At 36.6% G+C, this 288,358-nt stretch overlaps 2 protein-coding genes and 1 long non-coding RNA gene across 4 annotated transcripts; 1 reads left to right on the top strand and 2 right to left on the bottom strand.

Annotated features, from left to right (window-relative positions):
- Window positions 1-24,648: 24,648 nt before the first annotated feature.
- On the bottom strand, window positions 24,649-45,942 carry LOC123478943 (uncharacterized). The gene is made up of 3 exons (XR_006654370.3): window positions 45,837-45,942; window positions 31,314-31,377; window positions 24,649-24,712 (listed from the first exon to the last, which is right to left on the bottom strand). It is a non-coding gene; the product is annotated as an uncharacterized lncRNA (long non-coding RNA).
- A 35,147-nt stretch (window positions 45,943-81,089) lies between these two features.
- Window positions 81,090-141,343, top strand: FANCL (FA complementation group L). The gene is made up of 14 exons (XM_024552770.4): window positions 81,090-81,249; window positions 91,675-91,733; window positions 93,359-93,419; window positions 95,817-95,873; window positions 99,512-99,612; window positions 106,840-106,936; window positions 118,181-118,249; window positions 134,583-134,733; window positions 137,834-137,917; window positions 138,383-138,428; window positions 138,507-138,588; window positions 139,403-139,519; window positions 140,788-140,859; window positions 141,209-141,343. Exons 1-14 carry the CDS (start codon window positions 81,154-81,156, stop codon window positions 141,257-141,259), a joined length of 1,143 nt encoding a protein of 380 aa, XP_024408538.1. The 5' UTR covers window positions 81,090-81,153; the 3' UTR covers window positions 141,260-141,343.
- On the bottom strand, window positions 141,316-230,456 carry VRK2 (VRK serine/threonine kinase 2). Of its 2 annotated transcripts, none has more exons than XM_024552768.4 (13): window positions 229,997-230,456; window positions 228,259-228,402; window positions 202,081-202,130; window positions 201,273-201,342; window positions 199,531-199,618; window positions 197,790-197,895; window positions 196,501-196,593; window positions 169,684-169,816; window positions 160,774-160,894; window positions 158,498-158,556; window positions 154,580-154,746; window positions 149,305-149,466; window positions 141,316-141,657 (listed from the first exon to the last, which is right to left on the bottom strand). In XM_024552768.4, exons 2-13 carry the CDS (start codon window positions 228,392-228,394, stop codon window positions 141,316-141,318), a joined length of 1,527 nt encoding a protein of 508 aa, XP_024408536.2. In that variant the 5' UTR covers window positions 228,395-228,402; window positions 229,997-230,456. The 2 variants fall into 2 exon arrangements, with proteins under 2 accessions (XP_024408536.2, XP_024408537.2); XM_024552769.4 differs by having other exon boundaries at window positions 228,259-228,399.
- Window positions 230,457-288,358: the final 57,902 nt, after the last annotated feature.

Here is a 288,358-nt window from a genome sequence, read left to right as displayed (position 1 = left end):
TGTTGAGAGGCTTCAGGGGCCTATCAAGAAAATGTCATGTGTGGACCTTGTTTGGATCCTGATTCAAACAAAACAATTATAAAAAGTAATTTTGGAGATAGTTAGGGGAAATTTGATTATAGTACTGGGTATTAGATTATATTAGGGAATAATTGTTGATTTTGTTGGATGTGTTAGTGACATAATTATAGAAGGAAATGTCCGCATTTATTTAGAAAAAAATGTACCTAAATGTGTAGCAGTAAAATGACATGAGTTGATATTTGCTTTTGAGTAATTCAGCAAAGAAAAAAGAAAAAGGATAAATGAAGTAAATGTGGCAAAATATTTATTTATTTATTTATTTTTAGAGGGAGGGGAAAGGAAGGAGAAGGAAAGAGAGAAACATCAATGTGAAAGAGAAACATCGACTAGTTGCCTCTCAAACACGCCCCCACCGGAGACCAAACTCGCAACCCAGGCATGTGCCCTCAATAGGAATCAAACCAGCAACCTTTTGCTTTGTGGGATGATGCCCAACCAATTGAGCCACATCAATCAGGGTGATGTGGCAAACTCTTGATAACTGTTGAATATAAGTGATGGAGATAGAGTTTTTTGTGTATGCTTGAAATTTTTCATAATAAAAAATATTTAGGCTACTGCGTTTGAAATTAGGAGGTGATTCCTCAGAGAAAGTCCAGCTGGGCGGCACAGCAGAAGCTAGACTGCAATATGTGTAAGGAGCAAATTGGCAGCAGAGAAGGGAAAGCAGTAAGTTTTGATTCATCTATACGCAGAGAAGTTCAAGAAGGAGGAAGTAGAATAGCAGAACAAGTTGAGATGCACTGAAAACAAGATGAGTTGAGATGGTGTGCACATATGTTGTGTGTGTTTTTGTAGGTATATGTGTGTGTGTTTATACTTACATGTTTTAGGTTAAGAAAGAACCAAGCATTAAACATTCAACAGCTTAAAAAATCTAGTAAAGAGTAACATAACCATTATTTTCTTGTGTATAAAGATTTTGAAGTTTTGATTTATACAAATAGTCTAATCATTTTCCCCCATGTTCACAGAAATCAAACAAGAGTAATTGATTCAACTTAAAGCTGGAAACATTTATTTTGGACCAACTTCAGAATTCTTTTTGTCCAAATGCCTCTCCTCCAAATCCACTTCAACCTGCACTTCCATTCCAGCACCCTCTTGGATGGTAGGGTGAGGCTGCTGGGCTGTGTGCCTTCAGCTCCTTCGCTTCCAACAGCCTATGCAACTGACTGTTCTTTCTTTCAGCCTGTCATTCACCCACAAAACACCTTCAGTGCCTCCCACTGCCTTTGGAAGAGCAGCCAAATCCCTGAGTCTAACTCTGTAAAGTTCTCTACTGTCTCACTACAGTTTTACTTTTTATTTTTATTTTTCTTTATCCTCACCCGAGGACATTTTTTTCCTTTGCTTTTAGATAGAGAGGAAGGGAGAGAGGAAGGGAAAGAGAAAAACATTGGTGTAAGAGAGACATTGATTGGTTGCTTCCTGGAGGTGCCCTGACTGGGAATTGAACCTGCAAACTTTTGATTACAGGATGATGCTCCAACCAACTGGGTCATACCAGCCAGGGCCAATTTTACTTTATTTTATTTCTTATAGTTTTCTAATGAACATGTGCTCTAGCTAAGTTTTTCCACTCGTTCTTGACCTGACCCACCTTATTATTCTTCTCACCTTCTTATCCCAAACTTTATGTGTACTCACTACTAAAGAACCAGGTTAAAAAACACCTTATAGAAGAAGCCTTCTAGGACAATGCCTAGTGATTGCTAATGTTTTCCCTATTTCTGAATATCAGACCCATTATGTAAAACATGTCACATTTCCTAACATTTTTATAGTAGAAAGGATTATTTGATGAAGCACATGATTATATATACAATAATGTAAACAGAACATTTAAAGTTTTAAAAAACAACATAGAGAAAGATATATTTGAATAGAGATCTAAGGATGGCAGCTACCCTTTGGTCATATATTGCCTTGTATTAGTTTTAAATGGATCTGTGTCTGTATATTTTCACCTTTACCAGAATATGTGCTTCTTAAGAACCAGAGTGATTAAATATTAAAATGGGATATAAAATTAAGCAGTTGGGTATATCCTTGGAGATGTTCAAAAAGAGAAGGACCATCTGTCCTACATGATAGATGTTCATCTCCTGAAGTCAGGACTGTGTAAATGATCCCCAAAGGATCTTTTACTAACATCTTTTAGTAATGGAACTTCTACTAGCAAAGTTCAGTAAATATAGAGTTACTGCTCAAAGTGTGGTCCCTAGACCAACAACACTGGCATTACCTGGGAACTTACTAGAAATGCAGAATTTTAGGAACTATCCCTAGATCTCCTGAATCAGAATCTGCATTTTATAGAATCCCCTGATGACTTGTGTGCACATTAAAGTTTAAAAATGGAATAGTATAGTTACCTCATATAAAATATATATGCTTTAGATAGTGATATTGAGCATTTTTTCATATGTCTCTGGTCCATCTGTATGTCCTCCTTGAAGAAGCGTCTATTTAGGTCCTTTGCCCATTTTTTAATTAGATTGTTTGTCTTCCTGGTGTTGAGTTGTATAAGCTCTTTATATATTTTGTTGACTAAACCCCTGTCTGATGTATCATTGGCAAATATATTCTCCTATGCAGGCAGTTCCCTTTTCATTTTGATGTTGGTTTCTTTAGGTGTGCAGAAGCTTTTTAATTTAATGTAGTCCCATTTGTTTATTTTTTCTTTATTCCCCTTGCCTGAGGGGATATATTGGCAAAAATACTGTTACACAAGATATCCGAAATTTTACTGCCAATGTTTTCCTCTAGGATTTTTATGGTATCATGACTTATATTTAAATCTTTTATCCATTGTGAGTTTATTCTGATGTATGGTGTGTTCACTGTTTTAACCATATTTTAAAACTATATGCTAGATTGTTCTTTTATTAGCAAAACTTCAACATTTTGTTCAATCTTTTTCTTAACAGTCCTGATTTTACTCTTAGTAATCAAAAATGAAAGCAAGATTCATTACTTTTTCTTTCTTTCTTTTTTTTTTTTGGCCTTATTTACCTATTGATAGATTTTATTTATTTTTTTAAAGATTATTTATTTACTTATTTTTAGAGAGAGGGGAAGGGAAGGAGAAAGAGAGGAAGAAAAACATCAATGTGTGGTTGCCTCTCTCACATCTGCCACTGGGGACCTGGCCCACAACCCAGGCACGTACCCTGACTGGGAATTGAACCGGAGACCCTTTGATTCACAAGCCTGCATCAATCCACTGAGCCACACCAGCCAGTGCTATTTCAGATATATTATTTGCCAATATTTTCGCCCATTCTGTGGTTGTCTTTTTACTTACTTGATAGTATTTGCAGCACAAAAACTTCTACTTTTCATAAAGTTTAATTTATCTTTTTTCTGTTGTCATTTATGCTTTTTGTTGTCATGTCTAAAAAAGTACTGTCTAACCTAATATCTTAAAGATTTATCCCTCTGTTTTCTTCTAGGAGTTTTATAGCTTCAGTTCAAAATATGTAGATCAAAAATGAATTTGTAGTTAATTTTTGTGTGAATATCCAGCATCATTTGTTGAAAAGATTATTCTTTTCCCATTGAATTATCTTGGAACTGCTGTCCAACCTCAATTGTGCATAAATTTGGGGGTTTATTTTGGACTCTCAATTCAACTCCGTTTATCTAGCCTTATGCCAGTGTCTCTCTGTCTTGATTGAGACACTGAATAATTTACACTTTAAAATGATCACCTCTTCAGTCTGTGTGAAACGGCTTAAAGGGGGCCAAGGGCAGAAACAATGAGAATGATTAGTAGGTGATCACATTAGTTCCTGTGCAGATATCACGGCGACTTGTCTTGCTGTCATTGCAGGGAGAAAGTGTACAGATGTGTTTTGAAGAAGAATTGCATGTTGGGGATGAGAAAGAGATAAGAGGAAAAACTTGTGGGTGCCTTACTTAGTCAAGTAGGTGCATGGCAGAAGCATTTACTAAGGTAGGAAGTATCAGGGGAGGCACATTTCTGGGAGGTGATCTAGAATCTGATCATAGTTATGAGATGTCTTTGAGATAGCCAGCTAGAGATACCAAGCATAGACTTGGTTATACGATTATTCTGTTTCTTAAATTGGTCACGCTCAGGGTTGTTGTACCTAGAAACCTCTTCCCCTAGACATTAGTTTATTTCTTCTCACTATTCACCTCTAGGGCTCAAATGCTCACCTCCCTGAAAAGACTATCTCTGAGTCCTGCTTCTCTTTCCTTTCCAACTCCTGACCTCAACTTAGTTTTAGTCTGTCACATTACCCTGCTTCTTGTCCTCATACATGGCATTAACCACTATTGGAAATTATCTTATATATATTTTTACTGGTTTGCTGCTCTCTTTCCTCAAAGAATGTAAGTTCCATAAGAAAGGATTTCTTGTCAGTGTTGTTCACTGCTATATCCATGGAGTGGTTGCCTGGTGCTCTTGCTATAGACTGTTTCCCTTCGACCTTGCATATTGAAGCCCTAACCCCCAATGTCCTGGTATTTGGAGAGGAGGCCTATGGGAGCTAATTAGATTTAAATGAGGTAATGAGGGTAAGTCCCTCAAGCCAATGGTAGTGCTTTATAAAAAGAGACACCAGAGAGCTTGCTTCCTCTTTCTCCCTCCACTGTGTGAAGACACAGTGAGAAGGTGCCCATCTGCAAGCCAGAAAAGGATCCCTTACTGGGGAACTGAATCAAGCAGCACCTCGATCTTGGACTTCCCAACCTCCAGAATTTGTGTGAGGTATTAATTCCTCTTGCTTAAGCCATCCCATCTATGGTATTTTACTTGGCAGCCTGAGCTGACTAGTACACCTGGAACAGAAAAGATACATAATAATTTTTTTAACGAATGATTTTAGAGCTCAGAAGAGTGAAGGTTGGTGTGGGAAAGAAATATAATTTGGGGAGTTTTCAACCCTTAAACTGTGTGTAATCCTAAAATGAGGATGATATTACCCAAAGAGATAGAAAGAGAAAAAGATCTAGGAGCCTGTTAAATTCTTAAAGGAGCCTATGAAGGGTTAGCTAGAAGGCAGGAGAAAAACCACCAAGACTAGAGTTTGTTTCAAAAAGTCAATAGTGGCCCTAGCCAGTGTGGTTCAGTTTGTTGAAGTGTCAACTCCCACACACCCAAGTTGCAGGTTTGATTCCTGGTCAGGGCACATTTGAGAAGGCAGCCCATCAATGCTTCTCTCACATCAATGTCTCTCTCTCTCTCTCCCCCACCCTCACCACCCTTTCTCTTGCTCTAAAAAAAAAGCCATGAAAATATTTTCAGTTGAGGATAAAAGGAGTGTCTGTCTCACCCATAGATTTGCCAAAGCCCTTGCTGGTGTGGCTCAGTTGGTTGGGCATTGTCCTGAAAACCTATAGGTTGTAGGTTCAATTCCCAGTCAGGACACATGCCTAGGTTGTGGACCCAGTCCCTGGTTGCACTCTATTCGGAAGGCAACCAATTGATGTTTCTCTCTCACATCAATGTTTTTCTCCATCTCTGTTTCTCTCACTCCCCCTCTCAGAAAAAATTTTAAAAAGTAATAATAAAATAAAGCTTTAAAAAAAAGTCAGTAGTGCCAAATACTTTTGAGAGGGCAAGTAAATCACTGTAAGCCAGGTCATTAATTCATCAGATATTTACTGAACACTTACTAACAGAAAGCTAGACTTAGTGGACGGGAAACATGCATAAAACATAACCACAGTATGTGGTGGTTTATAACCTCAGCCATAGCAGTAAGGATAAACTCTAAGCAGGGGTGTCCCACCTGCGGCCCACAGGCCACATGCGGCTCAGGATGGCTATGAATGAGACCTAACAGAAAATTGTAAGTTTACTTAAAACATTATGAGATCTTTTTGTGATTATGTGTTGCAATGTATTTAATGTGTGGCCCAAGACAACTCTTCTTCATCCAGTATGGCCCAGAGATGCCAAAAGATTGGACACCAGTGCAAGAATATGTTGGATCCTGGGAGGAGAATGTAGAGAGAAAGGAATTCATCCATTGTTCAAGCCAAACTGTTCAATGATATAAACAGTTTCTGAATACTATTCCAAGAAAAAGGAACCGTATTAACACAATAAACCACATAGTCCAGGATTTTTCATTAGAATGTAAGACAACATACTGCTTTCAGAGTTTTTGATTTGCAAATACTGTAATTCCCTTTACCTTTTCTATACAGAAAACAGTGTATCTTCCTGAAGATAAGGAAAGACTATGATTCACTGACATTGGGAAACCCATTAATGCAGGACCTTTGCAGGAGAACTCAAAAGGACTAAATTCAGTCGACCATCTTTAGAGTATCTAATGTGTATATAGCATTAAACTTAACCTCATAGTGATCCGAGAGAAGTCACGGAAACTGTTATCACAAGCTTACAATTAGAATAATCAAGTGCTAAACAATGGCATATGGACCAGACCTATATCACAATGAGCATGAATTAATTTAAACTCAAAATATATTTCTCCAAAACTCAATTGAGATATTGTGTCCAATAATATGTACTGCATCATTATAGCCTTCCACCTGCCACCCTACTTAGCCTCTGTTGAAGATATAATAATTTGTGTTCCATTATGTGGGAAAAGAAAGATGTGCAGGCAAGTACCCATAACTTTACTGTAGTTTTTACTACATTAAAAAAGAAAACTCACACCCTGGAAAGGATATAATAGGATATCTGAGGCTAGAAGAGTTTTAACATTTACATAGAAAATGACCCATTTTCCTCCAAGGGCAAAATCTGGCTGTAAAAGCCCTCTTCCCTGAGCTTTGCCCAGGCCACGATCATGGGACTATCAGCTATAATGAGGGCTTTGTGGCTAAGTCCCCATGCAGTGTGCAGAATACTTATCTCAATAAAGTGTCTGTAGACATAATGAATGTAACAGCCACATTAGAATTATGGGCTGTAAAAAATATTGCAGTATGAATTATTTGTCAAGAAATAGAAGATGCATTGTAATTTGCCAAGAAACAACTGTCTAATGTGTTGCCTTTTAAAAAAAAAAAATGTGCTTGCTTGCAAAATATTTGGAAAGTAAATTATCTATTACTATAGCTTGCTTGCTAATTGTCAGTAATAATCCCTTTCAATTACTATGGTGAAGTAGGTCAGCCAATTTTTAGTGCTTATGAAACTCGCAATTTAGAGCAAGGCAGCATATCAGCAAGCAAGGCTGTAGTATGATTGAGCAAATAGGCTTCCTTTCAGTCCTCTTAACCCTAAGCATGCATGCAGACCAGCTGTAATATCTAAAAGTAATTATGCTTAATTTTACTTATATTCTTTTTATCACTATTTGTGATGATGGCAACCCAGTCTCAACAATTTTTTATTTTATCTTTTAATTAATTGATTTTTTACAGCAGGTTTAGAGAAAACTTACGCAGATAGTACAGAGTCCCCATATGTCCCCTCTACCCCATTCGCCAGCCATTTTATTTACCCAGACTCTTTTTTGAGTATTTAATATTCTTAACTTAGAAATCTGAGACTATCTATAGTTTTAATAATGCAACTTATTACTCCCAAAATTTTGTCGATGTTTCTAGTATCTTATCCACCAATATATCTGATGTAATTCAGGTCTCCCGGCTATCAGAGAGCGTTAGATGAGCCACTTCGGTAAATGACCCTAATAGCAGTGAGTGAGGAGGATGTTTTAGAGCAGGAAGAATCTGGGAGAAGGCAAAGCAGAGTCCGGGCAGAACTGGTGAGGGACTGAACTATAGCAGTGCTAATGAAGATGGGAAGGAAGAGACAGATTTGAGAGAATTTTGGGGTCAACTTCAATGTAGCCTAGCAATGAGTTAGATACGTGCATCGAAGGAAGAGTGGAATGAAGTCCAGGTGTCTGGCTTGAACTACTGGAGTGGCCATTGATAGGGATGGGGAAATCTGAGAACAGATTTGGGGAGGCAGTAAATACCAACTTGCCATCCTTAATGGCCCCCCAAGTCAAGATGCCCACTTCGCTTTTGATATAGGGGCATGTGCCTGAGAGAAAAGCTCTCAGGACTCGTTTAAAGCTGAGTGGATCATCACTGTGTGGTGACAAACAGGCACGGGTGGGTAGGGGACAGGCTAGGTAGGGAAGCTGTGGTACTTGTAGAAAGAAAAGATCAGTGTAAAAGCCACCAAATCCATGGGTCTTGCTGACATTTGGAGGCAGTAGAGGAGTAAAAGATTCTCGGGTATTTGAATTTGACATTCTCATTCTGATCCCAGCTTTACCACCTAACTGTGCGACCTTAGGTAAGTCAATTCGCATTTCCCTGTCTCTCTCTGTCTCTCTCTCTCATCACTCATTGAAAAGACAGAATGAAGTCTGCCTAATTTCCTTCATGGATCGGTGTAAGATATGATAAGTTAGTAGATGTGAAAAATGTTCTCAGAAGCTAAATATAAGACATTGTCTGTCTCTCAAGGTTGAAAGTGCTTTGGAAATTCTCACGGGGAAAATAGAAGATAGAAGAGACAGACAGAGAGGAAGGAAAAGAGCAAGGCAGGACTGGAATACTCACTACCTGGGGTGTTAAACAGCCAGCAGTTCCTTTAGTTTTAACCCTTTATCCTGTCAAGAACTGTTTTGAATTGAATTGTGTCTCCCACCAAAAAGGTATGTGAAGTTCTAACACTGAAAACCTCAGAATGTGACCTTATTTAGAAATAGTCATTGCAGATGTAATTAGTTAAGATCAGGTCACACTGGAGAAAGGTGGGCCCTTGTCTAATATGACTGATGTCCTTCTAAGGAGACGACTGTGCGAACATACAGAGACACAGGAGAAAGCCATGTGTCAGTGGAAGCGGAGACAGGAGTGATGCAAACCCAAGCCAAGCAATGGCCAAGGCTGAGGGCAAACCACCGGGAGGCAGAGAGAGGCAAGGAAGGATTCTCCATACAGGTTTCCCAGGGAGCGTAAACCTGCCCACACTTTGATTTCAGACTTCTGGCTTCCAGAACTGTGAGACAAACAAAATTGTGTTGTTTTAAGCTTCCCCATTTGTGGTACTCGGTTACAGCAGCCTAGGAGCCTGATATAGGACTTTCCCCTTTCTATTTAGAAAAGTCGTTAATAGAACCCATGGTTTCTGTTCAAAGCAGATGAGTAAGGGAAACATAGTAGTGAATTAAGTTATATTCAGAAAAAATAATGTTTTTTTTCCTTAATTACATAGAGGGATTGCATACCCAAGTACATGGAGTCACTCTTAGTGGCATAAGAAGCCATTTATTTCAGGCATTAAGGCTGGGCAGTCTTATCAGTCTCGATTTGATGAATCATCAGAGATTAAACAAGTGGCTCAATATCTTTCCAAAATCCAGAGATGTGAGATGAATATGTCCCAGGCATCATTTCTGCCTATTCAAGTCTTAGATTTGAAATTGATTAATTATTGGGTAGCCCTGCTTCTCACCACTGTCTGAACAGGACAGAAAGGATGCCACTGATTCATGTAAGGTATCCTGAAGGGTACTGGTCAAAGATTTAGGAAATAGATGTTTCAGTTCTGGCTCGGCCATTTTATAAACTTTCAGGTAAACATTTGAGTAGGCACCTGTAAGTTTTCTGTTTTTCACTGTTGTTGTTTTTATTAATTTAGCATCTTTTCCCTTCAAGGATTGTCTCCTCCTCCCCCATGCTGACATCAAATGGCCTCACTTCTCTTACCTCTGGGCCAGACAGGTGGCCTTTCAAGTTCCTGTCTCTTGTTCAACCAGTCTAAATGGTTAGGGAAGGTTATACGGACAACAAGGCAGAACACTTTTCTTTTCTACTATGAACGCTGAAGGACAGTGCTGGCAGCCATCTTGCTGCCCCTTGGAGCAAGTGTGCTTGAGAATGAAACCAACAGGGAGGAAAGTGGAGCCAAGTGATGGAGAGAGACAGAGACGTCAGAGCATCATGTGAACCAATCAATTCAGCTGTGCTTGAAACCAGACCATCCACTTGGATTTTTCCAGTTATGTAAACCAATGAATTATCTCCCTCTCCCATTCCCCTTTTGCCCAGTTTGAGATGGATTTTATTATGACTTCACCTTCTTGACTTTCATTTTTCTTATTTATAGGTAAGGAAATTACCCTTGAACTTCTGCCATCAGCATGAGAAGAACAAGTGCTGGCTAAACTCTCCAGCATAAGAAGCACAAGAGACCTATCGAATATGAAATAGAGTCACTCGCCCACAGACCAGTGACCTGATGCAGAGCTATCAGCAGAGTCCAGACTAGATCAGCCAAATCCCACTACACCTAATAATGCAGAGGCAGTAATAGACAGATCCTGTTTTTTTTTTAAAGTAATAATGATACATTAAGAGGATTAGAGGATACTTAAGACAAACAATTTTCTCATTAGCATCTCTGGTCTTAGGTCTAAAATTGTTGCTATTGTGTTCCCAAATTTCTCTAGGAAAAACAAAAAGCTGCATCTGCTATGCACCAATGGGGGAAAAAATTGGTCCAAAAATCATGTTGAGCCCTTGAATTCTAGAGCTATTGGGGATTATCTAGTTCAATTTCCTCCTTTGATGGGTAAGAATCCTGAGGTCCAGTTTCCCTGACCTCTCAAAGGTCTCTCAGCTAGTTCATGTCAGATGGGACCGGACCCCAAACTGTTTAATTCTCACTTCGTCACTTCTTCCAAAGACAAATCTCTTCTGGTGTTTACCAAGTTCGGAAAGATTCAAAGCTAATGCTCCCTTCTGACCTCACTGTTTCTAATTTGTCTAAGTGTATTTGGGGCTTTTAAAAATGGTGAGTTTTAATTTCAAAGTTTCTTCTTCTCCAAAATATGAAGGACAAATGGAAGCAGCCAGTGAGCCTGATACTTTGTTACTAGACTATTATGTTGCATGCATTTCCTATTCCATAAGAATATGATAGAATGGCTTCTGCCATTTCAGAAAAAAAAAAACCCAAAAAACAAAAAAACAAATTTAAGTCACCACTGCATCTTTGTCTTTTATGACAGCAATTTTTAAAGGTTGAGCAAAGGTACCACCACACCTGTTTCTTTTAAACTGAAAGGGACCCAGCTGCACTCTGCAGGGAAATCACAAAGACAACTGGAGATCTTGTCAATTTACAGCCAAGCTTGGCTGGAGAAAAGTGGATAGCGGATAGCTGATTTGAGAAGATAAGGGAGTAAGTACATTTACCTGAAGATGAGCATAGCCTAGCTGAAGAGAACAGAGATAATGAGGAGGGCTTCCTTTGGTTTGGCAGGAAATCCATGATTCTGTAACATCAATCAAGACAGTTTTATCTGATTGCTAAGTTTCAAGAAAACCAGTAGAAATTTGAAATAACTATACAGAAAGAGAAAAAAGGAGATAAGGGAAGGTACAATCATTCTCTGTTATGTAAAGTTGGAAACCAAAGCCCTACATGGTGTGGAATTAATATTAAATTTCAATGTGATAACATTGAAGTAATGCATTTTGGCTAATTTTGGAAGGACAGAGGAATTCTGTGTGGTGTCCAGGAGTCACCTGAGAGGGATTGTGACGCCGGTTCAGTGCACGTAGAACAGAAGCAGGCTGTTGGCATGTGAGGGCTGGGAGAACAAGGTGAACTTTAAAACCGAATGTTTAAAAAGATTTCTTGAAAATAATTACAAAGCCGATATTCTCCTAGATGTTCAATAAATGTGGATTAGGATAACTTTCATTTCACTATTAGTTTGGATCATCCTCTCTCCTCCTTTACCTGTAGCCTATAGCTGTAAGCAGCTCATCCTCGCACAATAGACAGCAACTAGGGGGCCTGACCTGAGAAGGCTGAAAGAACCTCCTCATCCTTTCCCAAATACACACTCTACACAGAACGTCCATAGTAACTGGCTTTAATAATCTCACTCACTCATGGGCAGGAATTAATCTGTCTGATTGACCCACTGTTCTTATCTACTCAGGAACAATTTGCTTTTAGGGGTTGTGGGAGGTATTAGAAACATAGAGTCAGCTATCGTTGTGATACAAGTAGCAAAATGCTTGGAATTGGGGCAGGCAGCAGCGGGGGCAGGGCGGGGGGTAGAGAAGTTTCAGAAAGAAAGGAGAGAAATGCCTGAACGTCAGATTATATAAGAAACAAAAAGGAACCACCTCCTTCTCAAGTAATATCACTTAAACATTTTTAAAATATCAATTATGTGTAAAGGTTATGCCAAAGTATTAATCATCTTTATATCTGAGGTGGCTACTCTATGATTAAGATTATAAAACATATACATCTAAAATATTAAAATATACAAACTGACTGGCAAGGACGAATAACTGGCCCTGGCAGTAAGGACCGTAATGTTTGGAGATTAATGATATTATTACAAAGTGGGTGTGAAGGGTGGAGTTCAAATTAGGTTTCAGTACAAAAGAAGTCTTTGGCCAGAACTTCAGGGGTGATAGGATGCAGAAGGAGACAGATGGGAAGAAATTCTATGTGAGGTGAAAGATATGAGTGAAGTGTGGAGATGTGGAAATGCTGGAAGTACGTACAGGAAGGAAACCACCACTGACATGAGGAGGAAGATTCTTGGAAAGTCGAAAGTGAGACACAGGAGGGAAGGATTAAGTTGTGGGCCTTTTCCCATGTAGAATATGAGGAGCCTATTTTATAGGAAAAATATATGATCCATTTTGATAGGGGACTCAAGAGTTGGAAAATTTTAGCTTAAGATGCTTAAGATAAAAAGTTATAAGTCTAGCAAGTAATGTGTATGCTAAAGCTTTTGTTTCAGAAACTACAGATAAGGCCTGTCCTGGCTCCTGGGAAAACAGCTGACCTTCTGGGGCACTGCTAAAGATTACCGCCTGGGGACATCTGGAGGCAGCAGGCCTTTGTGTTCCAGGGAGAGACAGACGACCACCGGCCCCTGGGAACAGCTAACTGCCCAGGACAGGAATGTTGCAGCTTCTTTCACCTAATCCTCCCTGAATCTCGAAGCCCTCACCGCACCTTATTTATGGCCTGGAAAGAGAAGACAAGATGGTCTGTTAGGGTATGAACCCGCCATCTTCTCAGATCGCCAGCCATCTGAATAAAGCGCCCATAAAGATTCAATCTCTGTCATTGCTTACTGGGTTTGGTAGTGACAGGCAGCCTGAACGCCGGTGTCTTTTCCGGTTTCAATTTTAGTCAGTGGATCAGCTTCTAATGACTTAAGCAAGGCCCCTTCTCCATAGAGGGGCATCCTGTAGCATGTCTACACTAAGTCCTTCAGTAGGTGGTTGCATTTGGAGAACCACTGACCAGATGACCACTTAGATACTGGGAGTCAGAACTGGCATTTGGGAGACACCTAGGCCCCTATTAACAATACCACTTTATTTAAATTCTGAAACCTTTAAAGAACAATCTATTCTAGTAGCAACACTTTATATTTCTAAATACAGAGAAAAAAAATGTGCCTGTGCCTTTCTCAGAGTCACCTGTTGCTGAGTGCTTTTACTGCCCTTTTGCATCAGCAGGAGGATCTCCCTGCTCTTTCTGTTCTTGCCTATTTCGTAATGTGATTGAGGAAGCAGGAGACCAATTCAAGATTACATTGGAAATGTGAGAATTGCCCTCTTTAGGGGGCCAAATCCTGAAAGAGCTGCCTATATGGGTGTTTACCTGCTTTTTAAAAAAACCATTTCATTCCCTATTGAATCTTCCATGGAAACAATAAGGCCCCGCCCCTCAGCCCTTAATTTCCAGTCTCTCACCACCCCTCACTCACATTCACAAGAGGAACAAACAGTGCTTTTCCAGCCTTCCTAGTCCCTTATGTGAGCTAAATTTTATGGAATTTATATAATTCTGAGGAATATGAAAGGGCTGTAAATCCTGAAGCTTCTTTTAAAAATACCAAGTTGACCGGGAGTTCTCACAGTGAATGCTTCATGAAAGGCTACTGGCATCTTAAGCAAATAATCTGCTAAATTAATAAACCTCATAAATTACAAAATCCCTGAATACCAACTGCTGAAATACAATCACTCGCTGACCTGAACCTATTAAATGAAGAAGTCTGCTGTGCATAATTTACAACGGTGCTATGAATGAAAAATAGCTCCTTAAAAGGGAGATAAAATACAAAAATGGTCTTGCTGTAGAAACAGAATTACTGGTTATTTCGGTTCTTATTTATTCTAATAATGGTTTATGGGTCATCTAACAATTCTTTTCTTTATTGTTGTTTTACTCTCAATTGCTCAATAATCCATGATCGAGACAATATTACATTTTGTTGCTTGGATGTCAAGAGCAATGCGAAAAAGGTAATATATTCGTCGTGTTTATATGGTACATATGCATACTGTTTCCTTAGGGTTATAAAATATAATATTGTACACTGATACTAACTATTGGTAATACCAGTCTAATTACACGTCTTGTCTAAAGAGTCAAAGTATTTTGAGCCCTGGCCAGGTGGCTCAGTGTGTTGGAGTATCATCCCATCACCAAAAGGTTGTGGGTTCGATTTCTGGTCAGGGCACATACCTAGATTGTGGGTTCTATCACTGGTCAAGGCACAAATGAGAGGCAACTGATTGATGGTTCTCTCTCACATGGTTCTCTCTCTCTCTCTCTCTCTCTCTCTCTCTCTCTCTCTCAAATCAACAAAACATATCCTCAAATAAGGATTTTAAAAATAGAAGAATCAGAGTATTTTGAAGGGATTTCATGAATGGGTCTCAGCTGGGAATGGTTTTGCCCCCAGGAGACCTGTGGCAGTGGCTGGAGCGTTGCATCTGGGACAGGGAGTGCTAGTGGCACCCACTGGGTAAAAGCCAGAGAAGCTGCCATACATCCTATAAGGCACACCCCTCTGAATAAAGAATTATTTAGTCCCCAGAGTCACCAGTGGTGCCAGTGAGGAACTGTGTATTAAAGTGACGGAAACCAACTAGAATTTTGAAGTATTTAGAAGAAGAGGGATATCTCAAGGACAATTTCTTGCTAGATTCCTTTGCTGAATTTTTGTTCCCAAACAGGCTATTCTGAGTCAGCCAAATGAATTAGGACCTTCCTAAGTCCCCTCTGGAATTTTGAATAAAAGATTTGCATCATTCATCCTTACTTGTTTAAAGATTACACAAGAGATTTCACAGAGGTAACTCTTTCAGGGAGATGTAACCCAAACTATGAGAAAAAGCTGGTAGAATGTTGGTTGGAATATATCACATATGAGCATTTTGGACCCAGATGGGCTGAAATAAATACAGAGAATGAAAAGTCTTATGCTTTGTCATCATGCTTATTCTATTAATGAAATTATATTTAAAACTTCAATTTCTATCTATTATTTGGGACTTTGAGGATGCACTTGCTGGGATTGATTACAAGAATCAAAATGAAAAGGGAATATAATCAGGGCACTCGAATGTAGTGCTAGGTCAAATTGTAAAAATCACAGCTGAAATATGCAGAACTTTCTTCATCTGAAGCAGTTTAGCTCTGGAGCTTTTCCAATACACACACACACACACACACCATGTCTGCTGATGGAAAATTTTTAATCTTCCCACTTCATGGTCAGTCTAGCTTTCTAATTTAAAAATATGTGTTCCCCTAGTCATACATATTCAAGTTTTTGTCCCTCTCCCATCTCTTGTTGTTGTCCAAGGAAGACCTAAATTCTCTGGATGTGATATGCTCATAAGAGCAGAAGGTTGAGAAAACCACTCTATTTATAGAACAGGTCTTTGTTTCTTTCAGTTTTGTTTCATTATAACATTGATGAGATGCTATAGAAACTTAACTCTGTATCAATTACCTATGTTAGTATTGGTTTTGTGATAGCTGGTTTTGCTTGAAGTCACAGAACCCACCAATGACATTAAGTGAGGACTTACTGCATCTATCTCACCTTACAGCCAGACCCTACCGGGCTCTGGGATAATTGATGTCCCAGGTAGAGGACGTGTGATGCTCCATCTCTTGGTAACTGTTTACCAAACAAATCTTGTGCTTCTGCTACTCTGTTTTGATTCTGTTTCTGCTTCCAGTAGATGATTTTGTTACTTCCTGTAACTGCCATCCAAATTCATTACCACAATTCCCACATAGAATTCTGAGTTTCTCTCTGGTACTCTCCCATTACTTTTTGTCTATCTAGGTTCTGTGGATACCTAAGAATAGATCCTTACATTACATTCCTCTTTCCTCAAAGGACTGGCATCCTGCACCTGAAATCTAGGCTGTGAATGAAAACCTGTGGCCTGCTGGTAAAAGAGCTGATGTTTCTGAGCAGCTGCTGGGGTAGAGGTGATATCAGGGAAGTCTGAGAAATTATAGCATCCATCTTTTCCCTGATGCTGGGGTTTTCCTTGGTCTCTCAGCTCAATCTCTCTGGACTTTGTTGGCTTATCATTGCCAATAAAATACTGTTCCTGGCAATGAATTATTCAGTTTTAAAACTGAAAAACTAAAGATGAATGCATGACAATATACACAGCCCTAATCAATATATTGGAAATCTGAAGTGAAAATAGTTTAAATGACTTGTTCCATTATAAAGTTCTAGTCACTAACTGTAGGATAAATGCAGGGTTTAAAATTTGCTTTAACCATTCCATATGAAACTGGCATATTTTCTTATATTCTCAATAGTCACCGAATGTATTGGATGGTCTACTATAAAATTGAAGGTATGGGTTGGATTATTTTAATGTTTAATTTTTCATAATTTAAAAACAAAATTGTTTTAAAGATTTTTAAAACTTTTATCTTTAGCCCAATTCTGATGAGTAATTGCTAAATCCATTTTTAGTTGATTTCTTTATCTGGTAGATACATATAGGTATTACAATATGTTTCCAAAAAATTATGAACTTGAACAAATTAAATTGCATCAGCAACGATGTGTTTTTATTTTGTGATATAGTTTGCAAAAGTACTTACCTGGTGAAGGTAGTCATCATTATAATAAAGATCTTTTTAAAAATCTAATTTCAGCCCTGGCTGGTGTGGCTCAGTGGATTGAGCACCGGCCTGCAAACGAAAGGGTCACTGGTTAAATTCCCAGTCAGAGCACGTGCCTGGGTTGCAGGCCAAATCCCCAAGTCCCCAGTAGGGGCAACCACACATTCATGTTTCTTTCCTTTAAAAAAAAAAATCTAATTTCAGCCATGATTGGTGGGGCTCAGTGGATTGAGCACTAGACTACAAACCAAAGGGTTGTAGGTTCGACTTCCATTTGGGGTTCATGCCTGCGTTGTGGGCCAGGTCCCCAGTGGGGGGCGCATTAAAGGCAACCACATATTGATGTTTCTCTCCCTTTCTTTCTACCTCCCTTACCCTCTCTCTAAAAATAAACAAATAACATCTTTAAAAAAATCTAATTTCATGGTTGTTGGAAGTTAGGAAAGGCTACAGGCTGAGCAGGACTGAGCTCACCCTACTTATTACAGCAGGGATGGGGAACCATTGGAGTCAAAGGTGTAGAACAGGGAGCTCAGACCATTTAGCTTTGCTAAAACCTGCAGCCACTTTCTCATGCACATGTGTGAATGCATATTGGAAGGTCATCTTGCAAGGAGAAGTGAATGGCTACCAGGAAGTAGCTTTCTTCTAATACCAGGTTTGATGTTATCAGTGATTTTGCATTTACTTCTATCATCTCCCATTATCAGTACACCAGTTTCTTTAACTACTTAAAGATCTTGTCTCTGACTCTTTTATGGCATTTTTTACTTTTTGGTTCTCAGTCAATGTCAATGAACCTTGCTCATTGCCTTTTATTCACACAAGCATTAGTGTATCCACCTTGAAAGTTTTCGACCTCATTGCTCCCTTTGCCTTTGTATTAACCTCCATAGGAATCTCCCCAGTTACTTCTATGAGCTCGAAGGGTCATGCTCTTCTCTGAGGTCAACTTCTAATATATTAGTTTCTATATAATTGAAGGACAAAATGCAACTCAAGATAATTTTTTTAAAAGACATCTTATTCAAGCACCAGTCTAAACCCTGAGCTTCTGGCTCTCTTCACATCCATGCCAATGTTCCTTTCATGGGGAATAAAGGTGTAATCCTTTATTTACACTCACTAAGGCAAGCATTTAATAACAGAAATGCATTTGCATCATTGTGACGAGTGTGACCCATTTACAGTAGGGATCTTCCAATTTGTTTTCCAGACAAGAGCAATATCCCACAGCTGGTTGGGCAAATATTAAAAATAGCATTTTATCATTTAGATTTTCTTTTTACTCAGTCCATTCTTGAGTTTGACTTACTAGGGGGACAAAGCTGGTGCAGATATTTCCCCACAGCTCCCAACAATACCAAAAATAGATTTGTTTTAAATCCTTTCTTCACCACGATCAGAGAGGTAGATTGGAGAATAAAGGAGGTGGGTCATCGGTATCAAGGCTCCATGATTGTTTAGCGAATAGGAACTGGCATTTCTCAGATGTAGGGAAGGTGGTTTGTTCTGTTGCTTCAAGGGTATGGGAGAAAGTGTTCGCTAAAAATAGCCCCACCACAGCCTCATCAGCCATCAATATCAGAAATGATAATGTAACACATTTAGTCTCTGGTTGTTAAGAAATTATTCATTGATGAAATACCCTTGGTGGGAGGTCACATTTACTTTTGCCACTTTTTACAGCTTAATGTAAGCCCTTTACCACTTGGGCATATAATAGGCAAGTATTAGTTTTGAGGTGGTAAGCAGAGGATAAGTTAATATTGTCATATAACATTTTATCTAACACAGAGAGGGGGTAAAAATGATAAAATGCACATGCATACATATTTAGATAGGGAAGCTGAGACTGATGGATGGGGTTGATCAAATACAGAACCAGGTGTGAAAACTAAAAGCTCTGACTCTTAGAGGTAAGGTGGCATGCTCTTCAGACGAGGGACAGGATGCAAATGCCTGAGAATGTCTCCACATGCTGTTGAAAAATTTAAAAATGTTCTTGTTCCCAGTGGCGAGTAGGTTCTCTTGGTGAAAGAGATAAAATCCAATACAGGATTTGGGGATTGAAATATTCCTGAGGGATCAACTAATGTCAATGTCTCAATTTCAACATGAGGTAACTGGTACCCGGGATAATTAGTGGCAGATTCAGAGCTAAAACCCAAGTCACTCAATCCCCAGTCCAGTTTTTTCTTCACTTTATCATGCTTCTGCAAGGACTAGTAAATAAAAGTGGCTGCCTGACTTTCATGCAGAGAAAGAGCAGCATGCAAAATTGGAAAGAGTGTGTCATGTGAAGAGTGAACCTCAGGCAGAATTTCTGTTCTGGAAAGCGGTGGGATAGCGCTGTTTAAGAACGGGGTGTAAGGAGCTAGCGTTGCTAGAATTGTAGTTCTCAAAGTGTGATCCCCTGATTAACAGCACCAGCACTACCTGAGAACTCGTTAAAAGTGCACATTGATGGCCCAACACGGACTTACTGAATCAAATTCGGGGGTGGAGGGCGGATGCTACCAATGTGTACTCTAACAAGTCTGTCAGGTAATTGTAATGCACCCTAAAGTGTGTGAAGCAATGTGGTAGAGAAGTCTTTACCAGACTCCTCTGGACCCAGCTTTCAGCACACATGAATCTTCTGATAGGAAAAAGCTTCCTGTATCGACACATCTTTGCTCTGTCTCATCTAGCCCGACTATGAAGATTTATCTCAATGACTTTCATAGGCAACCATAAATTCTTAAGATGCACAAAATGTTCATTTAATTCACTCTCATTTCTTTTCAAGCTCTAAAATTCTATTCCTTTTATAATTATTTCTCGCCATGTCATTTAGGGCTATCTATTTATCTAGGGATTTTCCCTCTAGAGTTTTCATGCATCTATACAGTTCGGAACGGCAACATACGGTACCCTAAAATCATTTAGATTCACCATATCAGAGAAAGCATAGTTAACAAAAAATATCCTTAAAAATAAGAGTTGTCTTCTTGTTCTCAAGGTTAATTCCACATTTGTAAATGTTATCATTTAATTGAGTCTTGAAATTAGCACACTTAAGTTCTAGTATAGATGTATTTAGCTCTGACGTGCTAACTTACTGGTTTTCAAACATTTTTCCATACTAAACAAAAACAAAGAAGCCTAGGTGATAAAAATAGGTAAATAATATAGCTGGGAAAGGGGAAGCAGCTCAAAAAAAAAGAGGTTACCAGAAGCCATCCTGTGAACAAGGAAGTAGCATTGTCCTGTAGTTCAGTAGACTGGGGTTTCAGTCCCTGCCTTGCCTCCTCCCAGAGTCAGTCATCTGGAGCACGTCACTTGTCCTCTAGGTCTCTGCTTTCTTATCTGGAAAACAAGAATATGAATACCTCCTTCGTGGGTTTGTTTTTAAATAACCAAATGAAATAATTTACGTAAGGTATATTAATGATGTTCATTTATTTCCCCCATCTTAATATTCTGCTAATTTTGCCTTTACAGTATGCTGATTTGTACTGTTAAGTGCCTCTCTTATAAATTCATTGAGGGCAAAGAAGGTGTTCGAGGCTTATTTATAACTTAATCAGCCCTTTACACAATGCTCTGAACATCTAAACATAGTAGACCTCCAATTACCGAGAGATATCCCGGGTGCAGTGGCAATGGAATAGAAAACTACCGCCACCATTTGTCCACCGCTGCTTCATGTCATTCCTGCTGTAAAGGGTCATGCTCTCTGCGGCCCCTGCTGTCTGGCTTTCGGAAACAGACAAACACAAGTCATAAGGTTTAGCCACTTCAATGAACCAAGGAAGGGTTTTCCTCTAAATAGAAATGATAAGTTGGTCTGGTGCTCTCAATATACTCCATAGTGGCTCCCTAGAGGGACAGCATCAGCATTACCTGTGGACCAGTTAGAAATACAGATTCCCAGGCCCCGCTTTAACCTACTAAAGCAGAAATCTGTGTTTTTACAAGCTCTCCAGGGGATTTTAAGAGCACTAGCCTAAAACTGTGCCCTCATTTCTTCTTCCTAGTTCCTGGGGTCCTGACTACCATTGATGATACATATTTTTAAAAGATTTATTTATTTATTTATTTATTTATTTATTTATTTTTAGAGGGAAAAGGAAGGAGACAGAGGGAACAAAACATCAATGTGTGGTTACCTCACGCTCACCCCTTCTAGGGACCTGACCTAGCCTGCGACCCAGGCATGTTCCCTGACTAGGAATTGAACCAGCGGCCCTTGGGTCACAGGCCCACACTCAATCCACTGAGCTACACCAGCCAGGGCTGATGATAATTTTTTTAAATCCTCATCCAAGGATATGGTCATTGATTTTAGAGAGAGAGGAAGAGAGAGAGAGATCAATGTGACAGAGAAACATTGATAGGCTACCTTTCATATGCACCCCAACCAGGGATCAAACATGCAACCTAAGAATGTACCCTGACCAGGGATTGAAACCTCAACCCTCCAGTGTACAGGTCGGTGCTCCAATCAACTAAGCCACCCAGCCAGGGCTGATAATATTCTTAAGACAGTATCTAATCAGGGGGAGATAATGAGATAGCAATGCCTATATTATATCAACCAGTGATAGTAACACAATGAAACTAGGACATTAAATTTCTCAAAGTGTGTTTTGTGGGTCAGTAGTTCATAGGCTACTAATGAATACTATGTTTAAAAAACTAAAAGATATTACTTCGGCAAATAAGCTCAAGGTAACTGGGTTAAATAGAATTTCTTCTCTGAGAAATTCTTAATTTTTTAATATGCTCAAAAACATTATAAATCTTCTAAATTTCTCCAAACTTATTTGAAATTACCTTTCTTTTCAAATTAAAATGTATTTTTACTGGTACAAAGACCTCTTTTGTAGTTGAACTCCTCACATCGGAATTTTGTTATAGCTTGTCACTAAGAAGTGTTTGATGTTACACTATTTTTACTTGCAGCCTTTCTAAATTATTAGTCTAGTGGTTCTCAGCAGGGTTCTCATATCTCAAAGGAGATAATTGCCAATGTCTGCAGACTTTTTTGCTTGTGACAACAGGGGAAGGAAGGCTACGTTTGCTATTGGCATCTACTGAGTAGTGGCCAGAGATGATGCCAAACATCCTACAATACACAGACCCCCCCCCAACCACACACATACACACAACAAATAGTTATGCAGCCCCAAATGTCAATAGTGCTGAGGTCATGAAACCCTACCTTCTTCAACCAAGTATTCAGTGAGCTCTTCCTGTGTGCTCAGTACAGAGCTGTCTTCATCTTCAGAGTTCCAGACCCTGCTACATTGCCTGATACAACAGAGGCCCCCAGTAAGAGTTTATTGAGTAAATTAATTAATGAAAGAATGAATGATTGGGAGGAAAATATGACTATCATAAGTGCAATAATAGCAAACCTTGCAAGACAATATAAAAACCGCATTATTTAATATAACAAGTGAAATCCATGTCCAGAAAGGTTTGGAGGACACAGGAAGGACCACAGAAGAATTGGGGGAGCAGAGATGACAGTCAACCCAAGGGGGATATGAGAGACAGCACAGAGAACAGCAAGGAGCCAGGTGCCTTAACACACTGTGTAGATCATTCTACCTGTGGGTTCTACTCCCTTCCTTTCGTCCTGCTATGTCCTGTCACAGACAGGCAGCAAGTGGCAGAGATTACCACCTGGTGGCCTAAGAGCTACAGGGTTTTGTTTACCACCCTGATTTTGTCTAACTGATTATATTTAGGGGCTTTGTTTTTTTTTTTTTCTGTTTTTAATTACCTAAGCAATAAATTATGTATATCAGTGAACATTTAACAAAAAATTCAAATAAAGTTCAAAGCTCTCCTTGACTCCTCCCAATCCACTCTCCAATGTTGGACACCACGTTTGTTTATTTGTTTAATTGAATTTGAATATCTTTAGAGAGACACTGTCTAGTTCACCAGGGTCCCCACCTCCTGCTTCAGCCCCCACCCCGCTGTAATTGTGCATCCCACATACCTTCCTGGCCCTGAGATCATTTGCTATGAGAAGAAAAGGGAATCATAAGATCACCCTTTTTTGAACAAACCTCGGCTGACCACTAGGCATGTTGAGCTTTATTCTCCTCATTTCTAGGACCTGTGCTCCCTACATGACAAGATTTCTGTGAGAATTAAAGCAAATAACATCAGTGCAACTTCCTGGCAGGCCATACTTTCCTGAGCAGGAGGTGCCCTGAGCAGGGGAGAATATATCTCAAAGAAGCCTGCAAAAGAGCAAAGCCTCTCCTATGCCTATGATCTATTTGTGAAAATCAAACAAAGCTCAAAATCCACAATAAGTGATAAACTCCATTATAAGCAATAATACATGGGAAGCACTTAGACATCACCAAGGTGAAAGTGGTTCCAATTTTAGTATCCTTATTTATACTTTAAACAATAGTAATCATAAATCCCCGTTTATTTTTATAGTGAAGTGTTTTAAGTTACTTTCTGTTAGGTAAATCGGTATCATAGGAAGACAAATCATGTTTCTTCTACAGCTTCAGAAACTCCTGACACCCTACGACGCATTAAACAAGTGTGAGATGTTATTATTACCGGTTTTTAAGACCCAGCTAAAGAACTCTTTCCTAAGACCTTCTCTGACCACCCCAGCTCTAACTCCTCTGAATTCCAGTGGTAGTGGTTTCTGTCTAGTTTTCTTGGTCATTATGTGTACACATAGCCTTCCATTGCTCCTACTGTTGTCACACACTGTTATTTAAATATTTGTGGAATTGAAATGCTAGTCTTTAATTGTTCCTGTGTTTATCTAATTATCTAATTCCCTGTGTCAGAGGCGACATTCTCTGCCATCCTTCGCAACATACCACACACATAGTAGGAGCCCAGTAAGTGTCTTTGATTCATTTGAAGAGTGTTAGATCCTAGAAGTGCTACAAGAATGTGTCTCTTACAGCTCCTCCTCTATAACCTTGTCCTTTCTGATATGTAACCAGAGATGAGCTTTGAAGTGAGGTTACAGCATGTTTCCTTCTTGTTCCTGGGAAGGAAGGCCCTTATTTTCTACCCTAGTAAAATAAGATTATTTGAATCTCTCTAAATGCAAAACTGAGTGTTTATGCTGCTCTTTGTATTAAAGGTCATCTGCTAGAATCTAAAAGTATCTGTTGGCAATAATTACTTAAGTACCATTATTTCTAATCTTCAGAAGGATAGTTTCCTGTTTCATATTAATTTTCTTATTTGTCTATGGTTGCAACTTTAAACACTTTTCCTTATATGCGCTATAAAATGTTAATAGCTACATACAGAGTGACTTTACGACAGTCGTGTCATTTTTCTCAGCTTGATCAGCTCTTTTGAATGGCATCATTATGATCGAAGTTGTTTACAGTAATAAAGTGTGAATAGTTTCGATAAAAAAGTGGGCACCATTACAATTAAACAGTATCTGGCATTTAGAATGTGATAACCACTCATAATGCTGTTGTAGGATACGCAAGTCTACAATATAAACATCATCACAAGAACAATCTAAACAAGTCTGTGAAGCACAAACAGGAATATGAACTGGGGGAGCTGTGGTGCCATAGGCTTGGCAGGGGGCAGAGGGGAGAAGCAGAATATTTAATACACACCTGGATTCTTTCAAAGAAACTGTAAGCAGTTTATTAACATTTTATTTATACTGGCACCCATCATCTTGTATTTCTGCAAGGAACAAGCAAATTTTACAATTAGAACAACATGCCAAATGTCTCAATAAAACCTGGGTCTTAATACTTTGTTCAATAAGTATACTGAAAAAATTAGCATCTTCCTATTTGTAGGGTAATTATTTAATTACGTTACTGTGCTACTGAAAAGTATGACAGTAAGGATATATATAGAATAACTCTAAAAATCTTTACACCATGAACCAACTAACACCTTTTCAAATACAACACACATCGTCACCACCATTAGAGGGGTGGCAGGTAAGAGAGATTTAATCGATATTGCTATTGGTTTGAATGTCTGTAATAAGGTTTGAAGGAGGTAATAGATGGTAGAATATTTCTTTGGGGGATAAAAAGAACTGGTTTTAACAATTTTAGGAAGGTGATCATCTTGGTAATGTTAATAACAAGTAGAGTTGTGAGGGCTAACACAGAAATAGGTGAATATGATGAATATGTTAACACCTTTATTGAAGAGGGAAATAAGTCGTTTTTTCCATGATTCTTAATATACAGAATAATTAGGAATCTGTGTACAAATACAAAAAAAAAAAAAGGTTGTTGAAACATACTTAAACAGGCCGTAACCGGTAGCTTAGTTGGGTAGAGTGTTGTCCCAACGTGTCAAGCTTGCAGGTTTGATCTCTGGTCAGGGCACATACGAGAAGCAACCAAAGAATGCATAACTAAGTGGAACAGCAAACTAATGTTCCTCTCTCTTTCTCTCTCTCCCTCACTCTTTCTCTCTAAAATCAATAAGTTAAAAAAAGACTTACTTAAACAGGATACATTGTATGTATAATAATAACACTAAAGTATAACTCAAGATGTATCTCTTTATTAAGTTATGATTTTTTGTGAATAATAAAAGTTTTCTCATGCTAGAGTATTTTAGTTTGCCAAATGAACAAACTCCAGACTTTTTTAGACTTCCATTTAGGGCTTTCTACAATCTTCCCTTGACATCCTTGAACATATTTATGACTCCCCAGCCCTGACTGGGGAGCCTATAGCCTATCTGTAGTCCCTTGAAAAATTGTACTTTTGTGTCTCCATGGAATTTCAAATGCCCACACATGCATGCACACACACCCACTCACACACACACCCTCCACCACCCAATCCCAACTTCTCTATGTATCTAAATTGAATCTTTCTTATGAAGCTATTCAATTTTCTCCACTTCTGTAAGCAGCCTCTCCAAAGCCCCTTTTGTCCAATCTTCTTCCATTGTCTGTATCATCCATTCAGTACTTATCCGGAGCTATTTTAAATTTTCACTTAGCTACTTCTGGCTGCCTTTCACTAGTATATGCTGAAAAATATTTAGTGGGAAATTGTAATATTTAGAAGATATTCCGATTATAGCACAGAGTTACTAAGTGTTTCAGCAATAATCTATTACCTCAGTCTATAAGTTAGAATTTCTTCTAGAACTGGCTTTTCCATTTTCCTTTAGAATTCAAAGTATTCTTTCTCTCTTTCCCGTACTCTCTGCAAGGGATACTGTTTCTCTCCACAAAGCACTCTTTAGGATCTTGCATTCTCCAGCAGTACATTTGTTCCAGGCTGAGTCAATCAATTATTACCTTCTTTAGCTACATAAAGACCAGGACTAAACTTCAAAATTGCTCCTTGCCAATACTTAAATTTTTAGACAATCTACAAGTCTTTCAAAAGGGGAACAGCTAAATAAATTATGGTAGATTTGCTTAATAGAAGAATTTTATATTGCTGTTAAGAAGAATGAGGTAGTTCTCTATGAATTGACAATAAAATATGTTATGTTACTGTGAAATGGTAGGTTTTAAGTTTAAAAAGGAAATTACATAAAATGTGAAAGATATTGTGTCATATTTTGGTAAAAATACATATATTTGCATATCCATATAGAAGAGTTTACATATGTCTCTCTGGCAGAAGGAAAACAGTTACTACTTATTTGTATAATTTTAATTATCACAAGTATTTTTTTAAACTATTTTTATGGTACAAACACCACAGAATCTCAGAAAATTTCTACCAAACTTCAAGAAAGACATAATTACTTTATTTTTGGCTTGTTTACAAATACAAATTAATGGAAAAATCTTTAGTTTGTTAAGAGGTATTTTTTCCTATCTATATTTGCTATTTCGTTGTATTTCCTCATTTAGAAATCACTTGTCCATATTTCCTGGTCATCTATTGGAACGGTAAAAATTGATGAGACGGAAACCAGTACCGGTTTATATATCCTAACCTGAGCCAATGATCAGCGCATGGCATTGCGTGTGACCCTAGGACTGGCTCAGGGTGGCTGAGCGATCTTAGCCTCCTGTTTGACAGTTGTTTGACATTCCTGCTGGACAGAACTGAGAAATCACACAGCCTTGTTTACTGCTGGCAGCCCCTCTACAACCCCAAGGGAACTAGCCTTCAAATGAAGCTGACTCTGAGGATGCAGAGCTGAGTGATAGTAACTGGAAGCCTTCCCTACTCTGTATTTCCAGTTACATGCAATACATTCCCTTTATTATTTAAGCCACCTTGAGTTGGCTGGTTGGTTGGTTAGTTGCAATTGAAGGCATCCTCTTAATATATATTTTCTATTTGCTTAGCTTCAAGTGGTTTTCTCTGACTAGGAGTCTGACTAGAATGTCTCTGAATTCTTGCAACTTGTAGCTCCATTCTACTTCGCTTTTCAAATTCAGCCCAGGTACGCCATCTCCAGGAAACCTCCCCATGACTGGCCCTTTCTTCCTTTTACCCCAAGTTAGTACTAACTCCTCCTCCATGCACCCACAATAACTATGGTTCCTGTTTCTTTGACTGATGGTGTTTTAACTATCTGATTATGTGTCTTTCTCCACCATGAGACTACGAGCTTTCAAAGACAAGAACTAAATGGTTTATATTTGTCTGGGCATACTTGATGGCCAGCCAAAGGCCTAGCATTGCATAGATGCTCTATAAATATTTATAGACTGCATGGTGGATGGTTAGATGAATAAATGAATGACTCTTCACCATGGAAATATCATGAATATAGGATGGTGAGCTTCTCATTTTTGTAATAGTTTTCTGTATTTTACACAAAGACGAGGAAAATTATTTAAAAAACAATTGGCTATTTCTGCAGAAATTAAGACTAGACCTTTTTTAAAAAAATCTATATTTTAAACTCCCTGTGTAAAAATTTATTAACTACAATTCATTAATAAATATTTATAATTGAGATTGCTGAAGACAAACCCCATACTGTTATTCTCTCATAAAAAATTAAATTGACTTACTCTTTTGATTAATTTTGAAAGCTTTGGTTTAAGGTTATAGGAGTCTGACAGAAAAATTGAAGCCATGATTGATTTACGTGACACACTTTTAATGGAAAATACTGTAAAACATTGCAAAAGCTCTCTGACATCTTCAAAGATGAACTCAGATGAGAAATGCCAGGTTTGTGGGCCAGGGAAAGGTCTCTAAGTAACCTTCACCTCAGACTCACCCTTTCTGAAAACCGTGGTTGGGAAGTGCTTCTACTTTTCTAACCGGGCCCTACAGGAATAGCAGCCAGAGCAGGCATCACTTCCCCATTTTACAAACACTGTTAATATTAAGCTTCGTACAAAGACTTAAAATATCAGAGAGAATATAAAATAAATCCCGAATCTGCACATTACATGTTAAAGGTACAAGGCTGGTATGAAAATCCCTTTTCTCTCCCCCTCCTTAAAGACAGATTGCATGAGTCATTTTTGAGACCACACCGCCAGAAAAGTGGGTGCTGTACAGTAGACATTGTTAGGGATTGTTGAATAAATGAAATGTTAATGGTGGTTCTATCTATGTGGTGGGACTACCTATAGGGTTATTTTCTTCTTGGCATTCTTTAGCCTTTTCTTAATTTCCTACAATGGCGATATACTTGTGGTATTATTTTCATAAACTCACAGTCAAGAGAGAGAGATGGAGAGGAAAGAAGACAACCTGCCACTGGGAGCCTCCCTGTTCTCGTCTGTAATTCAGCATGCCCCTGACAAGCGGGGCTTTTGTCCATGTGGCCGACTAAGATAGAAGCAGGGCTTCTTTGCCCACTAGCCTGTCAGTTTTGTAGCTTACCTGATTTTATTTCCTTCTCCAGTTATCAGAATTTTTACTCTGATATCAACCTATGTAAAATCTGAACTCACAGATTAGTTCTGAAGAGAGCTAATATTTGCTGACCGTCCAGTGAATTGGATGCTTAGGTTACCCCACCAATCTTCCTGCTAACCCCATATCCTTGGGTGGTGCTAAGGAGTGACTTGAGGATGGGAGTGATTTTAACTTTCCTATAATTCCCATCACTTAAAATAAATTTAAGTAAAACATTTGTTGATAGTTGTGAGTTTGTTGTCATTTTACTGTTCATAGTTTTGATCTGTTTCTTAGATAAGTCTCTTTAACATTTCATATAATAAAGGCTTGGTAATGATGAACTCCTTTAAATTTACCTTATCTGGGGAGTACTGTATCTGCCCTTCCATTCTAAATGATATCAACAACTGAATCTAAAATACAAAAACAAAAACAAACTGAACAACTAGAACAGGAACAGAATCACAAAATGTGAGATCACATGGAGGGTTATCGACAGGGAAGGGAGGTGGGAAAATGAGGGAAAAGGTTCAGAGAATAAGAAGCATAACTGGTAGGTACAAAATAGACAGGGGGAAGTTAAGAATAGTATAGGAAATAGAGAAGCCGAAGAACTTTTTTATATGACCCATGGACATGAACTAAGAGGGGGAAATGATGGAGGGAGGAGAGGTGCAGGGTAGAGAGAGACAAAGGGGAGAGAAAAATGGGACAACTGTAATAGCATAATCAATAAAATATACTTATAAATAAAATAAAATAAAATAAAATAAAATAAAGTAATTTAAATAAAAAGGGTGCTAATTCTCCAGATTCAGCTTCAAGAAAAATTCCTTCACCCCTTATCAATAAGACTTCCATCTCTACACCCCTCTTAGAAAGATGATCTGTAGCTAACATCATGAATATTATTATACTCATTTTACAGATGAGAAAAGATTAAGTAAACCATTGAAGGGTATAGTTAGTGAGAGGTAAAGCTCAAAAGAGAACACTTGTTTTTCTAATCCCAAAGTCTGCCCTTTTCCTACTGTACCATGCTGCCAAATTTTATAAAACTACAAAATAATAGATTTAGAATGATAGGTTTAGAATAGGACAAAGACTACAGTTTATTATTTAGGCAAGTGAAGCAAAATAAGAGATTCTGGTATTAACTGCTAAATTTTCTTGACTAGGAAATAGAAAAGAACCTCTCAGCCAACTGTGACTAAAGGAAGTATTTGTTCTTCCCCAGTTTAATATATCTTTCAGATTGGGCTTTCTGTTCTGTTTATTTGTTCACATTTTAATGATCTGTGTTGTAAAGGCTACTTTCTTATTTTAGGACTTAAATATTAATTGCAGAAAAGATTTATTTATCAATTCTCCTTTAGACTCAATATTAATCAACCATAGTTCTCTCTTCCCAACTAGCTCTGTTATTACTAGCTACTGCCAAGATCCATGTAATTCTGGAATGTAGAAAGACAGGTGATATTTCAAATTGCTTATCTTATGTTGAAAAATAATTATCTATATTTGAACCACTTCTGATCTTCTGTTCCTGTGACTAAACAGGAAGATTTATAAAATCTCTGGCTCTTTGGAATAATGAGAATAGCTAAAATCTGGTAAAGGCTTCCTACCTTGGAAGTGAATTTATTTACTAATACCTCCAATATAACAACATTCCTACCCTGACCCCAGAAGATGAGTGTGGACTACTTCAGGCTCACTAAACAACCAGGATTCTTTTTTTAAAAAGATTTTTATTTCTTTATTTTTAGAGAGAGGGGATGGGAAGGAGAAAGAGAGGGAGAGAAACATCAATGAGTGGTTGCCTCTTGTACACCCCCTGGGCAACCCAGGTATGTGCCCTGACTGGGAATCTAACCAGTGACCTCTTGCTTTGTAGGCCAGCACTCAATCCACTGAGCCACACCAGCCAGGGCAGGATTCTTAAATAGAAAGCTTAATTTTGTCCTTGTGCCATTGTTCTTCACACATCTCATCACTACTATTTATTTCCTCTTCAGGGACATCTTATCTCTTTTCCAATAGAATCAATGGATAAGTTTCATAAGCCCCAATCAATTTTAGTCAGGGAAAAAAAATTCCAGGGGTTCCTCTTGAACATTTTCCCTTTGTCTGCACACATACCTAAAATGACCACAATGTATTCTTACGCACACAGGCTTCAGATCCAAATCTCCTGAGTTTGAATCCTGGCTCTATAATTTACTTAGTATACTTTTGAAGTTTAACCAAATAGTATTCATAGTTTTTGCAACTCCAAGATTGAAACAGGAAAATTAAAAACTGGCCCCTAAATCTTATTTAAGAAAGGTTTTTCTTTTCTTTTTTTTCTTTTTTTTTAATCCAGATTTTACCTTCTCCCAGTTGATAAAAGAAGAGGTTTTCCTTTTACATGGAGAATTAGAAATTTAAGTAAAGAAAATGTGAGGCCACATTTTACTTTGATGAAAGCTTACTTTGAAGGTTAAGTTTTTGCTTTTCTTTGGTCTTCGCTGGAATCTTGTAAAAGGAAGATTCTACCTAAGGAGCAAAAGAGACGACGGTCAATGAATCTGTAGTAGTGATCACTTAGCACTGACATTTACTTAAAAGAAGTTTTATTCTGTTTAGTTTCAATTATATTCTTACTACAGGAGGCTAATACACTTAATATGTAAACAAGTATGCTGTAAATACAACTCATTGACAGGAGTTTAATTCACACTGTCTGTCTGGAAGCAGGGGTTCTTTTTGGGGGGGACTTTGTTTATTTTATTTTGTGTGTGTGCTTAATAGGTCTAATAATGTATAAATTTACATACCCTAAAATACACCAATTTTAACTGTACAAATTGAATGATTTTTAGTAAATTGACAGAACTGCTCAACCATCACCATGATCAATTTTAAAACATTTTTATTGTTGATAAGGTCTTTCATTTGCAGTCATTCTCTGTCCCCACCTTCAGCCCCAGTAGCAGATTTTAAGGAGGAAAAATATTTCTTAAAAATGATCCTACTCTCTTCCATTTTCTACTCTTTAAATAGGTCAGTAGACTAAGGGACTAAAATTAACAAAACAAAACCAAAATTCACCTCAAACCCAACTAGCTTATGAAGTTCAGTGCCTGCCCTAGTTTTATTTATTTCTTTTTGATTTCTTATTTTATATAAAACTGGCACTGCTTAGGGCTAAAACATGTTGAAAGAAAGATCTAAGAAGTGGAGCCAATAAGTTACATAGAACGTTTCTGTTTCTAACGAAAACTAAATAAAAATGCAATGAACATATTTCTCTAAGCATGTAATTTAAATGTATAGAGTTTTTAAAGAACGTAAATTCACTTTCAATATCATTTTCCAAACTCATTAATTCTTATTTAAAAATTTTTATTTTGAATAGACAGTTTTCCCCATACCTTTCCAATTTTCACAAAATATACAGCAATTTAAGTTAAAATTTGAAACAAAACCATCTCATTGTAAAGTCGTTGAGGACAAGAGCCAATTTCCCTGCATGATTATATACACCCAGGATACCACAGGTAGTTAAAGTGTGGCCTTTTGCAAGGTTAAGCGAAGGATCTTTTAGTAGAGACAACTGCCTCATCCACCTTGCTGGCTTTGCAGAAGAGGTTACTCTGAGTAGCTACATAGACTTCTAAATTATTAATTAACTACCTAGAAAAAAGGAGTGAGTTAAAGGAGTGAGGGCTAATATCCAGAACTATCTCTTAATTCTCCCGCCTGCTCTTGGGTGCACTACATGATGTCGCTGGACAGTAAACTCTTTCTTTAATGGAAATAAGAATCATCATATTACTAAACATACATTACTTAACAAATACATAATACATCATAGAGAGTTTATACTATATAGAGAGATCATGCAATGATAAAATCAAAAGCATTTTATAGTTGGAAGATATTTGAATTGTTATAGATGAGATAGGACTAGCAAAAACACTAATCTTTCTGTAATTCATCAGGAAGATTTTAGGAAGAAAGGTCAGAAGTTTGTTGTAGGTACATGATGGATTCAAATACTATAAAATTGGGTCAAGAAATGGCAATAGAAAGAGCTCTGGTGATATCTAAAGAACGGAATTTCGTTACCAATTTAATGGTAGGAGGCCTATAGGACTATGACCACTTTCAATTCAACTTCTTTCTTTCAAATCAACAATTCTGTTAAAGCCATTGTGCCAGAGCCAGAGGCAATGGACTAGACCATTTTACAAGTAAATGTAATAGGAGAGTTTCTGCTCAGTTAGTGCTCAGCAAAACACAGTTGTGACTTAAAACATACCAGTCACCATATTCTCTGTATATCTTTTAGGCCCAAACTTACAACCGTGTAAGGATTAGAGTCATCATACCTATTTTGTCACTAGGCTGAACAATCAAGGCTTCTGATAGGCTCCTTGAAGCAATACTAAAAATAACCCAGGTCGCTCTAAATTTTCCTTCATAACCTTGGAGCTCTCAAGGTAAAATTTCCACAACTTTCAAACTGTGCCAGATTTGATCAGTAAGTCACCAAATCCAAATACAATTTTGAAATGATATATACCTAGAGGCATTCTTAAGACCACTGATGACCCCTCTACTACATGAATGGAAGTTGTAGGACAACGCTGGCATCGTTCAGACGTTCTGAGTTCTGAAGCAGAAGAAGGAGAGAAGCTGTGGTGATGGGTAAGCTTCTGGGGATCTAAGTCTGAAGGTGGGCCCTGGAGGCAATGGGAGAAGATTTCACGGGGCCCCTGATAGTGTGTCCCGGCCAACATCTCCAGGTCCCTCTGTTCTGTCCAGGAAAATCTCTTCATTAGTGAATCACTTGACTTACTAAGCATACCTTTTTTAAAAAATACAACTAACTTTTAAAGGAATAAGAAAGCTAATAGTCACATGTTTAGGAGAATTAGTTTGAAAATATTGAATATGATTGCTTTCCTGCTAATAACTGAAAGCAACTACAATATCAGAATGCTAGTTTTTATTTCTTGGAGTAGTTATAAAACAAATGAACAATACAATAATATATATACACATATATGTATTTGTTCAGGTCTTTAAAATTTAAAGAGAATTGTCACATACTTTGATGCTAGTAATGTCATGTGACAAAAAGGACACTGTTGGTTGCCTACTATAAGTTGCTTGCATGGAAAACCCTGGTTTGGGGTACTCCCTAAACATCAGTTTGTTTCACAGTCAAGTAAGAAAAGTAATCATGGTGTATCATTAGCCTTACTAATATTGATTTGGGGTGAGCATTTCTAATAACTCATTTTTGGTCCATAAGATATGAGGGAGTACTGTTGAAGGGCTTCCAAAAAACATTACTCTGCTCTAAGAGAGAAAAAAAAGATAAAGTACTCATAGGAAGAAATAAATCCCTTTTCATTCATCAGATGTTGTTATATTTGCATGTGAAGCCACACTTCAGAAGGGAATACAGTCAGAACTACGGAAGCCCTCTTACAACCAGGAGGTTGCTGAGTTGCCCTGCTGAAATAAATGGCTGACAGAAAGATGGAAAGTCGTAGGGTCCTCAGTCACGTTAGTTAACCATTGATTCAAATATTCATATTCCAGTAGCTACATACTCTTAGGATTTTGTGAATCCATCTGCCTTGTTGTTTAGGATACTTGGGTGAGAGATAGTGGTTACTGCTGGCTGAAATCACACCGATACTTGTGAATTGGTTAGAGCTCTGATTTAGAGACATGGTAACTGAGGTTCAAAGATTAAGGAACTTGACCAAGACCCCAAGGCAAATTGCATGTATGTGACAGTTGCAATTTCACATTACAAGGGTTATAGGACTTCCACTTAATGGTATATCAATTTCATTGCATAGAAATAGTTAACAGTTTGGGGGTACTGGACACTTTGGAAAACTAAATAGATTTGTTCTTCTATCTTCCCCACAGTAGGAATGCTGCAGTAGAGGGCTTAGGGCATCAGAAGGAACACTGGAGCTCAGAAGAGGAGTAGCAAGGTATCGTGCTCACATTTTGCCTGTTGCAAAATTTTGGTTAAAGCTGGCCTGGAACTTATGAGGAAATTGAAACACTCTTTCTTATCCTTTTTCCTATTTCACATGTATTTCTATTCCCGGGTATTGGTAATTCTGCTGTATTTTCTTTAATAGCACTATATTCCACCAAATGACTTATATAGAATCTCTTGGTAACAAGGAAAATAACCCATTTAAACTACAGGAAAAAGATAAACTTATAAGAGAATAAACGGGGAAATCTCATGGCACAGAAAGGCAGAGAGCACTTTTTGACTGGACAGGATTTAGAGCCAGGAGCTCGAAATCTATCAGGGGGTGGCATGTGCCACCACATAGGAGGCTGAGGCAACATGGGCTCTCTTCTCTCCTCTAAGTGCAGACCAGTTTTTCTCTACTCCTCACACACAGGATCAAAATACACGCTCTCTCATCCCCACTGCCAAACACCAGCTCCAATTTAATATGACCTTCCAGGCAAATGCTCTGTTATAATGGACCCATTCTCCCCGCGTCTCAATCCTTAATCCCGAATTCCTAAGAGGGAGAATATGTCTGCCAAGCTGAGCCTCTGGGTTGGTTTCACTCTAACCAGACATCCCTACTTTTGTCCAGTCAACCATTGCCACAGGTGACGGCCACATTGAACCACCTTTGTCACCTCTACGGTAAGAAACGGTTCTCTTAGTGGGTGTAGCTGGGAATGAAGCTAATGAAGTCTAACCAGTAATCAAAACTTCATTTTATTTTGTTACTTAATGATTTTGAACTTTCTGATAGACAATTTGTAAATATAAATTTAAACATAATTTGGTGGTCATAAGTGGGAAAACTCCCTCTTAGTGATGAAGAAGCAAAAAGCCAGACATCTGTGATGATAATGATAACTTAGCATGGATAACGACATATACATGACAAAAACCTCAGAGGTCATAATCGCACCATTCTCCATGCAACTATCTGTGTAATTTATAATTTTCCCTTGCACTTACTACATACATTACCAGTACAAAATGTTTACCTATTTGTATATTGTCAAGGAGAATTTAAAAATAAATATATTCTTACATAGATTATCTGACTGCATTCAAGTATCTCAGCAATATGCCTTTAGAACTGTAGATGTAATGTTTAAATTTCAGATGAATAATTGATATACATTACTGTAATAACATCAAAAAATATAACATCTTAAAGTGGTGAAAATAAGTAACGTTAAAGCTAGATCACACTGCAAATGACACCAAGCATACAAAATATATAATTTAAGTCAAATAAAAAATGCCCTTATATGAAATAAAATGAAATTAAATGTTAATGAATGTTAGGAAAGTACTGGTATAAAAACTGTAAAGAACTGTGGGGGTTACAAATTTTCACCATTAGATTTTTGTAAGCTGAAATTCATGTTCTATGTGTGTCAACACCGGTATGAATTTTGTTTATCAAAAATGTTTTTCAAGCATCACAAATTTTAGGGGTACAATGATTCAAATCATAAATTCTGACATGATGTGTGACTCTATGAAAATATATATTATATATGTAAAAACAAGTTAGAAAAAACCCAGCTAATGTGAAATTCATTTTGTAAATTGAAGTAGGCAATAATATAGTCTTCATGAGATTTCCAGGGAATTTGAAAAGAAATGCTGTGTTGAGTAGATCTTTTAAAAAATAATGACTTAAGATTTCAGAGTGAGATGACAGGAGATGTCAGAATGAAATCCTATGGATTCATGTGCTGTACTTTAAGGGGATACCTAGGATGGGAGCTAAAAATGAAAGTAAAAATCATACCATCTATTTAGAAAAATCAGAACTATACAAACATTCACACCCAGTACTGCAAAAACAGAAGCTAGAGCAATTTTATTCTTTGTTGGTTTACATTTTCACTGATCTCTGTCCTACCTTGGCTGAGTAAATATGCCAAAATACTATGCAAAAAGCTGTTATTGTTTCAGCTTAATTGGGAACCAGAAATACAGAGCAACTCAAGGGATTCTTCATTAAGCACTGAAGGCATGAAATGTTTGGGGTGTTTTGGTCAGATTTTGGATAAGAATGAGAATTATGTATATTAAAATACCTTTAAATCTCCAAGTCTTCTGGCCAAGTCCACCATGACACTAACTGAAGAGCGACATTCTATACCTTAAATGAGGCTGAGTCTGCTGTGATCACACCAGAGAACTGCTTCTGGCAAGCCGAGCCCTCCAACCAGGAGCCAGACCACCTGGTTTCTGGGACACTACCTCCTGGACTGAAACTATCTTCAAGCAGTCGTTTTGTACACAGTCCTCAGGAAGGTACAGGCATATCACCAGGGACCCTAAAGAGGTGCTCCCAGGAATCCTCAGCCATCTCTGATACGCTAAGGGCCAGTTAAGTTCATTCTGTCTCTCATGCTTATAATTTTAGGACAAGGAGCAATATGTAAACTCCTACAGTGACCTAATTCTTCGATATTTGGTTTGTACTTACTTGGTCTCATTTTTCTTCTCTAATTTGCCTACTTTTCTCTTGTCAGTTTCTTTATTTTGTTCTTTGAAACTTTGAATTTAGCTGCAAATCAACTCTTCTAAGTTACCAGCTTTCTCACATTCCCCCTTTGGTGGTGTCTCCTGCCTTGTGCCTGTTTATTGGTTTACAACAATCTTCTTATGAGGTGAAATTTAGAAGTGCAAGATTTTAAATGTATAATTCCATTTCTACTATAATTCCCTCGATCACCTCTCCAATCAATAGAACACTGCCATCATTCCAGAAGGTTCCCACAAGTTCCTTTCCTGTCAAGTGCTCAACCTTCCTTCTAAGCAACTATTTTTAAATTTTTATCATCGTAGATTAGTTTTGCCTGATCTAGCATTTCATATAAATCCAACCACATAGTGTGAATTATTTTGTCTGACTTCATCTCAGCATAATACTTCTGAGATTTGTTTATGTCATTGTTTGTATCAGTAGTTAATTAATTTTATTGTCAACTAGTATTCCATTGTGGGGATGTACTACCTAATATTCAGGTTGTTTTGAGTTTTTTGCTTTTAGGATTAAATCTGTTACGACCATTTATGTACAAATCTTTTTGTGGACATATGTTTTCATTTCTCTTGAGTCTTAGAATTGGATTGCTGATTCCTAGAGAATCGGGTTCTTATAGTAAATTAACCGTGACCCTCAGGTTTTATAAATCAGTCTAGTGCATTACTTAAGGTTAAGTTCACCTGTGAGAGCTGGAGCCCCTCTAAGCATAATGACAAATAGGGCTTGTAAGACAGAAGACCAATCGCCACACTAGCCGGCCTTCACACAGTGTTTCTCTTCTGCCCACTGAGGATCATGTTTACTTTCATTTGAGGCTCAGTACATCTTCACCGGTCTGCCGGTCCCGTGTCACACTTCTACCTACATTCCACCATTCCTTGTGTCGCTGCTGGGAGAAAAACTTTCTCCTTCCAGCTTGGGTCCAGCGATTGGGAGCCTATAAATTAACTACCAGTAGACAGATTAACAGGAGAAAAGACAGGGTTTATTTATGTGTGCGTTGCAGACGTGCAAGAGTGTTAAGGGATAAAGTAACTCACCCAATAGGCAGAGATAAAAGGTTTCTAGACAAAATTTAACAAAGGGGGTGTTTATGGTTTCAACAAGAGGGTGTGGGAGGTTCTTTTGGGCTCTTTGATGCTAATGGAAATGGGCAATCTGTTTCTGTGGCAGCTGAATTCACAGGAAAATCTCTGGAGCAGGTATTAATGGCAGCTGTATTTTCTGGAGGCTCTGCTTTAGTCTGATACAGGGAATTCAGGTCAGATTTCTTTCTACATATTTTTTAATCCTCACCCGAGGATAAGTTTATTGATTTTAGAGAGAGAGGAAGGGGGAGAGAGAAAGAGAAACATCGATATCAATCTGCTGCCTCCTTGCACGTGCCCAGACTGGGGATGGAGCCTGCGACCCCTGAGAGGATCTAACATGCAACCTTTTGGTGCATAGAACAATGTTTCAAACAAATGAGCCACCTGGTCAAGGCTCTTTTTGCATCTTTTTAATGCAAATGTTTTTACTTTAAAATAATGTTTATACCAATTCTGGAAGTTCAAGTTGGACTGCATATTTACCCTATCTAAAACTTTCCTAGGATTTTGACCCCAAAAGAGGCTAGACTGATTGCTTCTAACTTCAGGTTGAAGTTGTAAGGTAGGAATTCTGCAAAGGAAGAAAAAAACAAAGATTGGCGGTTGGTGCAGACTCTAAAGCCAGTTTTAAGTCAGAGGGCAGTCAGTTGAGAAGATTTTTAGATGTCGGGCTCGAAGCATCTTGAGTGAGAATGGTGGTGCTGATGTCACAGTCACGGCCCTTTCCTGGAGCAGAGACCGGGAGATGGAAGCGTTCTGGTGAAATTCCTCATCAGCCCACACTGTGGGGGTAATAAAGCCTTTGAAGTTATATCAAGTCATCCAGGGCTTCAAGACAAAGGCAGTTTTAGTTTTCATTGGCTCCAGGTCAAGAGGGTGGTAGAAGTAAAAAAATAGTTCAAAGACAATGAACAAGAGGGATCTGATAACTCACAAAGAAGGGTTAGAGATTTCCATCAAAACATAAAATTTCCCTCTATGATCAGCCTCATTTTGATCAAAGATGATCAAAGTAAAATAACCCTTGTTTATAAAGTAAGTCTAGTTTCATAAAATTTAGCCTGATCATTCACATAAGTACATCAAGAATGATAACTGACTACGTAGGCCTTTGTAAGTTTTCTTTGCTGGGACTTTCATAAGGAATCTTAGATTGGACTAACAATTCTCTTAAGGCTAGGGTGCCAAGCTAAGAACTCGCCATCAGGCTTCACCTGCATTACCTATAGGTTTGGGTGAATTCCTCTTCTTCTCAGACTCCCCCATACAGCTTAATTTTCCTGGGTCTGTCAGGAAGTGAACTTCCTTACTCATCTGTAATATTTATAAGTCAGATACCAAGCGGGTTTTTCCAAGAGGACTTTGTAAGCATTGGCTTCCTAAAGTCAACCTTAGTTCCTTAAAACTATCTGCTCATATATGATTCTATGCACAACATTCTCAAATATGACAGTCTAGTCAAAACCTTGGTAATATAACCAATTCTTCTCAATTATGTCCTATTTATAAGGAGATCAGATTACTACTGAACATATGCAAATAGCTATACTGCCAAAAATAAGGATATTTAAGCATTTCTGAATTCTGGAGGGATCAGACAAGGAGAAAAATACAAATGTTTCATTTTTGTTTATAAAAGGTATAATCTACTAAGTTGTCAGTTATAGATAACATTAAAGACACACTTATTTTTGATTTTTACAACAAAACAAAAGCTTTCTGTACTTCTTATATAAATAAATTACTGTTCTAGATTATCTAAAATAGAAGCATCTCAACTGATAACAATTCTGAAACAAAAACTAGACCTGGAAACGACTGTTTCTTTGACGCAAGACCTGTGTCCCCCACTCCTTCACAAAACAAAAGAGACCAAGTGGTAGACAATTTTATTATCTGATAGCAGCCTGATTATTTATTATAGACTGCAATCATATTAATTCTTAATTCAAGTTTATTTTAATGTAAGTTTAATGCCAGAGGCAGCAAACCTGACTATGTAACTTATCAAAGATAATACATAAAAGCAATAAAAACTGAATTTGTTTTTTAGGCTTGAAAAAAACTACCAAATTTACACAGAGGATGTGATATACAGTGATGACACAAGCTATACTCCTGTTATCAGAAAATAACACAATTGAATTGCACTGGGCCAGCTCAAGTTGTCATATCTTGTTGCTGTTGTTTCTTATAAAATAAATAGCTTTGTTTATCATGGGCCAATGTGACATGGCAGTACAAAATCATATTCCATGCTGTGGCAGCAGAGAAGGGAGCAGGTGTCACCGTGTGGCTCTACCTGCAAAATCCTTTGGAATTCCTTTGGGATTTTTATTAAGGCCCACATTCTTTGCACCTTGCTCATTGGCCATTATTTAGCTCTACATTTCTAGAGCCAAATTCACAAATATCTTCACTAATAAACCAACAAAGTGCCCATATCCAAAAAAGCAAAGGTCTTTTTTAAGATATGCTTAAATACAAATTGCTTTCACCAGGGGCAACCCAAATGCATTGTGTCGTATACACTTATATATAACCAATTAAACTGCTCTTTCACCACAGTTTAAATGTAGCTTTTAAAAATTGCTCTGTTCCTTTATATATAAAATATAGTGCAGAAACCTTGCAAGGCACCATTCACAATAATAATTTCATTTACCTGTCTCTCTACCTCCTCTTGATTTTTCTCATTTTATCCCCAGCATCTTGTGGCTTTTCTTTTGTTAGTTGCATTATAGAACTTTATGGCGAGGGCACAATACTGAAGAAAAATACTAATGGAAAAAATATAATTAAGCAGTCTAAGACACATGTCTGCATGAAGCAATGGAGGCAATTCACAACATTGGTCATACCTGTAGGAAAAGCTTTTGTTGTACTAAGGCATACTTTTATGCTGATAAAGTATTGAACCTACAGTGCATTCATAATGGTTTTCCCATAATATAGCTATATTCTATGTCCTGAGGTGAGGAAAAAAGTGAAAAATAAAAATCAAAGTAAGTTAATAATGGGAATCCTTTTTTCCCACTGAAAAGTGGAAAAATTCATGTACTCCTTTTGGACACTAAATGAATGGTCATTTTACTTCTCTACTGTGTGTACATATGTATGTGTATATATATATATATAGCTCACATATATACATGTAATTATACACATATATATTTTATATACTCACTAACCTATATATATGTAATATATATTTTATATATACATACCATATAAACACTATTCTATATACACTATTGTATATATGGTGCATATATATAATGACAAGATGCCATAAGCATAGGGCTCATATTCATGGAATACTCTACCTACATGAATCTTAAGGAACCCTTTAAAAGGTCAATTTCCAAAATACACCCACTGATCACTTTTTACTTTGCTTATTTTGTGACTAATGATAGAGGAAAGAAAAGTGGTTTGCACATATTAGCATAATAAATAAAAGAGCTAGGCTGGTACAAAGTCCATCTCTGCTTCTTAAAAAAAGCATTCCAGTTCTTTGGCACCTTCCAATGAACTTAGTCTTCATGGGACAAGGAAGCCAATGAGTGGGCCCACGAACCAAGCTACGTCATTCAAATCAGCATCTTGTTAGAAATAGAATTTTGAGCAGAGTATCACCAGAATAGAAAATAACTGGATTTGACTCATCTGGAAACGTTTTATTCCATCCACTATTTGGACATTTCTAATGTCACAGAATCCATTCCTCACAAAGGACTCATTGTATTTTCTACCTTTTATGGTTGAAAGGTTCATCATTAATGTTAAACCTAATCTTGTAACATCCACCTTTTGGTGAGTCTAAATCTGTCACGTATGGCTATACAACATTATCTAATTCATCTTCCATGACAGCATATTAATTATTTAATGACACTATCATAATTTCCCTTGTCTTCTCTTTGCCAGGCATCCTACTTTATTCAAATATTTCTCATAGACATGGTTTCTGGACTTTCTATCATATGGATTCAGCTTGTTAGGCCAACACCAGATTTTCAATATCCTTTTTAAGAAAAGGAGCCTAAAACATGTGACCAGTGTCAAATATACAGATGCCTTTTCCTTCTTAATCCATTCCCTGGGCTCTGTTAATCATTCTAAAGCTGCTTGAGTTATTTTGAAAGTCATATTACAAACTGTTTCCCAGTAAGCTTGCCATAAATAAACTAGACTCTTCTTATATCAGTTTTTTCCTGTATGACTCCTAAAGCAGATCTCCTTAGTTCTTTAATTTGCACTTAATTTTTTCAACCTTTATTCAAGATGCTATATTAATTTCTATGTTATTCAAGATGCTATACAAAATGCTCTGCACAAAGCAGGGACCTAACAAACGCCTGTACCTCTGTCACATGTACCTCTCTTACTACAAAAGTAATGTTGTGCTTATTACATGATTATTTGAGAGTGGGGCCTGTGTATGTTTTGGACCATCACTATGTTCTCACCACTCACCAAAGTGGCTAACATATAATAGTTGCGCAAGGACCTCTCCCTGGACATCACGCTTTGACTGCGTTGTCACGATGCTGAAAGCAAGCCAGTCAGAGAAGCGGCTTGGTTGCAGCATCAGTCAGTTTAGTCAAAACAGTTAATCGAGTGACTTCCTGGCAACATTGTTTGAAATAATTTTTTAATAAGTGTCAGTACCATTAAAAACCCAAAGTTTGTGGCAGGTCTCCAAAATACAACCCATTTTCCCTAAGAATCTAACCTTTGTGCCAAACAACTAACAATCCCGTAGCCTGAAAAGGGCTTTACTTTTACGGAGTAAAGTGGCTGTTCACATGTTTAGTCTCTACAGTGCTGCCTTGTAATTAGTGGGTTCACAGTACTGAGGACCACTGCCACCGTAGGTAAGGCTCAAAGGGGAAATACTTTACTTTCTTAGTTTTACTAACTTGTGAAAATTTCGATTTCAGCATGTACAATTTGAAAGGCATATAATCTATTCCTGTTTCTTTGATTAAGTGAAGTTCAAAGGCATCTCCAGAAAAATAATTTTAGAGGATAAATGTAACTTAAAAATAAACCATAGATACTATGGGTAGAAACAAATGTCTCAGCAACCTAAAATTTCTAATTAAAATTGGGTTGTCATAACCTTATACTGTGCAGAGGCAAAGATTATCTTTCATATCATATACCAACTTGAACACATTTTTTCATAAATTAAACTTGAAATACCAAGTGATTTTAGACTTTGGGAAGCTTTTGATTTTTTTTTAAAATCCTTGTCTTTTTGGAAGAATGAGCAGATAAACCTTTTATTCTTTAATAACATAGCATCAGGTACTTCTTGGAAACAGGACACAATAGAGAGAGGGACTGTTTATGAGTCAGAGAAACATGTGCTACTGTCAACTTGAATAAGAGCCATCAGATATTTCTGGTGATGAAAACCTTTCAGTGAGGTGAAACAGGCCACGTTCCATTCCTTTTATTTTCAGAGATGAGATGGATTTGAAAACCATAACCTGGCTTCTTGATGCAAGGACTCGCCGCATGAGATAATCTCCAGCACATTACGATTGGCAAGCAGATCTTTCACCCTTTTGTCTCCATGCATTACAGAAAAAGTTAAATCAGTTTGGTGTCCATATAAACTTTTGATCCTAGGAATAGCCTAGGGTACCATCATTATCTTCCCGAGGACCACGTATAGGCCTTCAGTAGGTAGTACTAATTTAATTTCTCTACTAGAGGAAAAAGTAGCTGATTTTCTAGATCAATATTTGATTGAATATGTTTGAAATGTTAGCAGATAAAGGCCCCTTTTCTGGTCCAAAGACTTTTTGAACCACAGAGGTATAGCGTTCTAGCTCCCCTGGGATCTGAGTGGAAGGAGGTCTCAAAGATCTGTAAGAAGGCTTCCTGCCTTTCCTTGTGTTCTTCCAGCAAGACTCTCTAAAGGTTGAGATGAGAAAAAGGTAAGATCAAGAACTGGAATGTCTTTATATCCATTTTTTAAAAAACCTTTCCTGGGGCTTCTCTTAACTAAAAATAATCGTTTATAACACTAGTTTACAAAAACCTCTTATAATAGGATGATAGGAAGAAAGCCCATCTGATCAGCTTTAAGGAAAGCCAGTGACTTTGGCAAATAATTTGAGACCTCAGATTCTATCACTCCCATCACTAATTAAACAAGAATGCCTATGTATCCTCAAAAAGGATATGAATAGAAATCAAAATGCTGAAGTGTTAGACACAGATTAGAACTTGAGTTGTCTAGTTAGATTGATAAGTAATAGAGTGTTTCACAAACTGTACTGTTTTATAAAGATATTCACAGGGGAAAAAATGAAAATTGGGGAAAAATTCCAGCCATACGATATTTGACTGTACAAACAAAGAATCTGGTTCAGAAACATATGTCACTATAATCATTATTTTTTTTCATTTTAAAGTTTTACCTAAGTTAGCAACACTTCCCTGAATGAAACAGCCTACACATGACTGAAAAGTATTATGCAGAGTAAACAATGCTAGTGACAGCTGTTTTCTAGGTCTACATATGAAATTCAGAGAAACATACTTAAAAAGAATATTTTTCATTAATTTTTTCCTTTGCTGCAGAAATGCCCATGCACTCCTAAACACAAAGGAAAGGATACTCACAAATTCCTTCCACTTTCTTTCCTATCATTGAACATCCGCTTGACTGATGGACAAATTAACTTTTCCCTACCTACTGATTCGAACATACAAGTTCATTTTATAAAGGAGTGAAATCACTCTATGCAAAGCCAACTGCAACTCCTTAGAAATACAGACTCCAAAGGATGTATTTTCCACAGGTTAAGCACAATTAATTCTCTTAGTTGAGACGGGACAATTGGTTTTTTTCTTTTTCCATGACAATTCCTCACAGCTTTGATCTCCATTGGTAAAATCATCTAGTTTCAAAGTAATAATGTTTGCAATATAAATTGAACAACTACTCAGGGCATCATATATTTTTTTTACTTGAAATGGGAAATAATTAGCCTGTAAAAAGAGACTTTGTTTTCTATATGTTTTATTTTGTAACAACTTGCCCACTGCTAGATATGGAATAGGTGTGCAATAATTACTTAAGTCAATTATGTAGATTAATTTAATTTTCAAGGTCTGCTTTTAAGAAAGAGCCATAATTTGAATAAAATGCACCAAATTTTTATCTATAACTACACATGAATTACACAATGCTAATGTCATCATAAAAGACTGTAATACAATATTTCTTCATCATGTTTATAAGTCAGTTGAACACAACACATAGGTGACTGCTATAAGCAGAAGGATCTTAAATGCAAACTCAGATTACCCCTGAATCTTTGATTTAGAATCCTTGCTTCAGGGTCTTCTCACAACCAAACCTCCCTTGTCAACCAGGCAGCTCTGATTGTTAGTCCTTGAGAGAGTTTCTTTTTTTTTTTTCCGCGGCCTAAAAGGAAGAAAAGAAAAACACAGTGAAATAGATTGTTAGATGTGAAAATTTAGAGTGACTCCAGCAGGAGTTATAAAGTATTTCATGTACTTTCTTTTAATATTATTATTAATAAAAATGTGACTCTACATTTCCCCAAAACTTTGTTTTGTAAGGTTCAATTTACATATCTCTTGTAATAGAAGCCCTTTCATATGCTAAGATATAAAGTTTTAAATTTCCTGATAATTTCCCTAAATAAAATGATGGGCAATGTGAAAATGTATTTATTTCATCAGTACATGTGGAGTGTAATTTGAAAATTCTGTCCAGTTTGATAATACACAAATATTGGTTACCTACCCACATTCCTCATCCTTTCAGAAACCAGAATTTGTGTGTGTAGGGGATGGGAGGGAAAGGGTATAGATTTACTCCTTGTCTATATAGTTTATAATTTTAGGGAAAGTTGACCCTACTCCCAGCCTCCCACTTCAGGAGAATGTTTTTGACTTGCTTACAAATGTTTTCTCCCATGAACTGAAGAGGAAGCATGGTCCCCCGCTGAGCCAGGGCGCCATCCTCCCACTGTAGGGGCCCCTGCGGTAACCCGCAGAGAACTGACCAGCGCAGAAAGCCAGAGTCCTTGACAGCATGTTGATGCCTCCGGCTCAGCTGGACCTGGAGTCTGCCCTACTTCTTGACTTTTCCTTGCTGGAGCAAATGATCTACTTTATCATTTAGGCTATCCTGAGTTGGGTTTTTCTGTTAGAGTGTTACAGGTGCTAAGGGATACTTTAATTTTCCATTTTTTAATATATTTCTTTTCTCATTTTGTCATTAACACAAAAAACAGATTTTTTTGTGGCAAACTATGTGGTTTTCTTGTGATACCATAGTCATGCCCCCAATTCTGCTATTTTTATATTTAAATTTTAAATTCATTTTCTCAATGGAGTTTTCATTATTTATAACATCATAGTTAACCTAGAATTCAAATTTTGAAAATACTTGTTTAAGGCCTGACTACCTCCCAAGTGACTCTGAACCTGGGAATGTAAAGGTTTCGTGAAAATGCGGCCTTGACAGAGAAACTGACTAATGAGAGCAGAGGCTTTTGTCCGTACCAGGCGCATTCTGTTAAGCTCAACAGGTCCTTTCACTCAAGCAAAGCATATGAGCAAAGTAGCATTATTTCAACATTATCCTGAAACAGTGTTGTTAATGTAATTTCATAAAGGTAAGTTTAGAAGTGGTACAATGACAAATATTATAATTTAATAATTCCATTTAAGCATATCATAGAAATAACATTTATATTGGTATAGATCAAGGAAAGACTTTCCCAAAGAACCTAAGTGGTTATTACATAGATTTTTAAGTTTCTCAGCTTACTAGTCATTTTTGTTCGTCTACTTCTGCCAATGGATTTGCAAGAGGCTTAAAGACAGCTGAATTTTACAAATGGAATTAACCTGCATCTGGAGGCACAGGGATGCACTCAGTAGCCGTACCATTTGTTTCAATTATGTGATTAGCATTTCTTACTTACTCATACCATAAGAAATAGTATAGGGTTAATTGTATGACTTTTAATAGCAAAAAAATAATGCAACTAAAATCTGCCATTTATGTTTCCTTTATCTGCTGCAGTTACCTATATAATACTCTTTTTGGTGATGAGGATTAGATGCTCTTAATATAGGACAAAGATGAACCACAGTGGGTAGTATGAATTCACTCCTAACATTTGTAGTAAAAAAAAAAAATACAACACATGCTGAAAGTTTTGAGCAAACTCTGATTTTTATATATATTTATACATATATATATTCTGTATTTTTACATATAAAATATTCTGAAGAATTTTAAATAGTTTGAAATGTCTTCCTTTTTCTTGATATTCATATTCTGGAATGACTACATTAGTCTTTAAACTAGCTACATAAATAATTCTGAATGCACGCATGCCCGAATGCTGTGATTCAACATTCTGTGTGTATGTTAAGGTCTGTAACTGAGGGATGGTAATTCCCCACTTACTGAAGCAAGAAATTTCCAGGAGCACAGGGAATAAATACATGGCTCAATGACAGCAGGAGAGAAACACAGGGGACCCATGTAGCCAGAGTTGGCTCTGAGATTATACCAGGTAGGTTAAGCCCTGTGTGCCGGGTTTCCTTCATTACTCCAAAAAACACTGCAACCAGAGTCCCATCATGTAGACAAAACACGGCTACCACTAATGCAGCACACAGCCCTCAAGCGCAGGGGATTGGTCATCTGAGAAATGCCCAACCTCATCTTGGGGATGAGGCTCCTGGCTACAATCAAGACACGATGGCACCATCTGCATCACTGAATGGGGATTCAGGGCAGGCGTGCAGGCCAGTTGTATCGTGGCTACCAAAGTTAGCTGACAGAAAGAAATCAGAGATGGAGCCTGTTCTCTCAGAAAATCTACCACAAGTGTGTAACACTTTACACTTTATACCAGCGCACCAACACTGCTACTCATAGCATAATGCTGAATTTCTCCAAAAGCTACAAGCTGGGGAATATTTTAGATGAGGTCTCGGTACAACTTTATAAACAGAAGCTATGATGTAGGCTCATGGAAGCAGAGGATGTGAATTATGTAGTCCTTGGTAGTTATCTGGTCCACATGCTGTAGACTGAATATGGTATATTGAATAGAGCAGGAGTTAGAGGCCCTGCCTTGCAGTCTTAGCCGTTGCTAATAATTGCATTGCTTTGAGAAAGCCAGAACCAGTATGTCTCCCTTTTCTCATGAAAAAGAGGAAATCAGTCATATGTTCTCTTAAGATCTCAAAAAATCTCAAGGTTTATACATTTTTGTTAGATTTCAGGAAACAATAGGTATTACATCTATCTTTGTTCTTGCCCCACCTTACTTCATTAGTGTATATAAACTGATTTTCCTAAATCACATGTCTTTTTTTTTTAAGATTTTATTTATTTATTTCTAGAAAGAGGGGGAGAGAGAAAGAGGGGGAGAGAAACATCAATGAGAGAGAAACATTGATTGGTTGCCTCTTGGAGGTGCCCTGACTGGGGAGAGAAACCACAAACCAGGCATGTGGCCTGATCAGGAACGGAACCAGCGACCTTTCACTTTGCGTGCGGAATGTCACCCAACCCTCTGAGCCACGCTGGTCAGGGCTAAATCACAAGTCTTTTAAAGATTAGCAGCTCTTCCACTATTTCCACAGCATTCTTAAGGAAGTTGATCATATCAAACAGTAACTCTAAAAGAGCAGAAACTAAGCACCCAGCAGTGATGTTGGATATGCAATAGACTCCAAGAGGATAAAAGTAAACCTGGCAAAATATTCGTTTCGTACCTGCCTCTGATACATTTGTGAAGAAGTGTTAATGAAAAATAAGAGTGATGTTCCCATCACACATTTTTGGATTACCATGCAGCAACATCAATTGGAAACCTAATGAAACAGAGGCCACCTACAGAGAAGGGATATTGTGTTCTTCTGTCTGCCTGCATCTAATTTCCCAACTGAGTGTATGGAACAAGCTGCCTGTTTGTCTGAGTCCCTGGTACTGACTGACCGTACATTTAACATTGATAATTGGCATTGCCAATTTCTACTGTCTTTCGCTCGTTGAATTATGTCTTAGCATTTCACAATTATGTAATGATGGCAACAGAGAACAGGCACATTACCACCTTTGGTGATCTCGAAATTCTAGCACTGTATCTTCTCTCAATGTTGAAATGTTGGAATGAGATTAGGTCCCACATAAATTAACCGGTCATTCCTCTGTTTAACCCCTTTTCATTGACTAAGGGTATATGCTACCTGTTTATCAAACAGAACTTCTCTCAAGCAAGGGAATAACATTTAGAAACCTAGTAGGTGAGTTCCCACAAAGCGTATCAGGGACTACATAAAGAGAAAAGCTGATGATGTTCCAAATGTAAGTATTCTATTCTTTGTTTTTGCACCTGTTCAAACTGGCATCTGGTATTAGGCTTCGAACTAGGCGAACATTATTCCTTTCTGTCGAGCTGGCTGGGAGAAACAAAAGAAAGAGAATATAGTGTAAAATATTAGTTCATCCTTGTGTGTTATTTCAAAATGTAGTTACTGCATTTTCCTTGTCAGGTTCCCTACCTGTGCTTATCTTCAACTGCAGTTTTATTCCATTTTGTTTTGTTTTTTTTTTAAATTTGACTTCTAGAAGCCATCTGGCATTCAGTCTAATTCCCACATTACAGATCTCCATAAGTCAGTCTGCTGACTGCCTGTCAGGTTATAGGATTAAGTTTAAGGTTTTCTTAATTCATTGTGAGGTTCTTCATGGATTTGATCTATTATATCTTCCTGAGTTTGTCCAGTTGTAGATTTCTGCATGTGATTTATGATTTGCAGGTGTTAGTTTGCTAGAGCTTTCTAAATATCAACCTCACAATGCAAGAGAGGCTGAGGAAGACACTAGGGCTCAAAACTGTTTTGTTGCACAACTGGAAAATGGCCTCCCTGCTGAAATTCAATGTTGCAGAGCTATTTATTAAGTTAAAAAGAAGGACATTTCAATATACGGAAAAGTAAAGAGGCTCAAATTCCATCATCGACTCACCAGTTGTGCCTGTGTATTCTGTGGCTCTCAAGATACAGTATATTTTTAACAGGTAGGACAACCAGGTGAGTTTAAAAATACAGATTTACCCTTTGCTGTGAATTACCATGAATTTGAATGTATTTTGTAATGTTCTACTTTTAAGTTGAGTCCTTTGTATGATTTTTGTTTTCCTGGTACAAACCTTAACTGCCTAAAGGAAACCTGGGTATTGCTAAGGAGAGGGGAAAAAAGAGGCTCTCCTTTAAAAAGTGCACCTAATAAAGCATTTAAAAGTGCATTAGTTTACATTTGGAAGATGTGTAAAATTGAAGAGAATGTGTGAATTAAGGAATAATGTTCCTTTGATAATGAATATCCACATACATGTCTGATGGCCCTTACAAAATTTTTATTTTTATGTTAAATACAGTTTGGTAAGATTTCTAGGTTGGAATATGGTGATTGCCATACTTCTCATGAGCATGGGCCACCTATCTTTGTGTAAATGACACAAAACTTAATGTTTATGACACCTATAAAATCTTCTGTTTGTTTTTGGTCTTTGATGTGAAAAATGTGTGTATACATACTTTTGTTTTAAGCCACTGTTTTATGCTTTTTTCTCACCTCAACTACAGGAAAAAAAAATTGTTACACACACATTATAGATGAATAATCCAAAATACAGGGAGGTTAAGGTACTTTGCCTGTGGTCATGCTGAGAATTAATCAAAATTAAAATGCACAGCTCTGAGTTCCCAGGCCTCCACTCAGCCCCTGGAGAAATGCCACTTTGCACTATAAATTGTCCCTATAATTTTAAAAATTTATAATGTGCTCATCAATTTGCATATCTGAGTATGAATTACAAACATTAAAATTTGCTACAACTCCTCATCACCCAATTACTAACAAGAAGCACCTCAAAGGTCAAAGTCATGAAAGACCAAAGTAAACAGATACGTGAGCACCTTCTGCTAAACACCGTGCATACAATCCAACATGGATTCATTACTTTTTTGACACTCGAAGATAGTTCAAACCTTGGTTTATTCATAGTAGTTGATTTTGAATTATTAGGAGAAATTATGATAATATTTAAGAAATTATTTTAATATGGTTCAATCCGAGGATCTCAACTTAAGATAACAAGCAGTAGGGGGATGTACTTATTGTCATACAGGTCAGTAATAGGATAAAATGTAATTCATGAATTAAAAATTAGTACATTTCTTTCAAAAGTCAATAATATATAAGAAGAGTCATATAGCATTATAAGTATTAAGCAATGACTAAATACATTCTGGTTTTGGAATTCCTTGATTCCTATGTACATTTCTTTTATAATAAGAAGTTTTTCACAATTTTTTACCTTCAGTAGTTGTTGTTCTCACATTTTGTCCTATTATGTTCCCATTGTTTGGTTTCTAGCAGTCAGTCTCAACAGAGCAATTAACTGTATAGCATTGATAAGAACACTAACTCAAGAATATTGTCAAAAGAACAAGGAAAATTCAGGATTTTTTTTTAAAGGCTGATGTCTCATGAAAACTGTAATTAAAGTATGTGTGATTCTGCTTCTGTGTTTGTTACACAAATCTCCTGGCCTCGAATTAAAGAAAATGTGGGGCCCCTACAGCAGACTGCAATGGGAAAGTACTTTTATTCTCTAGTCAGTGATAATAAAGCATAACTCCTTAGGGAGAGACTTCTTCCCTATATTATTTGTACTACCTTCCTTTTAAACGCTGCTAAGTGTGAAATTAGTGTTGTCCTTCAAAGTGCATAAGATTAATTGTCAGTAATTGAACACAGTTTGGGAGCTAATTATATAAAAATTGATATTAAAAGAATACTACCAGATTGATTGAGTTTTACAGTTTGCATTTAGTTTTGAAATTACATGAGTTGAAAGGCAGTGGTAAAAAACAATAAAAATCCATTCAAAGCTGCTAAAGCAAATTGAGGTTTACTAGTTCTTTGAAAGACAAATGAGTCAAATGCTGCAATGTAGGGAAAGCAGTTAAAATGACTCAGATTAACTATAGAATTAAAATATCAAATGTTCTTAAAATTGTATGGATTGACCGCATTTTTGAGAGGTGACCTGGTTTTCCCTGTGCATCTGATTAGTTAAGGCAGAGCCAGGAAACTAAGGCCTTTCTTTGAAAATGTAAGTTACGATGATTTGTCTGGAGACTGGAAAAAAGTACACACACTTTATTGCCTCCTCTTATTTCTTCTTTATCTATAAATTTTCAGCTAAAGACTTCTGCTTCCTGAAATATGAAGTAGATGCCCTTTTCTCTGTTGCTCCCACTCAGTAAAACTGAAAACCCTGCATGTTATATGAAACAAATATAAAGACGACTCATGGATGAAAAAAGGGTTCTAGGAAAGTAACCTCACTGGGTGATTTGATCATAAATTCCTAACTGGGCAAGTGATGGGGGGTGGTTATGCCTCAGGCCTGAAACATCTTAGGTAAAAAGCTTATCTTTGCCTTAAGCCAGTCCTGCCCATTGTTTCTGTGCATCTGGGTTAGCACACCTTTGAAATGCCTATTTTCAGATCCCTCCTTCTAAAGCATGACAGCCCTCAAGAGGGCACATGGTCTGTTAACAATTCTGTAATCCAACCGCTACCTTGCTTTCTCCCACTTCCATGCAATCTTTTCTTACATTCCCTCCTTAATTTCAAATACATGCAAGCAACTGCAAAAATGTTATTCTCCAGGGCATTTGAGATCTTACTTCCTGGCAATTATCATCAGTTTTGGCTCAAATAAACTTTTGAAAAATTCTCTACAGGTTTGGATGTTACTTACATAAACACCCTGAAATATGGAGAGAAGGCAGGGTGGCTAGCAATGGAGACCAAAGGAATGACACAGTGGTGAGTTCCCTGGGTTTTCTTTATGCGTAGTATGCTCCAGACTGGGTGCTGCACAAATGCTGGAAAATACCGATGGGTGTAGCCCATAAAGTCAGCAAAAGCTATGCTGTCTTGCCAACAGAGCAGAAAGAATAGCCTCGCTGGACGGAAACTTTTGGACGGTGACTGCTCTACTCCAGCAAACATCACAGGAAAAACCAGAGCTCCGGATCCCTCACACCTCCAGGAAAAGGCCAAGTGGGGAGCCTGAGCTTCTACCCTTTCCTGATTGTCCAAGGCACTCAAGCCATCCTCCTGAAATCAATAGGACAAGATGAGTAGAAAGTAGAATTACATGAAGAACATACTAAGCTAAACAAAATGAAATTAGCTCTACTAGAAACAAACAAAAAAGTAAGGCTTAAGGCTACAAAGAATTAAATTAATAATAGAGACTAAACTTGAAAAATGTTCCCAGACATGTAAATGACTACATAGAGAAAATACGAATTAGCATCTAACGAGTTATTAAAACAGAGCAAACAGATCAGAAACAATAAGCAAAAATATAACTAAAAATCTTCAAGCTTGAATAAGAGAACCAAGACTCGAGATTGACAAGGCTAAACATGTAGCTGGTAAAAATTAGGAGCAGAGATTAATCAGCCCCTAGACATAGGCTGGTAAAATCTTAAATTTCTTGATTGACACAGGAACTTGTAAGTAATCAGTGCAAACATGCACATGTGCACATACATGTAGATATGCATGCATATTTGCTTTTGGAAATAATTAAAATTTAGATTTCCCCTGCAGAAACAAATATCAAAACACAGTTGGGAAAGGTTCTGAAAAACTTTTAGAGACAAAGGCAATGTTCCAATAATCTGATAATCAATTATGTTATTGTTCACGTGCAATGGTAACTAGAAGACATTCTCAGATACTAAAAGCCACAGAAGATATGTCAGCCAGGCATAATTTCTGAAAGGTTACTAAAAGATGCTCTTCTACTGGAAATGAATCAACAATAAGTGGTATCACATAGGGATGAAAAATCAGAACCAAAATCAGCAAAAGATATAACAATAAATGGAAAAAAAGAAAAGCAATTGGGAAATGGTTTATATTATCAAGACGATTTAAAAATAGAATATAAAAAATCAGAAAAGTGAAATATTTTTAATGATGATACCTGTGACTCCGGATTAAATTAGCAAAAACTAGCAAAAAAGTTTTAGAGTAGAATGCCAACATATAAGTGTTCCTATTTTCCTAAAAGAAACAGTCGTCACTCATTATTTTAATTTTGCTAATACAATAAATATAGGTTTAGCTTTAGGACAAATAGTATATTTTAAAACAAGATGTTTCCTTTACAAAACATTGAAGTATACAGCAGAGTACAGAATACAATACATACCATAAAGGAGCTTTTGCCAATAAGTGACAATTGAAAAATAAAGAGTAAAGAAGCACAAGAATGAAAAAAACTAAGAATCATGTAAGCTTGGGTAACACCAGTTGCTATAAAACTTTCACAAATGGTAGTGCTTTTACACAATAAAATTCGAGTTTTTGCTCGCAGAAGAATCTAATGTGTGGAGGATGTGAGGGTTGCCGCATCCGGTCATTGGGGAATTAGGTGAGAAGGCTCTGCCATCTTCAGTTTCAAATGTCACCCTGGGCATTGACATCCATCCAGAATATTAAGAGAAGAGTGAGGGTAGTGAGGACACACTCATCTTGCTCGCACTTATAGCACACATAGCTTTCTATGGGTGACAACCCTATATTATGGGAGAGGAGGACATATTTTCAGTGAACAGCCAGCCATAGGTGTAAATGCTTCCATTTAATTAAAGAGCAAAAATTTCCAAGTTGGATTGAAAAAAACAATTGTCTGGTTATAAAAGATACGGTTTAAACAAAACAATACAGATAGGACCAACAAAAGTGAAAGGGACTTATGTAAAACAAACTCAGGCAAGTAGAGAGGAAGGTGGCAGTGTTGATGTCAAACAAAGTAGAATTTACAAAGTTCACTTAAAAGTGAAGATGTTATTTTATTCCATTTTACCTATAAAAGAGAAATAAAATGACCCAAATTCAAATGAGATGTCGTTGTGTAACCAGGCAGCCTGTGGTTTTGCCACCTGCTGCCATGTGTAAGCATAGCACGAAGATATGTGGGGAAGAAAAAAGGTGCTTATTAACAGGGTACCCCATTTGGGGGAGCTGGGAGCATCCCTACTCCAAGCCAACATCTTCTGCAAAGCACAGAAATTCCCTTGTTCCAGAAAGGCTGAAAACCGAACCTATGCCCAGAAGTTCCCCATCATTCCTTATGTGTCCTTTTTGGAGCTCAGGATGGCTTCACAAACAGGTCTCCATCCTCAGCCTCTCTCTCTCTCTGTGGTGCACACTTGTGGGTCCTGGCATGTCCATCACCTCACGCAGCTCTCTCCCCCCCAGGGTCTGGCATGCACTGCCAGATTACTCCAGTCTGTCATGCAGAGGAAGCTCCGTCCACGGGCTCCCAGTGCCTGGGGATGCCTGCACCCATGGGGCCGAGGAACTTTCCTGGCTGGCGTGTCTTTCAGGGTGAGAGAGTAGAAGCAGTGTAGGACCCACGTGGTGTGCTGCACAGTGTTGTAACGTCTCCTGAGCTGGCATCTGGTGAGGCAGGTCCCAGCATGGAACTCCACTTCTGCAAGTGCTCCCACCCACCTGTGTGAGGCATAGAAGAGCCCCGAGTGGGCCTGGTGTCTGCTGGTCCTCCAAGCACTCTGCACCTCACCCTGGCTGGGGACAAGGGGCAAAGAGGAGAGGAAAGAACACATGTTTTCTGGTGCATTCCATTTTAGACTAGACCCAGAAATCCATGCTCAATGCTGTATCCAGCGTTTCAACCAGTGCACGCCCACGTCTGCCACGTTTGTCAGCTCCCCCGTGTCTCTGTCCCTCTTCTGGCTGCCATTTTGCTGAAGGGGGCAAAGTTTTCCATCTGCGCACAGCAGCTCTGTGTCTGTCTGGGGCAGGGTGTCACCTTGTCACATGTGTTTTGTGACCCTCCCAGCCCATGCGTGCCCTTTGCAGCCTGTGTCATGAGCTGCATTAATTGTTTACTTTCCCCAGGAATACGGAAGCATGCCACAGCTCTGGCTCTGATCTGGGCTGCCTTCGGCACTTCCCATCGCCTCCCAGGGAAGCAGGCTTTTTTGTTGGCTGCTGCTTCAATCTGCCCCCTTGGGGTTACTCTCTGCCCCCTCCCTTTTCCCAGGGCAGGGCATCTCATCATTCCAGATTGGGGTTCTTCCATTTCCTCCCCAGAGATCTGGCCTGACCTACCCTGTTACATTTGGACCTCCCTTTTCTGACAGGATTCTGCTTCTCAGCTGAGCAAGCGCAGGTACTCCTCTCTGATATCTTGCTAATACTTTGTTGGTACCATCTCATACTACTGAAGCTACTCAAACTCATATTTTCTGTCACAACACGTACCCAGCTCCCATCTCAAGCTGTTTAGTCTACTGTACCCACATGTTGCCTATACCCATTCCCTCCATCATCCCTGGCTTCCCCTTTTACTAGCTGGCACCAAGCCATTTCTGTTCTAGCAACCTTGCCATCTACCAGGGATTCTGTCAATGTCATTCTTGACCCATCAAATGATCTTCTTCCTGGTCTTCAGCTGATAATTGCATTCTTTCTGAGAGTCCTGTAGACTGGCCCTACAGATAGATTTGGGCCTAACCAAGGCCAGTCATCAAATGGGAACTGATATGAAGTGCCAAATAACAGAGTAAGAATGAAAAAGATACCTAAGGGAGAAACTGTTACAGAACCAAAAAAAGATGAATAGAAACACCATTATGCTAAGATATTTTAACATAGTGCTATCAATCTGGGATGGGGAAACTTGGCTGAATTAAATAAGATCGCAGAGAATCAAAATAAAAATTAATAGCTTAGAATTCCAATATATTGAAAATTATATCACTCAAACTTAATATAACTTAAAATTCTTAGGATCCTTTAGAATAACACAGAGGCAAGAATATTTTTTTTTAATTCTTAGGATAAAAGGTATAATTTTAATTACTACACATGAAAAAAATATACTAATTAAAACAGTAAAGTTCTGGTGTAAATAGTGATAGGATGCTCAGAAAGAATGAAATGGAACAGGAAGACTGCAAGTAGAATGTATTATGTACAATAAATTAACATATCATAAGGGCTTCATAATTCAATGGGGAAGAAAAGGCTTACGAATGACTAGTTTGGGATAATTGGTTGGCAATTTAGGAGTAAAATCAATCTTGACTTTCACTTTCTACCATATACCAGTGTTTTTTTTTACTTACTTCTCAAAAACTGAGGACATTCTCTCAAATATAGGACCAGGAATGAAGGAAAGCAGGAGGGAGAGATGGGACTAAATGAATTGACCCCTTCCCAATACCAATTTACTTAACCCATTTTACTTTGTTATTCTTATAAATTTAATTTACATGTAAGCTCTTCCTTGAAGAAAGAGTCTTTTACCAAAGGAAGTAATTTTGTTTTGTTTCCGTCTGGGTAGAAGATGTAAGTAAATGAAAACAAAATATAGAAACAACTAGGTACCCAAGTATGACAGTGAGAAGAGTAAAATAGTGCTCCTGGAATAGCCTTTGCTCTTGAGCACGTACTTCTGAAACACCCATGAAGAAGCACTGAGGATGCTTTAAATCACATCCAACCCTGCCCTTGCAGAGTTTACCGTTGCAAGTGAATTGCTCTGGCTTTTCTTCTCACATTTAGTAGTCAATGAAAGTTGTTCCCAAAAGAAATAATGCCTTGGATAGGTTTCAAATGATGAAAAAGATCTAAACAAAGTAAGAAAAGTTAGATTAACACTTCAGGTCACAAAAAGAGCATGAGCAAGTGTGTAAAGCAAGTGTGCAAAGTCCAGGTTGTCACCTGTGCTTCTGACTGACCAGCTATGAATTGGGGGTTCCCCTGACACCCTCCTCGGGTTCAATAATTTGCAAAAATGTCTCACAGAACTCATTTACTTACTAGATTGCCAGTTTATTATGATTACCAGTTTATTATTATTACAATTCAAGAAAAGTCAGATCGAAGAGAAGCATAGGGTAAAGGTATGTAGGAAGGGGCATGGAACTTCCTTATCCACTCCAGGTGTGCCATCTTCCCACCTTCTGCATATGTTCACAACCTGGAGACTCTACAAATTCCTTTATTTGTATTTTTTTTAAATGGAAGCTTTATTAGATAGATGTGACTGATTACATCATTGGCTGCTGGTGATTAACTCAACACCCAGTTCTTCTCCTCTGCTGGAGGTTAGTAGGTGAGGCTAAAACTTTCAACCCTCAAATCACATTGTTTGTTCCTTTGGCAACCAGATGTCCATTCCTAGGGACTTCCCAAAAGTCACCTTATTAACATAAAGTCAGGTATAGTGGAAAGAGGCTTGTTATGAATGACAAAAGACTTTCTTTGCTTTTATCACTTAGGTTTATCCAATGGTTTTAGGAGCTCTGCCAGATGAAATATATATTTATTATAAATTACAATATCACACTATAGCTATGGTAGAAATAAATGGGGGATAGAGGGAGGGGTGAAAGATGATGAGATCAATTTAGGATATGTTACATATATGGTTATTATAGGATATCTGAAGGCATATATCTAGTAGTCAGTTGGATATATAAAAATAAAGGGCAGAGAAAAGGTTAGGCCTGAAGGCACATTTTTAAAAGTCAATAGCATTATGTGTGGGAGTTAAAGCCATTGAAAATTAGGCAATTGTGCAAGAGACTATGTAAAAGAAAAAAAACAGTTGAGTAATATATGAAACTTTGTGGGGCACCAATATGAAAGAGGCAGGCAAGGAGAATCTACAAAGAAATGAAGAAAGGATGGATAGAGGTAGGAGAGAAGAATGAAGTAACAGTAAAATATCAACCAATGAAGTACAGTTTCAAGAAAATGTCAATAGTGTTAAATGGAATACAGCAATTTATTAAGCTAGGGATCAAAACATGACCTTTGGACTTAGTCACCTGAAAGTCATTGGTAAAATTCCCCCCTAGCCCCCCACTCTAGTCTCTGTAAAACCTCATTATAGGAAATTTGAGTGTTGGAGAGTTACAGGAAGCAAGAGTCGCCTCCTCTTTAAAGAAAGCTGATTAAACAATAAAGGGAAGTGTTAGGGGCAGGCAGGGGAGAGTATAGAGGGTGTATATGTGTAGAGGAATGGCTATCTTATTGCTTTAAGACTTGGAGACACTTGAACATACTAACAGGGTAAGAAAAGCAAATGAGAAAGTAAAACATGAAAATAACAAAGACAGTGCAGTCTTGAGGTAGACCTCAGGCACTGGGATCTAAAGCACAGGAAGTTGGGATCTTAAATGGAAGAAGGATGAATGCAGGTATAGATAAACTAGTTGGGGGAGGGTGGGGGTAGGAGGGGAGACAGAGTAAGCTGAGGTCTCAAACCTCATACCTTAATTTTTTTTGTGAAGTAGGAGGCAAGTTCATTTGGGTAAGGAAGTTGAAGATGGTAAGTATTGGGAACCACCCTGCCTGGTTTCAGAAGCTGTAAACCCCCATGGCTAAGGCTGAGTGACAGCCCTTGGGACCATAAGCCACTAAGGAGACAAAGCTTATCTCCCTTGCAGGGGCACCGCCTCTGCCCTCTTTACTTCACCCTACTTGGCCCCAAGCCTGACCAGTTAGCCAATGACCAGTAAGATTCCTTAAGGGAGGGACGTCTTAAGACAGGCATGGTCATGAAGAGGCCCTCAGGGAAGGACTTGGGGAGCTATAGAAAAAGGGAGTGATGGACCCTTGCCCCTGGGCTTCGACATAGCCTAAATCCTCATTCTGTCTGCAAGAAGTCTCCTAATCTCTTGGCTGCCTTACTTCCCCTGCCTGATTTAAGCCTGAAACAATGACAGAGGGTGGTGCAGCCCTGCTGGAATGGGCAGATTCCCTGGGGCGATCAGGCCTCAGAAAGAAGACATAAAATCCTGTAAAACCTGCTTTGCTAAGAATGCCCTCAGTTTTCTGATAAGAGTCCAAGCATGAAGTGAGTTTGTTTCCAAAAGTTTTAGAGCCCTTTAGCTAACTGACCCTGACTCAGAATAAGCCCTCAGAGTTCTTTGTATGTTATCTATTGTTTGATCCTTACTGCCTGACAATGATTGATGAGCTTTATCTGTATTCCTGTGCAAATTGAACCCAATAAAAGCCCACTGAGGCAAAGGCTCTTGGCCCTTCTCCTTCCAGAGATTGGCCACCTTGCCTCCCCAAGCAGATCATTTCTTTGTAGATTTATTCCCATCCGTGGTGGCCAGGGGGGCCCTGTGGGCAGAGCCCCCCCACAGGTAAGATGTTCAGGTGTGACTGAATCCAAAAGGGAACTGACAGGGTATAATTTTCGGATTGTGTGATGGCACTGAGGCCCCGAGATGGGAAACAATAAGGTGTAATATTGCCAATCTGGATGGTCCTGAGCTTTTTCTCTAGCTATTCTCAGCATCCCAAGTATAACAGAGAGAGTGGTCTGTCAGTGGCCAGGATAAGATGTTGCTGAGTGGGTGTGATAGAGGAGTAGTGGCTGAAGAGCTTAGAGAGAAAATAGTTGATGTAATGAACCACTCCAGGTATGTAAATTAGCCACTCCAGCCAAGGGGCTGTAGCTAATAGATTAGGGAGAAATTGATCAGTCAAGGGATTTTTATCCAATAGAAAGCAGGTATAATAAGAGTGGGCCTTTACCTACAATGGATTTGAATTACTATTATTATAAGAAAAAATTATCGTTTTGTTAAATCACCAAAGAATCCAAAGGTGTTTGTAGTAAAAACAAAACAAACAAAAAAATCCCAAAAGCAAGCAAACAAAAAAAAACCTTTTTGCCCTGAAAGAGGAAAATATATTTTAGGGGGGGGAAATGCTTATCTATCATTTTGTTTATTAGCACTAGAATTTGCTAGTTCAAATCTAATAAAGTCTTCCGCATGAATGCATCATTAATAAAATCTTCAAAATGGCTTCTTTCAACATTTTCTTTTTGATTTTTCATGATTTAATTAGAAACATGTTTTAAAAGGCTGGTTTTACTATGGTAGTATCACATCTGCATTTTCAGCAGTATGCAGTTTAATCTCAATGGGTTGTAAAGTGAAACTCCCAGTACTTATTGTATTATCTAGTAGAACCCACACATTTCATGTTTTTAGTGCCCCTGAGTCATCATCTTATATATGTTCATCAACACTTTAACTGCCCCTCTTAAAAAAATGTAATTTGATAGTTAATTTTCTAACCTTCTTATTCTTTTATTTCTTTTCAAAGTAATTACATTTCATATGTCTTTGATATGCATCATTCTACACCTGAACCCTGTTCTCTTACAAGTTGTTTTGTTCTTTCTACCTTACTTTTGCAATTTTTGTTTAGAGACTCGATAAACTTCTAAGAATTACATTTCATGATCATTAGTAAAAATAAATTAGCAATTTTATGCCACATCATTGGATAGTTTTAGAACACTATGGTAGTAGTATTGCAATTGGTAGCATGAGATTAAAGATATAGTATATATATGTTACATGTTGGTTATTTTGAAAGCAGAAAAAGTTTCTTTCATTATTTTTGAGGAAATGATTTCTTTTCTGATAAAGAATAATTCTTAGATTTTTTTAATACTCAAAGAATGGTGAAAACAATTTGTAGGTTAAGTGCTGGTTTGAGAGTTTTTCATTCATGGTTGCTTGTTCAGAACATAATCAAACATGTATAAAATAGGTCACAAACCTGTTGGTAAAGAACTAGGTCTGTTTCCTGTCCACCCACCCCCACCCTGATTCCTCCCTCCTGTCCCCTGTCCTCTCCTCCTCTCTCTCTGTCTCTCCCCCTTCTCTTACATTCAGAGAAAAGGAGGGCACAAGTTATTCAGATAAACATGTGTTGTTAATTATTGTAAGAGCCTTTGAAAGCAGGGCCATATTCTTAGCATCCTCCACCACTCCTAGAACAGCACCTTAATCATTGCCTACATTATGCAGAGTAATAACTTAAGCAAGGGTTCTGGAATCCAGCTGCCTTGATTTCAGTCCTAGCCCTGTCTTACTAGATATGTAACTCTGGGCTACCGAACCATCCTTTATGATGAAATATGGTAACAGTAGTAGTAGTATTTCACGTATAGGGTTGTATGATTTTAAATACTACATTTAAAGCATTTAGACCTATTTTTGACACATAGTAAGAATTTACTCATTGTTTCTAATATTATTATTATTTCTCTTTAATTTTGCTGGAAATGTAAACTGCTCTTTTCGAAAATTTTATCCAACTAGCTATCTTTTAAGGTTTATTCATTAATTCATTCTTTCATTCAACAAGTATTATTTGAGCATAGCCATGACCTCAGAACTGTACTAGATTTTGAAGACTCTAAACAAAAAAAAGCCACATGGCCCTATTTTCAGACTTGAGAGTCAACAATGGCCTTCCCAACTAAACAAAAGTGATTACAATCAGTGTTACTAAGTGTTATAACAGGAGTGGTGGGAAGTGTATGAAGCCTGAGGTGTATACCCAACTCAGGCTGGGAATGCACCAGGTAAGGGACCCCAGCAGGTCACAGTCATATCACCTTATTGGAGAATACCATGCCTTGCCACCCTCTAACTCCTACAACCTCCTTCCCTCATCTTAGTAGGTGTCTAGGGACTCACAAATTGAGTGTATGTGACCCCATGTGATGGGTTCTCAGGGATCTATACACTTAGAAAGTACTCCAGTACTTTGATGCAAGAGTATGAAGACACTTTGCAGTAAGTCTTAGAATGGGCAAGATAAGAAATGCTGGAATAAAATCTCAGTGCTGCTATAGCATATCCAAATTGTAAACAAATTGGTATATCATTCCAAAAGAGCATTAAGGAAGAAGACCTTTTACAGAGATCTTTCTCCTAGATAGAACAACTAATCAGACATCAACTTCTGCTCAACAGTACTCATAAACCATGCCAGAAAGACCCAAGTATCCTATTTTTTAAAAACTTCCAGATAATAAAATTCTATAGCTTTCCTTGATAACATTTCCCAATGATTATAATGTTAATTAACATTGTATTCTTGGGTAAAATCAGGAACTTGATCTCTCTTGTTGATATATTTTATTTTCTGCACACTTTTTCACCCTCAACTGTTCCTCTAATTTCTTTTTTCAACTTCTTATTTCCCCTCTTACCCTACCCCTTTTCTAAACTCTGTATCTGGCAAGTATTTGGAAATTCTTATTATTAAAATAATTCAACAATGATAAGGTTTAAAGAATAATTTTAAAGAAGGTTTAAAGAATAAGGACTGTACTCTGAGGTGAGGAAAACCTTAAAGAAATACAAATTAAATTTTGGATTTAGAAACAACGAATGAGGTACAGTTAATTTGGGAGGATTGCTTTGTTTTGTTTAATTAATTAATTAATTATTCCTTAAAATATACCACCGCAGATGTCTATGATTGGCAGCCAAAGCTACTTTTGGGGTGTTTAATAGCTGGGATGACTGTTTTTGTAGCCTCATCACTGTGCATGTGCTGTCCTAGTTTGAGTGAGTATCGTCTGCCGAGGACTCTGTGCTCTGATGGCTTCTGAGGTACAGGGGAGCAAAACGACATTGTCCACAATGGTTTTGAAAGCCAATTGTTACTCTTTATCCGGGGCCAATAATAATACTACTACTTGTCACCACTTACATAGTGCCTTTCATCCTCAGACCGCAAGGCACTCCAGCATTGTTACTTCACATTATTTCAGTGAATTTTTTTTTTGGAAGACAGGGCAAACTGAGAGACACATATGACATGGCTAGCTGTGCTAATTTTGTTTTCTTTAACAAATGTAAAGTAAATAGCCTACGAAAAAGCCACATAATTTCTTGAAGGTATACCCTTTCTAAAATAGGTTATTCTAAACACATGTGTTTTGCCTCATATCAATGTTACTTTTAAAAATTTTATTCACACATATATCCTAGATTTGATTAACTAATACTGACTTTTGGGGGCTTCTATTTTGTCAGAAAAATAGAAACAAGCAAATTGCTTGCACACAGAAAATGGTTTTAATGAACAGTAAAACTACAGATTTTTAGAGCTTTGCTGCCTTCTAAATTTTATGAGTAAATTTTGTGGAAAACTGTGTAAATAAAGCATAATTATTTTAAAAATAGAAGTCTTTGTTATTCATCATCTAACTGTCTTGTATATACAAAGCAACCTGCTGTAGAGACAAAGGACTGAAAAAAGTTACCTGTAGAGAGTTTTCGCTATTGAAAGAATAAAAACTAAAGCAATGGGGTGAACTTTTGGTTCACAGATGCAAATACTGAATGCTAAACCTGGCTGAGGGAAAATCAGTTTAGCCTGATAACCGGATTACTTAGAACAAAAACAGAGAAAATTAAGAACTGAAGAGCAGAAAATTAAGGTGAAATACAATTTAAAGAGTAAGTAAATGATGTAGGCTTTCATTTTCTTCCCCCCACAGTGTCCAGCTAATTAAAATTACAATCAAAATGAAAGAGCCTAAACTTGTAAATACATTTAGTTAATGATTTTGTCTTTTTAATCATCTTCACATTCAATGTCTTCTTTTATTCATTTAGGTCTTTGCAATAAAATGAAATTGTTTTTCCCTGTAAAAAAACTCCTTTTAATTTTCCTTATCTGCTTCTTTTTATATTATATATTCTTTTTTCTTTACCTCTCTCTATGCCATATTTTTTTTTCCAGCTTTTTCTTTTCCTTTGAACATACTTTACAGAAGGCAACAATTATATAGGTGTAGAGTTGTATTATTTTACTGAAGTATTTAACTGCTGATCCGAATACAACTCTTCTAGGCTCCCTCACACACAAAAGACATAATTACTTGTCATATAACATAATAGGGGGACTCCCCACAAAACCTGAATTTATTTATAAAAATTTGTGGTTTTATTCTTACATGTTTATACTTCAGTATTCTTCAAAGTACTCTCCATTTGATGCATACACCTGTTGAGATGTTTTTTCCACTGCTCAAAACAGTTTTTTAAACATATTTTATTGATTATGCTATTGCAGTTGTCCTAATTTTCCCCCTTTGCTCCTCTCCACCTGGTACCCCCCATTCCCTTGGCAATGTTCCCCTTAGTTCATGTCCACAGGTCATGCATACAAGTTCTTTGGCTGCTCCATTTCCTCTACTGTTTGAACTCACCAATTTTGATGCCTTTTAGTGCTTCTGCCATTTTCTTCCCCACCTCTTCCACATTGGTAAAACATTTCTCTCTGAGGAATTTTTTCATCCAGGAAACAACAACAAAAAAGTTGCTCAGGGCAAGATCAGGTGAATAGGGAGGTTAGGGCACAGGAATAAGTCGTTTTTTGGTAAAAAAAACTGCTGAACACTCATTGTGGTGTAGGCAGGTATGTTCGTAAACCACTCATCACGAAATGGGCAAATGCATTAAAAGAGTCTTCAAAAAATTTTCAAAAAAATGAAGCTGAACGCAACCTCTCATAACACTACCAGTTGATACACTGATACAGATGGGTTCCTAGAACACTCACCTAGTGGGGGAATCCTGTGCTACAAGGGGCCTGCCCTCCAGAAGATAATTCCAGTTGTTTTTTGGGTCCCCCTTTGTATACCTTATAAAATTACACTTTTTAAAATTAAGTGGATTCAATTTCTTACTGGAAATATTTCTCCATTGCCTTTATCATCAGGAATAATTTTTATATTCCCAAACAAAATCACAGCTAAAGATGCTGCTAATACATGGAAATTTTGCTATGCATCTCTGTTTACAAATGTATTGTTTCAAACTTTTCTGGAATAAGTATTTGGGAATGTAGGAAATGAAAAGGCACCTAAGAAGCATGAAGCCCAAAATGATTGAGCCCTTTATTTAAGTAACCAGGTTCAATACACATTAATTAGTCACCACCATTCATACACATTGCTGAGAACTTGGCCCTGAACCTAGAGGTCAGATCTAGGCTTCATATAGCATTGCATCTCTCTCTTGATCACTTTCTGCTCTAGTTGCTTAGGTGGTTATTTTATTTTCTGGCTTGCTAGCCTATAAACCAAAGTTAAACCTTAGCTACTAAAAGTGTGGGCAGTAGCATTTCTGTAGCCTGGGAGCAAGCTGAAAATATAGACTCTCAGGCAATAAATCAGATGTACTGAATTAGATGTACTTCATCTTAACAATAACCCTACGTAATTAATATGCACATTTAAAGTTGAGAAGTACTCTTTAAGGCAATCACCTCTAAGCACTCTAGACATATAACTACTCCTTTTTTGGCCTCTTTACACTCCTTCAAGCCCCACCCATGAGTGGAGAACATATAATATGTAAGGTAGGGAAGGACTGGCTTTCACTTCTGGTTAGCATAGGACGTAGCCTAGAATGTCATTGCCCATGACCTGGATCCCTTCCTGATAAGTTGGCTACAATGCCTAAAGCATGCAGCCTGATTTAGGTGGTGGGAATGGTGTACCAACTTAGACCAGCTTTTCACTATCAATGTCTACCTCCTAGATAAGGGACCAGCATGGGCCAGCTTCACTCAAGACCAAGCACAAGGGCAACATGGGCAGTATTTGGGGGTAGGGGTGGTCTACTTGTACATTCTACATCCAAGAATGGATTCTCCCAGCAGACATGGGTACCTCTATATCTATGAAATCCAAATGCACTGCCAGAAAACATTTTGTTCTGTTGACAAAGGGGAATGTAGTACTATGTCCTAAGAACTCTCCTACATATATCTATTCTGTAAACATGACTGCTGCTAACTTTTTCCTCCTACCTCTGATGACTTATTTTTATTATTTTTGATGCCCTCTTTTTCTCTACCCAGCCTTAAATGTTTGAGTTTCTCAAGGCAACCTCTTCTTTTCTTACTCCATTGTCTAGACTCCATTCCCCATCCATAGCTTAAATTACCATCTATGTGCAAACTACTCCCATTTATATCTCCAGCCCTTAAACCCACGCTTTAAACTTCCATGCTTTAAGCCCACACAGCTAGCGTCCATTTTGCATGTCTATATATTCAGTACTGAACCCACTAACCATTTCTTTTTCTGTTCATGAGTCTAGTAAATAACTATGTTTCCAGTTACGCCCATCTGACCTCACTACCAATTAATCAGCACGCCTTATTGATTCTATTTTCTGAGTTTAGAATCCTTCCATTCTTCCCATCTACATCACTACCACACTAGTTCAAACAGCATTATAGCTTACACAGTATCTTCAATAGCCTCTCAATTGTCTTTCACTATCTACTCTAATGTATGAATAATATGACTTTAAGGCCCTAGGAAAACTCATTTCAGATAATCACTAGAAATATCCAACAACCTAGTTAAAAGTTAGTAAACACTAACTAGGCTCTTAGCTAATCCCTATCTTCATCCTGCAACTTCTATTATAAACACTTCAGTCACTAAAATTTTATATATCAAGCATGTTATATACTATAGTCAGGGTGACCCTCCACCCCCAACCAACCTCAATTATGTCTCATATGTCAGTTTTCAGCTTAAACTCCTACAAATTCTTTCTACCACATTTGTGATAAAATTAAGTTTCCTTACATTGACTTCAAGGGATGTTAAGAACTGTCTTCTGCCTTACACATTAGCATCATTTTACTCCTCTCCACACTTCCATTATTTATATTTCCGTTTCTGAAAAGTACCATGTGCCTTCCTACCTCAGATTGGCACCCTGTACATATTGCCCTTCTATCTTTTTCCTAATTCCCATCCATCCTTTAGATTTTGGCACAATCAGTTCCTGTGAGAGTTTATATCTCAAATCTCAAAGTAGGTCATATCTAGGTTGTATGCTTTCTCCTCAGCTTCTGTTCCTCTTCTGTAATAGATACCATAATTGTACTTTGCTACGTCGGCCCCTCCAGTTAGATGTAAGCTCCACCTTGGCAAGGACTGTACTGGTTCTGGTTCACTACTTTAGCTGGAGCAGCACTTTATACAAGTAGGTTCTCAGTGAATATTTCTGAATGAAGAAATCTAGTGTTGAAGGAATAAGTAAGTAGAGTATGCCAGGTGCTGGTGATGCAGCAGAAACTGACAGAATAAGACACTTTGACCTCTATCATCCCACTGGTCATCAAACTTGAATTGGATGATGTGGCCTAATGACCCCATTGCCCCACCTAAAGCTATGGACTTCACTGGATTCTGGCATCTGGAGGAAGTAAAAGTGCATGTGCGAATAAAAGGACCTGTTTATAAGTCCATGTAATGGCAGACTCTGAAGTGTTGGATAACTTTATCAAGTAGTGTGGTTAGTTAGTACTTTATCAGGTTCGTACAGTAGGCCCAGTTGCCAATATTGCTTATGAATGCTTCATGACTAATTATACCTGACTGATGAATGCCTTTTGCTCCAACTCATCACCCACGAGTTCGAATGGTCAAACTAGCGAACGCTGTAAGCCTGAGTAAGTCCTACGTAATGAAGTCATGAGTCCTCAGCAGCGGTCACCTTTATATAGCATTCTTGCCCATGAATGATGGCCGGGGTTGAGTTAGTAGACATTAGACCTACCTGATCTATCAAACTAACTTATGTTTTAAAAATTCACATTTGTCTGGATCTGGAGGCAGTTCATCTTGTAAAATGATTCCATCTTCAGCTACAGTTTTGGGCAGGGTGAGAATGGCTGTGGCTTTCTCCTCTTACCACAGAGCCGTAGGTACTGCTCAGAACAGATGCTTGTGCGAGCCATTCTGTTGCACACATTCCTCAGATATGTTCAAGGTCTCAAAGTAATATAATTTGTAGAAAATTGGTCTGTTCGTGTTTATCATTTGTATTTCACTTGTAAATGTATATCATCTGTAACATGTGATTCTTATTTATGTCAGCTTATTTTTAGATTTCAGATAATGTAGCTTATTTATTCTTTTTATTAGTAACTTCATGACTACAACATTACTGAAAACTGATAAAATTAAGGCAAAATTTGTATATGTGATAGTTTATTCAATGAATATTTGAGTTTCTATTATGTTCAAGGGATGAGTAAAGTCTAAGTGCGGTAGACATGGCAGAAAATAAAACAAAAAATATCTTGTTACATGGAGTCTATATACACTCTTGGGGGTAGGGCAGAGGGAAGACAGACAATAAGCAAAATAAGTTAAATTTACAGTTATTAGAAGATAATGAGTCTAAGGGGAAAATATATTTGGCTAAGGGATATAGGATGTGGTTGTAATAGCCTACAATTTTAAATAGAGTTGACTTAGAAGTCTTACTAAGAAAATAACATTTGGACAAAGACTTGAACATGGAGGGAGGAGGAGAAGCTGTCTGGGAAACAAACATTCCAGGCACAGCAATAACCAGTACAAACCTTGAGACAGGAGCATGCCTGGTGTGCTCAAGAAACAGCAAGACTAATACAGCTGGAGCAGGGGGCAAAAATAGTAGGGAATAAGATCAGAGAAGAAAAGGAGGTGGCAGGAGAGATCCTGTTGGACCTATTATGAGAGCTTTGGTTTTTACTTGATTGAAACGGAGAGCTATTGGAGGGATTTGAGCAGCATTGTGACATGATGTGATTTTCATTTAAAAAGGATTTCAGTTCTGTGTTGGTAATAGAGGGGCAAGGGTGGAAGCAGGAATCAGGTAGGAGATGAATTAGAGAAATCTTTTGCTAGCTTTCTAACTAGGCTATTGCCTGTCTCTAGTAATAACTCTAAATGAGCTGCATTAAGGTTATTTTTCTTATATAGTGGTAGACCTGGTGGTGATGTATTAAATATAAATTAAATCTATATAAATACTCTTTCCTTTATAAAAGTGGTAGAGTTTTCTAGTGGCACCTGAGAAATGTTAGTAACAGTTCCTTGTCAGATAGAGATAGGGCACTGCTGGAAAAAGGCATGTTTTGTAGAGCGCAGAAAGGTTCTCACTTTTCCTTATCATGCTCTTCAGATAAGCTGTAAACCTGTGATATTCATGCATAAATTAATTAAAGTTATTTCTTTAATTTCTATTATTGTACAACATAGTCAATGCATAATCAATTGATGTAGGGGCTAGAAAGAAATATATGTTCCCAGACATAAGGAACTTATGTATAATAGAGTTGGTTTCATGAGGCACAATTGTAATAGACAGGAATAATTTCTATAAAGGGAATCAGACTTATTACCTGCTGTATGATAGCATACCATGTTTTTGTGATCTGACGGAGTCTGGGTCCTTAAAAGTTTATACTTAAAAGTTACTGTAATCAGATTGTTTCAATAAATATTTTTACCAATTTCATACCGAACTCTTACATGTAGCAACGGAAATTGACCTTCAGTATAGATATAGATTGCTCTTACAAAATGAAAGACATATCAGTTAAAGAGTGCCTATTGTACTAGGTAGGATTAGAAATGTTCTTTGGAATATTTTTTTAAAGGTTAAATAAAAAATGAACAAGGTCAATACTAATGACATAAAGTAGCAACCTGAAGCAAATAATCCTGCATTGCCAGACCTAAACTTTAAGTTCTAAAATAGCTAAAATTTGATGTACAAGTCCATTTTAAAATAATAAAAATGCATATAGCTTTGAATGGTGGCCTATATTTATAGTGCTTTGTTAATCTCACTTTAGAATTTGTTACAAAATAATTTCATAATAAACACCAAATTGTGTCATAAAAACCAATGTGCCACATATACATTTCGTACATTTTCTGTATGCGTACATGTGTATGTATATGTATATATGAAAGGTCGGGGCTTAACCTGAGTCTCCTGAGCTTTCTTGCACTCATTTATACACTCAAAGAACACAGGGATCAGGAGAATTGTCTCTTTTGCCCAATCTTCTTAATGTAGGGTTCCCTCTATACGATCCAGCACAAATGAATAATCCATCCACAATCTATAAATGGCTATTTAAGTTACATTACCTAATTTAAAAAACTGTTAGTCTAGATTAGACTTAAATGATCTTATCTGGAATTGGTTAAATGGACCAGTTTCTTGGATGCCAGGTCATTTTCAAATCCATATGTGTTGTTGTTGCACAAGTCTTTTAAAATGTAAGGCTCAGAATCTTTGACACATCCCATAAGATATATAAGCCTAAAGCAAATAGCATGTTATTTTGAGGGTTGTTTAAAAAAATAGAGTTTATCAAACCCTGCCAAAATCTTTTATGAATGGAGTAAACAAAGTACTTTTTCCAGGGGAAATACTTTCTGTGACATTACAAAACAGCATTTGTCAAAATAAAATCTATTTGAAACCCTAGGATTCAGTTTGTAAGAGGCCCCCATGAAAAACACAAGAACTAAATTAACTAACATTGTTGGTATTTAAAAAAATAAATAAAACCATTTATGGTGCAAGAACTATCCCATATGCACCATAAATTAATTTACATTCTCTTCTTTAGTAACAATTTTAGTATTTTTCCATATAATTTTCAATGATGGAGGAAATATCCTCTAAAAAATTATTACTATTACTCCTTCTCTAGTATAATCTTAATTATATATTTTTTATGCTCCTCTACTGAATTCCAAGTTAAAGTAAAATATTCTAAAGGTGTATTTTATTGCTTCCAATATTTCTGGGGTTTAAAGTTCACTATTTTTGCCTCCTGGCGAAATGCCTTTGCAGTATGATTCAGTTTATGTTTTCAAAACACAAAAGTTCAAAAGAAAATTCAAACTTTTACCTTTCATCTCCAATAAAAATATAGAATTTAGATTTAGCAGAAAAATCTTGGAGTTGATAATTTAGAACCTATCCATATGATTGAATGAAATACTTTAAACATATCTTTTGTATCAACAGCCCAGTGACTAGTAAATCCACCAGGTCAGAGTAGAAAATAAAAGATAGAATATTTGCTGACATTTTTTTTTTTTTTTTTTAGTTTGGGTAGGGAAACAGAACAAATACATATGAAACAAGTAAAAACACTTTCAGAGAAACATCAACAAGTACAAATCACTATAAAAGCACAAAATCAAGGTGTTGATTAAGGCTGGATTAAAATTAAGGTGTAATTAAGGTGATTTAAAAACTCTTGGAGCAAAGCTTTGAAAAAGGTAAAAATATATGAATTGGCAGGGGAGGACAGGGCTTTCTAGTGAGAAGAGTAGGGCAAAGACATGGGAAGGAGCAAATAATAGATGGGTCAAGAAAATACTAATGGCCAAAGACAAGACTGGATGCAAGATATACCACTTTGACTCACACAGTCCTTCAATCGTATAATCTCATTTCTTTCAGTCCATCATCTATCGCTTCTTTGCCCATTCTGCGTAGTCCTTATGGTATATAACCTCAATCTGTGACCAGGACACTCAGTGCCTTATATTCTGTCTTGTTCCACTATTCTCCAGGCATGCCCGATTTCAGAAATTAGAGGAACCAGCTCTGTAGGCAGACCTGTGCATTTTGCTAGCAATTTGAACAAATGTAGCCACATTTATCTTTCTAATATGACTCATAATCCTGCTCTCAAGCACTGCTTCCTCTTATGTTTTTTCATAATAATATTAACTTTCATGTTAAACTATTATCTAAGTTTTTTTAAATTACCAATGTTGCAAACCAGAATTTTCTCAGGTATAGCAATAGTTCTTCCCATCCAACTCCCCCTGCAAGCTGTACTTCTAGATGTAGCCACGGGTAAACCCCAAATTTGCATCAATTTAATTTTTCTGTTCTTCAATACAGGATGTTGAAGAAAAACTCATATTAGCTCATATTATATTTATAAATTCATCATCTTTGGTTTCATCTGGGCTTTCAGAGCCATTTGACAAAAATTCTACATCTCTTGTCTTTTGCAATGTCCTCTCCCATTTCCCATTTTTTCCCTTCTAATTGCCCTCCTCATCTCCTACCCCAGCACCACTCTGTTGATGAGAACGTTGATCAAATAACGTGTCAGAAGGTCATCCCGTCTACTTGATTATTAAGGATTCTCTTCTCCATCTTAGACTTTCTGCTGGGTATTTGCTTGAGGTACAAACATTTCCAGATTTTGGGACTATTTTAAGAGACCCACTCCATACATATACCCATGTCATAAGCTTGCTTTTTACCCATCCTTTGATCTTGTTCCTTCCAAATCCTAGATAATCCATACTATTAACTCCTTCCCAGGTATCAGTACATACCTTTATCTTGCACCACATCGTTTTCCAGGAAAAGTATTGAACATGTAAAGCACAAGTTTTGCCTACTGAAGTGATTTCCATTCTTCATTACCCTAAGAGCCAGCAATCATCTTCCACCTAATAGAGGTGTATAGTGTGGAGGCATCCTTAAGCCAGGATGCTTCGCTTCCTCCACTACTTAAATCAGGAAGCAAAGTTGACTTTTACATCTGCAGTCGATTTCTCCTGGGAAACTTTCTTCAGGATATCTGTGTGAGTTGAAACAAGTATGGCAGTTTGCAGAAGGCATAGGAATATAGGTCATGTCCAGTTATTAAATTACTGGGCACCACAAACCTTATGGCTAGGATGACTAGATAGAACATAGTTCATTATGAGCAGCAGGAGCCACATGGACTCCCATGGTCAGTTGCCTTCAGAGCTATATCAGTCAGGAATTTTTCACACAATGTTAACCACTGAAGAGGGCCTTTGTCTAAACTTAAGGATCCTCTGTGTACCTCCTACTCGGAGTTAGCACGTTTCTACTCAGTATTTGCTTACTACACCATAGGAGTACCATGGGAGCACCACTGGAGTTCCAGTTCATAAGGACCTGTCGTTGACAGTTCCCTGCACTGCAACAGTGGACCAGGGGCTCAACCTTCTTTTATTATGGACCCCAATTATAGATGGATAAAATTTTGATCATCTTGTTAATGGTCAGAGTAAGACATACAGATAAGCTGCATTCAAAATTAAGATACTCATTTTGAAATAAGTAGCCTGGAATGCCATAGATCCTCAAACACCCAGGCCCTTTACTGTCATGTCAGAGGTCTTTAGTTTTACAGACTTTCACAGGCATACACATGACTTACAAAGGCATCCAGGATCATTTCTACTTTCTGATCTACATGTCCTAACAGCATGATGTTTGGTGGGTATTGGATCAAAATGATGTACTACTTGGATTGAAGTGGTAACATGGCCAAGTTCCCAACAAACTATGATAGATGGTATGTAGAGTAAGAGAACTGACATATCCCTGAGGCAAGACAACAAAAATTTATTGGTGCTTCTGTCAATGAAGGCTAACGTCTGGTAATGCCTATATACCAAGTGGATAAAAAATGTTTTGGTAGGATCCATAACTGCACCATAAGTAATAAAAGATACATTAATTTATTCTAGTAAGGGGAAAAAATATCTACAGTAGCAGTCACAACTGGACCTTCAACTAATTTTGTTTCCAATAATCCACAGTCATTCTCTAGGATATTTGAGATTGCAGAAGCCAAACCACCTTGTTAATCAGCAACTCTGCACCTTTCAGGAAGCAACCCCCACAGTTATAGTGCTCTTGTCCTTTCTTTGTTGTGGCAGGAAAGGAGAGTGCCAAATGGCTTCCAGTTGGACCTTCCTAAAATACTAGCCCTTAATTATAGCGTAAGAAACTGTATGGGATTCTGCCATTTTCCTTATAAAATCCATTCCAACAATTCACTCAGGATCTGAAAAAATGACCCCAGGAAAGTTTTGGGAGTCCCACTTGGGCTACAATGAAATAAACTCAATTCAGAACTCCATTTAAACCTGGGCTCTTTAATGATCCCCAATGGAATTACAGGTCCCCAGGAATCGGTGATCACTTGGAGCTATATTCCCTATTTCCAGAGTTTAAGTACTTCCCTTTCCTCAATGCACAAGTATCCAGGTTAAAGACTGTCAGCCGCATTAGGAAAGGCAAAGCAGAAGATTCACAGTATCCCTGGGTAGTGTTACAGCAGGATCTTTCCTCATAGGTACTAGCCTCCCCTTCACTGGGTCTGTGAATCCAAAATTCTCTAGCACTGTTGGCTCCAGTGATGCCTCTGTTCCTCAGACCTAGAATAGCTTTGGTTAAATAAATCAAGACACACCTTAATTGGCTGTCTGTCTATTTCATTCCTGGGGACCCCATGATTAATTAACCACAGCCAGAGATTTCTGCTACCGAAGCTATTCCCTGATCCCTGAGTGCAGCATCTGGCTATTAAACCAATACCGACTTTGCTTCAGACTGTTAACAGTCATCACCTGGGCCAGGTCTCAGCTGGCTTCTCACTTCCCCAATGAAATCGGGAATACCATTTTTATTGTATATCCTTCCAAAAGCATTCCAAACCCAGGGGAAAAGTAAAAACAAACAAAAAAAAGAGCCAGCAAAGCACTTTTAAATATTTGGATATTTCCCTTTTCACATCATTTTTACTGGCGAGGGCGAAGAGAAGAGTCTTCAGGGCCCTGCCAGGATATAGAGGTGAGACACATGATCCATTTAATCTATTTTTTTTTTTTTACTTCCAGTCTTTAAACTCTTTCCTCTACATTGTGCCAAGGCCTCTCCGGCCTTTTATTTTACTAAAAGAGACAAATAGTGGCTTCCTCTTTGCCTCAGCAAACCCAGAAAAACTGTTAAAACTATAAACAACTGCTTGAGCTACCACACTAAATGCAGTACGTCTGATGAATAAACCCAATATAATGAATACAGTTCATAAGACAATCTCACATTTCCAACACTGGCTGCATATTAAAATATGAGGATTTAAAAAATATGATGTTTCTCACATCGTCCACTCCCAGATATTTAAATCAGAAGCTCTGGGGTTAAATCAAGCATCTGCCTTTTCTTAAAACTGCTCAAGTGACTAACCCACAGTGAGGGTCGTAGACCCATGCTGTAGAAGTTCTTATTCACTCCTAAGGTTTCTATTACCATCTAAATATTAATGATGTATATTTATAAATCCTTCTAAGATCTGTCTTCTAAGTTTCAGCCCTGCAAACAATATTTCTCTCTTTGACTCTTCTCCACTTTTACAAAAATCTGGAAGTTTACACAATATAAAAGGAATGATCAAATATATGCTCTTACCGTGTACCAGAAACTACCAAAAGAAAAAATTCAACATTGGTCTCCATCTTCTTTGTGTAGACATTTGATTGATTGTGAGGTCTATTGTGAGGTTTCTTAACCTCAGCACTACTGAGATTTTGGGTGGAATATTCTTTGTTGTGGGGGGCTGTCCTGTGGATTGCTTAGGAGCATCTGAGCATCCACCCACTAAATTCCAGTAGCATCCTACTCTCGCCTCTTTGTGACAGATATTGCCAAATGTCCCCTGGGGTCAAAATTGCCCATGGTTGAGAACCACTGGTCTACGGTCATCTCTATGTAAAGATTTCACAAGTACATTTTAACATATTGTATATTAAATATATGAATTTTCTCTTTATCGTTATTGGTCTTGGGTGTTTGTGCCATTATCAAAATTTCACCAATCCAGAAATCTCTCTTTCCCAGGACCACTGCATGTGCCTGCACAATTGGTTTGTTCAAATAAGTATTCAAAGTTTCCTACTGCTTGAGTGTTAATGTTTCCTAAGTCTCTTTTTAAGCTTGAACAGTCCTTTTTCCTTCTGCTGGGGTTTTTTTTCCCTATGCCATCAACTGATAAATTAGTTCACTTGTCCTATGGTGTACTAGATGTTCTGGATTTGCCTGATTGTCCTCCTGATGTCATTTAGCTTGTTCCTCTATACCTGTTTTACTAGTAAACTAGAAGTTACATCCATAAGGTTGATTAGATTTATGTCGAACATTTTTGGTGTTGTACTTATTGCAACACATCAGTTGACACTTAATTATGGGTGTGCAGCTTTTAACTAAAGAGGCACCAGGTGGTGATATAGCCTGATTGCACTGTTATAAAGTTAAGTTTGCATTTTGTGAGTATTTTTTTTTCACCATAACCTTTCCTATCATGGTTTAAGCATTCATTGATGCTTATTGCCTAAGTCAATTATTTCTTTAGAAATTATAAAATGGTCATTTTGACACAAACAATTTGAGATGACAATTAGACATCTAAAGTGGATATATCATGTAGTTGTTAGGTATGCAAGTCTGAAGGGTGAGAGAAGATAGATAATTTTAGAAGTCATCAGTATATGGCTGACATTTACCATATTTTGCCATGTAGAATGCACAATGTTTTGCAGAAATTTTTGAGGGAAAAATAAGAATGTGCATTATACACAGGTAGCACTAAACCATGGGAGTGCATTATATACGGCAAAATACAGGTAATACCCACAGACTAGATGGGATTACTGAGAGGAGATGGTATATAGAGAAGAGGGACCAGTAATGAGCAATGAAGGACTCCAACAGTTACACCTGGATGAAGAGGAGGTGCCAAAAGAGGGATGAGAGACAGGATCTCCACCTCCTTAATATCATTTCTCATAATTATATTTTAGCATCTTCTCTGGATTATGGTAATCATTTCCTAATTCATGACAGTAGTGAGTATCCATCACTCAATCTTGAACACCTAAAGATAATGGTTATATCACTGATTAAATGATGAGCAAAACACATGAGCAAAACAGAACCAGAGGCATGGAAACAAGGAACAAACTGACAGGGACCAGAGGGGAGTAGGGAGGAAGGGGAGGAAAGAAGGGGAATGGTCTAGTTAAAGAACAAGTATGAATGACCCATGGACATGGACAACAGGGTGGGGATTGACTGTGGGAGTGGTCTCGGCAGGGGACAGCAATGGGGGAAAATTGGAACAACTATAATAGAACATATACATATATTCTAAATTAAAAACAAATCCTTACATGGTATTTCATCTTGTTCCCTGGGAGTTGTATTTCTTATAGACTTTACCAAAGAGAACGCTCATTTACAAATTCAACTGTTATGAAAGGTGATTTGGATATGTTTTCCTTAAGGACTAAGACAGTAACTAGCAATAAATTTTGTAAAAATCTTTAATTCAAGTAAGATAGGAGGATTCAGATGAAAGGATCCAACTGTCTTTGGCTGTTAGCTACACAGTTCAGTATATCCACGGTGGGGGTTCGTCAGTGAGTGTGATAAAGATAGTCTCTCTAGACAGGGGTACATATTTGTTCATGGAAGACTAAATTGCTATTTAAGAAGTTTCCAGAAGATTTTAGGTCTATAAAGTCAAACACATATAGTCAGTTAACCAAAAGCTCAGTGTAGGATGGGGAATTGTAGGTTTGGAGACTGGACTAATTAGGTGTCCTCAGAACAGTATTAATTTGGTCTCACTATATATTCATATTTATATACATACACACAAACAGAGCTAGCGCTTTGAGAAAATTACTTTCCTTTTCTGGGCTTTATTTCCTTAATTTATATAATGAGAGTGCCAGGGTATGAAATATATAATGTTGCTTTTCATTTAAAATATTCAGCTCCTTAGAAAGCTATTGGCAAAATGTCCTTAGGCTCTCTTTTTTCACAATATGTGGAATTTAGGGTGAAAATGCTATGATTATACTAAGGAATGTATTATGTTGGGAAATCTGTTATGAAACTTCCAAAATTATATTCTTAGCCTCATTGTTAAAATGAGTTATTAACAACTTTAGATTAACTTCATCTGAGTTTCTTGATGGGGATTTCCTCTCTGTCATACTTTAATGAAAAGATTACTGAATCTAAAATTTACAAGACTTTATGTTAATTCTCATTTTACAGGTCACTAAGTCACTGTCTTGAACAATTTAATATCTCTGTATCTCAGATTTCTTATGTACAAAATAGACATTATAAAAAATACCTAAAGAGCACTATGATGAAAATGAAATAACATGTGAAAGTGTTTTACACGTTAAAATTGTCTTATAATTAAAATAAATCCTATAAAGTCTATAATAGTGCTATTTATCCTGATTATTAAGATATCATAAATGGAGACCAACTCAAATACCTTCTGAATTTTTGAAATACTTGCTTTTATCTTGCCTAGAGGACTGATGGACATTTGATTTAGTAAATAGTTAATGGGCACCTACAATGCACCAGGAAATATACTTATGATTAACGAGAGCAATAATTTTCAGATAAAAAAGGTTTCCAAAAAGAGATACCATTTGAGGACTTTGAAAAAAGATTAGAGGTTTCATCAAGAAAAACTTTAGTGTGCATCATAATCACCTGGAGGGGCTTGTTAAAATACATACGGTGGGGGTCTCACTCCCAGAGTCTGGGATTCTCTAGGTGTGAGATACAGGGGTGAAAATTTGCATTTCTATAAGGTTCCAAGGTGATGGTGATGCTGCCGGTTCTGGAATCACATTTTGAGAACCACTGCTTCAGTGTAATTTATATCTAACTACCATAGCATTCCTGTTTATCCTTAAGCACACAGAATATTGTGACAATTCTTGTCATACTTTAAGAATCTTCCAGAAGTCTGATTCCATTTTAAGGGTAATAAAGATGGGAGGTGTATCTTATTCATTTTTGCACAGCCTTGGCATATTACAATGATGTTTTGCAAATGCCAGGGCTCAAAAATGTGATGCATAGATTGGAATATTAAATAATCATGCAGTAAATATCAAGAAGTTCCTTATTTAATTAACCCTTAGTGAAAGAGAATGGATCATCAACATGCCTAAATTAGAAAAATATATAGAAAGTATGGTCAAAGAAAAATTAACTTTGGTCCATGAAGTCCATCTGTAATCCTTCCTCACGTTTTGCCTTAGATATTTGCGAGGGCAGTGCATCAGAACTCAGTCTGGTGTTGACTTGAAACTGGATCAGTATATGCATATTTGTGTGTCTCTCAAAAACAAACACATCTGTTAAGATGTTTACATTTGTTAAGCCGCAGAACTGTAGTATATTCTATAAGATATAATGAATGGAATGCAACACATTACATTATATATTATTATATACAGGATATCATATTACCCTGTATGCTGAAGCATACGGGAGACCCTGTAGAGCAGTGGTCCCCAACCTGTTTGGCACCAGGGACCGCCTTGGTGGGAGACAATTTTTCTGCAGGCCGAAATGTGGGGTATGATCCAAACGCATTACATTCATGCTCACCTCCTGCAGAGCACCCAGTTCCTAACAGGCCTGGACTGGTAAAGGTCCGCAGCCAGAGGTTGGGGTCCTCTGCTATGGAGTATGGTAATAGGAGATTAATAGTGAAAAAAGGTGAGGTGAGGCAGGTTCAAGGTAAAAGAAGTACCATAACACTCTGTTTGTAAAAACCTTCGTATACTGGAAGAAAATGCAACTGCAAAGTTGTAGCAGCATTCCAATAAAACCGAACAAAATCACCAAAACCGTTCTTAAAACAATCAGGATGGAATGACCTTTTTCAGTCAGATCTGCGAAGCTCAACACAATCTTGCCTCCCGCCTCTTGCTGGGGCCAACGCTGCCTCCTCACGAGTCACATCTATTTTGGCTGGGCTCAAGTCCTGGTGGTCCCGCTAGCACTGGACCTTCATTTCCGCCCCAGAAGCCTCGATACATTTTCCCGCCAATGCCCGGGTTTCCGCCTCTCCACGCAGGCGGGTCCGCGCATGTGCGGTGCCCCTCCGGCTCCAAGGCCTCCGGAGGCTCCACGGACCGCGAGCCATGGAGGAAACGGAAGCGAGCCTGTTGCACCAGTTCCCGTTGCTTCTGCCCCAGAACCGAGCGAAAACCGTGTATGAAGGATTCATTACGGCTCAGGTACTCGCCGGTGCTGCTGTCTCGCTAGGAGAGCCGCCCTCTCGGGGCGCAGCTCCGCCCCTTGGAGCCTGTGATCAGATGGGTTAGGAGCCCCAGCTAATGGGGATTGAGAGCGGTAACACTTAACGACTTCTCGGAGACTGGAGACCGGAGTTTTGAGAACCGCAGCCGCTGCTGGAAACCCGTTCCTCCTTGCCGCTGCTGCGCCTGGGTCACGGTCGCCACGGCAGCGGGAGAACCGCGCAGCGCGGCGGGGCGGGGCGGAGTGCAGGGTCACGCCCCCTCTCCCTCCCCCCTCTTGGTTGCTTCCATCCCACTTCTACCTCTGTCCCAGGTTTAAACTGTTCTTTTTTTGGTTTCGGACTTTTCTGCCTACCTCTTCTCGCACCGCCCACGCCCACGAAGACTGGTGGCCGTTCATGGGAATCCCTGCTAATTATTATATTGGTGTTTCCTGTAGAAAGGGCATTTTGAAAAAAAATTTTTTTTTGGCGCTTTGTCAAATCGTGTCAACCCGACCACATCTAGTTGTGATGTTTTGTAGGAAATTTTGACAACACAGTTAGGTTTGCCGATTCCAGGTAGCCTCTCTTGTGGAGTTATTACACGTAGTAACACATATGTATAGTAACATGTGTAAGGCTTAGAAGTTTACATAGTGCTTTCCAAGTACACTATCTCACTTAATCCTCAGCCTTTTGAGGCAGAAATTTTAAAAAATCACTATTCTCGTTTCATAGTTGAATAAATCAAAGCATGGGAAAAATGGAGAGGTTAAGTTCCTTGTCCATGATCACAACAGAACCCGTTAAACTTAGACTGATTGCACGCCTGGATTTTTCCCCTTTGCATTTGCACCAAGACACCTTAGGTTAGAATTAGGTTAGAATTTTGAGTGTAGGCTTTGTTCCCTGAGCATTACACTCAATATCGGGTCCCCCTTCCCAGCACAGTATTCTTTGAAGATTGGGGCTGTCTCCTAGGAATTACCATGTGTTTTCAAGATTTTTCAAAACATCTCATAACCTCTCAAAAATATTGAGTGCATTATCAAAATCACTTGATAAATGAAACTTTTACCTATCCCTAAGAATAGGTGCTGATCAGTTTGACATTAAGTTGCAGACATAGTGCTCCTTTATTTCTAAATATTTCTGGTATATTTCATGAGAATAATGACACATGTACATAATACATCAAAATCAAGATTTAAAAAAAAGATCTTATTTATTTTTAGAGAGAGGGGAAAGCAGAGAGAGAGAGGGAGAGAAACATCAATAGGTTGCCTCTTGTTACAAACCCTGACCACGGACCAGACCTGCAGCCCCAGGCATGTGCCCTGACCAGGAATGGAACCAGGGACATTTTGCTTTGCAGGAAGATGCCCAGCCAACTGAGCCACACCTATCATGGCAAAATCAAGATATTTGATCATGATATAATCTGGAGCCCATTTTCAATTTTTTTAATGTTTCAGTTACATTATTTTAGCCCCCTACCATCTGATGTAAGATACTTCATTACATTTAGCTGTCCTATGCCTTTAACATGAAATAGTTTCTTAGTCTTCCCTTGTTTTTCATGAACTTGACATTTTTTAAGAGTATAGGTTGGTTATTAGGTCCAATGGCCCTCAATTTGGGTTTGACTGATGTTTCTTCATCATTAAATTCAGGTCGTGCAAATTGGCAGAGATCCCCAGAAACAATGTTGTGTTCTTTTCAAGGCATATGACATCAGTGGGTCTGGCTGGTTGTTAATATTGTTACTTTTGGTCACCTGTTTAAGGTGGCATCTGCCAGATACACCTTTGTAATTAATAAGTACTTTTTAGGGAGTTACTGTGAGGCATCAAACTTTCATACACATACCCCTGGTGTAGCATCCATTGACTCTTGTTTGAGTCAATTAATACTGCAATGGTCGCCAAATGATTTTCTAATTCTGTCATTTCTTCTGTATTAATTGGCATTCTGTGATAAGGAGTAGTTTTCCATTCTTTCCAATTTTAATCAGAATGGACTCCTGGATTTTAAAAATAACTTATTTAATAGGTTATAATCATTAACTCCCTTATTTTGATGCTTACATTGCCCCTGATTTGGCTAGTGAGAGCACATTTTTATTGATATCAACTTTTAAGGTTTGCATTTCTTGTCACTATGTTAAAATTATCCTATGGATGCTGACATACAGTGATTTATCATCATTTTTCAGAACTTATGTAATTTTACTTTTTAGTTGCCCTGCACCTAGTAGTTATTTAATAGAAGATTTTAAAAGTTTATCATGGAAAGTGTTTTGTGATTTTTAATTTTATTACTACTTTTTAGTTTTATTGCATTGTGATTATACAGTATTGTTTGTAAAAATTCAACTCTGTGGAACTCATTTATCCTTTGTGTGTGTATGTGTGTGTGAGTGATCAATGTGTGATTGAAAGAAGGGTTTTTCTCTGTCAGGAGGTTGTTCTTTCCTCTTGAGTAAGCTTTGATAGTTTGTTTCCTTCAAGGAATTTGTTCATTTATTTAGGTTTTTAAAATTATTGGCTTTAAAGTTACTTATATTATTCTCTTATTATCATTTTAATGTCTTTAGGGTCTGTAACAGTGCTCTTTATATTGGTTATCTTTTGCCACATAACTAATTATTCCAAGCCTTAGTGGCTTAAAGCAACAAATTTATTATTTCACATTTTTGTGGGTCAGGAATTTGGACGTGACTTCGTCGACGGTTTTGGATCAGTGTTTCTCATGAAGACGATGTTGGCCAAGATGTCAATTATCTAAAGACTTGACTGGAGCTATAAGATTTGCTTCCAGAATTGCTCATTCACATAGCCATTGGCTGGAGGCCTCAGTTTTGTTTTGTTTTTGTTTTTTTCTTTCAGTTTTTTACTGCTGTTGATTAGGAGGCCTCAGTTCCACACACAGACCTCCATAGTGTTGCCGACTGTCAAGGACACGTGACAGGTAGCTTCCACTAACTAGCTAGTGAGTGATAGGACAGAGAGATCAGTCAGAAAGCTGCACAGTGCTTTTTCTCCCCTAGTCTCTGAAGTTACACATACTTATCTGCTTTATTCTGTTTGTTAGAAGCAAGTCTCAAATGCAGCCCGTAGTCAAAAGTAGAGAAACAAGGCACCAACACATGGAGGCGGAAGCATCAAAGAAAATGTGGACATGTTTTATAGATCCCCCGTGTTCCCAATACTGTTATTTGTATTTTGTGTCTTTTTTTAAATTTCTGATGCATCTGGACGGAGGCTTATACATTTTATCAATCTCTTCAAAGAACCTGCTTTTGATATCATTGATTTTTCTCTATTTCTGTTTCTGTTTAATTGATTTCTGATTTTAAGTTCATAGTTTCTTAAGGTGGAAGATTAGGTCATTGATTTTGAGACCTTTCTTCCTTTATAATATAGATATTTAGTGCTATAATTTTCCTTCAAAGACTGCTTTAGCTATTTCACACCAATTTTTGTATGTTATAGTTTCTTTTTTTTAGTACAAAAATTCTTTTTTTCTTTGACCACATATTACCAAAGCACTATATAATTCTAAATATTCCAGGATTTTCCAATATCTTTTGATATTGATATCTTTTGATATTGATTTATGATTTAGTCACAGAACATAATTTGTATGATTTGAATGCTTTTAAATTTATTGGAACTTACTTTATGGCCTAGAATATGATCTATCTTGGTAAATGTTTTGTGTATACTTGAATGTGTATTTTGCTGCTGTTGGGTGGAGTGTTCTCAATTGTCAGTTAGGTCAAGTTGATTCATAATGCTATTCAAGTTTTCTGTATCCTCACTCATTTTCTGTCTACTTATTTTATTAATGAGAGGGGGTACCGAAATCTCCAACTATAATTTTTCAATTTCTTCTTTATTTCTATCAGTTTTTGCTTCATATATTTTGAATTTCTTTAATTAGGTACATAAACTCTTTAAGATTGTTAAGCACTCTTGATGAACTGATTCCTTTATGGTTATGAAATACCCCTTTTTATCCTTGTTATAATCATCCTGGAATCTGTGTTTTCTGATATTATGATAGTGACTCCAGCTTTCTTTTGATTAGTGTTGCATGTTGGCATGGTTTATCTTTTTTCATTCTTTATGGTATGCCTATTTGTGTCTTTATATTTAAACTGGATATCTTTTTGCCTTACTTCTTTTATCCGATCTGGTAACCATTTGCATTTAATATAATTATCAGTATGGTTGGGTTTAAATCTAATACCCTGCTATTTATTTTCTGTTTATTCCATGTGCTATCCATTTTTTTAAAATCTTTTTTCTACTTTTCTATAATTTACATTAATTGAGTTCTTTTTTATAATGGCACTTATCTCTTCTGTCAGCTTATTAGCTTCCCCCCTCCCCAGAGAGTTGCTTTAGGGTTTACACTATACATCTTAAACCTGTCATGGTTTACCTTAAAGTAATATTAGAATTCCCTTTTATATGTTCTGTTGATTTATCCGCTATATTATTTTATCTCTCTAGTGCTAGCTCTAGGGTTTACAATATGCATCTTTAACTTGTCGAATCTACTTTCAAGGATAACACTACTCTTAGAATATAAGAATCTTACTTCAACATATTTCTATTTCTCATTTCCTGGCTTTTGTGCTATTGTCATATATTTTATTTCTATTATATTATAATCCTCCAAATAGTTATTATTTTTTTAAACAATTACTTTTAAAAATATTTATTTATTTTTAGAGAGATGGGAAGGGAGAGAGAAAGAGATGGAAAGAAACATCTATTAGCTGCCTCTTGCATACCCCAGCTGGAGACCCGGTCCTCAACCCAGGCATGTGTCCTGACCAAGAATTGAACCGGAGACCTTTTGGTTCTCAGGCCAATGTTCAACCCACTGAGCAACACCAACCAGGACTTAACAATTATTTTTTAATTAATAGACTTACTTTTAAAGAACAGTTTTAGAGCTATGCAAAAATTAAGCAGATGGCAAAGAGAGTTCCCATATACCACCCTATTCCCCACAGAAACACAGTTTGACTTATTTTATTAACATCTTACATTAGTATGGTACATTTGTTGCAATTAATGAGCCAATACTGGCACATTATTATTAACTCAAGTGCATACTTTATTCAGATTTTCTTAGTTTTTACCTAATAATGTTTTTCTGTTCCAGGATCCCATCTAAGATATCACATTATTATGTCTCTGTAGGCTTCTTTGGCTGTGATGATTTCTTAGATTTCTCTTGATTTTGATGATTTGATTCATTCATGATTATGAAATGACCTTCTTTATTAAGAAGTACTAGTTGAGTATATTGTAGGATATTCTACTGGAGTTTCTCATGATTAGACTGGGGTTATGGGTTTTTGAAAGGAACATCACAGTTTAGGTACCATTTGTCAGATCATATTGAGGGTATAGATTACCAATATGATTTATTAATATTGATGTTGACCTTGATCATTTGGCTGAAGTGGCATTTGTCTGGTTTCTCTACTGTAAAGTTGCCTTTTGTCCCACTGACCATACTGTACTCTTGGGAAGGAAGTTACTATGAGCAGCCCCCATTAAGGAATGAGGAGTTATGCTCCCCTTCCTTTAAGGTGGGATATCTGTATAATTTATCTGGAATTCTTCTGCATGGGAGGTTAGCTTAACTCTCCCGTTTACTAATTCACTTATTTATAACAGTATGGATTCACTAATATTTATTTTATATTTTCAGTTGTAATTCATTCTTTCCTCATTTGTTTTTCAAATTGTTCCAGCTTTGGCACTGTCCATAATCTCTTAAAGACATTTTTTAAAATAAGAAAAAAAGTCCTTTATATTTACTTGTATACCCTTACTGGTACTCCTTATTTTTTACCAGATTTCCATCTTATTTCATTTACTTTCTTCCTAAAGTTCTTCCTTTAACATTTCATGTAGTATGTGTGTGCTACTGATTAATTCATTCAGCTGGTACATGTCTGAAAAATTGTTTTATTTGGGCTTTTGAAAGATACTTTCACTGGGTATTATATTCTAGGTTAACTTTTTTCTTTTATGCTTTAAAGATGTTTCTTCACTGTCTTGCATTATTTTCCATGAGAACTTTTTCTTATCTTTATTTCTCTTTAAGTAGTGTGTTATTTTTTTTCTTTTGCTGCTTTTAAGTTTTTTCTTTCATATTGACTTTTGTCACTTTGGTTATGAAGTACTTTGGTGTCATTTTCTTCATCTTTCCCCTTCATAGAGTTTGTTGCAGCTTTTTAATTTTTAATGTTTAGATTTGTGAGGCTTTTTTATTTAATTTGGAAAAACTCAGCCATTATCTCTTCAAAAATATTTTTGTTTCTTCTTCTCACCTGTATTGGCTACTCCAAATACACATGTTAGGCCAATTTAAGTTGTTGCGTAATTCATTAATGGTCTATTCATTTTTCTAAACTGTCTCTGTGATTTTTTTTGGTAGGGATGTTCTACTTCTGTCTTTGGGGTACACTACTATCTTCTTTTGCATGGCTTACTCTGCTGTTAATACCATTTAGCATATTTTTTCATCTTAGACATTGTGTTCTTTATCTTTTCAGTTAGGTCTTTGTATCTTTCCTGTGTCTATTTAGCATTCTTGTGCTTTCCTCAGCCTTCTTGAATATATGTAATATTGTTATAACTTTAAAAAATTTAAAGCAGTTTTATCATCTGCCACTTTTGTATTTGTTTCTCTTGATTTTTCTCTTAGTTATGAATCTTACTGTCCTGGTTCTCTGCATACCTGGTATGTTTCAATTGAATGCCAGACATTGTGCATTCCACTTGTGCATGAGATATTTTTTATTCTCTTAAGTATTGTTGATACTTGTTCTAAGCTGCAGTTAAATTACTTGGAAAACATCTTTTCAATGTTTACCTTTATCCTTTGTTAAGCAGAAACAGAATAGACTTTAGCCTAGACTCTACCTAGGCTCGACCATGGAGGCAACACTCTTCTATCTGTTGGCTGTTGCAGTACAAGGTTTTCCACTTTGATCAGAACATGGCTATTCCCAGCCTTGTGTGAGCTCCAAGGTTGTTCTGCATGTTCCATTCTCATGGTACCCCAGCTTTGGGTGGTTTTCTTGCATCCATGCAGCAGTCACAACTTAGCTGAAGACTCCTTTTGAGGAATCCGCTGAAGTTCTTGAGGTCTACTTTCTGTAGTTCATTCTTCTCCATGTATTTTCTCACATACACCATGAATTCTGCATACCTTGGCTTCCCCTAACTCACTCCAGCTTCTCAAATCATAGAGAATCTTTGCTCTATTTGGTTTTTCATCCTTACCCTGTAGCCTGAACATTTTCCAGCCATAGGGCTGGCTACTTACAGATTTATTCTCATCTGTTTCCCTTTCAAGGACCACTGTCTTACAATGCCTGTTGTTTGATGTCTGAAAATCATTGTTTCATACATATTTTTAATCCTCACCCAAGGATATGTTTATTGATTTTTTTTTTATAGAGAGGAAGGAAAAGAGAGACAGAGAGAGAGAGCGACACTGATGTGAGAGAGAAACGTCAGTTGGTTGCCTTTTCTGTATGGGCCCCTATTTGGGATCAAACCCACAGCATAGGCATGTGCCCTGACCAGGGATCAAACCCACAACCTTTTTGGTGTACTGGATGATGTTTCAAACAACCGAGCCACCTGGCCAGGGCTCTTACATGTTTTTACTTCATGTGGGAGGGTAAATCCCCCACCCCCTCTCTTTAATCATGGCAAGAAACAGAAGTTCCCTTTAAGTTTCTTAAAAATTCTATTCCATTGTTGCTTAAAAAAATCTTGCTTTGAGAAGTCTGATGTCAAACTTATTCTGTTTCCCATATAAGTTTTTTTGATATTTTTGTTAGAAGCCATGGACTTTCTGTCTTATTTTTAAAGTGTGTCTTTTAAGATAAATCTCAGAGTGGGTCATTATGACCCAGTTTTCTCATGTGTCCAGTTATTTTTGTCAGTATGTGTATTTCCAGAAAGTATACTTGGATTATAATTTTAAATATTCTTTTGTACTATTTTATTTTCCTTTTAAAGTTCTCCAATTATTTGTAGATTCAATTTTCTTTGCTTATTTTCCATTTCAGTTGTTTTTCTCTGATGGTCTTTAATGTTTTACCTCATTTTGTAATTTTCTTGCCTTTGCCTCTTCTGAAATTTTTATTTTACTCTATTCTTTCTTAAACACCAATTAATTTATTCTTCAATTTTAATATTTTGTGTTTCTCTTCATTTATTTTTTTACAATTTCTGCTCTTGATTTTTGAATTTCTGAGTCTTGGTGTAAACACTCACTACAAAAATACATAATTCAGCATTGTAATTTGCTTATGCCTACAGTTTTTGTTTACATGGCAAACTGCCATCACTGAAATGTTTGGATTATCTTATTCTGTGTTCGTCTCAGAGTAGCGTGGCATTGATGGAAACACTATCTTTAAGTTTGAGAAATACTTGACTGTTTGCGATAGTTTATAAAATTCTTAGTTCAAGAATACCCGCTTCTCTCAGTTTATTTAATGGACGATGTTTTTGGTAACACCAAGGAAGAAGTTGAGTGTTTTTATTTTATTATATAAGATCCTATGTTCGCCATTCTTATTTATTTTTTGTCCTAACACCCAGTTTCCAAAGGATGTCTCTTCCTGCCTTTTTACCATCTTCTATTCCTACATTTCTTTTCTAAGACAAGCTTCTTGACTTTTCTGTTCGTATTTAGTCTCCTCCCAGTGTTCTACCAGATTCTGATGTGTCAGACTCTTTATTAGTATTTTTGCACTTGGTCCAGTCCCCTCTTCTCTCTTCCATGCATTTGTTTCTGAGCCCCCTAGTTGTATAAAAGGACTCACTGTGGGAGCTGCAGAGTGGAAACCACTGGAAAGTAGTCCATTTATATTTTTCTACACGGAATTTGAAATTGATTGTGTTCTCTGTCTTCTGATTTTGCTGGAGACGTGAGGTTTTTGTGGGGTTTTTTTGTTGTTGTTCTACTACTGATCTATATAATTGGGGGGAGGATGTGTGGATAGATTCACCTCTAAGCAAATGTCAGTACTTTTGTTTCTTCAAAGCCTGGAAAATCTGCTGCTTGAGAGCAATTAACTAAAAAAGCTAATTTGGATATTTTCTTTAATCAGAGAAGTATGATGGCATGTGACATGGCATTTGACCTTTTAAAGTGGCTGGATTTTGCAAATAAGGGACTTAGGAATTGTATTCTTTCAGATAACAGATCAGTAGAGAAGTTTTACTATTTTTCATGTAGATTTTGAATTCCAGATTGTTCTTACACCTATGAGTGGGATGTCTATAAAGTTAGGTTAAAGTTGCTACATAATACCTTTTAGTGCTTTAATAAAATAGTGAATTATTGTTACTTGACCTTTTGAAAAGGTCAGTAGTACATTTTGTTTCATTTTTTTAAAGGACATTTAAATGTAATGAAAGTCAGAACTGTAATATTACCATGAAAGTAAAGGTTATGGGGTACATTTAATTGTGTTCCTCTGTTTTTGAAACTGCTTTGAGGGAGGCTGTGCTAAAATTCTCGTGGTAATTGTTTTTTGAGAGTTTTATTACTCTTTTTCATTTTATACTGTTGGAGTAAAAGATTATAATTGTTTGTCTTTTTCCGCTTACTTTCGCTCAGATTTCATGTGTATTAACCTATTTAAGGTACAAAGTTGAAGCTGCTTACTCATTCACTTTCTGAAGAAAGTAAAACTGAATATATTTCTCAGAGAACAGTCCTTAAAGACTCTTGAGTAAATTTTGGTATATTCAAATGTATAGCTATAAATGTTTAAATTAAAAGAAGTAATATAATATGTTAGCAATTTTATTTGTTAAAGGTCTGCAAGTGTGGGAGAATTAAATACATTCTGATTTATGGGCATATTTCTCTGATGTTTGTATATTTAGACTATTTAACTAAATATATTTTCATTTTATAATGTATAGAAAATTGAAAATATGAAGCCCAAAATGTATTGCATATTCTTATTTTACATTATGATTTTTTCTTCTGTATTCAAAGTGATTTAAAGGAGTTTTGTTCTTAATAAATTTATTTTCTAAGGAATAACATTAAAAAAATTTTATGCCTACATTAACAAATGCTTATATATCTTATGTTTATGGGAGTGACTTTCTCTGTGAAAAGTCCTATCTTAGTGTTTTGATTTCCTAATAATTACAAAGTTTCAGACAGCTATTTTCCCTCAAATGCAATATTTTGTTGCTTATAGTTTTAACAGGTATAAACATTTGGATAAAGTTGATACCTTTCAGAAAATAAAGGAAACAGTGCCTTTTCTATGTGATTCTAAAATTAAGTGAAACTCATGACATTAAGTGAAAGATGAAAATGTGAATGTTTTCAATATTTTCCACAGGGAAGAGATTTCCACATTAAAATATTGTTGCCTGAAGATCTGCAGTTGAAGAATGCAAGGTGATAAGGTGTTCCCTTGTATGCACGCATCTTTGTGGGACGGGCAGTCGGTGAATCTGCTACGCACTGATTTTAGTCCTTAAAGTTTGTCCTAAATGCTCGTCAGTTATTTCCACTTTTCCCAAGTCAGTGTTGTGCATTTGTGAAAGATTTCTCCTGGTGCTGAAGGGCTTTTCATGGTGACACATTAATTCTTTATTTTTTTCCATTAAAGTGGTAACAGCAATTGTGTTAAGTTTCACTAACAGGTAATGAACAGAAGTATAAAGGGAGACTAGGTAAGAATTAGAAGACTGTGTTTCCAGTTGTTGACTGATGTTTATTCTGTGTATATTCAGTCTGTTGCCAGAACTATATTATCAGATCAGTCCAGGTATAAATTAGGTATCAATGTGGGCTGGTGGAGAGCCTGTCAAGGAATGTCAAGAGATGAGACTGGAAATGTAGGTAGTGCCCCAAATCTCATTTCTGCTCCTAAATATCCATAGGGGTGCAGGGGAGGAAGAATCCAGAAACACTTACCAGTAGAATTAATAGGATTTTATGACATTAGAAGTGGGAAATAAGAGGGAAAGAGGAATGGAAATGCTTTTCAAGTTTCTGGCTTAGATCACTAAGGTAGAGAAGAGGTCACTAATGGAAAAATAGAAGGGAAATTGTTTTAAGACATATTAGGTGTGAAATATCAAGAGGAACTATTTAGTAGGTAGTACTGCATTGGTGTGAAACTCCAGTGTGAGACCTGGAATGGAGATGTTTGTGGAAGTCACAGTGGACAAGGGCATTGGGACTGTGAGTATGGAAAGACTTCCCAATGCCTGCATGTGAGGGGTGAAAAGAGAAAGCCAGTGGTAGGCTCTTGAGGGCATACTAAAGGACTGGTGAATAAAGAGGACCTTGCAAGGAGACTAAGGATTGACCAGCAAAGCAGAAAATCTGAAGCCAAGCAGAGACTTAAGGAAGGAATGGTTAATAGTACTGAGTGTTGCAAAGGGATCATGTTAGATATGATTAGGTTTTATGTAGATAAAAGCCCAGGTGTGTTGGGTTTTAACCTGCATAAACTACTTTGAAAAGTAGTGTTGGGAAGACTCAGAGAGGCATCCTTCTTCTAGGTTAGTTAAGTCACTTCCCTAGAAGGGTTTCTTACCCAGCAATGTTGAGAGCACTGCTGGAGTGAGCCAGCAGATAGATGAACACGAATTTATCACTAACACAATTAAAAGTCTGTATTCTTTTAGTTACATTCCTCTGGAATTTGAAAATTGTATTGCTACATAAACTTTTTCAAATACAAGTTCTATTTATTGTGATCTAAACTGTTGGTTTTATCTAACCTACCTTGGATCAGAATCTAGTTCAGTAGAAAACTTTGCTATGTTAAAACTTAAAAAAAGGGGTACTTTTTGTGTATCTTTTTATTGGTTGCAGTTATTTATATTTTGAAATAAAATTAGTACTGACAGTTTGAAGGCTTTCAACTCTGTACGTGGTACAACTTTTATTAACTTGCCAGAACTATGTTTATGTCATTCTTTTCTGTGCTCATGACTGTGTTACCAAACATGTACGTTTTTTCCTTTTCTGAACACTGAACACATTATTTTATTCCATTAAAATTTTAGATTACTATGTAGTTGGCAGCTGAGGACAATACTTAATGGATACCATCAAATAGTACTACAGGTAAGTCCTTCAAAAGGTTTTAAGCAAGGATAAGAAATCACTGAGTTTAATCTTTTTTAAAGACCTACTTTGCAGAATGTTGTAACAAACTGTTTAATAGTTGCTAACTTTTGTAAGTTTCATCTCTATGAAATATTTTAAGGATCCATACATTATATGAAATGTTTTGTCTCAGAATCCTTAGCACATCTCCAGGCAGCATTTGTGTTGAAACTATTTTCCATCCTTGAGATTTTAGGGCCTTCAAATGCGTTCACCCCTACCCATATCCATCACTTTTTGAGTGATCTTTCTGCTAAGACTGAATAGTGGTGGGATGAAAAAATGCCTGAACTCATTTAGGAGTTGTAGGGTATCTGTGGCAAAAATGAGACTGTAGTTCTAGGTTAGGAACAGAAAAGGTTAGTGAAAATCACTTAGGTTCACATGTGTACGTAAGAGGAGTAGTAAGGGCAACATCGATGAGATACAGGCAGGGTTAATTTCATTATTCTTTTAAAAATTATTTTATAACTAGAAGTTTGACCTTTTGCCCACCCCCTGAACCCCATTTAGTTATTCTAAATGTTTAGGTTTCTCTAACCAAAAATTTGATTAAAGGTTAGAGAAACTTAAAAACAAAATCACTATTACTACAGCAACCAAAAATAATGAAATGACTCTTGCGGAAAAATAAATTAAGTAGAACTGCATTTCATTTGTGTGTTTTTCCCTCCAATATTCTCTCAACCTAAAAGGCAGGTTATTATCTATGATAACTGACAACGACAGAAACTCTCACATAAAGCATTACTAACTAAACCACAAAGAAGTAATAGGAGATAAACTATTTGATTTGTAGAATATGGGCTGTCATTGTCAGCAGTATAATTGCAGCAGTTTTTTAAGGGGATGTTTAAATTATTTCTTTCTGTTTTCTATCCACTGCTCCCTCCTAATCCCGCATGACTATTTATATTATATATTAAAGTTTAATAAATGAATCTATTGAGATATTTAAATAACCTGAAAAACTTAATGATGACTGAGTATAATAATTTCTGTTTTACTTCACCAATTAATTTGCCAAGAGGTTTCTAGAAGAAGTTCCAATTACTACATAATCTCCTCCTTATCTAGTTGGTCATGTAGAACCCAGTATTAGTTGAGTCTTTGTTTTATTTCAAAATCCAGGTGAATATTACTGTTCTTTCCTTGTATCATTTTTAACTGGTAAGCATGAATCAGGGAGATCAGCAGTCTTTCTCAGTGAAGGGCCACATAGTAAACTCTTCAGGCTTTTTGGACCTGAGATCTCTTGCAGGTGCTCAGCTCTGCCCTGTAGCTCCAAAGCAGCCAGGACAAGAGTTAAAGGATTGGCCTGGTTGCATTTTAGTACAAATTCATTTACACGAGTATGCATTGGCTGGATTTAGCCTCTGGACTGTAGTTTGCAGACCCCGGATATAATTTATTTCTCATCTCTACAAAACAAAGGGGTGAAGAATATTGTGTAGAAGAAGGAAAAGTCAAAGATTTGTTCTACAAACACGTACCCACTCAAAGCTATGTTAATATGTGAATCATATGCTCATACATTGCTGAAATATCTTAGATTATTATTTTTGTATCTAAAAACAGTGAACAAATCACATACTGATTTTGTGCAGAACTGTGTGGCTGGATCACACAAAATGTAACAAAAATACAATATTTTGATTTCAGGCAAAGAAATGATAGAGTTTTATCTCAAGAAAATAATTTTAAATTAGAATTTGCTTTCTTTTATTATGTGATTATTTTAAGAATGATTTCTAAGAAATGGAACCATGAGTCTTAAATATTCATTCCACTTTGGAAGGGTTTTTTTTTTTTTTTTTTTTTTGGCCATTTTGTTATATTTGTTTTACCTTATTAAAAGACAGACTTTTTGAATTAATATGGGTTAATTGTGAAAGGACTAAAGTTGTAGGTGGTCTTTAAGGTCAACGAAAAAAATAGATGGTATTAATAATTATTAATTAGTTGCTCTAGCTAGTTTTTTAATTGCATAGATTTTCCTGATTTTTATATACTATGCTATTATTTGCACTTTCTTCACTCCCATATGACTTAAAAAAAACAATAATAATATCATTTGCTAAATTTGCTGAACTCGACAGTAATCAGTGCTGAAGGAGAGGAGTGTGTGACATTTTTACTCAGTTGAGCTTATCGCACCAGGTAGATTTTAGGACTTTAATTACTCTTTCAAAATGGAATTGGTAGAAATAGTGAGGATGATGACCAGTACTCTAATTCTGATACTTCTATGGAGTAGATCTAATTTTCTTCATGGACCTGTATTTTATTTCAGTTAAAGTGCATGGGATATTCATTGTACAAGTGACATTAATTGAAAATGTTATTTTGATCTAGAGAATGAAGCACTCTCCTGATCTAATGAGCTTTATGATGGAGTTGAAGATGGTTTTGGTATGTGCTTTCTAACACTGCTACCATATTCTCTAGGCCTTGATTGCTTTTGTAATTCCTGTAAAAACTAACATAAGAATTTGAAACTCAACTTCCAGACAGTTAATGTTTAATTTTACTATGTGCATAAATGTGGATGGTACTCTTCTTGAACTGTGTGAGGAACAGAACTCTTTGTAAGAACCAATTTCATCTTATCATAAACTGGGTATACTAGAAACTATTCATGGGCAGATGGCGAAGAAATAAAATGTAGTCCTGGTCTGTTGGAGAATTTAACATCTTCAGAAAGATTAGGTAGTTACACCTAAAGATATAATACAGTGTGTAAATAGTTTTGTATAAAGCTGCAGATTTTTGAAAAACTTCTTAGGCTTCATTACATACATATTAGTACAGTTACTTATAGTAATTGATTATTCAGTTAGTCAATTATGCATAAAATATTTATTCTATAAACATTGTATTTTTTAAAAACTTTTTGTTATGTAAGTTTTCAACAAAAACAAAAGGGAGGAGATTATAGTGAATAGCCATGGGGCCATGACTTACCTTCAACTTTTACCAGTAAGGAACTGGAGTATTTTTTTTAAATCTTTACCCCGGGATATTTTTTGATTACTGATTTTAGAGTAGAGGAAGTGGGGAGAGAGAAGGGAGACACATTGATGTGAGAAACATCAGTCAGTTGTCTCCTGCACGCACCCTGACTGGGGATCGAACCCACAACCTAGGTATGTGCCCTGTTCGGAATTGAACCTGCAACCTTCTGATATATGAGACCATTATGCTACAACTAATTAAGCCACTTAGTCAGGGTGGGACTGGAGTATTTTTAAAGAAAAACATGGACATTGAGTCCAGTCCTCCATAAATATGTCATTGTATATCTTTAATAGCTAAGTGTTTTTTTGTCTCTCTTTAAATATGCTATTCTAACTCCAACAAAGTTAGGGATAATTCTTTATAGCTGCTGTGTTTGTATTAGTATGAAGACAAGGTCCACACTTTATATTTGGTTGCTATATATCTTAAGTCTCTTAAGTTATAACAGCACCTCCTCTCCCCCCCACTTTTTTAAATGCCATCTACTTGTTGAATAAACCAGATTATGTGTCATGTAAAATTTCCCACATTTTGGATTTGGTTTATTAGATAGTCATGGTGTCTTTTAACATATTCTACCTTTTTTAATAACCTGGGAGTTAGATCTAAAGGTCTCCAAAGTTGGGTTTTTTGTTCTGCTAACAGTACTTTGTTCTGCTCTGCACTTCATATATTGCACCAGGAAGTACATGGTGTCTGATAGTTCCTCTTTTAGTACAGTCAGGGTTATCAACAGGTTTAGATACATCCAGTATAAGGCTTTCCATCAGCCTGTCACCTAATGGTATTTGCATCCAATGATGGTCATTGCCTACATCCACTATTTCATTAGAGGTTACAAATGGTGATTTTAAAAATTGCATCATTCACGTTTATTAGCTGAAAATCTTCTATAGAGAACTTCCCCTTATCTGTTATTTGGTAAATTTGAGGTGTAGCTCATACTGGAGAGATAGGGTAAGTGTCTATTTCTCTTTCTTTCTTTTTTTTTTTTAAATCAATTTGTAGAATAATAAGTTCATGCTTAGAAACTGTCAAAGGGAACAAATGATTTTTTTAGTATCATTATGAACTCCAGCATTTTTATATATTTGATTAACTTTAATTCATTGCAATTATTATTTTTGATTGTATACTTTTTGGTCAGTGTAAGCCTCTTCATGTTGGCTCCTGAGTTTTCTTTTCTTTTCTTTCTTTCTTTCTTTTTTTTTTTTTTTTTTTTTGATGCAGCCAAGTTTTGCTTTCTGCCACCTGTTGTTCCAGGTTCATTCACTCATCCTATCCCAGAACTGTAATCAGTTATTTCTCCAAAGAACCATGGTTTCTTTGTAGAAAATGGTATTTGGATGCCACAGTGTGGAAACTAATGTGCTCATTCAGTAACTTCTAGGCCTAAGTGGACGAGGCTAGGAAAAGATACTTTTCAGAAAGAGCAAATATGAGTTCACAGTGATATTTCCTATTCAGATTTAGCATTTTAGTGTTTTTAGTTATTTGATTTTTCTTGCTTGTATCTTTTTTATCTTACTGTGAAAAGTCTTTGTTTCTAATATTAACGTAATTATTATTTTTGGTCTATTGGTCATTTGATTTTGAAGGAACATTAATTCAAACCTAAAAATATTGAGTTAATCTCTAGGTCACAATATTCTATTTAGTACATTTGTTATTGCATTTATGAATAAAATAAAATACCATTTATTAGCTTTCTAAAGAAACTATGGACAGAGTTGGTGATATTATTACACATATATGACAGTATACCTAAACATGGAAGAATTATCAGTTTATTTGTTTTTGTGTGTTATCAATAATAGGGTTCCTATAATATAATCACCAATAAAAGTATTGATACCCAAATGAAATTAATAGTTTCTGAATGTGTTCAGGAAATTTTGTGAATCTCCCATGGAGTTTCCTAATAACAACTGGGCATATAGTAGGAGTTCAGTATATATTTAATAAGTGAAGTTACCCACATTTTTAAAAACTATCTGAGGTGTGGGTTCTTTTATTCCTGTTTTAGAGCTGAGTCACTGAGCACCGAAGGCCTCAAAACTAGGAAATGTTCAAGTTAGGATTTAAGATCTTTGTTTGTAAAGCTTGTGTTCTCTGTACTATGCACCTTTGCCGCCTCCTTCACGAAGAATGTTTTTCTTCTCAACCTTTGCCTTTTTTCCTCTTACAGTTTTAGAATGGGAGTAAATTGTCTCACCTAAGGTAGAAGGAAGAGTTTACAAATATCATAAACTTAGGATTGAACTACTTTTTTTCCTCTTTCTTTTTTAAAGAGAGAGAGAGAGAAACATCGATTGCTTGCCTCTCATATGTCCCCCACTGGGGGCCCAGCCCCCAACCCAGGCATGTGCCCTGACTGGGAATTGAACGGCACCCTTTCAGTTCATAGGCCCACACTCAGTCCTCTGGGCTACACCAGCCAGGGCTAAGCTATTTTTTAAGTTATTATCTAAGTTTCTTTTTACTTTCAGTATTTGTGGATAGCAGTAATTAATATTTCTGAATAAAAATAGAAATTTCAGGGGAAATACTGTAATAGCTGTTATATGTATAAGTATGTGGTGATGAAGGGTTTTTGTTTAGAAGTTTGTGATTCATAATGAACTACAAATATATCAGACTAAGCAATGTGCTTAGAGTTCAGGCTTTTCTTTAAAGGTACATGTTCTTTCAGTCAACATGTCCACAGGAGTAGTAAGTAGTAAAGCCTTGGGGATGAGTATTTTTTAAAAACTTTTTCCATCTTTGATAGGTATCATAGTCTAGGAGAATATTAAAATCTTAAGGTTGAAGATATAATATTTGACATTTTTATATGATCTTCAGTGCAATCCTTTAACTTTTTCACGTCTCTTTTTTTATGAGAAGTGGAATGATTCAGTTGCATTTCCGTAAAAATAATGGCCACTTTAGTTAGCCACAAAGAAGATTATGAAATTGTGTTGTGTAATCAGGTACTAACAATTCATTGTCTATCATTCCACAGCTGATTCAGGTTTTTTTCTTTTAAACAGGAAGTTGCCTTAAAGAATAAACAAGAGATACATGCATTACCTCCTCCTCCTCAATTCTACGCAAGCCTTATTGAAGAGATAGGAATTCTTGGTTGGGATAAGTATGTCTGTTTTAAAATATGTTTTAGAAATGTCTTGTCTTTATACAGTCAATTTAATATATTTGCAGTTTTAGCCACTCTTTTTATACCTGTTTTTAGTCTGTTTCATTGTAATTAGAGTGTCATCTTTATTGTGGTTGTGAATTACAGGGATATTATAAAAAATTGACCTACTAGGTAAAATACTAAATTTGGAAAAAGTAGTATCTGAATGTATACAGTAAAATATTACCATATTTTCACTGAACATAGCATATTTTTAAAACTTTAGTTTTATTTTGTTTTATTTGACTGTTGTTCTATTACAATTGTCCCAATTTCTCCCCTGTTGCTCTTCACTGCCCCACCCTGCCCCCATTCCCACAGTCAATCCCTACCCTATTGTCCATGTCCATGGGTCATTTATACATATTCCCTGTCTAGATCCTTCCCCTTCTCTCTCCCCTTCTCCCCCTCCCCCCGCCTCTGATCACTGTCAGTCTGTTCCTTGTTTCCATGTCTGGTTCTGTTTTGCTCATTTGTTTGTTTTGTTCATTAGATTCCTGTTATAGGTGAGATCATATGGTATTTGTCTTTTACCACCTGGCTTTTTTCACTTAGCATAATACTCTTCAGTTCCATCCATACTGTTGCAAAATAGTCTTTCTGCTGCATAGTATTCCATTGTGTATATACACACACACAATTATTTTTTGAGGGTTTTTCATTCCTTCCTTTCTATCTGTCCATCTAGAATCATTTTCCTCCTGCCTAAAGAATCATCATTAATATTTTTTAATTGAGATATAATTGATGTATAGCATTATATTAGTTTCAAGTGTACAACATAATGATTCAATACATGCATATATTACAAAGTGACCCCCACAGTAAGTCTAGTTAACATTCATCCCCACACATGGTTACACATTTTTTCTTGTGATGAGAACTTTTAAGATTTACTGTCTTGGCAAATGTCAAATATGCAATATAGTGTTATTAACTGTTGTCACCATGCTGTACATTACATTCCCATTACTGATTTTATAACTAGAAGTACCTGTTGACCTGTTTCACAATGCTCCATCTACCTCTTGTTTGCTTTGCTTTTGTGGGTGGTCCTCCAAGGGTTCCCATTGAGAGTTTGGGGATATTCACTGGGGCTTTTTCTCACTAGTGGGTTCTAAATTCTAATTCTGAGATTTTTAAATAGTCTCCCTTTCTTCATTGGCTTTCTGCTTGGCTTTTTATCCTCTTATCCATCACAGTGTATGGATTTATCAAAACTTTTGATGGAAAATTGTCAAATTATTAGGCCCAAATCTCTGGTCCTACCTTTCCACCAGATTTCTCTATCTCAAAAGATTGCCAAAAATGCTGCTAGGTTTTTTGTTGTTGTTGCCACTTAAGAGTAGTTCTTGGTGCCCTTTGCCCAGATCCTTATTCTCTTGCTTGTGTTCATAGTTGGTAAGTAGGCAAAAGGAAAAATAGCTGGAAAGTTTTGGCATATTTCTCCTGTTTCCCCTTCTTCAGGACTGGGGCCCTTCAGGTCCTGGTTGCCTTAGTAATTATTTGATACCTTCAAACTTACTTTTTCTTTTCCTTTTCATCGGGTTACTCTAGTTGTTCTCAGTGGAAGTGCTGGTCTGTAGCGAGCTACTCCATCTTAGGTGGACATGGACGTTACCAATAATTTTAAATGCACTGTTGTGGTGATATTGAGGACTGGTTATATTAATTTATGAGATTAGGTTTTATATGATAAGGCACCATTCCCAAATACAAATTGAGATGGATGGAACCTTTAAATAAAATGTGGCGTACCAGTGGAAGGAAGAAGACAGAGAAGACAAGGAATGAATTCAGACACACTAATAGCAGTTCTGCTGAAGTTATGGTGATATTGAGGACTGGCTTAAAAGTGAAGCCCTTAGTTTTTAAAATAGTTAGGGATGTAGGAAGGGTTTGGAAAGGGAAGAGGAAATGTTTTAGTTTTATTTCTGTTATATTGATAATAGAGAGTGTGAGGCAGTTTTCTAAGTGGATGTATCATATTTGGAGTTTTCTAGCACTTAATTAATGTTATGATTTAATTATAACCAGTAATAACTTTTGTTATATAACACAAAAGACCATAGATGTTAATAAGTATGGTCTTCATTCTAAATTACTTTTATAAGTACTGTTTTTTTCCTCACACGTATGTTCAAATCACTAAATAACTGCAAATTATCTAATAGTGAAAAAATTGTGTTTTTATAAATTGGTAATGTGTTGATAGTATCAAATTTAAACAGATTTTGCATTCAGTTGTTTAAAACATACATGTGAAGCAATGAATAAAAACCAACCTGACAATAGCTTCTCCATGTTCATTTAATACATAGAGCATTGGCCACATATATGGAAGTATAAAACTTTTATATTCCTTATAAAAATGTAAAAACTTACATGAAAAGGATCAGTGTGAGAGTTTCAAAAAGGTGAGGTTCTTTTTGTTTACAGATAATTAGGAAGGTTCTTAGAGGAGGTAGGTTTTGGGATAAGTTTGGAAGGAATATAGAAAGCCTTAGAAGTGAGGGATTGGTGGAGGCAAGGCTGTAATGTGGAAATGTACAATTCATTTCTGGACCTGGGAGTAAATCAGTTGCTCATATAAGAGGATTAATATCAGGGCCAGAGGAAGGGTAGACTGATAAACTAAGGACTCTTTATATGCAGGTGATGGGACTCCTTGAGTATTTTGGGGGAAGGACTTGATATGATTAAAAAGATGATTAGGAAGATTAATCTAGTCATGGAAGCCAGGAGAGGCTGGTGAACAGAAGAGACAAGAAGTAAAGGCACCAATAAGAGAGATTGTTTTTTGAAGGCTAGGTTTGAAGTAATGCTTAAACTTGAGAGTAGTGGTAAAAATGGATACTTTGATGCTTTCTTAAACCATGAAAATCTTTAGTCTGTTTTTTGATGTTATTACTCTACAAATATATCTAGATATTTAAAGAAAAGAAAAAATATATAACAGGCTGTTGGTCAAAATAGGTACAGTATTTCAAGAGGTAAAGCACATTGCTGCTGCTGCTCTGTATTGATAACAGCATCAGCTATTAACAAGAACAACAAAAACCTCCCTGAAGCTAAAGTAGTTATATCCTTTTTAAGTGTTTATAAAACTTAACTGTCACATTTAGTGCCATTTTAGTTATTGCAAGCAGATTTATAAAGACATGCAGCAAATAATAAAGTGCCAAAAGTATATTTTAATTTCTTTAGATTTTATGTTTTTATATTTTTAGCCAATTTAAATATGCCTAGCTGAGTAATAATACCAAAACTCCTTCTAGATGTAAATTTGAAAATGATTTCCTAACTTTAAAATAATTTGAGCTTTCCAGTGATGAAAGTTTTCTAAATATATTATTTAAATGAATTATTTTTATTTAACTGAGTAAAAATTATTTATCCTATATTGTTTAAATGAAGATGCCCACCTTAACAATAAAGCAGAACATTTGAAATAGACTTTTTAAAGACTGATTTTTATATTACTTGTTAGAGCCTCTCACTGTTTTTTCCCCTTTAATATCTCTTTTATAGACCAAACACTAAATTATTCTTTTCTATTGTGAATAGATACAAATATGTTTTTTAAATTAGAGTATAGGCTAAACTGCTATTAAAAAAGAGAACCTCAAGTCCTGAATGTTTCAAACAAGATAGAATTTTATTCCTCCCTCATTAACAGTGTAGAGGGAGGCAGATGGTCAAGAGTGAGTACAGGTGGCTGTGTTCCACAAGGTCATCCAAGAGCTCAGGTTTCTTTGATTTGTTTCTTAACTGTCTGTCTACTGCATTGGTTGGTATAGTAGCTATTAGCCACATGTGGCTATTGGCATTTATATTTAAACTAAAGTAAAATTGCAGTGTCTATACTAGCTGTATTTTACATCCTCCATAGCTGCATGTAGCTAGTGGCTACTGTTTCGGAGAGTGCACATGTAGAATACCTCCATTACTGCAGAAAGTGCTAGTGGTCAGAGCTGCACTAAGAGAGTGATTCTTGTCTGCATGGTGTTTGCTGGCTCATACTGGCCTGTCTCAGATCTAGTCAAAAGGAAGGGAGAGAGAGTGAGAAGGGCAGTGGAGAAAAGAAGGCACAGTTTTGTTAATAAATGATCCAAAAGATGCACATATCAATCACTTTTGTTTGCAGTCCATTGGCCAAAATTTAGTAATATGCTGGTGCCCAGGGGTAGCTAGGAAGGTTTGCTAGCAGGATGGAAGTGTACCCTGCTAAAACTTGGTGTAGTTGAAGGTGCTAGGGAGGCAGGGATTCTATTACCAAAAAGAAGAAGGTAAGGATAAATACTAGATCATATGTAACAGTCTAGGTCACACATTCTCAAGCTATTAATAATCATAATAAGATTTCTCCCTGTCCCCAAAACAAAGTAGACAGAAATCAAGATGGGTAAAATGTGTAATTTTAAATGACCAGGCTGAGATTAACCTGAAATTATAAATGGCTTTTATGGTTTTAGTTGACTCCTTAAAAGTTTAACACATTTTTTTTTTTTTTTTTTTTTTTTTAGCATTTTGACTTCAGGGACATGTTTTGGGCATGACATTGTCTCTAATGTGTTGTCTCCATGCTTTAAACTTTGTGGAACGGTGATCATCTTGTTTGTGTCATTGGAAAAAAAGACTAGAAGTTTTGCTTATTTCTGTCTAATTTTATAGACGTTCAATAGTGATTTGAACATTTGGATGAGGAGCAGCAATGTGAAGTATGAAAAGTACTAGTTGATAATTTTGTTGTTTCTTTCCCCCCCACACACCCTTCTTGTGCTCTCTTTGTATATACGCATCATGATTATAACCTATTTAAGGCTTACAAAGAAGAGCAGCAGCCTTTTCCCACATTTCTTATATCCAGTATTAGTCTTTGAACAAACACTCTGAAATATTTGTGCTTACAACTTTCATATTTTTAAATAATATGCCTAATTTAATATTGATTGATATATCAGTTTTAGGAATTACATACTGATTACTATAACTAGAAAGGATTAAGTTCTTATACTGCTATCTTTCTCCTTTCTTCATTGTTCTTTTATTCTTCTGTTATGGTTAATATTTCTTAAACTTTTTTCATGTCCATTCAATTAATGACATGTATGTTTACTCTCAAATTAGCAATTATGAATTTTAGTGTTCCTAGTCTTTCCTCCTCATCTCTTTACCCTTTCTACCTCTCAATTTTTGGCATCTCTTCCTTTTAAAGTGAACTGGTCAAATATATTTACATTAGTTCCTGTAGCTATAATCTTTTAGCTTTGGCTATTGCTGGATTTTTAAAATTGTGGTTACTAAGCAGTTTGATTTTTTTATGACTATATAACTATTTTTCATTGGAAAGTTTATGGTAGAACAGTTACAATTTTTAACACAGCTTCATTGTTTGTAATTTGGTTTAAAATTTCCTCTTCTCTTTTTGCTTTTTTATATATTTTTTAAATATTCCCTTAATTTCTTCCCATGTATGTCATACCCTCTATCCTATAGACTTTCTTTCTTTTTTTTTTTCTTTTTTTGCAAGCTCTCTCACTTTTGGAACCCTTTTTTCCTGTCTTCTAATGTGTTTTGTCGGCCAGTGTTCTGTAAACTACTTTTTATTTTTACAGAATTTGTTGAAAATTTCCTTTAGTTGATGCTATTTCCTTCTTGTTCTTTTTGTAACTGTAGGTTTATTTATACTTTTTAAATTTTTTTAGTGAGTAAATAGAAGCACATGCGTATGCTTATATCAGCCTCTCAAACCTGAAGTGTTGATCTTTTCAAGAGTTAGATGCCCATATATCTGACCTTTAGAATTGTATTGCTAAAACGTGTGATAAAGTCTTATGTTCTAAATTTTGGGGGTGAGGGGAATTTGAGATGCTTACACATATAGCCAAAGAAATTAATAAACATTTGTATATAAAGCCTTTGATATTTTTAGTGTAAATAAAGGTTTTCTAGAATAATTTTATTTTTGTTTTCTAAGACCCTAGACTTTTTACAGATTATGATAAACATTCTGTTAATAAAGATTTTCTTATCTTTTAGTCTGTTGTTGAAGATAGGTACTTTTTTAAGATTTAGATCTATTTTTCATTACAAAATGTTTCATGGCGTTATTGCCCAATATATATATATATGTATATATGTATATTTTCTTTGAAATTGACCCACTTTTACCATTATATCTGGCCAGTGACTAAACAGCATGTAGTGATGTTAAAAAAATGTTTCTTGGGTTAGGAGGCTAATGTTAGTTCTGAACTCTGATGCGTCTTACCATCAGTGTGAGTGATAAGGTGTGCAGTACTTCTAGGCTACTTTTTATCTTTACAAGAGAATAGTATTGTAAAAATGTCAAAAAAATATCCACATGCCCAGTTCACTAGTAAATGTACTACTAAATTTGAACATTTTTGGCAGTAGCTTATGCTACTCAAGGGACCATAGTTTTACAGAATGATATATTTCAAAGGGTATTGGTTTCCATTATAGAAAAATTCATGCATTTAGAGCAACTTAAAGCCAAAACAACTGTGCTTGTGCTATATGTTTAAAATATTAGTCATCTGGAATACATGCCCAGGTTAAGTGTCAGAAGCTATATATCGCACAAAAAGAAAATTTATTGTTAGGAGACCAGGCTGTACCCGTGCTTATACAGCATTTTCCTTGGAGGATCAATTTGAGTATATGAAGTAATATCAGCCAGATTTTTATAAGTTACATTATTGATAATAAAGGAAAAGTTCATCGAGGAGAAAACAAATAAAGGAAGCATAAAAGTCTCATACTGTATGAAACTACAGAAATGGATCAGAGAGTTTGACAGGAAGTTTAATGTGTACATAAGTAGAGGCTGACAGGAACATGCTGTGTGTGCCAAAGGTTCCAGTGATGGAAAACCGAAACATAGTGCTCACTGACCACAGCATGAGCCTTGACACACATTGTAAATAATCCAGAGATCTATGACTGCATTAAGCACTAGGCTGGTGTATTAACGGCAGTAAATCTATATAGCGGCATAAAGGGCTGGCATGCAGAAATCCCTCTGATTAATATTTGTAATGGATTAATAGGAATATAGCAAATATTTTTATTTTGAATCCTACTATCCTTCACCACCCCCCCGCCCAGTCCTGCTCTCCCCAGTGTGATCATTTTTTATTCTCTTCTACTCACCAGACTTGTATCTGCGGATTCTTGCTTCAGTACCATCAAGTTAAAAGCTGATGATGCTTCTGGTAGAGAGCATCTAATCACTCTCAAGTTGAAGGCAAAGGTATGTGCTTCGTTAAACTGTTATTGTGGTCAGGAAATACTTTGTGAAATGACCTTTATGAATGTTTTCAATGTAAAGAAATGCTAGCTGCTTTTAAAAATACACATAATGGTAGTTTAAACATTTTATTTTGAAAAGCCTCAAAGAAAATTCACCAGGTTTCCAAAAGCCTAAATATAATTTCATGTCACTATTTTAGTTCAAATTTGATCAAAATATAGACTTCATAAAAAAGAAATATTGCAGTAAGATCCAGCAGCCTCAAAGTACCAAAATGTTATTTTTGTAATATCCAATATAAAAAGAGTTGGGAGTTTCCACTATCCCAAGTAAAGTTTTACTGAAGGTCTTTTGTCTTCAACTCTTACTATGAATTAATTACCTTTGTAGTTGTTATTTCTGACCCACTCCCAACCCTCAAACACAGACACACACACATACCTTTTATAATTTGTTTGTTTTGACTGAACTTTTTTTCCTTCTATAATTTTAAAAATTTGCCAAGGTTATGCCTGTACATATAGGGCCCTATATTATAGGCTGGTGATCTATAACTACTCTTTAATTTACTAGCACAAAACATAGCTGCTTCATCTTTATTTTTTAGTTCCAGATTGTGAATTTTGAGAAATGAGTAGAATAAGCAAGTTCAGCATATTAATCATGTATTTAGTAATCACTAGGGAAACATTAGAATTTGAGAAAACCAGGACATCTTTTTTTTTTTTTTTTTTAAATTCCCAGGAGTCATCAATCAACTCTATTTCAGAAGATTGTAGTGATGAAAAGATCAATTGTGTTTGTCCTTTTAAAAAATGTGCCTGGCATTTAAGCTTTCTGGGAGGCCCCTGGACTGCGAACGGGGAACGCGGGATAAGCAGCACCGGCGCTCACCTGAGGTCCGGTTGCGCGCGGTAGCGCGCGTGCAGATTAGCGAACGGGGCCCGTACATGAAACCCCGGAGGGGCGCCCACACCTGAAACCTCCGAGATCTTTTGGAGCAGAGACTAGCTGCTCCACCCACAGACCCAAAACCTCGGAACCGAGGACCGCGTGATTCGGTCCCAGGGCGGCCCCGCCCACCCGAGAATCTCAAGCCCCGGACAGCTGGATCGGGCCCCCAAGCGTAGAGCCTCTGGCTCGGCGGCGGGCTGCGCGCTCACCAAGCGTAGGGCCGGCTGGATGCGCACTTCCCAAGCACAAAGGGGCTGGCGAGAGACGTAACACCAAGGCGGCTGAACCAGCAGTTTGCGGCGCGCCAGCCTCCCTAGCCTGGGCGGCTCGATCGGTCGGCCGGCTGCGCGCTCAGAGCCCAAATAACGTCACAAACCCGAAGCCGCTGGATTCCCCTGCTGCGCGCGCAGGCGTCCGGAGCCAAAGCGGCTGGAGCGGCCACTCGAGAGTCCCAAGAACAAAGCTGCTGGATTGGCTGATCAACGGCCTGATTGCCTGCCAGGGACCACACCTACAAAACAGTGAAGAGTGTGACCCAGGAAGGAAGAAAAGTGAAACCAATCCTTCCAACCACCGCCTCCCGTTGCACAGACAGGACAACAGCAGAAATAACCTGAACGGTTTAAAGCCAACAGAAGATTTTTTTTTTTTTTTTTCCCTTTTCCTTTCCCCCTGAACTCCTTCTTCCTCTCTCTCTCTTTTTTTTCTTTCATTCCTTCTTCCTCCCATCCTTTACCATTTTTATGTCTTCTTCCTCCCTTCTTTTATCTATTTCTATGTTTTAATTTTTGTTAAAATTCCTTCTTATCTTGCCTCCGATCTTTCTTTAATCCTTCTTCCCTCCTTCCTCCCTTTCCTCCTTTCCTATTTCCTTTTTCCCTCCTTCCCATCTTTGGTTTTTTTTTTTTTTTGTTTGTTTGTTTGTTTGTTTTTTCCTTTTCTTTCTCCCCCCCTTTCTATTTTTCCCACAGGTGCGACAACAAAACCTGGAGTGCTGAAAAGACTAGAGTTAGACCGTGTTAAACACATAAACGTCAGCTCAAGACCAGTGAGCACAGGAGAGTAAGGAGACAGCACCACCGAATCCCATTGGCATTCTACCATAGAAGTTCATATCATAAACCCAGGGATTCAGAACAAAGCAATTTAAGAAGCAGAGGCCAACAAGAAGAGCCTCACAAACAATGGGAAGACAAAGAAACAATTCCCAAATGAAAGGAAAGGAGGAAGTCTCAGAAAGAATACTAACCGAAAAAGAGGCAAGTCAACTATCAGATACTGAGTTCAAAGCAATGGTCATCAGGAAGCTCACTGAGCTCTCTGAGCTCAAAGAGAACTACCAGAAACTACAAGGAAACTACAATGAACTCACTGCAAACTATATCAACATGAAAAAGGAAATAGAAAATATCAACAAGAGCCAAGAGGAAATGAAGAATACAATTTCTGAATTGAAGAACACAGTAGAAGGAATTAAAAGCAGACTTGATGAAGCAGAGGATCGGATCAGCGAGCTGGAGGATAAAGTAGAAAAAAACACCCAGAAGGAACAAGAAAAGGAAAAGAGGCTCAGAAAGAATGAAGAGGCAATAAGGGAAATGCAGGACAACATGAAACGTAACAACATCCGTATAATAGGAATACCAGAAGGAGAAGAAGAAGAGCAAGGGATAGAAAACCTGTTTGAAAAAGTAATGATGGAAAATTTCCCTAATCTGAGGAGAGAAAAAGTCACCCAAATCCAGGAATCACAGAGAGTCCCAAACAAGAGGAACCCAAAGAGACCCACTGCAAGACACATCATAATTAAAATGGCAAATTTCCAAGACAAAGAGAGGATCTTAAAGGCAGCAAGGGAGAAAAAGGAAGTAACATACAAGGGAGCCCCAATAAGGTTAGCAACTGACTTCTCAATGGAAACGCTCCAAGCCAGAAGAGAATGGCAAAAAATATTCCAAGTAATGAGAACCAGAGGCCTCCAACCAAGACTACTTTACCCAGCAAGGCTCTCAATCAAGATAGAAGACCAAATAAAGAGCTTCCCAGACAAAAGAAGTCTAAAAGAATACAGCTCCACCAAACCAGCTCTGCAAGAGATGCTAAAGGGACTGCTTTAAGGAAAGGAAGGAAAAGAGAAAGACAGAGGAACACAGGTAGGAAATAATGGCAATGAATAACTACCTATCGATAATAACCTTAAATGTAAATGGATTAAATGCTCCAATCAAAAGACATAGAACAGCTGAATGGATAAGAAAACATGACCCACACATATGCTGCCTACAAGAAACCCATCTCAGGACAAAAGACTCACACAGACTGAAAGTGAAGGGCTGGAAACAAATTTTCCAAGCAAACGGACAGGAAAAAAAAGCAGGGGTAGCAATACTCATATCAGACAAAATAGACTTCCAAAGAAGGGCCATAAAGAGAGACCCAGAAGGTCACTTCATAATACTCAAAGGAAGAATCCACCAAGAAGACATAAACATTATAAATATATATGCACCCAACATAGGAGCACCCAAATACATAAAGAAAATCTTGGAGGATTTCAAGAAAGATATTGACAGCAACACAATTATAGTAGGGGATTTTAACACCCCACTATCAAAAATGGACAGGTCTTCCAAACAAAAGATTAACAAAGATATTGTGTCACTTAACAATACCCTAGAGGAAATGGACTTAACTGATATATACAGAGCTTTTCATCCCAAAGAAGCAAAATACACATTCTTTTCAAGTGTCCATGGATCTTTTTCAAAGATAGACCACATGATAGGACACAAAGCAACCCTCAACAAATTCAAGAAAATTGAAATCATATCAAGCATCTTCTCTGACCACAAGGGTCTGAAACTAGAAACCAACCCCAAGGGTAAAAACCCAAAACACTCAAAATCATGGAGACTGAATAGCATGCTATTAAACAATGAATGGGTCAAGAACGAGATTAGGGAAGAAATCAAAAACTTCCTGGAAACAAATGAAAACGAACTCACAACAACCCAAAACCTATGGGACACAGCTAAGGCAGTCCTGAGAGGGAAGTTCATAGCAATACAGGCCTACCTTAAGAAGTTAGAAACAGTTCACACAAACAACCTAACCCTACGCCTACAAGAACTGGAGGAACAACAACAAAGACAGCCCAGAGCAAGCAGAAGGAAGGAAATAACCAAGATCAGAGCAGAACTAAATGACATAGAGACGAAAAGCACAATTGTAAGGATCAATGAATCCAGAAGCTGGTTCTTTGAAAAGATAAACAAAATCGACAAGCCTTTAAGTAGGCTTATCAAGAAGAAAAGAGAGAGGATCCAAATAAACAGAATTAGAAATGAAAGTGGAGAGATTACAACTGATACCACAGAAATACAAAGGATCGTAAGAAATTACTATGAAGACCTATATGCTAAGAAATTTGAAAACCTAGATGAAATGGACACATTTCTAGAAAAATATAATCTTCCAAAACTGACTGAAGAAGAAGCAGAAAACCTGAACAGACCAATATCAGCAAAGGAAATTGAAGCAGTCATCAAGAAACTCCCATCACACAAAAGCCCTGGACCAGATGGTTTCACAGGAGATTTCTACAAAGCATTTAAGGAAGAACTAACCCCTATCCTTCACAGACTATTCGAAAAAATCCAAACTGATGGAAGACTCCCAAACTCTTTTTATGAAGCCAACATCATCCTAATCCCAAAACCAGATAAAGACACAACGAAGAAAGAAAACTTCAGGCCAATATCGCTGATGAACATAGACGCTAAAATTCTCAACAAAATATTAGCAAACCGCATCCAGCAATATATTAAAAAGATCATCCACCATGACCAAGTGGAATTCATCCCAGGGATGCAAGGATGGTACAATATTCGCAAATCAATAAACATAATACATCACATCAACAACAGCAAAGACAAAAATCACATGATCATATCAATAGATGCGGAAAAAGCATTCGATAAGATACAGCACCCATTTCTGATAAAAACACTCAGCCAAGTGGGAATAAAGGGAGCAGTCCTCAACATAATTAAGGCCATATATGAGAGACCTACAGCCAGCATCACATTCAATGGACAAAAACTTAGAGCTTTCCCACTAAGATCAGGAACAAGACAAGGATGCCCTCTCTCACCACTCCTATTCAACATAGTATTGGAAGTCCTAGCCACAGCAATCAGACAAGAAAAAGCAATAAAAGGCATCCAAATTGGAAAGGAGGAAATGAAACTGTCACTGTTTGCAGACGACATGATAGTGTACATGGAAAACCCTATAGACTCCACTCAAAAACTACTCGACCTAATAAATGAATTTGGCAAAATAGCTGGATACAGAGTCAATACCCAGAAATCAAAGGCATTCCTGTACACCAACAACGAAACTGCAGAAACACAAATCAGGAAAAAAATCCCATTCGATATAGCAACAAGAAAAATAAAGTACCTAGGAATAAACCTAACCAAGGAGGTAAAAGACCTGTACTCAGAAAACTACACAACACTGAAGAAAGAAATTAAGGAAGATACAAACAAATGGAAGCATGTACCATGTTCATGGATTGGAAGAATTAACATCATCAAAATGGCCATACTACCCAAAGCAATTTATAGATTCAATGCAATCCCTATTAGAGTACCCATGACATATTTCACAGATATAGAACAAACATTACAGAAATTCATATGGAACCATAAACGACCTCGAATAGCAGCAGCAATTTTGAGAAAGAAGGACAAAGCAGGAGGTATCACAATACCTGATATCAAACTGTATTACAAGGCAACGGTAATCAAAACAGCCTGGTACTGGCATAAAAACAGGCTCATAGACCAATGGAACAGAATAGAGAGCCCAGAAATAAACTCAAATCTATACGATCAATTAATATTTGACAAAGGAGGCAGGAGCATAAAATGGAGCAAAAACAGTCTCTTCAACAGATGGTGTTGGGAGATCTGGACAGCTACGTGCAAAAAAATGAAACTCGATCACCAACTTACGCCATACACGAAAATAAACTCAAGATGGATAAAAGACTTAAATATAAGCCGTAACACCATAAAAGTCCTTGAAGAAAACATTGGCAGGAAAATCTCAGACATTCCACGCAGCAACATCCTCACAGACACATCCCCTAAAGCAAGGGACATAAAGGAAAGAATAAACAAATGGGACCTCATCAAAATAAAAAGCTTCTGCATGGCTAAAGAAAACAGCACCAAATTACAAAGAGAACCAACAATATGGGAAAGCATATTTGCCAATGATACCTCAGACAAGGGCCTGATCTCCAAAATATATAAAGAACTCACACGACTCCACTCCAGGAAGACAAACAACCCAATTAAAAAATGGGCAAAGGACTTGAACAGACACTTCTCCAAGGAAGACATACAGAAGGCCCAGAGACATATGAAAAGATGCTCAGCATCACTAGCCATCAGAGAGATGCAAATTAAAACCACAATGAGGTATCATCTCACACCAGTCAGAATGGCCAACATAAACAAATCCACAAACAAATGTTGGAGAGGATGCGGAGAAAAGGGAACCCTAGTGCACTGTTGGTGGGAATGCAGACTGGTGAGGCCACTGTGGAAAACAATATGGAATTTCCTCAGAAAACTAAAAATGGAACTGCCCTTTGACCCAGCAATTCCGCTGCTGGGATTATACCCTAAGAACACTGAAACACCAATCCAAAAGAATCTGTGCACCCCAATGTTCATAGCAGCACAATTTACAATAGCCAAATACTGGAAGCAACCGAAGTGCCCATCAGCAAACGAGTGGATCCAAAAACTATGGTATATTTACACAATGGAATTCTACGCAGCAGAGAGAAAGAAGGAGCTTATACCCTTTGCAACAGCATGGATGAAACTGGAGAGCATTATGCTAAGTGAAATAAGCCAGGAAGTGAGGGACAAATACCATATGATCTCACCTTTAACTGGAACATAAGCAATAGAAGGAAAAAGCAAACAAAATATAACCAGAGACATTGAAGTTAAGAACAATGTAACAATAGCAAGGGCGGGGGTGGGGGGTGGGGGCGGGGACAGTAGGTAGAGGGGATTACAGGAACTACTATAAAGGACACATGAACAAATCCAAGGGGGAGGGTGGAGAGGGGGGAGGGAAGTGGGTTCACCTGGGGTGGGGTGAAGGGATGGGGGAAAAGGCATACAACTGTAATTAAATAACAATAAATAAATTAAAAAAAAAAAAAAAAAAAAAAAAAAAAGAAATAGTAACTGCTATTAAGTTTAACAGCAGAAATCTTAAAAAAAAAAAAAAAAAAAAAAAAAAAAAGCTTTCTGGGAGAGAGAATTAATACGTAAAGCTGTACTGGATGACACAGAAAAGTTGATATCTTACAGTGCCTCTGTATCAGACAAGTTGAGGAATTAATTCTCTTTTTCTCACACACAGAATGTTTAGGTATAATTTTATGACTCAGGTGATAAGTGCTAAAAAAATTAGTGGACTAGAAACCTTATTTGTAAAAGAAGTTACATGGATATTTTGGTTAAAATAAAAAAAAATATTTTCCCTTTTGATTTTTCAAGGTGTGCATTTTTTAAGACCAGGGAGAAAGCTGCCTTTATCCTTCCAAAGGTCACATACTGCCAGTTGCAAGAGTTCTGTCATTTCCTTCAAAGCGTTATTTGTTTATAATTTGTACATTGATAAAAGTTGCTTTGCTACTATGAAAACCAAAATGAGATATTTTAAATACATCTTGTCTTGATTCTGTTTTTTGCTTAATAGCCTAATTTTTTGCATGCATTTCCACTTACTGAATAGGATGAACAGATAATGCTTTAAGTCTACACTTCCTATATCTATTCCTACAAAACTGTATTATTAATTGCAGTTAATGATGTTATTGGTAGTATTGAGAGCCATATGTAGCTACTAGTCTGTTAGGTTTTTCTAATGTCTTCACAAGGTAGATAAAGAGACACTTTTAATACTTCTCTGGAGAACATTTTTAAGGGTTTCTGCAATATTGATATCTGTGAAGCATTATCATAGATCTCCTGGCAGGAGAGAAGAGAAAGCTTTATTTGAGTTGAGAAAGAATTAAGAAAAAAAATGTTTTTTCCTTTTTTAAAAGACAGAGTTAGAACTAAATGAATCCTCATGTTGGTATGATTTACTAGACTCTTTAATTGTCCACTTAGTTCAGTTTTCATAGAGACAGACTCAAGTTCTCTTTCAGATGTGATCATTTCTTTTCTAGCAATATTTGGATGTGGGATTGTCAGTTAAAAGTAGTGACTATAGCTGAAACTGTGTTAAGAGTACATAATGCAAAATCTTAATCCAACTAAATTTTAAAGGTCAAGCTGATATTTTTGTAACAAGACTTAAAGCAGGCTTATTATGTAAATACAAAGGGTTTTTTTTGATATATTACAAAGAAACCCATTTGTTTTAGTATTCTTATTCTGGAGTATATACTTCCAATTCTGCCCCTTCCCTCACTGTCTCCAAATACCCTCTAAAAAATATTAATTTTGACTAGATTCCACCTATTAAAATTATCTAAATCAAAAATAAATATGATGAGGGAAATAGTTATATTTGTTGTTTTTATAGGTGCACTTGTATGCAATACTTACAATATATCCTGAACTGTGGGATGGAATTATTATCTTTCCTTGAACACGAAGTAGCCTAGGGCTTCCTTAGCTTTGGCCAGAATCAGAACTACTTGAAAAACAAATGCCAGATGCGTAGGAGAGGCTGGGCACTCCATCTCTGGCGGCCGCTTTTGCAATCTGCGGTTTGTGTGTATTCACTGGCCTTACTTTTTAGATGGCCCAATCACAGAACAGTTTGGGTTAAAATTTTTCTTAGAACTATATACTAGAGTCTAAATATATTGCATGCTACAGGAAATATACTTTTATCATTTTATAATTGTATTATTTTTTAGTTATTGATTTGACTGAATTGGTTAAAGTGAGATTTTTAAAAGTATATATTAAAAACAATTACTATACTTATTTTTCAGTTAATATTATGTGGCATTTTTATTGTTGTCAATTATTATTGCCAAAAGTTTCACAATTAGTCTGTGGTGATTTTATATATACCTATACTAACTGAAAGCTACCTGCATTTTGGTAGTTATTTTTAGTTAACTATGTAGTAGTTAGTACTATAATATAAATGATTCTGAAAATGAATATCTAGGATACTACTTAATAATTCATGTGAAATTATCCATATGTATATAAATTTGCGCTTTTTTAGGTTCTATGCAGTTATGTCAAAATTTATTATATAAATAAAATTGATCTTAAATGTGAGTATAATTAACACATACTATATCTATGCATTTAAGTTATAATAGATATACAGTAAAGCCACCTACATGTAGATCAGTCTAATTTGTGATTGTATATTTACATAATTGCACATGAAATATATTTAAAAGATACTCATCTCAGAAACTATCTCACATTTTTGTATGTGGGATCAGATTTATTATAACCTGCTTTTTTGCTCAACTATTTATTAAGTCTCTTTCTATGTTAGTACATACACACCATATACTGTACTGAGTCCTACTGAAATATAAGACCAAATACTTTTTAACATAATGAGTTATATGTACTTAATGACTTCCAAAGTCATAGGCACTTTACTTGGTTTAGCTACTCTAAATACAATAAACATTTCATTAACTTCATACTCTTACTCAGATTGGTGATTTAAGTTAGAGCGTTGACATTGTTTATTGTCAGCCTCAGTGGGAGATAAACAGCAGTAAGTCAAAAAAGCAAAATAAATATTCCATTTTGACCCATGGAGGTTTTAAGTGTACATTATTAGCTTTATGGAATCTTAACATTTTAGAGGGAAAAGAGATTTTATAACACTTTTAGTTGAATTTCCTCATTTTTACTTATAAAACAAGTTTTCTGCCTTGTCCAAGATCATACAAATTAATTAGCAGGGCTGAAAATCAAAGAAAGCTAAAGTCTCTGCCTGCGTTCACTTTGAGATAATCACATGACTTATAAAAATGTCATAGAAATTGTTTTTCCAGTGATTACAGCAGTTACATTCTTAAATACATCATCTGTTATTTTAACTGTTTGAAATAGACCTCCCTCCTTAATTTCAGCCTAGCCTTTCTTCATTTTCTTTTTTCCAAATTAGAGCATTGTTATATTTTTATATGGTTTTCTATATACTTGCCTTTGTTTTAGCAGTTCTACATAGCCAGATACCATTAGTCAGAGTCTCTAAGTTTGTTTTCAGCCAACAGATTGTAACTGAATGTTAATTCATTTTAGAGCATTGACTTCAGTGGACTGGTGTTATTTTTCAAATACTCTAGTGATAATTTTTGTCCCTTTTTGCTTCATTCAGCAAAGTTGGGAAAAATAAGATGAAAAATTGAGTCTAAAACTTATTTTAAACATTCTGTCAAATGAGAGTAAGTTTTCCTAAAACTAAGTTTCTTTTAGTATTGGGATGAATTTAGCTTTTTAATGGAAAGAAATGAGTTTTTAAAAAAATTATGACTTTGAAAAATCCATAATTGCATTTTAGAGAAATCATGTAGTACAATTCTCTAGTTACAAAATTGATTTTAAGAAAAACTATGTTTTATCCTAGTGACTATTTCTTTTTGTATAAAACTGTTGAAAAATTAATTTTCTGTTTATCAACTATGCAAATCTTTTTCTGGCTTAAAACTATTACTTTCATTTTTCCTTAATAAGACAGAAGGCATTTTATTGTTTCTATTTATTTATCTTCTTACTAAAAGTAATTATTTAACTGTGGAAAATACTTCGTATAATTGATAATTGTATTTTTGTACAAACTTGATTCTGATACTGACTCCATAAATAGTAACTGAGGCTATTTGAGATTAAATTCCAGACTAAAAGGAAACTGATGCCAATTAGTTTGACCTCTTATTTTAAAGATAAGAAACTGAGGTCCAGTGTGGTTTACCCCTCAAATCTCATTAGCAGCTGACATAACACTGACTCAATTCATTCTCTTCACTCAAAACTGATTCCATTGTTACCGCCAAATCACCAGACCTTGTACCTCCTGAGCATAACTTGACTATTAATCAGTTCTTGGCATCTCTTTAACAGTAGAATCAAAATATTTATATATAATAAATTTGCATTTATAATACTTATACTAATATACTCAATCTTTATGAAATACCTCATGTGAACTTGTCACCTAGAAGCGAAAATAACCAAATTTTATGCTCTTTCATAGTACCCTGCAGAATCACCAGATTGTTTTGTGGATTTTCCTGTTTCATTTTCTGTTTCCTGGACACCACAGGTACATTCATAAATTCATTTTAAGTAGCTAAAAGAGCATATTCTGTTTATTCGTAAGTGGCCTTATAGGTTATAAAGGGATTTTTTTAGTTTTCTTTAAGTATTTGTTTATCAACAGGACTTTTAGAGTGCTTCTCTCATATTTCCTAGCAGTTAATGTTCATTTTTCTCTCTGCACACACGTGCACATGCATGCACACATGTAAACACCTTCCAGCCTCTAGATCTTCATGCTTCAGGTAAGACAAACAGGAAGAAGCTTTCTTGACAGAAAGTTTGCTTTAAATTTAAATGCTGAAGGACTCTTTATAAAGCAGTGAGCAGTACGTGGAAAACTGGGTGAAATTTTTCAGATTGCTAAAACTTTTAACATTGATGCCATAATATCAGAGGATCTTTTTCAAAGAGAATGGATTATGACTAAAAAAATATAATAAACCTTGCCATTTCAAGTCAGTTTTTATTGTTTTAAAGTGTTTCTCCTTCATTCATGCTTGAACTTAGACAATTTTCTTTTTTGTATATGCTTTGAAATATTCATACTTTGAATAAAGAATATAGGAGATTCTTTCTCCTGCTTCTGTCAATTGGATTTCTCAATACATGATGATATCTAACAAGATAATGTGTTTATAAGCACATTGTAAACTGTAACACTATATAGGTATAAGGTGGTATGATTATTAGTAGTGCCATCATCAGTATTACGTGTGATTTCTAAAGATCTGACAGAATAGCAGCAGTTACGTTCAAAGGACAACCTAGTGATGATGGGCATGGTCCTACTTTCACTGGTAAATCTTATCAGTTGAAAGCAAACGAAGAGAACATTTCTGTTCTTGTGCAATAAAAAAACCCAAAAACCTACTAGTGACATTTTACAAAATATTTTCTAAACAAAGGATACCTATTGTTTTGTTATGAAATTTGGATCGGTTCAAGTGAAAATTTATCCTTACATTTTATATTACAAATATATAAAGTAATTGTCCTGTATATGAAGTTAGTTAAAAAAAAAAATAGCCTACCTGGATTTAAATAGTCTTGTGAAGGTTCACATGTCATTTTAATCATATATTCAAAAATTATTTTTCTCATTTTTTTTCTTTAAAAACAACAAAAGAAATCCTTCCTCCTTTCAGTGGAAATTGAGAAAAAAGCAAAATAAAGGAAAGGAAAAACCATGGATTTGCTTTTGGTATTCTGTTATATATTACAAATATACAGGAAATACTATGTTGACTTCTTAAAAAAAGAATTAGAATTACATATAAATTGTATACCTTTCTTGTGTTTTTAATATACATTGTCTATTTGGCCCTATAAGCTTTATCTTTGTTTTGTGTGGGATCGTGAGATGACATTGTACTTAGATTGTATTACTCTTTACAGATATATGTTACCTCTAAATTATACTTAACACTTGTCTAAACCCAAGGTTGAAGAATGTTTTTTGATGTTCCTTGGTTTTTTTATTTGTCTGTAGATAACTATACAAGTTTTCCCCAGACTTGAGTCTGTGAAATAAAAAGTTCACTTCTCACCCTGGCTGGTGTGGCTCAGTGGATTGAGTGCCAGCCTGAGAACCAAAGGGTCCCTTCCCAGTCAGGGCACATGCCTGGGTTGCAGGCCAGGCCAGGTCCCCAGTAGGGGGCGCACGAGAAGCAGCCACACATTGATGTTTCTCTCTATTTCTCCCTTCCTTACACTCTTGTCTAAAATAAATAAATAAAATCTTAAAAAAATAAAATAAAGTTTGCATCTCCACAGAAAAAATGCGATTTAGCAAACTTAGTTTGTGACTCTACTAGGCTGAAAAATCTGTAAAGAAATTAAACAACAATTTGTGTACCTACTTACCACTAGTTCAGGTGCCTTGCACATGTAAGTATGGAGTTAAGTGTTTATCATACTAATTCAAATTAAAGTTTTAGATTTAATTAGGTTATACAAGTTTTCTGTTTTGTATTAGCTCCAATAAAATAGAATTAATTAGTAGTAATTGGAATGTCACACATTATTTTTTAAATTATAGACTATACTAAAATTTTAGCAAATCACAGATAAAGATTTGGACACCTTTTTATCCACAATTCAAATTTGACAGATGTTAATATCTTGTCACATTTGCCTCAGTGATATCTCTTCCTGTTTCTGCCTCTCAGGAATAAAATGTTTTTGGAACAACTGAGACTTGCCCCTCTTGCCCCTCTCTCCTTTCCTCTTTATTTACTTCTCTTCCTTTCTAGATGTAACCACTTCCCTGAAATCGATGTGTATGCCATCTATTCATATTTTTGCTACATTTGTTGATGCTGTATTCTGTATAGCATTACAGTCTGACTTTTTCTGAGGCTTACCAATGATCCATGCATGTTTAATCATTCCATTATATGAATCTACCAGTTAATTTATCTGTTGCCCTACTGATGTGGTTGTTCACAATTTTACTAAATTTCTTGCTGCAGTGAACACCCTAACATGTTTCTTGGTACACATAAGATTCTTAGTGTGTGTTATGCCTGGAAGTGAAAATGCAGGATCGTAGGTAATTGCACTTCTTTGAGTTTACTAAACATTGCCAGTTGCCTTCCCAAATTGGTTGTGTGAGTTTACACTCTTACCCAGCAATGCATAGTATAATTCCTGCTTTCCCAGCCCCTTCCAAGTCTTAGTCTGATTTTATTCTGACCTTAATTCTTACCAAGAACAATAAGTCATTATTACTGTGCTAATAATCTTAGCCTGTTTAATTTTTTTCTCTATTATAAGTTTTTCTTCTATATTTTGGATAATTCTTTGTTTTTTTGAGATGTAAGTATATTCTCCCTGTGGCACGTCTTTTAACTTTGGATATGAAATAGTTTTTCAGTCAGAAGTTTAACTTTCAGTATGGTCACATTTCTCAGTTTCTTGCTTGTGATTTTGAGGGTATTTTTTGTCTTGCATGGAAACATTTTGCATATTTTGTTCTGAGAGTATATTCTATAGTTCTAAAAGTTATACTTTTAAAATATTAAATAAGTATTTATTTAAGTATTAGATAAGAATTTGCCTGTTTTGTATACGCTTATAGAATTTGGATGTGCCATCTTCATTTGTGGAGATCGGGGTTGATTTCAATTTTTCCTTTGCACATGCCATTAAATATTAGAAAATTTCAAAATATAGTATTTACTATTCTTCTAAAGTCTAGATGTACATTGTAAGTATTTTGGTGATGTTACCAGGGCTATGAACTCTTCAGTCTTTAGACACGGTAAGAGTGTTGGTAATGTGTTTTGAAAGCAAGAAGTAATATCAGAATTTTTTGCTGTTTTTTGCCCTTTTTTTCCCTTTTTTCATGGACTTGTTGGAAAGAATTCTGCTTATGGGAGGGTTTTTTTTTCTTTTATCAAATTTTAAACAGTTGTTGTTCTTAAGCAAAATAAATGTTACTATTATAGTCTAATAACAAATTTATATTTAAGAGACAGTAGGTTACAGATACTTGATTTAAAAAAATTCCTTGCCTGCTTTTGTACACTTTTTCTTTGGATTCAGTATTTCTGGACTTTAAACTTGGAAGATCTTTATTTTCCTTTCTTTTTGTAAAATAATAGACATGGCTTTGTGGCATCCATATTAAAAATGGGTAATTTTCCTTATGGTCCCTGTCTTCCTGCTGGGTTGATAATGTTTTGATGTATTTTTCTTTTGCTCTGATGAGAGGTCTGCTGCTGCTGCTCTGACATATTCATTTGGATGAATAATTATAACTTGCACAATGTCAAGCTGAAGATGGTAGGGTTTTGTGCGTCATGACAAGCCTAGTAGCCAGTGCAGGTGTCTCACAGCATGATCAGCAACAGCCAGTGTATTCTGGCTCAGAGGAGACATTTAGAGTAGTAAGGAATCAGCACCAAGGGCAAGGCTGCTGCTACTACTGCTGCTGTGATCTGTGCCAAAGAAACACAAAGTGCTTCTCAAAGACAAGTGACTGCACACCCTTTTCAGATATTTCCTATGTTTACTCCATTGAATTTCCTTTTATAGATTTTAGGAAATAATGAAAGAGTATACCGTGATTTTTATCTTATTCTACTTTCCAACATGACAAATGCTCCAAAATGGATCTTTAACACCCTTCTGTCTTTTAGACTTTTACATACAAGTCATATATGTGAGTATTATTGACTAATGAGACTGTATAACTCCCTAATGTAAAATTTTAAGTGCACTGATATTAATGATTCTATAAAAACAAAATTCATTTTCTCCAGGCTACTGACCAACCCAAAATGGTTGTTAAAATTGCAGTTACCTATAAATGTGCCATTAAATGCAGGGTTGGTGAAGCATTCTTGCCAGGGCGGTTGGAATTTTCAGATTTGGTATGACACAGTAAGCAGAGGTCTTATATTTTTAACATAGAAATCTCATATTCTTGGAATAATGCCATGAATGCAAGAAGAGCAAAACTAATGATAAAGCCGCTGGCTGATAATCTGATGGTGAATGAAGAATTTGTAATTAAAGGAAACAGTCCTATTACATAGCAGGGAGCATGATCCATTAGTTAGAGCAGCAGACTAGCAGTTGGGTATCCTAGGTTCTGTTTACAGTTCAGCCATTGACTTAATTGTATAACTTCAAACAAGTCACATGACTGCCATTTACCTCAGTTTATATTTATATGGAATAATGAACTTTTTCATAGAGATGTTAAGAAAAATTAATTTGGTTGAAAACAAGGGGGGAAGACCTCTCAATATCTACTGTGAGAACCCCATGGAAATTATTTTCTGACCTACTGGATTATCTTTCTTACCATTTTTCTCTTTGCTGTCTTTTATGGAGAACCCATACTACTAGATTTTTGTTCACTCTTAAGTTGGTTAATTAAAAATGCTTTTGTCTTCTTGGTAATCTTGTTGTTGCCACAATAGTAAGGATAAAAAAGACATCACAGCAATCAAAACAAAGAAATTTCATTCATTATGGAGATACATGATATGGTAAAAAAAAAAAATAGCAACATGACTTACTGGACTTAGTAACCTATTAATTGCCCTTTTATTAACATTTTTAAAGTATATTTTATTGATTATGCTGTTACAGTTGTCCCAATTTTTTTCTCTTTGCCCCCCTCTGCCTGGTACTCCCCTACCTCCAGCAATTACCGCCTCCATGCTTTAGTTCACGTCCATGAGTCCTGCATGTAAGTTCTTTGGCTTCTCACTTTCCTATACTATTCTTTCTTTTTTAAAGATTTTATTTATTTGTTTATTTTTAGAGAGGGGATGGGAGGGAGAGAAGGAAGAGAAACATCATGTGATTGCCTCTTAAGTGTCCCCCACTGAGGACCCGGCCTGAAACCCAGGCATGTGCCCCAGCTGGGAATTGAACTAGTGACCCTTTGGTTCCCAGGCTGGCACTCAATCCACTGAGCCACACCAGTCAGGGAAAGGGCCCTTTCCTATACTGTTCTTAACATCCCCCTGTCTATTTTGTTCCTACCAATTATGCCTCTTGATTCCTGAACTATTTTCCCCTTTCTCCTCTTTCACTCTGCCAGCTGATAACCCTCCAAATGATTCCCATACCTATGATTCTGCTCATGTTCTGGTTGTTTGCTTCATTTGTTTTTATTTTTTAGATCCAGTTGTTGATAGCTGTGAGTTTGTTGTCATTTTTTAAATAATGTTTTTTTTAGCTTTAGCTAGTATAGCTCAGTAGATTGAGTGCTGGCTTGCAAACCAAAGGGTTGCCAGTTCAATTCCCAGTCTAGGGCACATGGAGAGAAACATCAATGTGTGGTTGCCTCTCATGCTCCCCCTTCTGAGGACCTGGCCTACAATCCAGGCATATGCCCTGGACTGGGAATCAAATCAGCGGCCCTTTGGTTTGCAGGCCAGCGCTCAATCCACTGAGCCCACCAGCCAGGGCAGTTTGTTGTCATTTTAATGTTCATAGTTTGATCTTCTTTTTCTTAAATAAGTCCCTTTAACATTTCATGTAATAATGGCTTGGTGATGATGAATTTCTTTAGATTTACCTTGTCTGGGAAGCACTTTATTTGCGCTTCCATTCTAAATGCTAGCTTTGCTGGATACAGTAATCTTGGGTGTAGGTCCTTGCTTTTCATCACTGTGAATACTTCTTGCCAGCCCCTTCTTACCTGCAAAGTTTCTTTTGAGAAATCAGTTGACACTCTTATGGGAACTCCTCTGTAGGTAATTCTCTGCTTTTCTCTTGCTGCTTTTAATGACTCTCTTTAACTCTTGGCATTTTAATTATGATGTGTCTTGGTGTGGTCCTCTTTGGGTCCAACTTGATCGAGACTCTGTGATTCCTGGACTTGCATGTCTATTTCCTTCACCAAATTAGGGAAGTTTTCCTTCATTGTTTTTTCAAATAGATATCCAATTTCTGCTCTTTCTCTTCTCTTCCTGGCACCCCTATGATGCAAATGTTGGACCTCATAAAGTTGTTCCAGTGGCTGCTTATATTCCCCTCATTTTTAAAAATTCTTTTTCCTTCTTGTTGTTGTGCTTGGTTATGTTTTGCTTCCTTATGTTCCAAATCATTGATTAGATTCTCAGCTTCATCCACTCTACTGTTGTTTCCCTGAAAATTGTTCTTTATTTCAATTAATGAATTCTTCGTTTCTGACTGATCTTTTTTATACTACTGAGGTCCTCACTAAGTTCCTTGAGTATCCTTATAACCAGTGTTTTGAACTCTACATCTGATAGATTGCTTATCTCCATTTCATTTAGCTTTTTTTCTGGAGTTTTGATCTGTTCCTTCATTTGAGCCATGTTTCGTCTCCTCGTTTTGGCAGCCTCTCCTGTGTGTTTGTATGTATTAGGTAGAGTGCTTTGACTCTGTGCCTTGGTAGTGTGGCCTAATGTAGGAAGTGTCCTATTGGGTCCAGTGGCACAGCCTCCCCTATCACCCAAGCTGGGTATTCAAGGTGCACTCTTTGTGTCATCTGAGTACACTCTACTCTTGTAGTTGAGCCATGGTTGCTGTTAGCAGATCAATGGGAGGGATTTACCCAGGCCAGTCAGCTGCAAGGATTGACTGTGACCTCTGACCACCAAACTCTGCCCTCTGTGGAGGACCAGCTGTTCAGAGGCAGGGTGGTGATGCTCTGATGTGGTCTGTAGCTATCCGCTGGCCCTGGGATTTCCTGAGTGGCACAGGCCAAGGTCAGCCCCCACCTATGATTTGCCCAGAGGCGCCCTTCCTGACCTATAAAGCAATCGGAGAAGGCTGCTACTTGTGCTGGGCTTGGAGATTCCCAGGCAAAGCCAAGCTGTGAAACTAATCTGGCTGCTGCTGGTGCCCGGCCTGGAGCTCACTGAGGCCAGCTGTTGATTCTTCGATAGGATTTAGGAAGTTGTGAAGCATGAGCCAAGATGAGCCATTCATATGAAAAAGTAACTTGGGTGGGCCCATAAATTGGGTTGGGCGGAGTCTCTGGGGATCTCCAAGGCAGGTCAAACACTGTTAGCCAAGTTGATGGAGTCTCAAATATGCTACCAGTCTGGCAGCACTGTGGCTCTGAAGGGGGAAAGCTCAGCAAAGGGACAGTGGCCTCTGCTTGCCCTGATGCCAGACACTTCAGTTTCTGCCTGCATACCACTGGTGCCTTTCAAGCTGCTACCCTTGTACTGGAACTCAGAAGGAGTGAGTCTGAGTACGTGAGTCCATGGTGAGTTCTTGATCCAGTAATGTGGTAAATTATTTGTTTGATTTCTTAATGTTAAACCAATTTTCCATTCTTGAAATAAACCCAAATTAGGTCATGATGTATTTTATATCTATCAATCAATTGATCAGACAATTGGAAAAGGAAAAAAAACCCAACATAGTTCTAGTGATAGTGAGTGTTGGGGAGAGAGTAAAATTAGATGTTTGTATTTAATTCACGTATGTTACTTACCTAGTAGCTTTAACTGTCTTTTCATACAATCTTAAATGTGTAGTTATTACTTTTTCTATTGGAATTCTGATGAACAGGTTAATTTTTTCATAGTTTTCACCAGTGACCTCTAGTTAAATAGAAGTATTGAAGTTTTAAATAAGTATGCCAAATATGAGTAGAGTTTCTCATTTGCAGCTAGAGGCAAATGACAAAAAACTAAATCCTCTGATTTATTTTCCCACCCACTTGTGTAGTTTGGTGGGTGTTAGTGTGGGAAGTTTAGGGTTCTTTGGACATTCATAGAACTTAAGGAAGATAAGTAAGGAAGCTGACTCACAAAGGTCTACTAGGGCAGTTATATCCTAATTTTAGTGCTTTATTAGAGAAAATTGTATAGCTATCATGGTCAAGTCTTCTCCTAATAGTTAACTCATGCAAGTACATAAACAAATGCAAGAAGCAGTAGTTTTCAGTAGGCAACAATTTAAATGCAGCAAACGTTTTTTATCTACTATGTATAGAGCACTGAGCTGGAATCTGAGGATATTACAGTAAATTAGACAGGTTTTAATACCCTAAGTGAGGTTTTCAAGAGTAACTCTCAGTGATAAGGAGAGAGGTATTTAAAAAGATAATTTCAGTAAAATGTGTTGAGTGATATGATGAGCTGTTTTGATAAGGTGGAAAAGAGGCATATAATCTAACTTGATGTGATCAAGCAAGTTTTCTGGATGAAATACCTGTATTATTTAAGCTCAGTAAGTTTTAAGGAATGAAAAGTTAGGATTGGGAGGAGAGTTGAAACTTCAGGAGAGAACTGCATTAGCCGAAGAACAAAGGCATGAAATTGTAGGAGATAATGCATGAATTACACGTCATTTGGTACTCTATGGATGGAAGCTTTTGCTGGAGTTAGGCCAGGTCTGCTATATTAGTTCTGTTGAGCTTTATCCTCAAAGTGTTGGGGTTATATGGAAGAAGTGTGACATGGTCAGAATTTTGTTTTATAATAGCATATCTCAAAGTGTTGTTTGTTTGTTTGGTTGGTTGGTTTGGCTATTAATAGGCATAAGGTGAAAAAAGGACTCTGATCTAATAAATTTATGAAATTGTAGGTTTAAGTTCTGCTATGTCTTGACTTAGAACTTCTCAGATTCCTTAAGACGCCAAGATGTATTACAACTTTTCCACATAGGAGTTTTTTCCCCCCTCAAAACACCTCTCTGGGTTAGATTTCAACAAAACATGTTTTTTTAGTAGGTTACGCTATCAGTATAGAGGGTTCTAAGGATGGCAACGCTATAGAGTGAAGGAAGCTGACTGAGATGCTGCTGTGTACTTCCATGTACAAAGTGATTAGGGTTTGTTCTAGATTAATGGTTGCTGGATAAGAGAAAGGGAGATTGAGAAAATTTCACGTATTGATAGAACTTATGTATTTTCAACTATACTTGACAGATGTTTCCTTCTTTCTTTGATCTTTTAAACAGTTGCTACAATCATTCTGTAATGGCTACAAAGTATATGTATGTTTTATTTGACCTTGTGGGCAGATAACTTGTTCACATGACTTAAAAATAATGGCAAAACTTTTCAATTATTAGTGGTTTGTTATAGTCAGAATAAACATAAGTATACGAAGACGTGAAATGTTCTGTATAGATTGCTTGACAGAAAAGAGCACTTGATTAAATAAATTTAGTATAGTGGTACCTACAGAAAGAGTTGAGAACATCAGTGAAGCTTGCATATAAGATCAAATGAACCAAATGTTTAAGGGAGTTATCATCTCTTTAAAGATATCTGATTGGAAATATTGCAATTAATATTAAAATTAAATTTCTTAAAAAGTTTAATCTCTTGATACTTCCTTATTCTATTGAAGCCTTTTGAATCCCTCAGAGATAAAGACAAAAATGATTATTAGAGGATTTATCTTCAAGTATTATAGGAAAGTATAAAAAAAATTGGAATGGAAAGCATCTGTTGCAAGTACCAGAAAATTATGCTATTAATTTAAGTGTCATCAGAGCACAAAAGATCACATTTTGGGACTGTGAGAAAATTATTAAAATACTGGAAATAATAGTACTTAAGATGAAGATATACTCTATGATCTGGTTAAGTGACTGACATTATTATATCACTTCAGGTATTATAAAAGTAACAAAATGCTTTTAAAGATAATAAGCGTTACATTTTGAGATTGGCAGTGTTCACACTTTTCTGCTTAAGTGCTTTTCTAGTTTAACATAATTTAATAACAGTTATGGGGGAATAGCTAACATCTTAGTTCCCATATATATCTTTTCTCCTCCCTTCTTTCATATATACATTTTATATATCTATATATATATATATGTAAGTGATAAAATTTCACTCTCTAAGTGGTAGGTTTAGGAATAGTTACTCTTCTGCCTTTGTCCTTGCTGTTAGAAATGTTTTCATTTTCTAAGTTTTTTAAAGCTTCTAATTGTTGAGAAGTCTATACTGAAAAGAAACTACTGCTATGTGGATCCATTACTGTCCAGAAATCAAAACAAACAGCTTTGTTGATGTATAATTGATATACAATAAACCAAACATATTTAAAGTGTATCATTTGGTAAGTTTGACAAGTGTTTACACCTGTGAAATCATTCCTAAAATCTACATAATCTACATTTCTCTCAAGTTTCCTCCTTTCCCTTTTTAATCCCTCACTTCTCCCTCTTGTCTGGTCCCCAGGCAACTATTGATATGCTTTCTAAAATTTTATATAGTTCTGTGTACTTCTTCTATGTCAGATTTCTTTCCTCAGCATTAGAGATTCATTCATGTTGTAGCATATAATAATAGTTAATTCCTTTTATGCTGAGTAGTAGTACTCCACTGTATGAATATATTACCACTTACTGTCCATTTACCTGTTGATGGACATCAAGGGTTGTTTTCAAGATTTGGCTATTACAAATAAACTGCTGTGAACATTATGTGATGTCATTATATGAACTATATGCTTTCATTTCTCTTCAATAAATACCTAGGAGTGGAATGGCTGGGTCATATAAGAGGTGTATGTTTAGTTTTTTAAGAAACTGCTGAACAGTTTCCCAAAGTGGTTTTGCCATTTTACATTTCCAACAATAGTTTTTGAGAGTTCTTATTTCTTTGCATCCTTGCTGATGTTTGTTATAGTGAGTCTTTGTTTTTGCTTTACCATTTCTAGAAGGTGTGTAGTGGTAGCTTATTGTGATTTTAATTTGCATTTCCTTAATGACCAGTGATGTTGAGCATATCTTCATGTGCATATTTGTCATCCATACACCTTTTTTGGTGATGTGTCTGCAATTTTTTTTTTCCTAAATGCCTAATTGGAGATATGTACCAAATTCATGGCTTAAAAGATTCAGTATTTTTAAGATGTCAATTCTGTCCAAATTAATCTATAGATTTAATGCAATCTCAGTCACAATCCCAACAGATTCTTTTTAACTTACAAAATAATTCAAAAATTTATATTTACAAAGGACCTAGAATAATCTAAAAAAAAGTCTGAAAAAGAACAATAACCTTGGAGGACTAATCCTACTTAGCTTGTACTTGTACCTGTTTGGTCTTTCTTTGTACCTAGCTTCCTTGTAGAATGTAAAAAAATTCTTTCTCACCTTTTCATTAACTGATACGAATATGTTTTTGAAAAGAATTTAGACTTAAGCATACAAAAATTCATCAGTGGATACTGACAATGTGGAAACCAGACCACCGATTTCTTACACTAAAGATACAGTCTGTAGCCATGGAGCTAATGAGAACTTCTTCACCTGTCTCCCTAATTACTGGCTAAGCTTCATAAGAATATGTAATACCTTTTAAGGTTTTTCAATAATGATACAACCTGGTCTTCTCATGGTTTATTTTATTTGTTAAATATGAATAAGAACCACCAACCTGACCGTTCCCTGTCTCACTATTGGGGTACTTGATTCATGCATGTCTTCCAGCATAAAAATTGGCAAGCATTGCCAAAATAGTCTGACTGTGCTTCAGCATTGTAAAACCTGTCTGGGAAAAACAATAAATCTATGTTTTCTTATTTGTTTTTTTTTGTAAGGTCATGATTTGGTGATCTTTCAACAGACTTTCTAATGGTTCATAATCTCAAGGTTTAAATGTCGAATCTATCATACAGAACAAACTTCAGAAATCTTTTCAGTTACGTTTGTTCAGAAATTTTCAGTGAATCAATGTAGGGATCCCACATACAGATCTTTTCACTGAAAAGCCCATATACAGAACAGTCCAGATATTCTGATTTCAGTGCAGAGAATTTTATTAAGTGCCTTAGGTGAACCTAATATTAGATTGATCTCTCAATATTTTTATGCCTGCTATTTTCAGATCACGTGAAGATGTCTATATTTTTCCTCAAGACTAATACATTCTTTTATTCTTCTGACCTTTACTTTTAACACAGGAAATTGGACTCCGTATCAGGGAATAGCTCCCCTGTTAAAACTTAGCTCTTCTGCTCCCTGTGCATGTAATGTTGTAGAGATAATTTTCTAACTTCTGGCATTTAGTATATGCCTTTTTTTCTTGTTACAGCCTACCCCATATAAATGGACCAAAACACAGACAGACAAACACAGATAAAATAACTTGTTGTGGTTCAAATGCCTTCACCATGGGCTCTTGGTGCAAATCTTTGGAGTATGTAGAGTAGAATGTAGAATGTACTCTTCTCACCTTGTTTATATTTTCTCAATTTTTTAGGGTTTCTCCTTTTTTCCCTTTCTCTGTCTCTCTCACTCACTCACTCACTCACTGACATTTTAAGGATAAGAGGTGGCTGAGGTGGTTTGCCGTCCTGTCTTCCTCTTCCCTCTCCTACCACAGCAAGGCTTAGGTGACAGGCTTCTACATCATCATCTTTGTTTCTGGGATACAGATACTTTTCTTCTCTGTAAGATAGTTTATTGAGACACAAAGCCTTTTGTGTGTTTCACTATAGTTTTTTAAAGTAGTAATTTCTATTGTCTTTTTTCTTCCATTTTTTTGTCTTGTATCTTTGTTCCTCTATTTCATTTCCTTTAACATAGTGCTATGTATATGTGCAAAGAAGGATGTCATTTTCCTTTGATTAGTAAATTAATGAGTTGCAATATGCTGGGTGTTATTTTTGGGTCTTTACCACATTTAAAGTATATAATTGCTTTGTTATTCCTACTAGGAATTTGTGGTTCCAGACCAATTCCAAGCACTCATAATTTTTGAAAAGCTGAAAGATTTCCCTGTATTTTAGAAAATAATAGCATTATGCTAAGTGAAGTAAGCCAGTGAGAGCAAGACAAATACCATATGATTTCACTCATATGTGGAATCTAATGAACAAAATGAACTAACAAGCAAAGTAGTGACAGACTCAAAGATAGAGACCAGGCTGACAGCTGTCAGATGTGGGAGGGATGGAGAGATTGAGCAAAAAAGGAGTTAAAGAAAGGAGAACTTATGCACATGAACGACAATGCACAATGTGGTGATTGCCAGGGGAGGTGGAAGAGGCTAAAGGCGGGACACAGGGCGATGGACAGAGACTTGACTTGGGGTGGTGAACACACAGTACAGTGTACAGATGATGCGCTGTACAGGGGAGCACCTAAAACCTGTAGTGTTTTGTTAACCAGTGTCAACCCAATAAATTCAATAAAAAATAAACTACTACTACTTGTATAGTGCATCGTTCACTTCTTCCTTAAATACATAGGGATATAAAATGTAACCCAAATATTTTGATTTGATTAAAGAAATGATTGTTGTACATTAAATCATATAAGTTATTTATATTTAAGGGTATATAGTTATAAAATTTAAATTATAAAATCTGTTCATAAACAAGAAGTGGAAATGGAGTACAGTAGTCATTGAGATCTTGAAATATAGGTACTTTTAAGTGGACAGAATGGCCTACTTTATGGATTTTCCAAGTTATATTTAGAATTCTTGTAGAGCTCGAAGTCACCTTAGAAGCTATCTAGTGCACACCCATATTTATAGATGCAATGTTAAGGCTTTCAGAGGCTGAATTTGTCTTGGTTAAGATCAGATACTTCTATACTATCAAGATTAGAGCTGTGTTCCCCTTATGAACTGGATTTTTTTATCTTTGTATCAGATTTCAACTTAGTCCAGACATATGATTGAAATAGTAGTTTCACTGAATTCAGTTTATTTTTTCCCTATACTGTGGATATAATGAAATGAAATGATGGCTGTAAGACCATCTCCATCTATTTTTACATAAGCTTTTTATGATTTTAAAATTAATACGTGTTATTGTTAAAATATGGAAAAGCACAAAGAATATAAAATTGTCATAAAAAAACTTTTAAGAACTGTTTTCTTCAATTAAAGTCTACATACAATATTATATTAGGTTGAGGTGTACAATGTAGTGACTACACACCTTATATAACGTATAGTGATCACCATAAGTCTAGTATTCCTGATACCACATGTAGTTATTATAATACTGACTATCTCCCTTAAGCTGTACTTTACATTTCCATGACTTTATTATAACCACCAATTTGTACTTCTTAATCCCTTCACCTTTTTCACCCAGTTGCCTGACCCTCCTCCCATCTGGCAACGCATCAATTTGTTCTCTGTATCTTTGAGTTTGTTTTTGGTTTTTTTCATTTATTTTGTTTTTTAGATTCTGTAAGGTATTTGTCTTTGACTTATGTCACTTGGCAAAATAGCCTCTGGGTCCATCTATGTTGTTGCAAATAGCAAGATTTTGTTTTTATGACCCAGTAATATTTCATTATATACATACATCTTTACCCATTCATCTATCAGTCGACACTTAGATTGCTTCCATATTTTGGCTGTTGTAAATAATGCAGCAGTGAACATAGGGGTGCATATTATCTTTTTGAATGAGTGCTTTTGGATTTCTTTGGATAAATATCTAGATGTGGAATTGCTGGGTAGTATACTGGTTCTAATTTTTTGAGGAATCTCCATATTTTCCACAGTGGCTGCACCAATTTGGAATCCCACAAATAGCGCACAAGGGTTTCATTTTCTCCATATCCTTGCCAACACTTTTTTGTTGATTTATTGATAGTAGCCATTCTGACATGTGTGAGGTGGTGTCTCGTGGATTTAATTTGCATTTCTCTGATGATTAGTGACATTGAGCATTTTCTCATATGTCTATGGGCCATCCGTATGTCCTCTTAGACAAGTGTTTATTCAGGTCCTTTGCTCATTTCTTAATTGGATTGTCTTCCTGGTGTTGAGTTGCATTGTTTATTTTGTTTATTTTAAACCCTTGAGATTAAACCCTTATCAGATGTATCATTGGTGAAAATGTTCTCCTATACAGTGGGCTTCCTTTTCATCTTCCCAGTGGTATATTTAACTATGCAGAAGCTTTTTAATTTGATGTAGTCCCATTTGTTTATTTCCTCCTTTTGTGTCCAATGCCCTAGGAGATGTATCGGCAAAAATATTGCTATATGAGATATCTAAGATTGTACTGCCTATTTTCTTCTAGGATTTTTATCAGGTTTTGTGACTTGCATTAACGTTTTTTATTCATTTTGAGTTTATTCATGTGTGTGGTATAAGTTTGTAACCGTTCACTGACTTTTTATGTTTTGCTTATTTGAAACAAAATCCTTTTAAAAACTATTAGCTTTGATTGCTTTTTACAAAAAATACTTAGTAAACAATAGTATCTTTTAAATATAACACATTATTTTGAGAAATTTGACTTTGAAATATAAATTGATTTTTAGAATCAGTGATGGCTTTGTTCTTATCATTTAGTGAAAAGGTATTTTAACTCCTATAAAATGTATTTAACTAGTTAATGTTTTAAATACTGAATTCAGAGATTGGCTAAAAGTTTAACATCAAAAGAAATCTTTTAATTTGCTTGTTTTTTTTAAAATGAAAAACCTTTCATACTTTTGCCTAATTAAGTCTTATTTATTCATAATGTTTAAAAGTAATTTAATCAAGCCACAAATAGTAGAGCATTAAACTTGATATATGCAGCAAAAATGAAAATACTATTTTCATACTAAAATTGTATACACTATGCCCAATATGTTACATATATTAATAAAGTTGTACATACATATCTTCCTGTATTAATAATTACTATGTCATATATAGTACAAAATTCACCGTAAAAACAAGTATGGTTTTTGAAATGCCATACTTTCTTGCGAATTGCATAGTCCTGTTAATATGGATGGAGGTGAAAAAGTTTGAAGCAGGAAGAGTTGACTCTTATTCGAGACTAGTTTTAGCTGATATGAAACAACTTCAAATTTCTAAATTGAGTTGTAGTTTAAGTAAAAGATTACCTGCTATTGATAGTGCCTTACAACTTACTCAGCTTTCGTCTGTCTTTTTATAGAGCTCCATAACAAGCATTTATAGTCAGTTTTTGGCAGCATTGGAATCACTCAAGGCATTCTGGGATGCTATGGATGAAATCGATGGGAAGACTTGGGTACTTGAGCCAGAAAAACCTACAAGGAGTTCAACAGCACGCAGAATTGCAGTAGGTGGGGAAAAAGAGGATTAATGAGGTGTTTTCTTTTTAAGGTGTTTGATTTTATTTTGTATCAGGAAAATGAATCTAAAGATGACATTGAAAAAAAAAAAAAAGATAACATTGGACTCTTAGGTGAGACTTTTCTGCATGAAGTCAACTATTAAAACTTTCAGGATGAACTTTTTTATCACTAAGTATTTAAAGGTAAATATTTCAGGGGTAAAGGGCAAGTAGTGAGATGTCTCATTATAGAAGCTGATGATGCCCTGACTGGTGTGGCTCGGTTGGGTGTTGTCCTGCAAAGCGAGGGGTCGCTGGTTTTGACTCCTGGTCAGGGCACATGCCTAGGATGCGGTTTGTCCCCATTTGGGGCACATACAAGAGGTAGCTAGCTGATCAATGTTTGTCTCTCAAATCGGTATTTCTCTCCCTCTCTTTTTCCCTCCCTTGCCCTCTCTCTAAAAACACACACACACAAAAGAAAAAGAAATAAAAGGTGATGATCCAATGGAATTAGCATACAGAGATAGTGTTAATTAGCTCAGAAATAATGGAAGTTTTTCCAAACATACATTACTTTGGAAAAAGAACTATATTAGAAATAATGAAGTTTTCATCCATGAATCTAGATAAGATTAGTGTGAACAAATCAGGATATTTTCTGACAAAAGTATAGAGAAGGATAAAAGAACCTGAAATGGGCCATGCATACCCACTTTTTGTACACAAAATAATAATTGAATATATTTGAAATATTTATTATAAATATCAACATATGAAATATGTTATATAACCATAAATATCATCCTTTAAATACCACCATAGTCTCTTTACTGTAAAATGATTGTTTTATGTATTTTGTTATGAACAAGCAAAACAGCTTTCAAATTCTGCCTCTCTCAAGACTTTAGGTATTTTCCAGGGGAGTCCAACCTGTGGCCCCCAGGCCACATGCAGCCCAGGATGGCTCTCAATACCTCCCAGCACAAAATTGTAAATTTACTTGAGATGTTTTTTTTATGATTACATGTTGCAGTGTATTTAGCGTGTGGCCCAAGACAACTAACTCTTTTTCTAGTGTGGCCCAGACATACCTGTTTGACTTCACACTAAATACTGTTAGTTGGATGGGTGGAAGATACTTAAAATGTCTTTCCTCCCTGTTTTTCTAGCCCAAATAGATAATGTTGTACAAATCATATATTCCAAAGGATATTTTGAAATGCTGATGTGAATAATATCCCAATTAGTAAGCAGTTTTTAGTTTTTATCCAGGCATACTAGATTATCTGGGGGAAGAGAATAACCTGTTATTAGGAGAAGAGGAAAGGATAATTGCACAGCAAATCTACAAATAGTATTGTTACTCAGTTTGTTAAAGTCGAACACTATTTAATTTGGAATAATTAACCAAATTTTGGAACATTTCTGAACAAGTAGATTTTAAGAATGAAAATATTTTCTTCAAAGAATTGTAGTAAACTTGTCTTCATGTCCCCATTAAAATAATTGTTCTACTCAGGTTATGATTAAATATACATTTTATTTCTCATTGTTCAGCAAAAACAATCTGGGTTTTCCTCATTTACTGTTGTCTATGTTTACCTTTTAGCTCTTTTTTCCCCCCCTTCAGGCATTGAATTGCTTTTTTAAGATCAAGTTTTCAGCACATTAATTAAAAGATTAGTTAATACAGTCATAGTTAACAAAGTATTTTCTGGAGTCATCAAATGACTTTGCCAAAGGCTAATATGGAATTTGTGTTCATGGTAAAGAAAATATTAACAAATGAGATTATAAATTAACTTTTTGTATTTTTGGTTTTTTCCTTGAATGACTTATAGTCATTTATTTTACTTGGTTACTTTCTTTTTGCCAGATCTGTAGTAATTGTATTTATATTGTTGCCAACCTTAGCCAAAGGCTTATACACTAGAGTATATAAAATTTGTCAAGACATTTTTACCATAAAAATAAATTTAAATTGACCTTAAACAGTTAGACTGTGCACTTTCAAAAAAGCAGTAAATTTTCTGCAATTTATACATTACTCTAGTACAATTAAAATTTATAAAAGAATTGAATGACAAGTAGATACAGCTTTTTCATAGATTCTGCAAGCAATGTTAGTTGTGTTTACTAAATGAGTAGTTCAAATTGAATAGGAATTGAACCCTTTAACTTACAGGGGGAAACTTCATGTGGAACAAAAGAATTCAGAAAGTATTTTTGTAAAACTTGATAAAACTCAAATCTCAAACAGGTTTATTTTTACTGTTTTTATTGTATTTCTAGTCTTTATACATTATTTGAACATAGTTCTCTTACTTTCCAAGAAAGTTATGAAAAATAGTTTAGATAATATTTGAGCTGTAATTTATTTTTTAAAAAACTTTTTAAAAAAGATTTTATTTATTTTCAGAGAGAGAGAAAGAGAGAGAGAGAGAGAAACACTAATTGGTTGCTTTTCACTAGCCCCAGCTGGGAACCTGGCCCTCAACCCAGAAATGTGTCCTGACCAGGAATCAACAGGGGACCTTTCACTTTGCGGGATGACACCCAACCAACAAGCCAGGCTGGCCAGTGTCAGTTGTGATTTTTTTGTACTAAAGATCTTTATCATTCCAAAGAACCTTGAATCCTGACCAGGATTCTAATGTAATCTACTAACTTACGGATTAACTCTGTTTTTGAAACTTAGGGTTCCCAAATCTTTAGCCACAATTATAATTTCAAAATTTACTTTTTTAATGAAATTATAATATAGTGACATATTTACCTTTATAAAAAATTTATAAAACATTTGGGCCCTTGCCAGTGTGACTCAGTGGTTAGAGCATCTTCCCCTACACCAAAAGGTTGGGGGTTCCTTTCCCGGTCAGGGCACATAGCTAGGTTGCAGTTTGATCTGCAGACGGGGCAACTGATTGATGTTTCTTTCTCTCTCCTTTATCCTCTAACTCAGTAAACATATTTAAAAAAATAAAACAAAACATTTGGCTACTCTTTCCTTGTGTATAAAATGAAATAAGTATGCAGCCAGATACTCCTTTATTTTTTTTGTTTGTTTGATGAACTGTTCTAAAAACTTTAATATTCTTTTATTCTAGGGAATAATGCTTCAATAAATATAGAGGTAGACCCCAGGCATCCTACTATGCTTCCTGAGTGCTGTTTTCTTGGAGCTGACCATGGTGTGAGATCTCAGATTTAAATGTTTTAACAGAATCATAAAATCCTTATCTACCACTGTTAAAGTATTACTCTATATATTATTCTAAAATATTAATGGTATTTACTTTAAATGTCTCATCATTTTTGAACTGTGTACCTCTGTGTTGTTAATATATTTATTTTATAATCAAGCAGTTAAATTCTATAGTTAACAATACTGGATTGTATTATTTGACAGTTATTGCAAGATCTTAAAAGTTTTCATTACAAGAAAAAAAAAATCAATATGTGTGGTGGTGGATTTTAACTTCTGGTACCCATTTCACAACATACACATATCCCAAATCATTATGTTATACACATAAGACTAACAGTGTTTTATGTCAGTTAAATTAGAAACAAATTCTATGCCAAATATGGTTTTACAAAATGAGAGCAGCAACCCCTAAATTATTGAACTTTTTTTTTAATTTTTACACCTGAAGTAGTGAAACCCCTGGGAATCAAGCTGAGCAGAAACATACATTTGTGGTAGGTATCTTTACAATAGAATTGTTACTTTTCTCTGATTTTACAACTTTAGTGATAAATTTGTTTTCATGCTTTCAGGGATCCAGAAAATACTCTGTTACAGAATTTGAAAGATGTTTTAGAAATAGATTTTCCAGCTCGTGCTATCCTGGAACAGTCTGTAAGTGTTTCCAGTGCTTTGATAACCCCAAACAGCCTTGCGTAGTAAAAGTGAAACGTTCTTCTTTTAGGCACCAGAGAAAAATGAGGCTGAACGTGAGGGACTTGGAAGAATATTATGTAATAGATTTCTGAACTACAAGCAACAGTTGCATCAAAGAACTTGTTAACCTTTGATTGGTGGTTATAAGTGTACTTTTTTCCATGGTCTTTGTAACAGTACATTAATGACAAACATCTTTATTATTAAAAATAGGGGGATAGATCCAAGGTAGCTAATGAAATGTTTGGATTTTCTATACTGTCTGCTTCTGGATGACTGAAATGAAGTTCTAATTAACTTAATATAAGTGTTTGTGAAGGATGGCAGTACAGTTTTTCAAAATTTATCAAACACCACTGCATTGCAAAGAAAAAGAATTGATTTTTGACAAAGCTGCTAAATTGTAGACCACTAAACTGGTAGACATGTTTTAGTCTTTTTCCTTTAGTTACACAATTTTGAAGCTAGTAACCACTAGCTAATATCAGTTCCTATTTTTATATACTACAGTGGTATATACTATCGATGTACAATATGGGAAACAAGCCCATCTTGTGAGGCAAAAATAGAATTTCTTTTATATATCTATGTATATAATTTATTGGATGAAAAAGGCAGCACTGTCATACAAATAAGTGCTAAATAGTAATGTGGCTGTATTAACCTTTATAAAAATCATATAAAAATTTCATACTGTCTATACCATATTACTCAATTCTCTCATTTTTCATTTTGTATGTTTTAAACACATACACTTACATTTTTTCTGAAGGATTTTTCTATGGATTGTGGAATCTGTTACGCCTTTCAGCTGGACGGTGCCATTCCTGACCAAGTGTGCGATAATCCCCAGTGTGGACAGCCTTTCCATCAAATATGCTTACATGAGGTAAAGGGAAAACAACATTAGCAAGACCTTTTCAGCTAACACAACAGAGAAAGAACGCATATTTGAAATGTATAGACTGCAAAGTCTATTTCAATATGATTTCTTTTTGCCATTAGTTCCTGTATTACCAGTTCATTTCAGATGTCCATGTGCTTCCTTTCTTCATCATGCTTTCTCATGAGGGAATAATGTCCTAAAGTAACCAAGAGGGGGGAAACATATCCAGAATACATTCATGACTGCTACTGACACATAAATTAAGTTGATGGTACGGTGACGTCTTTCAGTAACTACCTCGTGTAACAACACACAAACAGTAGACTCATCCACTTGGGAGTAGTGATGGCAAGAGGTGAAAGGGAACTCGCACTGCAGAGCATCTGTTACTTTTCAGGCCACATTTGAGTATCTCACAGCACTCTCAGTCAGTGACATTTTATTTACTGTATGTGAAGTCTGCGTTCATTCCTGTCTCCAGCCATTTACTCTCTATGGCGTTCATCTCAGGGCACAGTCGACAATATGATAAACTATATGTGCATCGATATACAGAACACCTTGCAGTTATGCGGTGCTTTCAATTTTCTGAGTCTTTCTTAGTATCACTACCTGATTTTTATGATTAGAGATAGTAGTTGGTGCTATCTGTATTTTAATAAGGGAGAACTGAGGTAGAGATGTCAGTTTAACTCATATAAAATCATAAAATATCAGTTCTAATTCTAGAGATTCTCTTAAGGGAACATGTGCTTTTTTATAATAATGAATACTCATTTAATTTTTAAAACTAACTGCTTTGTGCTTGTAATTAATGGGTGAGAATTACCCCACTATTGGTGATTAACACCAGAAGTAAGACCTAGATTTTCAAGAGCCTATGGTATCTTTTACAGTATCTTAATTTGTGATTAACGGATTTAGGTAGGTCTGTGAGCCCCATAGACCTGTATGCATCATTTTTTTGTGTTTCAAGGGTAGAAAAGGTGAATAATTTTCATCAAAGTTTTACAGGGGCCCATAATTTGGTTATACACCAGTGTGGACAGACCTTGAAATCCATGCCAGTTGCCCCTTGTTATTCAGCATATTAGTAGTCTGGTATTTGCTCAAAAGATGTTCCCCTTAATCTTGCAAAACAAAGTTTCAGAAGGTAAATATTCTGGAATAAAAAATACGATGCACTCAAAAAGAAAGGAAAGCATTTCTGGAGTATTTGTAATCATGCGGACACTGGTTCCTTTATCGTCTCTTCTTTTTAAAATCTCCAGTGGTTGAGAGGACTACAGACCAGCAGACAGAGTTTTAACATCCTATTTGGTGAATGTCCTTATTGCAGTAAGGTAAGCAATTAATCACATTTCATAAAATGTCCTTTGCCTTTAGTTTTACATTTTAGAAGTATCTATACATCAGTTTATCTAAAACTTTTTGAGACATAACATATATTAAAAAAAGGTTTCTGTAAGATAAGTTGTCCCTATAAATAGCATTTTAATTTTCAGATTGACCCTTTGATCAAAAATGGTTGATTCCTTTTTTAGAGTAACTCCTGTTTCAGATTTTCTGTGTGATCTAAAACTTCAGAAAAGTATTTCCAAACTGTATCATGATACCATTTTTAGTATAAAGCAGTTTTTTAAGAATGTTCAAATTTACTTTGTTAAAATGTATTCTCTCTCTTTTTTTAAGCCAATTACCTTGAAAATGTCTGGGAGGAAGCCCTTAAATGTAAGAATGTAACATTTCTGTGAAGAACTGAAACTTTAAATATTACCAAAGGATTTTGTTTGTTATCTTCAGAGAAAACACAAAAGAAGAATACCAATCAAAAGAAAAAGAATGGTGGCACCATAGTAATATAGATCTGCCTTTGTCTCTTCACTGAGGGCGAACTGGGAAGTTGCAGATGAGAACCCTGGGGAGCGCTTTAAGCCTGTGACTTCCATACCAGTTGGAGAAGTGCGTGTGTACCGAGGTGGACGTCTTGACTTGTTGAACATATCTGGACTGGTAAAATCTTGCTGGGGTTCGTAAAATGAGTTCGGGTACTGCATACAGCCATCCTTTTGTGGAGGACTTTTTACTTCATTCAACCATTCTTGAGACTCACAATATTTTTCTCTTCTCCTTGTGCTTTCCTGTGGAAAAATATATTTTGTATACTCTAAGAATGCTAAATCAGTTTTTGTGTTTATTTTACCTGAGAAGTTATTTTCACATCCTGGAATTTAGGAGTTTATGAAGTACTTACCAGTACCAAACAGTCAAATCTGGTTAACATTGGTTCCTTTAAACCATTAAGTAAGCCAGTAAGTGATCTTATGGGTGTCAGTCATAACTAGAAATCTTTTTGGTTATTAATAACTAAATAGTGATTCTTGGGGAGCAACATGGCTGTGTACCCACTGAGTGCACTGGGCTGGCAGCCCACCTGCTGCAGCCTCCTGCCTGGGCTCTGGAGCTTAACGTCTTCTGATAACAGACCTCAAGAAAGGCACAGCTGATTAAAATCCTAATTTGTCCAGAAAGTTGATCTAGGAAAAGACGCTCACTCTTTTCTCCTAGCATAAAAGGATACAAACAGTCTATACAAATTAAAGTTTCACAGTGAACCTGAATGCCTACAAGCATGTAACAAAATGTCCAAAGTTGTGGCCAAAGTACCCTTGTCCTTTGGTGGGGACTTGGAACATGTGGTATGGCAAGGAGGATGCCTGACTTTAAACTACTCTAGCAAATTCACACTAACGCAGTTTTCCTAAAGTTTTATCAGCTTAATTTGCTAAAGACAAATTTACCTAAGTGAATAGTCATTTCACTGGGCCAATAATATCAATACATTGTTCTTCCACAAAGAAAAAGAAATGTGCCCGAAAGCCAAATATTTCTGACGGCTGAGAACCACTGGTAAGCTAACTGAAGCAGCATCTGTATGTAATGTAGATGTGGAAGTGGATGATAGCCCCTCCTCCATAAGGAGTCAAGCTACTAAAACACCAAGGCAAACGTGTGTACCCTATCCATCGCTCTGAGCAACAACAACTAATGTCAAATGGGCATGTACTCAGGAGAGAGTTTAACCACCAGTTAGCTGTCTTCAGTTTACTGAGAGATGTGATTGGGACAGTCTGTGGCATACGTTAGAAAAGTGCGGCTCATAAAGTTTTATTGGACACTGCCACACCCATTTCTCCTGTATTGCCTGGGGCTGCTTTTACGCTACAACGGCAGAGCTGGATCGTCTGACAATGACTGGACTGTAAGCCTAAAAGTATGTATTATCTGGCCCTTTAAGAAGTTTGCTGGCTCCTGGTCTGTGGCATTCAAACATTAAAAAGCTTACAAATCATTTTGATTATCTTGTTAAGATGCAGATCTCACTCAAAAGGTCTGAGATGAGATCTTAGGTTCTGTGTTCCTAAGAAGCACCAGGTGGCATGGGTGCAGCTGGGAGGCATAACACGCTCCGAGGAGCATGGGCTTAAGGTATGCAATGACTTATTCTGTTGCAACAGTGGCTCTCAACCTGGGAGAATTTTGTTCCACAGGGACTTTTGGCAATTTCTTGACATTTTGGGTTGTCACTACTAGAAAAAGGTACTGTAGGCATCTATTGAATACAGGCTAGGGATGGTGGCCTACAATGTACAGTCCCTTACAACAAATAACCCAGCCCAAAATGCCAGTAGTGATGGTATCATGAAACCCTGCATTATGATCAGTCATTAGCCTTGAACGCACATTAGAATCAGTAAGGAAGCTATGAAAAAAATGAGCACCCTTTCTAGTTCTGGCCAGGAGTAATGGATATCAGACCTCCCCCACTGCTGTGAAAACCCATGAAATAAATTCAACAATGAAGTTGGGCAAAATATATGTAGCAACTGATCAGGCAGAGAAAACAAGGCTGTGATTGTTGAGGAAAGGAAAACAACCCAGACCATAGAAAGGCCATAATTTAAGATGATACTTACTCTAGATCAGCCCATATAAGTTTAAACAGAAGTCAGGACATGTTCAAGTTGAACCACCAATAAATTAACTGCCTGCTTGGACAAAATTCAACACTCTTTAATAAAATCTGGAATCTCAAGAACTTAGCACCCAGAATGTTCAACATACAATAAAACTTTACTACACATAAGCAGCAGGAAAATTTGACCCATAAGTACAAGGAAAAAAAATAGAAATAGACTCAGATATGACCCAGATGGTAAAATTATTATCAAACAACAATAAAACATCTACATAAATATGTTCAAGGACTTAAAGGAAAAGTTAAACACAATTAGTGAAAAGATGAGGATCCCAGCAAAGACATGAAAAATATGCTTCTAGAACTGAAAAATACAACATGAAAAATTCACTGGCTGGGTTTAACAACTAATTTGACAACTGGTGACAGGCCCAGCAAAAATATCCAAACTAAAATACAGCAAGATAAAATACTGATTTGAAAAATGAACAGAGCTTTAGTTATTTGTTAAATAAGGTAAAGCATTCTAATCTGCATATATTTGGCTCTCAAGAAACAGATCAAATATATCATTTTCCAATGTGATGACAAATATCAACCCATTGGTAAAAGAAGGTCAATGAGCCCAAAGCAGAATAAACACAAGACATCCATCCCTAAAAAAATCAGATTAAAAACAAATCTTAAAAGCAGCTGGAATAGAGATACATTATATAAAGGGTCAATGACAGGAATAATGGCTAACTTATTATCAGAAGAAAACACACCCACCAAGGACAGGGAAACAACATCTCTAAAGTTCAGAACGAAAAATTCCATACCCAGTGAAGCCTTCAAAATGAAGGTGAGGGGCATTGATTAACAGATAGGACAGAGTAAGAGCATTCTAGACTATTCCTCCTGCTAATTGTAACTAAAGACTTCAGACAAAAGGCAACTAATATAGACCATTCTGAAGTTGTAGGATAGAAGCCTTACTGGATAGAGACCTTAGGACGCGAGGAATGACCTAGCTGTGAGTCTTTCATCCTAATTCCCCTCTTCTGGTTCCTCTGGACCATAAAGCAGCGTGCAATCTGAAAACAATATGCACAGACCAAAAAAGGTCCAAAAATCCTAAGGAGCCAGGGAAATGGCAGGTTTACAGGACAGAAGCCTTTTGACTATACCTGCTCTACTCTAGTGAAAACCAAGAAGCTGGACCTCTCTCCCAGTTCCCACCAGCTGCTGTGGGAACTGTGGGGTGGAGCCCTGCCAATCACTACCCTGTACTAACTGGGGAGCAAACCTGTGGTCCCCACTAAGCACTGAGGAAACTAGCGACCATCCCCACACTAACAAGGTAGTATCCTATCTCACCAGCTGTTAATGGAAATTATGAAAGCCATGTCAGCCATTCCCAGCCTGCACTACTGAGGTGGCCCCTGCCCTCCCCATCAGATACTATGGAGAATATAGGGCAGAGCCTTGTAGACTATCCTTCCCTGCATCGTGCCTCTCCTGCGGCTCACCAGACATTATGGAGACTGTGCAGTAGGGTCCTACTGACCATGCCCACTTTGTGTTAAGCAAACATCAGCAAAGAGGCATCACCCTCAAACGCTGTGGGGAGGAGCCCTATTGGCCATCACTGCTATGCATTCAGCAAATGATGGCCAAGAGGCAGCAGCCCACTTCCCCCCGACTCAAAAACCCTGCTCTCAGTAATTAGTAGAACTACTAGAGAAAATCAGCAAAGCTATAAAAGAAATTAATGATACCACAAACCAATGGGATCTAACTGATATTTATAGAGTACTGCACCCCAAAACAGGAGAAATACATGTTCTTTACAATTGCAATTGGAACATTCACCAACATAATTGTCCTGGATCGTAAAATAAACCTTAACAAATTTAAAACAAAATTATACAAAGTATGTTCTCAGACAGTATCAATTAGAGATCAATAACAAAGATAACAGACATATCTAATAAGGTATCACACAAAATAAGTCTCAAGGGAAAGTACAGAATGTCTTGAACTAATAAAATAGAAATACAATATGTAAGGATTCATGGGATGCATTTAAAATGGGGCTTAGGAGGACATTTATAGCATTAAATCCTTATATTAGAAAAAATGAAGGATTCAAATTAGTTTAACATTCCACCTGGACTAGAAAAAGAAAAGGAAAAATAAACCAAAATCAAGCTGAAAGATATAAAAGGGAAATCGCCAAGCACTTAAACATTTAAAAACATTCTTCTGAATGGGTCAGAGAGACCCAAGAGAAACTTAAAAATATATTGAACTGAATGAAAATATATCAAAATATGTGGGACACAGTTAACACACTGCTAGAAGGAAAATCTGTAATACTAAATTCCTATATTGGAAAAAAAGAAAAGACTTAATTCAATCATTGAGAATTAAGTTTCTATCCGAAGGAATCAGAAAAAGGAAAATAAATCCAAGAACAGAAGTCAGTGCAATTGACAACAGAAAAGGGGTGGGGGGATCAAACAAAAGCTGGTTCTGCAAAAAGTCCAATAAAATTGATAAACCTGACCTAAAAAAAAAAAGAGAGAAAACAGAAGCAATCAACATCTGGAAAGAAATGTTACTACAGATTCCACAGTAAAGGATTTAAATAATGGAGTACTATGAAAATTCTAAACATAACAATTTGATAACTTAGATGAAATGGAACAATTCTTAAAAAACTATAAATTATCGAAAATAACTCAAGATGAAATAGATTAGGAGGGTAAACTTGGTCAGTAGGCCAAATCTGGCACACCACCTGTTTTTCTAGAACCTATCAACTAAGAATAGTTTTTACATTTTTAAATGGTAGGAAAAAATAATTTGTAACACTTGAAAATTATACAGAATTCAAATTTCAGTGCCATAAATACAGTTTTGTTGGAATCAGCTATACTTGTTTGTTTACATATTGTATTAACATGCTTTTGGGCTACAATGCAGAGTCGAATAGTTGTGACAGAGGCTACATGACCTATAAAACCTATTTTCTATCCAGCTCTTTACAGAAAAATTTGCCAACTCTTGAAACAGATCATCTGAACAGTCTTAGTAAATGAACTTAATTAATAGTTAAAAAGGAAAAGAAATCTCCAGGCCTGTATGCTGTCACTTGAGAATTCTCCAACACATTTTAAAAAGAAACAACACAATTCTACTAATTTTCTTCTAGAAGTTAGAAGGAAAACTTCTCAACTCATCAGCATTACCCTGACACCAAAACTAGACAAACAAAATAAAAAGAAAACTACAAATCAATACTCCTAATAAACAGATTCAAAAGTCCTAAAAACTACTAGCACACTGCATGCAACAACATATGAAAATAATAATACACCGTTACCAAGTGAGTTTGATTTGAGCAATGTAAGATTAGGTCAATATTCAGACACTAATCAATGTCACCCACCATGTCAATAGCACAAAAATGAAAAAAAAAAAACCCATGATCATATTAACTGATACAGCAAGAGCATTTAACACAATTCGACACCCATTTATGATAATTCTCAATACATTAGAAATATTATCAACTTGATAAATATGGTCAGCTGACTTTTGAAAAAGTCTTCCAACATAGGAAAAGGAAAATCTTTTAAACAAGTAGTGCTGGGACAACTGGCTTTCTATCTGGAAAAGAACAAACCTCAACCCCTACCTCATACCACGTATAATCACTGATTTGAGGTGGTTCACAGACCCAAACATGGAAGCTGAAACAATAAGCCTTCTATAAGTAGCAAAATTACTGCGACCTTCAAGTAGACAAAGGTTTCTTAGTTTTCTTTACAGAAAAAAAAATTGTAAAGAAAAAAATTGATTAATTGAACTTCATATAAAAACAGCAAATAGCTTCTGCTCATCGAAGACATTGTTAAGTAAATGAACAGGCAGGCTGCACACTCAGGAGAAGACATCCACAATACAGCTATTGGACAGGGGACTTGTATGTGAAATATAGAAAGAATGCCTACAACGCAATACTAAAAAGACAGTCAACTGAATAAAAATGGACTAAAACACTTGAAAAGACACTTCACAAAGGAAGATAGATGAATGGCAGTTAGCACATGAAAAGGTGCTCAAAATTATTAGTCATCAGGTAAGTGATAATTAGAATCACCATGAGATACTAATACACACACGGTGGAATGACTAAAATGAAAAAGACTGACAACACCAAATGTTGGGAAGGTTGTGGAATGGCTGGAACTCTTGTACATTTCTGGTACAAGTATAAAAGGGAAACCATTTGTCAGCTTTTTATAACGTTGAGTATGCATCTGCCCTCCGATTCAGCAAATCCACCTCTCAGGAGAAAGAAAACATGTCCATAGAAGGACTTGTGTCAGAATGTTTACAGCAATTCTTTTTTGTGGTAGCTAGAGCCAGGGTAGCCCAGGTGTCCATTAATGAGCACATGGATATGTGAATTGTGATATCGTTACACAATGGAGTTCTACTCTACAAGAAAAAGAACTTTCTAATACGTGTAACAGTATGGAAACAGAAATACACGCTGAGTGAAAGAAGCCAGATGCAAAAGAGTGCATACTGTATGGCTACATGTCTGTGAAATTCTAGAAGAGGCAAAAGAAATCTAGGGATGAGAATCAGAGAATCAAAGCAGTGGTTGTCTCTGCGGAAAAGGAACTGACGGAGGATGGGAACAAACAACTTTCTGGAGTGGTAAAATCTACACACATACCACACTGCCACCCTAATTAAAATGAATCCGTTTCTTCGCTTGGAACCTGGGCATCAGTATTTTTACAGTCCCTCCCCACTCCCATACACAGGCGATTCTAGTGCACAGAAAGGGCTGAAAAAGAGCACTCAAGAATCTATTTTTGTCACCAAGCATATTTGTCTTTCAGTTTACGAATGGGAACTGTAACATACAACCATTTGAAGTAGATTCCTTTACAGTTTTAAAAGTGATGCTATAATTATTGTAACAGAACAAATGCAAAAGATTCCTATTAGTACTGAAAAAGCATCTCTCTCTGGATAAACTTGTATGCTTACTGGTTGGACAAGATATGCCTAACTAGTATGCTTCTAAATTTTTCCCTTGGCTGCCAAGAAGTTCAGAGCCAAATTCCAGTGCTCAGTTTAGTGATTAACATTCCAGCTGCCTGATTTACCAATTTGGGGGCAAGGGTGGGAGGTAGAAGGTGAGGGCATTATTCTATTGTACACTGTAAACTACCTAAAATCACTTTGGGAAAATGGTGTATAAATCATACAGAATAATGGCCTTTCTGCATATATGAATATGTTGTACTCTTCTTATCAAAAAGGTTAGATTAGGAAAGACTTGTTACTGGCTGAGTAAGTCATCGACTAAAGGCAAGTCACTATCGAACCAAATGATCAAATGATGTAACAAATACAACTCTGTTGACAGAGAAACACTTCACTTACGTATTTGATTATAAGGGTTAGACTGGAGGAAGCAATGTAAAAGTGTGGAATATGTTAAGTCCCTAATGGATCATAGATAGCATAAAAATTTAAGTGCACTTCATTACATTCTTAGGCTAAAGGAAGAAATCAGATCTGTATGCAAATGTGCTCGCTGCCATTCTGTTTCTATGATTACTGGAGTTGGCTCCTTTGTTTTTATCTGCTGGATAGGACATTTCCTGCCCCTTCTCATTTAACAAAACTATATACAACCTTGGCCCTCAGGAGAAAATAAAACCACTTTATTCCCAAGGGGCATATGCTATTGTAGCACATGCCTTTTGTTAACAATACAAAACAAAAAACCTCTCACCTGAGCTGTGTCCTTGTTAAGCAATCCAATCGGCTTCTCATCTTTTTGCACTTTTCTCTGTGCTTCATAGGACTCAGTACGTCTCTCACTGTGGATATTTTTTTCGAAGAACCTATTTTGCATCTGATTGACTTGCTTTGTTGTAGCCTTTTGCGAATCAACCTGTTGATATAGAGTAAGTAGTAATATATAATGGAAACTTTTCACATGTAAAAAAAAAAAAAAAAGGAATTCATGTCCAGATGCTTGAAATTTTTAAATTTGCCAAGCTTTGAAAAAAAGGAAGAAATAGAGAGGAAACCAAGTGGACATTATAGAAAAAATATAGTAGTTGGCAAAATCCTGTGACCCTTTCTCATCAGTAGGCCAAGACCAATTAAAATTAGTGTCTCTGTTGTGTACTCTTTAGAAATTATCTCTACAGATAACTTGCTTATTGAAAACAGCATTTTTACAGAAAACTGTCACGTTTTAAAACTGCACGTGCATTTATTACTAACCTTTGCTGGGAGTAGATCCAGAATATCTTTTTAAATTCTTATTAGATTTAGAATCTTAGATTTGTATCCCTGAAGTGAGCCTAATTAATGTGACTGTGTAAGAGGAGCTTATGATGGTGCTTCCTTTTTTTATACAGGTAATTTAACCTTTAAGCAGATGAGTAGCAGTTCATGTCATCTAATACTGTGTGCCAGTATCAGAGGTTAAGTTGGACAACAAGTTTGCTTCTGAGGTGTCTTTTTCACACCCTGGTGCGATCTAGGGGATGACTGACTCCTAATAACCTTGAAGTAGACATAGAAGGGCCGAGCTCTCAATGCAGTCGGAAAGCCAGTGAAGATCCTTACGTGAGGTACCTGTTCGGCAGCATCGTGTTTACAGCAGCGGCAAGTGCCATCACCTTTTTTCATGGGTTAACTAGGGGGCAGGAGATGGGAATGGTACAGGGGAAATAATGGAGTAGTAGCCAGTGCCAAAACGGAATGGATTTCATTGGCTGGGCAGGCAGAGCCCTAATTTGTAGTCTCTCCATTTTTAGCTTCTATTGCCAAGTGTGTTCACCCCTTCCCTTTAAAATATGCTGTTGTTTGTGGCTAGGTCTGCGTTGTCACAAGATCATTGTTTATTCACTCCTCCTCCCAGATCCCAGCTTCTCAAAGGACAGCAAAGCCACAGCCTTTCAGAAACCTGAAAACTGAAATTGTTTCCTAATCCCTCAGGGGTTCTTTGTTTCCACCACTGAACCCCACCAAATCACTGGGAAAATTCATGAGTAACCACCTCCTGAGCCACTCCTCCGTCCTGGCAATAAATGCTCATCATACCACAAGTGTGAAATAGTTTCCTAAAGCTGCCGTACACAGTTTTAGCCCTAATAAAACACTGGCTTGCCAATTACCGTGAAAATGTGTCCAATGGTAAAAAGGATTAGTTGAGATACTGAGTTTTGTGGTGCTGCCTCTATGCCAGGCACGTTGGGTCTCTCAGGTGCTGCCCTGGGTGTCCCTGCTGTACAAAGATGCGGTCCAATAGACCCAGTGCTCCGTGAGGCCACACCTGCGGTCAGGTGGAGGAGGGGCAAGCGGTGCTGCCACGGGCACCTCTACCTAACTGACAAAATGACATCCAGTTTATGCCACAGTTCGATTTCTAGGGAAAGTTTTAAAGATGGTAAGAATGAAGTGGCAATGTTTAAGTTTAACCTGTAATTGTGAACACAGTAAACATTTTCCTCAAAGTCATAAAAAATACAGAAAGCACTTGGCATCCCACATAACCAGATAAAAGGATACCACCCAAATGTGTGTCACTTTGAGAAAGTGGCTATTCAAACAAGGTACTTTTTACCTAAATTCCCACTACTACTGCACACTGTTCTACAAAATCAGGAACACTTTTGGGCCCTTAAAATTTAATATGCCAAAAGTGTGTGTATAATGGAGAATTTATATTCTACTTTTCTCACATATATAAAATAAACATGAAGAGAAGTTTACTTTGAGAATTAAAGCTCAAGAAAGAATTTTGTAAATTTTTAAGTTCAGCACAAATATTACTACTACCCATAATAATACATTCACCCCTAGATGTGCTATGGGAACCTCCAATTTCGGGTGAATGTAGGAACAAACTTTCACTGTCTGAAGTGTGGGTTAGCTGGAGCATGTTAACTCTGGCCTCTTCCTCTGCCTGGGTAAAGCATTCAGGAAAGACGGGCGCCTCATTGTGCCCAGGTATCTATACTATTAACGTAGGGATTCAAATATCACCTTAAGGAAGGAGATATTGATAAACTGGTAAAAGGATCTGCTACTTAAAGAAACTGCTTATTCCAGGGTTGAACTGGGACTTCCATAATGCTGGTTTTTCAGTTCATCTTTAGCATTCTCCTCTGGGAATGCTAGAGCTGTAGCTCACCTCAGTAAGCATTCTACTGAAATATGGTTTCCTTCAGTGAATTTTGGACATTAAATCCCAGTGGATGACATAAATAGACTGTGGTAGCCCTGATGACAGATTCTCCTAATTTGTCAGCGCTACCTCAGGAGCCGTCAGACCTACTGGAGAGTGATTTCAGCTACGCGTACCATCATTTCGATTGAGGCAAATACCCCCAAAGATCTGCTTTTCAGGAAAAAATATCAGTGTCTCTACTATCTTGACAAGAATGCATTCCCAGTTTAACTCCAGTAACAGTATCTGGGGACTTTAGGAAGAAGGCCCAGTTTACAGGGAACAGTGTATGATACCTAGTAAAACCTAGTATTAGAGAATACCTCATTTTTCTTTTGCAAAAACATGATTTAAGTTTGCTGAGATTCTTGTGGTGATGTGCTATTTTCTAATACCTAACCAAAACATATTTTTAAGAATTCTAAATTTAAAATTCACAACCACTTATACTGACGGAAGTAACATTTAAAAAAATTAAACATTCCTAACTTTCCTTTGAATACTGAAAGACAAACATTTTATTTATCGAACTGTATACATTTTCTGGTCCACCGGCTTCCTTTTAAGCATCTTTGTCTAAAAAGTACAAGTCCAAAGTTCACTCCCTAGTCTGTTAAATAATGGGAGTCATCCATGTGCAGTAGTAAGAAATGTTTTGAAGGGGATTCTGTGACTAAAAAGAGAGAAATCTGGGGCCAGGTGATTAATATTCATTTTGGACTTAAAGTTGTATTTGTTATGGAAAAGATCAATTGTGGAAACTGTCTTATACTCTATCATGCAAAGGGACAGAGTATAGGACAGTTTATATTGTGATACTCAGCTTTTGAACATTTTCAAGTTTGGTTTTTCAGCATCGCAAAATCTGTAAACTTTAAAAATAAAGATACTAAAGTTGAGCCACATATAGTGAACCTGTATTTTATACTATAGTTATTAAATATATTTGTGTACTTAAAATATGAGAGAAATGAAGTCATGACCCAATAAATATTGATAAGCTGTGAAATATATCCCCAAGCCAGCATACTTTCTATACACTGAGGCTGATCACATTGTTAACAGAAATTTACTAAGGTCTTAAGAATGTATATCATTCTTAGTATATCATTCTTAATGTTTTCTCTTTACTCATAATTGAAATGCTCTAATCAAAAGAATGAAATATTTTTGATTGAGGCTCACTGCAAAAACTGTTTTATGTTCTATTCTCTGCATATATAATGGTTTCACAGCATCCTTTGAATTTGATGAAACTGAAAATTCTGATGAATAATTACAATTTTATACCAGAGGATATAGCTACTGGTTTTTAAAATGGCTTCTTTTATATTTCAATTAAGTTTATGAAACTGAAAAACTACAAAAAAGGAAAAAACCTACCTAAATTAGTGTGGATTAAACGATGACCATTATTGCAAGGGAAACACTATGTCAAGGAAATGGCTCTTTGTTTTGTTGCGAAAGTGATAAAAACACAAAAGTCAATAAAACTGTTAAAATAAGTCTCCGTAATTACCAAGATCAAAATCCAGTGGCTTTTTATTAAACATGAACTTTTGTTCTGCCTGCTGCAATAGTAAATAGTGCTGACAATTGGTTTGTGAGGCACTCGCTACAATAAAATGTAATTGTATCATGAGAGAAAGGTGACAATCAGGAGATCATGAAAAAATTACATATTCTCACTGGTAGTTAATTAGCCATGCAAAACCTCCTCAAACAGATATTCTCTTCTATTAGGAATGATTACTATGCAGGCCTACAGATGTCAATACCACAGTCATTCAAATACTTCTTTCCCTACTAATTGAAGGTTGTAAAGCTCTGGTGTCAAGGTTTTGCTTCCAAAGAGCTAATTTATGACTAGAAGGATATTTTATGTCTTCAGTTGCAGCAGCTACAAAATTCAGCAAATCAGAACCATCTGTGCACTGACACTTGACTCACCATTCATCTAGCAGCCAATCAGTCACATTAGTTTGCATCCTGCATTCTTGGCTCATGAACACTTGCGATGATCCAAAGTTCACAAGAAATATTAAAAACGAACGGCATCCTGACCCTACCTTATTATACACGCGTGAGGGGGAAAAAAGCCGTCCCACCTTTTTTTTTTTTTTTTTTGCATGTGGATAGTGTCAAGGAAGAAATGGACATTTAGTTGCCTGCCTAGTAATGCTGCTGACAGCAGTCAGAGGTTTCCCCCACCTTCCTAAAAAATGTTTTGTGCTAATTCTTTTGTATTGTTTCAAGTTTAAGGAGTTTTTCAAGTTCCAACCCTTATTTATTTTTTTTTAATTTGATGTAAGGGTGTCTGTTGGAAGACAGCAAAGAAAAGGAGATGTAACTTTAAAAATAACTTTTTTAAAAAAGAATTGTTTATATATTGAAATATCACATACAAATAATATGCTTAAATCTAAGATTATTACTGTTACCACCCAATTATGGCCAAATTGGTATGCAAAAAAAGAGGAAAGAAATTTAAAGAAGAGCAGCAAATAAAGGTTTTCATGAATAAAGTCAGATTAGCCTTAACCTAGTCCTCTCTCTGACCTCTCTCTGACGTCAGTGACAGCTTCATTTCTTTAACAGTACACAATAGAACACAGAACCTACTAGTTTTCTGTAAGAAATAATATGTCAAAATCAAAAAGAACTTTCAACAAAATTTCTTGGAGCTGAGTTAAGGAGAAAGGAATTAAATATAATAAGCAAGAAACCAGGTTGTCAAACTCATTTGAAACCTAAAACAGCCTCATTTGGAAGAACGCTTCACAGAAGGCAAGCACAAGATCCCAGGGACTTCGTTACTTACTTTGTGATGGTTTGGAGCATGCTCATTTACACTCTGTCCTTTAGTGGAAAATTCCAACGGTCCTAAAGGTCTTCCACCTGGGTTCAGAATCTTCTTGAGCATTTGATAGTTTGGCTTCTCATCATAGGCTAAATTATGAGCACATACCAAATACTGGGCTATTTCACCTGTGAAGTATTAAATTTTTTTATATGACATTCATAATTGGCAAGGGATGTCAAGACCCCAGAATCCCCAAAATCTTTTTTTCTCTTATGCCCACACATATCCCGAAGAAGCTAAGAATGAACAATTCAATGAAAAGCACTTTTTAAATGATATCCAAAAATGACTGAAATATACAGTGATCTACAGATTATACAGATTTGACAAGATGAGAGAAACTGGTATTTTTTTACACATCTTTTTTGGTATTTATTTCACTAATCTTGTCAAGTAAGCAAATTTTTAAAATTATAGTTAGATATTTTTGATTTATGGGGTGGAACTACTAATAAGTACCTGAAAAATACAATAGATCAAACTTTTTTTTTTATGTTGAAGTTTTAAAAATTCAGTTAAGAACAACTGTTATTATAAACCTCCTTACTTCAAAGGAAAAAATCATTCCAAATTTTAATTAAGGCTTTGATTCTGAGATTATAACAGTTCATTTAGAAATGGCCCTGAATTGTATGTGTTCAGCCATGACGGACTGTGGCCTTCGCCAAGTGTCCCTCACATCCGCCACACACTGCCAACCCAGTGCGTCCGTGGCAACACAGTCCTCCTGACTCACTGCAGAGGGATGAGAAGTTGCACCTTTTATTTTTTAATCCACTGTAACCTCTTGCCTAGGACTGTAAGGTAACTCTCCCCCCACCAAAAAAAATGTATGAACTACAAACTTCTAAATACAAGCAGAATTAGTATCCAAAAGATACAAACATAGCAGCCTTAAAACAAATGCAGTTTCTGCATTTTTGTTTCATGAAGGTTCAATCTAAAATCCAGATAAGAGTGATAATACCATACGCTGTTTACAAAAAATGGGCACATTTTCATTTCTTTTCTTTTTTAATGTTGTAATATCATTTCTTTATGGTGACGTTCAGATACTCTACAAACTAGGCTTTACAAGACTCTTCCCTTCAAAAAAAACTTACTACTGACCCAGACATAAGTACTTCTTCCTTTATCCTGTGGTAAGAACATCTGGGAGGCTTGGTGGGTTGGCAAGAGCGACTTCCTGACCCTTCCCCTCCAGGCCTACCTCCATTCAAATGGGAAATGCAGGGAAACTGGGTTCCACTGCCCACAGGGAAACATTCCAAAAGGAACAGTCATCATCTGTGTTTCCTCTGGGAAAGTCAGAGAGTGACCATTGTACGCCATACTATCCACAGCTATTTTTCTAGGAACATAAGGCTAATGTGACTAAAATAAGAACTCTTGGCTCCAAGGTTTTTTTGTGTGTGTTTGTTTGTTTGTTTTGGATACTGTGGCAATTATACAAGCTACTTTCTTCCTCTCTAATGTATAAGATATATACAATCTGTTATCTAGCATTCGCTCAACCAGATTTCTGTTAACTAGCAAGTGCTGTGGTTTCATCATATGTATAACCCATGTTTTCAGGAGCCCTTTGGCGGCATCCAATTCAATTCCTGAAGGGATGATCAAGAAAAAAAAAAAGATTAATTACAGTCACTGCTGTTTTAATATAAATAATCTGTTGGTCTTTGGGCCTTTCAAGATTGGCAAGCCAAGTTTGGTTTAAATATTGCAATTCGATTAACCAAAATATCCCAAATGGAGGGCAGAGCTGAACACGTTGGGGAACAAGGTGAACACGTTGAACAAGTCCCTGCTAGAAGACGACGGAAGACTGCAGCACTCTACCGACGGCAAGCGGCTACCCTGCAAGGCCTTCACCGGCCTGGGATTGAGAAAACAAGGGCCCAGGGAGGAAGGAGGGGGAGAAAAAGGAGAGAGCCACCCGTGTTACAAATTTATTATTGTAAACTTGAAGTTTAGGCTATTGGGATGTAGTATGGGTTCAGTGTTAGCCTTTCAAGATCTGGGCTTCTTATGTTAAGTACATTTTTTAATTTGCTAGCACATTTCCAAAGCTATAAACCAAATTACTTTGACTACTATGCAATTATGATATTCTTAAATTACCTGCTTTTTAAGTTAGTGAAATATTAACTATCACTTTAAGAGAGAGAAACTTTTGAAACTACTATTATTACACTGAGTTGGACCTGCACACTGCCAACTTCCTGGCTGTTTTATAAAATGTCTTAGTAATAAACATTTTGTAAATCAGTTGAATTTTCCTGCTTACAATACCCGTTCTCCTAAGCATAACTGACTAACTTAAGAGACCTTCACTTACTATTAAAGGTTCAATGTTTTGTGCCTTAGAAATAGAAGTCTGCGTTTTATAAAATAATACTATCCAGTCAAATGGTTTGTGCCGAACAAGAGGAACCTGGCAGTCTTCCCACACTTTCCTGTATCACTCCCCTGTTCTCCTACCCCAGCTCCAGCGAGAGAAGTGTCACAGAATGCACACTGGCCCGCAGACACTGATGTTGCATGAGCCAGGACATCTGGGCATGCTTTTCTAACCCAAAACTGAACAGTTACCTTTTTTGTGCAAGAGGAACAGGAAAGGGAAAGGAGTTATACAATTAAAAAAAAATTCTGACATCTCCCTAGCTCTTTTTTCTTTGCATTCTTGTTAAGTAAAACACAAACTATATGGCTCAGTAAAAATGCCAATAAGAATATTAGTTAAAAAGGAATATTGGCCTTTGGACCAAGTTACTCAGTGCAGTTATGAAAAATCCAGTACTTCCATCTTTCCACCCATCCCCCCAAATGACAACACGCTGCCATCTACCCCGCTCCATCAGAAGAGAAGGGACAGCAGGACGTGGGGAGGCAGACTTAGGGTCTTGGGGAATAGAGGAGGGAAAGCAGGTCTGGTCTGTTCTTGTTTCCTGTGAAAATGAAAAGTTTGGTTTCTTGTCAGAGAAGGGCTATAAATATAAGTTTAAGATGCTTTAACTCTTTTAAACTCTCACATGGGAACTGACACTGTTTGACCTTAGCTGGAGGGTCAGTGTTCCTATTCACTTTCATAAGTCAGCTAAAAGCTAACTTTGAGACTGACCAATATAAATAGAGAACGAGATTCACTCTGCTTGTCTGTCTGAGAAAAAGCAAGCATGACAGCCAAAGGGGGCTCTTTTCCGTAAGACAATGTAACCCAGTTGTTAAACTGGTGCTCACCGTGCCCAGCATGCATTGAAAACAACAGGCACTTCGGTAATTCTCAAGCGATTTATTATTCTTACTAATAATACTGTCAATTAAAGAATTCCAGGAATGGTCTATACTAACTTGAAAGGGAAACCATTCAATGAAGCACACCTCCAAATCCCAACGCCACATGCTTTTGCCAATCCAAACTCTGGTGCTGTGACCCAGGTTCTAAATAGCATTCAAGTGTCTAATGATTTGTTGTTGTTGTTTTTAATTACTGATTAAAGTGGTCTTTTCTTAGATCAATGTTATCTTCTTTCAACAATATATGGAGGAACAAAGATAGAAAGTCAACTCCAGAAATACCAGATAAAGCTGATTATTAAACCTGAGCATGATTCCCATAATCTGTATCTAAAGAAAAAAAACCCAGTGGGCAGAGCCCAGAAAGCTGCCTAAGTATTTTTGTGCAGCATCCTTGTGTTCTCATGTCACAAAGGACCCAACCAGTCTCTGCTCTAGCAACCTGTGTGTAACCCGGAAGAGTTTGCCCCCACGCCTGTCGAATGGGAGGGGGTGCACTAAACAGCTGCAAAACGAAACTGCCACACGCGGTGACCTGCAAGGCGCATCGGAGAAAGGAGAAGCCGTCGTCAGACTTACAGCAACTGCTTCCGGAAGGAGCCCATTTAAGCACTGACTCAGGGAGCTCATCCAACAGACTAAAACAAAACAGAGTGCACACAATGACTTGGTTTGCAACCCAGGGATCCACTGCCCTGATTAGAAAGCAACCCTCAAATTCTGTGTGAGTGAATCACCAATACCTTGACTTTTAGTACTTTTTTCACCCACCGGTAACAGTAAGATGGAAAGTAGGGGTGGGGAAGATCCCCCAATTCTCAGTGACCAATTTTATAGTCACCTAAACCTACGTAATAAATGCTTTAATTCAAAGTTTACATGTGTAAAATGTAGAATGTAGAAGTAGCAATATCTATCAGAATTTTTTCTTAAAAACATGAAAAAAATACATAGAAACACTGTGTCTGGATTTTTAAGAATATTTTTCCTCAAGTACCTACCATTGGGCAGTGTTTTATGCTACCCTATGATTAAACAGGTTAACAAGAAATATCCCAAAGACAAAAAAACCCCCATCATTCTACCAATTTTCAGTGTTTTACATGGAACAAGTAAAACTCTCTTAAATTGCTTCAGCCACAAATACATAAACAGTCGACTAAAATTCCTGGTATGTGCAGGCAGAACCGCGACAAGAAATGCTCTGATCTAGTATCACCCTACGTCAGGAAATAAAGGGCGCGAGGGAGATGCGCATGCCCTAATGGGAGATTCAGGGTTATGCCTTCTCAGCAGGTTGAATAAATTATAATTACATATTATACACTCTAAGAAGTTTCAAAATGTCTACAGTTTACCTTAATTGCACATTTCATAATATATTAGCTTTACTGATCTGTAGGTTTTTACTAGTAATCAAATCAAAATGAAGATATTAACATATATAAGGATCCCCAAAATGTAAAGAGAGATTTTATTTATTAGCACTATATTTTATTATTTTATATGATCCCCTATTATTATATTTGAATATACACCTAGGCATATTAAAGATATCAGTGATGAATGCAACTACATATGATATTGATAAAAAATCTAAAATCATGTTAGTAAATCTTAATATGAGAAAAACAAATAATCATTAGAATTAAAATGTTAATCTTTGAAATAAAGTACATTATTCAAATTCAGTAAACTGAGGTGGAAAACTGGATACTGAGACTGTTCGTATATGCCCATTACTGGGCTTTGACTTGACCTATATATTGAAAAATGTCAGTTCCATGGGGGTTAATATGGACACATCGATCTCTGCAGTAAATAACTGATTAGATGGTTCTAATATTGACTTATATAAATGTGTTCATTTTGGGTGAGGGACTGGGATGATCTACATGCCAAGTGGAGAAATATTTCATATAATATTCAGTATGTCAGTATTTACAAATGTAATCGGTACTATTCTGCATCTGCAGGCTAGCTTTTCTCTCTACTGAGCACCAGTGCCACAGTGAATTTGAAGATTGGTTTCTCTGAATCCGCTGACCCTTTTGTAAACTTCTGTTGTCACATGCCCTACTTAAAACATAGCTGCCTTTTCCAGTTGTGATATTATATCTGTGAGTAACTACTGTTGAGCATATATTGCTATATAATAAAAAAATGGCTATTGTGTGCTACATGCAATTGACTTGTTCTTAGGCCTGATCAGTGAGAAAATAGTAAAATAGTAACACGCTCTGTTCTCGGTCTGACCTAATTTTCATGCTAACACATTGTAGCTGAGAAAAATTGAATGTGAAATATTAAAACTGTTTATATGGCTCACAAGATTATCTTTCCTATAAACACCTCATATAAAATTTTTGTTTGTTTCTCCTTTCAGAAGCAAAATATACTCCCTTTAAGACACAGGATTAAGGAAGAACCATGTTACTCTCCCTCGGAAAATATAGGCCATGTTTATCCCATTCCACGTTGTTGCTTTGCACAGTTAATATAAGTCAAACCGAGCTCAGACTACCTACCTATGCTTACACAATGCTAATTTGAAAATACTCTTCCTTGAAAATACTACCACCTAGAATCTAAGCTTTGGAAAAAACCATGTGAAGGAACAACTATTTCACTTTATAGTTTCTATTATAACTCACATACATGTGATTTCATAGTTGTTATCTTAATGGATTTTATGTCTGTAAGCTGTTCAGTTTTGTAAATACTATTTTTCAAATTTAAGAAACGTGCTTTGGTTATCACGCTGGGTACACGGTACCTTCCCCGGGACACTAACTCCCTGTAACGGGCCCCCTCAGACCTGCAGCCGCACATGGTGGAACCCTGAAACTCTTTACTTTGTTTTAGCAGTCTGCACAGCCGCAGGGTCCTGCAGGCACCCTTCCCAGGGCAGTCTCCCGCACAGCCATCGCAGCAGGCAGTAGCCGAGGATTTCAAGGTCGCTCCGTCTGGACAGGGCTGTAGGAGAAAGCATTTCAAGAGAAAGATGAGGGATAAGCAAGTTTTGAGAAATAGGGAAATCACTGATTTCACTACTATTGATGAAATACGAAAAAGCCAAATGGGCAACGTGTTTTGTTTGTTCAGCTGGAGTAAAACTTAGGCGCAAGGCGTTTGGCTCCAGTCCACAGACAGGCAGTGACTTGTTGCTGTTGAAAGTACGGGTCAGTTTCCTCACCTCCTCCAACTTCATCCTTCCTTAGTCTAGCCTGTCACATGAACTTGATCTCCATGGCCTCTGACATGATCCAGACAACCCATAACCTGGCACCAACACTTTCTCAAAGAGCCAAGCAGTAAAACAAAGAAATAAATGTCTGCAGCTAAATTGCTAACATATGTTCCAGGAAGCCCACGGGGTCCGCATTGGTCATGCAGAGACCCTGTGAGCGCAGACTAAACACTGATGGCCTTTTCTGCTCCACTCACACTGGCAGCATCTGAAGTTGGAAGAATATGACAAAACTGCCATCTAGTGTGCAGGATTAAAACGCAGGTCTCAAGATACTTTTTAATTAATGAAAGTACAGGATAAAATATGCCTACTATTTTGGGTACAAGGTTCTAAATTTTTACAGATAGTAATTTCAGATATAAACAGGGCTGCACTAAGATTCTGGTCAAATATCCTGGACAGGAACTGTAAGGATTGAGGCAACGGTGTGCCTGGGAGTGGGGGTCGGAGGGGGTGGGAAGACAATTTTGAAGCCAAAGAGAGGCTTTCAGCATTTACAAGATGGCTTTTCATATAAAATGCAGTGAAATAACATTTTCATGCCACTGCAAATATCCTTTAGATCAAACTACTAAATGCTATAGACTAATTCTATCCTAACTTTATTTTATTTTTTTAAAGTGCCTTATTCCAAAAGATGGTCAATGAAATCGAAGGAACGTGTCAAATATAACAAATATTATTGAAGTAATAATTAAAACATGAACAAAATCCCACAAAATGAACGCACTTTTATAACCATTCCAAATTGTTTTAATAGGTTGGTATTCACGTTTCTACCATCATCTGATGCTCATCTGTGCAGAGATATGCAATTTCCTAAGTGTCATCTGTGGCTGTTACACGTGCTGTCAGCAGAGATCCTATTTTGTTATCTTCCATTAAACAAAGTCCAAAAAACCACTCAGTAAACTTAGTTTTTATTTTAAAAAGTTACCTAAGAGCAATGCTCCTAGCACGTCACAACTACTTTGGTTACCATATAGAAGTTATTATAAAAGCAGAAGACAAGATTGGCCCTTACACATACTCCATCCTAACTGCTATTAGAGCACTGGATTATTAAAGGCCCTTCAGCCGAGCAGAATGCTACCCTCCCATGGGGGCCATTTGCTTTCTGCACAGGCTTCGACAATGTCTAATGCAAGTGCTGGCTCTCGTATGAAAATAAAAACACAATCGCTAGCACACTGTTTGGTAGTGGTTTCTTCAATAATAAATCTTCCATTAATAATGGACTGGTCCCATTTGTACAGATGTGCTCACAAGTCCTTTTTCCACTATGGCAATTCCTGATTAGCACCACTTAAAAAAATTCACATCCTCTAATTTTCAAAAAATTCTATTCTGGCACCTGTTTAGACGACACAGGCTTCACACAAGAGGCTCTCTGAGGAAAAACAATCAAGAATTAAAATGGAATGAACCTTCCCAGTCACTTCCTCCCACCCTCCAACTGAGGGATTAATTGATAGGAAGCTGCCATAAAGACAAGTCATTTAGATTTCTGAAGCCAATCTTTCGTAAACCGGTCTTCATTTCAAACAGCCCTTTGAGAGTTAACTTTCCTTCACTATTATGGTTTGGTCTTAACTCATTAAAATACATTATCACATTTGCAACTTTTTACTTATTTTCTTTTACTGTATATATACATTAATAACTATGGTTAGGCAAGAGTTTTACCACTGTTTCCATTAAGTTCAATAGAAATATATGTAATGTTTTAAAACATCCCATAGTTACTGTTTTCCACCATTAAAGAGTAAGATAGGTGCATTAAAAATGTTTCTAAATACATGTGTCGCCTGAAATTCCCTCCTAGAAAAACAAATTACAAAGTTTGATGTGTTTTAGTGAAGTTAAACACTAAGATTCTACCAATAGTTATGTCTTCTTTCCATCTACTGTACACAGAAAAGTGATTTTAATACCTGTTAATTTAATTAAAAATAAACTTTAGATAATATGTAAATAACACAGTGAATTGATCCTATATATATTTGACTTTAAAATACATCAAAATATAAATGACATTATAAAAAATAAGTATTGCATCTAGGAACTGAATACTTTGATATTTACTACATTATTCTAGGTATTTCCTTTGTATTTCAAAAGAAATAAAATGCTGAAAATAAAAACAAGAAGATTATAGTTGAAGAGGATTATTAATGTCTGAGCATAAAAAATATTTTTTAAATTTGAAAGCTGAGATATATTATGGATTCTTTTGTTTCTGTATAATTTATATTCCCTTTTTCATTTATTTATTTTTTATTTTATTGTCTTTTTTTCCATCACCACTGATCCCCCCATACCCTATTCCACTCCCGCCAACTCCCTCCCCCTGCAATCACCACACTCTAACACAGAGGGTTCTTCAGTTACATTTGACAGTTAATATAATTGTTAATGGTATGTTTTTAGGTAGACTTCCTAAAAAATCAAACTATTACTTATAGTGCTATTGGAATGTAACAAAATTTAGTTATTAATATTTTTCTTCTACACTCTCCTGTTAGTTTCCAAATATAATTTAGCATCTAACTTTTATTTACTTTATTAATATGGAGCGAGGTAAATGACTTTTCATGGAAAGCCTGTGTTGTTCTCGACTGCTCAACATTTCTAAATTATAAGGGATTGCTAAGAGTAAAAATGATTGAAAAAAAAGGCACCGGTGGTGACTTGAGTTCTATTTCACTAGCAAGCAGATTACAGAAACAATTGACACTGAAATGCATCATTAAAATAAAAACAACTGATGTGATTTATGGAGCTGCTGCTGTGCCAGACACTCTAACTACTTTTATAGTATCTCGTTTAATCATCCTAACAATAGAAGGTAAGTATTATTAACCCTGTTGACAAATAAGAAAATAGAGGCTCAGAGAGGTTAAATAACTGGCTCAGTATCACAGAGCAAAAACTGACAGAGCTCTGCATTGAAATCCGTCTTTCAAACCCAAAGCCCACACTCAATCTCATAATTACTTTGCCTCCATCATTACTTTGAACACCATTCAAACAACATTACATATACTACTTCTACAGTTAGGGAATTATCTGAAGTAGGCATTTTAATTTAAAATACCAAAAGATACACTGACTCAAACAGAGTTCTTCTGGTAAGGAATAAACAAGCAGCAGATCCTGAGGTCCAAGCTATAGCACCAACAAAATGTTTTATGCAACTATCCCTTCAAGATACTATTTCTTTCAAACTACTTCATTCTGATAAAGAAGGGTATCTAGCTAAAACGTTAAGTCACACAGGGTTAAATAGTCCTCCCAAGCTGGTGCAAGAACTACAGAGGAGCTACCTTAGAGAACTGGTCCTTATTCTAAGAACAAACCGGGGTAAATCATCTGGGCCCAATTCATCAAACGGAATGCAAGGGATTGGGAGAAAAGGAAAAGTGCACGTGTTAATCCCAAAATGGGTCCGATTATTAGCCTAAAGTGTTTTCTGTTTAGTTTTATTTGTTATACAGAGTAACATTATGAAGTGTGAACAAAAACCAGTTTGGTAGGAAATAGTAAAGTGAACTTGAAAACTTCTGCCTCAAGCAGACAGGGTTTAAATGTCTAACACTAAACATACATGCTCAGAAATGACAATAAGAAAGCAGAACATATGTGAGTAAGATGCTCCCCTGATCAAGTGAAGGGGACTATATGCAAAACAAATTTCAACTTCAGTTTTGCTTTTCTAACTAGTAACCTCTGTTAGTCAGTATTTTGTAAATTCGGATGTATAAAATGCTGGAAAATGTTATAGTAGCAACAAATTATTGCAAATTCAAAAAGGTTACTAGAAAAAGAGAATGCAGTGTGTGAACATTGCAAATAAAATATTAAACCCAGGTCTCCCTTATTTTTTCTGCACCTTTTAAATTCTAAGCCTTAGAGTTTTGTTTTGTTTTTTTTTTTTTTTGAAACACTATAGTGAAGGCTTAGGAAAAGTTAATTCAATAGAGCAAAGGTAAAGGTATCTTACATTTGGCCAATGTGTATCCTTAACCCAACCAAACAGTTCTACCTAAATGTCAAAATTGGGCCTGGCTGCTGTGGCTCAGTGGACTGAGAGCAGACTGCAAACCAAAGGGTCACCAATTCCATTCCCAGTCAGGGCGCATGCCTGGGTTTTGGGCCAGGTCTTCAGTTAGCGGGTGTGTGTGAGGCAACCACACATTGGTGCTTCTTTCCCCTTCTTTCTCCCTCCCCTCCCTTTCTCTAAAAATAAATAAAATCTTTAATAAAAAAATAACATCACCCTTAAAAAAATAAATATCAAAATTGGGTCATGCCATGGAGGAGAAATAGTATCTTCATTATTGTTTAGAAACACATCAATCAAAGACTATTTACAGCAGTCAACAGTGTTTTTTTCTGATCACTGACAGATCCAACAGAGCATGTCAATAGCTTGATGGTTTTCCTTGACATCTTATAATCGAAAATGGGCTCCTTTTTTGAATCATTGTTTAAGAGAATAAGTTTTGTGTAAACCATGTCACTTCCCCAAGTTTGGTAACATGAAAATACATTCTCAGTTTATTTCACATATATTTTGTAAGTTGGAGTGCTAAATTAGAGTGAAATGAAACCATGCAAGAAATAACACAAGACTTGGATTTCATATACGATAGCAATTGGCAAAAATAAAGAAGCATGTAAAATATCTTTCCTTGATAACTGAATATATTACATAAATAAACAGACATTTAAAATGCAATTTAGGTGTCATATTTTACGGTCATCAATGATGTCAGATTAAAACAGGTATTATGCAGTCAATGCACAGGTCTGAAGTACTTAAAAAAGCTCAATATGTTAAATGCAGTATATCTCTAGAGAAATTAGGTATTGACTGCATGCCTCAGTGAGTAGAAAAATCTACAAAAATCCATACCACACATTGATCCAAATATTGCTTTTTTAACATTGCTAAGAATGTAACAAATTTTAAAATAGTATATTTGACACAGATATAATTCTCTTTAATTATTAGGCAACAAGCCCCAAATATGTCAATGTTTATACATGTTAGCTTTTATGAAGAATAAAACATTAATAAGAGATAAGCCCAACATACATTACCCTAATTTTACACTAAATGAAGAACTTCAGCCACAGAGAAAATACCTTTGGGTCATACAAGAAAATTAAGTTTTAAATAGTAACTGCCATCTTTAGAAAAAACACACAGATATGTATGTGCATGGCAGCTCCAGAGATATTTATCCATTCATCTGTCAATCTGGCCATTCATCTCTGTGTATCTCTTTGGTTTGTAGTAATACAAATAACCCTGCTTTTACATAAAGTTGAACTAGAAAATGCTTAGGTGAAACTGCTGATTGGCACCTTATACAAGCTGAAGGTTCGTGAATAACCACGACAGAAAGCGCAGAGACCAGACAGTCTGATCAGGGTAACAGTCTCCGTTAAACGGCAAATTCGTGAACGGGTTTCACACTCAGCCTGACCACTTCCCTGGGCCTGACGGGACACACACACCCCTGACACACACCAACGGCCTCGACAACCTGGGGTCCACTTCCGAGTGATAACTTGTTTTGTTCTTTATGTTTCCTTTTGCATTATCTTTCTGAGTATTTTTTTGCTCTCTGAGTTGGACTGGTATAGAAAAGATTTTTCTACGATTAAACTACACAGTGACTGGACTGAAAGTAAACACATAAATATTTATAAATCTGACTTTCTGCATTAACCTACAGGATTTGTGGCCCTGCTTATTCTGGTTCCTAGATATGGCTACATAATTATTTCATTTCTAATAAAAGTCTAAAGTGGAATTTTTAATTTGGAAAATTAAATGCAAAACATTAGGAATGAGTTCAAACATCTGAGGATATACAACCCTTTACTTTTCATACCAGACTAAAACTGCATATTAAAACTTGAGCATATATATATGTATATATATACATACACACACACATATATACACACACATACACACACACACTTGTTAGACAGTCTCCGTTTAGGGTAACAGTTCAACAATCATTAACAAGAACAAATGTCTAACTGCCTTTTAGTGAGAATGTGGTTCTTTCAAAGCTGTTTAAAATCATTTGTATGGTTTAGCATGTTTGAAAATACTTTTATAAACAAAGTTTAAAAAATATAATTTTGAAAGCCAAAGTTTTTCAATAATCACCCTTTTTTTACTAGCATAACATTAGAATTGACTTTTTGTCTTGCTGACGGAGCAACTAAGAAAGTACAGTTGCCTTGGCCATATACATGCAGCTATGTGTGTGTGTGTGCACGTATTTGTGTATCTACATATAGATACAGATATGCCTATACGTTTCGTACACATTCTATTTTAAATGCATTAAAGAAATCTTGATAGGAATCCTATGCAACCTACAAAAATGAGGATTTACTCCAGCATGTAACTTTACAACAAATAGCAAAAATTTGTAAGACAGGCTCTTCCCTGAATAGTCCTCCCAGGATGCAATATCTTCCTCCCATCATTTTCAGTTCAATATTCTCCCCCGAAGACGTAGCATGGTGAAATCTATACTACTCATTACATGTGTTATTATTTAGGCGGGAAACAACTTAAATGGACTACAGGATAAAAATTTGTTCAAATCTTTTATGAAGAGAGCACAATGAACACTGCCCTAAACTATGGAATAACTGAAGAGGACTTTCAGAATTACCACAGTTCAATCACTGACCAGACCAATATGTAATAACTCTTCTTCCCATTCAACAGTCACACTGGTTTCTTAGCTGTTTTAGGAGTCAAAACCAGAGTGTATCAGGATTAGACCTACTAGCTGAAATGAGTGGCCCAACTGTAAGTTAACATAACTGGACATATGCTTAAGAATCTATAATTTCCAGTTATACCACTAGCAAAAAAGTATTCCCAGCTTTCTGAAAATTCTTTATACTAATAAATCTGGCAGAAGTGAAGAACAAACTTCACTGACAGTAAAAGAACTTTAAATTGAACAAGAACCCAGTCAGTATCAATGAGCATTTGCTTCCTACATTTCTAATTTAAGCCATGTCCTGTTTATATCTTTAAATGCTCATTGATTCATTACCAATGTACATGGTGAAAAAACACACTCTTAATCTGAGTGATCATTACTTTTCTAACTTTTCTAACCAAACTATCCTTGCAAAGTAATATAGCCATCTCTTTTACTCTAATCCCAAGTACAAAAGCTGATTTCCATTTCAGAAGATCTAGCCCACGATTCTCCCTGGAGGGAAGAAAGCACACAACTGACACAGCGGCACTTGCCTCACCTTTTTCACTGGCCTCCCTGCGGCCAGGGTGGGTTTTAATTGCTCTGGGAAATCATCGAGACCCTCTACATTACATGGCCAACGGTCCTTTTAATAGGAAAAGCAATAATATCACCGTTGTTTGCACCAAGTAAAACTCGTTAGACAGTCTCCGTTTAGGGTAACAGTTCAACAATCATTAACAAGAACAAATGTCTAACTGCCTTTTAGTGAGAATGTGGTTCTTTCAAAGCTGCTTAAAACCATTTGTATGGTTTAGCATATTTGAAAATACTTTTATAAACAAAGTTTAAAAAATATAATTTTGAAAGCCAAAGTTTTTCAATAATCACCCTTTTTTTACTAGCATAACATTAGAATTGACTTTTTGTCTTGCTGACGGAGCAACTAAGAAAGTACAGTTGCATTGACCATATTGATTGAGAACAAAGCAACCATCACTGGGACTCCGTACCATATATTTTCAATATTGACCTCCCACTTCCTTTTCCATGGCTTTCTGGGTCGGCTATTGGATTTGGACTGCAGTGTAATAAACAGCTAAGGTTTAATTAATGGTAAATGAATACAAGACATAGGTTATGACTTTAACTAATTAGGGAATTGTTGAATTAAGTCTGCCTTGGAATGCAAGGCAGTACAATCAATATCCAATAAAAGGACTATGTATGTAATTTACCTGCAAATGTGTTTCCAATACCATCAAAGTGAGTTTAAATAAGTAAGATATATGAAAAGAGACTAGGAGAGATTTCTACAAGTTAACACTTTATAGTTTCAGAAAAGATATTCTTGGTGTTGAGAGGTGGCATCTCCCAAACCCCTGATAAGGGACAAGGAAAACCAGGAGCACCTCTTCACGTGCGCACCTTTGCCAAACCTGCGATATTCACTACAGCAGAAAAATCCAGTTGCGGACCTCCAAGCGGAACCTACACAGACTAGTAATCTCCTGCCCAAAATGAGCATCAAGCTCTGCTTTCTTGACACCCTTTTTGCTTTTCTTCACTTGCCACAGTCTGTACCTCCTCCACGTTAACACAAATTTCACTGGCATACAGGAATTCACTCCTTTGGATAAAAAATCTCACCAGTGCTCTCACTTATCACAGGGACTGTGCAAAGGTCATTTCATGGAGTCCTACTACTCTTTTAACTATTCTTGTGAAATAAAAATAAGAAAAAGAAAAGAGAAACTTACCCACTCCCTTGTGGGCGTCCAAGCTAGTAAACTCCATCGTCCCATTATGGCCTTTCTTAGGGTTTTCCTGATACTGTTTGTGGTTCCCATTGGGACAGTATCTGTAGGCAAGTCCATAATCTGCAAGATAAACCTGGAAGACATGAGCAGACAAATGAATAATGCTTTTGTCCTCTGAAAATATAGCCTTTATAATTAAGTCTTAAGAAACTGTTAGGTTAAGAGCAGCCCTAGATCTTCATTTTATTAAACCAATTGGTGCCTTATGATAAAATACATACACTTGGGGGCCGCAGCAACTAACTTCCCAACCTGAAGCCTGACTTCATGACAGGCATATTGTGTTTCTGAGTTGACTCAGATGTTCAGTCTTTTTATTTGCCTCCCAAGTTCCCTTCCCTCCAAGTGGGTATCTGGACATCTATCTATAAACCACAGGTCTTTTTATCTGTATTCATACAGCCTATGAGGCTCAGCCTTTTCTTGTAACACCCCCTCCCAGTAACATAGCATTGTTTCAAGCACAGAGGGGGAGATGAGAGCAAACAATGGGAAAATATAACCCGAAAGTTCCAGGAGCCCCCATTAACAGGAAGTATAAAACTAGTGAAGAGACTGTAAGAGGTAATGACTCTTTAAAAAAACACGAGCAGGTTGTCTGCATTTAAGAATGGAACACCAGTGCAGTACTTAGGCCTCTCAGACCAGTCCACACCGTCACTGTTATCTTTGTGAGTCAGTGAGAATTGCAAGCAGGGTTTCCAAACAGAATATAAACTGTTAAAAGTCAGAAGGCCTCTCTGATTTCTTTGGAGAAGGCGGAGGGAGAAGCAGTGGCACAGAGAGAGCATACGCTGAGCAGGGGGAGCTGCTCTGCCTAGATACTTACTCTGACGTGCAGTCGAAGTACAGTAGTTCCCAATTATATGCTACCATGCTCCCTCCCAAATGAAAGCAGTTTCAACTTTTAAAATGTGTTGTTTCATACATATTTCTTTAAAATTTAGGGATTGAGACATTTCATGATGTAGCTACAAAACAACATAGTAGTATTGAAAGACAACTTGCATTTTAAAATATCTATTAAAAGAAAATTTAGTATTTAAATGTTAGTTTAAGTTTTGGGTTTTAGGAAAGCCTAAGTGGGAGGTGTTTTGAACTTCAAAATATAAACAGCACAGCGTTTTCTTCATTTGCTGCAGAACACAGCTTGCTAGCGTGTCTGCAAACACAGCGTAGCAGCTCTGCCTCTCCTGTCCACAGGTGCTGCTTCTCAGCACAGTCTCACCAGTGACGGATCCCTGCGCCCTACGTCAGTCGACCTCAGGACCAGAAGCGTAACTGGTCACTTGTTTTCACTACTTATAATGCATTTTTATCTTTATCTATTGCAAGAACTAAATTGATAGATTTAACTTTACAAAGTAGATCCCAGAAATGTACATATGGGTAATTTAGCAAACAGAAACATATAGTAAATACACTAAAGAAGGAAGGAAGGAAGAAGGAAGAAAAAAAACTATCAGGAAGCTTTCCATGTAGTCATTAGCCAGAAACGTAAGACTGAAACTTCATGGGGTACCTAGTACACCGCAGAGCATGCCAAGACCTTTACATTCATTAACCCACGCCATCCTCACAGGAATCCTGCACGCAGGTACCATCATCTCCAGTTCACTCATGCAAACTGAAGCTTAGTGGGATTATGTGACTTGCGTAGTAAAATGGAGCCAGAGTCTGACTCCAGAATTTTCACTCTCAATCACAGTCAAGGGGATATTGCACTGCACAAGTTAAAAAAGACAAGGGAGTTGAAAGACAAAGACCTTCAAGACAAGGAATGTTGTCTTGAAGAAAGTATTCAAGATCAGCACACCAGGGGAGAGAGATTAAATTCTACACTGAAACAAAGGTGGGAAAGCTTTTCAGCGCTGGGGGTGAGCTAGTCAAATGGACTGCAGGACATTCGGGGAGACTGGGCAATGTGGCCCAGTCATCAATGTTTGCTAATTGGTGCTTCCCCTCCTCCTTCAGAGACTGAAGGGATAGGACCACCATGTTTCTTAAAGACTACATTTTAAAGGAGTGACTCCCAGGTCCTTAAGGTCCTTGAGAAAGGACTTTTCTTTGTTGGGAGGTTTTTATTACTGGTTAAATCTCCTTCCTAGTGATTGTTCAGATTTTTTATTTCTTCATGATTCAATCGTGGTAAGTTGTATGTTTCTAGGAACTGATCTAGTTCTTCTAGGTTATCTAATTTGTTGGTATGTAATTGTTCATAGTAGTGTCTTATGATTCTTAGTTCTGTGTTATTAGTTGTTACGTTGTTATCTCTTCTCTCATTCCTAATTTCATTTATTTGGGTCTTCTTTTTCTAAACTTTTTTTTTAGGTTAAAGAATATTTTTTATTGATATTCAACTACAGTTGTCCCCATTTTATCCCCACCATTTTCCCCGCCCCACCCACCCTCACCTCCCACACTCAATCCTACCCCCTCGTTGTCCATGGGTCATTTATATATGTTCCTTGACGACCCTTCCCCTTCTTTCCCATTATGCACTTTCCCTGTCCCCTCTGGTTACTGTCAGTTTGCTCTTTATTACCATTTTGCTCATCTGTTTGTTTTGTTAATTAGGTTTCACTTATAGGTGAGATCATATGGTATTTGTTTTTCACTACCTGGCTTATTTCACTTAGCATAATGCTCTCCAGTTCCATCCATGTTGTTGTAAAGGTAGAAGTTCCTTCTTTATCTCTGCTGCATAGTATTCCATTGTGTAAATGTACCATAGTTTTTTGATCCACTCATTTACTGATGGGCACTTAGGCTGCTTCCAGCACTTGGCTATTATAAATTGCACTGCTACGGACATTGGGGTACACTGGTTCTTTTGGACTGGTGTATCAGTATTCTTAAGGAATAATCCCAGCAGTGGAATTGCTGGGTCAAAAGGCAGATGCTCCAATCAAAAGACTGAATAGCTGGTAGCTGAATAGATAAGAAAACATGACCCATACATACGCTGCCTACAAGGTACCCATCTCAGAACAAAAGACCTACACAGACTGAAAGTGAGGGGTTGTAAAAAAAATATTCCATGCAAACTGACAGGAAAAAAAAAGCTGGGGTAGCAATACTCATATCACACAAAATAGACTTCAAAACAAGGGCCATAAAAAGAGACCCAGAAGGACATTTCATAATACTCAAGGGAAGAATCCACCAAGAAGACATAAACATTATAAACATATAGGCAACCAAAATAGAAGCATCCAAATATATAAGGAAAATCTTGGAGGACTTCAAGAAAGACATAGACAGCAACAAACTTATACTGGGGAATTTAACACTTCACTGTCAAAAATGGATAGATCTTCCAAACAAAATATCAACAAGGATACTGTGGCATTGAACAACACCCTAGATCAAAAGGACTTAATGGATATATATAGAACCTTTCATCCCAAAGAAGCAGAATACGCATTCTTTTCAAATGCACATGGAATATTTTCAAAGATAGACCACACGATAGGACACAGAACAAGACTCAACAAATTCAAGAAAACTGAAATCATATCAAGCATTTTCTCAGACCACAAGGGCTTTAAACTAGAAACCAACTTCAAGGAAAAAACTCAAAAACACTTAAATTCATGAAGAATGAATAGCATGCTATTAAACAATGAATGGGTTAATAATGAGATCAAGGAAGAAATCAAAAAGTTCCTTGAAACAAATGAAAATGAACACACAACTGTCCAAAACCTATGGGACACAGCCAAGGCAGTCCTGAGAAGGAAGTTCATAGTGATGATACAGGCCTTCCTAAAAAAGACAAACATTTCAAATAAACAACCTAACCCTACATCTACAAGAAATGGAGGAACAACAATAAACAAAGCCCAGAGCAAGTTGAAGGAAGGAAATAATAAAGATCAGAGCAGAATTAAATGACACAGAGACTAAAAGAATAATTCAAAGGATCAACAAATCCAGGATCAGGTTCTTTGAAAGGATAAACAAAACCAACAAGCCTTTAACCAGACTCATCAAGAAAAAAAAAGAGAGAACCCAAATTAATAAAATCAGAAATGAAAGAGGAGAGATTACAACTGATACCACAGAAATACAAAGGACTGTTAGAAATTACTATGAACAAATATATGGCAAGAAATTTGAAAACCTAGGTGAAATGGACAAATTTCTAGAAAAATATAATCTTCCAAAACTGAATCAAGAAGAAACAGAAAGTCTGAACAGACTGATAACAGCTGACGAAATTGAAGCAGTAATCAAAAAATTCCCACCACACAAAAGCCCTGGACCGGAAGGTTTCAAGAGAATTTTACAAATTATTTAAGGAAGAACTAACCCCTATCCTTCTCAGACTATTCCAAAAAATCCAAGAAGAGGGAAGATTCCCACACTCTTTTTATGAGGCCAGCATCATCCTAATCCCAAAACCAGATAAAGACACAAGAAAGAAAACTATAGGCCAATATCGCTGATGAACATAGACACTAAAATCATCAACATATTATTGGCAAATGTCATCCAGCAGTACATTAAAACTTTTATTGTATTTTTTCCATTACCATTTAGTCCCCTTATACCCCTTCACCCCCCACCCCCAAATCACCACACTGTTGTCCTTGTCCCTGAGTCCTTTTTCCTTTTTGCTCAATCCCTCCACTCCCTAACTTCCCCCAACCCTTAGGTGTTAGCCTGCTCTCTATCTATGAGTCTATCTCTATTTTCTTGTTAGTTTAGTTTGCTCATTAGACTCCACATATGAGTGAAATCATATGGTATTTGTATTTCTCTGGTTGGCTTATTTCACTTAGCACAATGTTCTCCAGGTCCATCCACACTGTTGCAAAGGGTAATATTTTCTTCTTTTTTATGGTCAAGTAGTATTCCATTGTGTAAATGACCCATAGTTGCTTTTATCCACTCATCTACAGATGAACACTTGGGCTGCTTCCATATCTTGGCGATTGTAAATAACTCTACAAGGAACATAGGGGTGCTTATGTTCTTTTGAATTAGTGTTTTGGTTTTCTTTGGATATATTGCCAGAAGTGTGATCGCTGGGTCAAAAGGCAAATACATTTTTGACTTTTTGAGATATCTCCATACTACTTTCCATAGTGGCTGCACCAGTCTGCATTCCCACCAAGAGTGCAAAAGGGTTCCCCTTTCTCAACATCCTCACCGGCACTTGCTTTCTGATTATGTGATGATAACCATTTTGACAAGTGTGAGATGACAGCACATTGTGGTTTTAACATGCATTTCTCTGACGATGAGTGACACTGAGCATTTCTGGATATATCTATTGACCATCTGTATGTCCTCCTTGGAGAAGTGCCTATTCAGTTCCTTTCCCCATTTTTTAATTGGATTGTATTTTTTTGGTATTGAGTTTTGTAAGTTCTTTATAAATTTGGGATATTAACCATTTATCAGATGTATTGGCAAATGTTCTCCCATTCTGTGGGTTGGCCTTTTATTTTGTTGGTGTTTTCCTTTGCTGTACAGAAATGTTTTAATTTGATGTAACTACAGGTTTGTCTATTTTGTCTGTTTACCAAAAAAAAAAAAAAAGCTCTCAGTTGAATTGATCTTTTCTATTATCTTTTTAGTCTCTATTTCATTTGTTTTCACTCTGAAATTTATTATTTCCTGCCTTTTACTAATTTTATGCTTAGTTTGTCCTTCTTTTCCTATGTTCTTTATGTGTAAAGTTGGGTTGTTTTATTTTGGATCTTTTTTTTTCTTAATGTAGGTGTTTATTGCTATAAACTTCCCTCTTAGAACTACCTTTGCTGCATCCCATAAATTTTAGAATGTTGTTCCTCTATTTCCATTTGTGTGAAGGTATTTTTTTATTTCCCTTTTGATTTCTTCTTTGACCTACTGGTTGCTCAGGAGCATGTTGTTTAATCTCCACATATCTGTGAATATTACAGTTTTCCTCTTGTAATTGATGTCAAGTGTCATACCATTGTGGTTAGAAAAGATGTTTGGTATTATTTCAATCCTCTTAAATTGATTAAGTCTTGTTCTGTGGCCTAACATAATCTATGCTAAAGGTTGTTCCATGTGCACTTGAGAAGAATGTGTATTCCTTTGTTGTTGGATGGAATATACTGTTTGTGTATCAAATCCATCTCCTTTAACATTATAGTTTAAGTCCAATGTTTCCCCATTGATTTTCCGTCTGGATAATCTCTCCATTGTTGAAAGTGGGATGTTGAAGCCCCTGACAATTATCGTATTCCTGTCTATTTTTCCCTCAGGCCTGTTAACATACGCTTCACACGTTAGGTGCTCCGACACTGGGTGCATGATTGGTAGTCTCCATAGAGTCGTGGGTAGAAGTCAAATGATCATAGAATGCTATTGCACAAAATAGTAAAACAATTCTCTCTACCTCACTATGTAAACCTTTTTTTTCCTGAGTTTGGATTTTTAGCTACTATTATATCCTATGATTCAAAATATTTACATTGTTACAGAATCAGTGAGAATTAAATTCTCTAAAATTCTCATAAAAGTTTTACTATCAGAATCTATTAATATTTTAAAATTTTAGATTGTGAGGCACTAATAAAGAAATTTAGGAGTGACTGCATTTGGTAGGTAGAGATTTGATGTAAGAGGTAGTAAAGCCAGTAATTTGTACAAAGTAATAAATGTTGACAAATTATTTTACCTCAAATTAGGTCAAGGTGAGAGTTTCTACTAAGATAATAAAAATGTACAGTTTAAAATTGTGTTAGAACAATTCAAAATAAGATATAAAAGGCCAAGAAATGTCAAACAAGATCAAGAAGGAAGGAAAGGAAGTAACATTTGTTGAGGTTCTAATTATGTGATAATCACTGAGCAAAATATCATTCAAAAATTATTTCATTAAATCCAATTAATCACTCAGCAAGGTAGCATTTGTCCCATCCTAGATATGAGGAAGCTGAGCAGCCCAGTAAGCACCTAAGTTCTGTGCCTAAGTCACAGAACTAGTAAAGAATAGAAGCAGGATTCAAATCCATGCCAATGTGACTTCAAAGTCCATTTTTTAATACAATATGCAATTTGGGATTCTGCCCATTTATGAAAATTTGTTGAAGTAAAATATAAGTAAGCAGAACTAAATCCTCAGTAGGGTTCAGAGTCCAGGTCCCGTATTTGTATGCCCTTGAGCTATGAATAAGTTTTACATTTTTAGGATTGTAAAAAAGAAAAAGAATATGCAACAGAGTCCCAAATGTGGCCCACAAAGCCTGTAGAAGCCTAAAATATTTATTATCTGGCTCTTTATAGAAAAAATGTGCCCACCTCTAATGTAAAGAAAAGCCTGGTTTCAGTTAACGTTTTTTTACATTATACCTTTTTTTCTGTGAAATCAAAAATTACAACTAGGTAGAATTTTTTACTTTGAGTATAAAAATATATATTACTTTAAGTATAAATATATATATATGTGTGTGTATATATATACATATATAAAGTATCCCTAGTTTTAGAAGCTTATAGTAGGAAACTCAAGATCACCAGAGGACCATTATTTGTATTATAATAAGACTAGACATAGTAAATTTAAAATCCAGCCCCCTGATGCATTTTAAATTATTTTATTTTTTATGCTACTTTTCTGAATTTAGTAACCATTTCCTTTCTCTCTTGCCCACTTCCCTTTCCACAGAACTTTCTATTACACGGCACTGCCTCTCACATTTCTACATGGTACTCATGTTTTCTCACCTTTCCTAGATATGCTTTATACTTTTTCTAACTTTGTGAGGGAGGCAGGGATGCTGCGTGTCATTATCCACATATGACAGGTGAAAAATAGTGTGACATACTCAAACAATGCAAGTCACCCAACACTCACCAAGTGCACTTCTACAAAGGATTTTGTTTTATTGAACTTCTTAGCGTCCCCCCCAAAACACCTAATCTGAGCCAAAGCTTTCATGAACTTTGGATTTTAATACCTTATTCCTGAAGGCAGTGTGGCAGCCGCTGAGCTGTAGCCCAATCCAGAAAGACTGGCCTTTCACGTGCCCTCAGCTGAAAACCGATCACCGGGAAGCACCAGAGCACGTGAGTCAAGGCCACACTCCCCCCGGCGGCTCTTGGCAAACTGGGATCACAGTGGGGATACTGTGTGGCCAATTCTACCCAATCAGAGACTTTTCCTGGGCATTCTTTGTTCTGCTGCTCCCTAAAGGGTTAGCTGAGCCTTTGTCAGAGCTTCATTGGATCATAGTCTGAGCTCTCCCTGCTCAATCCTTCTTGTCCCCTTTCCATTCACAGATGTCACATCAACATCCCACTTTGCAAGGATTCCTCGTCCAATGCTGCTGCTTCTCCTTTTATCCCTCATAGGTAACATACTTCCTTCTCCCAATAAAGCCCTTGCATCCCTAATTCTGTCTCAGCATCTGCTTCTCTGAGAACTGGATTTGACACAGATGGTCTGTAAATGATAGCCTTAATTAAAAGCTCTAAACAAATGAAGATGAAAACAAAGTTGCCTTTGATGACCATGAAAAATACAACTTTCCTATACTAAACAAGCCTGTCTCAGAAATCAACATCCTATTTTACCTAGCTACATTTTCATCCATGTATGCCACATCCTCGAGTTCCGTACTTAGTTAAACCTCGACTTCCCATCTGCTTTGCTTCCTAATGCGCATAGGTTCCTACACTGCTTCATTTTTCCAAAGGGGTGTGTGAAGCTAACAATGAAGAACACCTGTGATAACTCTTCTTTGCAGTGAACTGCACGGGAAGGGCCTTTGCCTTCAACTTGGCACCCCAAGTGCTCTTCTCTACTGCCTGCCCTACATCCTGTATTCACAATTCGCACTTCTCAGATTCACCGCCTACACCTGAGTCCTATTCTAGCATGTGGATCCCTTTCACCACAGGGCAACTTACTGGGTGATCTTGTGTGTCAACGTGGATTTACTATCTTAAAATGCACGGTTACATGTATGTTACCACCATTCAGCCCAGACAAAACAACGCACCTTTTAAAACTTGCCAGCTTACTTTGCAAACATGATGTTTATTAGAAAAAGCATGAAGATATATTTTTCAAAGATACAGTTTGACCTTATCTTTTAGTGAGCTGTAAGAAGTCCGCAGTTGCTGGTTAGTGACAGATGATGCATCGTGTGCTTATGCTTAAAAAATCTGCCTTGTAATAATTGGGGTTTTTTTCATCCCAGATCTCGTAACTACTTACACTTCAAATATGGAATTTTATTCTTTTTCTTTATATTTACTATTCATCGAGAGAGAGACTTAAAGACACACCCATGGGGTTATAGGAAGAAGTGGCAGAGAAGCTATGTCTTTATCATTATCTCTTCATGCCATCTACTGCTCCACCAGGCCCAAGCCTATGACTCCCTTAAAATCAAGCATCATAACAAAATACTTAGGTATATTTAGCAGTATTCAAAATGACATTATCACTTTGACCTCATGACCTGCTTTTTTATTCTAACCTGGTTCTTTTAGCAACATACGAAGACCTATTTGATCAACTAGGCCTGTGACTTAATATGCTTAATATGCTTTCCAGACTTTTGGGGGAAATTCTCTCAAAAGTTCAAGGCTAGGGATTGCTTCTTTACAAAAATGCCCTCACCTACAAAATAAAATCTTTCCAATTATAGTCTATTGCCAATTTGTCCCTTTGACACAAGTTCTCAAGGATTATACAAAAGAACCTGTAATACCCTCTCTTTGTAAGTAATTTCCAAGGTGATATCAAAGCACATAACTTGTGTCTGTCCTTTAACAAAATAAATAGGCAATGGAAGAGCATAATCTGAATTGCATCCGATTTATGATCTTCCTCTGTCTAAACCAAATCTCAACAAACTTAAACCAAATTTCAGCATGTCAGAAGCATTCTCAGAGGTTGATATATCTGTAAACAGCAGATACAAAATGTTAGCTGATAGAATTTGACTGTCATTGCTATAAATAAAAAGGTTCACCACGTACAAATTTTGTCTACATAAAACACAGCTATCCAATATTCAAAACAGCCTCCCTGTTCTACATTAACTATAATTCTATTGTTCTCAAAGACAGTGTCTGAGGTGGCCAGCAAAAAGGCCATTCTTACCTGCATGGCCCCAAGGGCGTTCTGCAGTTTTTTAACCCATCTGACTTACACAACTCAATGCGCTGATTCAGAATGCAGAAGTGCCATTTTCCCATACTAACTGGTAAAAGCAAAAAAAACCCCCTATACATAGACTTTTGTGAATCAGATGCTCAAATATTTTGGTCCTAACAGCTCTCTGCTCATGCATGCATCTGGCCTTCAGAAACAGAAATCATATGATCACTGGGAGTCAGCAGGAACTCAGTAAACTCGTATTGATTATTGAGAGTCGAATACTAAGTTTTCAACAGCACTAACTCTCCTGGGAACTACGTTCTCGGGGATAGGTGATTTGTTAAATGCATTCCTAAAACATAAAATCTTTTTCCCTTATATAAAAAACAGACCCTGAATGTTCTGTTCCCTAAAACTTGAAGGATGTCTATGATTAAACTGTACACTTGGAAAAATTATAATCATTAAATCCAATTCAATTCCATTTTCTTAACATCTAACCAGAACATCATGTCTTTGTTTTTCATAAACCTAAATAATTCTTGGGAAGCAAAATAAAAATTCTATTGTCATAAGCATAGCAATAATATGAAATCCTTTTTATCTCTAACTTATTGACTGTTTACTATGTGCTTGATACCAGTTTAAGAACTTCATGTTTAAATCATCTGATCCTTAAAATCTCTCTCTGAAGGAGGTACTGTTACCTGTACCATCCTTATCTTTACATTTGGAAATGGGAGAACAGAGAGGTACAATGGCTAAGAATGCAGGGCTGACAAGAGGTGGAGCCAGAACTCAAAGCCGGGGAGTCTGATTCCAGAACTTCTAGACTTCACTATTCTACACTGAATCCCCCAAGATGACTGAAAGTTATGCAAATAGTTGCCATCTTCTACGAAACCTTTTACCTAGGATTGCGAGAAGGCAAACGCCTCTCTTTTTATATCTTCTTTCATATCCTGAACAAGAACACTGAGCTCTAGAATAAACAAGTAGACTACTACGAAGCAAAGATCCCCCACACATATTTAAGAGCTGACTGTTTGGAGATCCCATGTGCAAGAGCAAATCATGTTAAAAACACTAATTGATGTGGCCCTGCCTGGAGTGGGCCTGGGGAAAATAAAAGAGGATAATTCTCTCTGCCCTCTATTCTTACTTTCCGCTTTCTTTTTCTTTCCCTACCCTGGTGCCCAAAATTCACACTTAGCCAAAAAAAAACCCCACTAGTATTCATGCTAAGGTGTTGGCAACTTACATGCAGCAGAATACTACCATGAAATTTTTATTAGCATTATTTGGAATATGTTATTATCTCAACCTCCAAGCAAAGGTTCATGTCTAAGACCCTCTATCAGTTTTGCGAAGTGCTGTAACAAGGTCCCACGAGCTGGATGACTTAAACAATAGAGACTTATTGTCTCCCAGTTCTGGAGGCTGGCAGTCTGAAATCAAGGGGTTGGTGGGGTTGGTCCCTTCTGGTGGCTGTGAGGGATAATCTGTCCCATGCCCTTCTCCTAAGCTTTTGGTAGTCTCAGTGTTCCTTGGCTTGTAATCTGTCCCATGCCCTTCTCCTAAGCTTCTGGTAGTCTCAGTGTTCCTCGGCTTAGTGTTCATTCTCCCTGCCTCTTTACATTGTCTTTCCTCTCCACATGTCGCCCCTTTTATAAGAAAAACAGTCATATTGGATCAGGGCTTTATCTGACCACCTCATCTTAACTCAAAAAGATGCAATTTTCATGTAAGTTTAAATTCACAGATACTGGAGGTTGGAACTTCAGTATCTCTTGAGGGGACGTAATCCAACCAATAGCAGTCTCCATCCCAACAGAGCTCTATCTATAAGAAAACACTCATAATTTTACACTAAGTAGTAAAGATCTCTTGACACAGTAGATAGATTTTTCCCAATAGGAATTTAATAAATGTACAAATGGCTTATTTGATGGATTTGGCTATACCATGTCCAGCTCTATTTGGTTGGCTTTACCTGTTACTCCTGAACATTGCTTAATCAATTCATTTATGCATGAACCTATTCAATTACTCATTGTTCACTCATCGCTTATTTATTGACTGCTTATTATATGCCATGTTCTGTGCTAGCTGCTGGATGCACATCAGTGAATCAACTACAGTCCCTGTTTTCCTATTTACAAGCCTAGAAACTTGCTCTCTTGATTGACAACTAACTGAAAAAAATCATGCTACCTGGTTCTGAACCAACAGTTTCCTAAGTCAGATTTGCAGTAACAACTGATTCTATCTAGGAAGTCAGCAGCTATGAAAGCTAAGAGGGGCAAAGAGATCACATGATACAGGCCAGTCAATTACAGAAAGGGAAGTTGTGGCAAGGAAGTCTACTGCAATATATAATTTGTTTTAATAAAGGAAAAGAGGCATTAAGTACAATCAGAAAAAAAATTGTATTTCCATTTTCTCATGAATTTCAGGGTAAAGAACAAAGTGGAAGAAATAAAACTGTATTTGATAATAAGGAATGATGTTAATTTTGTTAAGTGTGTTAATGGCATTTTTATAATATGGTGAATTGTTCTTGTCCTTTGGAAATGCATACATAATTACTTAGAAGCAAAATGTCATGATATCTATAATCTATTTTAAGATCTTTCAGCCAAAAACATAGATAAAACAAGTTTTTAAAATCTTAACTGTTAAGTCAAAATGATGGGTACATGGAATCCCCTATAACTAAGAATGTTTAAAACTTTTCAAAACAAAAGGTTAAAAATCTGTGTCTTCCTGAGGCTAAATTGTATATTTAACAGATTCCCAGTTATCTTACAGTACCAGCAAATAAGCTTCACAAAATATTACTTTCAAATATGGAGACCATAGCTTCTAAATTATAATTCTTAGGCTGTTTTCTTCAATATTTTCTACTCATCACCATCCTCCAATAAGACTCTGGTAGTCCACATTCAGATAACTGTCATTTGCACGGCATTAAGAATTTTTTAAATATGGATCTAGCCTGATCTAAAATCAGGCATCTTAATATAGACATTAAGAATAAATTCTGATAATAGAAACACTATTAAGTATCAGATAACAGAATTAAAAATGGTAGTATTAACACATTGTTGAATATTTGATGGAAATAAAATTTGCGGCTGACTTTACTTTCATTTGACAAATCACACTGAAAGAATCCCAAAATAGTAAGTTGGCAGAGCTGGTACATGAATACCAGATACATACAAGCTATTAAATTTCAAAAACGACAAACTCATATGACAAACAACTACATTGAGACAAAAAATCCAATATAAGTATACATTTTAAAATAATATTAAACTCATAAAATTTTAAGGTTCAATTAACTAAATTCTTAGGAACAAATTTCAAAGTCTCTTGACTGAAAACATACAGCAGATCCTCCCTGGGAAGAACCAAAATAACACGCATGCTATAACTGACTGCAAACACGACCATGTGATTTAATCTGGAGTATAACCCTATTCACACAGGATCAACATATTTTAAAGTAGCCGTACCAGCTGTGCCATCCAGTAATATCATGGTGTCATCAAACTAAGACACCCAACAGTACTCTGGAGACAGTGAAATACAGACACATGTTGCCGGGACTAAATTTTATGTGTGTTCAACAAAGGAAACGCTATCTCTAAATGGTAACCGTATTATGTACATGTATCATGCAAAATTCTCACAAACATTCACACTCCATCTTACAAGTAACGGTGATTGATAAATGGATTGCATTAGAATTCCCTCTAGCAACTAGTGAACAAGCAACGTTAATGAGGCTTACGACCTTCCCCTATGGATATCCTGGGGAATCTGAGCGAATATTTGCTACCAGATACAGGTCAGTTGCTACAATTCCTGCTCCAAGATCTCCCAGAAGTGACAAATTTTGCATAAATTTAAACTTTTTAACTTCTTTAGCTATGCAACAATAGGCAAGGCACCTTAGAAACATTACCTTTTTTGTAATGAGCTTGAAAAATTTGTTTTCAGAGAATCACAGAATTTTAGCTAGAAGGAACTTTTGAGATCACCTTGTCAAAGTCCCATTTTATGCACTGGAAAGTCAGAGTCCACACAGGTTAAATCATTTGCTGGAGGCTGTAATTCTGCTCAGTGTCAGACTGGGGACTAGAACCAGTCTCCTGACCTTCAGTTCAGCACAAGTCCCAGGAACCAAACACGTGTTTTTAAAAAAATCAAAGGTTTCCTAAGTCACATTTATCACTCCAGACACTGACATGAAAAACTGTCCTTCTCTACCTGAGAGGGACCCTCTTCCACTGAGCAGGCAGTTTGGGGCAGGAACACATGGGTCATGGTAGAGTCAAGGCACTGAATGAGCAGGGCACTGAGTGAGACGACAGCTATTGCTGCATCAAGACTGGCCTCACGTCTGAGAAGTCAGTAAAGTGGTTCTTGAAGGGTTACTCCCTAGGAACACTAACCTAGGTGTTCTAAGGAATACAAAAGCAGGAAGAGAAGTATACATGCCTAGAAGCCTCAAGGAGTTCATTCTAGTTCAGGTTGTAAGACAACACAAGACAAGTGAGACTTGAGTGCTCGTGTGTTTAAAATACACATGATAAGCTAACAGAAATCATGAATGGAGATCAGTATAGACCAGAATCATCCAGAAAGGCTTCATGCAAGAACAGGAATATAAGTTGGTGCAAAAAAGGGGAGGCCTCCCCTATGTGAGACAGCATCTGCACCACTGAATAAAAAAAATGTGTACAAACCTTGATTTTACTTTAAATGGTTCAGCTCTCTGCACTTGTGGCACTAGGAGACACGGCTAAATGGGTGGTACTCAATGGCAACACCACCGGTCAGTATCATTTCTGGTAATGCCATTATAAGCCACGAAATCAAATAGGCACATTTGTTTTCCAAATACAATATGCACCAGCTCCCAGAAGCCTAACTGTCAAATACTCAACTGTGCCACACCATCTAACATCCCCAGGTCAGTGAGGGGAGAAAGAGAAGTTAATTCAGACAGCCCAAGAGGATGATGTCTACTTATCTATCAGGAAAGCATAAACTGGGAATTTTTAAAAGAATGTAACATAACACCTAGTACACAGTAAATGTTGAAAACTTTAGAAGAAATTTAAGCAAAAAGGAGAAATAACATGCAATGGTAAGAGAAACTGGCAGAAGGCTTTTTAAAAGCAACATGCAAAACATGGCAGCAATAGATCACCATTTCCAAGAAATTCAATGAAAGAGTATGAACTCCGTGTTTTAAATCCACCTAAGCTCACCCTCGAGCATCCACACTACTGAAACTGTTTATGTGTGCAAGGGAATACTGTCGAGAGCTACTTGAACAATCTCCCAGAAGATTAGTTTATCCAATTAAAAGATGAATGGGTAGCTTTGACAAAAGAACAAGAAAGATGAGTCTTTAATATATTCATATCTAAGACTCAAACAAGGCTAAAGACAAATGAAAACACACAAATGATACACATCCTGATGAAGTTAACCAGAGACATTGAGGGGGGGAACTGTCTAGCAGTGGCCAGGGGGGAGTGAGGTGGGGACAGTGGGAAGAGGGGATTGCAGGAACTATTATAAAGGACACATGGACAAAATCGCGGGGGATGGTGGGGGTAGGGAGGGAGGTGGGTTCAGCCGGGGTGGGGGGAGGGAAGGGGAGAAAAGGCATACAACTGTAATTGAATAACAATAAAAAACAAATTAAAAAAAAAACAAACAATGAGACAACAGCATTAAGGGGAAGAGGAAAGTGAACTAAGCTCACTGGTAATGATTAAGTAATTGGTGAAAATCAAAAAATACCACAGAAGACTATCATAGTAGTAGTAGAAGGTTAAATATGAAAAAGTGTGGACTAAAAGTATTTTTAAAAGATAAATACCAAAACATAAATACTACAAAAATATAAACTTTCATAAACTGTTCCCCCTCAAAAAACCTTAAAGAATAGAAGATCAAAGGAAACACGGAGCATAAGAAACACATCAAATGGAAGTAATGAGTATTTACCAAACAGCAGAGCAATGACCTTTGTAAAACAAAACTGCATAACAATCAAGGAAACAGACAGAAACACAAATAATAGAAAACTTTTAAATACCATGCCCGGTACGAAACAGATCAAGTGAACAAAACCTAACTAACGATACAGATGACACAAATAATACAGTCAATAAGGTGGATCTTTGGACAGATATTAAACTTTACACTATTAAAATAGAAACTGCCTTTTTCTCAAGAAAATATGGAAAACTAACAAAAATTAATCTTCTTTAAGTCATAGTACAAGCTTCAGTGCATTTCAAACAGTAAAATGATTCCAAGCAATAATACCCTGACCATCTTATCACAAATCTAGACTTTAATTACATTTTTAAAGGTTACTTCTATATGAAAATTTGAAAACCTATCACACCACATTTTGGTGAAGGAGAAAAAAAATCTTCTAAAAAATAAAGATAATAAAATACAACATATCAAAATCCATGAAGTACAATAAAAGCAGTTACCAGAAAAAGAAAAATCATGGCCTTGATCTATAGGGAACCGTTGCACGGGTGGGAAATGTAGCCCAGCTCCCAGTTGGAAAAGCCAGTGGGTGCGAGGTTCGGCAGGCAGGACCCACACCCACGGTCAGGTTCTCCCATGGGGAATCAGGCCTGCATTGTACCTCGGCTGCTATGAGACTTGCTTTTGCTAAAACTCCCTCACCCTGGATTGAGGCAGCAAATGTTTACTGAGTATCTTTAACTTCCTAAAGTCTGTGCTAAACCACCCAAGCATGGAGTGTGAGCAGTTCGACCACTTGCCCCCTTGAGCTGTAACATCCTTCTCTTTGAAGTAATTAGCAGCATTCTGTCCTTTGTTTCTGTAAAAGGTAATCACCTACAGTGAACCTGTGCATGGTAAATGAGGACCATCCTCCATGTAATGTGCCCAGAAAAGCAATAAAAGCCTGTCCAGGCAGGGGTCGGCTCTCTCCTGGGCTCTCTCTAGCCCTCTTGCCCTCTCTCACTTAGAGAGTGGCCATGCCATCCCTTTTTCTCCACAGGATTTCTCTAGTCCATGTGTATTTGTCTGTTGCTGCCACAACACAGGATCCTGCTGGCAAGGATCTGCATCATTGATCATCAATGGAAGTAAAGAAATTTAAAGTGGAAAAAAAAAATAGATTCTAAATTGAAGACCAAGGAAAAGAACAAATGGGTAAAATTAAAGGAGCACAAGAAATTATATAACAAAGGCAAAATCAAAAATTAATGAGAAAAAAGAGAAAATATATCTCATATTAAATCAAAATCCAAGTTTGTGAAAAATTTACAAACATGTAACAACTACTTACTAGCCATCTTCTTCAAGACATAAAAAAGGAAAGAACAAATGAAGTAAAATATAAATAGAAGGAAACAAATGAATTAGAAGAAAAAGTTGTAAGACATTACAATGCAGACCACCATACAAATAAATGTGAAAAACTAGACAAAATGAGTATGACCCAATTGGACAAAAAGAGTTTAAACAGCCAATAGCCATAAGAGAAAATAGAAGGTTGAAATGAACTACCTCACAGAAAAGCAGCATAACCAGATGGTTTCACATTCAAAAACCAAATAGTCCTAATGTAATAAAAATAGTTTTGGAACATAGAAAATGAGGTAAACCTCCAAATTCTTTTCATGAAGGAAATAAAATGTTGAGTCCTAAATCTGATAAAACTAAGTACAAAAAAATAGAAAATTATAAACCAGTCATCCCTAAAAAATACCAATATGAAAATATTAGATAAAATATCAGTAAGCACATATCATCACCATATTAAGTAAATTATATACTGTAGCAAAGTGGATTTATTCCTGGAAAGTAAAGTTGGTCAATATTAGAATTACAACAATACCTTACACTATATTAATAGATCTGAGAAAAACATGATTATTTCCATATACGCTAAGCAAACCTTTAATAAAATTCAATATCCATTCCATAAAAACAAAAAGATCGATTCAAAAACATACAGGGTCCAGCATAAATAATGCCCCTTTTTATTACAGAATCTTTTGCTACAAAATCATAAGCATGTGATTCTGTAACCTAACAGTATCACACTGAAGCATACCATATGACATTTTAGGTGAAATGTCCAAATTAAAACTATAAATTATTATATGCATATTATTACCCTACCAACCACACTCAAGCACACGTTACTTCTGCCAGACTCTGTATGAATTGATGGTTATTTCCTTAAGATATCTATAAAGGCAAAATACACACACACACACACACATATGTAGACAACATCTTGGTACTAAAGCCAACATTACATTAATGGAGCAATACTTCAGGCATTTTCACTAAAATTAGAAAGAGGCGAGGGTTTACCATGTGCTGGATTATTAGACAATGCAATTCAATTAGACAACTCAAATCAGAAATGTAAGAACCGGAAAAGAAAGAAAACCATATCTATTTGGATATTATATGACAGTTTCCTCAGAAAACCCTAGAGAATTCTTACTAAAACTACTTCAAAAATTCAGTGAAGTAATAGCATATAAAATGAATGCATAGAAATCAATAGCTTTCAGATACACAAATAATCATGTAGAAGATAAAATGGTAGAGTAAAAAACTGCATTGACAATACCAACAAAAATGATTTAATACTTAGGAGTAACAAAAAAATGTGCAAAACTAATGTGAGAAAAGCTTTAAAATACCCCAGAAGATACCAATGTAACAATGATGAAATACAGAAACATTCCTTGTGGATGAATAGATATTCTATACATCATAAAGATTATAGGTCTTCCCCAAATCAATTCATAAATTTAACAAAATTCCAATGAAAATGCCAACAAGCATTTTTATAAGTGAAGGTAGAGAAAAGAAAATACAAAGTGTGAGTAGCTAGAGTAATACTAAAATAGAAAAGCTACAAGGCACCACCATCCCTTCTGGCTAACAAAATGCATTAGAAGCATCAGAAATGAATTCAATGAAGTAAATAGACCAGCAGTATCTGACAAAACTAGACATAAACTCAAGTACATATGAAAATTCAGTGTATGACAAAGGTGGCATCTCGTATCACTGAAGCAAAGAATTTTTTTTTTTACTAAAGAGTGTTAAAAAACAGAAAATTCATTTAGAAAAAGATAAAATTAGTTCCATACCTCCTGCCATATAAAAAAAAAAAAAAAACTCTAAAAAATAAGAAATGTAGATGTTAAAAATTAAACCATACAGTAAAAATCATATAAAAGCTGTCTACAGACTAAGGTTGCTAACCATGACTCAATATCCATAGAAAATAAAAACTGATAAATTTGACCACATTAATAAATATTTAAAAATTCACCTTCTGTATGGCAATAAAACACCACATGTATAATCAAAGGACAAAAGGCAAGTGGGAGAAAATACTTGTAAAATAAGTACTAGATAAAAGGGTAATTCATATCTAAATTGCTCTTCAAAATCAAGGGAAACCAAAAAATGACAAAAATGAGCAAAAGATATGAGAAGACAATTCACACATCCACACACAAAAATTTTAAATGGGCCCTGTTTGTTCTTATCAATGAAGAAACACAATGGTGAATATACATTCCCGCTGTATATAGGGAACTGGATAAAATAAACGCTACGAATGTTTTGGATATTAAGTAGGCAGAACAAGACTTGAAATACTTGAAAAAATGGAAAAAGATGAGGTGAGCCCCACAGATGCCCCAGCTTGCTGCTTGGTGACAACTCCAACTCGAACACAGGAATGAAAATAATGACTGCAGTCCAGTATCAAACTGAGGAGCCAGTGACTGAGTCAGAGAGGCTCCCAAAGAACCTGAGATTGCAGAGTTCAGGAGAGGAGGGAGTTACATAGAAAGAAAGGGAAAAAAAACAGCTCCGGAAAAATCTGCATAGGGATCTCCTTGATTCCTATCTGGAGGGTGAAATGTGGACCAAAAGAGAAAGGGGACTAAAGAGAAGACAAATTCCCAGGGTTCACACAGAGCTGGGAGATATTTGAGTTCTGACCGCCCCCAGGTAAGTCCTCACAGGGATTCAGAAGAAATCGCAGAACTTCACATTGTGGAAGCAGGAAAAAACTATCCAGAGTATACTAGGCTACTACAGACCTGTCTTAACAAAGCTTAAAAACACATTTCCAAATGGAAATACTGTCTCCAAGAAATTTAACTTAAATGTACAGATGACGATAGATTCAAGGTGAATGAAAAAGATATTTAATATAAACACTAATCAAAAAGAAAAAAGATGGTGTGGCTATATTAATATCAGACAAGTAGATTTCCAAACAAGATACATTACCAGAGATTAAAAACTCACATTTTATGATAATAAAAAAATTCATAAAGAAAACATAAAACTACTAAACATACCAGTAATAGAATGTCAATATACATGAAACAAAATCTGATAGGAAAAAATGATTACATAATTATAATTGAGGTTTCCACACTATTCTCAGCAGAGACATAGAAAATTTCAAGAACTCAATCAATAGGACCTAATATATATTTATTAAACACTGTACCCCAAGCAGACAGCAAAATACATATTCTTTTCAAACATTCATGAAATATTCAGCCATTAGCCAATATATCCAGGCATTAAATAATTCTCAGTAAACTTAAAAGTACTGAAACCATATGGAGTTCTCTGACCACAACAGAATTAAATAGGAATCATAACAGAAATTTGAAAACCTCCAAATATTTGGAAATTAGGCAATATTTTGAAGTTAATAAAAATAAAAACAGCAGAAATAAAAATAATCATTCTTTTCCCAGTGAATTACCTTGGTGTCTAACCAGAAGACTCAATATTGTTAAGATATCAATTTCCTCAAATTAATCTATAGTTCAACACAATCTCAATCAAAATTCTGCATGTTTTTGGTAGAAACTGATGAACTGATTCTAAAATACATACGGAATTACAAAGCACCCAGAATAGTCAAAGTAATTTTGAAAAAAAAAAAAAGAACAAAGCTGAAAGATTCACATTACCTTATTTCAAAACTATGATGCTACAATAATCAAGAAAGTGTGGTATTGACTGTATGTATGATTTTGGAACAAAGTAATCCAGAAATAGACTCATTCATAGGTGGTCAATTCATTTTGACAGAGGTTCCAGGCAATTAATTTACTGGGGGAAAGGTATTCACTTCAACATACAGTATTGGAACAACTACACATATGTAAAAATAAATAAATAAATAAATAAAACAAGAAAACTTGACCCTTACTTTGCACCAAATACAAATATTAACTTGAAATAAATCAGGAATCTAAATGCAAATTCTACAGTACTTTTTGAAGAAAATATATGAAAAAACATTTTGTGTTTCTGGCTTAGGAGAGAAGCAGTACAAATCATAAAGAAAAAAATCATAAACTGTAACTCGTCATAATTAAAAATGTCTGCTTTTTGAAAGACAGGTAAGAGAAGGAAAAGATAAGCTACATATGCAGAGAATACCCACAAAGCAGTATCTGACAAAGGGCTCCTATCCTCAAAACACAAAGTTCTGCCTTACTATGAGAGAACCCAAATTAAAAATGGGCACATTTAATTCACTAAAGATACACGAATGCCAAATCAACACATGAAAGATCCTCAGGGTCATTAGTCATTAGAGATGACTGAGACAAATTAAAACTCAGTATGACCATACATTTACTATGACAGCTAAATTTTAAAACCTAATGAACCCAAGTGGTGGCAAGATGTGGAGCAACTGGAATTGTCACGCATTGCTTGTGGGAGGGTGGAATGGTACAATCACTCTGGAAAACGGTTTGGCAGCTCCTTTTAAAGCTAAGTACACACTTCCATATGACCCAGAAATTCCACTCCTGGTTCTTTACCCAGAAGTTAAAACATATGAGGGGGGACTCAAAAAAACCAGAATTTATTTATTAAAAATTGTATATTTATTCTTACATGTTTAGACTTCAGTCACCTTCAAAGTACTCCTTCATCTGATGCAGTACATCTATGGATCCATTTTCCCACTGCTCAGAACAGTTTTTGAACTCGTCAATATTGATGCCTTTTTTTACTGCTCCTGCCATTTTTTGTTTCACCTCTTCCACGTCAGCAAAACGTTTCCCTTTGAGAACTTTTTCATCCAGGGAAATAAAAAAAAGTTGCTCGGGGAAAGATTGGATGACTAGGGAGGGTGGTGGATGGGGGTCATGCTGTTTTTGGTCAAAAACTGCTGAACACTCAGCATGGTGTGGGCAGATTCGCTCGTAAATCACCCGTCATGAAATGGGCAAACACGTTGAGAGTCTTAAAAAATTCACGGAGAACAATAAAATTTAATTAATAAATAAAAAATAAATAAATAACAATTAAGAAAATTAATAAAATATATTAAGAGCTCTTAATAAAGAAAAAAATCACTGAGGCCAAATGCAGTCTCTCACAACAATCCCGGCTGGTACACTGATACAGATGGGAAGCCTGTACTCATGCAGCAAGGGAAGCCTGTACTACAAGGGACCTGCCCTCCAGAAGATAATTCTGGTTTTGGGGGGGTTTTAGCTCGTGTACTTATACAAAACCTGTATGTAAATGCTAATGGCAACCTGATTCATAACTGTCAGAAACTGGAAACAGCACAAATATCCATCAACAGGGAAACCGATGAAGCAAGAGTAGTGATTTTCAATAGAATGCTACCTATCGTTAAAGTGGAATGAAGTATTAATGAACAATAGCAAGGATAAATCTCAAAAACATTATGCTAAGTGAAGGAAGCCAGACCAAAAGAGTACATCTCCTATAATTCAATTCATATGACATCCCTAAAACTGTAAAAAGTACAGGGGCAGAAATCATCGTTCAGGGGCTGTGAGAAAAGGGGACGGACTGCGCAAGGAAACAAGAGAACTCGTGAGGATGACAGAAATGCTCTATATCTTGATTATAATGGTGATTACAAGATATACATGTATCAAAACACATCAAACTGTATATCCAAAAGGGTGAATTTTACTGTCTGTAAATTATATATTAATATACCTATCCTGAAAAAAGTATAAAGAATGTAAAGGCTTTTAATATGTTGCTAAATTGCCCTTCCATTCACTAAATCTACTCCCACTGAATTTACATTCCCACTGGTATTCTACATCTCATCAGGCTCAAAATAATCAGATTATTATTTTAGACTTTTTCCAAGTGATAAGTTATTTTAAAATGTTGCCTCACTGTTTTGATTTATATATCTCTTAGTTTTAATGACAGTGAACTTTTTCTCATTTATTTTCTCGGACAGTGATATTTCTTCTCTGTTATGTTACTCATTCCTTTTAATCATTGTTTTAAGAAAGTATTTGGTGTTTTTATTAATTTTTTTTAGATTTTGCTATGTATCTTCAATATTTCAGTTTCTCATTTGCCTTCCATTATTTCAATTATTTAAAGATATTGACAGCTTAAAACTTGAACTTTCTCAATATTTTCTAAGATTTTTTCTTTCACACATTTTAGAAATTTCTTTCCTTATTTCAACTTCAGTTAAATATTCAACCATATTTTTTGTAATTTTTTATGGACTCAATATTTTTAACTTTTAAAATCTCTCCTGTCTACTATAGTGGCTACTAGCCACAAGTGATTATTAAAATTTAAATTAATTAAAATTAAGCTTTTCCCCTATGTTTTCTATTAGTTTTATTATTTCGTGTCTTACATTTAAATCTTGAATCCACTTTGGGTTAATTGCTGTGTACAGTGTAAGAGAAGAGCCCAATTTCGTTCTTTTGCATGTGGATATCCAGCTTTCTCACCATCATTTATTGAAGAGACTTTTGGCACCCTGGGCAAAGATTACCTGATCATATATCCCTGGCTTTATTTCTGAGCTCTCTATTCCATTCCATGGGTCTGTATCTGTTTTTTATGGCAATAGCAAACTGTTTTAATTACTCTAGCATTGTAATACAGTTTGAAATCAGAAACTGTGATGGCCCAGCTTTGTTCTTTCTCAAGACTGCTTCGACTAGCCAGGGTCTTTTGTGGTTCCATACCAATTTCAGGATTGTTTATTTCTCTGAAAAATGACATTGAAATTTTGATAGGGATTGCATTAAATCTGTAGATTGATTTGGGTAGTATGGGTATTTTAACCCATAAAATACCTTTCCATAAACACAGATCTTAGCAATGATTTTTTACAATTTATACCAAAAGTACAAGCAACAAAACCAAACAAGTCTTTATCAAACTAAAAAGATTCTACTCTACACCGCAAAGAAAACCAACAAAAAAATGAAAAGGCAACCTATGGAATGGGAGAAAATATTTGCAAACCATACATCTGATAAAGGGCTAATATCCAAAATATATAAGAATACATGCAACTCATTAACAACAACAGAAGCCCAAATAACCCAATTAAAAATGGGCAAAAGACCTGAATGGCATTTCCCGAAGACGACATGCAAATGGTCAACAGGAATATGAAAACGTGCTCAACATTATTAATCATCAGGGAAGTAAGAATCAAAACCACAATGAGACATCACCTCACATCTGTTAGGTGGCTATTATCAAAAAGACAAGAAAGAGATAAATGTTGGTGAGGGTGTTGAGAATAGGGAGCCCTGTACACTGTTGGGGGGAATGTAAATTGATACAGTTATTATAGAAAACAATGTGGAAGTTCCTCAAAAAATTAAAAAATAGAAACCCCACTTCTGAGTATAATTCGAAGCAAAAGAAATCATTATCTCAAAGAGACACCTGCACTCCCACGTTACAGCCTCATGATTCGCAATGGCCAATATGCAAAAACAGACAGCGCTGGCTGGGATAAATGGGTTAAAAATGTGACATACATATGTATATATGCACATACATATTGTACTGGAATGTTATCCAGCCATTAAAAGGAGTAAGTCATTTGCAACAACATGAAAAAACTCGGAGGACATTATACTAAGTGAAATAAGCCAGACACAGAAAGACAAATACTGTACAATCTTGTTTATATGAGGCGTGTGAAAAAATGGACCTTACAGAACCAGAAGATAGCGGTTGTCAGGGGCAGGGTGGGTGGAGGCAATGGGAGGTGTTGGCCTCGTGGTACAAACTTTCAGGTAAAAGATGAGTAAGTGCTGGGGAGCTCTGGGGACAGTTGTTAATATGCTGCACATCTGCTGAAAGAGTGCCTCCTACGTGTTCTTACCACAAAACCAACCAGATAAAAGGTTTACTATGTGGTCCGGTGAATGTGTTAACTTGATTACGGTAATCACTTTTTTTAGGTTTTTAGAGCAGTTTTTAGATTCGATTTTGGTAAATTTAGGTAAAAGTGAGTAGGAAGTACAGGGAGTTCTCTTGCACCCACTGCCCACCCCCCCCATACATCCTCCCCTACTAAGAGCATCCCGCACCACAGTAAAACATCTGCTACAATGGATCACTCAACATCAATACTAAAATCCCACAAGTCTATAGTTTACGTCAGAGTTCACTCTTGTGGTGTACATTCCACAGGTTTGGACAAATGTATAATGACATGTATATACACAACATTGTAGTATCATACAGAACAATCTTATTTCCCTAAAAATCCTCTACGCTCTATCTATTCATCCCTCCCTCCCCTCTAACCGTTAGCAATCACTGATCTTTTTAATATCCCCATAGTTTTGTCTTTTTTTAAATGTTACGTAATTGGAATTACACAAATTTTCATTTAGTAATACGCATTACTTAAGATTCCTACATGTTTTTTCTTGTCTTGCTCATTTCTTTTTAACACTGACTAATATTGCCCTATCTGGATATGCCACAGACTATTTACCCATCACCTATTAAAGGACATCTTGGCTGCTTCAACTTTTGGCAATTACAAAGAAAGCTGCAATAAAGATCTGTAAGTTTCGTGTTTTAAGTTTTCAGCTCCTTTGGGTAAATACTAAGGAGTATAACCGCTAAATCATATATAAAGAAAATATTCAGTTTTGTAATAAATTGCCAAACTGTCTTCCACAGTGGTCAGACCATTTTGCATTCCCACCAGCAAGGAATGAGAGTTCCTGTTGCTCCACATTCTCACCAACGCGTGGTGATGCCTGGTGTGCGACCCACATCTCATAGGCCTAAGGGCCACACGTGGCCAACGGCGACTGTACGGGACAGTAATATATGGAACACTCCCATCATCACAGAACGTTCCACTGGAAATGGTGCTCTACTTAAAGCTTATTTACACAATAGAAAAAGAGCTAATATGACAGCGTTTTATTTTCTTCTCTGCATAAAATCCGCCTCTTCTCCTACTGGATTTTGACAGGTCTTTGTATTTGCTCAGAAAGTGTAATTCCTCTTCAGCCACTTCTTAACTACATAACCGTTAACAAATCATTTAACCCCTCTGAGTCCCAATTTCCTCACCCTAATTACTTATTAGTTTAGTAATTTACTTATTAGGGCACTAAATTCGATAAGCAAGGTAAGACACATCATGACGTGCACCATGGTTAAGTCCTCATTTGTCACCTGGTCCGGTTAGGAGTTGGTTTTTTGAATGTCTCAGTAGGGTATTTTGAGAACCCTTTGTAAAAAGCAAAGCTTAATATTTCATTTACCTGATCTGGATTTCTGTAGCCCAAAAGTAGATTTGCTGCTTTTATATCACCATGAACATATTCATTTTCATGTATATATTCCAGTACATCCAGCTGTGACAAGAAATACATAAAGTTATACTGATGTCCATTTAGAACTCATGATCAACCTGGACATTTTGAATATAGAAGTACATGTATTTTTTCACATTAACAATTACAAGGTGGCATGTTTCACATTTATTTATCTATTCTAAGACATCACTTGTATGGGTTGCTCATCCTGGGAAAAGCTGAATAAAATGACCCTCAAATATCAAGTGCTTTCATTGAACCTCTGATGAAAGGAAACCAAGATCCAACAATGTGTATGTCCGTGCTCGTGACAGCCTGATGGCCAAACCACACTGTGCAAAGCAAAAAACATGATAAAATCAGAGATCTAAAGTGAAACCATCATGAAGCCCACTCAGCAAATCCTTACCCAAGGAATAATTACAAACTACGCTTTAGGGACCCCAGAAAAGAACAGCATGTCCATGAGCAGAGAGGCACTCTCCCTCTGCACAGTAACAGAGTGAACCTCAGCTTCACCTCTGGAGCAGTTACCTACACCCAGTGTTCAATACACACTGGATTCTGGCTAACTGGATGAATGGACAAGTGGGAAAAGCAATGAGTTCTGTGTGTCACATCCCAACTTGGCATGAGCAGTTTCATTCCACTTAAACTGGAAAAAAATAAAAAAATAAAATGGAGCTTAGGCAAACCAAACACAAACAAGATAAGACAAATATGTGGTATAAACCAAATGTGTGCATGGGTGCTATTAAGATTTCATTGCTTCTTATTTGGCAAAGTATGTATTATTCATTGCCACACTAATTACTGCCACCGTCCCAAACTTGTAATAAAAACTTTATAGCACCCCGATACCATCATGTGTTTAGTATGGAAAATAATATAATCTGCATAGTTTGCATTGTTAAAAATGTAATTGACAAAAGAGAAGTTATTCTTACAGCAGCATAAGCTTGTTCTGACATGTAAAACAAAGCTGTAAGGAAAAAAAATCATCTGACTGGAGAACCAGTGCCTCATTGGGTTTGTAGTGCCAAACACAGCCCATTCTATCACTAAGGGAGCCCGCCGTCCCCGATTTCACCAAAATAACCCGACTCTCAACACCTGACATTTCTAGGGCAATAATCCTTCACTCTCTAATAATTCCACAGAGGGCAACAATTTGTATATTATATCAAGTAAATAATCTGAAAATGGAGCATGTGAAATAAGTCATTCCATCTTACCATTCGAATACCTAGCTGCAGAACAGTTGACTTCTTAAAGGTACCATTCTGGTCAGAGATCTTCTGTAAATCTGTTCCTAGTCTTTCCATTACCATGAATCTGTAACTACAGGAAGATGATGTCACAAAGAGACCTTAAGGTAGCAATGCTTGAAACCTTCTGTGTATGACTTGAAACAAGAAAAGGGTCCCCAATCTAACAATAAAGAATGATGCAGTATGAACCATTACAGAAAAATGTACGTTAATAATGCTGTCCTTTTGCAGGAGAATATTACTTAGTATCTTACGTTGCCCTTAGTTTTCTAGAAGAGAGTGCTATGTTGAACTACTCACACTGCCTTAGATCATGAAAAAAAAACTATTTTCTAAATTAAACAGTTTAAATTTAGTTCATTTTGATTCTATGACCTTCTAGCCATAGAGCCTTGAACAAATTATTTGTCCATACAGAAAATTTTATTTATATTTGGTTTTGACCTTATAAAACCAAATTTACTATCTTTTTACATTTATAAGCATGGCTTTTTCAAAAAGGGACTTTTTCTTGTTCTTTTCTGTTTGGTACCTCTACCCCTTCTTTTCTTCCCTTCCTTTACCCACATAGGACCCTATTCTGTATCTACCTATTATGTATACCAACATGAATAGAAATATAAAAACTTTTGTCGTTGTTTTACAAAAATGTGACCTTATTTTATGCACTTTCCTGAATCATACTTTTTTCAATTGTATCTCATTGAAATCTTTCGAAGTCAACTGGTATAGCTTTAACCGATTTATGTAATGGGCTGCATAATACTGCACGATATGAAAGTACCATGCTTAGCCATTCAGTCCCTTACTGGCAAAGCTTTATTTTGTTGCAAGATTATTGTTTGTTCATTTTGTTTTTATTTAAAGCATTTAAAGATCATTTGAGAAAAGTGCTGACCTTTGAGCCTATTTTTCTCACCAAAGGAAAACAAATCACCTATCTTTAAAGCTACTGAAAAGGCAAAACGGGTCCATAACAAATGACAGTATTCTTTTTCTTTTTAAAAATCATGATTAGTGAATTATTTATATGTAATGATGAGCTATATTTGGTGGTTGTAAAAATATTTCTATTTCTAAATTTTTTTTTTTTTTTTGCCTCTCTTCAAGAGGTAAAGCTTAATTAATTCTCCTCTCTTGAGTACAGGGTACATTTAATGACTTGTTTCTAGCAAAGGGAGAGTACAGTAGAAATGATAGGATATCACTTCTCAGATTAGATTATAAAAGGACTGTGACTCTCTTCTTGGATGCATGACCGTGTGTGCGCACGCGCTTTCCTCCTCCCTCGGTTACTTGCTCTAGGGGAAGCCAGCTCCCATGTCTTTATACACTTGGGCAGCCTATGAAGAGATATGGTGAGGATGTGAGGCCTGCCAACAATCACATGAGTGAATTTAGAAGCAGATCTTCTTAGGCTTGCCAATGACCATATAAGTGACCTTTGAAGCAGAACCTTCCTCCATGTAACCGTGAGATGACTGCATCCCAAAAGACGGCTGAATACATCCTCGTAAGAAGTCCTAAGCTATAACCACCCAGGTAAGCCAGTTATGGACAACTGACCCACAGAAATTAAAGTAGTATCGGTTGGTTGTTATAAGCCACTCCATTTTGGGTAACTTGTTATATAGTAACAGATATTAAAAGACCACACAGGAAACAGGTATTGGACAATATTTGAATATAATAATTCTATTTTTACCTTTTACCCTTGAATTCAGTAAGACCAGATCCATAGAACACAGGAATTCCTAAATAATCAAGTTGTTTTAGTTGTATCCATTTTTTGACTGCAAAGACAAATTTAATAGAAAAAAGGATAAATGTTTTTATAAAGATATTTCTTACTTTTGCATTGATGCTAAAACATACTTAACTAACCTCAATAGAAATTAAACCTTCCTAAAATTTTTTTTAGAAATCAAAAGTATCTATCAAATGGCTTTAAATTCTACTTATCACTATAATTAACACAAAAACATAAAAAGGAATTTCAGATTAAATAAATTATAAGCAACTCTATTAATAAAATGTTTTAATGCCATTAAAATAATAAATAACAAAAGTAGCAATAGTTTAAAATGCATTATCATATAGACAAATGTTATTATTCATGAAAAAATTCATTCCTTTATATGCTAGTTAAATTTTAAAAAACATTTTAACCACCAAAGAATCAGTAGAGAGATGGCTTTTTCTTCCTTATTACTTAAAAATCTAAAGCCATGGTAGTCAAATAACAGAAACTAGGCAGAAAAATGATCTTACTTTGAAATTATGTTATACAGAAAGTTTTGATTAAATTTAGTTTTTTAAAAATTGGATCTACTTAAAACAATCAGATAGTTTAATTTTTCACTTTTCTACTATGTAGAAAATTAATGTTTAAGAGAGCTCTACTGATAAACAATCAAGTTTAATGGATTTTATTTGTCACCCTGAAATACTTTAAGCAATCAGTAAAAACTACAGTCTTAATGTTTAGAAGGTTTTATTAAGGGGAAAAAAAGTTAATTATTGAGGCTAAACTCATCATCCTTTTTCCTAAACATAATGTAAAGAACCTTTGACTACAAAGTCATTACTCAAATCAACTTCTTTAAAGCTTCACTTAGTCCATATATAACTTACAGTGTTTAGAAAATGCCTTTATTCTTCTTCAGCTCTGCTCATATTTATTTCACATTCAAATCCTCTAACTGGTAGTTTTTACATCTGATCCTCAGCTCCAACTAATTTCTCAAGATTCATATGTCTAGCATTTTTAACTTATTTTCTAAATCATCATAATGTTTAATAGTCGTATCTATACATCTCACCCTAACCCATTCTAAGATCATTCCTTTTGTTTTGTATCTACTGCCCGTGCCCATTTTAATTATCTTTCCTCACATCCTTCCTATCCAAATGGTTTTTTAAAAGATTTTTAAGTTTACTTTTAGAGAGAGGGGAAGAGAAGGATAAAGAGAGGAAAAGAAACATCAATGTGAGAGAGAAACATCAATCAGTTGCCTCCCGTATGGGCCCTGGGCTGATGAACCCGCAACCCAGGCAGGGGCCCTGACTGGGAACTGAACAAGTGACCTTTCGCTTTCTGGGACAAGGCCCAACCAACTAAGCCACACAGGTCAGGGCCAATTTTTAAAAAATTAATTTCATTCTACTATCTTTCACATTTACAGAGCTCTTTCTTGGTAGCTTGGATCAATAACACATTTTATGTAAAGTAGTAGAAACAATTCTGAAATATATAACTCATTATATAATATCAAAATTTGTAAACCACCTGTCTTTGTTATATGTTGTAACAGATAACTGTATCATTTTACAATAACATTTCTAATTGGAAAGAATTTTCCAGAAGGCGAGAAAAAGATAAAAATATTTACACTCACTTTAGCAAGCACATATATGGAAGTAGCTTGCTTTGCTAATTTTACTTACTACATTCTTTTTTTGCAGCTCTTTGGTAAAATTTAAGTTCTGAAAATAATGGGCCGTTTTCTTGATACTCCTATAAAAGAAAAGAACAATTAATTTTACTTTAAAAATCTTGGAGATAAAATTGGTATTGCAACTGTAAAAATATGGATATACATATGTAATATACAATAGTACTTGAATCATTATTATAAAACACAGGCACCAGATTTCCACTGAAACTCTCTACAGAAAGCACTAAATAAACTTAAAGAATCTCATTTTTAAATTTAACATATTGTAATGCTATCTCTATGCAGCTTTACACATGAAAGGAGTCTTGTACTGGAAAGCACTTAGCAGAAAGCACTGAGGACTGAATGCACACACAGACACTTGGTGGGCACCCACGTGCCCGTCAGGAGATACACTGCAGACTACCTGGTGGCTCATGCTACACGACACCTTCACTGAGTGCCTACTGCATTTCATTCATTGTACGGGGCACAGTGGACACAGACGAAAACAGAACCTCACCCCTGCCAGTAAGGACCACACCATCTAAAGCAGAGAGGAAAGAAGAGGGGTAATGGGGGAGGGAGAAGGAGAACATAGATAGCTAGGTAAGATAAAAGGGTTATAGATGCTAACACAGAAGAACAAAGTTCTCCAGTCTTTACATTTTAACAGTGTGAAAATATAACATAACATTAGGTTTAATGATGAGTAAAATTATGAAAACTATGATGAGAAACATTTTTACAAAAATAAAATGAATAAAGCAGAAAAAAGTCAAATATATGCAAAATACAAACTTAAGAGCAATACTTACCACTTTTATTACATGTCTTGCATCTTCATCTGGTTTATTTGTGGGGAAAGCTGCAGAACAAAACACAACGGGGAAGAAATAGTTGTTCCAAATTATTGAATGCCTGCTATATTCCAGATACCATGCTAAGTATGTCACATATATCACTTTATTGTACCCACCAAAGACCTATTACAGTAGGTATCATCTCCATTTTACACGAGATCCAACTAGGGTTTGACAAGCTGAGTAATTTGCTAAGAAGTATCTGTTGGGGGGTTGAAACTCAAATCTGTCTGACACCATAGCCCACACTCTTCACCACAAACCATATTAAATATTCAAACAAGTAAAACCAATAGATGATATTAATCACATAGATCTAAATGTGGGGAAAAATATTTTCCAGATATATGGCATCAAACCCAATAAATGATATATAGTAAAATCTATTGATTCATTTTTACTAAATTAAAATCTATGATAATGAGAGGTGAAAATTGATTCATTTTAAGTAGAAAGTTATAAACAATTTCTACTTGGTAACATTCTAAAATAAGTCAAGTTAGAAAAAGAACAAAGTCTTTCACAGACTCAGCAGTTCGACAGCTCAGGGGCAGGTAGCGGGGTGAGGGACTGAGCAAAAAAGAAAAAGATCTCCTGGACACGGACAATAGTGTGGTGAGTAAGGGTGGGGGGGTGGTAGATGGAGGCAGAAGAGGGTACAAGGGTGATAAATGGTAATGGAAAAATTTCAATAAAAGTAAACTATTAAAAATAAATAAATAATTTTTTAAAAGTCTTTTAAAAATTACCTTCTGAACTAGCAATCTACACTTCCAACATTAAAGAATACATCTCATAATATGTACTCATTTCAAGCTATCTCACTCCATTTTATTATTTACCATTTTTATTTTAGATGTAGTAATACAACTTCTGAAAACCCTATTGTTAAATTGTTAAGATGAAGTCAACACTCTCCTCTAAATTATTAAGATTCCTCTGTTTTCAAATCTTGAACAAATCTTGAAGGTGACATGTATATTTATTTGCACTGTGAAGTCTAGAATTTTGTCATTCGTCTATTCTCTCTCCATCCATTTATTCCTTCATTCATTCCACTAGCCAATATTTATTTATCAAGGGGCTCGAATACGCAGGGCACCATGTTAAGCACTAGGATGATGTTTACAGGGAAGGGAAAAGGTGAAATTGTTATTGAATACGACTGAAAATCAGCACTTAGACTGGAACAAGATCAAATTCTTCAGGTATATTTTCTGTATGTTTATCAAAATGCTATGTCCTCTTATTACTACTCCCAACATTTTTCCTTTTATTCCTCCTAACTCTATCAACTGTTCTATTAATTCACAAGGTAGGTGTAAAAAGTACATCACAACTTTACTAAAGTATATAAATTGTACTTTAAAGTTGTACACATGCACAATTTTCTTACCCATTCTTCAAAATTTTGATGTTAGCAATGCTATTAGTCAAAGAAATTATTACTTCAATTTTAGTGGATATTACATATAAATTGTGAACCTAGACGTCTTTAGAGTAACAAAGAAACTAAACCTATTCATATCAACTGAATTTCTCTTTTCATCTTTATTCATATAAAGTGGCTTTGTTTTCCCTCATACAGTAGTCCCAGGGGAAGTGCACGCAGGAGGAGTGAATTATCCATGTCTACGGAGGAAAAAGCAAGTACACACAGAAGAAGGGCTGCAGTTCTGCGAGAGAAGGAGAGAAGCCCTTCCTCCCAACCAATGGCACATTATTCTTTTCTAGTACGACGCCCAGGGCTGAGGAGAAATAGTCCTGCCCTAACCCTAGTCCACCGGTCTTTGCCTTCTGGGTTATCCGCTGGTAAGAGGAAAAAAAAACAAAAGCAAAAACCTTTCTGCTTCTTGGCTAAAAGCAAGTGACCACAGCAGCAAATAAATCTTTAAGCCGAACAGAATGTAAGAAGCAGAAAAGCACAAAAGGAAAATGGGGATTTCAATCAGGGCTGTCCAACCTTTGGGTGTCTCTGGGCCATATGGGAAGAAGAGTTGTCTTAGAGCACACATTGAATACACAAACACTGACGAAAAACTGAGGAGCAAAAAAAAGGTTTTAAGTAAATTTACGACTTTGTGTTGGGCCCCGTTCATAGCCATCCTGGGCAGCAAGCAGCCCGCAGGTAGCAGGTTGGACACAAGCAACATTACGCATTGCCATTGGGGAAAACCGATATCCAGCCAGTCCAAAACCCCACTCCTTGCTGATTTCAATCAGTACATCCCGACCACAGCATAATCTGAATCTTCCCCTCATATTATTTCACATGAATACAATCACGTGTTGACATGTACTTGAAACATCCCCATCCTCGTCATTTGATAGCTACATGATGTTCTCTACAACTCCCAAGTCAGAGTATATTGGAGAGCCCAAATACTAAATCAATCGACTAGAAAGCTTTGGAAGATGGATGTTAAACAAATAAATTGCCTTAGTTACCACGGAGTTCCCTTTACAGTAATCAATCAGTTAATTAATGAAACAAATATTTATTTACCACTGTAAGCCCAGCCACATTCTAGCTAATAAAATTAAATGATTGCGGAAAACAGACATGGTATCTGCTTTTACAAATCAGACATTCATCAAATACTCAGACACAGTGTAAAACTGTAATTATAATGAATGTTAAAGGAAGAGGTAGATGGTAGTATGAGAATGTATAATTTAATCTATGTAAAAGAAAATGCTTGAGCAAAACTAGTTGAAGAGACGATGAAGGACTAAATGAAAATCTAGCTAATAACTTCTAATGAAAGGTTTTTAAAAGCTTGAGATACATGTGGAAGATAGGAAACACTGTGGAGAACAGACTGAAGGGGAACCGCAAAAGATACTGACGTGTTGGTAAGGATTTAACTGTGGTAGAAAGGACTATAGCTTGGACTAGGACATCAATGTTAGAAAAGGAAGTCCTTTATAATCTGTCATAAAGAAAGCCAACAGATTCCATAGATTTCAGAGGCCGACAGAACCTAGTAATGGAGGAAAAGGGGTCTAGTGTGGTAAGCCACAGTTCCATTATCTACTGGGGGATGAGAAGAAGGATCGACCATCAACAGTGGTAGCGTTGACAGTATGTAGCCTCATACCTTCATCTACATTGTGACGAGAGGTCCGATGACCTGGTAAGGAATGTGTTGTACACATATGTGGTATCTCCTTCCTAGCATTTCTTTTCTATGCGTTGGGAACCTCATCTGGTTTTCCTTTGAGAAACCAAACCTCCCACTTTCCATGTGCACTTACCCTCTTAGATCCCAGAGTTGGGCTCATGACTGAGCCTGGCTAATGGCAACATACAAGCCCACTGGCCACAGCAAACAGTTCGGAAATGGCAAAGTGCCCCAGCTAGGTGAAAAAAGTCCTCCCCTAGGATCTGATGTTAAAATGCTAAGTAAGACAAGATAGACCATAAGCTATCAGGATGCCAAAACCTTAGAAATAGTAGTGATCATTTCCCTTTGCTAAATGGGAAATAAAGTCTGAAAACCAAATCCAACCTTGAGGAAAGTAGGGTTAAGGCAGAGAGAGAGCCCTAGTCTACCCATGTCCACAGCCATGAAAGCCCTGCATGTGCCACTTACAACAATTAAAATTGCCCATTTGTGTTTCTAACACTGGCAACCAAAGACTACACAGAAAGCAACTAGACAAATTAAAATATAATACTAGTACACTAGGTAAACCAAAAACTTTCTTCTATAAAAATAAACAGGGTGCTGAATAAAATAAATCAAACATTCTTATAAATGGAGAGGTAGTCTGCCAAAAAAAAAAAAAAAAAAAAAAGTAAGGAAGCCAAAGGCAAAGGGAAATCTAAAAGCCAGTGGGAGGTGTGCAGAGCACTGGTGTCCAGGCCACGCTGCACCCCTGCAGGAGGCTGCCCAGGCAGGGTGACCAAGAACCGAGTGTGAAAAGCTGTCCTGGGAAAAGAGCAAGTCCTTGGCCCTGCAAGGTAAAGACGTTTAAAGTTGAGATGGCCACATAAAGTCAGAATTTTCAAAGTGCTGCATCTTTATGAGTGTGGGGCATTAAAAAGATAAGGAGATAGGGAAGAGGGATAAAGGGGAGGGAGAGAGGAAAGAGAATGAATGAGAGAGAGAAAATATAAATAAATGAATGAATCCGCTACCAGAAAACACAGAAAGAAACAAAAAAAAACCTTGTCTTGCCTAGACCCTGAGTATTAGGAAAAGCAAAGTATCTCCTGATAATTATTCCAAAAGTTCCAATCAGGAATTCAGGCGAAAAATTACACCACAGTGTGGTACAAAAACTCAAAACCAATGATGAGCACCTGGCAGAAGGAGAAAAGAGATCTCCTGCAAGGGACACTTGGGACACACAAGATTACCAGAGCTAAAGCAGGGCTAAAGATAAGTCAGTGCGCCATAATCACAACGCGGAAGAAAAGACAAACAAAAGGTATACGACCTCAGGAATCTTAAGACTTCCCATGGAGATCTATGGATTGAATACCTGCTAAAATGATAGCAGACCACAAACAAAGGTATCAAATAAGAAACAAAGCAAATGCTATACAAACCCGAGTGAACAAATTGATTGTGATCAGAAAAGCATCGGAGATCTAAGAAAGAGTGGCCACGAACAGGAAATACATTACAACTCCAAGAGAAAACCTGGGGGTAGGTCTGAATTTGCAATAGCAAATACTGGAAGCTACCCAAATAACTATCTTCAGTAGAATGTTTAACAAATTGCATTAAAGTCACAGTATTGAATACATTGCAGCAAAGCAAATAAATGAAAAGCAGATACTGTAGCAACAGAGATATATTAAAGACATACTGTAGAGCAAAAGAAACTGTATAAAACAGAACAAATACTTGTGATTCGATTTATATAAATCTTAAAACCCACAAACTTAAATTATGTTTGGTTTGGGATGCATATATACATATAACTATAATAAAACCCAGCAAAATAAGAAGTGTTGTTAGCACAACAAGGGGGGGAAGAGGTGTTAGAGCTTCTGGATTGCTGCATAGTTTACAATCTATTATTCGCTTGAGTTGAATGGAATTGAGTGTTTTGAGTTACACTTTTTTGATAAACTATATGTTTATGTCATATGGACTTTTCTATATATTAATATAGGTAATAGATATATAGCATTACTACACGAAACCTAATAAACAGACAAAATGATAGACTAGATTGAGCTAAAAAGAACTAGTGAACCAGATCAGATCTGAGGAAATAATACAGAATTCAGCAAACATAGATCAAGAGACATAAAATATGAAGAAGAGATTATGAAACACCAGGGAACATGTGACAGAAAAACAATTTTCTAACAAAAATTCCACACCTAGAAAACAGAGAGAATGGAGGCTAGCCACTGTTGACTGAATGTCTGATAACTTTCTAATACTTTTTAAATCACGAATCCTCATATTTAAGAGTCACAAGTCCCTGGCAAGATAAATAATAAATCTGTACTTCAGCCTACCATATTCAAACTGTAGAAAATTAAAGACGAAGTTCTAAAAAACAACTTGACAGAGAAGAGTGTATTATATACAGAAGTAGATGAAGGGACAACAGACCTCTGGATAGCAACAAGAGAGTAAGTAAACAATTCAGTAACGTCATCTTAATATGCTGAGAGAAAATAATCACACACACCAGGATAAGGGGCACTGAAAACGGCAACAGAAATCATGCACCAGAGAGGACACGGTGACTGAAGTGTTGCAATGCCCATGTACTTGTCCAAGAGAAAAAGAGAGACACTCTTAACTTCATAATCTGCTAAATCAAGAAGATACATTAAAAAAGTTTACAGATATCCCCTAAAATAATAGAAAAAATTCACTAACCTTAAAATCACTTCAGAAAAAAAAGAATAAAGAAAAACTAAAAAAAAATCTAATAGGAAAAGAACAGTTTTAAAAAAGATATAGAAGGCAGATTAAAATAGAAAATACAAAAATGGAAATAAATTAAGATGCCTGAGTACATCTGTTTTTAGCCACACATTTTTCACATTTTAATATCTCTGAAATTCGAATGCATCTTATAACTACAGGTATCTCACAGCTGCAGTGGGCCACGCAGCAGTTCCATGACAGTTGTCACCGCCTATGCGGGTACAAACTCAGTCCCAGGTGTCTGTCTGTTTTCACCTTAACTGAGTCACATACTTTGGTAGTATTACCTGGTAAGTTTAACTGTCATTTACAATGATTTGTGTAAGTTCAAAATTAATTAATTAGCCAGCCCAAACACAGGCGTGGTGCATAAATTCTACATTAGTGGAAAAATATTTGTTAAGATACGACGGCAACAACTGCGTATTCTGTGAGTTCCACTTGTAAGACTATCTTTAGGTACCACATCATCGTCTGATGGGCAATATTGGGTATTACACATAAAATAGTTCTTACATGACCACAAAAGAAATGATTCAAGAGAAAGGTAACTATGGACTTTTAAGCATCTCATGGAGACTCAACATACATATATAGAATAATGATGTATCTTATAATTAATGACTTCTTAGATTTGACAAAATATGACAGAAATCACAACAAATTTGAGTAGATTAAGTTCACCAGCTAAAGCAAGAAATGGCAACATTGTTAAAAACAAATGCATACTAGTTATGAGACATAACTAAGCCCGGTGGTGACAGAGAAATAAAATAAAAAGATAAAAATAAAATAATAAGCCAAAACTAGCCATAAAAAAGGCTGGAATATATATTTTCAAAATTACATAAACCACAGGAAATAAGAATTATTAAAATTAGTCCAACCTAATCATAAAAAGTGATTCAAAAGAAAGATAAAAATTATGAACTTGAAAACATCTGATAATGTACCTTCAAAATATATACATCAAAAACCAGCAGAATTACAAGGAAAAAAGTGACAAAAATTGTGGAACATTTTAATGCAATTTTATAATATATAGACAAGCAGACAAGAAAATAAATTAAAACCAAATTAACAGTTTTTAACCAGAAGTCACATAAAACAAAATACCAGAACAATTAAAGAACACACATTCTTTTCTAACTAAGGTAAAACTTTGTTTGAAACTGCCCGTATCTGTACCCACAGCAGGTTTCATCAAATACCAGAAAGTCAGGATTTTTAAAGCCACATTCTGTGAACCTAGTGCCTGGTCCCTAGAGAGAAGAAATCACAATGGAAATTAGAAAGTACATAGGACTAAATAACACTGAAAATACCATACTGAAACTAGGATGCAGTTAAAAAGTTCGTATTTATTACTTGTTTCTCTGACAGAACATAAGCTTCACAAAGATAAAAATGTTTTGTTTTATTTAGATGTGTCCCAAAACCTAGAATAGAGCCTAGCAGGCATTCATTGTATATCTGATGAATAACTTAATGAATAAAAGCAGTACAGAGAGTAAGTTTATAGAATTAAAATTTTTATTTTTAACAAGACTGAGGAGCAGCCAAGATGCTGACCTAGGGGACTCCTGAGCTCCCCTCCACCCAAGGATGCACTGAACGTACAACCACAAGAAGCAATTCCCTCTGAAAGAGATGCATAAACACGCTGATCACCTCCCTACACATCAGGTGAATGAAAAAATACACATATAATGAGAGATACTGACTGTGATCCTCACCTAAGCAATACTGACGGGTCTGGGCACAGCCTCAACTACTGGCTCCACTGAAAATAAAAAAGGCACCTCGAATAATCACAGAGGTTTGACAGACAACGAGGAGATTGGGCTGGGCTAGCTGATGGGGTTCATTCACTACGTGAGACCTCTGTCAGGACTGGGGGCGGTGGCTATTTTATCTAATGTGCAGTAACCAACAAAGAGAGTCAGGGAAAAATGAAGAAATAATAAAATACATTCCAAACAAAAGAAGAAGATAAATCTCTAGAAATAGATCTTTATGAAAAAGTGATAAGTCACTTACCTGATAGTTCCAAATAATGGTCATAAAGAAAATCAGTGAAGTCAGCAGAGCAATGCATAAACAAAGTGAGATTTCAACAAAGACATAAAAAGTAACACAAATTACCAAGTAGAAATTAGAAAGCAAAGAATACAATACCTGCACTACAAACTTTAATACAGGGTTCCAACAGCAGCCTGACTCAGTGGAAAACAGGATGCATGAACTGAAAGACACGGCAGTGAAATCCACACAATCAGAGGAACAAAATGAAAAGAATAAAGAAGAGCAAATGCAGCTTAAGGGGTTTATGAGACACCATCAAGCAGACTGATATCCATATTTTAAAGGTCCCAGAAGGAGAAAAGTGAGAGAAAAGGACAGTTTATTCAAAGAAGTAAGGTCTAAAGTCTTCCTTACTTGGAGAAAGAAATAAACTTCCAGATCCAGGAAGCCTAGTACCAAATAAGATTAATCCAAAGAGATGCACACTAACACATTATCCTTAAATAGTCAAACATTATAGACAAGGACACTCTTAAAAGCAGCAAGAGAAAATAAGCAAGAAAGAAACTTGTTATGTACAAGAGAACCCCCGTAAGTCTAACAGTAGATTTTTCAGAAGCAACCTGGCAGAACAGAAAAGAGTGAAATGGAAAAAGAAATTGCCAACCAAAAATACCCTACTGACAAGGTTCTTGAGTTAACAGTGAGAAAGAGTTTCCCAGCCAAACAAAAGCTAAAGGAATCATAACCACTAGACTGGCCTTATAAGAAATGTTAAAAAAGTTCTAAGCTGATATGAAAGGATGAGAATTATTAAAAAAAACACATGAAAGTATGAAACTACTAAAGGTAAATATATGGTTAAATTCAAACTATATTAATATAAACAGTGGGTAAATCTCTTATAACTCTAGTATAGAGGTTAAAAGACAAAAGTATTTTTAAAACCATAATAATTTTTAATAAATATATAAGACAAAAACATGTAAATCCTGAATATATAAAATGTAAGGAGAGAGAGTGTAAAGATGTAGAACTTTTGTATGTGTTCAAAGCTAAATTGTTATCAACTTAAAATAGATTGTTATACGATGTTTTTTGTGAATGATAACTATACAACAAAAACTTACAGTAGACATACAAAAGATAAAGGAGTCAAAGCTTACCATGAAAAAAATTATGAAGTCACAAATGAGGAGAGCAAAAGAAGAAAAGAACAAAGGTACTATAAAACACCCAAAAATCAATTATAAAAATGACAATAGTAAGTCCATACCTAAAATAATTAAGTTTAAATGTGAATATACTAAATTTCCAAATAGACATAGAAAGGTTGAACAGAGGAGAAAAAAACAAGACCCAACTATGTGATGCCTACATGAGATTCACTTCAGCTTTAAAGACAGAGATTAAAAGTGAAAGAATGAAAAAGATGTTCTCTGTAAATGGAAACCAAAGGAAAGCAGAAAACCTATGCTTATCTCAGAGAAAATAGACTTTAAAACAAAAACTGTAAGGAGACAATGAACAGAGACAGTGTATCATTTATATAGCAATAAAGGGATCAGTTCATCAAGGGATAAAATTGTAGATATTTATGCACTCAACATGGGTGTACCTAAATATATAAAGCCCATACTAACAGATCTAAAAGTGGAAAAAAGACAGTAATGCAAAAATAGTAGGGGACTTTGATACCCTGCTTTCAATGATGGATGGATCAGACAGAAAACCAATGAGAAAAAACTGGATTTAAACTAATAAAAGTGTCTCCCTTAAGGAATGCCTGCTTTCACTACTCTCATTCAACATAGTACTGGAAGTCCTAGCCACAGAAATCAGACAAGAAAAAAAAATAAAAGGCATCTGAATTGGAAAGGAAGAAGTAAAATTGTCATTGTTTGCAGATGACATATACTATATACAGAAAACCCTACAGATTCCACCAAAAAAATACTAGAGCCAATACATGAATTCAGCAAAGTAGCAGGCTACAAAATTAATATTCAGAAATCAGTGGCATGTTTATATGTCAATAATGAACCTTGAGAAAGCTCAGCAATCTTAAGAAAGAAGAACAAAGTTGGAGAAGTTGGAGGTATCACAAAGTTGGAGGTATCACGATACCTGATATCAAACTATACTACAAGTCCACTGTAATAAAGACAGCATGGTACTGGCATAAGAACAGGAAAATAGATCAAGGAACAGAATGGAGAGCCCAGAAATAAATCCACACCTTTATGGTCAATTAATGTTTGACAAAGGGGGCAAGAGCATACAATGGAGTAAAGACAGTCTCTTCAATAGTGGTGCTGGGGAATTGGACAGGTACACACACAAAAAATGAAACTAGACCACCAACTTATACCATACATAAGAATAAACTCAAAATGAACAAAAGACTTAAATGCAAGTCTAACAACCATAACAATCATGGAAGAAAACATCATCTCAGATGTTTATCATAGCAATTTTTTGCTGATATATGTATCCCCTTGGGCAAGGGGAACAAAAGAAAAAAAATCAACAAATAGGACTACAGCAAACTAAAAAGCTTCTGCACAGCAAAAGAAACCATCAACAAAATGAAAAGGGAACCCACTTCATGGAAGAATACAGTCACCAATGAAACATCTAGTAAGGGGTTAATTTACAAAATATATAAAGAACATATACAACTCAACACCAGAAAGACAAACAATCCAATCAATAAATAGGCAAAGGACCTTAATTGACACTTCTCCAAAGAGGACATACAAATGGCCAATAGACACATGAAAAAATGCTCAACATCACAAATCAACAGAGAGATGAAAATTAAAACCACAATGAGATATTATCTCACACCTGTCAGAATGGCCATCATCAATAAAACAACAAACAACAAGGCTGGCAAGGATGTGGAGAAAACAGAACCCTTGTGCCCTATTTCTGGGAATGCTGGCTGGTGCAGACACTGTGGAAACAATATGGAAATACCTCAAAAAATTAAAAATGGAACTGTCTTCTGACCTGGCGATCCCACTTCTGGGAATACAGACTAAGAAACCTGACACACTAATTTGAAAGAATATATGCACCCCTTTGTTCATTGCAGCTTTATTTACAATAGTCAAGATCTGGAAACAGCCCAAGTGCCTATCAGTAGATGAGAGGATAAAAGAGCTGTAAAAAAAAAAAAAAAGGAAATCTAACATTTTGTGACAGCATGGCTGGACCTGGAGAGCATTATGCTAAGTGAAATAAGCCAGTCAGAGAAAGACAAATACCATATGACCTCACTTATGTGTGGAATCTAATGAACAACAACAACAACAAAAAAACTGATGAACAAAATAAAAAGGAAGGCATGGACACACAAAACAAAGTGATAGCTATCAGAGGGCAGGGGTTTGAGGGACTGAATGGAAAAAGGTGAAGGGATTAAGCAAAAATAAAACATTTTTATGTGTGTGGGTGTGTATATATATATGGTTTTTGTAGTTATGCCTTTTCTTTACACAAAGATATAGACAAAGAGCAGTGATAGCCAGAGGAAAGGGGTGGGAAGAGGTGGAGATGGGCAAAGGTGAGGGCAACCAGGATGGAAAGAGACTTGGCTTGATGTGATGGGTACACGATGCAGTGTGCAGATGATGTTTTACTGAGTTGTAAACTTGAAACCTGTATGGTTTTGCACACCAATATCACCCGATATATTCAATTAAAAAAGAAAGAAAGAAAAAGCATTTGACAAGATTCAATATCCATTCTTGATAAAGATTCTGGGTATACTAGGGGAAAGCTTCCTTTACTTGACAATGAACGTCTATCAAAAATCTATAGTTAACATCACACTAAATAATGAGGGATTGAATGCTTTCTCCCTAAAACTGGGAACAAGTCAAGGATATGCACTCTCACCATTCCTATTCAATAAGTACTGGAAGTCCCAGCCACTGCAGTGAGTCAAAAAAATAAATAAAAGACATACAGATTAAAAGGAAGAAATATAATGATCCCTATTTGCAGATGACATTACTGTCAGTATGTTAAGAAAATTCCAAATAGCCTGGTATCCCCCCCCAAATCCTAGAATAATTAAGTTTACCAAGATCATGGGACATAAGGTCAACATGCAAAAACAATTATATTTCTATATAGTAACAATGTACAGTTAGAAGCCAAAATTACAAAAGCAATAACATTTTCAAGACCACCAAAAATTTAAAAAGAAATTTTACATATATAGCTAACAGTGCACATACAGAGCCAATACACTAAAAACTACAAAATACTAAAGAAAAAAAAAGACCTAAAGAAATGGAGAGACATACTGCATTCTTGGATTAGAAAACTCAACATAGTAAAAATGTTACATCTCTCCAAATTTACCTATAGATTTAACTCAATACCAATCAAAACCTCAGCAAGCCTTTTTCTGTAAATATAAATTGATTATAAAATACATACAGAAAGGCAGGGATTTAAAAAGAGCTAATATAATTGTTAGAAAGAGCAAAGTAGGAGAAATCACACTACCCAAATGCCCTTTAATGGCAATAAAAAGAAATGAACTACTGATATGCACAACAACTTGGATGAATCTCAAAGGCATTAAGCTAATTTAAAAAACCCAATCTCAAACCATGACACACTACACACTTCCACTTACAGGAATTCTGCACATTCTTAAAACTACAGAACTGCAGAGATGGAGAACAACAGATCACAGCTGCCAGTGGTTAGGGGCAGAGAAAAAGTACACTACAAAGACATGGTATGAAGGTTTTAGGGGTGATGAATTTGTTTTGTGTCCTCATTGTTGTTGTGTGTTCAAATTCATAGAAATGTACACACAAAGTCAATTTTTCTCTATATTAACTTTTAAAAATATTAACAAAAAAGATACAACCAATACATAATCATAATACAAAGTAGATTATGCTTAGTGATGGAGAGAGGCAAAAATATTGTTGAAAAATACATCACATAAAACTTTGGCAGAAAATGCAAAAAGGAAAACAGTAGGCTTCAAGGGGAAGGCGAACTTCAACACAATTTGGCTATGTAGAAACTGGAGATGGAATACAGGTGATAAAGAGAAAAACAGAACAGGCAAGATGATCTTGTTACTTATTTCCAGCAAAGGATTCCAAAACTAAGACATCTAAAAATTCTTGGTTTTTACATTTACTAAATCACCACACATCTGATTTTTAAAGTGAGTTCTTGTGTAGTTGGTGCAGTGGAGGGGGGAGGGGAACATACTCACTATAATGCTATAAAAGCCCTCCAAATATAAGTTATTTCTTCTTAAATATTCAACTATGTACTTCACTGATTTTTATAGCACAATCAGTTACCCTCTACCGATGTCGGCAATGGAATGTTTCCTGGAACGGACCAAAGAAGAAAATGCTCAGGTGGAACGTGGGTGGAAGGGCCAGAGCCCCGCCCCTATATGCCTGGGTTCCACTGAGGGCAGTGTGAACGAAGGCTGCTGGTAACTGAGTCGTCATTTTCTGAGTATATATTATCTCCAGTTACCATATATTTGTAATATTTCTTATTGAATGCTGTATTTTCTTTCCTCTCCTCTTTTTAAGCACAAAAATAAACAACAGCAATCCAGCCACATTAAATTCTATCATTATATTCTTACTTGGCTTTATTAAACTTTTGCCATTACATCCTTGCTTATAGAACAATTTTTAAAAACTGCTTATTTTACTCTTACATGTGCATGAATAATCTTGAGCATTTATTGTCTTTATTGTTTTAAGTATATCTTTTTTGGTAACTAATTCTGGGATTTCTGCCAATACTATTCTTTAACAGAAGATTCTAGACTGTTTTTATGTAACGTAGTAACAGGCAATTGTATTGTAAACCAATGTTCTACAAATTTATGTTATCACTATCCTTCTTTGCTCTCTCCATCAATTACATACTGTGGTACATGTCACATATTTTATTTCATTTTATAATAGACTATCTTTCAATCTATCTATTTCTCAGGTATTCTTACCAGTGATATACTGTAATTCAGAAGTTTTCATTATTAGTATTATTAGCTAAATACATTTTGAACTTGACTAAAGGATTGATGTGGAACTTAAACTTTTTTGTTTAACTTTTATCCCTATAATTACTAAACACAGTTCATTAATACACTTAAGAAATATGAATTGCATCATAAAATCTTATGTTCAAAACTGTAATTTTTACTAACCTGTTTTTACTTTGTATCATCACATCTTTTCCTAACAATTTAATTCACCATCTCTTTTAAGTCTCCTTCAATTATATACTTCCAAATTTACTTTGTCTTTGTGGTAATCTTTTATAAAATCATTTCAGATTTCCTAAGACCTCAAGTGTTCCCTTCTATCTCTTAAGAAATATTCAATCCGGATAGATAGTGTAGTGGAAGAACAGCCATATTTCTCTTAGTTACCATGAACTTTTCCTATTTTCAGTCTATGAGTTAAACGCTGAAGTAGTGCTTAACTGCCCTTTCTGAAATAACATAATTAAATTCTGTATTTTAAGTTTAAAAGCCCACTACATAAGAACTTTGGCCCCACCTCCACTTTTTGGAAACACTTTCTAATAATATTCATGCTGAAGTTAGGTTTCAAATATGATAAATCTTTCTTACATCTCTCATTATGGTCTCTATTTTGCAGGTCTTTACCTTTTCATGTGATATTCTTATTATCCAAAGATACATAAACGGATAATAGAGCATTATCTTTTCTTCTCGATGACCTCTTTATGTCATTTTTCTGTGACATTTTGCTTTCATTAAGAGTACAGCTAACTCTTTGCTCAGGTGAGTCAACTGTTTCCTTAACCCCTGTTTCCATGCTTCTGTATCCCTCACTGTCTTTCAGGATCTCACAGGTTTTTAGGGTCAGAGGAACTTAAAAGTTCTTCCCCTAATAAAAACTTATTTCTATAGAGATGCCGTAATGCATTCTATTTACATTAAACTAGTTAATTTCAGAACATACATATCCGTTCTCCAGTTGCTGGAATAGAAATTCTGAAATCACAGAAGTCTATACAATTTTTGGCTTCCCCTGGTATCACACAGCAAGCAACATTTGCCCATTAGATACACAATTCTGATTTCTTCTCACTTTTCTTGAAATGTACTGTGAGAATGTTTTAGCAATTTTTACTACTTTTCCTTCTACCATCCTAACAATTTGTAAAAGAAGGTTTACATTAAGTAATAGTCTATCTCAATTGTAATACTCATATTTGACCCTGGAGATCTACATTAGACTTATAACACACAGTCTTAATCGAAAAAAAAGATCAAGTATCAATATAATAAGTTTTCTTCATGTTCTCCAGAAATTGAAATTGTAACCCCATATCAATGTAAGTGTTCAAAAACACGTTCTAATATAATATGATAGTTGTCATTCTTTTCCTTGCTGTGTATACATGCCAAAAAATATTCTAGCATAATAATTACCATTGCAATAGCTAATAAATATCTCTTTTCCATTAAAAACACTTAAGCCTGCACTGGTGTGGTTCAGTTGGTTGGAGCGTCATCCTGTGGACTGGAAGATCCCAGGTTTGATTCCCAGTCGGGGCACATGCCTAGGTTGCAGGTTCGGTCCCCCTGTTGGGGCACATGCAAGAGGCAGTCTATGGATGTTTCTCTCACATCAATGTTTCTCTCCCCCTCTCTCTCCCTCCATCCCCCTCTCTCTATAACCAATGAGCCTGTCCTTGGGTGAGGATAAAAAAAAAAAAAAAACCTAAAAATTTGCCTCTGCATGAAATGTTATGTTTTTCATAAAATCACATATAGGTATGTAATAGATCATTACCATGGTATATCTTGAAAGAACTGAGTAATTTTCGAAAACTATACTTCTACTATAAATAAAATATTTTGGTATCTGAACAAATTCTGTAAGAAAATGTTTTGTTTTTCAAGATTCCACTTATTTAAATATTTTTGTTTGTTTTACTTTGTGAAAAACCTAAAATTCTAAAGAGTGTATCTTTCAATTATTATCCAATAAAAGACACGATCAAGAATAATTCAATATTTGTAAAAATATATATTTTTACATGATGCATATGAAAATTGTAGCAGAGATTTAAAGAGGCATCTTTTGTTCTCCCTCTTGATTAGATTCAAAACAAATACACAAAATCCATATAAAATAGACACATTCATCCATTTTCAAAAAACCAGGACAATCCACCAAATTTTTCCCATCAATTTGTATGTATTATCAGTTGCCTATTCTCACTTTTCATAAAAATATTATTTTATCTAGGTATCCTACATTTTTAATACATTTTTCCCAGTTCTTAATATTAGATTTACTATAAATATCAGATGTTCTTTCACAGATTTTTATGAACATAATAAAATTAAAAATATATCACTGATGCTCTACACCTCAAGTTGTCAATCTGAATGAAAAAGACACCATTAGCATCATCACTAACAGATTTCTTAAATCAGTTGCCAATACTATCAATTAGATACTTCACTGTTATTTTAGAAATGAGCATGTCATAAGCATGTCATTTGTCACTATTTTCTCTAGCCATGATTAATTCCAAGTGTTCTTCACAAAGGACACCAATCAGCAGAGCAAAGTTCAAACACAGATGAAGACAATTAATGAAACTGTGGCACGGAGGCAACTTATTTCACCTCCCGAGGCCTCAGTGCCTTCCATGGTAAGATGTTGGGAGGATTAAATGAAATAATGCACGTAAAGCATTTAACACAGAGCTTGGCACACACTAGTAAAAGATTTTAGCAGCAGATGATGAGATTTCCTGGAAAAAAAAAAAAAAAGACAAGAACTGTGCCTCATAGGTATCAAACACCACAGGAACATAGGACCCTTCGGCTGCTCTCCACCAGAGACTCCCTCTCTCTTCTTTTTCCCTTTTCTGTGCTCTGTGTTCACAGCCCCCTCGGTGAAGCTTCGGTACCATTACCTACGAGAATTTCATGAGCTGGCACTCAGAACACCTCCAATGGAGGCTAGGCTCTCCATGAGCCCCTTTCACACATGTTGTAGCTTCTGATTACTCTTGCTCGAAACAAATTTGCGGAAGCTGCCTTTACTCCACACTAAGCATGGGAGAGAAAAGAAAAATGGCAGTGTCTCTGGGGAATAATTAACAAAAGACAGTTTGTTTCATCTTCATGATAAAATATAGCATCCCTATTAAAAGGCAAATTCATCATTCCCAAATGTTAAATAGAATGACACTTTAAAAGTAATTCCAGCTGATTAAATTTAGGGTTCTGGAAAAAAATTTTAATTCATGAATATACTTTGAATCTTTCATTTGATTTTAAAATGTATAAATGTTCATTTAACTTTGAGCCCTCGCCTCTCAGTGTTCTATTCTAAGCTAGTCAAACAAGTGGTAGCAGGCATGCTGGGCTCAATAATACTGCCTCTCATATTTAAATACTCTTTTTCACTTGGATTGCAAATTAAAGGCAGTCTCCTGAACACTGACACATTTTCAATGATTGATTTTGCAAAATGTGTTGATTTTTTTCTACACTGTTTTGCCTCTGTGTGTGTCAACTTTGGCCTTCTTTTCTTGCTCCTTTGCAGCACTGCTGTCTCTTTGAAGCAATTGTCTGCCTGATATGAAAAATGTACATTAAACCTCATGACTAATTACACGGATAAAAAAAATTCCTGATCTCCACCATAAAATACTTATGCCCAGCAACCATAACAAAAGCTCCTGACTATGTACAAAGCTCTTAATCAAACCTGTCATTCACTTAAAAGAAATTCCAATAATTTATTTTCCATTAAAGTTGTGTTTACATTCTGTGAAAAGTGGATTTCTTATGCATGTTACATGCCTACAAGTCAATTCATTCAACAACAAACACCATCCCTTTCCCCCCGCACAAGTTCATACTTGCTATCAGGTCTATTTCAAGTAAGTGCTACTCAGCGGAACTGTTTTAATCCAGACGCAAAACTGTTTAGTCTTAATACAATATCCATTTCTTTAACTCTCCCTACACTACGCCAGAGCAGCATAGGCTTCTCCCAGGAAATCCTATAATCTATGGCATAAGTACATGGTTTCTTGTATCCTAAAAATATGCTAGGAAAGAGAATAAACATATATGTCTCTCTCCCCCTGAAAGTCCCCCCAATTCTTTAAATAATGTCTATAAATCTGAAAGTACAGTGTCTTATCCCCAAAACACATGTTACAGCACAAAATTTTATCTCAGATAGTTGTTGGGAAAGTTATTTTTCCATAACAAACTCATTCTAAAGTTAATTTAACCAATTGTTTTTAGAAAACTATGATATGAAAAGCCTTGTTTAAGCACCCTGAGAATGCCTACCAGGAGTTTATAATCTAATGTTGGCGGGGGAGGGTGGGTGTTGAATAAGACAGTATACAAGTAATAATCACATGAAACAGCTAGATGAGCACTGTGAGAGAGCACACTATGGGAACAAAGAGAAGAAAAGTTGTGGCTACTCCCCTGCTTGCCTCTTTGGCATGTGAGAATTTTCCTAAAGCCCACCAGCCATTCCTTTGCAGTACGGATCCCAGCCGCAGACGCCCCTCACTCCCAGTGCCTACCGCACCTAGGCACTCTTCTCTGTCGGACTGCCGCTTGCCTTTCTGTACGACCAACTCTCCTCTGCCTCTGACTGCTCCTCTCATGCAGTTACCAAGCGCAGTCTAAGTGCACCACATGCCATCACACCACCATTCTGGGAAACCCCACAATGACTACCAGTGCACCAACTGGCTAGTCCAACCCTGGCTATGAAATTTCAGTTGCTTGAAAATGATGTTTCAGCACAGAAAGACAAGGAGGGGGGTGGAAGTAGCCACACGACTCTCCAGAAATGGCCACGATACCTAAGCAGAGCAAGTTGGATTAAGGTCTGCACATGAGCCAAAGCTTTGAATTTCATTGCCTTTGTTGGCTCATGTCACTTCTTTAATTAATGTCACTTTCTCCGGTTTAATATCAGAGCAAGTGACAAGAGTGCTTCTGGATGAATTGTGCTTTCTGAGGCCTGTATGGCACACTCTCCCGCAGTCTGACAGAGGGATGTGCCAGTTTTCCTTGGCAGTTGCAATGCACCAGCTTTAGTTTTAGTAGTTTAATTTGTGGCAGTTGTATGTTTTGAATACGTTGAAGTATTCACAACGGTCTCATGGAATCTGTTCCATAGATAAAGTTTACACAGTGGAAAAGAAAAAGCAATGGCTATAAGGCGATTAGGAAAAGCCTCTCTTAGCCACAGCTGGTCTTACAGGCATTCCTGTAAATTTAAGAGCATTTAGGGGATATAAGTGAAGTGATCACAAGGAATGATGACCCCCCCTTTTTTTTTTTTGCCTAGTTCTGTAGTTGGTGTGAGACGATCATAAGGAATATGGTATTTAGAACTCAATTTTATGCAAAATCCATTATTCAAGAAGTGAAGTTTATATACATGATAGACATGCAATGAAATAAATGTTAGAATAGGAAGCTTTGTTACTTATGCATTAAGTTGGTTCTAACATTTTGGTAAACTAAGTTTTTATTGATATAAAATTCAGCAGAATTTCTGCATTGGGGAGAAAGGACTAAACTATTCCTTTGGTTTGTTGAAGATCTTTCTGTTTCAGGCTAAAGTATCCTGAAGGGTTTTTATTTGGAGTTTTTCCTTCATCTCCTTTACAGACTTTTGTGAAGCCTCATCAGTTAGTTCATGGTGAAAGCTGCCACCAAGGAGTTCTTCCAAACTTTGCCTGCCCTTTCTAAATTTAGGGTTCTTTACTGCAGCAGGTTGAAGATCTGGCTTTGATTGCACCTGGCTCTGCTGGAGATCAGAAATATTCATCTCCACTGAATGCATGCTGCTTAAGTGCTGGAGGCACTTGCAGGAGAGTAACTCTCATCGGAAACTTCATTACAATACTTTCTCTTCCCTACATGAAGTAGTAATTCTCATTCACCACAGATAGAATTTTGCCTGACACAGCCACAGGAGCTCCTGTTTGACTTTCAAAATTAATCAACCTCTAAGCTAGAGTAGAAATGGCATGTCCTTTAACCTTAAGCACAAAAAGCTCTCAACAGACTGCAGTTTTTATATCCCTGGATGGAAGTTTGGGCCCCTGATACTTAAACTTGATGCACATACTGGGTTTCTGGCAGGCTTTTGCCCATACCCATCTGCTAGCCTGGCTCTGTGCCCATTCAGAAGGTGTGATGCCAGTTTCAATAGGGCATAGGTGCCAATCAAAGATGGGTTTGGAGGGGCAGCATGCAGAACGCAGCAAAAGTCAGCTCTTCTGCCAGAAGACCCTCCTGTTATCATATAATGCCAATGAAGGGCCACATGCTTCATTGCTTGGGATCACATTGCATCTGTAGATGTTTCTGGCCTTCAGTGGATGTCTTTCTACGGAATCTTTTTCCTTAAGTATTACTTGGTTGGAGATGCTCGAAAAGAAAAGTCTACCTGACTAATTGAAGGCCATCTTTTTAAAAGAAACAATGGAAATCTTCAACAACTGTCTTGGAATAATTGCTGTTTTCTGCCTTTTCTCCTAAAATACTCTTACACTTAGACTACTGTAAAGTGCACTCAGTCCACGTAATGGAGTTATAAGGAACAAACATTCTGAAGAAGCATGAATTACAAAACCAAGTACCTAAGCAATAGAAAATCCATAAACACTTTTGTATCATTGTTAACTGTAAGTGGTGGACAAACTGTCATCATCCAAACAGCTAATTTCTAGTGAATTCTCCCATTCAGAGCTTTGGAATTTCACTTCTCATTTATTTTATAAACACAGATATTCCTATCTTAAAGAAGGATTATACCTCCTTCAATTTACTCCTCTTCTTCTGTATCTAAAGAAAACACCCTAAAACATTTCAGAAGCAAAAGTCTATCCATATTTCATAAGGAAGCCAGAAGCTCTCAAAAGCTGAGAACTCTTTTATCGCGTGGCAATAGAGGCGAGTTCATTTCATGAGGAAGACATTTCCCTATAGCAATAGGTTTCAAATTTTAAAACCCTGACCACTGTAAACAGTTAAAAAAGAGTAACAGGTGCAGTGGAAGACACATCTATAATAATGAAGAGCAGGCGAGTTTGTAAATCTTCCCTGAGGCAAAAGAGTTTTAACAGCAAAAATGCTGAAAATGAAAACCATAATATAAATGTTGAAAAGGTTGGACATTTAAAAAATGAAAATGACAAGTAAAGGCTACACCCTAGAAAAACTCTCCCTTTTTTTATAGAAAGAAGCCAAACTTTTGTAAATACTTAGATTCCTTAGGTGATAGGTAAATGAACAGTGCTCTCTCTTTAAAAGCTCAAACTTAACAGCCCATGACCAGCACATACAAAATTAAAACACAACTTCTAGAAGCTTTTATTTCTTGTCTATCGGCCCAATAAGCACATAAAATTCACAAATCCAAGTGATCCCTTCCTTTTTTGAGTTTGTATCACCTGTTACCTCCCTACACCTTCATCTGTAAACTAATTTATCATATGCTTTCTAGTACAAGTTATCCTAATTTCATATTTATTTCTTCTTTTCACCCCCACAGTATCATTAGCAAAATGTCCTAGCAACAGTTGAAGTGGCACCATACTACTGCACTGTGTTAGATAACACGAGCTGCTTATCTCAAAGCCTCCCCTGTAGAACATGCCAAAACACTTCAGACAGCAACGCATAATAAAGAAACACAGGTTCCAGTAACTACACCTTGCTGACAGTTTAGCATTAGGTTCTTGTGAACATTATTCTGCCTACTGTAAAAATCAACCCACTACGGCTGACTAAAAATTAAAATAAGTAAAAAAAATACACTGGTATAAATAATCTTCTCTATTTCTTCATAAGTAGAAGGCAATCAAATAAGTGAGTTAAATTTTGATAATTTCTAAAAATCCTAGGTTTCCTGTCCACTTTCCTCCCCCTCAAGAAAGATTTCTTCTATGTTTCTAAAGATCAAAAGTACCCTAATAGGGGAGCATGACCAAAACAATGTAATGACAGTCACTTACATGAGGTCTAAACATTTATCTATACACAAATGACTCAGTCTTGAGGCCTCACCACAGATAATATTAGTTGCAGTAATGTATTCTTCTTCATAAAAGATGCTATTGATTTACTATCAATAAAGCATCCATAAGTTCTGTGAGATGACATCATGATTTTAACTTGTCCCAGCTTTTCTTGTGACTCTGAGGCTCCAGGGCAGAATTAAGGGTGGCATCCACATTATGGACGCGAATAAAGCAAACTGACCTGTATGGGTTAAATACCCCAACCTCAGTCTCAGCATCTCAGGCAAATAACTCTTGAACATCTACTTGGTGCTTGACATTCTGAAGCTGCTGAATAGTCATCACTATAAGCAACTCTGAAAAACTAGAACTTCCACAGATAAAGCATTTCGATTTTCATTCATATAAGTCTTCAAAGGAATTTAGCTGAAGTTTATTGCCTATAATTGTTTTTCCGGATTTTTGACTAACTTCGGAAACCCATTAACTTTCACACCTAGAGCAGATGAGACGGTTTAAATGAGAACCTTCCACTGTGCCGTATGGCCACCACTGTAAACGGTAAGAGGGAAAAAGACAGTGGTTGGTGAGTAAAATGCCACAGTCTCCCACTGATGCTCTCTATGTTCCTAGTTATGCCACACTAGTAGCCAAATCTATCGCGATTCTTGGAGGGATGCGTGGAAAATCCCTCCCACAGATGCTCTGATACCGTCCTAATTACCTGTGGCACCAGACACTGAATCTAGAGTTCAATTACCACTGAGGATGGGAAATTCTAAATAAATAAATAAGTTACATTTAAGGCTTTAACAAATTCTGAATTCTTCAAAAACATTATCTCGATCTTCACAATTATTATTATCCCAATTACACAAAATCGAAACAAAGACTTGTGACTAGGTCAAAGTCACACAGTTTTTAAGTGGCTTAGTAAGGTCAGAATTTAACCCAGATTTGCCACACACCGAAACCCACGCCCTTATTTATGCAATTCTATGAAAGAAGAATTCAATCTCAGTTCTCTCTCCTTCCCTGGAGTTTTAGAAACTTTCCCACTTATTTTATACTAAAATGACAGCGATTTCTCCCATCCCCTAAACCAGTTTCCTTTCTTCTTTTTTCTTCCCCTCTCTTTTCATATACAAAAAAAGAACCTTGACTTTCTGTTCTTGTATTCAAACTTTTCTTTTCCTTCTTATAACCATTACTGTTAATGCTACAGGCACATTATCTGTTCAAGTCAAGAGTAAATAAACTTCTCTGCCCTTGCTGATCACTGAAAGATCTTAGCTATTGATCTAAAAGCTAGAGGAGAGCTGTACATGTACAATGAGTCAGACACAGAGGCTCACTTCTCCTCGGCCTTAGGCAGCAGTGTCTGCCAAAACACTGCATCTGGAAAGAACACCACCAGAAATGAATGCAGCTGGACACAAGGTATTATGGAAAACCTGGATTTACCTGCTTCTTCATTTATATACAGAAGTGACGAGAACCATGGTAAAATGCAAAAGCATGACATAATTTCCTATGGATCTGCTTATTATATAGCTTTGAAAATAATCAATACAAACCCATTTAACGAAGTTATTGCTGATGGCATCTCACTAAAAAGAGGATACTATGATTTATGAGAGCCACTTATGCCATCATTTGGAACAACGACAACATTTGGAACACACAGCTTTAATCTTCAAATAACTAAACTTTTCTTGATGGTCTTTCCCCCATGGTGTTCACTTGCTAATATTCCCAGGATCCAGGTTCTAAAATTCAGACAGTAGAAGGAACTGCACACATATAGAACCTTGAAAATTGTTGTACAACTAATATTGTTTGGTAATGAGAAAAAATAGTAAGAAATATGTGGCATGTGCTTAGACTGAAAGAAGCAAAGATTTTTCTGTATTTGAAAAGAGACAAATCATGTCCCTGAGCAAATAAATTCCTTTTTCACCACATACGTACTGAGTATATATATGTATACATGTACAAATATAGTTATGTATATGTGTATAGTCATATCAATTTCAAACATGCACTTAAATTTAAACACATATCCTCACATATATTTCCATTTAAAAAGGAAATAATATCATTACAATCAATAATTTTCTGTAGTTTTTGAAATTACTCAAATAATTCAAACAGAAAACTAAAAGTATGTCTGATAAGGTGTGAGGTCCAAGAAAAATGTCAAGAAAATCCTAAAGAAGAGAATATACAATTACAATATTTATTGGAAAAAATTCCCCATATCAGTGGACCCACGCAATTCATGCCAATGTTGTCCACAGTTTAATTGTATTTGTAAGCTAAAAGGACTTGAAAAATAGCAACTGCAGAGAGAGGCTTCCTCTGAACCCCCATTCATTGCCTACACACAGATCTTCGCAATAAAACCTCAACTTGTTTTAAATCCCCTCCAGGGGATCTTTAGCAGGTAGGTGAGACTGACTCTTACCACTGGAGAACAGAAGTTGACACCACTCCCTAACTTTGTCACAAAAGCCATATCCCCCATCTATTCTCCTAAGGGCCCATTCATCTTTCCTAATAATTATTTACTCTCCCTTAAGTGGCCTACATCCCTTCTCTTGTTCCCCTACTAAGATAGTTTGTATGTTCTCAAATCTCACCACTTTGGGGGATATTTTTTTTATAATATCCCCATTCACGTAACATTACAAATTAATAACTTTGGCCCTGACTGGTGTGGCTTAGTGGGTTGTGTGTCATCCTGCAAGCCGAAAAGGCACCAGTTCGATTCCTGGTCAGGTCCCAACCCTGGGCTGCGGGCCAGGTACCTGATTGGGGGCACGCAAGAAGCAACCGATCCCTATTTCAGCTCTTTGGGTTGTTCTATATCCTGTCCCTTCCCCACCCACACTCAAGTGAAAAGTGCCTTGCCTGAGAGATAAATGTGGTACCCCCCAAAACAGAAGGATAGACTCCACAGTACAGCCACACAACTTTAACCAATTAGTTATAATTGTGCACAGGTAAGTATACACTCAAATCTTTTTTAAAAATTAATACATTTGTATACCTTTTCTCCTGTTAATCTACCTATTGTCAGTTCACTTCATAAACCCAGCTACAGAACCTAGGAGGGTAGAGGGAAAGTCCTTCCTACCCTGATATTTGAAATGTTTAATGAGGAGCCCCAGATGTCTGCAATGGAGGTCCTTTACCAGCTTTTTAAAACTCCTACAGGAACAGATGTAATGAGTCAACACATTTAGAATTTATCCTTGAGGGTGATTTTTTAATCACTACTGTTTATCTTATTTTTAAATCCAGTCTTATAATGGATATCCTCTGATCATTAAACTGCATGTTTTAAGGTAGCCCTAAATGACCCTTCTAAATTTAGTGTAATTTAAAAATTTTTAAATGTAGTGTACAGGTACACTCAACTAAGGCTCCATATAGTAAAGAACACAGAAAATAATACTGAGCATCTATTCTCTCAATTCTCCCGAAGATGGCACATAACGAGTACCCCTCTAATACACAGGAGAAGTTAATTCATTCCATGCTAGATGCCTTGAGTTATCACGGCTCCATTCTCTAGTGCAGGGGTCCCCAACCTCCCATGAGGAACTGGATCACACAGCAGGAGGTGAGTTTGAACCTAACGCACTTGAGTCACCCAAAACCATCCTCCCACCCTGGTCCGTGGAAAAACTGTCTGCCATAAAACCGGTCCCTGGTGTCAAAAAGGTTGGGGCCACTGCTCTAGTGGAGCCTAATTAAGAAATGACCAGAACCTTACATCACTTAAATATTAATGATTAAGAGTCACAAATAGGAAGTGTTTGGATTTATGCAGGTGTGGTTTCAGGGTTGTAAAAAAGCAATGTTTCCAGGAAAACACACTCCCCAAAAAGAACATTAACATTTTGTCTGGCAGCCTGTGTAGTTATGTTCTTCTAAGAGTCACTCAGAAAAAAATGGACAAGGAGTGGGGCCAGTCATGTCTTGAAACTAGAAATTCTACTAAACATTACCATCTTCATATTACTTAATAAAGCACATTTATTCTATTTCAAAGCTGTAATTTCAAAATATTAGTCACCTATATAAGAATATATGGTAATTTATAATTGTACTTTACCTAAATATATCAATCCAAATCCTCCAGAACCAATCATCTTGCCTAGCACCCATTTATTTCCTTCCACATCATCTAGAACCTTGCCTTCTGGAAGTGGAACAGGAAGTTTGTATTTCTCGTTTCTTCTTGGTGGCATTACTTCTGCTGGCAAAAGGGGTGAGGTCAGTGATTAAAAATAAAAACAGCAGTAATAAAAAAAATGCAGTTAAAATACATTTCTCGAAATGTCTTCTATGGGGAACTTTCCCAGGTTTCTAGAAATTAGGATTCTGGAGCCAACTGGGTTTGGGAAAGTCCTCATATATTCAAATTGAAGACTCACATACATTACAATTGTGAAATCTAAGAGGTATTGGTATTCTACAAACAAGCCTGTTGAACTTAACTCAACATTTCCAAAATTCATTTGAGAGTCTATAATACCTAGTAATAACTTAAAAACGGAGTTAATAATTTCCAATGACAGAAATAAATTTTACACGCTCCTTTCACTGAGAATGCAGTGTCAGAGATGAGGTCTCGGGTCACTAGGAAAGAATACAGCTTTGGACCAAAAAAATACAAATGACAACAATGTACATCATCACCAAAGAGCAAATGACACAGAGTCAGCTTGTTAAAGAAGCCTGAGATTTTCATGGATTTATAATTTAGCAGCACACTAGGGCACTGGGCAGCTTCAGGCTGACACACTCCTCTTTCAGCTTCTTTCGATTTTTCTATACCCTGTCCCTTTGCCACCCTCACCAAGGTGGAAGCTGCTCTGCCTGCAAGGTTAACGTGGCACAGCCAACAACAAAAGCACAGACCCCACAGTACAGTCACATGACTTTAATCAATTCATTATAACTGTGCACAGGTCAGTGAATTTCACAACGAGAGATTTTTACACTAGAAGTGCAAATTTCTTAGGGGCAGGGGATGGCATATATGTCTGAAACTAACTTGAAAGTGAAGGCAACTGCAATCCTGTATTTCCGAAGAATTGCTGTAGTGTTGAGTGCTTTTGAATGAAAGTTAGTGTAAAGTTTTCATTGTACAATATCCCCATCTTCAGAATGAGAAAGTTTCTGTACTTTTTAACAGGTTTTCGCTCCTTCACTTACTTTCATCCAATGCCTTGCTATCATTTATCTAGCAGCAAGGCCCCAGGTGGAGCAAAGGAGCCCGGCTGAAATCTTTAAGGATATCCACCTGCCCTTCTCCCAGCGAAACACTAGGGAGGCCGGGAAGTTAGATGGTGAACTAAGCCTGAAGTAGGAAAAAGTTTTGGGGTGGTGCCTTTTGACCAGTACTTTACATATACTTGTGTCCAGTACGCATTTGCTGGTTTAAAACCTAAAGTCTCTAAAGAACAACTTTATGAGGAGTAAAAATTTGGGGCATCAGAACTTGAGACCTGAAATGAGACTGACTGTACAATGCACATCCTGGGCGTGGATCCCGAGTTCACCTTCCCAGAGAGAAGAGGCATCCTCCTCTCCTGGTCGGTCCCCGGGTTTCCCTGCTGCTTCTGGATTTCTTCCTGGGACTGTGATGAAAAGCGTTCGACACGAGCTTCCGGGGGAAAAACCGACACCCAGAGCCTGAATACCGGCCAGAACTGGGCCGGCAGATCAGCTCAGAGCGGCCCAGCACCCGCGTTGCCCCCCAGTCCGCAGCCCCGGGACCCCGGGACCCCGGGGTGGGGCAGGCCGGCCGACGCAACCGCGAAGCCCGCCCGCGTCTGGAGACTTACTTCCCGGCTCAAGCTCTTGGCGGACCGGAGAAACGGAACCGTACCCGCTTCCCCGCCAGCACTCTGGACAAACGCGAGTTGAAGGGGGTGCCAGGTCCTCACTTTGAGTTTTGAAAAAGCAAGGACCCAACCGCGGAACCCGGCCTGCACCTCGCTCCGACGGCTGCTCCTCGAGACTCTGGGACGCAGCTCGGGCGGCGCCGGCAGAGAGACGGGACTCCCGCGCAGGCTTCCCGCCGGCCTCTGGGTGCCCAGGCGGGGCCGCGGGCCTCCAATCCCGCGGGGAGGCGGGCCCTGCTCCGGGCCGGCCCGCGGAAGGGGCCAGACTAACTTCCCCGCACCCCGGCCCGCTGCGCTGGGCCCGCAGGCGCCACCTCGCTCGGGACAGGTGGGCCCGGGCTCGCGGAGTCCGGGTGAGGCCGGTGCCTTCCTTCCAGCGGCGCGTCCACCCTGGGGGGCCGCCGAGGGGAAGAGGGAGCGGCGGTTCTAAATCGAGAATGAGAGCTATTTTGTCGTCATCCACCTCGTCCGCCAGAGTCTCAAGATCAGCCATCAGATCAGTTCAGTGTGAATCAACCAGGGCAAACATTTGTGTTGGTGTAATTTTAGGTCGCGTGTGCCACGATCTAAGTGTCGAGAGCTTCTAACTGAATCGCCAGGCCCTTACTGGCACTTCCCAGAAAACTAACATACTGGCCAGGCGCTCCTGAGCGAGCAGGCTGCTGTGAGTAGGAGTGCCTATAGCACAGCGGTTAAGTTCTAAGAGGCATATTGGCTCAAGACCAATCACTTACTAGTTGAATAATCTGTGTTTACTTCAATTTTTTAATTCAGTTTACATTTGGTATTATTTTGTATTAGTTTCAGGTGTGCAGAATAGTGGTTAGACAGTCATATACCTTACAAAGTGTTCCGCCAGAGGTTTCTAGTACCCACCTGACCCTATAGTTAATTACAATATTGGCTACATTCCCTATGCTGTGCTTTACGTCTTTCTGACTGTTCTGTAACTACCAATTTGTACTTCCTAATCCCCTCACCTGTTTTCACCCAGCCACAAACACCCTACCCTCTGGCAACCATCAGTCTGTTGGCTGTACCTATGAGTCTGTTTCTATTTTGTTTGTTCATTTGTTCTTTAGATTCCACATATAATTGAAATCATATGGCATTTGCCTTTATCTGTCTGACTTAGTTCACTTAGCCTAATACTCTCTGGGTCCATCCATACTGTCAAAAATTGGTAAGCTTTCATTTTTTTTATTGCCGAGTAATATTTCATTGTATACGTGTACCACCCCTTTTTTTAATCTGCTTCTCTATTGATAGGCACTTGGGTTGCTTCTATATTTTGGCTACTGTAAATAATGCTCAATTTACAAGTTGGATACTCTTTATTAAATGTAATTACTTTGCAAAACTGCAATTTTATTGTCTGCAAAATGGAAATAACTCTAGTTATTTAGGTTTTAAGGTTAACAAAAAAAAATTCTGACACTTGTTAAAATGGTAAGGAAGGCTTTGTTCAAAATTACTGAAATAGGAGAAAGAGCTATGCTCAATTCCAAATACAACCACAGAAAGTGGGAATTTACAGCCCAGGAGCAGGGTGGGAGTCAGTGGACGGAAGGAGCTGGAATAAAGGGAGGATTCTGGCTAAACTGAGCTCACAGGATTTCATGGCAAGCCAGGGTGATCAGACTTCACTAGGGGGATTGTGGAGGATGGGGACCTCCATTAGAATTGATCAGTTATGGAAGATGAGACATTCTGGCCAAACTGACTTAGCAGGATGCTTATTAAAATTGGACAAGTATAGAAAGAACATGAAAGTCCAAAAGTCAAGGCCTAGTTGAAAAAAAGAGTTCATGGAAGCCTGATTAGAGTTTGGTCAAGGAGAGGATCTTCATCAAGTTACAGTTATAAAGATGATTATGATAATTTAAGGAGTTTCTAACGCATAGTAAGGACTCAGTGAGCTTATAATATTTTATGGTAGACAAAACAAATGCTCAGAAAGCAATTATTAAGCAATACATCAATTTCCTATGTAGGAAGTCACTAAGTGCTTGGGATGCAAATACTGAAAGGAAAATCCAAGTCCTTTCATGACTGATGGAACAGGTTTCAGCACTACCTACATCCCTCAGATTGTCACCAAATGAATGATTGTATAAGGAGACATTTTTTAAAAAGTATTTGGTGCTGTGGCTATAAAAACGTTTTTTTAAAGAAATGCAATAGTCTATATGTACAATAATCGTGCCCTTTGAGGTAATCATTCACAAATCCAACAATGTCCATTCTTATTTCTGTAAGATATATGTATAACAAATACTATTGATAGCCTGTCCACACATCCGTATGGGGATTCTTTCTCCCATCCCCATTTCGTTTAGGTTTCTGTCCATTTCTCCTTCCCAAAGGTTACTTTCTTTGGGAAGATGCAGCTCTAGCACCAGGCACAACAGATTACTCTTGAGGAGCCACACATGGCTCCTCCCTTTCACCTATATACCCAGTATTTCAGTGCCATAGTCCTTTCAGGTTGCCATAACACAGTACCATAGACTAGGTGGTTTATAAAAAAAATTATTTCTCACATTTCTGTAAGCTCGGAAGTTCACTTCCCAAGGGCACCATCTCCAAATGCCATCCCACTGGGGATTGGGTTTCAACATAAAATTTTAGGACACAGACATTCAGTTAGTAAGTCCTGTTAGGTTAACATTAAAAATATACTTAGAATCCCTCACTTCTCACTAACCCTACTGCTATTATTCTGGTCCAAACCATCATTTCTTTCCTGGATAATTGCAGTACCTTCCTAAATGCTATCCTATTTCCTACCCATCTATCCCTTTAGTTTTTTTTCACAATCAACAGCCACATGATATTTTTAAAAGCTTAATTTATCATTTCTCAAGACATTTCAGTGTCATTCCAGTTCACTCAGTATTAGCCAGTCCTTACTATGACCTACAATAGCATTTTTCAACCTTGGTACTGTTGACATTGGGCCAGATAATTCTTTGTTGATAAAGGGAAGATGTTCAAAAGGTAGACTTCCTTGGGTATTGCAGGTTATTTAACAGCACCCAGAGCCTCTCTAGCACCTCCTCCTCCCCTGCAAGTTATGACAACTAAAAAATGTCCTCAGATATTACCAAAAATTGTAAATTTTGCCAAAATTTGTACTGGTTGAGAATGACGTGCCTACAATGATCTACATGTTCTGCACCTTCACCCTCCCCCCAGCCACATCCTATTACCCTCTCCAGCCATGTGTTCTTCTTGATCTTCTTGGGACCTTTACAATTTCCCTTCTGTCTGAATCATCCTTCAACCTGGGGACTGTATGGCCTGCTCTATTACTTTCTTCAGATCTTTTTTCAAAAGTCAACTCAGTGAGACCTTCCTAAACATGTTAGGTGTCCCCCCAGGGAGGTGTATTTTCCCTGGATTTGATTTGACTCAGGGTTAAGTGGCCTCCTATAACAGAACATTCAACAAATGAGGTCCGAACACACACAGACACTCACATATAGATTTATAGATATTCAGCCTTTAACTAATAACCCTCATAATAATTATCTTGAAGTTGATATAGAAGTAAATCTAAATATAAGGGCTAAATTTTTTTAGTTTTTGGAAGAAAACCTACGGCAAAGTCCTTATGATCTTGGACTTGGCAAACCTTTCTGATCTTTGAGTTTGTGTAATTAGAATGTACCAAAAAATGGCTGAAAGTCTAAAAGAAGAAATTGATAAATTAACTTCATCAAATTTAAAAAGGTATTGTTCTTCAAAAAACACTGTTAAGATACCAAGTTTTGGTAAGTGTGTGGAGTAACTGGAACTCTCTTACATTGTTGGTGGAGATCCAAAATGGTACAGACACTTTGGAAAACAGTTTGTCAGTTTCATATAATGTCAATCATATAAATAACATACGACCCAGCAATCATGTTCCTAAATATTTACCCAAGAGAAATGTAGAATTATGTATACATGAAGACTTGTTGGAGGAGTAGGTAAACATGCTGTTCCTCCTCGCACAACCAAAAGAAGGACAACAACAAATTTAAAAACAAAAGACAACCAGAACTGACAAAAAAATCTAACTGTATGGAAGTCCGACAACCAAGGAGTTAAAGAAGATATATTCATCCAGACCAGGAGAAGGGGTAGAGATAGGCAGCCTGGCAGAGAGGACTCATGGCAAGGAAGAGACTGGTAGACCAGCCAAGGCAGCAACTGGTGGAGCAGGTGTCCCACATTTGCATGTGGACAAACCAGGAGGAACAACTGGGGAGCGAGACAGACCACACAACCCAGGTTCCAGGGAGGGATAATAAAGCCTCAAAACCTCTGACTGAAAAAACCTGTGGGGGTTGTGGTGGCAGGAGAAACTCCCAGCTACACGGGAGAGTCCATTGGAGAGACCCAGAGGGTCCTAGAATGTACACAACCCACCCACCTGGGAGTCAGCACCAGAAGGGCCTAATTTGCTTGTAGGTAGAAGGCAAAGTGACTGAAAGCTGGCAGAGAGCTGAATAAGTGGCATTGTTCCCTCTTGGACCTGGGTTGCCCCGCCCTGGTGAACACCTCAGGTGCTGCCCTTTCCTACGTAACAGCCGAGGCAAAAAAAAAAAAAAAATGGCCCAAATGAAAGAACAGATCAAAGGTCCAGAAAAAATACAACTAAGTGACAAGGAGATAGTCAACCTATCAGATGCACAGTTGAAAACACTGATAGCAGGATGCTCACAGAATTGGTTGAGTATGGTTGTAAAATGGAGGAAAAAATGAAGGCTATGAAAAATGAAATAAAGGAAAATGTACAGGGAACCGACAGTGAGGGAAGGAAACCAGGACTCAAATCAACAGTTTGGAGCAGAAGGGAGAAATAAACATTCAGCCAGAACAGAATGAAGAAACAAGAATTCAAAAAAATGAGGAGAGGCTCAGGAACCTCCAGGACATCTTTAAACATTCCAACATCTGAATCATAGGTGTGCCAGAAGGAGAAGAGGTAGAGCAACAAACTGAAAACTTATCTGAAAACATAATGAAGGAGAACTTCCCCAATCTGACAAAGGAAATAGACTTCTAGGAAGTCCAGGAAGCCCAGAGAGTCCCAAAGAAATTGGACCCAAGGAGGAACATACCAAGGCACATCGTAATTACATTAGCCAAGATTAAAGATGAAGAGAGAATCTTAAAAGCAGCAAGAGGAAAGGAGACAGTTACCTACAAAGGAGTGCCCATAAGGCTATCAGCTGATTTCTCAAAAGAAACCTTGCAACCCAGAAGGGGCTGGAAAGAAGTATTTAAAGTCATGAAAGGCAAGGACCTACATCCAAGATTATTCTACCCAGCAAAACTATCATTTAGAATGGGAGGGCAGATAAAGTGCTTCCCAGGTAACATAAAGTTAATGGAGTTCATCATCACCAAGCCCTTATTATATGAAATGTTAAAGGGACTTATCTAAGAAAAAGAAGATCAAAATTATGAACATTAAAATGACAAACTCATAACTATAAACAACTGAACCTAAAAAACAGAAAGAGACTAAGCAAGCAACTAGAAATGGAGATCACATGGAGGGTCATCAGTGAGGTGGGGAGGGGGAATAAGGGGGAAAGGTACAGGGAATAAGAAGCATAATTGGTAGGTATAAAATAGACAGGGGGAGGTTAGGAATAGTATGGAGAAGCCAAAGAACTTATATGTAGAACTCATGGACATGAACTAAGTGGGGTGGGGGCCGGGAATGTTGGTGAGAGGGGGTTGCAGGATGGAGGTGGATAAAGGGGAGAAAAAATGCTACAACTGTAGTAGCATAATTAATAAAATATACTTAAAAAATACAGAAACAAAAAAGAAAGAGACTTGTATGTGAATGTTTACAGCAGCTTTGTATGTAATAGCCAAAAACTGGAAATACCTAGAGTTCCCATCAACTAGTGAGTGGGTAAACAAGTTGTGATACCCATCATATCTCCTATACAACGGAATATCACTCAGCAATAAAAAGAAACAAACTACTGATACAGGCAAAACCTTGAATAGATATCAAAAGCATGATGCAATGTGAAGGAAAAAAAGACACAAAGAGTGCAAACTAAATAATGCCATTGAAATTGCCAGGGACCAGGTTGGGGGGCTGGGACTGACTGCAAAAGGGCTAAGGGGACTTTTTGGAAGGATGGAGATGTTTAATTTCTTGATTGTGATAGTGATTACATGATTATACATGTGTCAAAACTCATTTACTTGTACACTTAAATTTTATGAATTTTATTATATGTAAATTATACCTCCATTAAACTGACTTAAAACAATGGCTAAAGAGAAAGATGGGAAAAGAACCTGAGTCCTTGGGACCATTATTGAGCTATTCATTCGATTAACCTTGAAGCCGCGATACTTGTCATACTCATCAGTGAGGTGGTGTGTCCTATTGTTTAAACCACTTAGCATTGATTTTTATGTTTCTTGCAGCCAAAATGTTCCTAACAGATGACATCATAAAAGTTCAAGTGCCAATGAATTTAAAATGTTAATAAATTTTTACTGAATAAAAATGGGAACAGAAGTGCAGGTAAACCTATACTGAGAATATGTGGGTTTTTAAGTGTTGGGATTTAATGCAGAATTTTGTGATTCAGAGCATATTGCTGTGTGTATGTTTCAAGATGAAAACTGACAGAATATAGAAATACAAATTTTGGAACTAGTGAAAGAATGTCTTCTGAATGAACATGATGAGAAACAAGAAAGAAAAGAGAATCTAGACATAAAAGCACTAAAGTATGAGTCATCAGAAGACAAAAAACATAGGGAAAACAAGGTTTTCAAACAGCGCAATTTTGATAAATCTTACGAACGAACTATGAATGATTCACCACAAACACATACAAAAGGACTTCCTTGGCTGTGTGCCAACGTGTATGTAGGTGAGGCATAGGTTCTGCTTTTCAAAGAGCCAGGTGCTGTAAAATGCTTACACTGGTTCAAAGAAAAAAGAAAACCTAACCATTTAGTGAGCTACTGTACAAAGCCAAGATCATTTTGAATCAATTAAAGTGTTAAAGATGTTGCGTAGACAAAACATCTAGAAAAATCCAATCTTTGTTATTTAATGTGCAAAAGGAGATCACTTCACTGGAAACATTTTGCCTGCCAAAGAAGAGCTAGTTTTTATTTTATAAAAACCAGAAGGCCATTCGCGCTCATAAATGCACAATCCCTGGAGAGCAGTTACTGACATAGAAATTTTGAAGATAAAAAGAATCGCAAACCTATTATATATACACCAAACCAAATATCTATGTCCTTTGCATTCTTTTCATATGAGACCATCGCAAAGCATGAACTTATTTGTCCAAAAGACAAAATTCTTGATTGTCCATATAAATGAAAGACAAGGCTACAAAAAAATTTAAAGTGTCTTTTTTGAATATGTCAACAGGCTCCATAAACTCTCCTCCAGAGATATTAATTAGTTGAGCCCTACTGCCAAATAATTGGAAGTAAGTGTGTATCAAGTTGAATGTGGTGTAACCTAATACTGGCTAGCCAAAAGTGGTGTCAGTCCTCCCATGTCCATTCCCCTAATATAAACACCATAAAGTTTATTAAATCATAAGACTGTATTCACACTCTGTAGTCATTTATTTTCTGCTCCCCACCCCCGCCAACTAACATGCCTGCAGTAATCAAAAATACAAGCTAGAAAAGGAGAAAGGGAAAGTAGTTAAATGATTTTTAGCAGAAGTTGTGCTTTCAATAAAAATAGCATTGATGATGTAATCAAATGAAAAGTAAGACCAGTTGTCTCGTGTGTCATGTAAGCCATGTTTTTAGCTTTCCTTTTATGAGTTTACAGCACCGCTCTCAGTTTTTATTATTAAGCCCTATAGGATGGGAGCTCAGGTTGTCTGAGATAAAATTACGACGGACCTTAAACTCTTGAGAAGCAGGTAGGACTTAGTATTATAGAACTGTGCTGTCCAGTACAGTAGCCACAAACAATTTGTGACCATTTACAATAAAAAATTCAGTACCCCATCCTGGCTGAGTGGCTTAGTTGGCTGAAGTGTCACCCTGTACACCAAAAGGCTGCAGATCGATTCCGAGTGAGGGCACATACCTGGGTTATGGGTTCGATTTCCAGTGGGGATGCGTACGAGAGGCAACTGATCAATATTTCTCACATCAGTGTTTCTATCTCTCTCTCTCTTTTTCTCTCCCTAAAAGCAATGAACATACCCTTGTGTGAGGATTAAAAAATAACTCAGTGACTCTATTTTATGAGCCTTGTTTCAAATGCCCAGCAGCTACATGTAGCTAGTGCTTACCCTGTTGGCCAGCACACACTGAAGGATATTGCCATCATCGTAGAAACGTCTATTGGACAGCACTCCCATAGACAGTGCAGACTCACTGGAAACCCAGGCATGAGGCTAGCACTCAGCGCTGGTGTGTGGTGTGATAGCCGCATGCAATACAGAGTGGTGCATTCGTGAAGGTCTGTTCCTCGGTCAATACCATGCTCTTTTGACTACAGTAATTTTACAATATATTTAGTTCATCTTTTGATACTGCCTGAGGTGGTTTCATGAATTCTCTGTGTGTATATTTATATTAATTTTATTGGTATATGCATAAAATAGGATATGGGAGATAGGTGTCACACTGATAGTGATTATATTGGGTCATCTCAGTGGAATGAGAAAGGTGGGAGTAGATTAATATTTTATTTTAGACCTCTGAAATGTTTTACTAACTTTGACAAAGAAAAATCCATGTGTGTTATCTCTCTAAATGGAAATTAATGATATATCTACCACCTCATCACATTTGGGGGTATTTTTCCTTAAGTTCTAAAGATAATTAGGTACCCAATAGGATGTAGATACTTTATAGTTTAAGGGGATATTTGTTTAAATATAGGGGACTCAGATATTATTATTATATCAAACATACTCCCTTTTCTTGGTAGAAAATGAAGTACAACGTTGCTTATATTCTACATTCTATTTGAGGACTATGCTAAGTGAAAAAAATAATGATATAATTGGACAGCTTCAGGAAATATTTGGATAAAATTAATGACATATGTTAGTCTCAGTTCTTAAAAGATTGTGTTTCACTTACTGTCTCATGCATATAAGAGAAAAATTACTCATATACAAAGATGTTTAAAAGGATATAAACTACTCCTATGAAGTTATTCTAATGGATAATAGCCATAACTAGTTTTGAAAGTTCTTCCTTCCAAGATTATTCTCCGATGATACAGTTCAAAAGAACAACTCTATTTTAAGGATACTCCTTTTTTTTTTCATACAGATTAATCTCATTTTGTATCTGAATATTACCCACATCTTAGTGTTACATATTTTCACACCTATGTGGTTGGGTTTCATCTGATGCCACTTGAATTCACTTCTAAAGTGGAGGAATTTCAGCACTCATTCACACCTCATGGATCATTCTCTTCTCCCTTCTTCCAAGAAATGGAGGAGAAAGCTACAGAAACCCCATTCCCTAGAAGCGAAGCTAGTGATGCTGACTTGACTTTGATAGGGGTGATGAACATTCAAACACCCATATGCGGGAGGGAATGAACCGTGTGAAGTGTTCATGACAGCGCTCCTCCATTTCACAAGGAAGGGAACACAGTCAGCAGAAATGCAAATGTCACCGTGGAAGGTAGTTAGCCAGAGAGGGGCAGAAAAAGAACAATGGGCCAGTACTGAAGGTCACTGGGGCAGAAAGCCACAGGGTAGCCTTTCCACCCCTAGCCTATGACAGGCCACATGGTTTAGACCCCCTGACCTTCAAGATCACTGGTCGTGCAGTTCCGAACCTCCCCTGATCCTTCCTCCCTTAGCACGTCATTAGACCCCCTTTGGAGGAAGAACAAGGAGCCAAATAATGGCTTCATGCAGTTCTCATGGTGGCCCTTGCATGATCACTCCCTTAAGCATTAACCCCTAGGGATAACACCTAGGGCTCAGTTGTGTTTCAGCTCCAGACCCAGGAAAGCAGGAAAACCAGACAAGGTGATGCCTTGGCCGACATCAGGACCAGCATCATTGACTAGTCACTCCCCGTCCTGGCATGATCAATCAGTGGAGGCTGTGACCCTGAAAGGACACACCTGGAAAGCTGATGAATATTCTATTGAGATTCTCCCCTGGGACCTCCCCTAAAATCCCCACCCTTAAAAGCCCTTAGGACAGAAGACCAAAAAAAAAAAAGAGAGATAAATAACATAATCTAAATGATAAACCCAGATAAAAACACTCAATCTGTTACATATGAAAAAGCAAATTTTGTTATATAGAAAGATTTTTAGAATTCAAATGAAATGACAGATAATAAACTTCAAAGATAAGGGAAAATACCCATAAACTATCAGGGCAAAAATCTATTGCCTACAAAATTAGATGGGCCTCAAAAATTCTTCTCTATGACACTAAATGAAAGAAAGGAATCTCAATCACAGAGTTGCATATAAAATAACTGTGACTTAAGAATGCTAAACACAGTTGTTATCCTTATGCATGATGATAAAAATAGAGATATTTTCAAATATGTTAAAGTCGGAAGATAGGCTAAGAAACCTTCCTGAGTAAAGTAACTAAAAACCTGAGGAAAAACATTAAAAATGAGTCAAAAGTAAGAACAGAGATTCCTTTCTTATCTATTCACAACCACACTGTCTTCTATGAAAGGGAATTATATTTGCCAATAACTTGAAGAGAAAATTGCTGTGCAGAGTTGAGAAAAAGTGTGTTCTTGGAGTTTTCCAAAAGCAAGAGAGGGGGAAGCAAACCAGAAAGGGGGGAAGAGACCAATCTGAGAGTTGTTTTGAAGTTGGATGTTGGATCAGGTAAGAGGTCATCACTGTGGAGAGACTGGTTATAGGATGGGCAAAGGACTTCAGGAGTAATAATGTCTACTGTTTTACTCAAAGTTGTTTGGATTGCTACAATTCCAACTCCTCTCTTATCTTTTTTCCATTCTTTTGAGTTTGTAAGAGTGTGTAAATGGAAGCATCCACGTTCCATGTCTGAACAGATGTGACTCAAATCAGAGATGACACGTGAAGAAGCTCAGTTCAGACATAGCCATGAGAACCTAAGTCCATGAAAATCCATACGAATTTTAGGAAGAGGTCTTGAGTTCATTTTACCTAGACCTTGAAGGAGTGGGAAGCACTTGGCTATCATTTGGATTGCATTTGTGAATAAAGGAAATTACAGCTGGAAGATACTGGTGCTAAGCACTAATGATCTAAAGTCTAATTAATTATTTTAATTATCATTCAAAATGTATTTAAAAGTTTTCTTTAATTTAACCTCTCAACTTCAGTGATTTTTTTTTTTCTTCACTCCTACTAAAGCCAGTCACTCTGAGGAAAGGGAGGAGGAAATGGAAATCGTACTCTTGGTCTCGTCACCAAAAAAATGCACCACCTCCAACCTCAGCTCTCTTCCTTGGACTTCCAGGACACCACACACTCCCTGTGCTCCTTCCAGCCCGCTGGCACTTCCTTCTAAATCTTCGCTTAATCCGTCTCTGCTGAGTTTCTACACAGGGTGCAGACACTGACCATCTTTTATTTCATTGAGTCCCAAGGCTTTAAATGAAATGTATGTGTTGTGAGCTCCAAAGTTTACACACCCAGTTGTTTCAGTTACCATTTGGAGTGACACTCCAAACTTGGCATAAAACAACAGCTATGTTATTATGCTCACATATCCTGTGTGTTGGGAGCTTGGAAAGGTCACAGAGAGGATGCTTTCACCCCTGCTGGGATGACTTGTAGGCTGGGGATCACTTGCAGCCTGAGGGCTTGAATCATCTGACAGTTTGATCATTCACGTCTTTGGACTAGAAGACCAAAACCAATCTCTGTGTCTTGACTTCCTCAGGGCATGTCAGCTTCAGGGTACTGGGACTTTTTATGTGGTGGCTCAGGGCATTCAGAGTGGGTACCCTAAGGAACAGGCAGAATTGCATGGCCTTTTCTTACCCAGCCTCAAGAGTCCTGTGCATCACTTTCACCCCATGCTATTGATTGCAAGCCAGTCACAAGCCTCCAATATTTAAGGAGAAGAGACATAGCTACTCTTCTAGATGGAATGTGCTGTCCAGATCATAACAGAGAAGAGCTTGTGGGATGGGAGAGAATGCTGCTGCCATCTTTGAAATGTAGAATCTGCCACACAAGTTTCAATAAATTGCAGTGAATTTCAAGCTTGTACATTTACTTTGCTTCTTGGTATTTCTATAGGGATCTAATAGGCATTTCAAATGTAACCCGATCAAAAAATATATATATATTTATATGATTTTTTTGGTTCATGCCAGATTTGGAGATTATGGCAATTAATTAATTTAAGGTTATTAGCTCTGGGGAAATAAGCAGCGATATGTATGTTCATATTCATTGAATAAAACCTTGATATCTGTATCAAGCTGGTAACAGCTAAAAAAGTCCTCAGACACCCTAAATACAGCCATTGCTTTACAAGAGGAAGAGGTCTTTTAACTAATGCAGGTAAAAAATAAATAAATAAATAACGGACATCATGGCTGAGGCCCACCGGTGAGGTCACCTACTGAAAACCTGGCTCTGGGGCTACACTGGGTTACTCACTTCCATAGGAAGTAAAGTGTTCCTGGTAGAAATAATCTTAATAACTGGCCTCTGAAGATTCTTCCAGTAGACTGACTACACAGGACAGAAATTCAGAATCCAACAAAATATGTAACTCCAAAGGCTCTAGAGCTCAAATAATACTCAAAAGGTCAAACAGCAATGATAAATGGGGTGAGGGATGCCTCAGGATCTCAGAAGGCCTTATTAGGGGCCAGGTATGTGCCTTTTTCATTCAGATACTCAAGGAAAAGTCAGATAACTGTAGAGAACAGTCAACAATCAAAGACAAATGTAGACCAGGAGCCCACCAGAGTCCAGAACCAAAGTGACCATCCTGACACAAAATCAAAAACAGACAAAGAAAAATGCCTAAAGGAACCTCATTATGACAAGGCAGGCAGTCTATGTCAGTCTTAGCATAACAATCTGAATAATTCCATCTGGTCGTGAGAAAAGACTGTGGCTAAGGCAAGGAAATAGGGCAAGAATTCGCAAGCTCTGCCAACCATACTACTAGCTTTTGGTCAAGTCCATATTTGGTCAATCGCTTAAATTTCCCCTTAAATGTTAATTAAACTTCTTTCTGCAAAAGTCAAATCTTTCTACTTGAATTTGTGCAAAGCAAAATGGTCCCATTTAAGCTAGGTTCGAGAGGAAAAACAGAGACTTTTGAGAGTTCCAATGGTGCCTGAGAGGAAACCAGTCTGTGACAGACAGGAAAGGTGGAAGCAGGCCAGACAGGTAAAAGATAAATGAAAGTGGAAAAAATGTTGAAGGTTCAAATTATGTTGATCGCTTCATGCCTGGAGGTTTGCTTTTCTTGCCCACCCCCGCATTCCCCTCTGTTTGGTTTGTAATAGAAATAGAAAATAGCTAATCAGTTTCTGTAGAGTGCTTTAGGCTTTTAAAGGACTTCATTGAATAGAATTCTCAGCTGCCTTTTTTTGGAATTATCGGATAACTAAACTGCAATTAGATCTTTCATCTTTAGGAAGGTCTATGGGTATTTTTCAAGACAGATCAAATGGTTAAGTGTTTTAATGTAACTGTCAAGAATTTCAAGAAGCCAGAAACTATTCTATTGGATTACTCTTGGGAAGAAAAGGCTTCCTTCTTTATATTCCTATCCCTTGATGCAGAGCTATAGTAAAAGGAACTATGGACCAGACCAGGAAATGATGTTACTTCTTGTTGCTCTTAAGTGTTACCTTTTTCTGAGAGCCCTGGAGTACAAAGCGCTAAATCAGGATCAATACAAGTCCCAAGATAAAAACAATTTCCCCTGCTCTGAATCCTAAAAATAGCTGGTGAATCCAGGTACAGTATTCAGACATGTTCCATCTAGATTCAAGACCTAGATTACAAGGTTGTTTGAGCTCCATTTAATAACAGATAGTTACTGTCTTCCTTACTAGGCAGATCCTCATTCGAAAGCCTGGGCAGTGAAGTCTCCCTCCTCATCTACCGGATGGATAAATACTGTGTGTAGTGTTGGTCACCTTTTGCTAAAGCTATGTCATTTAGCCAACCTCAATTCCTCTTAAGATTTCTCTTATAAAATACTGGTTATATGAATGTACATGTTCCTATCATTCTTTCTTTGGTCAGTCTTCCATGTTGGAAAATTAGTTTTTCCTGTAAATCTTATAGATGAAGGCAGTATTATTTTTCTAGTCTGAAACACCTGTAAGAAAGTTCTGTCAAATCCTGGTTGGTATGGCTCAGTGGATTGAGCACCGTCCTGCAAACCAGAAGGTCACCAGTTTGATTCCCAGTCAGGGCACATGCCTGGGTCGCAGGCCAGGTCCCCAGTAGGGAGTGCATGAGAAGTAACCACATACTGATGTTTCTCTCCCTCTCTTTCTCCCTCCCTTCCCCTCTCTCTAAAAATAAATAAATAGAATTAAAAAATATATATTTGCTTTAAAAAAAAGAAAGTTGTCAATATTTCTAACTGTACTGGGGTTAATATTTTTATATGTGGACTAAGATGTATGCAAAAATAATTTTTATTTATATAGTTGACTAACTCTATAATTGACTATTTTCTTTAACTCCACAGCTCCACATTTTCACAGTTATCTAACAAATCCACCCCCCCTCCAACCCTTTCCACACCTTCCCTGAATCACTACCACTAACCTGTGACCCCTCAAAAATAAGTTTGTTAAGTAGGAGAAATCCAGTCTTTTATTGTGTATAAGACTGCTTTGGATTCATGTTCAGCCATTTTAGAGGTTATATTACCAAACATAGCTGTTGCTCAACCTCTTTAGAAGTCTTCTCACCACTACCCATTTCTGGTGCCTTTCCTGAGACGTAATTTGAATACTTGAAGGACCTCCTCACTTATGTTCACGGGGTTGGACGGGGAGGCACGTGTCTTTATGTTATACCCTGGATCGTCCCTGGCCTAAATGAGGTTTTTTCTCATTCTGCTGAATCACTGGGCCTCCTGGGTTGGTGCCCTTAAATTTGGAATATGATTGAATGGAGGTGCTAGACAACTGGGAAAAGAAAAGTTTGAAAAAGGAAGGGCATCCTTAATTTGCACAAAATGGTACAACTATTTAACTTATTATTATTTTATTTTAAATGAAAGTCTAAAACTATATAGCCACAGGCTAGCTCAAACCCACTAAAATGTGTAGGTTTTTATTCCTTCAGCAGTCAGCAAAGAAAGATTTTGCTTTTGCCACCAGACTATATGATAAGTTACTAAATTGTCTGTTATTCCACTAAGGTCAATACATTCTAAAACGAAAACAGAATGTACTAACTCTTTTAAAATGCCGCATCTACCAGTACTGACAAGCTTCATGCACAAACTCCAGACTATTTCAAATCCGCTGATTATTCATGTTTCCATATTCAGAGGAAGAGTATTGTGAATCCGCACCCTTTAGAGGAGATCACATCCAATATTGTTAGCTGAATACCTAGGCCATTTTCATGTTACAAAAAATAATTACAAAATTCAAATACTAAACTGACTCTCTCTCCTGATCCCTCCCTCCCCCTCCCTCTGTCTCTCAAATCATTGGTCCAACTGGCAACACTAGCTCTTAGGCAACAGGACATTCCAATAATCTCAGCAATTCAGAGATTCTTCCATTCTCTCAGAGCAGAAAATGCGCCAGGCAATTTTCACTTTGCACTTCTCCACGATGTGATGAAACAAGCGAGACAGAGGACACTGAAAGAGAAAAGACTTGCAATAATAAAGTATTAAAATCTCCCAATAGAGTTCTGTTTTATGTCATTTACACATAGTTTTGTAGAACACTGTATAATGCCAGAGAAGTAGTTATCTATACGGAAATCACAGGAGCCATTACAAACTGATGTGTGCTTTGTACATCTTATAAATTAGATGAAAAGGGACAGGGAGTGTGGGAGCAAAAGTTAGATAAAGGAGACACTACTTGGAAAGGCCAATACAGGAGTCAGCGATCTACAAAGGTCAGGTGAAAGGTTTGTGAGTCTCTCTAGCAGAAGCTCACCTTTTCTATAAAAGCCACTCACCTGGTATCCTTTCTTTGGTAAACTGAACCAGCTATGAAAAACACCCACATAAAGCATTCCAGCATAGAAGGGCATCTTTAATCCAGCTGCAGGATTTGTTCTGTCCCTGGACAAAAAGTTCAGGCCCCAGGGTTGGCTGTCCATCAGATCTAACAGAGACAATGATGCCTTTTGCATGGGCAGACTTCACAGGACAGTTCTGAGCCATGAATGCAAAGGTAGATAAACAGCATTTAACTTAGAAAGGGTTAAAACATAGTACGTAGTTTAATTTTTAAAAAATGGCCTATGATTTTCTTCTATTGTCTGGTTCTTTAATTTGGGCTTTCTGCAGAATCGGCTTTTGAATTCTGAAGAAGTCAAATGAAAGACGGAAACCACAGGGAGAGCAAGAGTAATGGCTTACCATCTATTGAGATATTAATAGGTCCCAGGCTGTGGTGTAATTGCTTTATAGTTATGACCTCACTTAATAAATAAACAAGAACAAAGATATATATATGTTTTTGCCCCCCCCTCATTTTTTTTTACAGTGGATGAACCTGAGGCTCTTAGCAGTTCAGTTACCTGCTTCCGGTCACACGCTTGGAAGCAACAGACACAAAACTTAAACCCAGGCAGTGCAGCTGCAGAACTCGTGCTCTTCACCGTTGCCCTGCACCTCACACAACACTCAGCGGAACGTGGGGTGCGGGACCAGGATGGCTCCATTAAAGAGCAACCGGATGAGACGTCTCTTGCCTCTTGCCGAGGAAAGAAGTCTTGCCATCCAGTCTTTCTGACTTCCTCCTCTAAGTTAATGCTCAGGCAAATAAAACAAGTTCTTATATTTGGTTTCTAATAAAAGTTTTTCCCTCTATATCTGAATCTCTTTAGATAATCCTTAACTCCCCAGTTTATTGATTCAACTCTGCAGCTGTCACACTAACCAACTCAATTCAGCCCCCTCAGCAGGCATCATACTTGAATATTGGTGAGTCCAGCTGCTGTTTCCACCTAAAGAACTCAGAATTTTAGGAGCCAGGTCTTCATAAGAGCATGAAAACCTTGAAGTAAAATGTCCCTACAGTATTTGGCCCTTATACCAGAGGTAATAGATTTTCTTCAACAGGATCTGTGGGTAGGCTAGCTAGGAATAAAGTTGGATAGGCCCAATTTTAGAAGAACAATTCCCAAATAAAAGATCAAGAAGGCCAGGATTCTCTTTCCCAGCAAGAACAAATTTAAAAGTACTAAGGCCAGTGAGAGTGTCTTCTCAATAGTCTGATGGTTGAACACTATAGATCTACTGAATTTAGACTCCCACTACCAATTGATATCACACTGTGTCAAATGCTTTACTTCCTATAGAATCACACACACCCACACACCCATTAATTCCTGATGTCTTCTGCTTTCTGAGACTATTCCAACCTCTAAATTAGACTTTATCTGTCCAGAACCCTCAAACTTTTCACTAATGTGAGTGGTGCTTTGCAAACCTGAGGCCCATTTACACCAGCAACCACAATTCCAGCCTACCTGTATGTGTATTTCAAAACTGTTCTTTGTCTCTCCATCTCTATATTTTTCCTGAGACACAAAAATATTTCTTACCAGCGAGTTATCTGTTCCCCATTAGCATTCAGTTGTGGAATTACAGATTTCTTGCCTGTAAACCTCCGTATTTCAATCGTTCGGTTGTTTCCACCAGCCTGGCCATGACCACTGCCCTCCAAAGCTTCATACAGGCACATCCGGAGATATTGCTGGTTCCGCTCTAGACCACTGTAGGAAAGCGAGCCATAACCACTTTGCTGGTAGACAGTCCTGCCTTCCATCGATTAAAAAATGCAACATGTGAAGTGCAATAAAACAAGGTAGGCTTGTATTTATTTTGTAACGATGTGCAGGTGTTGTCCCCAGCTGACCCATCTTGGCAGCTGTGATTGTACATATATATAACCTTCATATATATCTTACGTTCTGAGAAAAAAGAAATTGTTTACTTCTAATGTCTACCTTTGGCTATTAAGGAAAGAAGCCAGAAAAATTTGGAGATTTCCTTTGTTTCACTTTCAAGTTGACCATTTTAATTTTAATTTGTAGTTGATAACTTCTAGATGCCTATACAGAAGGCAGGCTTTAAAAATGCACATTTGCTATTTTGTTTCTTAAAGCATAACCTTTCAGCCTTAGCCTGTGTGGCTCAGTTGGCTGGAGCATTGTCCCATAACCGAAAGGTTGTGGGTTCGATTCTGAGTAAGGGTACATACCTAGGTTGTGGGTCCTATCCCTGTCTGGGTGCATATAGGAAGCAACCCATGATGCTTCCCTCTCACACTGATGTTTTTCTCTCTCCCTTTCTTTCTCTAAAAGTAATTTTTAAAAATGTCCTTGGCTGAGGATAAAAAAAAACTTTTCAGAATTGAAAGCAGGTACTTGAACAGATATGTGTACACCCATGTTTATAGCAGCATTGTTCACAACAGCCGAATAGTGAAAGCAACCCAAGTGTCCATGGACAGAGGAGTGGATAAGCAAACTGTATCTATCTATCTATCTATCTATCTATCTATCTATCTATCTATTATCTATCATCTATCTATCTATTGATCTATCTATCATCTATCTGTCATCTGTCATCTATCTATCCATTCACACAATGGAATATTATTGAGTCAAAAAAGGAGGGAAATTCCAATACATGCTATAGCATAGGTGAGCCCTAAAGATATACTAAGTGACACAGGTTGGTCGCAAAAGAACAAATTGTGTGATTCCACTTATATGAAGAACCAAGAGTAGTCCAATGCATAGAGACAGAAAATAGAATGTTAGCCGCCAGAGGAGGAGAGTAGGGAATGGGGAGTTATTATTTAATCGGTCCAGAGTTTCAGTTTTACAAGATGAAAAACCTCTGGAGTTGGATGGTGGTGATGGCTGCAGAACCACGTGAATGTACTTAATGCCACGAAACTGTACACTTCAAATGGTTAAAATAGTAACCTTTAAGTATATTTTACCTCTATAAAAACAACTTTCAGTTATTTAAAAAATCCCTTCCTATCCTCTCCTCCAATTTTGATACGTGAATGTGTAACCTCTTACTGTTTTGTGATACCCTCACAGAACTTCTCACAGACAACATGATTTTCACACTTGCACTTTCTCACTCCTTTTTCAAAATATCTGCATTGTTACTTAAAATACTACACAAGATATACACTGGAAACAAACATAATGTTTAAGCAGCGTCAACATAAGGCATTCAAGTTTTTCCACTTTCAACTCTGAGTAATCTATTTATGATTGTCAAGCACTGCAACATTCCAGCTTCTTCCATTCTTAGACTGTTTCTGGCATCTTCTCAAAACTTTGCAAGTAATTACTTTTGGGGTATCAAGGGACTTAGAACAACCAAAGAGCATGTTGCTCATCTCAGTCATTGTCTGGGTGCGCTGACACCCATTCTAAAGGCGCTGACACTGTTTCGTGAGCCTGGCCTCGTGGCTGAGATCACATAATTGCAATAATTAGGAAACGCACCTCAGGATATTATCCAAATGACCCGCCCAAACCCAAGTCCATATGGTTTGAAATACCTAATGAGTCAGTTAATGTGCTATGTCCAGGAGTAATGGGTATTCAATATGGAGAACGTGAAGGTATAATTTACCAACTTTCTGACTGATTAAGGTTTTCAAGTGGACATTTTGTAACTTAAAGAGGGTTCAAAGTGCTAACAGATTTGATGGTTGAGGCAAAAGGAAGAATCAACGATTGCTGAAAAGCCAGGGACATTGGAATTTGAGCAATGACTTTTAACCACGTACCCCAGGATGAAAAACGTAACGCTACATAAAATCAAATGAAAATGTATGTTTCGGTGACACCATCTGTCACAGGCGGTGAGAGGTATGGGAGATGCTACTGGCTGAGTCCTGCGCGCAGAGAAAAAGTAAAGGAAATGTTAAAAACTGTAACTTGTTGACTTTAGGGTGAGGTAGAGAAAAAAGGGGAAGTTCAATTACTAAAACAAGAGACTAAAACCAACATTAACAGGTGTCTACATGGAAACAATTCACTGGGTAGTTGATGTACTTTTCATTTCATACATTAGTATAAACTCAAGCAAAATTGTGATATTTCTATGAACCTGTTGACTCTGGTATCTTAGAAAAATAAAGATCTCAAGCATGTTTATAAGTTGGAATTAAGAAAAATATATAGTAACATGGTCATTTAGCTACTCATCTGAAACCCTCATGGCAAGAATCTATATTAATTTTTTTATTTTTAGGAACAAGAATTTAATCCCAGGGAATTTTTATAAAGAAAGGGTTCTTAATTTAGAGTCCAGGTTCGGTGAATTCCTGGACAGACTTTAGGAGCAGTATGTAAGCCTGGAAGGGAGGAAAAAAAAGTCACATCTTTATCTTCACTAATTTTAACTGGAATTTAGCATTTTCTGTAATTACATTAGAAACCATGTCATATTATCATTACTTATGATTTTTCCAACAAAAGAAATTGAAGTTGTTCTCATGTCATAATAGAGCTGTTATAGGTATCAAAATATTACTTATGTTCATCACTATTACAAAAGTCTGACCCACTGTCAAATCCAGTTTTTAAAAACACTCTGACAACTAATTTTAATAGATTTTACTTGCTTTATGATTCTATGTTATTTATTTCATCCACTTAAAAAACATTAACAATTTACGGGGACGGGATGAAAGGTTGCCCGGGACTGTCAGCAGGGTCCGCGGCCCGAAAGGTCAAGAACCCCGGCATGGCTTTGGTTAAGGTCTAAACGGTTTGTATTAGACCAGTGGCATGTAGTTACTATATTTACTTCTGAGATTTTACTTTATTTATTATTTTAGAAAGCTGAAAAATAATACATGCATGTAAAAAAGTCAGCTGTACAAGTTATACAATGAAAAGGAAGTCTCTCTCTTAACCCCAAATCTACTCTCCGGATGCAACCACGATTTCTTTTTTTAAGTTTTTATTGTAATTTTCTCCATTACCATTTAGTCCCTTTATACCCGCCTCCCCTCTGCAATCACCGCACTGTTGTCCATGTCCTTCTTCCTTTTTGCTCAATCCTTCCAGCCCCTAGGCTCCCCCTCTTAGCTGTCATCCTGCTCTCTATTCATGAGTCTGTCTCTGTTTTGTTTGTCAGTTCAGTTTGTTCATTATATTCCACATGCAAGTGAAATCATACGGTATTTTTCTTCCTCTGACTGGCTTATTTCACTCAGCATAATATTCTCCAGGTCCATCCATATTTTGGCAAAGGATAACATTTTCTTCTTTTTTATAGTCAAGTAGCATTCCATTGTGTAAATGTCCCATAGTTATTTTATCCACTCATCTACTGATGGACACTTGGGCTGCTTCCGTATCTTGGCAATTGTACATAATCCTGCAATGAACATAGGGGTGCTCTGTTCTTTCGAATTAGTGGTTTGGATTCCTTCACATATAGTAGGTATGTCCAGACAGTACCCACCCATGTAATATGAAAAGTAGAGACATTCATTGAAGAAGATACAAGATACAAGAAACATTGTACATAGGACAATGATGCCTCAGTCCTCTTCAAAGTAGGCACCTTGGGACCTCACACAGTTCTTCCAATCACCATCAGCTGCCCTGTTGCACTTTCCTGAAACTCATTGACAGTCTGAAATCCCTTCCCTTTCAAAAGGTGATTTTAGTTTTGAGAAAAGCCAGAAGTTGCAGGGCACCAAATCTGTGCTATAGGGGAGCTGAGTCACCTGGGTGATTTGAGGTTTGGCTGAAAAACTCTGCATGAGCAGGCACATTGTTGTGATGAAGTTGCCAATCACCAGTTGCCCATAGCTGTGGCCTTCTGATTCATCCACATAGTTTCTACAGGGGAATGTTCAAGCTTAACACAAAACTTGATGTGGGTTCATTGCTCTACACACTCAGTCATTTTGAAGGGGACGGACACACAGTACACATGCTCACTCAATGGCATCTACTGCCCCCACCGACCAGTGCAGTGAAGTCATCATTGTTCATGCATGTGCATTCCAGTCCACTCTCCTTGGCTGCCAGGTTACATTGATGTTACACAAACCTTTCTCATTATGTTGCCAATGGCTATACTTTTTCTGGACAGACTTTGTATCCCCTGATGTGGGGTCTCTGGGTCAAAAGGCAGATCCATTTTAATTTTTTGAGGTATCTATATACTGCTTTCCACAGTGGCTACAGCAACCTTCATTCCCACTAATGGTGCAAAAGGGTTCCCCTTTCTCTACATCCTCGCCAGCACTTGTTGTTTGTTGAGTCACTGATGATGGCCATTTTGACAGGGGTGAAATGACATCTCATTGTGATTTTAATTTGCATCTCTCTGATGATTAGTGATGTTAAGCATCTTTTCATATGTCTATTGGCCATCTGTATGTACTCTTTGAATATATCTATTCTAGTCCATTGCCCACTTTTTAGCTGGGTTGTTTGTTTTTTGGTGTTGAGTTTTTTAAGTTCTTTATAAATTTTGGATATTAACACTTTATCCGACATATCAGCAAATATGCTCTCCCATTCTGTGGGTTGTCTTTTAATTTTGTTGATGGTCTCCTTTGCTGTGCAAAACCTTTTTAGTTTGATATAGTCTTAGTTGTTTATTTTTTCTTTTGTTTTCCTTGCCTGGGGTGATATATCTTATAAAATATTGCTATGAGCAATGTCCAGGATTTTGTGGCCTATGTTTTCTTCTAGGATTTTTATGGTTTTGGGTTTAACATTTAAGTCTTTAATCCATTTTGAATTTATTCTCGTGTGTGGTCTAGTTTCATTTTTCTGCATGTATCTGTCCAATTTTCCCAACAACATTTATTGAGTAAACTATTTTTAGCCCATTGTAGCCCATGGGTTTGCTTCCTCTGTCAAATATCAATTGACCATAAAGGTGTGGGTTTATTTCTGGGCTCTCCATACTGTTCCATTGACCTATGTGTCTTTTTTTTAATGCCAGTACCATGCTGTTTTGATTACTATGGCTTTGTAGTGTAGTTTGATATTAGACAGCATGGTTCCTCCAACTTTGTTCTTTCTCAGGATTGTAATCAAAGAAAACTGCATAATAGGAACTGAGGTATTTAAATGTAGCCAAATGACACTGTATTAACTGGAATTATTTCTGTGCATATAGTATTGATATTTTACATTATTGTTGTCCAATGCACAGTGTATAGATTTTATGGTTTATTCTCTTTAAGCAGACAGAACAGGACACTAGCTGGAGCAAATTAGAATTTAGTATGTTCCCAATTTTTTTTGCACAACTTTTTATAGGTGTATTAATTTAAACACTAATAAAAGTAAATCAATTAACAAGAATTCTCACTGCTAAGAATAGCTGCTAATGAATCTCCACTGTGAAACCACTGTGCTGTCATTATCGGCCAGGTGATATTCCTCCCTATTATGTTTCGAAAGTATTAGAAAATGATTAGCCCATCACGTATGTAAAATTTGAGTAAATTGAGACAATATTAGTCTAATATAAAAGTAATATGAAAAATTTAGTCAGTTTGTATTGAACGAGGTATTGTACTTGTCTCTTTACAAAATTCTTTAATAACTTTTACTTATTTTAAAAATATAGGGAGGAATTTTCATATTCAAAAACTCGTAGATAATTAAAAAGTTAAATTCTTCACAAGGTTTCAACTGAAAGGACATTTTAACGTATTTATTTCCTTCAGCATCACGTAATGTATTAGCAATCAGAATACGTACATATATTATCTAGAGCTAAGTATTCAGGCCCTGCTCTGTCATTATACATTTTTGATGGCCTTAGTAAGTGTGCAAAAAAAATTGATACAAGTGAATGTGTATTGAATGAAGTAATATAAATCCCTTCTGCATGTGCGCTCAGACAGGTTTTAGTGATGGTGATCAAACTTTGGTTGTAATAGTTAAAATTCTTTTTTATACTATGTCTATTTTCATATTTCACCACTTGTTGGCATTTAAAGAAGAGAGACTCCAGTAGACTTTTACTTTTTGCCTCTTGATTTTTTTGGTTTAATTTTATTAATCTAACACTGAAATTAAAATTCATTTTAAAAAATAGAAAATAGAATACATCTAGAATTAAACTTTTGCTTTATTTTGAAAGATTATTCTTCTCTATAAGCCTACTTTTCCTAGTTATGATTTTTATAAACCTTACATAGTTTGAATTTTCAGATATGGAAGGTTTAACAAAATTTTTGCCACTTTAAAATACACTGGAGGATTCAAATTTTATTTTTTTATTAAAAATATGGGGCTACATAATGGTAACTAAAATATTCAGTACTATTTAGGTATAATCTGCAAAACATTTTTATTTAGTAAATATGATTTATCTAGTGTCCATAGTTCCTGGCATAGAGCTCCTAAAACCCTCTAAATTTCCTGAATGACTGGCATGTCTTTTGCTATTCATAATATGCTCTCTTTCTGCCATGAGTTTATGCTAATGAGGGGCCTCAAGATGACTCCTTGGGAGAGAGTTTCAAGGGAGAGACTGACCATACTTGTTGGAGGGTTAGAGGTTTCATCCCCATCCCCCCACCTTTTGAGAGAATAGGGTGGCTGGAAAAGTTCAGTCACCAATGACAATGATTTAATAAAGCATGCCTAAGGAATGAAACCCTAACAAACTCATCAGCAATGAGATTCAGGCAGCTTCGGGCTGGGAGGGTGGCACTCCCCGAGGAGGCCAGAAAGCTCTGCCCCTTCCTCCTAATGCCGTGCTCGATGCATTTCATCCATTTGACTGAATTGCATTCTTTATAATAAACTGGTAATCCTGAGTACTGTGACTTCCTGAATTCTATGAGTCATCTAGTAATCAATGAATGGGGAGGGGGAGTTGTGGGACCCCCTGATATTTAGCTAAGTTGGACAGAAGTACAAGGCCCAGGAATTGTGCCTGGTATCTGAAGCGAGGGCAGGCTTGCAGGATTCACCTCTTAAACCTGTGGAGTCTGATATGAACGATGGGTAGTTAGAATCAGAATCAGATCGAAATGCAGAACACCCAGTTGCTATCAAAGAATGAGAATTGTTGGAAATAACAGACTCAAATATGGTTCTCTATATAGTAAGTGATATTTAGCTCAGGTAATAGCATTTATCTAACAGCAAATGAGACTGTGAATTTGAATCTGTGGAGAGCTCCAGGACTTCAACTAATACAATTTCGTTTTATTGAACTGGTTGTGATCTCAGTATCTTAACATGAACTCATCTGTTACTGTCTTAGCATTGTAAGTGCAATTATTAGGAAGGGAAAAATTCATCAAGACAAAAAGCCCAGCAGACTCCAGTGTGTATTTCTTCCGTGATTTCATATGAGTTATTAGAGGAATGACATTAAATCATTGTTTATAAAACATTAACAGAAATTTCAGTATCTCCTCAGGCAGCATCTTTGATAGAAGCTTTTTGATTGGCTGTTGGAATCATCATAGAGGCAGGACTTTAGAACTGAAAAGAATTGGAAGAAATAAAAAAGGAATGTTATGAATATTACTAAAACCAATTTTATTGGATAATCTATTGTGGGGAGGCTCTGCCCGCAGAACACCCCCAGCTGCCGCAGATGAGAATAAGACTACCAAGACATGATCTGCTTGGGAAGGAAAGGTAGCCAATGTCTCAAAGGAAAAAGGCCTTGAGCCTGTTCCTCAATGGGCTTTTATTGGGTTTAATTTGCATAGGAATACAGGGCGAATTCGTAAAGCTCATCAATCACTGTCAAGCAGTAATGATCAAGGAATAGATATTCAAAGAACTATGAGGGCTTATTCAGAGTCAGGGTCAGATAGCCAAAGGGCCATAAAACTTTGGGAACAAACTCATTTTATGCTTGGAGCCTTATCATTTAAATTGAGGGTATTCTTAGCAAAGCAGGTTTTGCAGGATTTTATGCATTCTTTCTTCATCAACCCAGGGAACCACCCTTTTCTGCACAGGGCTGCACTGCCCTTCAGCATTGTTTCAGGCTTAAGTCAGGTGGGGGAAGTAAGGCAGCCAAGAGATTAGGAGACTTCTTACAGACAGAATGAGGACTCAGGCTATGTTAAAGCCGAGGGGTGAGGGTCAATCATCCCATTTCTATAGTCCCCTAAGTCCTTCCCTGATGGCCCCTTCATGACCGTGCCTGTCTTTGGTCATCCCTCCCTTGAGGAATCTTACCCATCATTGGCTAACTGGTTATGCACTGGAGGCCAAGCAGGGTGAAGGGGGAGGAGGTGGTGCCCCTAATGGGAGGATAAGCTTTGTCTCCTTAGTGGCTTATGGTCCCAAGGTCTTTTTACTCAGCCTTAGCCACGGGCATTACAGCTTGTGAAACCAGGCAGGGCTCTCCCAACAATATACGTAGAGCAGCATCTGTGACCAATCAGGTTTTTCCATCTGTGTCTAACCAAAAAGCTGAAGTTTTGCCCTTACCCTCAGGTACCTATTGTTTGAGAAATATTTTCCCTTCTTACTGCAAATTCAGTGACTTTAATTGTCTTCTCTGACATTACAACAACAACAACAAAAATGCCTAGACTGTTAAATATATATATTTTTAAAAAGCTGATATGCATTTGTTATCAGACAGGAGACCTGGCCCTGAGTGGGTCTGCCTAGGGCCAGCTCTAGTGTGTGGGTGTTGGCAGAAACCCCCCTGTGGGTCTATTACTCTATTGTTCTTTTTGCCCACTGCCAATATGAACTATAGCTCTCAATGTCAGAGTTTGGTAGAAAGGAAACTATTTATTTAAAAGTTTTACAGGTTCAGAATAATGGCAAAATGTCACCATTAAACCCCAAAGTCCCTTTAAAACACCCACAAACACCCCCCCACACACACAGTTCTGCCTCCCCTTGCCAAGCCAGGCCAGGCAGGGATACCCTATCTCAGGAAAAGAAATAGAAGTCCGAAGCTCAGTTTTGAAGTCAGTTTTGATTAGTTCTTAATCCAAGACTGCGTCCTCATGATGGACCAGGGAATCCTGCATTCTTTCAAACCACAGGGCCAAAATCCCACACTGCTGCTACAAGGTCCAGAGGCTTTTCCCTCCCTAGCCTCAAGATCAAGAGCACAAACGCACAAGAGAGAGAACCTCTCATGGCTCTTCTACTCTCCTTTCCAAATGGTCCAGAGCTCAAGCAGGGCTGAGAGAGAGAACACTCATGGAGCTAAGCAAGAGAGCTCCCTCTCTGCTTCCAAGCCCCACGATAAGCCCCAGCATGGCTGCCGTGCCTGGGTTTAAATCTTTCTTCATAACCCTACCTCCCACACTGACTCCTCCCACACTGGGTTACAGCTGCCGGTAGTCTGGTCTCTTCTGCCTTTCTGGGCTGCCATTGTTAGTGCAGGCAAGTGTAGTCCTGTGGCATAGGAGCAGCCTCCAAGACCCTGCGGCTATATCACATCCTGGGTTAGAATCACCTCATCTCCCTAGGTCCCAAGTGCAGGCACAGCTTTTAACATTATTAAACACAGGTCATGTTCTTTAGATATGCAAAGTGGCTCTCAATGGCCCTGCTCCACTTCCCTCATCCCACAAGCAATACCTGTGGAGGTTTTCTCCATTTTGGGGGACCTTCAGCTTAGCATCCCATTACATGGGTTCTTGACTTTATATAAGAAAGATTTCACAACACAAGTCTCAGTGACTATAAGTATTTGCTTATTAAAGCTGCGGACAGTGAATGGGATGAACTGCCACTGCCCATTGCTCCCCTGTGCAAGGCTTGGGGTCCTTTAGAGTTTAGGAGATGCGTGCCTGTGGGGGAAGAAGAGAGGAAAGAAGAGGGGAAAGGAAACGGCACAGGCTGCTCCCCAGAGGGCGACTGCTAGTTGTGAGTCCTTTGTCTTGAGGCTTTTGTTTCTTGAAGGCAGGAATCTTAGGGGAGATCTCAGGAGGGGTTTCAGCAAAATATTCACCAGTTTTCCAGGTGTGCTCTTTCAGGATCATGGTCTCCACTGATTGGTCAGTGCCAGCATAGGGGGTCATTGGTTATTGCAGTTGGTCCTGGCATGACTCACCTGGTTTTGCTGCTTTTCTGGGCCAGGAGCTGAAATACGACTTAGGCCTAGATGCTATCTCTGGGGAGGTCAGCTTCTGTATCTGGCTGTAAAGTGCTTGGCCAGTTTGTTCAGCTATCTGTTTCAGTTTTCCTATTCTGCTAGCCAAGGAATTTTCCTAGTTTCTTATTATCTTGTCTCACGCTGAAGAAAATACAAATAATTGGCTCTTGACCTCCAAGTTATGGTGGCCAGCTAGCTTTGCCTGTTGGAAATCCCCCCTGAAATGCCTCTGAAAACTTAGGAGGCATATGACTCTGGTTGAGTCACAACTGTACTAAAAAGTAAGGTTTTTAATGTGTTACAAAATATTTATTTCAGGGCCTATTCTGGGCCAGGCACTGTTATAGGTAAACACACAGAGAAATTCCCTGCTTTTGTAGAGCTAGCATTCCAGCAATGATAGGGTGGGGGCAGCAACGTACAATCAACATTATATGTTAGAAGGTAAGTGGTGCTATGAGTTAGAGCAACAATCTTCAACCTGTTACAAATCTCATGGCACACATAAACTAATTATTAAAATTCTGCAGCACGCCAAAAATTTTTTTTGCTGATCTGACAAAAATAGATATAATTTTTCTTCACTCACACTGGATGGCTATTGTGTTGGCTGTTGTCATTTGTTTATTTGACAATCTAAGGAAAAGAAGTCAGAGTCCCTGACTAAATAGTCATGTTATCAGTGGAAAATGAGTTCTTATGGTGTCATGAGGAAAAGCATTTTCTGAGACCTTCACCATGAACTTTATTGATGGTGTAAAATTAAGGGGGTTCTCCTCCTGACTTCCCAATGTCCCATCTCCGTCTGCCTCGCCATAGAAAAGATCCAACCATTCCTTTAATCGAACACAGGCCACATGGATACAGGCCACTGAATACAGGCCACCGCCCAGAGATTCTTCTCCATATTAAAGTACAGTCTGGGCCAGGATCCAGCTAGCTTAGCGTGTTTCCAGCTGAAGTCCGTTGCTGTGCTTCGGTATTCAGGCTCCCTCCTGGAGCCTGGGTGTGGAGTCCACATGGCCATGGGCCATGCAGCTGCTAGGGCCACATGGCCATGGGGAGAACAGGCATGGGCACTGTGTGAGTGTGGGTCATCAGGAGAGAGAGAGAGTTTTTTCGTTTCCCTGGGATTGTATTAACTTGGGCTTGGGATGGACCAGGTGCCTTTTCAAAAGAACCAATCGATTTCCCAGACTTTTGCGGGCTTTTGGTAGGCCCACCTTCTACTTAGACTGACAGGCTTCAATGGTCCAGCATCTTCCCCTGTGCCCCCCAACAATCCAGTACCAAAGGGATGAGTGTTAATCCCCTTGCACAAGGGAGCACAAGGCTATGATCCCCTAGAGTGTGAAAAGCTGAGGTTTCCTGGTGAAGAAAACAGGCTCATGTTCTCCAGTTTATTAAGCTTGGTGTCCAATTCCCTCTGATCCCCTTTGTTAATATGCAGTTAAATACTAACAGTAACAGTCAAGTGTTGCATGTTTTAAAAGTTCTTGGGGCACATTGGTTGAAAATCACTGAGTTAGAGGGATACAGAAAGTTGTGGAACTCTGAAAGCATGACCTAGGCAGAAAGATCAGCTTGAGAAACAACAGCCTTTGTGTCTGGGCCTCTGAAACTTCTGTACTGACAGGCAGGTAGGGGATGGGAGACAGTCCCTGCATACCCACGTTCCCTATCCTTGTGTCAGAAACAGAGGCCATGGCCTAAACAAAACAATGAGTGGCAATTATACCCCTGCTGGGGTGAGCAAAATTGACCAGCAGACTAAATTGCCCTTATTCATTGAGTGTCTGACAGTCACAGCATATAAACTAGCCAAAGGCGAATAGGGATAGACAGGACACACTCATGTCTGGGTATTAATGAAATCAGCTGTAAGCAAGAGTAGAAATAAGAAAAACAGGGAATTGGTAATCCATAAAAATTTTTATTTTCATCTAGAATTTTTGGCAAAAAGTAGATCCTAACATAAATTAATAAGAGCTATTTGGTCATTGGCCCCAGAATTATAATAACCCAGGGAGGCAAAGATTTTAGTTTAGAGACGTGCTCTTATAGATATAAGTTAACTAAAGCAGAGATAAGTTGAGTGATTTGCCCAAGGTCACACTTCTAACCGGTTGTGAAGCCGGGATATGACCCCAGGCAATATGATTTGCAATTGTATGCTCTTAGGCAATACATCGGACTGCCTCCCCATTGTAAAGAAAGCACAGTGAAGGTAAATAAAACAGTTCTGCCCCAGTCACATCAAATAAGCATCGCCAATGCAGAATTGCTAGATTGAATGCACAGTATTGGAGGGCTCTGCATACAGCTATTGTTCTTCAGCTTCAGATAAGGGAGAAGAATTTTAGCAGCATCCCAGTAGACATTAAGTAAGAGCAAACTTGGAATACACATTTCCACTGTCAATTTCTAACCTGTAGACCTGGATATATTGATTGTTCCTCACTAAAGCGTGAGTGATCTGGAAAAAAATCAACATGAGGAATCAATGGCAATGTTCTCTCACATAATATAAGTAAAACATGGACCTAAAGACAATGATCAAAGCGTATCTAAACATTACTTACTTTAGGAAACAAGAACACTATAGTAAGTATCTGTGTTGTACTCTTTACAATTTCAATAAAATATGGGCTATGTGAACGAGATGAAAATGGAGTAGTCTGAAATGCCGAATGATATAAAAAGAGCAGTAACGATCAAAATTGACACTGCAGAAAATCAAATAAGGAATTAAATAAAATGTGCATACAATTCAAGGTGTGAGCATCATGGGTGAAAACAAAATGATCAATTGGAGTGCAAAAAGACCTAGCAGACCTATCAATTATGTTCTTTTCAAACTAACAATAAGAAATAAATCAACCTTTATTAATTTTTACCGTACGGATTGCACTGGTGGCTTCCCTTTGTTAATGTCATGGATGACATTAAATTCAGGTGGTGCAGGGACAGAACAGAAGAGAAGGCTCCATGGTGTGCAGCTTGAGAGACTGGCAGTGGCCCTCAGGAATGTTTGGGGTTTGCACACAGCGATGTGTGTTTAGGCCTACGCAACGTATTATGCGCCCAGACAGAGATTGACAGCTTGTATTTTCCTAAATCATAGAATATTTTTTCAGCACAAGAGATGAGAAGTAACTATAAAATCCTTTTGTACTGGCTACCTCATGATGAAGTACTTGAGAGAAATGTTGAATTTGAATTGGGTTATGGGGTTTTTTTTAATAAAAAGACAGATATTCTAAAATTTTTATAAAGACAAAAGGACTGTCAGTGGATTGCTAGTTGATATATATTCTAGAAAAAAACACCTTAACCTATTCCCTCATGGAAGTGATTTTTATTAACAAATGAGAAAGTAACAGCTTTCCAAAGAAACTCATGAGGAGAAAAAAAATTGAAAATATATATATGGAAATGTTTCCATTATACTGTGTGGGGTTTTGTGTGTGTATGTGACTGATAATACTATAAATGTGTTAGTGATAAAATTCACATATCTACATACTTTAAAAATTTGGAAACAAAATTTTCTAACTTGATTATGAAATCTTCTGTACGAGGAGTCTCAATGAATTTTGAACCTCCTGTTAAAAATGTATGATTATGTCACATTCTGATTATTTTGCAAAAATTGACAACAAGGAAGTTAGGAATTTAATAGCTAACTTTTAACAAAAAAATGACTATGCATAATTAGTTGATAGGAATTTGAAAGTTAGTATCATAATTTAGTAAGTACAGCCAATTCAGCAGCCATGCCACATGGAACTATATATACTTGGATCTAATTCTTTTCAGTTATATTTGTCATAAACATCAAGTATCCAAAACTTAGATCTCAGAGGCACAAAGTATTAAATCAAAAATTTCCAAATCAGTGGGGCATGTTCAATAATACTGCTGCACAAAATAGAATTACTATCATTATTGTAAATTTTATAAATAATATTTTAGGAAGGACATAAAGGCTTTTGCTCTTGATACATGAAATAAAACAGTATAGTCCTCTCCAGGTAGCTCAGTTGGTTAGAGCATTGTCCGATGTGCCAAGGTTGCAAGTTTGATCCCTGGTCAAGACATATACATCAATCAACCAATGAATGCATAAATAAGTAGAATAACAAATTGATATCTCTCTCTTTTTACTCTCTTTAGAATCAATAAATAAGAAAGGTAAAAAAACGGTGTTTAAGAAATTTGTTATGTTTTTATCTTTTGTCTTCTAAATTTTTGCTTCTATATGTACTTTATGATATAATACATGTACATGATTCCCATAAAGAGAGATTTTTGTGTGTGTGGTATAAAACAAGCCAACTGTGACTTACTCCTTGCCCACTCCGACCGCTCTGTGCAGACCTCTTACAAAACCTGCTCGTGATATTTATCAGGGGAAAGATACTGGTGAATGCCTATCTGAAAAAAATACTGTATGTGGTCTGTGCAGAATGCTTGTAAATCAACCTGTAATTTTCTTGCTGGAGAATGGCCTATGATAATATGGATATGTTCTGTCTGTGCAACTGAATATAAAACTGGAGAACTATAAAACTTAAACCAATTTTTTGAGAAGTGTGTTTCCATATCCATTGTTCAGAATTTGTCTGTTATCTTAACTCAAATTGTCCTAATGCAGGAGAAAGTTGTGCTTTTGAAAACCGAGGCTAAAAGGTTCGAGCATGTCTAAAAAGAAATGCTACATCTGTACCAGTTCTTGCCTCTATGCTTTGAATCGTTAGAAAAGTTTGGTTATATTTTGGGTAATATTCACGATTAACCAGAGTCTACGTGAACAGTTCTACCCACATGGTAAGCTACAGCTCACATTTTTTACTGATAGGGTACAACATAAAAGGTGTAGACAACACTAGGATAGAGGACAACAGAAAGGAAAATGGTAAAATATGTGACTCAATAGGTGTTTAGAAGAACAAGCTGAAAACTGCATACGGAAAGAAATGGTTATACTTTGATAGAAATATTAGCAATGAGCATAGGTATCTCCATGTCAGATGTCTCAGTGCCCCCTTACTTTTTCAAGTGACAAAAAACCCCCCAAAACAGTTCAAACTGGCTTAAACAACATGCGAACATGTTAGCTTACGCAGGTGTAGAAGTAGTCTTCACAGAGAGTCTTCAAGATTGCTTTTACCTGAAAGTGCAACGGTGCCACAGACCCTGATTTCACCGCATCTCTGCTTCTTTCTGCACTGTCAGCTCTATCCTGACCCTGAGCGCCCTACTGCTAATTAACTAAAGTCTGTACACCTTAATGTCTGCATCCTATGCTTAGTTTTCCTCGTCAAAGAAGTGGCTGCCAGCAGCTCCCAGGGCTACATGTTTCTTTGTTTGTATTGAGAGAGAGATTGATTGAAAGCCAGTTTTGGTCTTTGCTCTCATTGAACTGTCTGTGATGATTTTGGTTGCCTCAAAGAAACGTCATGGTCAGGCAATTCTATTTACTGCTGTGCCCATCCTTGAACTAAATATAGTAGCAAGGAAGTTGGTTTCGATTCTGTAGATAAGATTAGGCCAATCGCAATCTATTCTGGGAGCTAGAGGTCCTATGAGGTCAATTTTGTACAAACTTCATGGCTAAAATTTCAGGAACTCAGTTTCACCAAAGTAAAATCTGGGAACTGTGTGTAGTGGATGCTGTGGTACACAGTCTGTATCTTCCCTTCAAAATAGGAGGACTCAATTTAACAGTTTCCAGGACTTTTGGTTGATGATGGCTCACCACTGAGACCCTCTCCAGCAATTTCTCAGTCAAAGGAGGCTATTTCATCTAAGATCATGCCCCCTTCTTGGGAGAGCCCACATCAAATAACTAGTAAATGTGGGAAAACAAAGGCCTAACCCTTTGTCTCAATGCGGGCAATGTTCCCGGACCACACCATTCCTAGAGGCTTTGCTGTGATTGTAGTTCAGTTACATTTCTCTGGCCAGTCTTAACTTCCTTCACACCCCTCACTGCTATGGCTCCCAAGAGTACTTTCTGTGATGGCTAATTTTATGTGTCAACTTGACTGGTTCACAACATAAACATTATTTCTGAGTGTGTCTGTGAGGGTGTTTTCAGATATGAGTAACATTGAATCAGTGGACAAAGTAAAGCAGATTGTCCTCCCCAGTGTGTTATAGTCAGGGCCTGACTAGTCCAAGAGGTGCAGGAAGGAGGAATTCACTGTCTCTGTCTTACTGTTTGAGCTGGAAGGTAAGTCTTTTCCTGCCCTGGCCTGGACCGTACACCATCAGCCCTCTGGTTCTCAGAACTACTCTACCAGCTAGCTTTCCTGCGGTCTCTTGCAGGTGGTAGATTCTGGCACCTCTCAGCCTCCATTATCATGGGAGCCAATGCCCTTTGAAGAATCCGAACTAACACATTCTCCCAAAAAACTTCCTGCAAAAAATTCTCCATCACGATGTCTGTTTCCAATAGAACTTGACCATACATGAGGAGAGGAAGGAAAAACAACCAGAAAAATCCTTTATAAAAGACACTTTACAAAAGAAGTTACAAATTACAAATATAATTATAAAATATTTACTACTAGAAACAAATAAACATCAAAAAGATGATATATCATTTTTATTTATCTGCTATGCAAAGAGTAAAAACATTGATAACACAAATAGTGAAAGGTGGGAAGGTAGACATACTCCTATATTGGTTATAGCATCTAAGTTGGTACAACCTTCCTGAAAGAAGGTTTAATAATCACACCTCCTCCTGTCCCAGATGTCTCACTTTTACAAAGGAAATGATAATATAAATGCACACAGTCATAAATGCAATTATACTTGTCCTGTATTTTCTATAAATTTGAAAAGTTTAGAATGACTTCCATTTAAGTATGGTGGGGTAAGACCTTCTCCCACACTATGCTCTCCAAAACCTACTTGAATCAACAAATAGAATGAAGGAAAAAAAATGTTACATTTTCTACATGAAAACTATAAAATAGTACCAAATACTCAACCAAAAATGAAGAATAGATGCAAAGTTCAGTGAATTTTGGAGAAAACCAATGGAGGGTTCAGTGTATGGAGGCATCTCTCGCCTGTGTTCAGGGGCGGTGCATGGCATTCTGTGAAGGAAGGTGGCATCCTTGACTCGGAATAACAAGATACAAGAGTGGGGTTGGCTGGACAAGCCCACCCTTTGCACCTGCCCTCTCTATTTTATTCTATGGAATAAATAGAGTGAAAACAGCTGGCCCAGAGATAATGGCAATCCTACAAAAATAAATAAATGAGGTCATAATGAAACAAGTTGGAGACTTGTATAGAGTATGAGAAGAAGGAAAATAAAAGGAAGAAAGAAACCTAACAAGAAAACTCACATTATATCTAGGCCACACTAAAGGCAATGGGAATGAAGCTTCTTTTTTGAGGAGTATTGAGGAATTTGTGATGATACTTTAAAAGAACCACAATTGAAAACAAAACATTTAACCAGAGAAAATATATAAATGGCAAATAAGAGCCTGAAAATATTCCCAACGGCATCAGACACTAGGGAACTACAAATGTAAACCAAAATGAGTTACCACCAAACATTTCTTAGAATAGCTAAAATTGAAAAGATTGATCATACTGAGCATTAGAATGTGGAGCAACTGGAACACTCATACACTTAACATGGGGATATAAAATAGTACAATCACTTTAGAACACAGTTTACCAAGTTTAGCAGTTTCTTAAAAAGTTAATGTATCGTGTATCTCCCATGCGACCCAGTCATTCTAGTCCTTAGGTATTGACCCAAGAAAAATGAGAGCACATGTCCATACGAAGATTGCTTTATGAATGTTGGCAGGCTTTATTGGGAATACCCCAAGATGGAAACAGCCAAATATGCATGAACAAACGGACAAATAGTGGCATATCCATACAGTGGAATTTTAGTCAGTGATTAAAATAAAAAGAACTACTGAAACACACTACAACATGGATGAATCTCTCAATAATTTTGCTAAGTGAAAGGGTACATAATGTGTGATTCCAATTGTAAAGAATTCTAGGAAGTGCAAACATATGTAATGGCAGGAAGCAAACTAGTGGTTCTCTGGAATGGGAAAAGAAATAGGAAAAGTCTAATCTTTTTCTTGATATAGGGACACATTAGCTGTGTGTTAATATTGGCACACATTAACACACATAGGTGTATAGCTCTTTTTGGTGGGTATTTGTATGGATTATCTATTTCATCTGTTTGCCTTTAGGCTTTATGTATCCTTATATTTTAGATGTGCTTCCTATAATCAACTTATGGGCTTTTTAAAATTGAGTCTATGTCTTTGACTTTTATTTGGATCATTTAGTTCATTGACATTTAATGTGATTGTTGTATTTACGTCTATTGTCCTATAATTTGTTTTCTACCTGGCCTGCCTGTATTCTTTTTCTTGCCTTCTGTGTCCTTGCAATCTATTGAAATGATTGAGAATTTTTTATAGTTTCATTTTCTCCCTACATTCTTAATAGTTACACATTCTTTTATTACTTCTTTGGGTTTTACATCAGAAATTACAGTATACTTCTTTGTTTTATTAGAGTTCAACCACTTTCCAGACCTAGCAAGGATCTTAAAATATTATATCACCATTTACCCCTTCATAATTATTTGTTATTATTGTCATATAATATAATTCATATATATTTTTAAACCTCATGACCTGTTATTATTATTTTTGTATTGTACAGTGTGTTTACATTTGCCCATGTAATTACACTTTTCTTGTTCTTTAGTCCTTCTTGCACATCTAGGCTTCCCTTTGGAATTATTTTTTCTCTGCTTGAAGATCACCCATAGTATTACTTTAGTAAGGATTTGTTGATGATATATTTTTGTTTTTAAAAAATATCTTTATTTCCCTTTCAGTTTGGAAGGATACTTTTGAAAGGTATATTCTGTGAATGCTTGTAAAATTTGGTCTTTTATTTTTAGCAGTTTTACTTTGCTTTCCCAAGGTGTTTTTCATTTTTATATTTATTCTGTTTGGGGTTCAGAATATTGTACTATCTTAGGCTTGTTTTTCACTCAATATGTTTCTTTAAACAAATATTTTATTTCATCTGTGCAGTAGAGAGTGCTTCATTATTTTGGAAATTATGCCACTCGTTAAATCATTACATTGTATGTATAGAACATTCTGGTAGATAGAAAAACAGAGAATTCAGTATTTGAAAACCTTGATTATCTGCTGTGCATATTTATCTTATTCTAGCCTAGATGATTTCAGAGGCCTTTTCCTATACAGAGTCATCATAGAGGCAAATAGAAGTCCAGCTTCTGCATTTCTATTTGTATTATTACTATCTAATGAATTCTATTGTACAGCAGGTGTCAAATCATATCAGCCGCTTTGCAATCGAGTATGAATAGAAGATATATTGCTATTGCAAATGAGTCTAATATGAAACTAATGAGCAGTAATGAGCCACTGTTTTGCTATCATTGAAGCAACTTCTGAGATGCTAATAAAGTCTCATTTTTGCTCTTTAGTAAAAGCAGTGACCAGGATTTATAACATAGCTTTAATGTCCCAAAGCCTGAGATAAAAATAAATAAATAAACAGTGAAATCCTAAACTGAGGATAATTTAGTCATTTTCTGTGTGATTGTCTTCTTTCTTATTAAAATGAACCTGTTATAATGCCTTTCAAGAACTTCTATGACTGAAGAAAAAAGATGAAGAATGGATGTCCATTAAAATCAGCATGGTTAAGAAGATAGTCATCTTGCCTAATTTTTCTTAACATAAATATAATACCTCTAGAGTTTTCCATTTGCCAGTTTTTTATAACATAATGAAGCCTAATGTAGACAACTTTTTATTTTTAAAACCTGTCAGATCAGAAGTAACACTCCTGAGGGGACTTGTGTAGTGAACTCATTTGTTCCTGTGAGTGGCCTACCTTGGTAAGTAACCCAGAGCACTCATCACACTGTATTACGGCCACACATTTTATGTCTGCCTTTGCTATAGTAGTGCAAGAGGATGGGGCTCAATAAATATTTATAAGGTGAATGATGAATAAATGACTGAATGAGTATGGAAAAGCAACAGCATTAATTTTGGTTTTTTTGGTAGAAATAATGTGGTTTAAAACAGTATTTATTTAATTTGATATGTTATAAAACCCTTAAGAACTCTGCTTTTTTCTTTTAAGATGTATTTATTTATTATTTTTAGAGAGGGGAAGAGAGGCAGAAAGAGAGGGAGAGAAGCATCAATATGTAGTTGCCCCTGGAGCACCCCGCACCAGGGACCTGGCCTACAACCCGGGCCTGTGCCCTGACTGGGAATCTAATGGGTGACCATTTGGTTTGCAGGCCAGCACTCAATCCACTGAGCCACACCAGCCAGGGCAAGAACGCCGCTTTGAACACTTTATACTACAGAACAAAAAGAGATGTTTTAGTATATATGACTTATGTAACCTTGTTGCATTAACTAATAAATGTACACTAATTCTAAAAAATAATTTTGGTATCTTCCTACAGATGTTTGCTAGAACTCAAGATTTTAACTATAATTATATACTTTATATATCTATGCATATCTGACTTTATAGCCTCAAATAGTCTACCTGTTTGATTACAAAATCAAAGCTTTGAATTACTAACTATCTTTACTGTTGAATAAGCTATTATAGACATATATGTGCAAACACAAAGCTATTTGGTCTGAATAAGTCAAATAATTCAAATTCACTTTATTTAAGATTTCTTTTCCATTTCTGAATTACAGGATGTGCATTCACATAAAAATCGCACTATTTTGCTATGTATAAAGAAACTATGTATAGATGTCGTATTTATATTCCTCAGGATCTATAAAAATTAATAATAAACATAAGAAAGAACTATAACTTAAATGTCTGAGACAGACAAGAAGAATGCCATACGGTCTGCGATCCTGTGTTATTTGCCTCTGATGACCCAAAAGTACCCCACAAAGATATTGCTATATTACACAGCGACGAAGTTGAGTGAAGATGTGGACATGGGTTAAATGGAGTGCAGTTGCAAAACCGACCTGTGAGGTCCTCTCCGAATGAACCCAAGCATTCTGGGGCCCTCCCTTGCCTGTCCGTCTCCCACACCTCTGTACCTTGTAATATAACAACTGTTAAACAATATGAAAATTTCTACATATTTATAAATACACACAAAATTCTGCAGAATTCTAGGTTTTGAAACCTGAGAATTGCAATTAATTACATTTTGATACGTTTTCTTACATATTTTCTTTTACTAACTTCATATACCTTCAAATGAATGAGTCTGACATCCAAATAATTCTAAGCCCAGCCATCTGTGTTATTTGGAGACTATTTTTCACGGACTTATTTCTTGCAGCTAACAATATCTGTGACTCATAAATTCAAGTAAGGCAATGTCCTCGAAATAACATCTTCTAGTAATTATGGTAGGTATCCTGTTCTCTGTGGTGATCTAAAGAACAAAAGGGACAGTTAATTGTGCTATATAGACATAAGATATGGTTCATTGGGGTCCATTCATTAAAGCAAAATAAAATTCCCAACGTCATCTTTAATTTTGGTAAGGAGAATCTCGTACTGTTTAAAAGCATTGATAACTTTTAAGGCAATGTGCTCTAGAGATAAGCTATGTTTTAGGATATTTTCCATTACTTCCCTGTCATCATGAGAAGAAAGTAAAATTATGAATTATCTCCTAAATTAAAACTTGAAATAATTCTTTTATATATTCTTGAGAGTATATATGAGGATACATTAGAATTTTTTTAAAAATTTGCTACTAAACCAAGGAAGTGTTTACCATTATATTTTATTGAATTCATTTCTACTGAATATCAACTGCTTATAGATTTTAAAGAGAATTATAATATATATTAAATTGTTTTAATTAATAATAGAATGAATATATCCCTTTACAGATGTTATTTCTCATCAAAGTAATACATACATACAGTAAAAATTAAAATATCACAGAAAGGCTTTTAACTAAAAGTAGCAGTTCCCTACGCCAAACCTGCCTACCTTTTGGCTTGCTCCTATTTTTATTTCCGAAGTTGTTACTTTCCTAATTCTTTTTTAAAAACAGAGTTGATATGTAGCCAGTGTGTCCCAGTCAACCTCCATTCTGAATATAGAAACTTCTGCTTGGTCTGATCGTTATGTGTCTGTGCCACAATAGTTATCAGATATTTTTAATATTAAGGCTGTATAACTCATATAATTTATATCCTAATTCCTTGATTTATCACATGTCAACATTATCTCTTGACTTAGCAACATCAAAGAAAATTTAGCTCATTCACAATACAGATTTCTCTTACCTCCCCCAGTTTGTGATAGTTGTATAATTTTCTAAATCTCTTAACTTTAACTTTGTAATGTTGAATAATGCTTTTACTTAAATACTTAAAGTTTCCCTGTATTTCTTATTCTATAATATTAACTTTCAATTACATCTTTTTAATTCCTTTTAAAAATATATTTTATTAATTATGCTATTACAGGTGTCCCAATTTTTCCCCCTGTGCCCCCCTCCACCCAGTACCCCCCAGTCCCTCCAGCGATCTCCGCCTTAGTTCATGCCCATGGGTCATGCATATAAGTTCTTTGGCTCTGTTTCCTATATTGTCACCGATTCTTGGTTTGGGCACATGCCTGGGTTGCGGGCCAGGTCTCTTGGGCAGGATGTGGGGGAAGGATGTGTGAGAGGCAACCAATGGAGATATTTCTCTTATTGAGATGTTTCTCCCATACATCTATGTTTCTCTCCCTCTTTCTCCTTCCCTTCCCCTCTCTCTAAAAATAAATAAATAACATCTTGAAAGAAACAAGTACAAATTGGTATGCACAAAAGAGATAGGGAGATGTCAATTGCATCTCTTAAGTACCATCACTGAAGATATTCTTAAGGATTCTACCATTCTCTCTACATCTCTTATACCTTCCACCTTCAGTGTTGATAACATTCACATGTTGTTCTACAACTATATTGAAGTCTATATTTTGTCTTCAGTTAATATATATTAAAAATGAGTTAATAGTATTTTTATCATTATAGAGAAGCACATGTATCCTTCTCTGCAAATCCAAAGTCAAAATGCCTAAGTAACTCAAAGAGAAATTTCCTGGCATCAAAAAAATTGATGCTTTCTTTTTGAATTGATTGTTCAAAATCATGCCACACTTTGTTTGCTTCTTATTTGGATCATATTTTTTGTATAGTTTTGGTTTTTCTTTTAAAACTAAAGTCATCTTTCTTTTTTTTTTGTTGAGGCAGGGAACATAACCATCTTTATTATATCACTAGCTTGTTCCTTATTCTACCTATTGTTTAGAATTTCTCTGTCTTTTTGGAAGATATTCTTCCTAGAGTCCATAGATTTTCTGTTCTAATTTGGGCTGAAATTCTTTCAAGGCCTTGCAGATATAGTTCTGTCCAATTAGTGGTAGTCAATTCTCCCTCATTTCATTCAAGACATAGGTTTCAAGAAGGTTGGCTGCAGATGTTTGACTTCCTTCAGAATACGACCAACACCTAAAGTCTCAAAAAACCCCCTCCTTAATTGATCAGTATAAAAAGTAGAGAGTCAGGAACCTTTCCTTCTGCTCCTTAACACAGCCTCTCATAGTCCAGTTAATTCTTGAACAACATGGGTTTCACTGCATGTGTCCACTTATACATGGATTTTTTCAATAAATACTATACCTATACTGTTTTCGACCCACTGTTGGAAGCCCATGGATGCAGAGAATACACTGACCCATGCCAATTCATATGGAGGACTAGAACATCCACAGAATTTGGTGTCTGTGGGAGTGGGCTGGGGTCCTAGAACCAGTCCTCTATGGATGCTGAGGGTAGTTAAGTTTGGGGGGAGTCAGAAGTAATATGCAGATGTTGGCTGTGCAGGGATTGGCTTTAGTCAACTTTTAAAAATTTCATCAGTTTTCAAAGTATGATCTGTGGGCCTCTGAGGGTCCACAAAACCCTGTCTGGTGGTTTGTGAGGTAAAAATATGTCGTAACAACACTAAGACATTACTTTGCTTGTTTCTTTGTTTGGCATTTGCTTGATGGTGGAAAAGCAAAGATGGTGGAAAACACTGCAGGCAGCTTGGCATGAATTCAGGCGGTTGCACCAACTGGACTCACAGTGTTTTAAAAAGCCAGTTTCACATAGAATGTTCTTAAGGAAAAAAATAACACTTTACTGTATTAAATTTTGACCCTTGAGTATATGTCTTTTTATATTGTATGACAAGACAGAAGTATGCATAAAGTACTTTAGCTGCATACTGAAACAGTAAAAGTACTTATGAGCAAAAGTACTTATGCAATTATTTCAGAAGTGAGCTGAACTAGACACTTTTTTCATGGAACATTATTTTTATTTGAAAGAATGACTGACAGAAACACTGTGATTATGTAGACTTTGGAATTTGGCGATACTTTTTTTGGTAGTGAATGGAGTGAAACTATTGCTTCAAGGAAGTCACTTGCAGTATTTGTTGCCAATAATAAAATTTAAGCTTTCAAGCAAAAATTAAGTTTTTGCAAAACTCCTACCTGCTATTGTGAGCTTGACAGCTTCTCAATAGTTACTTTTTTTTTTTTTGCTGAGATTGGTGGTGATATTAATGAATGTGATTTTTAAAATGTATTTTGTCGTGAAATATCTTCACAACTCACAGAGCTGTTATTTCCCAAATAACAAATGCATGGGTTGCATCCCATGCATGGGTGAAAAATCCATTCAAAGCTTCATACTGACCAGTGGATTTCAGTGAAACAGAGTATGGGAAGTCTGCTCATACAGTCTCAGATTCTACATTGCGTTAACATCTGAGAAATTATCACTTGTCAGACATTAGTATAGTATCAGAGAAGAGTACCCAAATTTAACTGAAAGGGCCATTAAAATGCTTCTTCTTTTTCCTACTACATTTCAGTGTGAAACCAGATTTTTCTGGATATTTTTAATCAAAATGAAGTAATAACAACAGATGGAACACAGAAGCAGAGAGAATTCAGCTGTTTTTATTAAGCCAGATATTAAAATAAATTCACAAAAGTGTAAGAGAATGTCATTCTTTTCACTATTTTATTTGGAAAAATATAGGAATTTAGGTAAAAATATATGTTGCTTATGTTAACATAGAATGAGTTTATTTTTATTGTTTTTAAATGAATATATAAACTTTTTTCAGGTTTAATTTCCAAAATAGCAAATATTATAATATATATTACTCATGTATAAACAGATTGTCTTTGGTGTCTTCAACAATTTTTGAGAGTGCAAAGGGGCCCCGAGCCCAAAAAGACTGCTCTCGACTTCTTGCCTGCAAAGACCTGAAGCCGTTGCCATATTCCTTCTGTTTCGCTGGGTCTTTGCTTCTGGATCTTTTGGAGAGTTTCTGTCCTCCTTCTGCTCATCCAGATAGGATGGTGGCGCAAAATGGGCACTGGCCAGTCTGTAAACTATGTGGACAGCAGGTGGTTCAGTGTTCCCCAAACCTTCACTTTGGGGAAGTATCATCTAGTTTCCTTATAGATGATGAAATTTACCAGGTTATTGACACTAACACCTTTCTATCTCTTTGAACTGATGCAGTTTGTGTTATAACGTTATGTCAATTAACCGTTTCCCCATCAGTTAGTAGAGGCTATTCTCCTGAGAAAATGACTGATTTTATTTTCTTTCAAGAAAGCTAACCATGCCCTTATATCTTTCTGATTTAAAGCATGGGATCTCTTTAAATTCCAATGCCTGTAAAGTTTGCTTTAAGAAACTCAAATAGAATCATCTATCGACCTTTCTCATAATTTTATGAAGTAATAACAAGAGCACAAAGATGAATACATCTTTTAGAAAGGGGAGCCTTTACCGTGGTAGCATTACTTCATCTCTTTTCTATATGACTTGAAAGCCTGTGTTCAGTAATTTATGTTAATGCTTAATTTTCGAAGTTTTCTTTCTTCCATAAGCTCTTCATGCTTTGACCATGAACTGATCCCTTCTTTGAAATTTACCCTCCCACCCCCTCCCTCGTCTCCTGGCTGACTTTTCATTAAGGAGCATGGGAGACACCCTCACGTTGCTACGCACTGCCTCTGGTGGCAGGCCTCCCTGACAAAAATCAAAGAGCTGCTAGTGCCAGAAGGCTGAACTCTGTGATCTCAGCCCCGGAAAGAGAAGCGTCCCCAGAGAGAGGCTCAGTGCATGTCAGGGTTAAATTTTAATTCTTCTGAAAGCTGAGAAGCAGTCAGACTGTTGAATATTTTTATTGAGAAACATTTTCCAAATCACAGATCAGATTAATATTTCAGTTACTTCTTTGAATGAATTTGGTCCGAGGCAACAAACAAAGGCAATGGCTTATGTGTAGTGTATGATTTAGAAAAGTTTTTAGTGTTTAAACCATGTCTGCTACATGTTTTTTCAGGTTGAATAGGGATATGATCTCAACTCCCTTTCTCCCACTTTTTTTGTCTTTTTCTCCCTTCCTTTCCTTTTCACTTTTTCTAGAGATTTATTGCTCTCAAAAATAACCAATTGCTTAGTTTTAAACATCATCAATTAGAATGATTAGGTGTTCTCAGAGGAAATAAGACTCTTCCTTTGACTTTTATGGTACTTAACACACCACACTACCCTAAATAACATTGTGTTGTTAGTACTGGGACCTATCTTAAAACGGCAGTGAGTCACTGTAATTCCAGGTTAGTCCTGAAATCTGTCTTAAAGTGGCAGTGAGTCACCATGAAGACTGAGTTTGAATGTGCTATATGTACATATATATAAAATAGCCTTCATGGGAGATGTCTTGTGGCCTTAAATTAAATAGCAGTATTTATCAAGCACCTAAATGGGCTAGTTAACCACTAGAAACACTGTAAAATTCAATACATGTATTGTAACCATTTTATAGATGAGGCAGTCGAAGCACTGAGCATTTTGAAATTTTGTTCAAGAGTATTATTGTGTCAGAAATGAGATGAGAATGCAAGTAGCTTAGCTGCAGAGAACAAGAATTTACCACACCCTGATTCTGCTCCAGGTAGTCAAACTCTATCAGGACCATAGAGAAACAATAGTGAATTCTGGTAGCAGCTCATGGAATTTTCATTATTTTTTAAATTTAACTTTCTTAGCTTATTTCCCTTTCACTGTACGATGGCTAAAATATTCATGCCTTAGTGCATGCTGTTCCCTAATCCAGAATGCCCTTCTTCTTTCTTACCATTCAAATTCAATCCATTCTTTACTGTTCATTTCAAATTTCATTTTCTCTGTAATCATAACCTCTCAACATTGAAGAGTTGGAATAGAACATAGAACACTTCTAGTACAATTTCTACCCAAGTCAAGAAATTACTGAGACAACAATCCTGAGACCCTTAGCGTGTGATTGAAAAGGTGCTATTACAGGATGCCTATATTTTCTTATCATGAAATTTATTCAGCTAGTAATGCTTACCATCTTAACAGAGACCTATACCTTGGTTTTTTGATAAAATTTAATATTCTTCAGCTATTTTTATTAATCTTCCATTCATTCGTATACTTGCACTTTTAATTAATATTTATTAAAGTTTTTTATGTACCACTCTTCTAGGTGCTAGAAGACAAAACAATAAAGACATTGATATTATTATTTAAAAACAGTTGCTTTTATGGTATTTAACATAGACTAAGAGACTAAGGAAATGATAGTAAAGCCTGAGTTGATTTGAAATCAATGTAGAATTTGGCTATTTGAAAAAGAGGAGAAACATTTAATGATGAGGAGTGATCCCCATTTTAAAGATCAAGTACCTGAGGCATAGAAACATAAGTAAATATTTTTAACATCCTAAGGCTAGTAATTGGGAGAATTGAGATTCAGGTTGGCATTTTCAGGCCATAGCTGATGCTCTTAGAGTAATGAAAGAGTAGTATTCTATTCAGGAAGTTGTAAGGAATTATTTAAGGCTAAGTGTGGGGTGTGGTAAGTGAAGGAGTTGGGATGGTGGTAAAAGGGGCCAGCAGAGTTAGGAGGAGCCAGATTGTGATGAATTTAGGGAGCTTCTCCACTATGTTTGAACTGTATTGTCCTTACCATTTCTTCTAATGCAGAGAGAGCAAGCTGAGTTTGTCCTCATATTACTGACTTGGTTTTCACGAATGTCAATGTTGGGTTCTTCCTGATATGGTATTAATTTTTATTCTGTTGTTACTTTTAAAATTTATTTGTTTCCTTGCTTATTTCATAGCCAGCTTCATCTTTTTTGGGTCCAGGTTCATCTCAGGGTACTGCCCTTTCATAACTCCTGCTTTATAGAACTCGTTTTCGTTTCAAAAATCCATCTTTTTGGATTTCTTTGGTACAACAAATAAATGTTTTTACATGGTATTCTTATGTTTTGTGTAGGAAGCAATTTCAGTGATATGCTATTATTCCAAGTTTTTAGGGAATTGTACTTTTCTCTTTTGCTTCAGTATTTTTATATATTTATATAACATATGAATATTTATAAAATTTTATGCAATATGTATTTGTTTATCCTTGAACTCAGGGATAGCTAGAATGGAATGTGTATACATTTATACATCTGTATTGTTAGTCCTCTTGACTATATATTTTACTTTTGAGAAAATTTGCCCTTAGATTGGCCCATAATTTACAAATCAATATCTATTATCTCCAGATCAATCAATGTTGCACAACAGATCATCATTTAATGTGAGATTTTCTAATTTTAGATTCAGAACCTCAAACTATTCCGGAGGTTCAAATTAGTCTATGGTTGCCATTTGTTTGCCATTGAATTTCATACATGTTAGGAGAAAAGTAGTCAACGGCCAAATAATTTTCAGAAATACAACGTGCTCTTTTCCCAACTTGGAAAAGCACTCGAAGCACCTAGAGGAGTCCTATAGCAAAGGAGCTTGTAATCATTCCTTTTGAAATCAGCATTTATTCAATTCTTTTTTAAAGAACATGTTCATTTTTATGTGTCCTTCACTAACATTCCTTGGACTCTACTTTGGTAAATTCTATGGGATGAATATAGGCTATTTCCTATAGACTTTGTTAACCGGCTGGCATTGATCTGCCTCAATACCTATTTGCAACACTTTTCCTTAGGTAACTACATCCGGATTCTATACACAGTTCCTCCACCTCCCATCACTTCTATTCATATTGTACATATTTTTTTTTCTGAAGTGTAATTTGCATAGAGTAAAATTTACCCTTTTAAGATGTGTAGTTCCATGTTTGGCAAATGCATACAGTCATGTAACCACCACTACTATCAAGATATAGTAACACAGTGAATATTAAAAACTTTATTGCCTAAAGGGATGTGTAAACAGAGGCACTGATGAAGGGGAGGGTTACTGGTGAAGTGTGTTGAATTCAGAAGGGATGCCTCTTAGAGTTAAAGACTGTTCACTGGTAAATACAAACTCTGTATCGTGCTAGAATCAGAGGATGGGAGGTAGATCAGTCATTGTGTGAGGTGATCCATGCTATTCTGTTTCAGGAAGTGGATTTTGGGGTATTCAAGGATGTGTTTTTTTCCCATCCAGGGAAATTCATAATTCCTCTTCCCATATCTTCCCTCTTAATAGTCTAAACATATGGTTTGTGTCCACTACTTCTTTTTTTTGTTTAATCTGGTGTGTGTGTGAGTGTATTATAATGAGGAAGTTAGAGCGATATATTAGATACTGTGATTTTTTCCCATGCTAACAGCATCAAAGTATTTTGTAAATAACAAATAATACTGAAATGTAAGATATCATACTTATCTTTACAATAGTGCTCAGTAAACTATGGATAACAGTTTAATGAGTGATTCTTCTTTGAGTGAGTAATTGGTTGATGTGTGAGCTATTGTGCAACACTAAACAGTAATTTTAGCGTGACGTTTATTTTACTACTAGGCCTGGAGATTTTTTTGATGAAGTTGTTGATGATGAGTATCAAAAATTGCTGTGCCATTTTGAAAGGTACGTCTTAATGTATTTCACCCTGTGGTCTGGTCCTAACATCTGGACCATATTTACCCTGGATAAATCTTTTCTTTCAGCTCAGTGTGACATGCTCGTTTTTAGTACAAGATAGGTCATGTTTATCTGTTGCACTGTCTATGGTCCAGTGATCTCTTTTGTAGTCTAAGGGGAACTGTATGAAAGCTGAACTGTGTCAAGGAGACTAAGAGTGTTAAAGTTCACCAAGAAATCAAGAAGAGCCTTTGCAGAAACAAGAGGAAGTTAAAATTAGTATGAATTGATTTCCTACCCCCTTTTCAGAAATTGTTTTCACATATTGAGGGCCCCTTGGCCATTTATGTTATGCTCTCTGTTATGACTGTGACATGACTATGCCAGAGGATGGCCAAGGTCAACAATGTGACCTATTTTTATTTTTTCTTAATAGGAAAAAGTTGCCATTCTTTTCCCACACTGGCAGAGTCTTTCTGTGTGTGTGGCTTTGCAGACTCCTTTTTGTGAACATTTCACATCTTTTTCTTTGATTAAGCTTGTTAGATTTCAGACCTCCTTGAACTTTAAACTTCTCATTTCCAGCTTTTCCAGTTAGATGCTCTAAATCTAGTGATCTATTATATAGTATTATTAACTTATCTATTCTTTGACAGCTTTATAAATTATTTTAGAAATATAGTTTTCTTAAAGCAATAAAACAAACAGGAGATAACCATTGTTTTAAACTATTTTCTATTTAATATGGGACACTTTCATTTACAAACCTGAAATATCCAAGAAAAATAAGAATGCATTCATTATTTGAATACTTCCTACATCTCAATTTTCAGGTTTTCTTGAACTCTGAAGTTGCAGAGAGGTCTTGGTTTTCATGAATTAAATCAGTGACACTTTTATTGGCTTAATCATGAATCTTCCTAAATGGATTACTAATGTACTAAAGGTAATACACAGTCACTATGAAAAAGAACAACAAACCTTTTACTAAAACACAAAGCATTTAATAGGAAATTGAAGTTATATAACACACAATTAAAACATAAAATATCTAAAATCAAGGTGAGCATTTCTTTTTCAAAATGGCCAAACAATTAACTTAATGTACTAACTTACTTTCTGTGTGTAAACAAAACCAAGTGATATTAGGATGATATGTTAGGAAATACTGCTGCGAGACTTTCAGTCTAGATGTTAGCCTTTAGTGATATGAAATACCACTCAACCACTTTCTACATCCAAGCACAGAGGATGTTAGGAAAAAATAAAACAGCTTAAATGGACATTTGAATATGAATTCAAGAACTGGAAAGCTTAACTGCCAGAAACAAAAACTGAAATTAGAAAGAATAGTGAGCTATTACTGAGGCTGAATGTCTTACGGGAGGGTGGGGCTGTCTCAGGACCCTAATGCTTAGGTATTAACACAAAATCAATATCCAAAAATCTATTGCATTTGTATACATTAGTGATAAACTATAATAAAGGGAAAATAAGAAAACAATTGCACTTCCGATTCCATCAAAAGAATAAAATACCTAGAAATAAATTTAATCAAGGAAGTGAAGGACCTGTATACTAGAACTATATGATATTGATGAAATAAACTGAAGAGGACACAAATAAATGGAAAGATATTCATATTCATAGATTGAAAAAATTAATGTTAAAATATTCATAGTGACCAAAACAATTTACAGATTCCATTAGATTCCTATCAAAATACCAATGACATTTTTTCACAGAACTAGAACAAATAAGCCTAAAGTTTATACAGAAACACAAAACCCTTAAATAGCCAAAGCAATCTTGAAACAGAACAAAGATAGAGGTATGCTTCCTGATTTCAGATTATACTACAAAGCTACGAGAAGCAAAGCGGCATGATACTGGCACACAAAAAAAGCGAAAACAAAAGCAAAACAAGACACCAAAAACAAAAACATAGATCAATGAAACCCAATAGAGAGCACAGAAACAGACCCATGCTTATAGGATCAATTAATCTATGACAAAGAAGGCAAGCATACACAATGGGGAAAAGACAATGTCTTTAATAAATGATGTTTGGAAAACTGGGCAGATGCCCATGCAAAAAGATGAAACTGAACTACTTTTTTATGCCATATACAAAAATAAACAAAATGGGTTAAAGGCTTAAATGTAAGAACAGAAACCAGAAAACTCCTAGAAGAAAACCTAGGAAGTAAACTTTTTGATATTTGCCTAAGTAATATTTTTTTAATATGCCTCTCTTATTTTTTGAATAGGCAAGAACAAAAGCAAATGATATTACATCAAACTAAAAAGTTTTTACACAGCAAAAGAGACATCAACAAAATGAAAAGGCAACCAACTGAATGGGAGAAGATATTCACAAATGATGTATCTAGTAAGGGGTTTGTACCCCAAAATATAAAGGACTAATTTATCTCAACATAAAAATATCTGATTGAAAAATTGGCAGAGTACTGGAATAGACATTTTTCTAAAGAAGGTATTCAGATGGTCAACAGACACATGAAGAGATGATAACATCATTAATCATCAAGAAAATATAATCAAAACAACAATGAAATACCACTTCCCATGTGTCAGATGGGTTATTCTCAAAAACACAACAAATGACAAGTGTTGACAAGGATGTAGAGAAAAGGGAACCCTCATGCACTGCTGGTGGGATTGTAAATTAGTGCAGCCACTATGGAAAACAGTATGAAGGTTCCTCATAAAACTATTGGGTTGACCAAAAAGTTCATTTGTTTTTTTCCATAAAATAAAGGACACATTTTTTATTTTCACTAATAACTTTATTCATTTGTATATTTTGAGTATGTTGGCTATCTCCCACATTATATAATGTTCATTGTTGTCAATGTCTCAATTTGATCTCTGTCAACTTCAACTGGTCAACCTGTGGACCATTGTCCAGTGAGAAATCTCCAGCATGAAACATCGCAAATCACTTTTGACACATCCAATCAGTCATAGCACCTTCTCCATACATTGCACAAATTCTTTTTTGCATTTCAGTTGCACTTTTACCTTTCTTGATGTAATAAAGCATAATATACCCAAAAGGTTGCATATTTTATTCCATCTTCAGTATTAAAATGGCTACACAAAAATTGATCAATTTTGAAGTTTTTTTAAAATGCACACTGGCCCTGGCTGGTGTAGTTCAGTGGACTGAGTGCAGGCTGCAAATCAAATGGTCACTGGTTCAATTCCCAGTCAGTGCATGTGCCTGGGTTGCGGGTCAGGTCCCCAGTGCAGGGTGTTTGAGAGGCAACCACACACTGATCTTCTCTCCTTCTCTTTCTCCTTTCCTTCCCCTCTGTCTAAAAATAAGTAAATAAATTCTTTAAAAAATGCACATTGATATGACAGCTGTCACAATACAATTTTAACAAAATTGTTTTGAATGAAGTTAAAGATAACTGAGTGCTACTAGAACCATTTTATGGAAAAAAAACAAACAAAATTTTTGGCCAATCTAATAAAAATAGAACTAACACATGATACAGTAATTCCACTTCTGGGTATCTATCTGAAGAAAAAATAATTTGAAAAGATATATGCATCCTTATGTTCATTGCAGCATAATCACAGTAGCCAAGATATGGAAGTAATCCAAGTACATCAATAATTTCCAATGACATGATATCAGATGAATCACATGGCTTGATCTTAATGCAATGTAAATAGAAATCAAATATAAAATAAAAAATATATGATCAAAACCAAGTAAAAATATACTTCTAAATAATTCATAGGTTGAATATTATGTTATAGATGACCTTATAAAATATTTAGAAGCAAACAACAATAAAAGCACCCTATATTAAAACATGTGATATACTCAGAGGGTAATTTGCCAAGTTAAATAGATATTTTATAAAAATAAAGAAGACTGAAAGATTAAGTGTTTATTTCAAAATGCTAGACTATAATTAAACTTCCTTTCTCCCCAAATAGAGTTAAAAATGGAAATAATAGACACAACTAAAAATTAATTATGTCAAAAACAAAGAGACAACATAAGTTACCAATAAAGGGAAAACTTGGGTTTTTTTAAAACAACAATAAAATAGACAAATAATTGAAACTTTAATAGAAAATATAATTCCTGACTAAATTAATGGCACACAAAAAGAGAACATACAAATAAATGACATAGAATAAAAAAACGATATAAACACAGGTTTTTGTGTAAAATTGAAAAAAACCATAAGATAATACTAGAATAACTTCATACTCAATAAATTTTAAACCCTAAAATAAATGGAAGCTGTCTTAAAATATATAAATTCCAATATTTCTTAAGACACAACAGAAATTAAGAAATTGACTTGGTAAAAAATGTCCTCCCTTTCAACCACCAAGTCCAAAAAGGAACCACCCTGAAGTTGTTCTTTGAATTTTACTAAATTTTCAAGGACTCAATAATTCATATCACATAGAGTTTCAGAGAACAAATTAAAAGAGACAAACCTACCCAACCTAAGTCTGACATTAGTATAAGCTTGACACCAAAGCTAGATAAGGGCAAAACACAAAAATAAAATTAAAGATTAATTACACTTAAGGAAATAGAAGCTAAATCATAAAAAACCTTGCAAATTAAATCCAGAAACATTCTTATTAAATCCAAATAATTTTCTTTGGCTAAGTATGCCTTTATAGGAATGCAAGAAATATTTCACATTATATTCATGTAATATCTCACATTGGCAAGTTGTAAACAATGTGGTCATTTCAATAGGTAGAGCAGAAGTATTTATTCACGATTTTTTAAAAAAGGCTAAAATAACTAGTTGTAGAAGGGAACTTCTTGAAACACGATTAAGGGGGTGAAATGTTAGAAGCAATCCCTTGGAAACCCCTAGCAAGACAAGGACGCTTCCAGTATCAGTTCTTTCCTTCTGCAATAACAGAACCGGATCGCTCAGTGGGTCCGTGACTGTCTGTACAGCTTAGCCTCCCCGGCAAATGGATAAAACAATTTCGGAAATGTTTCGGAAGTGATGTGTGTAACTTGTAGGATATATTTTTAAACAGAGGGAGCATGACTAATCTTTGGTCCTTAGCCTTCCCTGCCTGCTGAGCTGGGCATGAGTCATGAATCTGGCTGGAACGGGTAGAAGAGGGCAATGTCCTAAATGGCTGAGCGAATGGATAGAACTATTGTGGTAGGTATTCTATTTAATTTAAAGCACAGATTTAAAATAAAAAACCCTCTGTTTTAGCTGTTGAACTTAAATTCTCATAATGTACACAACTTTTATTCACTGTTTTACTGGAGATTTAGATAGTGAAATGAAAGAAAAAGAAGTAACTCATACAATTTCTATTAAGACACAAAATATGAGAGAATCTACATGCAAACCAGTTAAACTAGTAAGAATGATTAGTCAGGTAGGTACTTATTTACAAAACAACAGGAAAACATTAAAATACCATGAACCAGTAACAAACCAATTGGGAAACGTTATTAAGAAAAAACAGTTTCATAATAGGAGGAGAACCCAAAAGTGATCTAACCCTAAATATAATAAAAATTATACTATAGTAAAAATTATAAAAGAATACCAAATTATCTTAAAGTATATAAAAGGAGACACATAAATTAATAAATAGACCATATTCATGAATGGAAACATTAAAAATGGAAAAAAATGCTCATTCTTCTCCAGTTAAGCAATAAATTCAATATAATTTAAATAAAACTCCTAAAAGGAATTTTTAAAATTTTATTGGTCATATTTACAAATATTTTGGAAGTTCATGGCTATGTGATACGTAGGAAAGTATTAAGACATGTTTGGAAAGAAAACCCAACAACATTGGGATAGCAGTGACACGGGGGAGGGGGTATGCAATTGAAGAATACTGAAGGATTCCAGCTGTGTCTTCATTATTTTATTTTAAAAATATCAGCAGGAAATGTGAGAAAATATGTTCATTTATTCTAGGGGTTGAGTTTATACATGTTTGTGATATTCTCTCTCCTTTTGTGACTTTTGAAATAGATCATAAAGAAAGAAATTCTGGCTGAAATGTATGGATATCTTAATAAAAATTCCAGTAATCTTTAAATTTCTGGATAGCTAAATGAATTGCAGAAATACAAATCTGAACACAAATCAAAATTTAACTCTTAAATGTGACCATTTGGGGGGTCTGTTATGCATCCATTGCATTTATCATGCCACCGATTCTTCAAGAATTTAGATAGGGGATCCAAGTTTCCCTTCCTTATTCACTGTCTACTCACTATGCATAAATCATTGTCAACATATGCTTCTTTACTAAATTGGAATTTAGATAAGAGGCAACTTTGTATTTCCTATATATTTCAACTGTATTTTTTTCTTTTTGAAATTGGGCCTACATTTCAAGTACTGCCTATGTTTCTGGTATTGTGATTTTATTTGACATTTGGGTTGCTTCTCGTGTCTTGTCAATAACTCTGAAATAAACATGTGTGTTCTTTATGTATTTTCTGCATTTAGGGGTACTGCTTTAGATATATTTCAAAAGTTGATTAATTGGCTTGAATGTTTGAATATTCTTAAAACTCTTTATTTGTACATCCAAATAGCTTTCCAACTGAAAATTCTAATTTACAGGCTATTTCAAATGATTGACATTTTCAATTTCGCTATACAATGACTGACCCTGTATATTTGTATTTAAGAGAATATTTTATCATTTAATAAACTATCTCTTTACTATTTAACTTTTTATTTGTTTAATTGATAGCAATTTAATCATTTTCATATTTTTATTAAATAGCAAAATCTATTTTGAGAATTTTTACTTGTTGACCTTAATAAAAGATTAAGTAGGGTTTTATTGTTTAATTAGCAATTGTATTATTTGTTTATATAACAAAGTTATTAAGTCTTTGTGATATTTACTGCATGGTTTCTTCACTTTTTTGTTTCATGTTCTAGTTTAAATATTTTACATAGACAGATTTTTTCAGTTTCTGTTCTGTGATCATTTTCTCTCATCTCCCAGCTCAGGAATCCTCTCCTTTTAATAACAACAGTCTTGTTGTTGTTAAATAACACCCCAGCAGTGTGGTGATTGCTGGGGGTGGGAGTATAAAGGGACTCAAACGTAATGTAAAAAATATGCAATAAAAATTAAATTTTAAAAAAAGTACATATATATTTTCAAAACATTTATGATAGTTTGCTTCCTAGAGTTCACAATTTATTGAATATATTAATTATCTTTATATGAGCTATGAAGTGAAATTTTGAAATCAACTTTTTAAAAATATCCAAGCAATGTTCTAATACCACGCACTGACTAAATCTTCCTTTATTCATTGATACAATCTCTAATGGAAATTTATTGTATTTTTCCTGATTTTATACCTGATTTTAGAAGCAATAGAGAATATATTATTTTTATCTATTTCTATAGTATTAAATTTGTTTCATGATATGGATTTGATTTTCTTTAACTATTTTGTTGGGTGGATGTAGAACAATTTTTAAATTTTTTTCTATCAGAAATAATAGATTTTTGCCTAATTTCTGCCTACCTAGCTGGCTGGCTAGCTATCCATCATACTACAGTAAAAGATTTCTTTTTAAAAAAAATAATATGCTTCAAATATTCAGAAAATTAGAGTATAACATAACAAACATACATAATGACTAAATGATGACTTTTAAAAATAAATATTTTGATTAATTTTGTTAAAATTTTTAATAAAGTTTTAGTTTTCTGTACATATTTCCTGTCTTTATCTTTTATAAATGTTTGTTCTTTTTTATTAGTTTTTATTTTTAAAAAATTTGTGTTGTTTTTTCCACTACCATTTAGTCCCCTTATCCCTGCCTCCACACCCAGCAATCACCACACTGCTGTCCATGTCCATGAGTCCTTTCTCTTTTTTGCTCAGTCCCTCCTCTCCCTAACCTCCTCTCCCATAGCTGTCATCCTGCTCTCTAAGTTTGTGTCTATTTTGCTCCTTAGTTCAGTTGTTCATTAGAATCCATATATGAGTGAAATCATATGGTGTTTTTCTTTGTTCTTGAATGTTACATCTTTTTGCTGCTTTTAAAATGGCATCTATTACTTGTATATTCCAGGTTGCTTTTGCTGATAAGGAGGAAAGGTATTAAATTTTAATTTTTTGTCTTATATACCCTTTAAAATATTAATACTGTTTACTTGTTTTGTGGGGGCTTTTTGATAAATAGTAAGCAGTGTTAACTCAAAAAATCATTCCCTTTGTTTCAAAATGTATGTCTTATATTATTGTTCTCATCTAACTCAATTGAGTGTAACTTCAAGGACAATGTTAAATCAACATTGTCCTGAGCCATCTGTTTTTCCCAGACATTAAAGAGATTTAATTGAGGGGTCACTCATGATACATATTGGGTTGAGATACTCTATTATGTTAAACAAGGAACCTTCCTTTTCTAGTTTAGTAAGATTTTATATTATCAAACTTTTAAAAATGCTTGACATAGTTAACTGTTAATACAATGACTTTTAGTACTTGAGACAATCACATGGCTTTTCTTCTTTCATCAGCGATAAATTATAATATATTGACATATTTCCAACTTCTGCATTCTAGAAATGACCTACTTGGTCACTGAATATTTTTACCTTAATACACTTAAAATACTTTGCTAACATTTCATTTACAAGGGTAGGGATTTTTGTTTTGTTTTTTTATTTACAGGGATACATGGGTTTGTACTACAGAATTGTTTAATTTTATTTTTGTTAGGTTGTGATATCAAGTTCTTGTTGCTCTTATCTGCCTATCATTTATCTATCTATCTATCATCTATCTATCTATCATCTATCATATACTCAGTAGCATAGAGAGTTCCCTTTACTATTAAACTATTTGTATGTTCACTTGCACTCTTAATATTAGGTTCTAAAAAATACATTTTGATTAGCAATGTTCAACTGGTATATTCCAAGATCTTTTTTTTACCATCACCCAAGAATATGTTTATTGATTTTAGAGAAAGAGGAAGGGGGAGAGAGAAACTTCGATGGGAGAGAATAATATCAGTTGTCTCCTGTACGTGACTCCAGGGTACATTCTCTGACTGGTGATCTACTGGAAACCTTTTGGCGCACAGGATGACGCTCCACCCAACTGAGCCACCGAGCCACAGACACAAAAATTTTTAAAATAAGTAATGCGTGACTAAATAGTTAAGGGCACTGACGCCTTTTCCCTTTGACTGTCAAATGAAAAAATGACAACAGCCGACACAGCCATAGCTATTTGGTATGGATAAATAAAAATTATACCTATTTTTTGTCAGATCAGCAAAAAAAAAAGTTTTATATATGTTATATATGAAATATGTCTTCATATTTCATACAAATACATACTACATATTTTGCATAAATATTTATAGATAACATATCATTTGTATATTATATATTTATATTTCTATATAAATATTTTAATATAAATGTTTATGTACAATATGTTTTTTGGTGTGCCACCGAAGCTTAGACATTAGTTTGTGTGTGCCATGAGACGAAAAGGTTGAAAATCACTGAGTAGGAGTACACTGACACTTTGTCTATGGGGCGTTAGAGCTACAGCAGCAGAAAGAGTGGTTGTGACAGAAAGAGTATGAACACTATGGAAATATTTACTATCTAGCCCTTTAAAGAAAAACGTCTTCCAGCTTCTACCTGAGAGTATCATCCATGCAGAAATCCCAGAGAAAATCCAGTGATCCTTTCTGATGTTCTTTGTTAAATTAATTAAACAAGGAGACCATTATACTGAGGAAGCTCTAGTATGGTGGTGGCCTACATAGACAAAACTAAACCTAAGCCCATAATACCTCAAAATCTGAACACCAAAGGCAACCAATCACAAATGGCCATCTAAGCTTTAAGCTACAGCCGATCAATAAATTTCCTTTCTTTGCTTCTGCATGCACCTTCTGTATACATCTTTTCCCTGGGTCCTGCTTGTACAGTGCTCCTCAC

The sequence above is a fragment of the Desmodus rotundus genome, chromosome 5, assembly GCF_022682495.2.
Source record: "Desmodus rotundus isolate HL8 chromosome 5, HLdesRot8A.1, whole genome shotgun sequence".
Classification (NCBI taxonomy): Eukaryota; Metazoa; Chordata; class Mammalia; order Chiroptera; family Phyllostomidae; genus Desmodus; species Desmodus rotundus.
This window is presented reverse-complemented; position numbering and strand designations above follow the sequence as displayed.

What these genes read in the sequence shown, in the direction of transcription:
- FANCL (XM_024552770.4), top strand. Translation starts at nt 81,154, where the DNA reads ATGGAGGAAACGGAAGCGAGCCTGTTGCACCAGTTCCCGTTGCTTCTG. An exon ending in AAGGATTCATTACGGCTCAG is followed by an intron (nt 81,250 to 91,674) that starts GTACTCGCCGGT and finishes TATTTTCCACAG; the next exon opens with GGAAGAGATTTCCACATTAA. An exon ending in ACCATCAAATAGTACTACAG is followed by an intron (nt 93,420 to 95,816) that starts GTAAGTCCTTCA and finishes ATTTTGATCTAG; the next exon opens with AGAATGAAGCACTCTCCTGA.
- VRK2 (XM_024552768.4), bottom strand. Translation starts at nt 228,394, where the DNA reads ATGCCACCAAGAAGAAACGAGAAATACAAACTTCCTGTTCCACTTCCA. An exon ending in AGCTGCAAAAAAAGAATGTA is followed by an intron (nt 199,619 to 201,272) that starts GTAAGTAAAATT and finishes TTGTCTTTGCAG; the next exon opens with TCAAAAAATGGATACAACTA. An exon ending in GCTACAGAAATCCAGATCAG is followed by an intron (nt 169,817 to 196,500) that starts GTAAATGAAATA and finishes CATGTCTTCCAG; the next exon opens with GTTTATCTTGCAGATTATGG.